The sequence below is a fragment of the Stenella coeruleoalba genome (assembly GCF_951394435.1).
Source record: "Stenella coeruleoalba genome assembly, chromosome: 1".
Taxonomy (NCBI): Eukaryota; Metazoa; Chordata; class Mammalia; order Artiodactyla; family Delphinidae; genus Stenella; species Stenella coeruleoalba.
The window spans coordinates 162,291,749-162,577,411 of record NC_137169.1 but is presented as its reverse complement, the minus strand read 5'-3'; the positions used below and the strand labels follow the sequence as shown (position 1 = coordinate 162,577,411).

General features: G+C 48.6%; 6 protein-coding genes and 1 long non-coding RNA gene across 12 annotated transcripts; 3 read left to right on the top strand and 4 right to left on the bottom strand.

Moving 5' to 3' along the window:
* Positions 1–10,208: 10,208 nt before the first annotated feature.
* On the top strand, positions 10,209–13,990 carry IL10 (interleukin 10; the record flags this gene model as incomplete). Its single annotated transcript, XM_079931777.1, has 5 exons — positions 10,209–10,373; positions 11,210–11,269; positions 11,546–11,698; positions 12,748–12,813; positions 13,898–13,990. 5 exons carry the CDS (start codon positions 10,209–10,211, stop codon positions 13,988–13,990), a joined length of 537 nt encoding a protein of 178 aa, XP_079787903.1.
* Positions 13,991–46,655: 32,665 nt separating this feature from the next.
* MAPKAPK2 (MAPK activated protein kinase 2) lies at positions 46,656–92,798 on the bottom strand. The gene is made up of 10 exons (XM_079939591.1): positions 92,177–92,798; positions 52,622–52,761; positions 52,371–52,435; positions 51,998–52,077; positions 51,392–51,518; positions 50,703–50,778; positions 50,213–50,337; positions 49,792–49,877; positions 49,612–49,692; positions 46,656–49,031 (listed from the first exon to the last, which is right to left on the bottom strand). Exons 1-10 carry the CDS (start codon positions 92,492–92,494, stop codon positions 48,888–48,890), a joined length of 1,242 nt encoding a protein of 413 aa, XP_079795717.1. The 5' UTR covers positions 92,495–92,798; the 3' UTR covers positions 46,656–48,887.
* On the top strand, positions 88,118–110,966 carry LOC307195473. 2 transcript variants are annotated; one of them, XR_013830845.1, is made up of 4 exons: positions 88,118–91,437; positions 93,130–93,241; positions 99,402–99,500; positions 110,791–110,966. It is a non-coding gene; the product is annotated as an uncharacterized lncRNA (long non-coding RNA). The 2 variants fall into 2 exon arrangements; XR_013830846.1 differs by lacking the exon at positions 110,791–110,966 and having other exon boundaries at positions 99,402–99,743.
* A 10,787-nt stretch (positions 110,967–121,753) lies between these two features.
* On the bottom strand, positions 121,754–138,831 carry DYRK3 (dual specificity tyrosine phosphorylation regulated kinase 3). The gene is made up of 3 exons (XM_079900133.1): positions 138,283–138,831; positions 136,297–136,408; positions 121,754–130,690 (listed from the first exon to the last, which is right to left on the bottom strand). Exons 1-3 carry the CDS (start codon positions 138,357–138,359, stop codon positions 129,116–129,118), a joined length of 1,764 nt encoding a protein of 587 aa, XP_079756259.1. The 5' UTR covers positions 138,360–138,831; the 3' UTR covers positions 121,754–129,115.
* A 21,039-nt stretch (positions 138,832–159,870) lies between these two features.
* On the top strand, positions 159,871–178,832 carry EIF2D (eukaryotic translation initiation factor 2D). Its single transcript, XM_079912388.1, has 15 exons — positions 159,871–160,206; positions 161,121–161,311; positions 162,803–162,886; positions 163,369–163,459; positions 166,017–166,124; positions 167,971–168,224; positions 168,726–168,843; positions 170,672–170,717; positions 171,109–171,212; positions 171,334–171,483; positions 171,853–171,942; positions 172,669–172,764; positions 173,827–173,947; positions 176,993–177,167; positions 178,677–178,832. The coding sequence occupies exons 1-15, from the start codon at positions 160,151–160,153 to the stop codon at positions 178,745–178,747; spliced, it is 1,755 nt and encodes a 584-aa protein (XP_079768514.1). The 5' UTR covers positions 159,871–160,150; the 3' UTR covers positions 178,748–178,832.
* Positions 178,833–181,324: 2,492 nt separating this feature from the next.
* RASSF5 (Ras association domain family member 5) lies at positions 181,325–252,428 on the bottom strand. Of its 3 annotated transcripts, XM_079932835.1 has the most exons (6): positions 251,872–252,428; positions 224,818–224,939; positions 187,170–187,280; positions 185,848–186,145; positions 185,245–185,360; positions 181,325–183,695 (listed from the first exon to the last, which is right to left on the bottom strand). In XM_079932835.1, the coding sequence occupies exons 1-6, from the start codon at positions 252,338–252,340 to the stop codon at positions 183,543–183,545; spliced, it is 1,269 nt and encodes a 422-aa protein (XP_079788961.1). In that variant the 5' UTR covers positions 252,341–252,428; the 3' UTR covers positions 181,325–183,542. The 3 variants fall into 3 exon arrangements, with proteins under 3 accessions (XP_079788961.1, XP_079788962.1, XP_079788963.1); XM_079932836.1 differs by lacking the exons at positions 224,818–224,939; positions 251,872–252,428 and adding an exon at positions 210,012–210,393; XM_079932837.1 differs by lacking the exon at positions 181,325–183,695 and having other exon boundaries at positions 185,141–185,360; positions 185,945–186,145.
* A 9,966-nt stretch (positions 252,429–262,394) lies between these two features.
* On the bottom strand, positions 262,395–284,705 carry IKBKE (inhibitor of nuclear factor kappa B kinase subunit epsilon). Of its 3 annotated transcripts, XM_079935749.1 has the most exons (22): positions 284,508–284,613; positions 283,821–283,910; positions 282,040–282,154; positions 281,223–281,363; positions 280,726–280,855; positions 279,531–279,712; positions 278,899–279,059; positions 277,987–278,097; positions 277,510–277,689; positions 276,714–276,910; positions 275,887–275,951; positions 275,705–275,796; positions 275,458–275,544; positions 273,063–273,138; positions 272,835–272,947; positions 270,911–270,987; positions 268,271–268,310; positions 267,427–267,528; positions 266,015–266,111; positions 265,157–265,269; positions 264,875–264,946; positions 262,395–263,180 (listed from the first exon to the last, which is right to left on the bottom strand). In XM_079935749.1, the coding sequence occupies exons 3-22, from the start codon at positions 282,124–282,126 to the stop codon at positions 263,147–263,149; spliced, it is 2,157 nt and encodes a 718-aa protein (XP_079791875.1). In that variant the 5' UTR covers positions 282,127–282,154; positions 283,821–283,910; positions 284,508–284,613; the 3' UTR covers positions 262,395–263,146. The 3 variants fall into 3 exon arrangements, with proteins under 3 accessions (XP_079791875.1, XP_079791873.1, XP_079791874.1); XM_079935747.1 differs by lacking the exon at positions 283,821–283,910 and having other exon boundaries at positions 284,508–284,705; XM_079935748.1 differs by lacking the exon at positions 283,821–283,910 and having other exon boundaries at positions 273,063–273,132; positions 284,508–284,705.
* Positions 284,706–285,663: the final 958 nt, after the last annotated feature.

Genomic DNA, 285,663 nt, shown 5'->3' with positions numbered 1-285,663 from the left:
GATGTTAGATTTGGAAAGTACCCTAGCAAAACTACTCTGTCAAGCCTCCCACTTATGGATGCAGAAAGCAAGGCCGAGGGATGGAGAAAGGATGCGTCCAGGATTTCCCAGGGGAGGCCAGGGCTGGAAGCCGTCCTCCTGGACGGCCGAGCCAGAACTCTTTCTATTATGGGGTTGACTTCTCTGCCCCCCGGGACGTCCTCAGAATATTGGGGTGGAGAACTCCTGTTCCCAGACTTTAGGTCCACAAAGAGATACCTCCAGCTCTAGCAGCTGCACCTTCTCACGGAAAGGCGTGGACCACTGCATCTCAGGTATACTGACTGCTTGTTAAGTGCTGGGAAATCACCTAGGCCCCTGTGTACGTGCACTATTTCACTCGGTCCCTACAACAGCCCCACAGTGCCAGTCATCATCTCTAGCTGGAGATACTGCAGTTCAGGGAAGCTCGGTAACTTGCCCGGGGTCACACCAATGGTAAGGGGCAGAGCTGGGTTGCAAATTTAGTCTGACTTCAGGGCCTACAGATTTAACCACCACACTCTCCTGCAAAGACCAGCCCAAAGGCAGGGCACATCACGTGGTTTCCAGTAACTGAACACTTGGACCCAGGGGGCTGTGGTGTGGCAAGTGAGGAAGATGAGTGCTTTGCTATCAGAGATCCAGCCTTTGCTGTCAGAGGTCCTATGAGTTGTGTCACACAAGGGAATCTTGAGTGCACAATTCTTAGCCACTGTTTCGTGAAACCGATCAGTCAACTACTTTATAACCAACCTTGTGCTTGAGGCATCTGACTAGGAACAGTCCCGAACCACCCAAAAGCCAGGCACAAAGAGATCTTGCTCAGTTTTTTGAAAGAATCATGTTTTATGGGGTTTTCTGGGTTTTTTAACATCTTTATAGGAGTATAATTGCTTTACAATGGTGTGTTAGTTTCTGCTGTATAACAAAGTGAATCAGCTATACATATACCTATATCCCCATATCCCCTCCTTCTTGTGTCTCCCTCCCACCCTCCCTATCCCACCCCTCTAGCTGGTCACAAAGCACCAAGCTGATCTCCCTGTGCTATGCGGCTGCTTCCCACTAGCTATCCATTTTACATTTGGTAGTGTATATAAGTCCATGTCACTCTCTCACTTCGTCCCAGCTTACCCTTCCCCCTCCCTGTGTCCTCAAGTCCATTCTCTACATCTGCGTCTTTATTCCTGTCCTGCCCCTAGGTTCTTCAGAACCATTTTTTTTCTTTTTTTTTTTAGATTCCATATATGTATGTATATATATGTGTTAGCATACGGTATTTGTTTTTCTCTTTCTGACTTCACTCTGTATGACAGACTCAAGCATTGATGTATGTAATCATCAAAAGTATCAGAATCTTGCTGGGCTTCCTTAAATTTCTTTTATAGTTTAGTGATATGTTGTTCTGAACTACATTTGAAGGTTGAAGCATCTTAGGGCTTCTCAGTCCAGCTCTGTTAAAAAGAAAAGAACGTGTTTCCACTCAGTGCATAGACTCTCCCATAATCAGATGGGCCACCAGGGATCAAGCTTTAATTTGAACATACCATGTCTGACCCAGTTCCTAAAAGAGTGCGCACCTTTCAAAGTGATTTCTGAATTAGCCAGATCCGTCAAAGCCCACTGACTGTATCTGCCACTCAACTCTGCAGGCGGACAGAGGAGAATGGAAAGCAAAGTGTATTGATTTGATTGGATTAATCCTGGCCTGTTAGACTGGGAAATGTCTGCTTTTCTTTTCTTTTCTTTTTAAATTTTATTTATTTTTTTTATACAGCAGATTCTATTACTTATCTATTTTATACATATTAGTGTATATATGTCAATCCCAATCTCCTAATATTTTATTTTCAAGGTTTTTCTGAAAACTGAGAAAGAACAAAGGTAGCCAAAGAGAAAGCAGGTTTATTAACTGCCCCTCAGAATTGAAGGAGAGAGCAAGAGAGCGAGAGCGAGAATGAGAGAAGAATTAAAAGTGGAAATGGAAAGTAGAACCAAAAATAAGTCTGCAGTAGAGTCCCTCCCACAGCCCGGTGCCCCCTGACCACCCCAGTCCTGCAACTTGATCCTGGGCCCCGGGCGCCTTGGAGAAGGGGATTACCAGTAACAGGTAGGGCACTGCAAATCAGCCCCCAAACTCCCTTGGGTTCTGACTTGAAAGTACAAATTTGGCGTGTGAAGCACTGCAGCTTCCATGACACACGTGATGCTCACAGAAGCAGCTGCACTGTGAACCGCTATAGGACCACACAGGCTATTGGGAAACTCTGAATAAAGGAGACGGCAGTGAAGCAATGGGCTTCTCCCTTCTCCCTGCAGGACAGGTGCCTGAGCGTACATCCTCCGCCCCTTCCTTGGAAGCCAAACTTTGATCACCTTCCTCCCATTCATCCTCACCCAGACATTTTTGTTAAATGCTTAAGCCAACGGTTCTCAAGGTGTGGTCCAAGGACTCCTAGGAGGACCTCCCTCTTCTAACCGTATACCTCTATGAGGCTGGATTTTCTCACATGCTTCAAACCCAAAAACCTATCACAACAGACTGGCTGTAGGAGCAGATGTAAGAATGTAAGTTCCTCTATTAAACCAGATATTTAAAGAACTTTGCGACAGATGTCTAACTGTGCACTCTTCTCACTAAATGTGTTCCGACTTGGAAAATACAGTTATTTCTCATTAAAAATTTGTTATTTATGTTAAGATGTAGTGGGTTTTTAAATTATTATTTCTTTAGAATGTCATAAATGTTTTTTAAAAAAATTTCTCAGTTTTCCTTTCTAATATGATGAATATTGATAGATAGAACCCAACAAAGTAGAAGCTCTTTGGGGTCTTCAACAATTTTCAAGACTGTAAAAGGGTCCTGAATCCAAATAGTTTGAGAAGAGCTGACTAAGGGAATCTAGGACCACACTGAACACAGTGGCACACTGCCCCCGAGAGCATATGACCTCGGGCTGGTATGTAAATGGCACACTCACAGTAGAAGTGATGTGAGTCCAGGATGCAGGAAGCAGCTGGCTCTTCCTATGTCATGCACTTATGCACCTAAGCACACGTGGAGTGGGGCTGAGGATTTACAGTCAAGGGTACATCTTAGGGATAGAGATCAGAATAGGCAAGATAAAGGGAAATCCTCAGCTCTCTGTTCTCTTGCATAAGGTTTCATGGAGGAGATGGTGCTTTAGGGGTACCGTGGTGGGAGAGCATACCAAACTATGTCTTTAATATCATTGCAGTTGTGTCTTAGAGACAGACAAGATACAGGAGGAACTCCTTTCTGTCTGCAAATATTCGAAGGATTGAAATATTTCCCTAAGACAAAAATACCTAAGCAACACTCACCCCCATCTCCAGCTTCTAATCATAGGGCTATGCATCCTGCAAGTGCATAATAGATTCATAATTGTTTTATGGAGGAAAAACTTATTTTCACAGGCTTTCAGCTTCTCCTCACCACTGCTGCCCCACGTGCTGCTCACGTCTTAGGCAACTCCCCCCAGTTGTTGGTGCTGCATGAGAATTCAGTGACTGAACACTCATCTGAGTCAAGGAATTAGGTACTGATTTGAGAAGAATAATACCAAAGGACTTGAGTTCTGATTTCACCTTTGTCATTAACTGTCTCTAGTGCCTGGGAAAGTCACTTTCTTTTCTGGGCCTCAGTTTGCCCATCTGTAAAATAAGAGGTATGGATTAGATAATGTCTAAGGTCCTTCCTCTTCTGACATCTCCTGACACAGGACCTTTTTAATGTTCCAACAACTGTGGGGGATTTGGTTAACATCTGCCAGGAAGAGTATAGATTAGTAATAGTATTGATAGTTTAAACATGGAAAAGCTAAATGGGAATAGACATAGAGTTTGTGAGGGTAGGTGTTCCCCCAAGTGAATTCACCCTCTGCTCCATATGAGATAGAAGGCAAACGTAGCCGTTTTACAGCTACAAAAAGTTTAGGAAGCACACGCTCAGTCATGCAATGCATCAACAAATATTTAGTGCGAACCTTGGATGAGCCCAGAATTGCGCTAAGTACTAGGCAAACACCGATGATCAAAAATAGACGTGAGCCCTGCCCTCGAGGAAGGCAGTCTAATGGGAGAGATGGAGATCAGTCAAGAGACCACATAGCCACGTGTGTAATTACAAACTGACACCAGTACTATAAAGAAAAGGAGCAAGGTGTCCTGAGGAGATATACCCAAATGACCTGACCTTGACTGCAGAGTCAGGAAAAACTCATATGAGAGAGTAAGATCTAAGCTGAGAACCGAAGGATGAAGAGAGGGGGAGGCACAATCCAGAAAGGAGAAACTACATGTGCAAAGGCCCCGTGGTAGGAGAGAGAGCATGGATGATTTGGGCAAAAACAAAAGAGGAAAGCCAATAAGGCTGGAACGCAGAGGGAAGTGGAGGGTGCTAGAAGATGAGGCAGAAGAAGTAGTCAAGGTCAGATAATAAAGGGAGCTGTAAACAGTATTAAGAATGTGGGTCCTCATTTTACCCAGGAAGGGAAAGTGACACGTCACTGAAGGGTTTAAGCAAGGGGAGAGTCATGATCAGATTGGTATTTGAAAATAATCACTTGGGATACAAAGTGGAGGACAGTATGGAGAATGGATATTAGAATATCAACAAGGCGCTTGTTCGGAGCCCAGGAGAGACAAGACGGAAGCTTGAACCAGACAGTTGCTGCTGCTGCTGATACAAATGGAGAGAAGTTAGCAGATTACAAAGATGTTTATGAAGAAAAATCTGGAAGACCTGCTAATAGATTGGACATAGGTTGGTAAGGGAGAGGGAGGAACCAACAAGTTACTTCTAGGTGTCTGGCTTGTATGTTAGGTTAGATGGTGGTCCCCTTGCTGAGTTAGGGTGCCATGTCACTGGATGAAGCTGAGATGAGAGAAAGAAGATGATGAGTTTAGTCTCTGATAAAAAATCAATTACATAAATTGGGGGCCCAGTGCAAAATGAAAATGTGGGGCATCTTGTTCAACAACTGTTAAGAATTTCAAGACAGTGACAACAGAGCAAAGGCAGGGCCCTTCCAAGCATGGGGCCCTCTGAGTGACTACACAGATCGCATGTCCTGCTCGGACACACTAGGTTTAATGTGTCAGCCATCCAGGGAAATTTGAGTAAACTAAATCCCATCAGAGGGACAGCCCTGGAGCTGAAGGAATCTATCTGTGCTCCAGGCTCAGGAACCCACTAGTTATTCTAGGTAGTCATGCAGACAGAGCAGAGACAGCTGTATCCTCTGGGTGGCAAGGACTCCAACACCTGGTGTCCTGGCCCCTGTAGCCAAATCTCTCGTATGAGAAGTTACAGAGCACAGTGTCCGTCCCCTAAGGAAAATCCAAATTGCTTGATACGGCGCCACCGTTGTACAAAGGGGAATTCCACATTGGCTGTCCAAAGATCAGCCCTTCCGCTGTGGTTTGCAGCGTCTGCCGGCCACAGTCCTCGGAAGGGCACCCACTCCAGTTTGCATAACCCTTGCTTGATTCGGCCTAGGGGCCAGCCCCAACTCGGGCTCCTTTTAAAGCTCTGACCCACCAGGACTTTATTCTGAAGCACCTCAACCACAAGGTCAAATTCAAAGACAGAACCCTGTCCCTTGGGGGCCCACCCGGCCCCACTTGTGGGGGGGGGGGTGATGCCACACTCTGTGCTCTTGACCAGGCCTGTTGCGGCAAAGCCCCTGAGGAAGCCTCGGTCCAGGGAGCTGAGCAAGGTTATTCAAGGGAATACTAGAAATTTCAAGCTGGGGAAACTATTGTACGTTCTAGATGTCCTGAAGAAGAAGAAATGAAACTCCCATTATCAGCCTTAAAATAATCATTACAAATGAGCACACAGGAGCCAAGCCCCCAAGGGATTCTTCATTGAGACAGTCAGCTCCCTTCTCCTGGGTGGGCACCTTCCCACCTTCTCTGCCTGCATCACTGACCTGCCTGCTACGCTTGTGGTGGCCCTGTTGACAGGCAAGCTGGCTGAACCCTGAGTCCAGCAAGCTCAGATTCCATAGCCTTCTCTTTGTGACTCCAGTGCAGCCCCACAGGGCTCCCAGTCTGTTCCCCACTCTTGGGTCTGAGCGGCAGAATTGTTGCAAGATACAGGACAGTTACACCAAGAAGGCTGCCCTTTGGCTGAGCATGAGGTTAGCTGCGAGGTGATTCCTTATAAGCTCTTGTGCATTGTAGACCGCACCCTCCAAAATCTGTTCACAATTCTTGTCTGCCTGGAGTCGTCTGCAGCTAAAGTGGTGAAACTCATAGATGGAGCTTTCCAGAAAAATTATTAGGATCTCCTGGGCTGACATGCCTTTGGACCTTTAGACTCTACCCACGTCCCTCCTCCCTGACATCCTACAACAATTCATAGAAAAGCAAGAAGGCAGAAAATGTGGGTCCTGGATGACACTGGAGTGCTGTACTAGCCTTGGACTGCCTGCCTCTGAACTTCTTGTCACGGAAGACCAAAAAATAATATCCCTTTCCTTTTTAAGCCATGGTGAGTCAGACTTTCTTTCTTTTGCAGCTGAATATGAACATTAGGGAATATTCTGGAGAAGGGATGGAAGAGAAGAGATATTTCCCCTCCCACACTTTCCTCTGATTTCCCAGTGAGTCCCCAAGGAAAAAAATTCATTTAAATTCAATTTAATAGGCATGTATTGGACACTTGCTATGAATCTAGATCTGAGGGAGAATTGGGCTCTGACCATCTGCTCTCAAGGAACTCACAGTCTAACGAGTGGCATTTGTGTTGTCTTGAAATCCACAGGGCCAAATGGTGCCCAGACTGACACACCATCCGTCCACAGGTGCCTGCTCGCTCACTTTCTTCCCTACTTGGGCTCTTCCCTTGGACTGAAACCCCAACTCAAATCTAACATGCAGACTGTTGACATTTATGTCACATCTACATGACCTGTGAGTTTGGGATTTTTCCCGGTGAATCCTAATGACTTTTCAGATGAATGGTACCTTCACAGTCTTGAGAAACAGGAGTCATCTTTGTTGTTCTTGTTGTTTGGTCAATATATAAGCAAAGGGTCTTAACTTTTCCCAAGATGTTCACACCTATTCTCTTGTGTCAGCTTGACATCAGTCCTGTGAGATATGTGGGTAGGGAAGATATTGTTATCTCCATTTGTTAATTAAGTAATTGCATCAAGGAAGTTGCCTAAGTGGTCTCTGACCATTTAGATTCTGAAAATTTTGAGGTGAGAGAGGACAACAATTTCACATCAACAGAGAAAGGATGAAAAATTCAACAAATGGCTTGAGGTAATTGGCAACATTTACCAAACATTCCAAAACAAAGAAAGAAGTCAGAGCCTAACCCTTACCCTACCTAATGGCTTATGGAATGAAGAAAGATAGAAATGGCTCTTGCCCAACTCCCTTCTCCTGCCATTATGTTCATGTATGCGTGCATGCGTGTCTCTGTGTGTGTGTGTGTGTGTGTGTGTATTTAATATTTCAAATTGTAAGAAGAAAGTGGAAGAGATACTGCCTGCCTTCCTGAGTTGCTCTGAGTGCTTGCCATTGCCCAGACCAGCCCTGGTCCAGGCCCACAGGGTACTCTGCTATGCCCATCCCAACAGAGAAAAAAGGAAGCTGTGTCCCTGGCACCTTCCATGGGCCAGATCCTGTACTCGGCACCAGATACACAAAAGGTAATGGAACAGTGCCCTGTTTCAGGGAGCTCACAGCTGATTGGCTGAGGCAGTTTGCACATGGATGACAGCGACATTTGTTGTAGACTTAGTAGTGGAGAAAAGCACATGGCACAGTGGCAAACAAAGGTAAGAGGGGAATCTGTGCTGCCTGGGTCCAGAACCGGGGCCTCGTAGTCTGCCCTGGGTTTGGGTCCTCTGGCCTGACTGTTCAGCCAGGCTGAGTCGGTACCCAGAACACCCAGCTCAGAGAGGGGTCAGCCCTACGGCCTGAAGCACACACAGCCCAGAAAACCCAGGAGCCAAGAGGGAAGGAGTAGGTGGAAGGGGTGCAAAACCCAGCCCCTGACCCCTTTCCTCTTCTTCCTCGTGGCAAAACTCAGAACTCCTAAGGCCAGTGTAAATCTGGCAGGAGCAGAAATTCCTGAGTCAGCTCCACACCTATTTCTTTTTTTTTTTTTTTTAATTTGATTGAAGTACAGTTGATTTATAATGTGTTAATTTCTGCTGTACAGCAAAGTGATTCAGTTATACATATATGTATACTTTTTCATATTCTTTTCCATTATGGTTTATCGCAGGATATTGAATATAGTTCCCTTCCGCGCCTATTTCTAAAGGTTCTTTCTCCCTTTGTGATTCTTAGGCTTCTGCATCAACACTCCCCAAAGAGTTGGGAAGAGAGACTACAGTCCCCTGATCCTGACCCACAAGGTACATCCGCAGCCTGGGCTCTATGCCTCCTTCCTCCCACTCCCTCCAGCCCAGCCCCAGCATGTCTGCCCCCCTTGTCTGGTGCAGTGAGCTTCTTTAATGCGGCACACTCAGAGCCCAGGGCCACCTGAGGTATCCCAGTGCTGATGCAAGAAGGCAAGAAAATAACAGAAACACTGGAGATGTCCTACATCTGAATCCACTTGTTACCTCCCCAGGCCCAATCCCATGTGAAGCCCAAAGGCCCCCTGCAGACAGAAGGCAGGTACTGCTGTCCCCTTGGGATAGATGGGAAACAGACACAGGGAGGTCAGGTGACTTGCCCTAGGTTTGAGTGGCAGAGCCCCGGCCTCCTGTCCCCCCAGATCAGAGCTCTTCAGTGGGGCAGTGGGAGAAGCCCCTGCAGAAGGGGGAGGTCAAGGCCCAATCAAAGACTTTCTTCATATCTGTAGAAGTAATGTCACCACACCATCCTTTCCTTCTAGCAGTAGTGCAACATTCCTCACCATACCTGGCTACTCTGCCCCTACACACACACACACACACACACACACACACACATACACACACACACACACACGTGCAAATCCAAAGCAAGACAACTAAGGCTTCTTTGGAAGGAAGACAAGGGATAGGTAAGAGGGGAGAAAAGGGCCTCCTGTCCAGCCTTCATGGAATCCCAACTTATTTTCTTTGTTATTTTTACTTCTTCCTCCCCATCTTTCAAATGTTAAGTCTCCAGCCACTGAAGCTCACAAACCAGAAGAAACCTAGTGACTCTTTAAGCCAAATTTTCCATTCTGCACACTGGGGCCAGTGTAGAATGGGGAAAGGTGCACAGCCTGAGTATCAGGCAGGCCTGGGTGCAAATTCTGGCTCCCTCATTCAGCACCCATGTGCAGGGTACTTAATATCTGTGTGCCTCGGTTTGCTCACTGCAAAATGGAGATGAGGGTCATGGTGACTGGCAGGTACAGCTTCCAGTAAGCGTGGACTACTCTTACTAATTCCCCCTGAGGATGTGTCTAGCCAAGGAGGTTGGAGACATGGATCTGAGAGTCTACATGCATCCAGGGCCAGAGAAGGAACCTGGAGCACGTCCGACACCCTTGCCTGTCCTGTGGGAAGCTGACCTCTTTAAGGAGTCTTGGAACATAAAATGAAAGAACCAGAAGACAGCTTTGAGGATATTTAGCTCACACTCCTGTTTTCATCTGGGGAAGATGAGGTCTGGAGTGGTGAGGTGACTTCCCAATCCAGTAAGGAGAAGCCTTGAGTATCAACCCAGGTTGGGGAGGGGGACCCAGTTATTTCTCAATCCCAGTGTATTCTGGAATGGCCAATTTGTCCACGTCACTGTGACCTAGGAACACGTGAATGGAACCCACAACTGTGGGTCCCTGCGCACAGAACAGCTGTTCAACTTTTTTTTTTTTATTAAGAGAAGCTGAAAAATTATTTTAAAAGGGAGAGAGAGGTAGCGCCTCCTAAAAATAACCATATGCAGAAGTTCATTTTTCAACCATCTCTTTTGCTTACGATGCAAAATTAAAAACTTTGAGTAAGAGTTTCAACGAATACAAAGTTGGAGAGGTCTAGGGAAGGGAGGAGCTTTAATCAGAAGAAACTTTTGCCAGGAAATCTGTGACACTGTGGCTTTTTATGAATGGCAAGGCCACAATATAAAAGGGGGACACAGTAGGTGAAGGTCTACACAACAGGGGCTTGCTCTTGCAAAACCAAACCACAAGTCTGACTGAACGAAGAAGGCAGAACACCACCATGCCCAGCTCAGCACTGCTCTGTTGCCTGATCTTCCTGGCCAGGGTGGCAGCTGGCCAACACCAGGGCACCCAGGCTAAGGACAGCTGCATCCACTTCCCAGACAGCCTGCCCCACATGCTGCGGGAGCTCCGAGCTGCCTTCAGCAGCGTGAAGACTTTCTTTGTGAGTATGATGCTCTCCTGTCCTTCCTTCCTCCCTGGGACTGCCTGACGAGGCATCCTGTTGGAGCTTATAAAACCTCTTTTTCATTCATCTCCACCCCCAACACCCATTCCCCGCCAAACTGAAATTCGTAAGAGTCCCTGGTCAAGCTGTGGGTTCAGTGAGTCAATCTAATCCCTGGTGCTGCAGCAAATTGTGCAGGAAAAGCTCCCTTCAGAAAGGTATCTCTCCTATCTCTCCTACGCTCGGAAATTCATATAAGAATTCTCTGGAGCTCAATACTTCATAGGCTGGGAGAGATCACAAAGGGTCTGACTGGAGGTGAAGATGTTCCCCATACCCTGTGGCAGGGAAACATAAGTTGCCTCAGCTTAGAGGGCTTCCAGAACCTGAAAGACGGATGGTTTGGGGTAGCACCATACAGGGGGAAACCTGCATTAGGAGATGCTTCCCACTCGTGGAGAACTTTCGGTGCTGCAGCTGGATGTCGGCAGCGGGTAGACAGAAAAGCAGAGGGAGGCAAGGGGTTGGTATGGGGACCCTTGCACATGTGACACAGTTTTGCAGAAAGTCCAGGACCCAGGCAAGCTTCTGCCTTGCCTTCAAAATCAGCCAGATTTTTTTAAAGAATTTGCTCCCAAGGGGAAGGACTTGATTTAACTAAGAGTTCCAGCACCGTTGAATGTCCTGTTTTGAAAGCTCTCTTTTCCATTTTGGGGCCAGGTCTGCATTGATTAAAAATCAAAAACTCTATAAATAAAAGGGCATGAGAAAAGCAGTCAATTTCAGTTATTTCCCCAAACCTTGGTTTCATTCTCCTTGTGTTCTTCTTGCAGCAAATGAATGACCAGCTGGACAACTCGTTGTTGAGCCAGTCTCTGCTGGAGGACTTTAAGGTGAGGGCTGGGTGGGGACGGGGCTGCGGTGTGCAGCGTGACTAAGGGCGTCTCTGCTTCTCGCCTGCAAGGAGCTGGGTCCACTTCCCTCACTTTGAAAAGGAGAAGTGGGAAGATCTTAACTCAGCACATAGTCAGTAGCTGGAGGGGGTCTGTCACTAAGGGCTCGGTCCTGGGGGGAGGTGGCCACTTAAGAAGGTCCCCGGGGACAAAGCCGTCCTCTCAAGCAGTAGCTCTTCCTCCCGGGTCACCACCCATCCTGGCTTCTGCCCTTAGGGTTACCTGGGTTGCCAAGCCTTGTCGGAGATGATCCAGTTTTACCTGGAGGAGGTGATGCCGAAGGCTGAGGACCATGGCCCCAACATCAAAGAGCACGTGAACTCCCTGGGGGAGAAGCTGAAGACCCTCAGGCTGCGGCTGAGGCGCTGTGTGAGTAGCAGGCCAGCTCTTTCCCTTGCAGGCGGCTCTCTCTCCTCTGGGCTCTTCCAGAAACATCCTGCCCAAACCCGGTTCCCACCCGGAGACACAAAGACACAGGCCGGCAGGCGCCTTCTCCCTCCGGCCAGGCACTGAAGTCGCATCACTTGCTCATTTCTCTCTGAGCAGAGGGTGGGGTGGCCGCTAGGCATTTACATGTGAAGGTTTGCAATAGCTTTCCTGTTATTTGTGAGTCATTTGTGGGTTATTAGTTAGCTATTCCCCTCTCTCTACATGAAAGGGGCCCAGAGCTTCAGTCAGGGCTCCCTCGTCCCTGGGGACCAAGGACCTGGGCCCCGCAGGAGGGGCCAGAGGTAAGGGTCCCGGGGGAGGAAACTCCACTCCCCACGTCTTCTTAACCTTTTGAGAGCAGAGCTTCAAGTGGAGCCCAACTAACTGACAGGATTCTCCCTGGCATTTTAGAGGGACCAGGGGGCTACTCGGCCCCAAGCTAGTGTCTGTGAATAATCCCCCAGGATCATTTATTTCTCCAACTGAAATGATACCCTCACCACTGGCTTCCTTTGTTCCCTCACTGATGTTGAGAAATCATTTGGGCTGTATTTGTAGAAGAGGACCATGCAACGGGTTTGGCCTGCAGAGCTGAGACTGTGTCTCTGCTCCTCGGAGACTTAGAAATGGTCCTCGTGGCTGGGGCTGATGGAGAGGGACAGGACAAAAGCAGGAAAGGACAGAAGGACTGGCTCAGGCTCTGGTCGGCACTGGGACGTGCCAGGGGAGGAAACTGCAAGACCTGGGTGTTTGACGCAGCCTTGTAAGCAGCTGGGAGCAGCTCCTAGGGAAACACAAGTAATCTCCCTGGGCTGTGTTTCTTCTCTGTCTGGTGGGGAAGGACGAGGTAGGCTCGTCCTCACAGGAGCTGTGGAGAGTAGGCGTCCAAGATGAGTCTGGCCCGTCGCTGCTCCCGGGTTGTCCCCCAAGCACAATGGACCCAGGACCCGGGTGCCAGTGTTGTTCACACTTTCTCTTTCCTTCCACAGCATCGATTTCTGCCCTGTGAAAACAAGAGCAAAGCGGTGGAGCAGGTGAAGAGTGTCTTCAATAAGGTGAGCCTGGGATGCTGGCAGGGAGGGTCTGGGGGCCATGACCTCTGCCCACTCCCGAGGGGCGGAGGTTGGCCGGTGCTCAGCAGGCCCTGAACTTCCCTCGGAGGGAGTGTGGGAACCCAACAAATGGTGTGACCTCCTCAGCCAGTGAGGAGCTGCCATCTCAGTTCTGTTTGTTTTCTGTGAAGTGTTTTGGGGGGTTTCTAAATGACTGCTCCCCGCCTTTGCAGGCCTGCGGGTTGGGCTGGCCAGCCAGCTGTGAACACAGTGAGCTGGGTGTTGGGGAGAGTGACAGAGGAAACAGAAAGTAGCTTGTTGGGAATCAAGTCTGAAGCCACACGTGCAGGAAGCTGACACGTGAACGTGCACTTACAAACACACCCAGGGGTGCAGCCTGAACTCCCCCAAACTCAGAGCAGGAAGCAGAGCTCTCCCTTATGTGGACTTGGTTCCCTTCTCTTTCCATCTTCCAGTCACACCTCCCAAGGTGCCTGAGAAAGTCAGCTCTCAAACCAAGTGCGGTTTCACTCTTTCAACTGTCCATGAATTCTTCTACCACATTTCCCAGAAGCCATGGGGCCTATGTCCTCTTCATGGGCTGGAGACAGACACTGGGCAGGGTTCCAACATCAGGGGGCATGAATCCCCTGACAGTAGGCCAGAGCAACAGGGCTGAACCTCCTCAATCCATGGGTGGGGGAACATAAACACAAAAAAGGCTCCCTTCTCTCCTTCTCTCAATGTCTTGCTCTCAAAGTGGTTCCCCTAATGTCTTTTCATCAAATTTTGAATAAGCATCATGTGAGTACATGACCTTTAAAATTGTTGAAAAGGCACCATTTGAAAGACTGTGCTTTGCAAAAGTGAATGTTCCTCTTGCTGCCTATTGGCCGTGGTCCAGGCCAATGCACAGCCTTTCCTGACAGCAGGGCATATCCTCAGGTCCCCAGGGTCTGTCCTTCATCCCCCAACACAAGGGAGCTAGTACAGCTTCTGGGTCCCAGGGTCATGACCATCCAAGCAGAGAACCCACTTACTTGCTCAGATGGGGTTTTCACTAAACATTTCTTATCTCCCTACACAGCTCCAAGAGAAGGGTGTCTACAAAGCCATGAGTGAGTTTGACATCTTCATCAACTACATAGAAGTCTACATGACAACAAAGATGAAAAACTGAAGCATTCTAGTGAAGAAACCATCCAGGATGGCGACTCTACTAGACCCTAGGACATAAACTGAAGATCTTTGAAATCTGATCCAGGGTTCTGGGAGAGCAGAACCAGCTCCCTGGAAAACCCTATTGTACCTCTCTCCTAGAATATTTATTACCTCTGATACCTCAACTCCCATTTCTATTTATTTACTGAGCTTCTCTGTGAAATATTTAGAAAGAAGCCCAATATTATACATTTTTTCAATATTTATTATTCTCACCTGTGTTTAAGCTGTTTCCATAGGGTGATACCCTATGGTATTCGAGTGTTTTAAGAGAAATTGTAAGTTATATAAGGAAAAAAAATTGTTCCTTGAGGAGTCAACTGCAGCTTCATTTCCAAGCCTAACCACACTTGACAGCTGTTGGGCTATTTTCCCTGACCTCCCTCTAATTTCTCTTGTCCCTGGGCCTGGGGCTCCCGGAGTGTTACAAAGACTCTTACGCTCGTAAGAAGAGAAACTAGGGAGCGCCTTTGACAATTAATATTCCAGTGGCTCTGAGGGATTCCCCTGACCTCATTTCCCAGCCACTTCACTCTTGAAAGCTGTGGCCAGCTTGTTATTTATAACAACCTAAAATTGGTTCTAATAGAACTCAGTCTGAACTAGAAGCAATTCAATTCCTCTGGGAATGTTACATTGTTTGTCTGTCTTCATAGCAGATTTTAATTTTGAATAAATAAATGGGTCTTATTAATATCATGTTATGGTGTCAGTTGACTTCTGTCTGGCTAAAAATATTCTCTCAAAGTTTCCAAGATAGAAGAGAGTAGATGAATGAATTCTACATTCCAGAGAAAGTAAGCCAGCTACCCTCTCCCAGAAAACCGGAAACCTCCAAATCTGATCAGGGAAAAGCTGTTACCCCTTCAAAAGCCAATAGCAAAGACCACCATATTCTTCCCCTAAACTCAGTCCTTTAAAGAATCATCCGTCATGATCATGCTGATTTTCAAGGCTAAGGATGAGATTCTGTGCATACCAAAATTAAAAAGCAAGGCAGAGGAAGTTTTTCAGTGTATTTTAGGTTTTGGTGGCTTTTTCTTTGTCTTCTTTTTTGTTATTTTTGTTTGCTCCTTCAAGTTCCAAAGTTCCAGGGGTGAATATTAATTTGCCTGTGTTATTGTGAGGATTACGATAAAGTGCTACATGTCTCTGGACACTAGGAGATGGTCCTAGTGCACACAGTTGGCTGTTATTAGAATTCACACCTAAAATCTTCTACCAAATCCTCCTGGGGCTGAGCAGAGGCAACAGGTTGGACCTAATAGAGTAGAATATAAGCAAATGAGCCCACTTGATAGGCTACCCAAGGATTAACGCTGCTGCATTTCTGTTCTCTCCTTGAGCCACCAGGCAAATGTGAGATAGGCTGCTGACTGCGGTCTGTTAGGCGGGGCATGGTGGCTGGGGAAGCCCTACTCAAAGCCCTGTGACTTGAGGTGGAGAGGGGAAAGAATGGGCTGAGTAAACACTGATCCCCCTCACACTCTGCCCAGGCAGCCCTGGTCTGGGGGAGGGTGGGAGTCGAGTGGCTGTGGTCAGTTTTTCAGTAAGACCTGACTCACTTCGGTTAAAGCAACCATAGGAAGGAAGTGGGAAGGATCAAAGCTGAAATTCTGAGATGAAAAATTAGGGTTAAGAATGGAGGCTAGGAGAAGACAGTGAGAGAGGGAGGAAAGCTCTCTGTACTGAAATGGAGAAGAAGCCATGAGTCCCTCACCCGGGAAGGATTAGGCGATTAGGGGTCTCTGGCAGGCAATGCACATTGACTTTGGTGTGAGGTTAGCACCTCACGTGAGGGAAGTGGGCATCTGAAACCAATAGACAGAAACTCACATGGAGAAGCTGCATAGCTGACAAGATGCTGACAAAAACTACAATTTCTTGAGCACTTATTTTGAGTGAGTCAGTACTAGGCATGTATGTATCAGTTATACTACATGGTATTTTATTGGTATTTTCTGTAAGAGGGAACTGATGCTCAGAAATGTTGACAGGGCTCGGCCATGTGGGTGATGTGGAGAATGGACAAGTGAGAATAGCAGCATAAAACACTTTTCCCTTGTATCAATTATCTATTGTTGCCCTGCAAATTTAGCAGCTTAAAACCATAAACATTTATTATCCCACAGTTTCTTTAGGTCAGGAATCTTGGAGCAACAAGGGTCTCTAATGAGGCTGTAGTCAAAATGACAGCCAGGGCGGCAATCACTTGAAGTCTTGACTGGGACTGGACGATTTACCTCCACGATGGCACATTCACAGGGCTGTTGGCAGGAGACCTCAGTCCCTCACTGGCCATTGGCAGGTAGCCTTGGCTCCTTACCACATGAGCTTCTCTGCACGGCTTCTTGAGTATCTTCACGACACAGCAGCTGTCTTCCTGAGCCAATGATCCAAGAGACAGGGCAAGGGGGAAGTCATGGTATCTTTTAGACTTAATCTCAGAAATCTCATACCATCACTTCTGCCACATTCCATTTGTTAGAAGCACATTGGTAAGGATAGCCCATATTCCAGGAAAGAGGAATTAGATTCCACCTTTTGAAGAGAAGAGTATCAAAGAATCTGTGGACATGTTTGAAAACTACTACACCCTTCTAAGAATTTAGAAGAAATAGCTTTGAGCTGGTTGGCACATCAGACTCCTTGATTGGTGAGGGGAAGGGGAAGATTTGGGTAGGCATCAGAGTGCATGGATGGGTCAGCATCATGGACACTGCCCTCCTTCAGTTCTCTCTTATAGGCTCAGTCTAATATAGTTACTTCTCTGAGCCTCAGTGTCTCATCTGGAAAACAGGTAAAACTTCTTTCCCTTTTTCCAGTGTTATGGACTGAATGTGTCTCCTCAAAATCCATATGTTAAAGCCCTAACCCCCAGTGTGATGGTATTTGGAGATGGGTCCTTTGGGAGGAACTTAGGATTAGATGAGGTCATAAGGGTGGGGTACTCATGATGGGATTAGTGCCCTTATAAGGAGAGACATAGAGAGCTCACACATGTGTGCTCTCGCTCTCTTTCCCCCCACCTGCCCCTCCCCCCATCCTCCCAAGCACAAAAAGGCATGTATGTATCAGTTATACTATCTGGTATTTTATTGGTATTTTACTGTGAGAACACAGTAAGATGTCTGTACCCACTTGCCAAAAGAACAGGCTTCACAATGAAACTTACCTTGCCAGCACCTTAACCTTGGACTTCCAGCCTCCAGAACTGTGAGAAAATTAATTTCTCTTGTTTAAGACTCTCAGCCTCTGGTATTTTTTTATGGCAGCCTGAGCTGACTGATACACCAGGTATCATATAAGAGTCAAATGGAGTGTCAGGTATGAAGGTGTACATGTGTTTTGGATAGGAAGTGTACAGATGAGGTTTGTATGGAGATTTTTTTTCAAATCTTTATTCTCTAAGAAGAGCAACCACCTCCTCCCTTGTCCATTGGTCCCCTCAAGCAGAGTTTGATTGTCAGTGGAGAAAGAGAATCTCTGTCTGTGGTCCCAGCTGCTGAAGTGAGGACGGTGGGACCAGTAAGAGGAGCTCCCCTAATCTATGATGACAGCATGGTTACCCTATCTGGCCACTGGCAGAATAAAACAGAGAGAAAGCAAATGAGTTCTTCCATCCTGGGAGTGAGGCACAATCTGGAAGGAAGGGAATGAGATCAGAGACAAAAAGAAAGAAGAAAGAGGAGGACTGGCCAGGTGGCAGAAGCTGCCCATTCAATAGCATGTTTCCCCTCAGAACACTTCTGTGAGTGGATTTAATTGTGGAATATGGGAACCAGCTCTAGGCCTAGGGTGAATTAGGGAAAATCAGACATAGCACTACAAGGAAATAGGAACTGGAGCATAAGAACATATACCCAGAATTTAAAATGTCAGGAAGATCTTTGAACTTGCATAAGCTACAGAACCACCTACAGAATGAACCTGTCAACTCTGTGTCTCTGAGTGTTTGGTGGGTCCCAGGTGATATGTGTCCCATTATTCATATCTTTTTTTTTTTTAAAGAAGCTAGTTTTTTAAAAATTTTATTTATTTATTTAAAGAAGTTAGGTTTTTTTAAATTTATTTATTTATTTATTTTTGTCTGCCTTGGGTCTTCATTGCTGCACGCAGGCTTTCTCTAGTTGCGGAGAGCAGGGGCTACTCTTCTTTGCGGCTCACGGGCTTCTCATTGTGGTGGCTTCTCTTGCAGAGCACGGGCTCTAGGCACACGGGCTTCAGTAGTTATGGCACGCGGGTTCTAGAGCACAGGCTCTGTAGTTGTGGCGCACAAGCTTTGTTGCTCTGCGACATGTGGGATCTTCCCAGACCAGAGATCAAACCCATGTCCCCTACATTGGCAGGCGGATTCTTAACCACTGTGCCACCAGGGAAGTCCCATTCAATACTCCTTTTAAGCACTAACTCACTTGATGACTTTGGAAATTTTACGTGCCCTCAGTTTCCTCAAAAATAAAGTAAGGATCTAGGTCTAGATCAATGGTTTCCAACTGGGGCCATTCACGTGGGTTCTTGAAGGCACTCATGGTGAGGGCGAGGATTGTTTTTGAATAAGTTCCAAAATATGAAAAAGCCTAGTAAGAACTGTACATTTGTCACCCTACCTCCCATAAGTCTGTACAGGCTCAAAAAAAAGCACTGCTACATGCTTGGCTGAAGTAATAGCCACTGTGTATGGAAAAACAGGTTACCTCTTGCTGATTGGAAGCTCTACTTGGTAGTCATATATCACATCTTTGATTAACAAAATCAGAAAATGGAATTTTTTCCTTAAAAAAAATTTAACCAGCCAAAATAGCTTAAAATAGACTCAGGAAAATTGCAGTCTCTTGTGATCAAAAGCTTTAAAACCACTAAGTTCCCTTCAAGCCCACAGTTCCTAATTCCAGCATCAGATTCCTTCAGTCAGCCAGACCCATTCTCACCTGGACCCTCCTCCAGGACATATTCCGGTGTCTCCAAGGTCTGCACTGGGCATTTTCCAAACAGCTTCCCAGTCATCTGCATGTCATCAGCAGCTCCCCTCTCCAAGCAGGGTTGAGCAGCCATAGAGCACTGAGCTTCCAGAAGCTTGACACGCTGGCTGGAGAGGATCTGGGGGAGATAAAAGATCTGAGGGAAAGTAACACAGATCACCTCTTATTCCACAGCACAGGGATGAGGTGTACAGGCTCTGGAATCTGCCAAATCTTGGCTCCAAGCTACATGACCTTGAGATATCACCTGCTTCTGCTATTCTCTATAACATAGAGAGTAATCATTCTTTCAAGGTGTTGTTGCCATAAGAAATAAAGGCATAAATACACCTAAAGCACAGAGTAAATAATTAAAGCAGCTATTCCTTAGACATTTGGAAAAATGCTCAAGTGGGACCAGATGGTAAGATCAGTGCTAACACCATAAAAAAATAGCTGGACACAACTTGTGTGCCAGTCACTAGACTTGGACTTTCACGATAACACCTTCTGCCTCCTTACTCACCATTTCTAAGTGGAAAGCAAAAATGGACCATCTCCGCACTTGAGAGGGAAAAAGGGAAATGATATTTTTTTGAGTGCCTGAAGTTGGTCTCAGAAAAACTTTGCTTGATGAATTTTTAAAAATATACATATCAATTACAACCCACTGCTTAACATAAATGCCTAATTTCATTCAGAGCAATAATAGTTGAACATAACCTTAAATATAGATTAGATTAACTATGTAGAAGGCTTTATTTGATTACAACACTGAACGTTGTTCATACATGTTCATTATCCATCATTGTTGCTTATGTGCTAACAACCTGAAAAATGAGACAGCCTACTACCCTTCTTTTTCCCTTACCATTATTCAAGAAAAATATCTTTTTTTCCACGATCAAGAAGCCATTGTATAATAGAGCCTAGAATTTGTCCCATATACAACCCAGAATGTCATGTCTATTTGAAGACATCTTTCTGGATTACGTAGAGAAGGGGATTATCATTTCCCAAACCGGTTCCTACCATATCTCTTCACCAGGGCTGAGCTAGTAAATAAGGTTAGTATGCAACACAAATAACTAATCAGTCTCCTTACAGAATAATCTCTACTTGCATATGTGATGAGGATGAGATTCAAATAAAAACAGAGGCAACCTAGAGCCCGTGCTCTGCAACAAGAGAAGCCACCGCATTGAGAAGCCCGTGCACCACAATGAAGAGTAGCCCCTGCTCGCTGCAACTAGAGAAAGCCGGCGCACAGCAACGAAGACCCAATGCAGCCAAAAATAAATAAATAAAATAATTAATTTTAAAAAAACAGAGGCAAACTGGCTTCTCCCTGGACTTTGCCTCAAATCAGTGTCATTATGAGATGTACATTTATTCACTCAGAACCTATTATGCTCTAAGTACTATGTTGAGTGCTGAAGAAAAAGCAGTAAATAAGCAGTAAATATGTTGTAAATAAGCAGTAAATATGTCGGGTGCTGAAGAAAAAGCAGTAAATAAGCAGACATGGAATCTACCTTCACAGATTCCATAGCTAGGAGTGGAAATAGACATTACAAAGTTAACGACACAGTTTTATTATAATTGTGATATCTACTAAATGAGAAGTAGGAGCTTTTAAGAGAGCAACTCACCTAGACAGAGGGTTAGGGGGAGGCTTGCATGAGAAGGTGACACTCAGCTGGACATGGAGGATGAGTGGGAGTTGGACAACAAAGAGGGAGGTGATGAGAACCTTAGCAGAGAGAGCCACATATTTAAAGACCCCTTAGAACTACAAAGAACAGGGGAGGGGGTGTCTCTGAAGCAAGGGTAGTATCATGTGTACTGATACTAATCTGTATTGATAGCCAGGCCCTAGGCCGTCTTCAGACCCTCTGACCTCTCCATCCCCTCTCATGTTCTGAGGCCTGGAAGTAGGACAGAACTTAAACTGTTTAAGGAAATAAAAAGTGAAGCACAGCAAGAGAGAGACAACATGCATGAGATTTAAGATGAGCTTGAAGCAATGGGCAGCATTAAAATTTTTAGACTTTAACCTAAGAGCAAAGGGAAACCATTGAAGGCTATTAAGTAGAGAGGAAAATATGTATTTTCTGAATGAAACCATTTAGGGACCATTTGCTAGCAGTCTAGACAAGAAGAAATTGAAGTCAGGACTAAGGTGGTAAGAAATAGGAATTGAGGGCTTCCCTGGTGGCGCAGTGGTTGAGAGTTCCCCTGCCGATGCAGGGGACATGGGTTCGTGCCCCGCTCCAGGAAGATCCCACATGCCGCGGAGAGGCTGGGCCCGTGAGCCATGGCCGCTGAGCCTGCGCGTCCGGAGCCTGTGCTCCGCAACTGGAGAGGCCACAACAGTGAGAGGTCCGTGTACCGCAAAAAAAAAAAAAAAAAAAGAAATAGGAATTGAGAGAAATGCAAGTGATCAGATATTCAGCAACTACTTAGATGAGAGTGGTGATGGCAGGTGATGACCAAAATGAACCTCAGGTTTCTGGCCTGAACAACGGGGTAGAGAAGAAGCCAGTTTGGAGGGGAAGGTGATACACTCTACACTGGCCCCACTGAATTAGAGGTGCCTCTGAGACTTTGAGTGAATATGTCCAGAGTGGTCAGCTGGACAGAGAGATGTAGTCTGGAGATAAAGCACAGTAGGTTGGGTGTCATTGCTATAGAGATGGAAAATGAAATCCTGGGGCTGGAGAAAATCACCAAGGGGATGAGTGTAGAGTGACAAGAGAAGAGAGCTTGGAACCAAGCCCCAGAAAAGCCAGATATTTATAATTCAGAGCAGAAGATGCTGTAAAAACAATCTGAAAGAGTGACCTGAGTGGTAAAGAGAAATAACAGGAGAGAGTGGTATCCCTGAGGACAAGGAAAGAAACTATTTCAAAGAAAAAGGATTGGTTGGCTGGATAAAATGCTATTGGGAGGTGAAATAAGATCAAGACAAAATAGCCCCTACTGAATATAGCAAGTAGGGTCACTGGTGACTTTATCAAGAATAGTGCAGGGGAATAGCGGGAGATGGGACATAGATGGTTGTATAAATGGGAGGTGGAAAAGTGGGATGACGTGTGTGGACAGCTCTTTCAAGATGTTGGGCCAATAGAGGAAGAAAAGAAGTTGAAGACAGAGGAGAGAGATGAGAGAGAACTGATAAAGACAGATTCTTCAGAAAGCAGGAAAGGTAGGATGCAGGTAAAAGGAAGGGGGGCTCTTGAAAGGAGGAGGAACTCCTTCATTGAATAACAGGAAGGAAGTAGGGACAGTGGGTACAAAAGCAGTTTGGTTTGAAGATTTGTTGGCAGGAAGTTGAGGTTGTTTCCATCAGATGGTTTCTATTTTCTCTGACAAGAGTCAGTAAGGACGAGAGAATGCAAGGAAGTTTGAGGAGAGAAACAAAGATTTGAAATGATGTTGGCAAAAATGTGGAAAGCAAACAACTCTCAAGAAACGTGGCAGATTTCCAGGCAGTGCCGAGCTAAGTTGAAGTAGGTGAGCCTGAATTGAAGGGGTCTGCCAGGTTATGTAATCTTTCTCAGGATTCTCTTGGCAGCCTGGGGTGAACGTAGAGAAGGTAGAATTGTTTTGCCCCACGAATACCACAAAAGGACGAGGGGAAGAGGGCGTTGAGAATACAGGTAAGAGCCTGATTGGAAAGATGGATCCAGGATTCAAAGTTGAATAATGAGGGAAACAAAGACAGGAGAGAACTGATAAAAAGAGATAATGTAGATAAGTCAGGCAATGGACTGGAGGTTCTGCTGAGAATGAAAGGGAGAGGTGGAAGATGTTTGAGCGTCCTGGAGCACCTGGTGGATTCTTATTTCCACATACGTACAGTTCTCAGAGTTTCATACAATGGACACATGATCATTTTAGATTTTCCAAATCTTAGAGGACAAGAGATCTACATTTCTTAGAAGATTCCCTAATATAGATTTCTTGGACTTTCCTAATAAATAAAAGGACCCATATATTTGTAAATATATCTCACCAGATAGAAGTCATTTTTACGTCAGAAAAATAACGATGTTCAAGTATTAAACACACACAACCTTAGAGTCACTCAAATCAAGAAGCGTATAATTTTTGCCAAGATGAATCATCATCCAATAACACAACCAACTGGGAACCTCCAAACACAGATCTTTCCTCTGCTGTGCAGAAAGCTGTCTAAATCAGTGCTGCTCTGGGTGACCTGAAGACCGTTGTTGGACTACCAACAGTGACAAGACCGTGGCAAGGGAAGAAAAGAAATGAAGAGTAAGTGCTTAAAAAACTTCATAGCAACTTGATGGTAGTTTTTTGTTTGCTAGATTGAATCATTGAAAATTGGGTTTGTATTTTGTATGTTTTTTATAATTTTTTAATTTCATTTTCCTAGTAATTCCTGTTGTTGTATTTTATTAAAATGTTGATCCATAATGGATTGGAATTTTTTCTTCAATCTGGTTCTTAGGCTAAGACAGTTTGAGAAGCAAGGTTCTAAATCACACACAGCCAAGCTTATTCCCAGACTCATGGAAACTCTAAATTAGAAGAAAGAGGTAGTGAGATACAAATGGTAGAAATATAAGACACATGCACCCCAATGTTCACAGCAGCATTATTTAAAATTGCCAAGACAAAAAAATAAAATAAAATAAAATAAAATTGCCAAGACATGGAAACAACCTAGATGTCCATCAACAGATGAATGGATAAAGAAGATGTGGTCTGTGTGTATATATATATATACATATACACACACACACACACACACACACACACACACACACAATGGAATACTATTTAGCCATAAAAAAGAATAAAATAATATGATTCGTAGCAACACAGATGGACATAGAGATTAGCATACTAAGTGAATAAGTCAGACAGAGAAAGACAAATATTATATGAAAATATTATATGATATCACTTCTATGTGGAATCTAAAATGTAAATACAAATGAATTTATTTACAAAACAGACTCACAAACATAGAAATCAAACTTATAGTAACCAAAGAGGAAAGCGGAGGGGGAGGGATAAATTAGGAATTTGGGATTAACAGATACATGCTACTGTATATAATATAGATAAATAACAAGAGCCTACTGGGAATTCCCTGGTGGTCAAGTGGTTAGGACTCAGCGCTTTCACTGCTGGGGGCCAGATTCAATCCCTGGTCAGGGAACTAAGATCCTGCAAGCTGCGTGGCATGACCAAAAATATATATATAACGAGGGCCTACTGTATAGCACAGGGAATTATATTCAATATCTTGTAATAAACTATAATGGAAAAGAATCTGAAAAAAATATATATATATATAAAACTAAATCTCTTTGCTATATACCTGAAACTAATACAATACTGTAAATCAACTATACTTCTATTTAAAAATATATATATATATATATACATATATTATACTTAGACTAACCCAATTTCAAATCCCCACTCTACCACTTACTGTTGACCTTGGGTAAATTGGCTAATCTCAATTCCTTATCTGAAGGTAGGGAAAATAGTCCTTGATTTGCACATTAAGATGAGGATTATGTGAAATACTGTGCTAGTGGCCTAGCACAATACCAGGCCCACAGTAAGGACTGTGAGTTGCCTTAAAGACCATGGGGTTGAACCCACAACCCATTGCTCCAATCAGAATCTCAGGCCCCAACAATGCACCAACCAGAGGTACCTAGCATAGGCAGCATATCCTGACAAGGAACCCAGCTCAGGCAAGCCAAGTTGTACTGGCCAGGTCATCTCTCCCTTTTCTCCATTAAACCAAGAGAACTTAACATCCTAACCAGGAAGGAAATATGGCAGCTGCCACTGGCTGTCATTCTTCCCTTCTCTCTTGATAAAGAACCTTTATTTTGTTCAGATGTCAGGCATCCATGTGCTTCAAGGGAGCTGGGCCTCTCCCATGGTAATTTTATTTTCCCTGTCCAGTAACTGATTTAGAAAAGGGTCTGTGATATAACTTGGTCAAAGAAATATGAGGTTGGCTGAGGGACTACAGGGAAATGTGTTTCTCACACTCTTTTTTATTTTTTATTAATCCCTAGAATAAGTTACCAAAGGGACTGTGTTCCCTCAGCCTCTACAATAACCCAGGCTTTATTTGTAGAAATGGGATAATAAATTCTGTGTCTATTCTTTTTTTTTTCCTCTTTACTTTTATTTATTTATTTTTACTTATTTATTTATTTATTTTGCGGTACGTGGGCCTCTCACTGTTGTGGCCTCTCCCGTTGTGGAGCACAGGCTCCGGACGTGCAGGCTCAGCGGCCATGGCTCATGGGCCCAGCCGCTCCACGGCACGTGGGATTTTCCTGGACCGGGGCATGAACCCGCGTCCTCTACATCAGCAGGTGGACTCTCAACCACTGTGCCACCAGGGAAGCCCTACTTTTATTTTATTTTTTTTTTATTTTTAACATCTTTATTGGAGTAAAATTCCTTTACAATGTTGTGTTAGTTTCTGCTGTATAACAAAGTGAATCAGCTATATGCATACGTATATCCCCATATCTCCTCCCTCTTGCATCTCCCTACCATGCCCCCATCCCAGCCCTCTAGGTGGTCACAAAGCACAGAGCTGATCTCCCTGTGCTATGCGGCTGCTTCCCACTAGCTATCTGTTTTACATTTGGTAGTGTATATATGTCCATGCCACTCTCTCACTTCGTCCCAGCTTCCCCCTCCCCGGGCCCTCAAGTCCATTCTCTACGTCTGTGTCTTTATTCCTGTCCTGCCCCTAGGTTCATGAGAACCTTTTTTTTTTCCTTTTAAGATTTCATGTATATGTGTTAGCATACGGTATTTGTTTTTCTCTTTCTGACTTACTTCACTCTGTATGTCAGACTCTAGGTCCATGCACCTCACTACAAATAGTTCAATTTCTTTTCCTTTTATGGCTGAGTAATATTCCATTGTATATATGTGCCACAGCTTCTTTACCCTTTCATCTGTCGATGGACATTTAGGTTGCTTCCATGTCCTAGCTATTGTAAATAGTGCTGCAGTGAACATTGTGGTACATGACGCTTTTTGAATTATGGTTTTCTCAGGGTATATGCCCAGTAGTGGGATTGCTGGGTCGTATGGTAGTTCTATTTTTAGTTGTTTAAGGAACCACCATATTGTTCTCCAGAGTGGCTGTATCAATTTACATTCCCACCAACAGTGCAAGAGGGTTCCCTTTTCTCCACACCCTCTCCAGCATTTATTGTTTGTAGATTTTTTGATGATGGCCATTCTGACCCGTGTGAGGTGATACCTCATTGTAGTTTTGATTTGCATTTCTCTAATGATTAGTGATGTTGAGCATCCTTTCATGTGTTTGCTGGCAATCTGTATGTCTTCTTTTTTTTTTTTTTTTTTGCGGTACACAGGCCTCTCACTGTTGTGGCCTCTCCCGTTGTGGAGCACAGGCTCCGGACGCGCAGGCTCAGCGGCCATGGCTCACGGGCCCAGCCGCTTTGCGGCATGTGGGATCTTCCTGGACCGGGGCACGAACCTGTGTCCCCTGCATCGGCAGGTGGACTCTCAACCACTGCGCCACCAGGGAAGCCCCTGTATGTTTTCTTTAGAGAAATGTCTATTTAGGTCTTCTGCCCATTTTTGGATTGGGTTGTTTTTTTGCTATTGAGCTGCATGAGCTGCTTGTATATTTTGGAGATTAATCCTTTGTCAGTTGCTTCATTTGCAAATATTTTCTCCCATTCTGAGGGTTGTCTTTTCGTCTTGTTTATGGTTTCCTTTGCTGTGCAAAAGTTTTTAAGTTTCATTAGGTCCCATTTTTTAATTTTTGTTTTTAGTTCCATTTCTCTAGGAGGTGGGTCAAAAAGGATCTTGCTGTGATTTATATCTTCTGCCTATGTTTTCCTCTAAGAGTTTTATAGTGTCTGGCCTTACATTTAGGTCTTTAATCCATTTTGAGTTCATTTTTGTGTATGGTGTTAGGGGTGTTCTAATCTCATTCTTTTACATCTAGCTGTCCAGTTTTCCCAGCACCACTTATTGAAGAGGCTGTCTTTTCTCCATTGTATATCCTTGCCTCCTTTATCAAGGATAAGGTGACCATATGTGCATGGGTTTATCTCTGGGGTTTCTATCCTGTTCCAATAATCTATATTTCTATTTTTGTGCCAGTACCATACTGTCTTGATTACTGTATCTTACTCTTAAAGGCATGAAAACTAGGTTTTTTCTGCCTCTGGTTGTTGTCCACATTTGAAGCCTGGAATATCTGAGCCCTTCTTTTTTTTTTTTTTTTTTTTTTTTGCGGTACGCTGGCCTCTCACTGTTGCGGCCTCTCCCTGTTGCGGCCTCTCCTGTTGCGGAGCACAGGGTCCAGACGCGCAGGCTCAGCGGCCATGGCTCACGGGCCCAGCCGCTCCGCGGCACATGGGATCTTCCCGGACCGGGGCACGAACCCGTGTCCCCTGCATCGGCAGGTGGACTCTCAACCACTGCGCCAACAGGGAAGCCCTGAGCCCTTCTTGAGATCAAGAGGGGACTCAGCCTAAGAGGATAAATCAACAAGCAGAAAATAGCAAACAGAATAATGGAAAGAACTAGGTCCTTGATGACTTTGTTAAGTCCATGAATTAACCAATCGATCAATTAACCAATCAGATTCTGAGAACTACTTCAGAATTTTCAATATGTGAGATAATAATTTTCCTTTTGACTAAGTCACTGTTATTTGGGTTTTAGGTTACTTGCCGCCAAAATCTGTATGAAAAATATTCATGAACTCTTGGGCTATAAACAGTCCAGCACTTCAATCTTGAGGCTCCCCTTATCCCTTCCTCTTTCCGGGTGGCTGAGTCACCTCTGACTCATCCACTGAACCCCCAATATTTGAGGGAGCTCAGGATAGGCAAGGAGTTCATTCCCTTTCACCAGAGGACATGGATCCTGAGTTTTAGCAAATTTTTACGCCAGCCCTCATCCCACCTTCTGACTGCTTTCATCTAAGGAAACCAGAGCTCTGCAGAGCTAAGTCCACACTCTGATGCCAGGAATGAAATGTGTGTGCAGCACCAGCTTATGTATCTTGCCCACATCTGCCTTTCTCACAGGGCTCTACCAACTCACCTCCTTTCTCCTGAGGTGGAACCTCCTTTCCAGCTCTTTCCCATCCTCTAAGGGCGTTTTCAGATGGTTCTTCTTCTATGAAGCCTTCTACCACAATGGAAGACCACACTCTTACTCCACTCATTGACCAAACCTCTGTATAACGTGTTTAGACAACTGATGAGTCTGAAAGATTTTGTCTTCTAGTTATTTCCTATAAACTTGACATTGTTCCTCCAACCTGACTGTGAACTTTTGAGTGCGGGGTCCTGACAGTCCTATATCCCCAACAGCATCAACACAGAGAAAACATTAAATAAATGCTTGTGTTCAATGAAAAACAAAACTTTCTCTTTAGTCATAAAATCGCAAACATTTTGAGTTACACCTTCAAAGGCTCTCTTGTCCAACTGCCCAACTGCCAGCCACAATGATCCTAACAGATAGACCTCAAGCTTATTCTCCAACATTTGCAATAAAGCAGAACCCATCACTTTGTGTCCCATCTGTTTCATTTCTGGACAGCTCGCATTATTGAAAAGTTATTTGAATTTTATTATCAGGCCCAAATTTGTTTCCCTATAATTTGCCTTCAGTTGTTTCACTTTTATTTTCTGGGATACAATAGAATAAACATATTTCATCTTCACATGGATAGCCCTTCAAATATTGAAGGCAGCTATTCTACCTGTTCTAGTCTTAATTTCTTCAAGCTAACTATCTTCAGTTACTCAAATTATTCTGTAAAAGTTGTGGTTTTCAGGATCTTTTCCATTCCCACTTTTTTTTCTTGTATTCACTCACTAAGAGAGTCATTTCTCTCTTACACCTCATTTATTAATTCAACAAGTATTGATTGAGTTCTTCCTGTGTGCCAGGCATATAGCAGAGAATCAGACGTGGAGCTTGCAGCCTCAGGAGGGAAGACAAGTAAAAAACGACACTGAGGAACCAAGTGTGACTGCCTGGTCACTGCATTGCACAATGTTGGGGGCACCATTCACACATAATACAACACACATTTCACCCCTTGGAGTTGTGCAATGGGGTAGACCAGTCACTGATGGGAGCAAGAGTGCATCAGGAAAGGCCTCCCTACAAGAAAGTATATTTAAACTGAGACCTGAAATATAAGTTAATTAGGCAAAGAGAGAAAGGAACAGTGTGCTGTGCTGAGGGAGCAGCAGGTACAAAGACATGGAGGAGAAGGAGGAAGGTGTGAGAGTCAAAGGCAATAGAGAAAAATGAATCTTGAGAAGTAAGCAGGAGTCAGGCCATACATTTTCTATGAGACCATGTTGGGGAGGTTGACTCATATCCTAAAGAGCGTGGGAATCCATTGAAGGGTTTTAAGCAGGGAAATAACATGATTATATTTGCATTCTGGCTGCTGTGTGGAAAGAAAAAGAAAAAGGACTTCCCTGGTGGTGCAGTGGTTGAGAGTCTGCCTGCCGATGCAGGGGACACGGGTTCGTGACCCGGTCCGGGAAGATCCCACGTGCCGCGGAGCGGCTGGGCCCGTGAGCCATGGCCGCTGAGCCTGCGCGTCCGGAGCCTGTGCTCCGCAACAGGAGAAGACACAACAGTGAGAGGCCCGCGTACCGCAAAAAAAAAAAAAAAAAAAAAAAAAAAAAAAAAAAAAAATCAGACAGTGGCCTGAACCAAGGTAGTAGCAGTGAAATAAAAAGGAAATTATATAGACATACTTGTGCAACAGTTCAGGTGTAGCATCAATTAGATTTGATGTCTCACTGGATGTGGGGAATGAAGGAAAGGGAGAAATCAAGGATCTCTGAGACAAATGGTGATGCCATAGACGGAGACTGGAAATCCTGGAGGAGGCCCAGGTTTTAAAAGAGCAGGAAGATGCAAATCCCAATTTGGGATATATTCAGTTGAGATACCTTAAGATATCTAAATGGATATCTAGTTTGATTTCAGGAGATATTGGCACAGATTTTGGAGTCATCGGTATGTAAACACTTAGTGAAGTTGCGGGAGAGGATGTCAACTCACTCAGAAAAACTACAGAGCATGAGAATAGAAGATTTAAAGCACCGAGGGATACAGTCATTTAATGGGTGGGCTGAGGAAGAGGTATCAGAAATGGAGACCAAGGAGGAACAGCCAGAAGGATAAAAAGAGAAATGGATTGTGATGCATGGAAGCCAAGGGGACCAGGAGGAGTGAAGTGCTGCTGAGAATCCTCAGGATGTGCCCACTGGCAGATTAGGACCACCACTCTCTTTCCCCAGGATTATCTACCGTGATGCCGCCTCATCACTGTCTTGCAGATCCTTCTGTTGCAGCCACACTACATTGTTGGCTGTACTTGGTGTTGTGGGTTGAAGCGTGTCTCCCAAAAATATCTGTTCAAGTCCTTTCAATTAAAATAAAAAAAAGATCTGGACCTCCTTGGTGGTGCAGTGGTTAAGAATCTGCCTGCTGGGCTTCCCTGGTGGCGCGGTGGTTGGGGGTCCGCCTGCTGATGCAGGGGACATGGGTTCGTGCCCCAGTCTGGGAGGGTCCCACATGCCGCGAAGCGGCTGGGCCCGTGAGCCAGGGCCGCTGAGCCTGCACGTCCAGAGCCTGCTCTGCAATGGGAGAGGCCACAACAGTGAGAGGCCCGTGTACCACCAAAAAAAAAAAAAAAAAGAATCTGCATGCCAATGATGCAGGGGAAACAGGTTCGATCCCTGGTCCGGGAAGATCCCACATGTCGCGGAGCAGCTAAGCCCGTGCACCACAACTACTGAGCCTGAGCTCTAGAGCTCGTGAGCCACAACTACTGAGCCCACGAGGCACAACTACTGAGCCCACATGCCATCACTCGCTGCAACTAAAGAAAGCCCATGTGCAACAACGAAGACCCAACGCAGCCAAAAACAAATAAATAAATAAATAAAGATCTGTTCAAGTCCTAAACCCCCAGTACCTGGAATGTGATCTTATTTGAAAATAGGGTATTTGCAGATGTAATTAAGATGAAGTTATACTGAAGTCTTGTGTGCCCTAATCTAATGACTGTTGTCCTTATAACAAAGGGGAAATTTGGACACAGAGACACAGACACACAGAAAAGATGGCCATGTGGAGACAGAGGCAGAATTGGAGTTATGTTGCCACAAACCAAGGAACACTAAGGATTGCTGGCAACCACCAGAAACCAGAAGAGGCAAGGAGGAGTCTTTCCCAGAGCCTTCAAAATGAGCATGGTCCCAGTGACTCCTTAATTTTGGACTTCTAGCCTCCAGAACTGTGAGCGAATACATTTCTGTTGTTTTAAGACACACAATTTGTGGTGGTTTTTTACAGAAGCCCTAGGAAACTAATACCCTGGGGTCAGCTAAAATCCCAATCTTTTAAATTTGAACTAAGACCAAGTTACCTCAACCTCATTCTGTGTTGTACACTGAAGATTTTTACAGTAAATTTATGGCGTGTGCTCATCCAGGTCTGCTTTACTCTTAGATATTTGGACAACTGATCTAGCTTTTGATAAATGTGGCTTCTAGACTTTTGCCCAAGTTGATAGAACATTAAACATGGTGTGTCAAGGCCACAGCACATCAGCTAACAATCAAGGTCTTTCTGTCAGCTAGAGATAATAGACAACTATGGCTTAACCAGACATTGACTTTCTCAGATGCCTTGATGAAATCAAGATACTCAAGTCTGCATAATGGAAGTTCAAATCTACCAGTCCAATGACCATAGGAAACAAATAGCTTATTTAGAGCAGAAAGACCTCAGATCTGTCCTGTCCACACAAGACAGGCACTGTGTAAAAGCATCTGTCATTTTGTGAACGAGCCTCAATTTCTCTGACCCACTGACAATCTTGCCCCAGCCTTCAGATTTGAGGTACTTTGTCTCCCAGGCATGAGTTTAAGGCCGCTCTAACATATGAGTCTGCACCCACATCTGCAGACTCTTCCTGACTCAGGTGTCTCCCTAATGACAAGTGGCATGGCAGCCTTAAAGGTGAAACCTTCAACAGTGAAAATTTACTGAATCCTAGTGGCAGCTGCCTTCTCCTCCACTTGCTCACACACCATTGGTTTAATAATCTGGCATTCCTCTCCCCTCCAAAGGTAGAGAGAGGCAGTGGGGGCAGTGTTTCCACATAGAAACTGGGAGTGAGTGGGAGACTGAGAAAGGAAAGATGCTCACATATTAGGAAAAAGATGTCACAGAAGCTGAAATGTGTTCAGTAGGAGATGGGACAAATACAACTCCATGTTTACTGCCAGAAACCAAAGCTCTGGGTGAGATCTTGAATTCATAGAGAGGAGGGAGGTTAGGGAAGTTCCTGACCTGCAGCTCCCTTGGGCTTTGGTGCATGACTGGGGTGTTTACTGGGTGGTTGATTTTGCTGTACTGGTTTCTTTTATTCCCTCCCTTCTCCTACTGTTTTTTTGTTGTTGTTGTTGTTTTGCGGTATGTGGGTCTCTCACTGTTGTGGCCTCTCCCGTTGCGGAGCACAGGCTCCGGACGCGCAGGCTCAGCGGCCCTGGCTCACAGGCCCAGCCGCTCCGTGGCATGTGGGATCTTCCCAGACCGGGGCACGAACCCGCGTCCCCTGCATCGGCAGGCGGACTCTCAACCACTGCGCCACCAGGGAAGCCCTCCTACTGTTTTATAACACATGATAACTTTCTCATCCTTCTCACTTCCATGGGAAAATACTATGAATGAATAAAGTCATATTAATACAAATAAATAATCCACCATTCCAGAATCACCACATATTTATTCCTATATCCTGAATCAAATGGCTTTCCTATCCACAATCTCTGATAGATAAGCAGTCAGCACCTTCTCTCAAGCCAGAAAGGAAGAGATCCAATGTTTTGGGTTTTTGTTCCAGATCTCCCAGAAGCTTCTTAGGATATTAGGATTAGTTAGACAGACATGATTAGAACTAGAGAGTCAGCTTTATCATCAGCTATGTTAGTTAAGGTAATACCATAATAGCTTGCTGTGACAGATAAACCCTGAAATCTCACTAACTTAACACATTGGAAATTGATTTCTCACTCCTGGAAAGAATGTGTGTAGAAGGCGAGCAGCAAGGGAGGGTGTGTGGAGAGATACAGACAAGAACTCTGTTCTACATGGTCATCCATGCTGATGGAGGTTCTGTGTCAGAGTCACCCTCATAGATAGGAGGGACCCCAAACACACCAAAATGTGGTTCGGATGACAAGACTGATCATCACACGCGCGCACACACACACCTCAAGAGGATATGGAAATGTTTATTGTTTACATAATGAGGCTTTCTGTGGGGAACAAGGTGGCTTCTCAAACAGGTCCAGGAATGGCTTGGGAGAGAGCAGGGGATTGGGGTTTCGTGATAGTTAGCTGAGGGGGCTTGCTAAGGATTCCCAGGCACAGGCTGAGACCTGCATGGTTTGAACCTCCCACCAGTGCCAAGGGAGGGTGTGCTTAAGCTTTCTTAAGTCTCCTGGGGGCAGAAGAGACAAGGGGAGTCGCAGTCTCTACGGATGTCAGCAGTCAAACATCAAAAACGGAGTCAAACTTAACCCACTTTGCTATCGTCGACCCATAGCTTTCGTGGTTGTCTTGAATTGTCGACATGGCAGCCCGAAGAGAAGGTATTGAATGGAAAGGAAAATGGAAGATTTATGGAGGTTTTTATAGGTAAGGCCTGGGAATGTGGGCATTTCCTTTCTGCCCACGTTCCACTGATTAGAACTCAGTCACTGAGGAAAATGTAGTCCCTGGCCGGGCATCCACTTCCCAGAGACAACAACAGAAGGGACAGAAATCTGCAGTGCAGAGCTAGCCTTTCCTGCCACAATGAATTGCAAGCAGTGAGGGATCTAGGCTTTGTGGGTCCCAAAGCTTGAATAATTTGGAGGCTGTCTCTAAGAAAAAATAAATTAAAAGTTACAGGTATGGACTTCCCTCGTGGTGCAGTGGTTAAGAATCCACCTGCCAATGCAGGGGACATGGGTTTGAGCCCTGGGCTGGGAAGATCCCACATGCCACGGCGCAACTAAGCCCGTGCACCACAACTACTGAGCCTGTGCCCTAGAGCCTGCGAGCCACAACTACTGAGCCCGCGTGCCACAAGTACTGAAGCCGGCACGCCTAGAGCCTGTGCTCCACAACAAGAGAAGCCACCACAATGAGAAGCCCGTGCACCACAACAAAGAGTAGCCCCCGCTCGCCGCAACTAGAGAAAGCCCGCGTGCAGCAATGAAGGCCCAAGGCAGTCAAAATAAATAAATAAATAAATAAAGTTATAAAAAAAAAAAAAAGTTACAGGTACAAAATTAGAAAAGGCCTGCGCAACTCAGGGCTCTGAATTGAAGCTCCGTTAGCTTCACTGTGAAGGCCTCGCAGGACGAGTCTAAAGTGGCCCCCACTTGCCACTCTTCAGGGTCACCGAGGACAAACCAAGAGGAAAGCGTTGTGGGTTCTGACAGGGCTACAGAACTCTTTCCTGGAGGGGGGTGAGGGGTTGGGTGGAGTAAACTGTGACATTGGTGACAAGCTATAGAGTTCATGGAACTCCAGTCCAGATCCTATGAAAACAATGTCAAATGTGTTATAAGAATTGGGAAAAAATATTGTTACATATTTTCTTGTTATTATTGTCATATTATTGTTAGTGAAAACAGATAAAATGTTACCACTTTTGAGACAACAATCCCTAAAGAAATTACTTCCCTTTGGTTTTTGCTCTATATGTAGCTACTCAGTGTCTTGGAGCAGGGATACTTTTTAAGTAACAGGTTTATAAGGGTGAAGCATGAGCAAGATTATTTGGTAGTCTATGATTTCAGAAAGTCTGGGAAACAGCAGTATCCCTTTGTAGGCTTCCAGCCCTGAGATTCTCTGATTCAGGGATGTTCTCAGAATGTCCATCACTCAACCTATTCTCTGATGTACCTGGATAGGAGCATGTGATACAAACCAGAGAGGTTTTATGGGGTCTTAGGATCCCATAAGAATTGTGACCATCCACTCTCCTTATAGACAACAGTAGGACTTTAAAGATTTTTTTTTTTTAATTTATTCGGCCATGTCAGGTCTTAGTTGAGGCATGTGGGATCTTTCATTGCAGAGCATGGGCTCTCTAGTTGTGGAATGCGGGCTCAGTAGTTGTGGCACATGAGCTCCAGAGCACTTGGGCTCAGTAGTTGTGGTGCACAGGCTTAGCTGTCCCGCAGCACGTGGGATCTTTGTTCCTGGACCAGGGATCGAACCTGCGTCCCCTGCATTGGAAGGTGGTTTCTTAACCACTGGACCACCAGGGAAGTCCCAACAGCAGGGCTTTAAATATCTGGGTTTCAGCTCTACTGAGTAAGGGCTTCTACGGGATGTACTCCTCCTTACTACCCCACTTTTCTTTTTTCCTTGATTTTCTTATTTATTTTTATTCAGCTTTATTATACCACATCGAATACAGTTTGGGAAGCTTCTATGGGGAAAAGTGATATAAAAATAAAATACTAAACACAATAAATAATAAAGTGAAATAACCAAAAATTTGTTTAAATGATGTAGCTGCTGAAATCTAGACAGATGCTAGGTTATTAAAAGGAATTCTCAGGGCATCTTTTAACCCTCAGCCACATCCATCCACTCACCCAATATTTACTGAGCATCCTCTGTGGGTCCGCTTCCGACAGGTGCCGGGGATTGTGCCTCCAGGGGTTCACCCTACTCCAGGGGCAAAGCGTTTTCGGCTTGCCCTCCCGAGCTGCACAAGTTTGTAGCTACTTTGTGGCAGCCCCTGCTGGGCCTGCTGGGACATCAGGTTGAGGAATGAGGTGGGTTGGAATGGTTGGTGCGGTTACTGCCACAAGACCCACTGAGAGCAGAACGAGAGGAAATGGGTTGAAGCAGCAGCAGGAGGGATGGGGGTTTGGCAGAGGGAAGGCTTCCCCTCTGTCCGGGAAAGAGGAGCTGACTCAGGTGACAGGACAGCTGGAAGGATCAAGGTGCCAGCTGCCCTCTGGCACCTAGATCCAGGGTGGCTTTCCCTGTGTCTCACCAACCTCTGGGGACTGCTCCTAGCCCCATCATGTGCTGCTGTCTCCGCCACACCCTTTGGCGCTTAGTCATACAGTGCCTGGTGTTGCCTCCTCCAAACTGTCAGGGAGGTGGGGCCTCCGTCTTGTGCTTGTTACTAGGACGTTACTAGGTTCCTGCCAACGTTCAACAAATAGGGACTACTGTGTGCCAGGCGCCGGGATGTATCAGTGAATAAAGCAGACACTAATTCCTGCCCTTGTGGAGCTTGCATTCCAGTCATTATAAATAAGTTAAATGGCTTTTTAGAAGGTGATCAGATCTATGGGGGAGGGGGGGATTAAGTAGGGTAATTGTTTTGTATGTACATCATACATCAATAAAAAACGGTTTTTAAAAATAAAGCCATGGAGGCGAATCCAGTGCCCAGAGTAAGGAGTTGGGGGTGGGAAGGAAGCCGGCAGTCTGAACTAGAGCTGTAAGTGCAGACGTTATTGAAAAAGTGACACATGAACAGAATGTAAAGGAAATAAGTTGTGCAGATATCTGAAGGAGGAGCGTTCCATCCGGGGGGCCTGGGGGCTGGCGGGAGGCAGGAGGTGCTGCACGGTGCCCTTCCAGCCCTCAGGTCCATGAGAGCTGTGGCTCGTTCACTGACAAGCGGCCGTGAGCCTCTCTGAGCCTCAGATGACTTCACTGCCTCCTCTTTGCCTTTGGGAGGTGTTCCAAGCAAGCTGTAAACTCCTGCTGACCATGTCAGGGCCCTGAACTCCAGAAGATTTTTTTCTAGGCACTCAATCAAGTTGAGCCTCCACTTACAAGTCTATAAAATGGGGATGATAATACCACTATCTCATAGGGTTGTTGGAGGTCAAAATCCACGAGAAGAGAGGTCGCAAAGGGGGAGGGGGCCTCTGAACTGAGCTGCGCGGTTCCTTCATTCACTGTGTGCCAGGAACTGGGCTAAGGGTTTACACTGATTAGCTATTTAATTCTCACAACACAGTATGACAAAGCTGCCCTTTCTGTCACTGTTTCACTGATGGGAAATTGAGGCTTACAGAGGGTGAAAGCTTTGAGCTGGCAAGTGGAAGAGCCAGAACGTGACCAGGATCTGTGGGAGTCCAGGGCGCTGGCCCACACCGCCTCTCCTGCTCAGTCACTCAAGCCACACTGTATTTGCTGGTGTGAGCACAAAGAACCAGGTTCTGAAACCCAACCTAGACACAGCTTCTCTCACATTTCCTTTCAATCAGCCCCAATCTCTGTGGCCTCCTTTGCTGGGATATAACCCAGTGGTTTTCACCTCCAAAGTCAGGCACCTGATTAATTTTGTCAACTGTGCGAGGGAGGGAAGGGGATGCATTCTTAGAACTGGGGCCGAGGCTGGGGCTGGCGGGCTCCACTTTCAGCTCATGCTAGATACCACCAGCACAGGGGTTTTGAGAGAAACCCTATGACTCAACCTCACCTCTCACAGCCCCTGTTTCACTCGAAGGCACACTGTCTTCGCATCAGCCTCCCTTGGCCCGCAACTCTGCCCAGCTGCTAACGCCCCCCAGTGACACTACCGCCACCCCCACCCCCCAGCTACTCGCGCTGCCTCCCAGCAAGTCACGTCCCAGCATGGGCGGGGGTCCTCTTTGCGGGCTGAAGAGCAACAGATCCAGTGGGTCCGAACAGCCCTGCCCCAGACCCTATAGCAGACTTGCTCAACCAAAGCCACCCAGTGTTAATCACCTTTACCCAGGCAGAAAGCAACGGGTGCCAGTCCAAGACACTGCTGGGACAGCTGCCACTGTTATGAAAGGGCATGGGTCACAAGAAGAGAGAGCTCAGAAGGAATAGATAAGGGAAGGGGCAGGAAGACACATTTCCAGATTCCCAAACCCAAACTCTCCTTTTTAGTTAAGTCAACCTGCTTGCACTGATACAATAATAAGACTACTTCCTATGATACATAATAACGAGTGCTGTGTGCCAGGCGTTATGCTCAAGCTTTTACATGTCTCTTACACAGTTTTTCATTTGTTCCTCACAACTGAATGAGGTCAGTGATATTATTTTGTTAGTCTGGGTCCTCCGAGAAGCAGATGACAGAATGGGATTAAATATGCAAATGTTTTACGAGGGGAAATGCCTTTACGAGAGAAAATAGGGTGGGAGACAGGCCAGGCAGGGAGAGCCATCATACCACGTCTGACCCCTTCGAGGAGCGAGGGAGAGGAGTCTGGGCACAGGAGTCCTAGAGGTTCCACAGAGTTGCCAGGGAGTCCTCCAGTCAAAGTCACTAGAGTTCTGGTTCCCCCAGGAACCCATGTGCCTTAGCATCCCTGCTGTGCCCAGTCATTGGCTGGGCACAGATGCAGGGGAGGATGGCCTCAGTGCAGATGCAACAATGGGTTTCAGAGCAAGCAGCTGGGGCCCTTGGATGATTATGCTGTAATTGGATATCTGTGAGGCACCTGCTCATAATTAATAACTAAGTATTATAAATATTAATATTTAATTAATAGTTGTGGGGTGCCACAATTATTATCCCCATTGTACTGGTTGGTAAACTGAGGCTCAGAGAGGTCAAGTCACCTGTCCATAGTTTGAACCCAGTTGAGTATAACTCCAAAGCTTTCTCCTGTGCACTGTGCATCTGAGTTATTGACCATCGTGTCACAAGCCTGATCTGACTCGGTAATCAGCAGATGGCTGAGCACACAATCACTGTCACAGAAAGGGTTTTGGGGGGGAAATGTGGTTGAGCTCCTGAATAGTAAGAAAAAATCCTTGCATGTCTCCTGTGTCCCCCATAACACCTAGGACCCTGAGTCAGAGCTATCTCCTCTGCCATGTGCCTTTCTTTCCCCACTCTCCCTAGTCAGAGGGGCCATGCCTCCCAGGTAACCTCCCATGGCACTCTGGGCCTCTTACAGCACCCGCCAGTCTATCTTACGTCAAAGTCATTTGCACACTGCAAACTCCTAGGTGCTCCACCTGGGACACTCGCTTCCCAGTCTGAGGAGTGGGTCAGGTAACCTGCTCAAAGTCAAATACCAGTAGGAGGCTGAACAAGGCTGAACCTCAGAATTGTCTTTGAGCCATTCTGCCTACACACCCAAAATTTATGCAAATAACCATAACTGAGTGAGCAGAGCTGCTGATGTGTGAGGAGAGGTTTTAGGAATCCCCTTGCCCCCTCCAGATCTGATTTTTCCAGTCGCCCACAATGTGGCCAATGGTATGCATCTTTTGGTTTTGAGAAGTGCTTTGAATGTCCTCTTATTTTCAGCTGACTTATTCTGTCCCCAGATTACCCCACCGCTGGCAGCAAATCCTTTCATGGACCTCTCATTCAGAAAACAATATGCAAAGTGCATTCATTCATAATCGATACTGTCTTTTTGGCAGTGCTTACCAAAACCTAAAATGTGTATACCCTTTGACGTAACTATTCCACTTCTAGAAATCTATCCTACAGAAATCCTCACACATGTGCACAAAGATATTGCACAAGATGTTTGCAACATTAATACTAACAGTTTAAAAAAAATGAGACATCCATCAGTAGCAGATAAATTATTGTATAGCCACACTATGGGCTGTTAAAAATGAATATAATGGTTCTGAGTTCAGTCACGGGCACCCACTAAGAAATGCTAAGTTAAAAAAGCAAGTTGCGTGTTGATTGACGGTATGAAAAAGTTCTGGGGATTGGCTGCACAACAATGTGAACATACTTAACACTACTGAGCTCTACACTTAAAGATGGTGGTAGTAAACTTTATGTTATGTGTATTTCACCACAATTTTTTTTTTTTTTTTTTTTTTGGCCGCGCCATGTGGCTTGTGGTCTTTGTTCCCCAACCAGGGATTGAACACATGCCCTGGTAGTGAAAGCACCAAGTGCTAACCACTGGACTACCAGGGAATTCTCTCACCACAACTTTTTTAAAAAGCAAGTTGCCGAACAATATGCCTAATGATTTCATTGCTACTTGTTACAGCCTTCAAAGGAATTTCTCACCTGTTTCTAAGCATATATGTATGTGGACAAATAATTAGAGTTTTTGGTAAGACTGGATAAAATCAAAATAAAATCAAGCCGCTAAAAGTAGTTATTTCTGAAGAGGAAGTTGGCATAGTTAGGTGAGGAGAGGTTATAAGGAGAAAGCTTTCACATTTCACTCTGTATGTATATGTAATTATGTGTGTATATAATTTCTTTGAATGATTGGACTTGCTTGTGTTAATTGTTCTTTAGACGCATTCATCCAGCCAGCAGATACTGCGCACGCACCTTCGCTGGGTGAGCTGTCATCCTCAGAACCAGGGCTTCCCTGGTGGCGCAGTGGTTGAGAATCTGCCTGCCAATGCAGGGGACACAGGTTCGAGCCCTGGTCTGGGAAGATCCTACATGCCGCGGAGCAACTAGGCCCATGAGCCACAACTACTGAGCCTGCATGTCTGAAGCCTGTGCTCCGCAACAAGAGAGGCTGCGATAGTGAGAGGCCCGCGCACCACGATGAAGAGTGGCCCCCGCTTGCCGCCAACTAGAGAAAGCCCTCGCACAGAAACGAAGACCCAACACAGCCAAAAATAAATAAATTAATTAATTAATTTTTTAAAAAGAGCCTGGAATAGGCGGATGAAACTGGATTCCTCATCTACCTCTTCCTCTTCCTTGCAGACTGGCTCAGAGAATGACCTGCCCTCGTCCCACTGTGGGTGGGTGGGGTGAGAGGTAGGATTAGAGTCTCACTATGAGGACCATTTCCATAAAGCAGGTTTCTGATCAGAAAAGGAGACAGCTGAGTGCCAGAGAGCCACTGGCCCCTCTAGGTCTTACTACAAACACCAGATCTCCCCATACCACAGGCTCCAGTCACAACTAACCAAGGTCTCGTTCTCAGAGTCAGATGAGATTGTGATTTCTTTGAAAAGTAAACCTCTGCCTGGTGAATTCAGAACCACTGGCCTCCAAATCAGAGGCTAAGGGCTGGGAGAACTCAGCTCTTTCTGAACCTTAAGGCCTCACAGCCTCAGGAGGCTCTAGCTATTTGAGGAACAAGAGACAACCAGCTGCAGGAACTGAGGAAGGAACAAGATCACGTTTCACATGGTCCCAGGCAGCAGTGACCTGAGCCAGCAACTTGGCAGGAGCTTGGGCCAGAGCCACCCAGACTGGAGACTCATTTGCATGATTTTTGCAGTACTTTGCATCATGGGGCCCGGGAACACTGTTACCCTAGGATCAGAGAGGTCAAGACCAGTATTTGGTCACACAGGGCCTGGGGAACAGAAACAAAACTCAGGGGACGAGAGGACTCATGAAGGGAGGGGGATGGCAAAGGGAGAAAGCCAGTTCCAGTACTTCACTTGCAAATACTGGCGGGGGGTGTCGGATGGGGTAGGAAACTTCACTGCCCCTTAGAGCAAGAAAGTTATGCAAACGAATATATTTGCATGGCAGCCTGGCCCCTAAAATGACTTACCACATGCAGGTTCCTGGCCTCAGGAGCAGCCACTCCCCCCAGAGCCCCACCTGAGATCCTACAGGCTTGAAGGCCAAGATTTCCTGACCAGAGGCTCTGGGTACTGACTTCCCTTCAGAGCAATCATTATTCCTTGCAGAGTGTGGATGGACATTCCAAGGTAACTCCAGGCCTGAGATGCTGGTGTGTGACAAAAAGTGTGATAGCTTAGGTACACTAAAATGTGTATTCGTTACAGGGAAGCTCCTAAGGGCTTCAGGTTTAATACACCTGGAGCCCATGGTGTAGGGACCACGGTGAATGGGGATGAGAAAAAGACCTGCAAAGAACTCTGGCTTTTCAGTGACACTCAGAGGGGAGAGGGGCAAGGAAGCCCTTGACAACCATTCACCCCAATTTTCCAGGACCCCCTAATCTCATGTAACGTTATCCTTTTCTATAATCTGTAAAATGCATAACTAAAAATGATCTAAGTTTAACGTATAACCTTGTAAGGATTCTTTAAAAATTAATGAACTTAGGGCTTCCCTGGTGGCGCAGTGGTTGAGAGTCCGCCTGCCGATGCAGGGGACACGGGTTCGTGCTCCGGTCCGGGAAGATCCCACATGCCGCAAAGCGGCTGGGCCCGTGAGCCATGGCCGCTGAGCCTGTGTGTCCGGAGCCTGTGCTCCGCAGCGGGAGAGGCCACAACAGAGAGAGGCCCGCGTACCGCAAAAAAAAAAAAAAAAAAAAAATAGTAATGAACTTAAGAATAGGTGGTGGTGGCGGGGTTTGGGGGGGGACTTCCTAGGTGGTTCCAGTGGTTAAGACTCTGCGCTTCCACTGCAGGGGCTGTGGGTTCAATCCCTGGTCGGGAAACTAAGATCCCACGTGCTGCTTGGTGCGGCCAAAATAAATAAATAAACAAATAAAGTAATTAACTAATTAGTTTAAAAGTCTGGGGGGGGGTTGGGGGGGGGACAGACGGCACTTCCCTGAAGGTCCAGTTAAGACTCCAAGCTTCCACTGCAGGGGGCACGGGTTTGATCCCTGGTTGAGGAACTAAGATCCCGCATGCCTCATGGCACAGCCAAAAAAAAAAAAAAAAAAAAAAGAATAGGCGGGGGTGAAGAGAAGGAAGGAGCAAAGGGCAAGATGGAGGGATTAGGAGGTGCAAGCTATCATGTATAAAATAAATAATCTATAGAGCAGCTATTGGGAATAATCTATAGAGCAGCACAGGGAATATAGCTGACATTATATAACTATAAATGGAGTGTAAGCTTTAAAAATTGTGAATCACTATGTTGTACACCTGAAACTTATGTGATACTGTAAATCAACTATACCTCAATTTTTTAAAAAAAAGAATATGTGGGGAAATCCCTGATAGGCTAAGTTTTGGTTTTGGGGGAACAAACATGGCAAAAGAGGGGAATCCAGGTTGAAGGGGCTGAAAAGAGAAAATGAACAGAAAATACCGAGGACCCCCCACTGAGGAGAAGTCAGGTTTCCCATGGACAGAACTGATGGCCAAAGGTCCAGCTGAAGTGATGAGCAGACAGCAGTTCAGACCAGAAGACAGAGGGGTGAAACTAGAAAGAGCTGACTCTTACTCCGCAGAAACCGGAGCAGAAATCTGACGGCAACACCTCCACCATGCTGCTCCCTCATTTTCTACCATCAAATTTGTCCAATTTGCCAGCTTGAAGGCCTCCTGAGTCTCCGCCAGAAAAGCTCTACCCTCCCCACTGAGGTCCCCTGCTCTGTCCCTATCCCATGAAAGCGTTGATCCTCCCTGCCTTCCATCATACTAACCCCCACCTATGCCTCTGAGTCCCAGGAGAGCTGGACCCACTTCTAACTCAGCTGTGTCTCCCCGAAGTCCCAAGCGCTGGGTGTGGCACATGGCAGGTGCTCGAGATGAGCTGAATCGGAACGTGCCATTTCTGTTCCTGGAGGGAGTCTCAAAGAACAGCTCGGGCCCAGGAGGCCAAGGCACTGACACTGCAAAGGGCGGCCTGTTTGGGGGAGGGGCCGTAGCCCTGCACACCCGGACAGTGCTTCCCTCCTCTTGAAGTCCTGGCATGGCCACGTGTCATCCTCCTGTGCCTGGGTCAGGGAGGACCGACCCTTGTTGTCCTGAGCAAGGCATGCATGGAGGGCTTCGTCCAACAGGAGATGAGGATCCAGGATCCAGGATCTTCTGACTTCACTCATCCCTCCAGTCTCAAACCCTCTAGGGCCCTAAGAGGCCACTTGGGCTGGGGCAGTTTTGAATGGATCGACTCAGACCACAAAGTATGTGTCCAGGCCTCCGGATACAGAGAAAGAAAAGATAAGGCCTCTCATGGTTGCACGCAGATTTTGTATCTCGCTGGGCAGCAACTGGGTCTTACACTTGGTTTTTCCCGAAGCATAGCACATATAGTAAGTGCCTGGGTATTTATTTGGTGATTTAGTATGTTGGGTCCGACTGAGTGCAGGGAAAGGAAAATGAGTCCACCAAAAGGCCCCACCAGAGGCTGGTGTCCCTTCCAAAGAATGGCTACTCCCCAACTCAGCCAGCCTCCCCCTGGGGTGGCCCCTAAACATGGGCTTCAAGAGACAGAGCCAGGGAGAGGCTGTATCCCTGGGGCTGATCAGAGGCTGGCTCCCAAAGCCTCCTCCAGCCCCCTCTGGCCCCCTGGAGAGCACCCAGCAGGTTTACATTCACCGGGGGTGGGTGAGACAGCCACTTTGCCCAGCCTCTCCAACTCCACCCTCCTCCCTTGAATAACTGAATTTCCTTCGCACCCTGAGCAGGCCAACCTACCCACTCTACCCACTGTCATTCCCAGCCCTCCGTGTTTCCTGTCTCCAACCCAGTCAAAGGAAAACCCCAGGGCTTCCCTGGTGGCGCAGTGGTTAAGAGTCCGCCTGCCGATGCAGGGGACGCGGGTTCGTGCCCCGGTCTGGGAGGATCCCACATGCCGCGGAGCGGCTGGGCCCGTGAGCCATGGCCACTGGACCTGCGCATCCGGAGCCTGTGCTCCGCAGAGGGAGAGGCCATAACAGTGAGAGGCTGGCATACCGCAAAAAAAAAAAAAAAAAAAAAAAAAAGGAAAACCCCAAATTTTCTGTTATTGTTTACCAACCCAACTGCCTCCTCACCCCAAGGCACAGGTGATGCCCTCAAGCTGACAGGAACATGGACTCAGCCTAGACCACCAACCCTGCTCCAAACCTGGGCTTCCCTGTGCCCTCTGGGCAGGGCAGCCCACCAGAGGGTAGGACACCAATAGTGATAAAGGCCACCTGGCCCCTGACCAAACATTTAAATCCATCATCTTGCTGCATTCCTCAACAGTCACAGGGCCTAGGAGTGCCACCCCCATTCCCTAGAAAAGGAAATTCACCTCTACTCAGTGGAGAAGAATCCAGCTGTCTCCCTGCTTGGCCTCCCTTCCCCACTCCCTTATCAAGAGGACTTAGGTGGTGGTGGTGTTTTTTAAGAAACTCTAAACTTGGAAGCAGGAGACCCAAGTCAGATTGACCTCTGCTTAGTCATGAGGCCTTGGGAGAGTCACGTCACTTCTCTGATGCTGAGTTTTCTTACAGGTAAACTGGAGGCTAGACTGACTCTGTCAGAGGGCTTTTATGATGGTGATGAGATCAAGGGAAAGAGCCCAGCACAGCACCAGTGCTTCCTAGGTACCTGCAAGTGTCCATAAGCCCTCCTTACATCTCACACCGCTGAAGGGTGTTCAAGAACCATCTCCTGTTGCCCCCTGGAACCATGCAAGCCAGCATCTGCCTTTAGGCATGAAAGTTCCACTGCCATCCCACCTGGGAGTTTAGCAGAAGGAGCTTAAGTTCTTCCTAGAGACAAAGAATCACAGGGCCACACCAGTGTGGAAGGTCAGGGGCGTGGAGAGAGTAGAAAGTCATGGCAAGACCCCACTCACCAAGCCAGGCCCCTCCTGCCCTTCATCCCAGCCACCTTCCCTGAATGTCAGATCCAGTTTTGTGAACTGGGCTGACCTAGATGGAGGAGGAAGGAAAACACAAGTGTTAACGTGTGGGGCAAGAGGATGAGAGGGCTGTGAGATGGGCCTCTGTGGCAGAGCAGCAGCCCTACAGATGCTCACATCCCAATCCCTGGACCGGGGAACATGTGGCCTTACATGGCAAAGGGACTCTACAGGTGGGACTGAGGTGAAGGACCTCCTGCATTATCTGGGTAGGCCCAGTCTAATCACACAGGTTCTTAAAAGTGGAGGCTCCTTTCTGGCTAGGTTAGAGAGATGTGACAACAGAAGGTCAGAGAGATGCGATGTTGCTGCCCTTGAAGATGGATGAAGGGGGCCGTGAGCCAAGGAATGGGGAAAACTCTGGAAGCTGGAAACGCAAGGCAAGAGAATCTGCTAGAGCCTCCAGAACACAGCTCTGCTGAGACCTTAGATTTTAGACCAGGGAGACTATATCAGACTTCTGACCTCATAAATCTAACATATTACATTTGTGTCTTAAGCCACGAAATGTATTACAACAGCAACAGAAAACTAACATGGCCTCCAAAGACAGCAGAGCACTGATAACGCCCTTCCCCTGTACCCCAATTCCCGCCCTACCACCCCTTATCCCCTCTTCCCCCGAGTTCTTATCAATCACCTCTGATACCCACATAAGCACAGACAACATGACTGGATTTCTCTGAAAGCAAAACCTCATGCTGGTTCGTTCGAATGGTGGTTTCTAGAGTGATGGGTAGAGTTTCAAGGTAGGAGCCAGCCACATTCAGGAGTTGTGAAGGGGAGGCCATGGGGCCCCAGGCATGCCCTGCCTCTGCCACAAACCCGAGCAGGGGGGCTGCGATCCCACTGATGACTGGGGGGATGAGCAGGCTCTCCTCCAGGCAGGAGACCAGGTCTGAGGTTGAGACCACCCCAGGCCTTGGGATCCTGAGTTCTAGTCCAAACCCATGAGCGCTGGGATCCCCAGCACATCCCTTCACTCCCTTGGTCGGTTTCCTCGCTCAGAAAACAGGGATAACCATCCTGCCTTGCCTTTCTCCCTGACAGCTCTGAGGATCCAGTGAGAAAATGCAGTTGAACTTATCGACGACCATTTTTCCATCTGACTGGGAGGGAGAGCAGTGGGGTCAATAGACCGATTTCTACCTTGGGCCCCACCGCGAACCAATTCACTGTGCGTCTCAGATACCCCACCTCTGAGCCTCAGCCTGCTCATCTGTGAATCGAGGGGAGTGGGTCATAGGAGCCCTGAGGCCTCTTCCAGGTCTGAGGTATTCTGGCTTCTGCCTGACCCCTATCACCTCCTCCTGGAACTTTCAGGAACTACACTGACCTGCTCCTCTGGACTCTTTCCCAGGATCTGAACCAGTTCACCACCAGCAACTTCTTCACAATCCTCACACCAGCCAGCCGCCCAGGCTGAGGGTGTCAGCGCCTGATTGTGGCTAAACAAGTCGAGGAACTGGGCTGAGAAGCAGCTTGGCTCCTGATTCAATGCTTGGCAGAAGAGCATGGGCTCCCCACACCGTGGTGGGCACCAGCCCTGCTCTCCGTGTCCCCATGCCAGGTCCTGGCCAGGCCCTCAGCCTCTCGCCCGGGAGCCCTCCCCTCCTCTCCCAGGACACACGGACTCTGCCCTCCCAACTCACAGAACCGCTCTCCATGTGCGGAAAGAGGGCAGGCGGGGGGTCAAGGGGCTGAGCCCCACGAAGGAAGAGAAAGAAAACCTTTCAACTATTAAATCTGTTTAGTAAAGACAATTTTGCTCATACAAAACAACAAGAGTTTACAACAATCTGAGTGCTGGACACGCCATCAGAGACGGGAGGTGCCGCGGGCACTCGGAGCCCTTCCCTCACACCCAGAGAAGACCCTGGGTGCGCCCCCCAACCCTGCCCCTGAGGGAGATGAAAGCTGAAGCATTACTGTCACCCCTGCCCCAAGGGACCATGGCACAGAGGACCTCTCCCCACACTGTTGCAAATTAATACTGGGGAGGGAGGGCCCTACCCCCCTCCCCCCTCCCCCCCACTGGCCTGGACATATGACGCTGAGTTGTTTGGGGTCGGGGGGAAGGGGCTGATGGGGAGGGGGCAGGATCGGGACATCTTTGGTGTGAAGCCTCCCCCGCCCACCCGCTAGGCCGCATGATGGCGATCTGCAGGAGGGCCGCAAGAGTGGTGCTGTCTTTGCCCACCAGGGGGTGCTGCCGATGCCCCAGAGCCCGGGAGGCACAGGAAACGCAGCAGCTCTGTGTCACTCATTGACTGCCCAGGCTCACCCACGCGGGCTGAGAGTGGGCCTGTTGAGAAACAGCAAAAATGTAAGAAAATAAACACGAACGGGTTAATAGTGGCAGGAAGGGGAAGCAGAGAGATGACGTGGCAGATGAGCGCCTCGGAGGACCAGGACCAGCACTCAGCGGGGAGTGGGGTCCTGGGCGGGGCTCCAGCCTTCCTGGTCGCTGTGCCAGTGCTAAGTCACTCCTCTCCACCTCCCAGGACCCGCTCACAGAGGCAGGCACGGACGGCCTGGCTCAGAATCTGGACACGCTTCCCAGGCACTTTGGCAGAGCCAGCGCGGGCAGGGCAGGCCTGAGGAGGGAGACAGTTCCTGAGCCCCAACGGAGGCCCTCCCTCTGCAGCCCTGCCTGCCCCTGGCCCCTCAAATGCACAGGCCCAGGCACTGATCCAGGCACACGGGCACGGGCACACACGCGCACACACAACCACACTCACTCCTATCCGTCTGGCACACCGGTGACGTCTGAGGGCTCAGCAGAGGAGGTGGGTGGCCTCCTGGCTCCAGCCCTCCACAGCCTGCAGCTCCCAGAAGGCCTCAGCCAGCGGGAACCTGGGGCTGTAGTGGGGAAATTAGAGGGCTGGTGGCACGACACAGGGACGCCCCCTATAAGAGTTTCCACAAATACCCTTTAACAAACCCCAAACCCTTGTAGTATCCAGACAGGAAAGGGTCTGGGGGGAAGGAGCAGGAATGAGGGCAAGAACAATAAAAGAAGTTTCATAAAAATTCTAAGTCAAATTATTGATAAAACTGCAAAATGAGCACAGGTTCAAGAGCACCTTGCTCCTTCTCTCCACACCCTCCCAGCCTTCCAGGCTCTCCCTCTCAGGGGTGGCCAGAACCAAAGGCAGAATTCAGCCTATGACGAGGTCCGGGCTCCATGAGGCTGAGGAGGAGGGGAGGTGGGAGTGAACAGTTCTGTGTCTCTTCATTTAAAAAATAGATTCAGGTCACGAGTTATTGCTTGTCCTCCAGTGGAGCAGGACGGGCCCAGCGGCTCAGTGAGCGAGGGCCGCGGCCTCCAGGGCCCGAGCTTTCTTCCGCCTCTTCAGAAGCAGAGGGTTGGATGCATCTTCAATCTTTTTTATCTTGATCTGCTCATAGTCGACCCGCATCGTGGCCAAGGCACTGGTCATCTCCTCCTGGAGGGGCAGTGACCGAGAGAGCCGTGAGAGGCGACAGGCAAAGCAAGGGCAGGATGCGGGTGATGGGCGGGAGCAGAGGAGACAGAGGGCAGGCTGGGTGATGGGCCCAGGGCTGGGTCAACAGAGCCTGGCCACCGTGCTGCCAGCGCTCTCCTAGAGCCCTCCAGCGGCCCCACGGGAAGGCAGAAAGAGCGCCGACCAGGAGTCAGGAGACCTGGGTTCATGTCTGCCCCAGCCAATCACTAGCTGCGTGACCTTGACCAGGTCACCCCGCCTCTGGGCGTCAATTTCCTCATCTGCAAAGTGAGGAGATGGTACCAGATGACCTTTCAGGTCCCTTTAGAGACCCAGACAGTAGAGGGCTTGTAGAAAACAGCCACGGCCAACTTTAGACCAAACACACAACCTCTGCCCACAACCCAGCAGGGAAGTGGCTCAGAGCCGCTGTTCCTGTTGTAACAGAGCCCCCCTGGGGTGAGCGAGTACAGAAGCAACCCCTCTGGGCCAGCACCGCCTCTCACACCCAAGCACCTCGGCACGCACCCTCTGAGCCCCTCTTGGCCCGTGGTGCCCTCACCTTGACGTCCTCCCACCTCTCCTTGTCCTCCTTCAGGACCCGGCTGGTGTGCAGTGGGGTCTGAGGGACCTTTGTTGATTGCTGGGGACAAAGAAAAGGGTCAGGGTGAAAGCCTGGGTGGGGTGGAGCCCCAAGGGACAGTCCGCGTGAACCCAGGCCCCTCCAGCCTGCCAGGCTTACCATGATCCAGGGGTGGTTCATGAACTCGGTGATGGTCATCCTCTGGGTGGGCTCTGTCTTCAGCAGGTTCCGGATGAGCATCTTCACTGTGGGGTAAAGCGAGGTGCAGGGAGGGGACAGAGATGGCTAAGGGGCCACCCCCCTTCTGCTTCTCCTTCCCACAGTTTTCAGAGAAAAAACAGATTCAAAGGGGCATGGACACAGACCACCCAAGGAGCTAGCCTTGAAGACCATTACGGCACCAGCCCTGACAGCCCCACGCGCCCCATACCCCAGCTCTGCCACAGGCCCTTCACACAGACAGGACGTACACAGCAGCTGTGGGCCAGGTGCAGATCCACAGCCACGCCACCCACGTGAGACTGCCCCTGCACACGCACGCACACCTGCACACACGCACATGTACACGTGGGTTCTCTACCTTCCTCTGATACTTCTGACCATTCTGGATTGGGGAATTCATACTGGCCCATTCGGATGCGACTCTTCATGCCCGGAGAGATGGCAAGGCCATGGTTGGAATAGAAGGGGGGATACCCACACAGCCTGAGCCGAGAGGAAGTGGGAAGAGAGGGACAGAGCTGATGTTATTTAGGGTCCTGCACCAGGACTAGAGTGCGACACAGGCTTCTTCTTGCAAAGGTCACAGAGAAATTGGGACTCACTGACTCAGGTACAATATACAAAGTCAAGGACAGGGCCCGGGAATGCAACAGTATCTAAACCACACATTTTCCTGCCCATAGGCTAATTTATAGCATTTAGCTGTCAGAAGCCACTAAACGCAGAGAGACGGGGAATGCAGGGGATTCTCAGGCCACCTCCCATCCAGAAGGGGAACGCTAATCTTTGCCTCTTCTTCTCATCCCAGCCCTGCCCCACTTCCCCCAGGCCCCTCCCCACGCACTCACAGGATGTACATGATGACACCCAAGGACCACATGTCACAGGACTTGTCATACTTCTCTGGGCCCAGCACTTCTGGAGCTGCAAACCAAAGGTCAGCGTGGGTGGGCCTGGCCCTCAGAACACTGGGATCCACCGCAGTTCCTCGGTGGCTGGTGCTCCCCATCCAACCCTTCAGCCCATCTTGATGGGACCTTAGCTGGGCTGGGAAGGGGAACAGTCATAGCCCAGACCCAGGGCTGGACAAAGGAGACCAGAAGACCCTTCTCCACGAGAGCCCTAGGGCTAGAATCTCAAGATAAAACAAGTCTTAGACTGCAAGAGCATTTCAGACTGCCACTTAATTTGACAAACACGTTTTGAGAGTTTATTCTGTGCCAGTCAGCTGGGGCTCCTGAACCAAATCTGCATCCCAGACTCCACTGGGAATCTGATGGGAATGACAGCTCTACTCAGGAAAAGCGTGCGTGTGTGCAAAATCCCACCCATAATCTCAGGCAGATAATTTCCTGTAATGCTTCAGTCCCAGCTGAGTTCTGACGAGCCCTAGTTTGGGTCAGGTCACATCAGAACCAGTGCTAGAAAGGGCCTGAGGATTCAACTCTCCTAGGACCTGTGGCCCTGAGACCGGCAAGAGGAGGGCTTGAGAAAAGCTCTGGGGAAGACAAGCTCCCCAGGCCTCCTCTGGACTTACCCACATAGTATGGCGTGTAACAAGGAGTGGTCAGAGAGTTGTGGCTGGTGGTTTCCTTGGCAAAGCCAAAATCAGTGAGTTTGAGAATGGCGTTGGGCCTTTTGGAGGTGTATAAGAGATTCTCAGGCTACAGAGAGAGAGAAATAAATAGAACCTCTGCTGAACCTGTGAGGGGCTATCACTCCCTCCCTCCCTCCCTTCCTCCCTTCCTTCCTTTCTGCCTCCATTCAACAACATTTGTCCAGCCCCTGTGATCTGCACAGCTGACGGTGAGGACCCTCAGCTCCCTGCCTCCCAAGAGCTTACAGCGTGCATGGGAGTCGGACACTGATGCAGAGAACCGCAGTGAACACTGCAGTGACACAGAGACCGAAGGTGCGGTGGTGAGGTGTGGCTGAGGAGCACCGCAGGGTGAGGGTGGCCTCACAAGGCTTCATGACTGGGGTGGGGGTTTGCGGGCCTCCACTCTCGCTCAGGAACCAGGCAGCGGGGATGCAGGATGACTCTGGGGACCCTCCCTAGGGTCACCACGACCCTGACCCCTATGGCCTCCATGGCACCTGAGTTGGGGGGACTGGGGGGGGGGGCAAAAAGAACAGCTGGTACCTTGACATCCCGATGCGCAATGTTGATTGAGTGTAAGTACTGGATCGCCTCGCCGATGCTCTTCATGATCTCTGATGCCTCTGCAGAGAAGAGGGAATGGGGGAGCGGGAAGTCACAAGCGGGAGTCACAAGATGTGTCATTAGGTTTGAACACCCAATACACCAATCCCCCACACACAGCCTAAGGCTCCCTACGTCCACCCCCGCCCCCCAGAAACCAGGGAATGAGGAGCAGCCCTGGCTCGGCTGAGGAAGAAGGCCCCAGCGGCGAGCCGGAGAAGGCAGCAGGCCTCCGCACCTCTCACGAGAGCCCCTTCAGACACCCCGTGTCCCTGCCTGCCCGAGCCCAGGCCCCACAACAGACCCTTTCTACCTCTTTCTGTGAATGCCTGGTCTCCTCGGTCCTGGATTCGGCTGAAGAGTTCTCCACCATCCAAACTGAAACAAAGCCACAGTCAGATCTGAGAACATAGCATCCCACTAGCACTCTCCCCGCCGCCCCTCCAAAAAGCAGGCGTCTACATTTTAAGCTTCAGAGTCCCCACCCGGCAGTCCTCAGAAGGTGGGGCCTGGGTGGGGAGTGGGATGAGGCTGGGCCAGGAGCAAAGCGGGAGGGCTGCTCACCACTCCATGACAATCAGCAGGCACTTCCTCCCCGCGTACAGGTTCTCATAGACGTCCACGATCCGCACAATGTGTGGGCACTGGGAAGCCCGCCAGTGCAGCTCCACCTCCCGGCGGGCCTTGGGGCAGTCCTGCAGCATCTGCAAGCCAAGTGCCTCCTGAGTAACCTCAGCGGGGCAGCCGGCTGCTGCACCACCTGCACCTACCACAAGGCCTGGCCCACGCACTCGCCCGCATCCCCACGGACACACCACCGACTCTCCCTACCCAGGTCCAACACCAGCCCTTAGCACTTTCCCTGCACTTCCTTCTCCTAAGCCCCGACTCAGAGCTCCGCAGCTCCCTCATCTGCTCTAAAAGGAACCTCAAGATGACCCCTCGTGGGGTCTCGACAGCTACTCTGAGACCACCCTTGACCATTCAGGGGAATGGCCCAGCTGTGGGCATGAAGTCTATTCCAGAAGGCGAGCAGAGTTGAGCATTGGGAGACAGAGAGTAAAGGACACCTGGGCAGAAAGACAGACCGAGAAAAACCCAAACAACAATGGAAAGGGGCCTAGAGACAGGGGAGACTCCAGATCAGTTAGAAAAGGTACCTCCAAGATCCCTAAACCCAGCGTATCAAATCCCGAGCAATGTCCTTTCAACCAACAGATAGCCTCAGGAGTCAGCCCGGTGTGGTTTGAATCCTGGTTCTTACTAGATCTGCAACCTTGAGCAAGTTACTTAACTCACGGGCCTCGTCCTTGTCCCCTCTTCTTCCATGGACCAGGTGGCCAGGGGTATTAAAGCAGCCTGGCGCCCTCACCTGCCTCAAGGGCTGAATCTTTTTTTTTTTTAACATCTTTATTGGTGTACAACTGCTTTACAATGGTGTGTTAGTTTCTGCTTTACAACAAAGGGAATCAGCCATACGTATACATATATCCCCATATCCCCTCCTTCTTGAGCCTCCCTCCCACCCTCCCTATCCCACCCCTCTAGGTGGACACAATGCACCTAGCTGATCTCCCTGTGCTATGCGGCTGCTTCCCACTAGCTATCTATTTTACATTTGGGAGTGTATATATATGTCCATGTCACTCTCTCACTTCATCCCAGCCCACCCTTCCCCCTCCCCGTGTCCTCAAGTCCATTCTCTACGTCTGCGTCTTTATTCCTGTCCTGAAGGGCTGAATCTTGACTAGTCTAAGCCAGGCCCTTTACTAAGACCTGACACTGGTCAAGAAGAACTTTATAGGAAGTCTGCTGAGAGGCCTCTTAAAAGGAGCACAAGGAATGCACACCATCTCTCCTGCATATGACACCAGGTGCCACGGCAGTCATCTTGGTACCGAGAGGTACCCTGGGGTGGTGGGTGATGCATCAGGAGCACTAAGAGACCTTCTGGAAAGTGCATGAAGCTTGGTGAGTAAGATCAGATGGCCAGGACGGAGCCAGATTACAGAGGGCAGGGAAAAGCAAACACAGGAATTTCCAAAAATAAAACTAACATTCAGTTATGCTATGGTCTATGATACGCTGGTCCTTTTCTAATTGTACAACGGCTGCCCATTTTACAGGATGTGGAAACTGAGGCTCAGAGAAGTAGTGTGTCCCAGGCTCAGTTCCTGGGGAAAGGCAGAGCCCGGGGTTGGAAACCAGGCCTGGTGGATTCCAAAGCCCTTTTCCACGATAACACGCAACTTTCAGAGGAGGGGCAGAGACCGAGACTTGTCAGTCTCAGATCACCAAATGCAAACTGGCTTTGCAGAGGCAATCCCCCAACAGGGGCCAAGATAATTCAGTCTCCTAGGGAGCAGGCAGAAGACAAGGTCGCCATGGGGTCACACTGCCACCTGGTGGCCATCTAAGGACACTGCACAGGTCCTGAGTTTTGCCACCTTCAACTTCATTTATTTGGATGGACCAAGGAAAAAGGTTATTTTCCTTTCCCATGCACTATGAGAAGGAGGAGGAGACGCTGGCCAATTTCATTTGCATGTGTTTCAATTCAACAAGCATTTATTGAGCTCCTACTAGGCCACACACTGTGCTAGATGTCAAGATCAAATAGAAGAGTCCCAATCTGAAAGAACTCAAACTGGGGGGTGAGGACATGAGGGGAGGTAGACACACAGAAAATGCTTCTAATCCTGAGATAATGTGCTGTAAGACTGATAAGTTCAAAGGGTTCAAGAGAAAAAGTTCTCAGAGCACCCAAAATAGAAAGACCTCTATCGCCCCCTACAGGCACATAGGAACTGAAGCCCAGAGAGGAAGAATTGAAGTTGTCAAATTTACTCAGAGGCAACATGAGGTCATTGGATTTACAATCATGAGAGACTTGGGCTTGGTCTGGAATTTGTCAATTTCTGGTTGCATAGCCTTGGAGAGGCTATTACCTTTCTGAGCCTGTTCCACATTTGTAAGTTGGGGGTTCAAATACCTGCCTGGCCCCCTCCCTCACAAAGCCATTGCAAGCATCTAATGAAAGAATACCTCTAAGTGTGCTTTGTTATCAGGAAGGCACTCACCACTGTAAACCATTAGCATAACTGCAACTGCACAGGGGCCCTCTCCATCACCTCTGAGTTGAGGCTGGAACATCCTGATACAACCAAGAAACCCTAATATATACAAGTCACCAGCAAGACTATAGGCTGGGTTTCAGTCTGCAGCCCTGTGACCACCGCCTGGAAACCAGCTCTGTGCTGTAACCAACCACAGCTGTACTAAATGAGGACACACCAAGGCCCAAACCCAAGTGCATGCCCCTCGGCCCCTCCTAAACTCAGAGCACGCACGGCAGGTTCTGCTTGCTCTCTTTGCTATAGACACGTTAGCGTGTGTGGCATTAGGTAAAAGAGAATCTACAGCCAGAACGCCTGGGTTCACATTCCACCTCCAGGTTTACACACAATTCCCTACCTGGCAGAGGAGCTGGATTGGCCTAGCACAACAAACCTGGTCTTGGGAATCGCACACAATTTGCATCCCAGTTCTGCACTTCCCAGCTTGTGTCAGGCAAGCCAATCTACCTTTCTGAAATGGGTTTCCTCATCTGTAAAACTGGATTCAATGTGGCAAAATAAGAAAATTGGAAAGAGCAAGTATTTTTAAATTCTAAGAGAAACATAGTAAGAATTTCCCATGAAGACTGGTAATTGACAGCCAGGTATGTATTTATCAGAAATCCTTGAATGGATATAAAAACCAGCCCACGCAATGAAGGCTAGACCTTCAATCCAGTCAGGAGGACAGGCTGGCTGACGTCACAGGGGCAAAGCCATTAAGAGCCAAAGAGACTTTGTAGACAGCTGTGGGGTACAGAAGCCTGGAGAGAGGAAAGGAAGAATGTGCTAATCTGGAGTACCGGGCTAAGTAAAGATCAGCAAGGGGGCTGCTGAGCTCTGAGCCAGAGAAGAGTCAGGGAAAGAAAACAGGATTCCCCGGGTGCTGCCAGGGGCCACCAGCAGAGGAACACAGCAGGTTCAACCAGAAGCCAAGAGTCACGTGGGAAAGGCTCCTACCTCTTTGGCCTGGACAAGGACAGTGGAGGCGAAAGGGCCCAGAACCACAGCCTTGAGGGCTCACGTCTGAAGGAAAGAAGGGTCTTCCCACCAAAAAGCCACAGGCCCTGAGACAAGGAATGCCTGAAAGGGATTATAAAATATTTTAAGCCCATGCTAAGCCTGGAATGGATACTGCAACTTGCCTCGGCCCCCTTTTAGTTTGCATCTGAAATTCCCTCGCTCTGTAGAGAAGGTCAACTGTTGCATGTGCTAGATTGCAATGCAATAGGCAAGGTCACCTACCTACCAAGTGTGGCGGGGGGCCAGGGACCAGGCCACAGAGCCCATTGCCTGGGGAGGAACCTCTAGGGTAATGGTGGCAATGAGGGAGCTGTGGGAGCTCTCCCAAAATACTGTTCCATTACCATGCAATCCAGCAATCCCAATCCTGGGCATATATCCAGAAAAGAGGAAAATTCTAATTCAAAAGATACATGCACCCCAATGTTCACAGCAGCGCTATTTACAATAGCCAAGATATGTAAGCAACCTAAATGCCTGCCAACAGATGAATGGATAAAGAAGACGTGGTATATATATGCAATGGAATACTACTCATCCATTAAAAAGAATGAAATAATGCCACTTGCAGCAACATGGATGGACCCAGAGATTGTCATATTAAGTGAAGTAAGTCAGAAAGAGAAAGACAAATATCATGATATCATCTATACATGGAATCTTAAAAAAAAAAATGATACAGATGAACTTATCTATGAAACAGAAACAGACTCACAGAGAAGAGACTTGTGGTTGTCAAGAGGGAACGGGGTGGGGGAGGGATGGAGTGGGAATTTGGGATGCAAACTAGTATACACAGAATGCATAAACAACAAGGACAGCACAGGGAACTCTATTCAATATTCTGTGATTACCTAAATGAGAAAAGAATCTAAAAAAGAATGAATACATGTGGATGTATAATTGAATCCCTTTGCTGTACACCTGAAACTAACACAACATTGTAAATCAACAATACACCAATAAAATTAAAAAAAAAAAAAAACTGTTCCATGCCTGTCTTTGCCGGGACGTGGAGGGAAGAGGATGGTGCCCCTTATATCCCCCACCAAATCTTCCATCATGGGGCCACATGAAAAGACTCAGGAGTAATCAGCATCCTAAGCCTAGGTGAGCCGGAGAAAAGGAGAGAAACAGAGGCTGGGGCCTGAAGCGCAGCTCACCAGCAAGGAGATCTGAGGACAAGACAGGAAGGAACAAACCCCAGGTCCCAAGGCATCATGCCCTTCACAAGCTCCACCGCTTACCAAGTGTGTGAACTTGGGGAAGTTTTTAATCCCTTTGTGCCGCCATAGTTTCCCTATCTCTTAAATAGGATAATAATAGTACCTACCTATATTAAATGAATTAATACATATGCATTATGTAAATTACTAAGAACGGTGCTTGGCACATAGTAAGCACTGCATCAGTGTTTGCTAATATATTGTTCTGCCCCCCAAACCACCCCCCACAGTGTGCCAGAGTCCCACTGGGGTGGGCAGCTGGGATCTCACTCACACCCATCTCATTTAAGGTGCTATTAATAGCTCCAGGCGCTGGGTGGAGGGGGACCCAGAACACTGGGAGAGAAGCGGGCTTAGGCATCCTAGCCCTGAGGCTCCCTCTCCCTCCCACACCACCTAGCTAGATAGCCGGGGGTGGGGCGCACATGTCCTGAGAGAATGAAGCCATCCATCCCTTCCCAAGACTGATTTGGTGCCAAGAGTGATGCAAAAGTCTGAATCAGGCAGAGCGTGGTGCCGGGCGTGTGGTGCACCTTGGTAAATAAGACCTCCTCTGCACTCCCAGCAGGAGGGCACCAACCCTGCTGTGGGCCAGGCTCACCCACTCCCCTCCCTACCACAAGGAGGGGGCTGACCTGGGCACTCTGCAGGCCAGAAGAAACGAGGAGGACTTGGGAAGGAGAGGTGCTGCTGTGGGCTGAGTCCTAGCAAGCTCCTTAGCACAGAGCTGGCAGCAAGCAAGGAGCAGCCGAAAAGGAGCAGGGAGAAGGGAGCCCCTGCTTCCAGGGAGGGCTCTGAGTTAAAACGTGTGCTAAGCACTTCCAACGGGGAGCCCTCAGACCCGCCCCAGGAGGACGCATCCTATTTTATAAATGAGAAAACATAGGCTCAGAGGAGCTACGCGATCACTTCAAGGTCTGAGCTGGCTGTCCCCAGCAGGGCTGGAATCTGAACCCCATTCTCACCGCTCCCAAAGCCTCTTTCCCACCACCCCGTGGTAAGGCAAAGGGTACAACATCTGCCCAAGACTGTCCATGACACCAACAGCCAAAATGGGGGCTGAAAATGTACATAGGCCTTAAAGTACAAACCAACCTTTAACTTTGAAATTCCAGAATTCAAGAACTGTAGAATTTTAGAATTTACCCTATGGCACTAATCATAGGTGGAGCTTTAAGGCTATGTATATTCTAAGAGTTGTTTACCTTAACTAGAAATGGCTAGCAAACCGAATGCCCAGCAACAAGCAATAGAGGTTGCTTTTTCAAAAGGAGTTTATCTATACACTCTTCAATCATTAAAATGATGTTTCGGAAGAATATTTAATGCGAAACGGATTCCTAAGTGTCTCAGTCACCTTGTCGCTATCAGCAGTAGCACTTTATTTTTTTTCTTTTGCAGCACAATTCCCAGTCTGAAATTTCCTTAAATTTATCTGACAGTATGTGAAAAAGCAACCTACAAAGCTTAACGTACAGTACAGTTCTATATGTATATCTGTCTATATTCGTGTGTGTACGTGTATGTACACAGATGTATATAGTATGTGTATGTGTGTATATATATACATATATATGGAAGCGCATTCACAGTACAATGTTAATATTGGTAATTATATATCTGAAAGATAGGATTACAGGTGCCTTAATTTTCTTTATTATAACTTAATTTTCTAAGTGACTTACAATTAGCACATATGCTTTTAAAGAGGCAAAGCAGCTTCTCTCCCAATTTTACTTGGAGGCTGTCACCCATACCCCCAGGCCCTGTGGCCAGGGAACAGCAGCTATGGGCTTCCAGGCAGTTCTGCCAGGTGGCTTAGCCACAGACCAGGGGCTGCTCAGTCGAGTCTTGAGCAAGAAAGCAGCTCAATGCCCAGTGGGCGCTGGATGCTGCACAGCCCTCCTCTAAGGAGAGCAGAAGAGCAGAACTGTAGTGCAACCTACACAGTCACTCTCTGTCCAGCTCAGCTCCACCTGGCCCTTGACCTAGCCTCCCCAGCTCTCCAGCTAGGAGTGGGGCATCCATGTCTGGCTCAAAAATCCCTCGACCTCTCCTTTCAACCTGAAACCTACAACACTGGGCCCCCAGAGCCCTGAACAGTGAACAAGGAGGTTATGAGGAGTCACAAGGCTGCAGGACCAGGACATGCTGTCCTGGCATCATGTGTTATCTCTCTAAAGAGCCAGGTCCCTCCAAAGCCCCCATCCCTGGCTCTGCAGCCATCAAGGGGATGGGGAGACATGTGGCACTCACAGCACTTGACCTCACCTACCCAGATTGCCATCACTTGGCAAACCCGGAGTGCCTGGCACGTGCCACACGCTGGTTTGGAAGGTGCTGGGAAACAACAGAGAACACAACAAATAAGGCCTACACCCCCATGGAGCTTACATTTTAGTGCAGGAAGTACACAACAAACAAGATTTTTTAAAAAATTTTTTAATTACATATCATGATGTGTGCTTATAAAGGACATAAATTGTGTGCTGCCACAATAGCTCCCAAATTTCAGAGAGACGAAGGCTGGAGAGAGGTGTCACACAGCTCTTTTCATCTAGCCCAACTCGGGAGCATAAGACATGACAAACAGATAAGTCTTGGTTGAAATGATGGTTTTCCTCTAATCTATAGGGGCAGAAAGAGTATGTCCCTCTTCTAGAACCTCTGCACAGCTCAGAGAGGAGCAACTGATGGGCCTCCCCTAGGAAGTGATCTAAACAAACAAATCTAACAGCAGATTTTTTTTTGATCTTAGAAGGTCACTGAAAAAAAAGACACACAGAAGTACATCACTGGGTCCTTCATGTTAGCACACACATTCCCAAACATTTGGTTGGGACGTAAAAGCGGTTTTCTATTTTGCTAACTGATTTTCATTAATGTGATGGGGGGAAATCCCGACCTAAAACAAAGCTAAAACTTAAAATGGGGAAGGAACCCAGTACAAAAAGCCTTTAAAAGCACTGAGCCACACTGCCCAGAAGATGAGCGTGACCTTCCCTGTGGTCCCCACCCTCGCCCTCGCTCTTACTCTCCAGGACCTTCCCTGGGGAGCCACAAAGGACCAACCTTCAACCAAAAGACAAGAGGCTGGGAAGTTACACTGTAAATGACAAAGTTTTTTAAATACTTGCAACACATGACAGATAAAAGGTTAACTTAACTCTGGCAAATCAATGGTAAAAGATTAACAATCCAATATAAAAATGGCCAAAGAATAAGAACAGGCAGTTCAAAGCAAAAGAAACACAAACCAAAGATGCTCGATGCAACTCATTAAAAGAGAAATGTTTATAAAAAACAGTAACAATAACTTCACCAGAATGGCGAATTTTTTTTTAATGTTTGACCAAAAACGAAACAAAAGAGGAACTTCCCTGGCTGTCCAGTGGTTAGGACTCCGAGCTTCCACTGCAGGGGACACGGGTTCGATCCCTGGTCGGGGAACTAAGATCCTGCAAGCCGTGAGGCCAAAAAACAAACAAACAAACAAACTCCTGAGTTTATGCAAAGATTGCTGAGGAAAAGGCACTCTCTCATACACTCAACAGGGATATAAACTAGTATATTTTTGGCTATATCTATCAAAATTGTAAATGTTCAAACCTTAGGCCCAATAATTACTTAGCTAGGAAATCATCCTACAAATACGTTCCTAAAGTATCTTAATGGCAAAAAAATTGGTCAGAACCTGAATGTCTACCACTGAGGAGATGGTCAGATAAATGGCAGCATCTCCACATAACAGAGTGTGGCACAGCCTGCTGAAAGAGCGCGGCAGGGCTGCATCCGCCACTGTGAGGGGAACTGGGTGTTAATAAATGGAAAAGCAGACAAAGAACATGATGATACATTGGCTTTTTTGTTTCTGTTCTAATTTTTTTTTTAATGGAGCTGCATTCACATTACTTAAGTAACTTTTTTTTTTTTTTTACTTAAGTAACTTTTAAAGTATGTTCACATAGACAAGAAGCAAACACACCAAAAGGTTCATTAGTGGTTATTCATAAATGGTGGTAATATAGGTAGTATTTTCTTTTTTGTGTTTCTTAAATTTCCAAAAATAAAAATGTACTAAACAGAATGTAAAATATACCACTTGGGTGGTTTTGTTGTTTTGTTTTGTTTTTTTTAAGGCAGAGGGAGAAGATATACAGACACGTCGATGCTTAACATTTTTCTGGAGGTATTTACCCCCTAAAACATCGACAGAGTTGACCCCAGGGGAGTAGGCACTAGAGAGAAGCTAGTACCATTTTCCATTTTTTCCCCTTTTCATTTTATATCTTTCTGTATTGTATGGATTTCTACCATCTGCGTGTATTTCTTCTTAAAAATTAAGTCTAGGGATTCTCAGGGGTAGTATGCTTTGGTCCTATATTTGACCCCCAGCCTGAGTGCCCCAGAAGCAAGCTGACCTGCTTGTTAGAGCAGGAGGTGGGTGGAGATGGGGATACCATGCTGACCTCGGAGGGGGAAAGAGGACCTGCTGGAACTCAGAGTATGAGGGGAACCCAGGTGACAGAAAGACCTGGCATCTTCCTGGAGAGTATAGCCCAAATATGAGAAAGAGCAGGCTGAGGCCCCAAACCGCTACTGCTGACCACTTCTGACTTATTTGGAAATGAGTCCTGCGCACAGCAGGGATGTCAACCACGGTGGAGTCTTGGAAAGGAAAGTGAAAGGCTACAGGACACAGATATTTCTGTTTCTTCCAGCCGACTTCGAAAGAGAAAGAAGAATATTCGTGTATACCGCACCAACCATGCGTCAGGTGCACTTTATATATAGAAAATATGCTATATTTAAGCCTCCTAACAGGCCTCTGGAATAGAGCCAATGCCTGACTCCATTTACAGGTGTGGCAACCAGGGCTGGCGAGGTAACTTGCCCAAGGTCACACAGCTAGTGACTGACAGAGCCAGGATTCAACCCAATTCAGACTCTAACCTCCAGGTCCCTTTTTTCACTACAAACGAGGCTTTGACAAACAAACCCTGAGCTGCTGATATTAGTGTACTGTTACCCTGTCTCCTTCCTCCTAAAGGCCTCCTTTCCCTGCTCTGTTTGCTGGTCAGCCCCATTTATCTCTGCATCCGTCAGGCCCAGCACAGAGCTTAGTGCAGAGGAGCTGCAACACACACTTACTGATTAAATGGGCAGACTGTGTATCAGAACAATTCTATAGGCCATGGCTTACAGCAGGATACAAGGCATCTTTCCCCAGGACACAGGGTAGATGACAGGAGGAAGGAAACACACTAGGCTCTCCAAGTTGGCTGTAAGCTAAAATCTGAGCAGGGAGAAAAAATGCTCTGCTCTTTGTAGTATGTAGGTATGACTTTACGAAACCCACAGAGATGGACTATTAAGAGAAAATAAGACAGAAGGAGGTCACGAACACAGCTTCTGGTCCACACGTAGCTCCCATCCATTTGACCCTATACAACTGACAAAGCAAATATAAATGTTCAATTGGAAGTGATAAATGCCACTCATCTTCATCACCCCAGTTTAGCGGAATGAGACTCAAGGCATGTATATACCTTAATCAACAGATCTAACGGGAGGTGGAGGGAGTTGAGAGAGAAAGTAGAGGAGAAGGGTCTTACAAATCACACACACACACACACACACACACACACACACACACACACACACACACACACACACACACCGCCCCTGACAACAATTACACACACCTAAGACTGGAGGACAGCTGCGTGAAGAGAGAAGGAAAAAGAACAATAAGTAGCTATTGTGGTAACGTGGTAGAAGATATGAACCACTCTTTCCTACACAGTTTACAAAATGGCCCAGATGCAAGACAGAACTCAAATCACCCACCATGAGCACGAGGACATCTGCGAGAGAGACTAAGTCTTTTTCTGCCAAGAGCAGGGCGCCTGATACATTCCTGTCTTGCCTTACTAAAGAGTTTGCCTCTCACACAGCTGAAGATGGAAGAAGGGAATTGCTACCCAGAACTTGATTCTGACCAGAAAGCAAAATCTAGTAAATTATGTTTTAAAAAAAAAACAAAACAAAACCTTAATTAGCAAAACAATAACAACAAGAATCCCACATTGGGAGGAAGTAAACTTGTCAATTCAGAGTTCAAAGGAGGGAAGAAAAAGCCTTAGGACAAAAACAATTGTTTAGCCTAGACTTCCAGAAAAACAGTATTTAGAAGTTGAGACAAAGGAATAGCATGATCAGAGATCCCAAAAGGGAGGCATTTTGAAGGACAAGGCCTGGCCTCCAACAAGTGTATTCTGATCATCTAAAGCATGATAATCCCGGAAAAAGGAACCGAGAGGAAGCAGCTGCCAATGGCAAGGCCATGCACAGGGGGCTCTAAGGATGTGTCCAAAGACACGAGCACCTGCCCATAATCCAGGACAGACCCAAAGACAGTGGTGTGGGCTCATAAAACAGCATAAGCAGAGCTTGTGAAAATGCAAGAACTATGAGAAATGTGGCTAAAGGCTACATGCAAAGCTGTAAGAAGCAGCAGGGAGGAAGTGGGCCCCTCATGGGGACAGAGGCTCTAATCTACCAAAATGACAGAGAAGGGGGGAATGTTCATCTCCAAAGTGTTCCTTTTTTTCTAGCAAGGAGAAAGCACTTCAAATTGGGACATACTTAAGGGAAACCTCAAATCCAAGATGGCCCAAGAACCAACCAACTTATAATCACCCAAAGATGACTGAGTTAAAAGACGCCGGTCTTAGAAGAATCACATCCCGGGATACAGTAGGAACCTGCAGGTATGATTCCCGAACCACCGCTGGTAATCACTGAGGGGCCATGGGGAAAACAGGCAACGTCCTGCTTTTGGGCAGCTAGCATTCCCTCAGTACCCACTCTGCTCCAGGCACCAGGGGGTTCAAGGAGTTCAGTCTAGTGAAGGAAACAGAGTCAAGGCAAAAGAAACAATATGCACAGAACTGTTAAGAAGAAGAACTGCTTAACTTCACATCTGTCTCTGGCAGAGCTCTGGAGCAGATCATGAATTGGACCTTCACAACGCAGCCTGCTTCCCTAAGAAGCCATGGCACACTTCTCTTGCTACCTTTTCTAGCAGGGTTACTAAATTATAGACCAAACAAATAACAGATACCAGGGTCCTTGACTTCTACAAAGTACATGGACAAAGTCTCCTGCCAGACCTTTGGGATGACAAAGAAAGAGGGGGTGAGATGACAAAGCATTTTGATATTTGTAATTGTTATAAATGACCAATAATAAAAGTGTTATTTAATGGACCTAGGACAGGCTGAACATGCACCAAACTGAACTCACTGCTCCCTCTGACTTGTTGCCCAGTCTCAGTAAATGACAATGACATCACCATGTAGCCAGGTTCCCACATATAAATCCTGAAGTAGTCATCTGCAGCTTCTCTCCCTCCCTCACCCACAGAACCAATCCAATTTTGTCTATGGAAATATCTCCCAAATCTAATCTTCCCTTTTCCAGTCTTGCTGCCGCTTGCTTGGTTCCCTTTTATTTTATGCGCTTTCTAACTGGTTTCTAGACAGTAGACTTAATCTGCTCTCCAATACATCCCACATCAATCCCTGAAAGGCAAATCTGAGCAGGACATTTTCTTCCTTAAAGATGTCCATTGGCTAAGAGGATAAAACCCAAATTCCTTAGCCTGGTCTTTCCTAACTCCTAGCCATAATATCTCTGCCCCCACCTCCTAACACATTCTATTTAAGCTACACTGAACTTCACTGTCCTCAAACATGCCATGCCTTGTCACGACTCCACGTCTTTGCATCCTTTGAGCGCCAGCGCAATGTCACCTCTTCTGTGAATCCTCCCTGGTGACTTCCAGGCACAGTCAGCCCTCTTTCCTCTCTGCTCCCACAAGGCTCTTGTTAAACTCTTACTGCAGCACTCACTAGTGTTATTTACAAGACTGGTCCTCCTCCTGCTGAATAGACCGTGTGCCTTTTGGAGACTAGGACCATGTCTTGTTCACCTTTTGATTCCTAATCCTGGGTCTAATACATGGCATTATGGACGTACTCAATATTTGCTTGTTGACTAAACCCAGAGAACACCTCCAGCGACAAACCAAGGCATGCAATCTTTGGCTTTGCCTAGAATTTTACCAATAAGCTGGCTGAAGACATAGTAGACAGCAAGCTCATCAGACTTGCAAGTGACCCCAAAATTGGAGTGTGCCGGGTAACAGATTTTTTACAGATCACAGTAGGTGAAAATACGGGCCAAAGTGACCCCCTAAAAAAGCCACATGTTGGGGCTCAAAAAATCATCTATAACAGCCTGTGATGAGAGAGACCTTTCTCAAGTCAGATCCATACCACACGATGAGCGAGAGCAAAGGCTCTGAAGCCAGGCTGCCTGGGTGAGTCTCAGTTCTTCCATTAACTAACCATGAGATCCTGGAAGTTTCCTAACTTATACCTCCAGTTGCCTTCATTGTAATACAGGGATAATAATAGTACCTGCTGTATAGGGTTGTTGTTTAGTAAAAATAACAATAATGTACTTGCACTTAGAATTGTACTTAATTCAACAAACTCTACTACTGTTTGTTGGTGATATTGTTGTTTCTGTTGTTAAAAGCTACTTCTAAGAGAAGAGAAGCTATAGAGCACTGTTAAAAGCAAGGGCCCTGCGATTAGACTATCCTAAATTCAAGCCAGCTCTAAGCTTAGTAGCTGCCTGACCTTAGGCAGTTATTTCGCTTTCTTTCTTCCTTTTTTTTTTTTTTTAATAATTTCCCTGACCAGGGATGGAACTCGGGCCCCCTGCAGTGGAAGCACAGAGTCCTAACCACTGGACCACCGGGAACTCCCTTCACTTTCTAATCTCCATTGTTTCATCCATTAAATGGGGCTAATGATAGTATCTGTCAGAGATACTCGCTTTAGCATTACGGTTGATCCTTGATCAACATGGGTTTAAACTACACAGGTCTACTTACATGCGGATTTTTTCCAATAAATACGTACTACAGTACTACAGCATCCCCAGTTGGTTGATTCCACGGATGCAGAACTGCAGATGTAGAGGGCCGACTGCAAAGTTATACGTGGATTTTTGACTGCATGGGGGTCAGCACCCCTAACCCTCACATTGTTCAAGGGTCAAGTGCATTTCAAATGGGGGAAAAAAAATGAGATAAACTAAATGCCCATTAATAGATACTGGTCAAATAAATATGGTATACCCATAATGGTGCATTAAACAATGGGCTATTATAGAACAGAAGGAAGTAGATCCAGACAAATGAGATCAAAACTTCTCCAAAAAAGATATCCTTCCATGAAAAAGGCACGCTGCAGATTGATACATGTAGTCTGGTCCCATTTTTGTAAAATGTTTTGAAAGAGAAAAAGCAGACGTACGTGTGTGTGCACGCACGCATGCGCGCACGTGTATTTACCCAAACTTTTGTAACTATAGACAGCCTTTGCTTTACTTAGTGACATGAAACCATACAAATGACCACACAAAGCAATCTTAATCATCAATGGGGAAAATTAAGATTGTTCCATGACCTTTAGAAATTTTTGTCAAAACATTAAAAACTCTTTTACTGTCAGCTATAAATGAATAGAGAAATGAAAAAAAAAATTTAGTATAAAACTAATATTTATTTAGCACACTGTAACTAAAAAATATCAGACATTGAGAATGAGTGTTTTGTTGCTTTGTAAAGACTCATCCAGAGCCCTCTGAACAGGGCTTGCCTTTTTGTTATTTAACACACAATACCGAGCAAGCATCGCCTTTGCAAACTGCCACGCTCCTTTCTAAATTTGGATCAGTTTCCAACATTTTATCCTTTGTGCTTTCAATGTTGCAAAATATCTCCAAGAGTGCCTTCAACGTGAAGTTTTTTTCCCCAGTGTCACTCCCTCTAGAACTTCTTCATCCTTTGCATCACAACCACTGTGTCAACGAGTTTGCCTTCACCAAGTTCCTCTGGCTGCATACGCAGAGTCTCAAACAGCGGCAATGTCAACATTCCTACAATCAGCTATTTATTCTATAATTTCACTTATGTTCAGTTATGGAATTTCACTTTTCATTTCTTTGCTGAAATTTCATCAACGGTGGGCAATTTCCTCTTTTGATTATCCATTTTTGTAAAATGTCACACGAGTTTATCGCTAGGGGACAAGGAGGCAACACAACTGCACACTGTCCTGTGTATGTGTGAACTCAACAACAGATGGGCGGTGACCACGACCAACAGACTCTGAAAGAAGGGCTGTGACTGGTCACTGATCATAACAAACATCTGTTAGGTACTTAGTGATTTGTGGACTGAAGAGCTAGTAGCAAAGTTTGTACTCTATGCAATCACTCAGAGTTCATATACCATGGCAACTGGAATTGGAACCATGCTGTTGGGAGACCGGTGTTATTTAACTAAACTGTGATAAATGAAATTCATGTATATTGTAACTGTGAAAAGCAAGGACTGCCCTTACAAAGAACATAATAGGGAAGTATATATGCTAAGGTGTAGCAGTGGTTACCCTTCAGGAAGAGCTACATTATTTAAATTATTTCAATGACTAAGTTCTACACCGTGGCAATGGTTCTCAACCTGAGATGATTTTCCCCCACAGGAGACATCCAAAAATGTCTGGAGACATTTTTGATTGTCGCAACTTGGCAGGGCACAGAGAGGGCTGCATCTGGGATCTGGTGGGTAGAGGCCAAGGATGCTAATTCCTAAGAAGCATAGGACAATCCCCACAACAAAGAATTATCTGATCCAAAAGGTCAATAGTGCCAAAGCTGACAAGCCCTGTGTTAAACCAAATAGTTTTTATTAAGTTCTTTTTAATAGCACCTTTCTCATAAAGTGGTGGCAAAGATTAAACAGGATGATGGCAAGCAGAAGGTACACAGTAGATGCTATTAATATCAGAGGCTCTGTCTAAACGACTTTGAGCTGCATGAGTACCTTAATATCACCTTAGATTTGCGGTATTTTTTTACGAACATTAACTCATCTGATCCAACACCATGATGTGGCTGCCAAAGAGTCAGCATCACCTTCAGTTCACTAGCAGATCAAGTACCTAGATCAAGACAGGAGTCCAGATCCAACCACACTCTGTACCTCTCAGACCACATCTAGAATCCAGTGTCACCTGCTAAGCAAAAAAAAAGTATTAAACTTCCAAAGAATGATGAGCAGTGCATAAAAGGTCTGAGAAGCAAGTCACAGGAGAAACGGGTCAATAAACTGGGACAATTATCCTGAAGAAGAGAAACCCCGAAGGAGCAGCTGAGGAACTGAATGTGATTAACAGTCCCAAAATTCTATAGGGCTGTCACAAAGAAGGCTAAATTATTAGACTTGCCCTATGTGGCTCCCCAAGGCAGAAATTAAAAGGAGCTATCCCCCAATAGCGGGGGCCTGTAAGGTAGTAAGCTCCCTATCCCTGGAAACACTCAAGCAGAGGCTCTCAGGTGGGCTCTCAGGGGATTCCTACATTGAGTGAAAGAATAATCTAGATGAGCAATAAGGCACTTTCTAATACTCACGATCTTGGGTGCAGAATACAGAGTGTAATTTCAGGAACAAGAAATTAACAGCCTCCTTTGACCCAGCAATCCCACTCCTAGGTATTGACCCAAGAGAAATGAAAACATTATGTCTACAAAACGACCTGTGCAAGAACATTCATAGGAGCTTTATTCATCACAGCCAAAAATTGGAAATGCTCCGAAGAAGAATGGATAAGCAAACTGTATCATAACCATACGACGGAAAACTACTCCATATAGAAAGGAACGGGCTACCAATGCAGGTAACCAGGTGGATGAACTTTACATAAAAGAGTTCATTGTGATTATTCTATTTATAGGACATTCCAGAACAGGCAAAACTAATCTCTAGTGAAACAAGCACCAGAATTGTGATTGCCTGGGAAGGAGCATGAGGGAACTTACCAGGGTAATAAAATTTTTTGTTCTCTACCTTGACACAGGTTCAGGTTGCACAGATGGAAGCATTTATCAGAACTCGTCAAATGATACACTTAAAATCTGAGCATTTCACTGCTATATAAATTTTACCACCAAAAAAAAATTACTTAAACGCATGAACAAACATTGAACTCTAATTAATGCCTACGTATGCTATGTTTAAGGGCAAACGGTACTGATGTCTGCCACTTACTATAAAATGCATTCCCAAAATAAGATAGGCTGATAAATGGATAGGGAGATGGAAACATGGAGAAAGACATGAGAAAGCGAGTAAAATGTTAATGGTAGAATCTAGGTCGTTGTGTATATGGGTGTTCACTGCACAGTTCTTTCAAATTCACTGTCTTTTAAAGTATTTCATAATAAAGGTGGGGGGGGGGGCGGTAGAGGAAGTAACAGCCAATAGGGAGCACTAGGGAAAGAAGAGGTGGCGGGAGGTCATGGGAGGACAGCAGCAAGGGGGAGAAGAGGGCCTTCAGACAGCACAGGGGCCTCTCAAGGGCAGAACTGCAAAAGGCGCAGCTGACCTGGGGACAGGCAATCTTAGCCAAGATGGAGGATATGTGAGGTTAGTGCTCAGACCTTTGCTGTCGTAAGTTCTTGTTCCCATGGGACAAGCTCCATCACTATCGGACTCTAGCCCTGCCCCTCTCTGGCCTTGGTATTCACCCCTGGACAGTGAAGGGACCAGCTCTGACAGTCAACTATTCACCACATCTTTGCAAACCATGTTTCTAGACAGGAACCAAAGGATGCAGAGATGCAATTAGAGCTGCAGCAAGCTCCAGCCACTTTCCTACAGGCAAGTTTCCCACAACAAGAAGATTGCTATCGTATCAGTATGTACTCAAAAGAAGGGACTGGGTACAAATAGCTCTGTCTGAACGAGAATACTCCACTTTGTGGATTATCCACCGCAAACACTGAACCAATGAGCAGAAGCACCCTGCCCCCCAAGACCCAGCAGGTTTCTGGGACACAGAACATTACGGAAACCCAAGAGAATTAAGGAGATGTATTTGCTGGAGAAAAACAAAAGAAGTCACTGATATTTTGAAAAGTCCAATTTCAATAATTTGAAGATTATCTACTTGACTATCCCTGCTCCCCTGCCCACAATAGCATAGACCATGTAAACCTGACTGCATACAAGACTGTCAGATTTTCTGTGGTATGATTTGCCTACTCTGGCTCTCCACCCGGAGGACGCATGTCCTGGAGTTGGCCAAGTGAAAGAAGGAGATGCCGGAAAGCTGAGTGGCCTAGTTCTAGTCCCAGCTCTACAGTTAGTTACCTTGCTGAGAACCTGCACTCTGTCCCCTCCTCTGTGGAATCTTAGATAAGCCTAGCCTACCTGAGGGCAAAGGTTTCTTCTGACGCTAAATTCTTTGATATGATTCTCTCTTTCTAGGTAGGTAATATAACCTGAAAATGTGTTCAATTTTCACATATTCCATAGCCCTTTAAAGTCACAATCCGGTTGCGGCCGACAAGATCCTCACTCAGGCACGTGGAAACTAGGGTGCAGAGAGTTTAGGACGTTTGCCAAGGTTCCACACTGGCTGCTGATGGAGTGAGGGGTACAACCCAGGGCCCTGAGAAGGCCACATACATTCCCTGGAAAAGTATAGGAGACCCCAGGAACCCCTCTTAGATTTCAGTACCTACAACCAGTCCCTTCTTTCTCTGCCTTATCCATTCTGGTTTCCCTGGAAACCAGAGAATCTAGTACTTTTGGCCTCAGACCTTAAAGGGAAGAAGGATATGTTATGTGCTTCTCAAACCAAAGACAGTTACCTCACAAACCAAAAAACAACTTCCAGCACGACTTCCTTCCTACCATTCTCCTTGTGGGGAGGGGGTGGGGGGCAGGCTGCTTGGAGGTCAAGACTCTTATAGGAGCCTGGAGTGCCTGAGGGTGGGGGAAATCCCACTCCTCCCCTGGAATAACTGTGGCCAATCACCTAGGGGAAATCTGGAATCCTCATCATGCAGGACAACAGGACACCCTGTCTAGGTCCAAATGCGTCCCAGATGCAAGGAGGGCCATGACAGGAAATGGAGACCCAACAAGACTAGGACCTGTGATAAAGAGGAACACCAGGCGTGCTGTGCCACCCCTCCCCCAATCCATGCCTACTACGCACCAGGCTAGAATCAGGTGAAGACAGAAGGACAGGTGAAGGGAGAACAAGAAGGAGAGATGACAGGAATGGGGCTCAGACACTGCCCTGCCTTCTAGCCTTGAGGGGGCAGCAGGTCAACAGCTTAGTGCCTCACTGCCAGGACCTGGAAAGAACACATCTGAAGGTTCTTCTAAACAAGGAAAGCTCCACCCTGGAGTAAGAAAGAATTTCCACAGTGACCAATTTGCCTAGAAGTGGCGGGAATGCATTCCCAGCAGTGGTGCTGCATCCCAGCTGATGTGAGAGGGAGGAGCCACCCCTTCTCCTCTCCTACTGCCCAGCCCCCCTCCACCCTTACCCAAGACCCACCAGAGGTTCCTGGCAAGGGCTCCCTCCCTGGGGGCCGCCAGTCCTCAGGGCTCAGAGCTACTGGTCCCTCTGGGGATGCCAGAGCCTGGGAGTCTGCAAACACAACCCCAGTTGGCGGCAGCAGCTAATACTCCTGCTTCCCAAACCAAAGCCCGGCCCACCCAGACTTCCTGTTCAGGGGGCACTGAGGGCAGCATCTGCCCTTTCTCTACTCCCACAGGCAACAACCAGAGGGCCTGGGTTTGCTCCTCCCCCCATCTGAGCAACGCCAGGCCGCTGCTGTGGCTATGGCTGAGGTAAGACAGGGAGATGGCCAGAGAAGCTGGGAGATGAGGGACAGCTCACCGTAGTTCCTGAGGACAGACTACCTCCCTTCCCTTTGGGGAGGTCAAAAGAGGAAACAGAACATAAAAAGATAAATACATACACACTTACAAACAGGAAATCCTGGGCCTGCTTTCATGACACTGAGCTCTACCTACATTGGAAGTGCATAATCTCCAGGAAGAGGTACTGATTCCCACTAACATTCCCTTTTTCCCTCAGTGGTTAATTTCCTTGTAAGCAACCATGACCTCCGTGCAAAGCTGCACCAGGAGGCCGCAGAGGCCCACAGTGGGCTTGGGAACTCCCCGGGCCTGGCTTTGTTCCAAGTGAAGAAGCCAGTGAGGCCTTCCTCGGGAGCCGGCCATCAGGGGGACCACCGACAAGTCACCAACGGTCTGAAAAGAATTCTAGCCGAGACTCTTGAATTTTAAAACTCCACAAACTTTATTTAGTAAATCCACTTCCCAATTCTGAATTCTTCCTTAAATTTAAACTAAAATGCCTTCACCTCAGTTCCCCCGGGTGATGAAAAGCCAAGTGCCTTTCCACCCTGGTCTGCCCTCCAGATGCCCTTGGATGGTGGGGAGGGAAGGAAATATCCAGCCCACCTGTTTCTCCCACACTGCCACCTCAAGGTTCAAAGTCCTGCCCCATCAGACAAGGAGGACGCACAGAGCTAAGGGAGCTAACTCCTGCGCCCTTACACTTCCAATCCTAGCAAGCAGCTGCCTCCGGATCAGCAGGCCCTCCCTTCTCCGATGGTGAGGAGCTCTCAGCAGCCTGGGCCTCAAGCAGGGGTGTCTGCTCACTGCTTGTCGTCGCCCCCCTCCCCGCCTCCCCCCCCCCAAACTGCACACTGCCACTTCCCAGGCATGACAGATGTAACTGCTATTCAGTATGTTCAAGCCAGGACAAAAGCCTTCTCCAGAAGCACAAAGCCAGCAGGAATGCAGACAGGCCAACTTCAATGGAAGCCACCTGCCAGGGGCCCTTCTCTGCCACACCCCCAGCATGCACACACACAGTTTTTTAAGCCTCTCAAACCTGTGTTAACATATAGTCAGGTGAATTTTTCTCTGAATCACTGGACAGTTTTCCCAGAGCAGGGAGACCGTACTGCCATTTCTCAAATAGTATTCTGTAGGATGTTAATAAGTGATAGGTAAAAAGGGGGCCCTAAATGTGTCAGAAGCACCAGGTTATACGCAGTCAAATAGATTCTTTTACTAGAGAACTTCTCAGAGCCTTTAGTGTGCACTGCAGAATGTTTCCCAGATTCATCTGATCACAGAGTGTCTCAGGGCTGGTGATGCACCAACACATTCCAAGCCTGTCTGGTGTTTGGAGAAATGGGTGGCTCTTTCTTCCATGCTCACCCAGTCCCCAGTATGCAGCTCTTCTACCGTTTGGAATATATAAGAAATATTTTGCTTACATGTTCCCCCCTCAATAAGCTTCCAGTGAACAGATGAATGAACAGATTCACGAGCGCGCATGCGCTGTGGTATCTTCACAATTCAGTTCAACCGGTGACAAAGCTTCCGCAAGGACCATTAGAACTTCATCCAAAAGATTGAACCTCTGCACACACTCAAGCCAACATTGGCTGTGAATCATATGTGCTTATGTCACCAAGGACAAGGGTTCAACGCCAGATAAGCCAGCTGGTTTTATTCCCTTACCAAGTCTCCCCCTACACTCCTCCAACTGTTTTGCATTTGTCCATAATGGTAACTGGGTGACTGCATTCAACGTACACACCTGTGGTCAGGGAGAGGCCACCACCGTAAGTCTCACACATGGTCTGGGTGAGCTCAGCCACTAACACCACCAATTCCCAAAGAGAAACCTTAAAAGAATAGCAGGCTAACCAAGCTCGACTAGCAAGGGTTCTCATCCAAACTTCCCCTCATCATGAGAGTGACAAGACACTCAGACATGACATTAACTGTCAACATCTCCCAGAAAGTACAGTATTTTTATATTCAAACTATATATCTCAGACCATCTCTTGGACCTGGAAGTAGTGCCCCCCGAAAAAAAATGGTTTGTCCGACAGATCCTTCCTTTGCGTTGGAAAAATAGAGGCTGTGTACGCTGGGGTGAACTTATCGAAAAGCCCCTTCAGGAGCCTCTCTGGTTTCTTGGTGTGGGCTTTCTGTTTCATTCACAATAAAGCAGACTCTGAAAGGGCATCACCCACTGACCTCTGCAGCTGAGCATAGAGGCAGGTGCCCCCTGATGACAAGTTGAAGGCACTCTCCAGCCCGCCACCCCTCACACAGGAAGCCTCTTAAAACCTCTGCCCTTGTTCTGAAGCCACGGACTGCTCCTGGCATGCATATTTCTTAGAACACCTTCAGTGGAGATGCAGATCGTGGTTAGTATCTGGGCAGCACCAAGAGGTTGGGGAACTCCTCAGGCTCTGGTTCTGACCCAAGAAGGGAGGAAGCCCTACGTCAGCTCTTCCCTCCCAACCCTAGTAGCATCAGAAGGAAACAAGGTGAGATCCCACGAGGTAATACTGAACAGTCTCCGTCTATCACCGAATACAAAAGTGCATGTTTCATCACCTTAGGAAAAAGTCCAGAGTTTATTCCTACCCTACCTTTCCAAATTTCTCTTTTTGCCCACCTAGCAAAATTAGTTCAATCTATAGAAACTGGGAGTGAAAGGGAACACTGAGAGCTCTTTCTAGTGAAGCATCCCCCCATCTCCCCAAGCAATCCCAGACCCCACCTCCAAGAGCAGAAACAGAAAAGCCCCTTTCCCGCTCCTGCCACCACCACCCCCATGCCCCCCCCGATCCCCCCACCCACGCCCCGGCCTCTTCCCCCTGGACTCCTCAGGCTACAAAGAATTCTTTGGCTCCATTATTCCACTTACCTTCTCTAACTGGGAGGGCTTGTGTTTGGATGTAGTGGCTTCTGAAGCTGACACTTTAATTCTTGATTTTAAAAACTTTATTGTTTAAATACCAGTTTTGCCTCTGAGGCAGCCAAGGCTCTGCTCTGCTCGTTAATTATCAGCTGCTAAACAGTACTTTTTTCATCCAAGCTGATAAGGCCCAAGGCCACTGGGGGTAAAAATGCTGGTGCTGGAAAAGAGGCTTCAGCTCCTCTGTGGCAGTCTCGTCAGAATCCAGAAGAAGACAAACAGGCAAGAAGCTAACCCACTTCTGTGGGTATGGTGCAGCTAAGCTAAGAGCCTGGCACTGTGCTTGCACTCGCGGACACCAAACGAACGAGACACACTCTTGTCCTCAAGGGGCTCAGAATCCAGCAGGCCGAGATATGGGAGTGACCATAATTTAAATTCAGAGCAGTCACAGAGCTCGCGTGAGCTACCACCAGTATAGGGCAGAAAGGTATTCTGCCTGGAATTGGGGGTGGGGGGACAGGTAAAATCTAAGCCTCAAAGGAGAAACACAATTCCACCAGGAATAAAAGGATGAAGAAGTGAATGGTGCAAAAGAAGATCTGGAAGCAGAAGAACGCACTGCAGAGTGGGATGGAGCCCTCTCCTCTCCTGGAAGGAGAGAGAGAAAAAGAGAGAGAAAGAGAGACGTGCGCATACATGCGTGTGTGTGCGTGTGCGTGTGTGTGTGCGTGTTGGGGTGGGGGAAGAAAGAAAGGTCAAAGCCAGCTTGCCTGAACACCATGTTTAGGAGTTCGAGGGACACACTGGAGGCAAGGGGAGGCCACTGAAGGTCTCTAAATAGAAGTAATGTTTGTGGTCACATCTGCCTGGGTACAGATGGCTGAGTCTCTCAATGCCTCTGAAGAAAACCAGATCAGTGGCCTCAAAAAGCAAGCATTAACCATGCAGAGAAACAGCGACTCCTTCCTATGAAGCAGGATGTAAAGAGGGGGAAGGTACGCACGGCCTGTACCAGCTGGATGACCCTTAGGACTCTCCACTGTCAGGGTCCACTGAGATGTGGACCTTTCCTCAATCTCTCAGCAAGGCCTGATGATCAGAAGAATCCTGGGAATGATGTCACATCTCTGCATCTCTCTAGGGCCCCTGGCAGGTCAAGTAGTCTGAAACCCTGCCATGATGCTGGGGCAGCAGAGGAGCACACACAGCCCTGCGCAATTATCTGCAGAAGGCCGAGTGAGGAAGATGTGACTGATGCGTTCTGTGAGGCTCCAGAAAACACCACTAGCACCAAGGATGATACAACTTCAGGGAACTAAATTTTGACTTGATGATCATAAAACTTTTTTTTTTGCATTTTATATATTTTTAATACACCAGGTTCTTATTAGTTATCTATTTTATACACATCAGTGTATACATGTCAATCCCAATCTCCCAATTCATCCCACCACCACCACCCCCCACGCTTTCCCCCCTTGGTGTCTATACGTTTGTTCTCTACATCTGTGTCTCTATTTCTGCCCTGCAAACCGGTTCATCTGTACCATTTTTCTAGATTACACATATATGCGTTAATATACGGTATTTGTTTTTCTCTTTCTGACTTACTTCACTCTGTATGACAGTCTCTAGGTCCAACCATGTCTCTACAAATGACCCAATTTCGTTCCTTTTCATGGCTAATATTCCACTGTATATATGTATCACATCTTCTTTATCCATTCATCTGTCAGTGGGCATTTAGGTTGCTTCCATGACCTGGTATTGTAAATAGTGCTGCAATGAACATTGATTGGGGTGCATGTATCTTTTTGAATGATGGATTTCTCAGGGTATATGCCCAGTAGTGGGATTGCTGGGTCATATGATAATTCTACTTTTAGTTTTTTAAGGAACCTCCAAACATAAAACTTTAAAACCAGAAAAAAAAATATTTTAAGAGTAAGGTTTTCTTGAAAAGGGATAAGCTCCCCTAACACTGGAGGAATTTAAGAATAGATTCAAAAGGTTGCCAAACACAGATAATTATCACAGACAAAAACACACATTCCTGAACACCACCTCTGTAGTCTTGTACAATAAGATACAAAGAGTGGAGTTCAGGAATCTGTATTTTCAAATGTTACCCACAGGTGATTCTGACAGTCGACTTGGCTGGGAGCAACTGGGCTAGATGACCATCTGCTGGAATGCAGCCCTAAACAAGACAAACAAAATACTATTTAAAGTCCCTTTCTAAATGATCACCTTCTTTTTACCCTCTCGACTGGGCCCCAAAACCTCTCCTCATGCTCTTACACAAATCCCCTTCCAGCTCCGCTAAATCTTTACCAGGGTGTAGAATGATGACCTCAGAGCCTGGTACTGTCTGAGAGAACATTCTGCAATGATAGAATGTTCTCTTATCTGCGCTGCCCAACACGATAGTCACTAGCTCTATGTGACCCTTGAGCACTTGCAATGTAGCTAGTGCTACGGAGGAACTAATTTTTAACTTTATTTAATTATTTAAATTTAAATACTCACATGTGGCTAGTGGCTACTGGACCAGCCAGTGCGGCTAGCTACGAAAGAGGGTTTATGTATTCACTCTGAGATTTACACAAGCAAGAAACTTGTGACTCTGCTCCTTCCACTACCACCTCTTGGAGCTCATCCCCAGCCTGAAGAGACCGGCCTGATGACAGGGAGATTAAATTCAAAGAAAACAGCAGGAAAGGAGGAGCTCTGTGACAGCTGTACCAGAGACAACAGGTACAGAGAACAAAGAGCCTGAACAAAAATCTTCACCCCTCAGGGCTTTGCCCTTCTCTGCCCAAGAAAGCAATTAACACCAACAGTGCCAGCAGCCGTCACCCCATCCCGGACAGTGGGGCCTGTTGCCTGGTGCAACCACCCAGTTTCCCCAGAGCAAGCAGACCTCATTCTCAAGGATGACCTAAAACATCCCTTAGCTGACTAAAGGTGGAGTCTCAAAGCTGGTTTGTAATGGAACATTTTGGCTGTTCTGGGGTACAGAAATCCAAGGGAGAAGAAATAAATCTCGCCAAAAAAAAAAAAAAAAAGTTCCACTACTTTTCCAGACCTCGAAAGTTTTCATCAGGAAAATATATCATCTGCACACTAAAAAACACAACTGGATTCCTGCCCAGGTACAGCACAAAGGCCAAATTCAAACCTGACCAAGGACTCCAGCTTCACATGTGTGGTCCTTCAGCCTTGATTCCTGCTCCCATGTTTCGGGACCCTTTTGCCAGCATCTGCCTGGACACACACTCACAGTGGACAAGATGCTTTCTCAAGGCTCCCTCAGACCAAGTTACTGACTGCCTCCGCTCGGGAGAGGTGCTCAGCCTGCTGCAGAGACACAGGCCCTCAGAGAAGAGGGACGGTGGCAGGGATGGCGGGTGAGGAAGGATGGGAGAAAGACTACAAACTAAAAAATCCCTGCGGGGGAGGGGGAGAACAGCCATCCTTCAAAGACCAGATCTTTTTTCTGAAGTTTACTGGAAGACTTATTTTCCCCCCTTCTTGCTCTATAAAAAGAAAGAGAGAGAAAAAAATGTTGCAACTTCCTTTGTCACAGCACATGCTCAGGAAAAAACAGACCTGACCCATTGCTTCACTTTCCCATCTTCACTAACGGTCAGCTCCATCCCGAACCCTGACTTCCGCTCACCCAGCTCCTGAGAGACTGGAGGCAAAGATGGCCAGAGCTGGGGCTCAGAGAGCACCCTGAGTGTACCTGCCCACTGGTCTACCTGGGAGGCTCAACACAGGAAGGATGCAACTCCTCAGAGCAAAAGAGAAACCCTGGGAGGGCCCAGAGAGGACAAGAGCCTCAGCCACAGCTGCAGCCTGGCCAGCCCTTTCTCATCACCCCCTTCCTCGCCGGCTCCAGGCGATAGCCAGTCAACGTAATCCCAAGCATTTCCCATTACCAGAAACATCCCTAGGGAGACCTTGGGTCTTCCCCCCTCAGCAAACAGAAGATGGGAGCCCCAGTGGAGTCCCTCAAACTACTCCTCCCACTGGCCAAACTTCTGTCTGCACTGGCCCCGGGCCCTGTCACAGGTGTGAGTCCATACCAGGCAAAAGTGACCGCACCCCTGACCCCTCCGGCCTCAAGGAGCTCACCCTGAGTCTCTGTATCCTTTGTGGCCCTGATTCCACCACTTTCCCACCACCTGCTCCCTGAACCTCTTTATGTATAAAACTTGGAATCAGACCACCTGGACTACCTCTGTCAGAGGTACTGCCTCTGTCAGAGAGGGTCAAGAGGGAAGACATGTGAAGGCACACAGTCCAGATTTGGGGGGTCAGTCTAGATTTACTCCTTTTATATATATCCTGGGGGAGCAAGGGAGAAGACCTTGCTCCCCCAGGCAGCAGCCTGACTGCAGCAAGCTCCAGGGCACACCGGGCCCTCCACCAGGCCACCTGCATTCCTACTGAGCAAAGGTGCTCACTCCTCCTCTAAATTTTAAGTTCCCAAAGGCAGCACTTCCATCTTATCATTGCAGCAATTTGCACAAAATAAGCATTCCATACATATTTGATGATAAAATAAAGAGGTGAATCAACTAAGTACTGAATTATAGCAGAGTCAGGGAAGAACTATTAAGAGAGGCAGTTCTGCAAGCTCTAGGGAGCCAGGTTTTAGGGCTAGGCACGCCCATCATTAATAGCCTCAGGGCTCTGCACTTTTATTCCTTCTGCTTGCCCCCACCCCAATCACTTCCAGGGCTCACTCAAATGTCGCCTTCACAATGAAGCCTTCCCTGAGCCCCTATTTGAAATTTCAACACCACACACGAGTTCCTTGCCTTCCAGGGTCTCCTCCCCTCCTTTACTTTCTCCTTTGTACCTGTCACCATCGGACATTTATCTGATTATATTCTGTCTGTCTCCCCCTGCTAGAATGCAAGCTCCATCCATGCAGGCAGGATCTTTTTTTTTTTTTTGGTCTTCTTGGTACACTGATGTATCCCCAGAGCCTGAAATAACACTTAGTAAGTGCTCAATAAATAATTGCTAACGAGTGAATGATTTTTTTTGGTCTGCTTGGTACACTGATGTATCCCCAGAGCCTGAAATAACACTTAGTAAGTGCTCAATAAATAATTGCTAACGAGTGAATGATTCTAAACATGTTTCCTCTTCTGTAAAACGGGGACTTTTACTTTGCAGTATTATTTTAAGGATTAACAAGGGTGTACGTGAAACACCTAGTACAATGCCTGATACATATAATATCTGCTCAATAAAGACTTGTTACCAATCTGGGAAACTTTCACAGTGTTGCTAAGCTTTCAACAGTGATCTGAAGGAGACAGAAGACAGAAGATTGTTGTAGGTATCAAAGTCATTCTGCTGTTCTGATCTATCCTTAGGGAGGCGGCAAAAGTCATTCTTGGCATTTCTAATTAATTTTCTTGGGTAGTGGGTTGTTTTGGATCTCAGAGGGCTAGAAGGCACCCTAAGGCAAATCCCACTTAGAAAGGCAGGGGTCTAGTCTAAACTGCAAGAAAGAATCAACCCTCATTGTTCTAAATCCCTCTCATCTCATATAGCAGAGGTATTAAAGGGGTCTAAACCCAAGGGGATGACCCTGACTAGTCGACCTTCTAGGTTAATCTTGACATCTGGGCCTCCTGATGGCCAGTCAGCAGGGAAGACAGGAGGTAGGCACAGAGAAGAATCCATGTCTATAAACATCGGTTGAATGCCTGAATGAATAAAAATACTACAGCCCGGAGAAGGGTGAAAGAACACTGGCCTGCAGAAAGTGAGGACAGAGAGGATGGCACCCAATCCCGGGATCCCTGGAACCTGGGCTGACCACCTCTCTCCCAGCATCGGGTTCTTTCCCAGCATCGGGTTGTTTTCCCAGCAGTGGGGTTGCAGCAGCAGTAATGAAAAAAGCCCTTCAATACAGGAGAGCCCTTAGATTTACGAATGTAGAAAATAAGTGAGGCCCAGAAAGGTTCAAGGACTGCTGAGGACCACACAGCCAGGTAGGTCTCTCACATGCCAGTCCAGTTCTGTTTCCCCTGCATGGAATTAACTGGTCCCACGAGGTTCAAACCTTTGACCTCAGTCCCAGCAACATGAGGCTCAATACTGGTCCTCTTGCAACACACAGGAACAAGGCCAGCAGACAGATAGATCACCTTGGACTGCATCTGTGTGTCTCTGCTGTGTCTGGAGCTGACGTGAAGATGCCAAGAACTGTAGGAGAGCTGGCAAGCTCCACATCTGTCCCTCCCTCAGTTAAAGTTCTCCAAGGGGCAGAAGGGTCATCTCCACAGCACAACAGGAAAAGGAGGGGCTCTGGAACTGGGAGGAGGAGGAGAGGCATCAATGGGAAACTGTGGTCAGGGCCCTTACAAGAACGAGAACTCCGTTAGCAGAAACATAAGGTGACAGCTTGAGTCAGCAGATCCGAGTGGGTAAAGGGAAGAACGCCCAGAAGGCTGTCCTGAGAATGGCTTTTTAGCAGACAGGAGGAAGAGCAGGGAGAGACACTTAGGGGGACCCTCACTATAGCCCTGGCTCATTCTCAGAGAGCCCAGGCAAATACTGCCCCTCACCCAGGGCCACCCCCCTCCACCCTGAGGATCACTGCTAGTACCTTATACTTATGTAGGCAGCATGCACTATTACTCAGTTTTCACACCTTTGTGAGGCAGCTAGGTATAATGCACAATGCCAAAATACTCTCTGAATTTTTTTTTTAATGGCGGCATATAGTCACTACATAGAACTAAGAGGATACAAAAATAATGGAGATGTGGGTCTTCAAGGAACTTACAATCCAATATCTCCACTTCACACATGGAGAAATACATTTAAAATGTGAAAGAAAATGTAAGAGTGTCTTGGCAAGTGTGACAGGGAGGGATGGCGGAGACCTGCTTCTGGCATGAAAGGCTTCACGAAGGAAGGAGCAGCATGTGTACCGGGTAGAAGAGGCAGATACAGACGGGCTGGGGACGGGGAGCATGGGGTGGGGGTGGTAAGGGCGACATAGGACGAATGGGGTACAGGCCACGGGTGAGGGTGTGGGGCTGGAAAGCAGAGCCCCATAAGGAAACAGCATATATAAGCCACTTAAGCTGAGGCACAGCACACACTCAGAAAAAAACAGACTGGGGTCAGATCTGAGAAAGATTTGGAAATCTCCTGAACTCTGCGTCCAAAGGGAACCCATGGAAGGGTTTATGCTGGGAAGCTACATGATCAGAGCTGGGCTTTAGGTAAACTAATCCCCATGCTCTCCAAGGAACTGAGGGGGCAAGACCTCATTCCAGGCCGGGGTCCTCAGGGTCGGCCACATGTTCGAAGGCCCAGCCCACCCCCACCTCTACTCTCTAGCCCTTCCTTCTCTAATTACACCTCCAACTCAATTTTATTTTCTTTTAAAAAATCTAAAGCAAGGTAACCAAAAGAGACCATGATAGCAGGGGAGATGAGGTACAGAGGAAGGGGAACTCACAGCCCCTTCCTCCTCCCTAAGAGCACAGGTGACTGGAGTGCGGCCAGGGGGAGGGGACACAGAAGCGAGGAAGTCCCTGGGAATCCCACAAGGGCTCCAGTGGAAGGGATATGGTGCTGGGGAGCCTGGCAGTCAAAGGGAATAGCAAAACGACATTTCCGTAAGCGTGAGAGTTTGCAAAGCAGGTTACTCTACGCACTCATTTTGCCCCGTGGCCTCCAGCCTTCCTCAGATCCGGGGGCCAGTGAGGAGAGAAGCACAACGAAAGGTACAAGAAGACCTTGCTCCCCCAGGCAGCAGCCTGACTGCAGCAAGCTCCAGGGCACACTGGGCCCTCCACCAGGCCACCTGCATTCCTAGGATGCTCTAAGTTCCACACACGTGGCTCCAAGCGCCCAGGGCTCCCCCTCTTTCTCCTGCCCCACCCCCCAACTCTTTGAACTCTGCAGAAATCAGGCATGACGAACAATCTGCAGATTCTTCACTTAGAAACGCTTCCCTCACCTAAGGCTCCTGTGAAGACTGCCTTTAAAATCCTTCCTTTAAAAATCCCTTCCTCTAAGAATTACAGAAGCCAGGCAAGGAGGCCCAGGAGAGGGAGAGAAGAGGGAGGGCATGGCTACTCCAAGGACAGGGACTCCTTCTGTCAGAGTTAAAAATAAACTCTTAGCAATTTACACCCAACTCCTCCCCTCCAGAGGCCAATGGGCCTTGGCAGATAAATCTCTCCCTGCAGAGGAAATGAGGCCCCAGGGGGAAAGACAGGAGTAGGCAGTCATGGAGACGTGGTCTGGGTATGTAACTCTAGCTGAAAGCAGAGGGTCCCCCAAGTCCTACCTCTCCCATGCACTCCTTCTCCCAGATAAACCCTAATACCAGAAAACACAGAATCCTCCTATCCAACAGGATTAGTACCAACACCTGCCCAAGGATTAGAAAAATCAGAAAGAAGAGAATGTCAAAGTCAACTAAAGGAAATACTCTGCCCAGTATCTATCAGTTAAATAGGTATCTCAGCTACCCGAGCCCGTTTCCTCTCCTCGTTCTATAGTGCCCCAGGATCCCCGGGCAGTAGGGGAAGAGGCCACCTCGATGGACCTCAAAGACACAGATCACCAACAGCCCTGCCCCCCACAGTCAGGAGGTAGAAGACACCCATGCTCTCTGTGACATCCTGCAGGTGGCTGAGCTGGGAGGGCCAGAGGGGCCATGGCCTGACTCATGAAACAGGCCCTGAGAGCCAGGGCCCAGTTATTCTTGGAAGCCAAAGAGATGAGGTCACACTTTTGAATCTGGTAACCTGAAGCCCCATGCTTCGGAGGTGGAGAGTATAGCTTAGCAGCAGGGCAGGAGTCCTGGGGCAGGTAGCACCTCAGCCACAGGGCGTGTGGCTGGGTGAGAGCCTGGAACAGCCGTGCTGGACTCCTCTGCTCATCCCCACACTCCTTCTGCCAGGGAGGCTAGCTTGCGGGTGGAGTCTGGAGGAAGCCAGATCTGGATGCAAGCACACACACAGTCTAACGGTGCCAAGCCCGCTCACCTCCTCCCTGGCTAATTCAGCCTTCCCCGAGCTCCACAGAGCCTCCACATATAAATCTCGACACCTGGAGAAGCAGCAGCCACGGCTCACTCTCAGCACTCAGAAAAGCCAGTTGGCCCCAAACCACCCACCAAGCTCAGGCTGGAAGAGAAGGGGGCCGGTGGGGAGGGTGTGCAAGTGAGTGTGAGACACAGCTCAGCAGTGTGGCAGGAAGACCTGGGACAGGCGTCAGGGCCTGGCTGTGGGGGGAGACTGCAGCAGTGGCAGGTTTATTTTTAGCCGTTGAGACAGAGGGGCTGAGTGACAGTTCTGGGCCCTGGGCGGGAGGCCCGGTTACACATGTCCAGTGTGGGCTGGGAGCCTCATAACAATATGAATAATCAAAATGGCAGCAAAGTGATCAACTCAATCACCTCCTGGGAGGGCCCGGGAGGGTAAGGAGCCCCACAGGAGCATGAAGGTGGAGAAGCTGGCGGGGCCGTCAAGGGCTCTCCTCCCACGCCCCTCTACCTGTGACTAGAGAGATTTCGCCTTTGCTTCAGGTTCAAAAGAACCATCCCGGACATAAGCCAAACAGAGATGTTCGCCACATCTTCCCGGAGACAGAAAAGGCTTCACCTTCACTCCTCACCTCCCTGGAAGAGCCCTGGATGGACACTGGCCATGGAGATGCCTGGAAACGTCCCTCAAGAGTAAGATGCCCTTTCATACGATCCTTCTGGACAGCTCAGGTTCCTGGCGGAATGAACACACAGCTTGGCTGGTCTTAGAAGGGAACATCAATTACAGATAAAGTTGACCTTGGAGCCACGTCCCAACCTATACAACCTGGCAGACGGCACATTAAGGTGTTTACCGGATCAGAGAATAAAGACCCCCAAGAACTCTGCACTGCCAGAGGGGAGCACAACCCTATCCCCGCTTCCACTCAGTCTCCTCTTCCTCCAACAAAGTCTTGTGGCCTGGCACTCAGGACCTCAGTCCAAAGCTCCAGGGCTAAAAGCACTGCTTTAGCCCTGAATGGCAGGAAGAAGAGAAACGAAAACAGACCTCGCTAGGCATCTCCCACTCCTCTTGCTTCCTCATTCTCCTTACATCCCTTAGTACCCAGTCCTACGGGTAAGAAGTGGTACCTGGATGTACATCCTAACTTCCCCATAAACTCTGGGAATCAGTCCCCAGCTCTCACCTCAGAACAGCCCCAAACCCATACTATAACTCCAAGTGAATTAGAAGAAGGCACCCATCTGTATGGACCCAGTCACACACCGGGGCAAAGCCTGACAAATGGACAGTGAGTTGGATTAGAGCCCTCCTCCTCCCTCAGCCAGGTGCCCTGTGCCGGGCACAGCCTGCACAGCCAACTGCAGCAGCCATGTTTGGCTCTGTAACTTCAAACAGGAAGGAGTTTCAGATGGCGAAAAAAAATGAAGAGTTTCCATCTCTACCCTGAGCCACCAGAACACTAAGATTCTTCTGATTTCAAGGAAGGAGCGGATTCACACCCCACTGAGTTACACAGTCCATCCTCTCTGCTGAGGCACTTGCTGGAACACTCACCAAGTCTTCACACAAGGGAAGGCGCAGCTGGTCAGGGATGGCTATTAATTAAGTGGACGGGAGCTGCCCTGCAACGCAGCAGCGAGCCTATCAAAAGGGCATCCAGGCTGGCCCAGACGCTGCCGGCGGTCAGACGTGCAGCAAGTCAGCAAACTCTCCTGCCTCCTGCCTCCAGCACAGCCCTCCACTATCCACACTGCCGTGTCCCAGGAGCCACTGGCAGCCTGACCTTCTGATGTGTACACTGAGGCCTAGAAAGTTTAACTGACCTGTTCAAAGTCACACAGCTAGTTAGCAGGGCACCAAGACTAGCTCTATCTTTCTTCCTTTCTCTCTCTCTCTCTCTCTCTCTCTTTCGAATCTAGCACATAACCCATGGTATCGGGTTCATCCCTAGATATTTATATCCATACATATCTTAAAACACAAAATATCACTATTCCCCTAAGGACTAGAAAAGGTATAAAATCTGATTTTGGTTACATATCTGGTGTACATCGAGCTGCTCAGTGGCATGGTCCCATCTCAATACCAATGTCCCCGTTTCTAAGATGACTAATGTAGAAAGATCCTAGTGACCAGTTAGTGGAGATGAGTTTTGCACTGCCAGCTCCACAATCCCCATACTCTTACCTCTAGCAACCAAAACACCAAAGGAACCCAGACCAAGAGGAGGTCCCAGTGAACCAGGTCCCAAGACACGGCTCTGATGCTGATACCACGTAAGACCTTGGATATACCACTGAATCTTTCTGGACTGGCCCAGCCTCTTCCTCGGTGAGGTGGAAAGGGTCAAGAAAGATAAGCAGGGAGTGTTGTGAGCTCTAAGGAACTATGAGTTGTGGGTCTCTTTGCCACTGAGCCTTATTTCATTACCAAGAGCAGCTGCAGCCCCTTCATACACGAAGAACAGCTCTGCCCTGCCCACCCACTTCTGTCCAGGACACTGCAGCAACTGGAAAGGTGCAGCACAGGGAGGAGGGGAAAAAAGAGACCCCACAGGATCCTTGGGAAGGCCTCATGCAGAGGAGAGGGAGTAGGAAAGTATGAATCCTGTGCCACAGATGTCAAACTACCAGGGAGAGTCCTGCATCAGAGCACAGGAGGGCCACTTGGGAATCGTGAGAGGACTCAGATGCAGATACTGATGCCCTGTCTTCCCCGCCATGGCTGGCATTCTCCTTGGCACAGACTCCACACATCCCTGGGCTCTGCAGGTAGGGAGGGGGCCTCCGTCATCCCCAGGATGTGGCCAAGGGTTAAGTTTGCCTCCAGCAGTCGTGAAGCTTGGCTCCTCCAGGCTTCTCCCAGAATCCCCTGCACCTGCTTCTTAAATAAAATCGTCAACTGATGATGGCCCAACTCCTCAGATTCCAAGCAGTCAAAACATCTTAATTATGAATACCAATACCTTCATCCTCTAAAAAGGACCCCTTCATTTCCCAGGCACCCATCAATATTTGGTCCTGAGGCCTGGGGCTGCTTTTCTCCCCCTTTTGTCAGCCACTGATCCCACATCTTAGCTGGAGATTATTTTCAAGCTCTATCAAAGCCCAGAATTCATAAGTGAAAAAGAACCATGAGCCGCCCCGGCTTTGATCCTGCCTCAGTGGATGTCAAGAGCCCTGCTGCAGTAGACAGCAACCAGGGTAGGGCCCAAAGCAAAGAACAGGGTCTCTGAACCCAGAAGCTACACCTTCCCTCAAAAAACCACAAGCCCCAACCTTAGAGATTTGTAACCTTTCTTTATAACATCCTGTTAGTTTACTTCATGCTCCTCAAACACTTTAAAACCTGCTTTTAACACAAAGATCGGTTAGGCTCAATTCTGAGTCACCAGCCCCACTTGCTCCTTACCAACTGATCCACTCTCCCCTCAGCTGCCCCGAGGGCAACGCCACCATCACCTCCTGCAGATGTGCTCATTCCTCAGAGACTGTCCTCAGCTCCTTCGGTCCTCACAGATTGCCTCTTCAAAGTTCTTCTATTCCCAACCACACAATTTAACCCCTAGACCAGCAAAGTACAATAGAACTTTCTACAAGGTCAAAAATGTTCTTCTCCACTGTCCAATTCAGTAACCATTAGCCACATGTAGCTACTGAACACCTGACATGTGGCTAGCAACTGATTTTTAAATTTAGCTTAGCTTAATTTAATTAATCAATTTTAGCTAATTTTAAATAGCTATACATGGGCATTGGCTACCATACTGGACAGTACAGCCCTAGACTACATTTGTTAATTTCACCTTCTCCAAATAAGCTTCCTGACCTCCAAAATTTTAAGGCCACTTTCAATGTCTGTATCCTCCATACAACAAAGCATATGGTAGGATGCTCAGAGAATTGTTAACTACTGTAACAACAGTGGAGATAAAAGAGATTGGTTGATTAATGAAACTTTCCTCACCTTGTGATTCCATCCAGCAAACTGCCCCTCACCCAGCCACAAACTCTCTTGCTCCCCGACCGGTACACAGCACGAGGCGTGCTGGAGAGGGTGCAGCCTGCACTGTGGGGATGTGGGAGCCCCGGCTCTCCCTCTCAACCATGAGAGGTTCTGATCAGCTCCCCTTCAGAACACCAAGGAAGCCACATGGCGGTGACACAAAGTCACCTGGAGGGAGGACTGCTGGAGAAAGGCAAGGAGAAGGAACAGTACTTTGTTTCCTCTAATCCACACAACGGAAAGACAAACAGAGATAAGTTATGACAACATTCTATATTTTGTAAAGCAATAATATGCTTCACCGAATCAGAGTCACATGGCAGAGAGGGACAACAGTGCTGGCTTTAATTAAATTTGTTCAGCTAATACCTAGGAGTCACCATGACACAATGAAGCAGTAAGCAACTGAGGAACCCCACAGGGAATAGGACCAATTACTGCACAAGTGAGCTGAGACCAGGCGTCCCTACCAAAGAAATAGTGAATAGAATTCTCATGTTCTTGCACAAAAAATAATACTAGTAAATAAGGTTTCTAGCAAACACTTCCTAAAAAGGGGAGGGTGTGGTAAAAAAAAAAAATGTTTGTTACTGAAGATTCAAAACTCATGGAGCTGCTGAGTTGGTTTATAAGCTGCCTCTCCAACTCTGGCAACCTCTGCTGGGAAGCCGCTAAGTCCCTACCCAGCATCCCCTGGCCGACAGTCAAGGAGGGCCTGTGGTGACAGTAGCTCCTCGGGCTTGAGAGGCTCTGGAGCAGCAGCCCGTCCCAGGGCCAAGCCTGCTGATGTCAGTGCAGTACCCAAGTGGGAAGCGGTCAGGCGTCCTGGGTGCTAATCCTGGTTCTGCCCAGTGCATGGCTGTATTACCTCAAGCAAGCCTTGCTCTGGGCCTTGGTTTTCTCATCTGCAAAATGAGGGGGTTGGATGAGATGACCTCTAAAGTCCCTTCCAACTCTGAGAGAAGTATAAGTATGACTCAGATCTTCGCAAAAGCAGCCAGGAGAGATGGTGAGGCAAGGTCACAGCACCCACCAAAAAGCATGTAAATGTTACCTCTCTCAGGTGGAGGTAGAGAAATAGCAGGGCGGAACGGGACTATTTTTTAAAGCACTGATTACATTTAATAGGACTAAGAAGTCACCAGACCACAGACAGGGAGCAGGGCATCAAGGCAGCCGCCACCTCTCACCAACTCTCAGGGCTGTGAGATAGCAGATATCAGAACCCCCATGACAGGCCCTGCTGCTGCTCTACAGCTCTTTGACCTAACTCCCCAGGAATGGCCTAACACCCCGGGTAGAGCAGAGGTCTCCTCCCTTTTTCTTCAGGCACCTTTCCGATGAGGCAATCCCTCCTGCCCCACCACATCTTCCTCCCTTGCTTAATAATCAAAACACTCCTGGTTTTGAAAATCATTTCAGTACTCAGCACCTATGGTTAAGTTAATCAAGATTCAAGATCTAGAAATCTCTTTGGTGTGTGTCTCTGGAACAGAATTCTTTGAACCAGATTCCCCCCACAGCTATAATTATGTCTCAGCCAGTATTTGGATATTGGAAGCGCTGTTGACACTGCTATCAGTCTCTGAATGCCTCATCCCTTCTTTCTTCCTCTATTATTAAGTTTTTACACAAAGATATGTGGGAAATCTACAGTTTAACAGTTGAGTCAACTTGTAAGATCTGGGAGCAGGCTGCCTGTCAAAACACACTCTGACTTCAATCTTCATCCACTTCTAACCTGCGAAGGACAAACTATGAGTGTTATTTAAAATACTCCTGGATCTTTAGCACAGGGAGATCAGCTCGGTGCTTTGTGACTACCTAGAGGGGTGGGATAGGGAGGGTGGGAGGGAGGGAGATGCAAGAGGGAGGAGACATGGGAACATATGTATAGGTATAGCTGATTCACTTTGTTATAAAGCAGAAACTAACACACCATTGTAAAGCAATTATACTCCAATAAAGACGTTAAAAAATAAAACAAAATAAAATACTGCTGGATCTTTCCTTTCAAAACCATTCAAAGGGAGAAAAAAATCCAAATCTCTCTCCGATTAATTACAATAGAAATCTGAATTGCCACCCAAAAGCATTTTAGAGGGTGGTTTTTTGTGTCTATTAAAAAGAATAAGGAGCAGAAGTTGAGAGCTTTTGTTCTGAAGTCTTTATACCATATTCCAGCTATCCAAGAAGATGAGCAGCCAGTGTCCCCAAACTGCTGATGGGTGAAGGCAGATGGCGTCTCAGAGGGGATAGAAAACTCTCCTGGAAAGAATGTCCGTCACTTCCTCAACAGTACAGGTTAACTGTGGTCAAACAGTATTCACTCAACTCCACTCCCCGAGGTCAGAGCCATGGGATCAAACAACCACTCTCCTTCCCTGCCCCCAGTTATGAGCAAGGAAAGAACGGTCTAAGGCACAAGTATTAAAGGGTTCAGGATACTGATATATTCCTTCTCCAAAAGTCGACATCAAACAACCAAAAGCCCTCAGCAACAGCTTACAGTAAAAACCAAACAAATCTGACAGTGTTGAGGCTAGCTGAAGTTCTCCCCCAAAAGGGAGGATGAAAGCAGCAAGAAAATAATTTCAGAGGCCTTAAAATCTGTTAAGTTGAACATGTTTGTCTTCTACAACCCCCAAGTACCAGGGTCTTATTCTATCTAATTATATATTCCAACATTTCCACCCATAACACATATCTGAGTTTTGTATGAATAGCTGAAACACAGCTAGCCACAGGGATTGAGGGGGAAAAGAAAATATAACACAGGAAGTATTTTACTCCTCCTCCAATCATTAAGACACCCCAGGGGAAAAAGGCGTTTTGGGTCACCTTTAGAGATGTGGTTTGATCTGAAACCCCTCTTTGGGGAAAACCTTCTTCATGACCCTGAACATTGGCTCACACTGCACTGGCGACTCATCAGACCTCCAAGTCCATTCTGTTTAACTTCCGAAGTAGATACTCTCACTGAAATCCCCATTCTCCCCCCTACCAGATCCCCTTAAAAAAGAAAAGAAAAAGAAAGAAAGAAAGAGGTTGGTTTTCCCCAGCTCTAGGAAAACGCTCCCTCCTCTGTCCACCAATCGCCCTTGTCCAGGACTCAAGTGGCCATCTCCGATTTGCGGAATCAGCACTGGGCCAAGCCGTGGTTTACGGACCCGGTTTACAATGATCAATGGAGCTATGGGAACAGCAGACACCGCGAAGGAGCCTGCTGGCCTCCCATCTGGAGCCTCACAGGCACTGAAGGTAGGAGGGGGCACGCTCTCGGATCAAAACAAACCCTCCCCCGCGCCCGGGGCGGTCGCGGTGGGGATGGGGGGGGGGTGTCGGTGTCCCAGCGGAATCTCCAGCCTTGCACCTCCCCGGCCGGCGCGCCCCAAGGCAGCACAGCCGCACTCGCAAGGCCCAGGGAAGTGAAATCACACATTCCGGCTCCCAAATAAGGAGCGAGGCTAAATAAACCTCTGAGATACGACTTCTCCAAACCAACCGACCAACCAGCTCAATGAGTAATGGGCCTTTTGTGCCCACAGAAAGAAAGAAGGGAGGAGAGGATAGGGAACCACAACCCCCGAAAATCACTTCCATGAGACTAGGGGGAAAATTAGCAGAAGTGGTCCCGAAGCCAACCGTTGCGACTCGGCTGGATGCCGCTCAAACCCAAAATGGCAGGGTCCTCACGAGTCCTCTCGAGTCCCCGCCACTCACACCCGGAGGTGACCGGAAACTCGGTCTCGGCTGTGTGGTCCGCCGGGACCTGACCTTCCCGCTGCCCCCCGCCCCCTGCCGCGCACTTGGCACCCCTCACGCGCGCGGGACGGGCAGCCCCGCCGCGGCCACTCCTCCGCGGCTCCGACGCCAGACCGAGGAAAGCGTCGGCGCGACCACGCTGAGCCACCGAGAGCTTAGGCCGCTGCGGAGTGTCAGGGGTGTCCCCGGGAGACCCCATCCGCCCGTCCTCCCCTCCCTCGGGCCCCAAACCTACTTTTAGGGCGAATTTCTCCTGGGTCCTCTTGTTGAAGATCTGCAAAACTTTCCCGTTGATGCCCAGTCCCAGGACCTGGGTGGTGACCTTGTAGTCGTCGATGATGGCGTTCTTCTTGATCTGCAGGCTCGACTTGACGTGGAACTGGGGGAACTGCTGCGGGGGCTGCGGCGGCGGCTGGGCCGGGGGGTGAGGTTGGGCCGGGGCGGGGGGCTGCGGCGGCGGCGGCGGGTTGGGGAACATCGCCGGCGTTGGACAGCATGGTGCGGTGGCGGCGGCGGCGGCGGGCTGGGGAACAGCACCGGAGTTGGACAGCATGGTGCCCGTAGGCGCGAGAGCAGCGGCGGGAGGGCCCGCGGCGGGCCCCTCCTCCGGCTCCGGACGGGTTCCCCGCCACCCCGAGCCCGGCTGCGAAGTTTGGTCCGGGCTGGAGCCGGCTTCCCCGCCCCGGCCCGGCTCCAGGCTCGGCGGGTCGCGGGGCTCCGTGGGTCCCGCTGTGCGCCGCTGGCGCCCACCGGCCCTGCTCCCTCCCTCCCACCCTCCCCCCGGGGGCCAGGCGCTCGGTGGAACGCGGGACGGAGGGGCCCCGGCCGGGGGGGAAGCGGCCGCGCGACAAAGTACCCAGCCCGAGGGCCGGCGGCCGCGTCACAGCCTCGTCTGCGTCCGGGGCCGGTCCTTAAAGGGGAGGGTCGGAGGGGGCAGGGCTTGGGGAGGCGGGACGGAGCTGGGGAGGCGTGGGCGTGGGGGAGGGGCTGGCCTTAAAGGGGAGGACGCAAGGCTTCCGGAGCGTGAAGGGCCAAAGCTGGGGACTGGGGCTGGGGACAAGGAGCGGGGACCGAGAAATCTTAGTTCTTAAATAATCAGGGCCACGCAAAGGGAAAGGGGAGGCGTATGAAAGTAGCTGCATAATCAGATAGATAATCCACTTTTCTCCAATTGTCTGGCTCTTTTAGAGAGCAGCAGCTGAGGGTGTATTTCGAAGGCGGGGGATGACTAGCAAGTATGCGCCAGATGAGACCTCCGGGGTGACCTGGAATTACAGAGGCCACTCATTCTCGGAATAGGGTGAGGCAAATATGGAATATTTTAACTTGAACACTTTCCTCTGAGTTTTGCATTTCTTTTCTCACAAATTCGGTGCACCTCTCCCAGTGGGAAGAATAGGGTGTGGAGAGAATTCCCTGAGATAATGTACCAAAAAGGGAACGTCTGGGGAATAGGTCCTGATTTCCAATGTGGAAAAGTTAGGCCCTAAACCTACAGCCATAAGAAATGGGTATTTTTGAAGAAGCCAAGTTCTAGTCCAATTTAGCCCCCTGTCTCTGAGGAAGATACTAAGGATCTAGCTGGACCTAAGCATAGCCCAGATCAGGGGAGGAGATTGGGGAGGCCCTAAATTTAAGCTGCCAGAGGGTGTTGATACATATTCTGATGGGCTTTGGGGGATGATCATGAAATAAATTCCTGCTGACCTCCTCCCCACTCTGACTAGTAAAACAGCTCAGAAATAAGACAAGGAGCCTGAGGTGAAGACAAAACCTCAGCTTAATTACTGATAAGGCCGAATTAGAGAATGTGACTTTACCTGTGGCCACACGTGGCCCCTAACACGTTCCCCCAACACTCTAGAGCCCCCTTGTACAGGGAGACCTAGCTCAGGGAGAAGCAGAGGAGGGAACATCCTAAGGAGAGGTGCCCTGGGGACCGAGCCCAGGCAAGCATGGAGTGAAGGGTAGCCTGAAAGGTAGAAGTTACCCTCTTAGCAGAGTCCCTTCCTGGGACTCACTCCAGGGCCCACTCCATGGACCAAGGAGAAATATGAGTCCCCTAACACAAATACTCGCTCTTTCTGAGCACAGTTAATTTAGTGTACACCTTGACTTTGTGCAAGGTGCCGTGCTCAGGCCTGCAGTGGTGGATGGTGTTGATCTGTGGAGGAGAAGAGAGGTACAAGCAGACAGCATCAAGAGAGTGGCACTGACACAAGTCTGGGAGGTGAGGGCAGAGGGATTCTCCTCTGCAATAGCAGGTGGTGGAAGCTCTCCTCTCATGCTAGAGGGTGCATAAGTTAGACAGTTCCCCATTCCTCTGACTCCTCAAAGATAAAAAGACAGCCTACGGCCACAGAGATTGGAAAACACCTCACCCGTTCTGCAGCACTACTATCACTTCCCTTAGGCGCACAAGGGAGAAGCCCAAGGACTGAGAGAAGGACGCAGGGATGGGGAGGTGGAAGCACCTGCTCCTTGCTTCTCATCTCAGCTGGGCTGGGGCTGTGCAGGGCTGAGAGTTGGTCTCTTTTCCTCTGCAGAAGGTCACCAGTGGCTTCCTACTGCCTGGTACTGAGTTTTCACCTGCTTCCCTCCACACGGCTAGAAAGAGGATAAGCTCTTTTTGCCCTTTCAGAGACAGAAGGCACAGTGGAAAGAGAATAGAATTTAGAGACAAATGACCTGAGTTCAAGTCTCTCCTCTTTGTATCTGAAACAAGGAGAAAAATAATAAAATTGAATATCGGGGCTGAGTGAGAATTAAATGAGGTAGTGTTCATGAGAACTCCCCAAAAGCTAGAAATGATCATGAAATAGTAAATCTTATAATGACTGAGGCATTGCTGGCTTGCTCCTCTGCTCTGTGCCCACTGCATGGGGATCTGCCCCTGATATCAAAGCTGCCTTCCTATCTAGCTGGGACTCTGGGGAGATGCTGCAGCCCAGTGACCTAGGAATAACTAGACAACTGAAACCACAGCTGGGGCTTCCTTCTGGAATTACAAGGACCAGTTAGGCCCAGGGGGCACACAAGGACTCAGTACATAGAGATTACAGAAGCTGCACACACAGCACCCAGAAAACATATACATATATCAACACAAAGACATAAGTGCAATGTGCCTGGCATGTAACAGACATGGAATAAATGTCTAATGGATGGATAATAACTGGGGAGTGAGATGGGCTAAAGGAAGAACCTAAGATGGGCAAGAGATCCAGAGTCTTAAGTTCCATTCCAGTCCTAACTAACTATGTAACCTCATGCAAGTCCCGCGCCCTCTCAGTTCCCTCTTTCTCATCTGTCCAACAGTGATGTTAACATCTGTCCTGCCTCCCTTGTAGAGCTATTGTAAGAATAAAATAAAATATTTTTCCTTAGGACATGGAAGTCCAAAGTCCTATTTGTATAATACCAAGCTCTCAACCATCTGTAATGAACTACTTAAACAATTTTTATGGATATGTAGAAGCACTTCAAAAGTTAAAAGTCTATGCAAATAGAAAGTACTATTTTTGTCTACTATTGACATGCAAACACATATGCCATGAATACTGTACACACAAAGACAATTGAAAGACCTCAGGTACATAGAATTTGGTTAATTATAATCCTCCTCATCATTGAGTCATTGGTCCATCTCTGCTTTTATTTAATTAGCTATTAGTTTGGTTGTTTTGTTTTGTTTTGTTTGGGGGCAGGTTTTTTGGCTGCGCCTTGCAGGGATGTTAGTTCCCTGACCAGGGATAGAACCCAGGCCATGGCAATGAAAGTGCCAAGTCCTAACCACTGGACCACCAGGAAAGTCCTTCGTTATTTTTAATAATGCAGTAGGCACCTGTGAATCCACTACCCAAAATGAAAACTAGCACTTTGACAGTAGCATACATCTAACTAGGTGGTTCCTTCATTCATCCCCAACCCACCTCTGTTTTCTCTGGCCAAGATAAACATTATCTTGAATCCTAGGTTCATTATTCCTTTCCTTTCCTTTTATGTAGTTTTATTTCATAAGGACACATAAAGGTGTCTGACCTTCATAAAAGGTGAAGCTCATAGTGTCTTAAAAGGGAGGTGGATAGGGTTCCCTGGTGGCGCAGTGGTTGAGAGTCCGCCTGCCGATGCAGGGGACACGGGTTCGTGCTCTGGTCCGGGAAGATCCCACATGCCGCAAAGCGGCTGGGCCCGTGAGCCATGGCCGCTGAGCCCGCGCGTCCGGAGCCTGTGCTCCGCAACGGCAGAGGCCACAACAGTGAGAGGCCCGCGTACCGCAAAAAAAAAAAAAAAAAAAGGGAGGTGGATATGGGTGACTTTATCAGAAAGATGAGGTTAAAATAAGGAAATGTCTTGTCATAGTTTCAGAGTATTCGCCACCTCCTCATGATGACGGTGACGATGATGATAATGATGGCGATTATTGAGTGCTTACTCTATACCCAACACTGTGCTCAGCCTGCCATTGTCTCATTTAAATCTCATGAGGGTCTGTGGTAGAGATTGCTGGCTGTTTCCGCCAGTATCCATTTCCCCCTCTTTGATAGTAAATAATCTTCAGTATTTAGCTAAGCACATGACTGCCCGGAATAAAAACTACATTTCCCAGCCTCCATTACAGCTGTCTGTGTTCATGACTTGTAAATGGAAGCTGTTGAGAAAAGAGGTAAGTCCTCCTCCTTCTCGTCCTCTTTTCTCCTTCCTGGTGCCCGGAATAAAAATGTAATGGCTGGAGGAACCTCCCTGGTGGTCCAGTGGTTAAGAATCCATCTTGCGATGTAGGGGACGCCAGTTCAGTCCCTGGTTGGGGAACTAAGATCCCACATGCCGCAGGGCATTACTAAGCCCACGCGCCACAACTACTGAGCCCGAGTTCTGGAGCCCTCGCGCACCACAACTAGAGAGAATCCCGAGCACTGCAGCGAAGAGCCCACGTGCAGCAACTAAGGCCCAATGCAGTCAATAAATAATTTTTTTTTTTTTTTTATGTAATGGCTGGAGCTTGAGCAGCCATCTTGAATCATGAATTTGGAGACCACAGGTTGAGGATGACACAGCAAAAGGATAGAAAGAGTCTATGTCCTTCTATCCATGGAGTATGCATAGAAGATGGAGCCTGGATCCAATGTATCAGCCCTAAACAACTTACCCAGCCTTTATATGAAATAGAAATAAATGTCCTTCTTATTACAGCAACTGATGTTCTAAGTTTTCTATCACTCACGTCCAAATCCCATTCTAACTGTTATACAACCCTATGAGATACGTACTGTTATCCTTATTTATCTATTTTAAAAATGAGGAAACTTAGTCCTAGAGAAATTGAATAACTTTCCTAGGGGTACATAGTTAGCAAAGCACAGAACCCAGGTCTTTCTGACCCAAAGTCCATTTTCATGGCCCCCACTCTAAATCCTAAGCAGACATACACCCACATATCCTTCTTGATGTCCAAAATATGGTATCTTGCCATTTCTGGGCAGGAATGACCTAAAAAGGTATGGCCTATACTTTCCATTTTAGATAAACTTTAAATCTCCCACACCTCAATTTCCTTCAATCTTGACCTAATCTGTTACAGAGTATAGGTCTGTGTTAATTTGCATGACTGTGTTATATGATAGGATTACTTGTGAATCCATGGCAATATCTCTTCTCAAGGCTTCCCCCGTCCTGCCTTCCACCATCAGGGAGTAAAAATTTCCTATTTTGCTGTGATATGGCATTATGAATGGATGACAAAGGGTGAAAATCTATGGAGGTGAATTTCCTGCAAATTTTCAGATAACACGCTCTTGATGAAATACGATCATCCGCAAGCTGTTGGATAGATATATGCACACAGATAAAGTGGGCTTTGTATCTATTGCTGGGGCACACAAACTACTGCCGAAGGCAGCACGATTCACAGGAAAAGCTCTCTTCACTGAAAGCTCACTCTTGGAAAGGAAAATGACTTGAGGCCAGGGAGAGATAGTCTTCATCTTATAGGCTAGTTTTTCTTTGAGAGATTGAGAAATTCTCCAAAGCAAAAATGACAGATATATAAGAATTATTCATCACAAAATTTCTGAAATCTCTGAAAGTGCTAGGGACTGATCCACAGAAAGAAATTTTACCCAAAGTAAATATTGTGGGCAATGCCCTATGTGAGGACATCTCAGAGGGGAAGAGATGCTCTGCTCCTCCACCCCAATGCCCTTATCTGCACCCCATCCTTTGACTGTTTAATGCCACAGCAGGGAGCAGCTGGAGCAGAGGGAAAGAGAAAGAAGGAAGTACCTAAGGGGGAACAGAAACTTAGCCTCAGCACATCGACAGACATGACCTGGTCCAAAGGGACGGAAAACGGGACTAATTAAGACTACAGGTTGCCTAACTGTAAATTCTGTGCCTTAGTCTGGGAAATGGAGAGGAAAGGGGTAAATATTCCATCATAGTCAAGATAGCCCAAGACTGTTGTCCCATATTAAAAGCTTTGCCCCTCCAGTCTAGCCTGTATCTGGCATGTCCATTGCAATTCAGATGAGCATTCAGCCTGGATAGTGAAATGGGGAAGGGAGAAAGGTAAAGGGGATTTGCCATCCAGGAACACAACCAGGGTGTGTCAACCCAAAGGGTCATTGGTCTTTGTCTGGTAACCTGCTGACCCCTGGAATTTTTTTCCATCCCTCACTTAAGATGAGTAAATGGGAGTGGGAAGGTAGGAAAGGTAGGAAGAGATGGGGAGGGGACTGGGTAGCGATTTCCTAAGTGTATAAGAATAAACAGCTTCCAGTGAGACCATAATTTTGAGGCAGCGGAACATGGCGGAATCAAGTCCTGGGTTCAAATCCCACCTCTACCACTTACTACTATAATAACTGCACCTCTGCATTCTTTTTGTATAATGAAGGGGGAGATAATATTCCCTAGATTAATATTCCCGTGCCAAGTTTTGAGCTGTTACTGACACATACTGATCGGCCTCTGTGGAGCAGTTATTATGCAGCAGGTACATTCATACCAGTCATCTCTTTCAATCCTTTCGACAGGCTGTGCTTAGTATTATTTCTGCTATTCCAATCATTGAAAGCACTGTGGCTCAGAAAGGTTAAATACCCGGCCAAAGTCATCACAATAGAGCAGAAGAGCTGGAATTCAAAACTCATGCTGTTTCCGCTCATGTCAAAGTCCATGTTCCTAAATGCTCCTGTAAGTTGCATTTGGCTCAGGAGAAGGAAACAGTCTGCAACCTGCATCTTACTCAAATTCCAAAGACTCTTCCTCCAAGACAGAGAGTTAAAGGCAATGAATAAAGCCATTTAAGCAGTAATGAATTTAGGATCCTAGGATGTATAAGCTTTTGAGAAATGACTTAAATATATGAGGTACATGTGGCATAACCCACATTTTGTTTTGGTTTTGCTCATTAAATGACAGAGGTAGGAGCTAACTTTTTCCCCCATGTTTCTCTTTAGGTTATGAAAACTGTAATATTGTAGAGATGAAAAGGACCTATGAAGACCACCTGATCTGTCAACTTTCTCAAAAGACCACACCTACATGTAGACAAGTAGGTGTGTGACCTTCAAAGCTTTAGGCTCTCAGAACTTCCGGTGTCTCACTATATCATGAAAGGAAGTTCTTCCTTTTGTGTGACCTATATAGTACATGTTGCGGGCAAGTCCCTCTCATTCCTGGAAGCTCGCTCATTGATGCTGGCCAGGGGTCTCCCCACAGCTTTGGATAGATGTCTAGAACCCTCCCTTCACTGGAGCAGTAGGTGCAGGGGAAAATTGGATGTGCTGGAAGAGAGAAGTTGGCATGTGGGCCAGCCTGGTACCTGCACCTGACCCCCACCATCAACTTTGCACCCCCTTTCATATCCACAAACATTTACTGAGCACCAGTTCAGGTCAAGTATTGTACTGGGCATAGGAATGCTCAGAGGACCCTGATGGACCTTGAGTGCCTTGAGAAGTTACATATATATATATTTACATATATATGTAAATGGTGACATTTATGTATACACATAACATAAAATGTATCATTTTAACTATTAACTAGTTCAGAGGCATTAAGTACACTCACGTTGTGCAGCCATCACCACCATCCGTATCCAGAACTTTTCATCTTCCTAAATTAGTTCTCTGAACTCATTAAATAATAACTCCCCACTCCCATCCTTCTCCCAGCCCCTGGCAACCACCATTCCACTTCCTGTCTCTATGGATTTGACTACTCTAGGAAACTCATATAAGTGAAATCATACAGTATTTGTCTTTTTATGACTGGCTTGTTATACTTAGCATAATGTATTTAAGGTTCATTCACGTTGTAGCATGCGTCAGAATTTCCTTCTTTTTTTTAAGGCTGTACCATTGTGTGTGTGTATATATATATATATATATATATATGTATATACCACCTTTTATTTATTCACTCATCCCTCTTGATGGACACTTGGTTTGCTTTCACCCTTTGGCTATTGTGAATAATGATGCTATGAACATGGATGTACAAATATCTGTTTGAGTCCCTGCTTACAATTCTTTTAGGTATATACCCAGAAGTTGAATTGCTGCATCTTATGCTAATTTTATGTGAAATTCTTTAAGAACTGCCATGTTAATTTCCATAGCAGCTGCATCATTTTACATTCCCATCAGCAATGCATAAGAGTTCCAATTTCTCCACTTAGCTAACACTTGTTATTTTCTAGGTTTTTTGGGGTTTGTTTTTGGTAATAGCCGTCCTAATGGGTGTGGCCTTGAGAGAGTTTAAGTTTGGGTCTTCAGGGCTCACAAACAGGAGAGAGTCATCTAGAAAGTTCTCACCAAAGAAATGACATTTGACCTAGGGATCTAAATATGGGCAAGAATTCTCCAGGTAGGGCTTCCCTGGTGGCGCAGTGGTTGAGAGTCCGCCTGCCGATGCAGGGGACATGGGTTCGTGCCCCGGTCCGGGAAGATCCCACATGCCGCGGAGCGGCTGGGCCCATGAGCCATGGCCGCTGAGCCCGCACATCCGGAGCCTGTGCTCCGCAACGGGAGAGGCCACAACAGTGAGAGGCCCGCGTACCGCAAAAAAAAAGAATTCTCCAGGCAGAGGAGGAGAAAGGGGTAACACTAAACAATGGAGCAAAGGGAGACGAGAAATTGCACAGCCTGTTTAGGAGCAGCAGGTGGTCAGCACAGGCTGGAATGCAGGGTGTGCAGGGGAGAGTGTCAAGATGTGGGGCGAAAAGCAGATTTAAGGGCTAGACATTCCACTAAGGCTTTGGACTTTGGGCAACAGGGAGCCATTGGTAATACTATGTGAAAGTGCTGTGCAAACTTCAACACATGATATAAATGCAAGAACTTAGAACAAAAAAGAAAGAAATGTTTTTAAAGAAAAAAATGGGGACTCCCCTGTGGTTAAGAATCCGCCTGCCAATATGCAGGGGACATGGGTTTGAGCCCTGGTCCGGGAAGATCTCACATGCTGCAGAGCAACTAAGCCCGTGCGCCACAACTACTGAGCCCGCGTGCTGCAACTACAGAAGCCCAAGCGCCTATAACCCGTGCTCCGCGACAAGAGAAGCCACTGCAATGAGAAGCCCGCGCACCGCAACGAAGAAGAGCCCCCGCTCACTAGAGAAACTAGAGAAACTAGAGAAAACCTGCAACTAGAGAAAACCTGTGAGCCACAATTAGAGAAAGCCTGCGCGCAGCAGCAAAGACCCAACACAGCCAAAAATAAATAAATAAATATTTTAAAAAATAAAATAAAGAAACAAATGTACTAAGACTAATACACATTACCTGGAAATTGGAGGCAGTTTCTGGCAGAAAGGACACTGGGCCCCCGGAGTGCTGGTTCAGGCCAGCCCCCTGGTGTTGGGTCCCAGTGCAAAGGTGGCCAAACGACCCACCCATGTCGACCTCTCTGATACAGAGGGGCTTAACTGTCCATGAGATGGGAGAGTGGCCTTCCAGGCCTAGAGGGTCACAGGTCCCCCCTCCTTCCTCCTGGACCACTGCACTCAGCAACGTGTCACCTTTTAGTGCAAGATTCCAATTCATTCAGACACTTGGAAAATCCCCCCAAGCAGCCACCTGCCTCTGACAGCCCCTTCTAAGCCTGAAGTTGGACCCAGATGAGGCCTCCCCAATGCAGCTGCCTCACTGTCCCTTCTGCCTTGGGGGAGCGAGACAAAGGACTCTTCCCTATATTCAACAGGTAGAAGATTTACAAAATTACAGAATATTCCATCCCTCTCTCTCTCTCTCTCTCTCTCTCTCTCTCTCTGTCTCTGAACCTTTAATACAGCAGTCCCCAAACTTTTTGGTACCAGGAACCGGTTTCGTGGAAGGCAATTTTTCCATAGACCGGTGGGAGGGGGGATGGTTTCGGGGTGATTCAAGCTCATTACATTTATTGTGCACTTTATTTCTATTGTTATTACATTGTAATATATAATGGAATAATTATACAACACACCATAATGCTGACAGGAGGTGGAGCTCAGGCAGTAACGCGAGCGATGGGGGCAGCTCTAAATACAGATGAAGCTTTGCTTGCTTGCCACCGCTCACTTCCTGCTGTGCAAGCCGGCTCCTAACAGGCCACGGAACAGTATCAGTCCGTGGCCTGGGGGTTGGGGACCCCTGCTTTAGTACGTGAACATGGTACACAATGCAAAAGCCCCAAAGGACATATAGTAAACAGCTCTCTCCCAGCCACCCAGTTCTCTGCCCGATTTTCTCGTGCATCCTTCCAGAGGTATTTGAGCCAGTCCAGCTTTTTGCTTAAGAACTAGCATGGACTGTGTTTGGCCTAAATCCCAGGACACCAGATCCTAAACTCCAAAGTCACACTGTCAAGAGGGAAGCCCTAGATCATCCATGTTACCCAAAGTCAAAAGGCTTGGATAGCTCATGGCCATGCCAGCCTGCAGTGTAGCCTTTACTCTGTGCTTCCTGGGATCAGGGCATCCTCCGGAGTCTGAGGCTTCTCCCAGCATCGGTGAGGGGAGGGATAGGAAGTGAGCGACGATGGCCTGGGGTGGTAGCTGGGTATAGATCAGGGAAGAGGGTGAGACCAGTCCTGGAAGAGGAGAGATGGGGCTATGCTCCCCAGTTCTGTGGGGGAGGCCTCTGAATCTGGGCCCACTGGCTGCCCCCCTTGTGTCTGCAGAGCCATCTGGTGCAAAAGCCCCTGTCAATAGAAGGGTAGCAAAGAGGGGTGTGTGGGCAGCCTTCCCCTGGGTCAGGGCCCAAGCAGAGGTGTTTCTTCAACTCTCGGTGTGATCGCAGCTGCCCCGGCCACTGAGCTCCTGCCTGCGTCACTCCCCAGGAATCTGGTTCTTGTTTACCACCAAGAAGTGTGGTGATTACAGAGCCAAGCGGCCCTCCTCCAGCTTCCTCAGGGAGTGTGTGGGGAACCCAGGGCCTGGAAAGGGAGACGTGCTGAGTGGGAAAATTAGCGGGCTTCCTCACCAGGATGAGTCAGGGAAGGGCCTGGCGGGACTCCAGCATGGCCTGGGCTGGGACACCTGGGACCATCTTCTACAGAGCTGGGAAAAGAAAGAGCAGGGCAGCAGAAGAAGCAAATGAAGGTGAACCGTCAAGGACCAGGGGCAAGGAACCAGGAAGACTGGAGTCAAGATGACACTACCTGTTGTGCGCTCCGCACTGTGTTAAGAAAGAACAGTGAACTGGCAGGCAGTGAAGCCTCCTGCAAACTTCTTATCCATCCCTAGTGACTGTCCAGCGCCTGCCACAGAATAGGACGCTTATTTTTGCTGGGCAGATGGAATGGAAGATGGTGGCTGGCACTCAGGGAAAGACAAAAGTCATAATAATCACACCAATGGATCAAGCACTTCCTATGTTCCTGACATGGGTCTAAATGCTCACCATGTGTTACTCAATCCCCAGAACAACCCTACAAGGCAGGTGTTACTAATATCCTTTCAGGGACCCAGATGAGGAAATTGAGGCCCAGTGTGTTTAAGTGACTTAAAGTAAGGACTGGAGTGGGGATTTGAAGGCAGGAAGCTGGGACCCAACCCTGTCTTCTTAGGCACCATGCTTTCCTGAGCAGGGAGCAGAGGCCACCAAAGATAGACAGCCTGGGGCATAAGGCTCTATCCTAGAGTTTCTTCTCCCATCAGTTACCCTGCTGTGACCTCACCCCCATGCCAACCCTGGATGGGCTCCACTGGACCCTGTTCTAGGCTTGGAAAAAATGGCAATGCAACTAAGATGGTTATTTTTTCCCAAACCAAAATTCCAATCATCTGTTCCTCTGGATCAAGATCTTGGTCCAAAAGCCACTAAAGGTGTTGGGAGGAGAACAAGAGCTGAGCATCCTACTCTCTCTTCCTCTACCTGCTCCTTGTCCTGAAGCCTTTTCTCTTCTGTTCCCTCTGCATTTTTCAGAACATTGTCCAAATGCGGGGGTATTTCCAAAACACCAGCTTGCTCCATTTACTTCCCACACAGCTGTCTGCTCTTTTCTCCCTGGGAAGTTGAGCTAACAAGGCAGTCTGAAAATCAGGTCATTTCTACTGTTTTTCAGCGTTTCCAGGGGCCCTGGTGCTGCAAATGGAAATGTCAACGTGGGGTAATTACATGGCCCCATGCCGTTTTCCGACTACCGTTTATCCATAATCGATTCCTGAGAAAGACAAAGGATGTGGATAATCAGCCGGGCAGATGGAGAGTGTCGGGCGGCCAGGACAGAAGAGAAAACATAGCTCCCCTGAAGGGAGGGAGAAGAAAGGCCTCTGGCTCAGGGAATGTCTGCGGTGGGGACAAAACAGGCTCAGACCTGGCCCCAGCAGATAAGGTGTGTGTAGAGGAGCCAATTAATCACTGGACGTGTCCTTTAACATCTGACAGCCTTTGGAACCTCTCTCTAGGAAATGGGGAAGGAAGTAGTAAGGAAGGACCCTGAGGGTATCACATGAAAGAGGAAGCATGGGCATTAGAATAAGGTAGAAAGATCACAGGTCCTGGAAACTAGTTATTTAAAGACACTCCTTGTAACACACACACACACACACACACACACACACACACACACACAGAGGAGGTTGATAGAGCCTGTGGTGGGACCCCAGTTTTCTTTGGCCGGCTTCTTTGCCTTTAGGTCTGGCTGAGAAGATGGGGCTAGACATTTATCATTGGGCATTTTAGTCAGTTTCACTTCCTGTTTCTCATGCTGAAAGCATAATCATCATCATAATGGTAATAATATTTCCTCAGGCTTGCCTCTGCCTCCTATTTATCTAAGGCCTCCCAGAAGCGTGTGTATAAGTGGGAGGGGGGAGAGTACAGCTTATCTACTCTATCAGTCAACAGCTGAGGGTGGAGGCAGGCATGGAGGTGAGGGTAAGGGATAGGAATTAGCAGTGGAAATTATTAAACTCATTTTTTTTTTCAAGAAGAGGAATCTAAGTGTGTTGGTAGTTCCCCAACTGGCTATTCTCACCACAGAGATGTTTGTAAATCCCTTTTCCCAGGGTCCTCCAAAAATAAATCCTTTCCTTTTCAGCCTTCAATCCATCCTAATCTAGGAAATCCCTGTAATCTGAGGCCCAGAGACTTTAAGCTGACTTCCTAGAGTCACACAGCAGGAGAGATAGGACCAGACCAGGCTTCTTGTGCATCCATTATAAGGAAGGGAATTTCCAGCTCTATGGGGAACTTGCAAAGCTGTTAGGAAAAACCACAACTATTTCTGCTAAGGAAAAAATATGCAGTCCTCCATAGACTTGAAACCCAGGATAGTTAAGAGAGAGCTCCGTCTTCCTGGGAATGGGTTGGGACCATCTAAGATTAGGAGAGGGCAGGGGGAAGAGCTTCCAGACTTTGATCAGGACAACTGTTCACAGAATAGAGGTGTCGGGCCAGTATTTTAATTTTTTACCGCCAGTAAAAGGAGCTGTACTTTAAGGACAAAGGTTGAGCACTTTACAGGCTCTGGGGACTCAGATGGGAGTGGAGGGAAGTGGGGGAGGGGGCCATTATCATGATGACAATAGTGACATAGTCCTTCCTTTAGATCCTGCCCTCCCCTTGGGGATTTGAGGACAAGTGGAGGGAGGGAGGAAGCAGGTGGTTCAAGGGTCTTTTCTATATGAACAAAAAACACAGGTAAAGAAAAAAATTAAACCACCAGAGAGAACCCCTAATTAATTGAGTTAAGATTTTTTAAAAAAAAAGCTTCCTCTCAGACACAAAGACACACACAGACACACATCTCACACGGACAGACGAAGCCTGAAGCACTATTTAGCTACACTAAGGATGAGAGGATGTGAGATCACATGTTTATTTATTGTGATATTTATTATTGTTGGATTTTTTTTCCCCAAAAGACAGTCATAAGCCTAGGGCTGGATGGTGAATGCCAGGCTCACAACGTAAAGATGAGAAGTTAACTGTGACCCTGTGAATAATCAACCTGGGGCTGTCAAGGGAGGAATCCATGCAGGGAGGGAATTATACTAACACTAGACATGCACATAGCAATCACTACGTGCAGACGCTGTTCCAAGCCCTCTACATACATCTGCTCATTTAACATTCACAGCAAGCCTGCGAGATAGGCTGCGACTCTTATGATCCGCACGCTTCTCATCCACGCTCATCTCAACCCTGGCTGCCCTCGCATTTCAGAGCCTGTAGACGGACTGGGTTATCGAACCCTCACCTCTGCCTCTCTTCCCAGCAGCAGCTGCCACAGGCCCAGGACCAGCCACATAGTCTGCAGGACCCAGTGCAAAATGAAAATGCAGGGCTCCTTGTTCAGAAATTAGGAAGAATTCCAAGGGAGCAACAGAAGAGCATTAAGCCAAACATGGGGCCCCCTAGGCACAGGTCCCTGTGGGACCACATGGGTCACACACCCATAAAGCTGGCCCTGCAGCAATACCCCTGAATCCCTGCACGGAACAGTTGTGGAGTCTTCTGTTATCCGACCCTGGTGTGTGCCGTACTCCTGAAAACGGAAAGGGAGAGAGAAAAACACATTGTATCCCACATACACTGGGCATGTGTGTACGGCTTTGTTGAAGAAGCTATTCCAAGTTTGGTTTTCAGACTTGATCTAGCTGATTTTTGAGGTCTCTCCCAATGCTGTATTAGGAGATCCGTCCTTTTATTCTTCCCTTTCCTCACATGCCACATTCAACTGGTTGGCAGTTCTTGCTGCTTCTGTCTCAGCAAGGCCTCCTGTATCCTCCTCTCCTTTCCATCTCCCCTGCCACTGCCCTAGTTTTCTTTCACCTAGAATATTCCAGTAACTGGCTAACTAGATTCCTTGCTTTCAGTCCCCATTGTTTCCAATCCATCTTTCTCTCTGCTTGTTATGCTTAGGCTTTTTTTAATTTTGTTTTTAATAGATATTTATTGGAGTATAATTGCTTCACAGTACTGTGTTAGTTGATGTTGCACAACAAAGTGAATCAGCCATATGCATACACATGTCCCCATATCCCCTCTCTCTTGAGCCTCCCTCCCACCCTCCCTATCCCACCCCTCTAGGTCATCGCAAAGCGCTGAGCTGATCTCCCTGTGCTATGCTGCTGCTTCCCACCACCCAACTATTTTACATTTGGTAGTGTATATATGTTGATGCTACTCTCACTTCGCCCTCTCACTCCATGTCCTCAAGTCCATTTTCAATGTCTATCTCTTTATTCCTGCCCTGCAGCTAGGTTCATCAGTACCATTTTTTTTTCTTCTTTTTTAGATTTCATATATATGTGTTAGCATATGGTATTTGCTTCTCTTTTTCTGACTTACTTCACTCTGTATGACAGACTCTAGGTCCATCCACCCCTCTACAAATAACTTTTTCTTTTTATGGCTGAGTAATATTCCATTGTATATATGTGCCACAGCTTCTTTATCCATTCATCTGTCAATGGACACTTAGGTTGCTTCCATGTCCTGGCTATTGTAAATAGTGCTGCATTGAACATTGTGGTACATGTCTCTTTTTGAATTATGGTTTTCTCAGGGTATATGCCCAGTAGTGGGATTGTGGGGCCGTATGGTAGTTCTATTTTTGGTTTTTTAAGGAACCTCCATACTGTTCTCCATAGTGGCTGTATCAATTTACATTCCCACCAACAGTGCAGGAGGGTTCCCTTTTCACCACACCCTCTCCAGCATTTATTGTTTGTAGATTTTTTGATAATGGCCATTCTGACCAGTGTGAGGTGATACCTCATAGTAGTTTTGATTTGCATTTCTCTAATAATTAGTGATGTTGAGCATCTTTTCATGTGCCTCTTGGCCACCTGTATGTCTTCCTTGGTGAAATGTCTATTTAGGTCCTCCGCCCATTTTTTAACTGCATTGTTTGTTTTTTTGATATTGAGCTCCATGAGCTCTCTGTATATTTTGGAGATTAATGCTTTGTCTGATGTTTCATTTGCAAATATTTTCTCCCATTCTGAGGGTTGTCTTTTTGTCTTATTTATGGTTTCCTTTGCTGTACAAAAGCTTTTAATTTTAATTAAGTCCCATTTGTTTTTGTTTTACTCTAGGAGGTGGGTGGAAAAAGATCTCTCTATGGTTTATGTCAAAGAGTGTTTTTCCTACGTTTTCCTCTAAGAGTTTTATAGTGTCTGGTCTTACATTTAAGTCTTTAATCCATTTGGAGTTTATTTTTGTGTACGGTGTTAGGGAGTGTTCTAATTTCATTCTTTTACATGTAGCTGTCCAGTTTTTCCAGCACCACTTATTGAAGAGGCTGTCTTTTCTCCATTGTATGTTCTTGCCTCCTTTGTCATAAATTAGGTGCCCATATGTACGTGGGTTTATCTCTGGGCATTCTATCTTGTACCATTGATCTATATTTCTGTTTTTGTACCAGTACTATACTGTCTTGACTACTGTAGCTTTGTGGTATAGTTTGAAGTTGAGGAGACTGATTCCTCCAACTCCGTTTTTCTTTCTCAAGATTGCTTTGGCTATTCAGGGTCTTTTGTGTTTCCATATGAATTGTAAAATTTTTTGTTCTAATTCTGTGAAGAATGCCACTGGTAGTTTGATAGGGATTGCATTGAATCTGTATATTGCTTTGGGTAGTATAGTCATTTTCACAATATTGATTCTTCCAATCTGAGAACGTGGTATATTTCTCCATCTGTTTAGGTCATCTTTAATTTCTTTCATCAGTGTTTTATAGTTTTCTGAGTACAAGTCTTTCACCTCCTTAGGCAGGTTCATTCCTAGGTATTTTATTCTTTTTGTTGCAATGGTAAATGGGAGTGTTTCCTTAATTTCTCTTTCTCATTTTTCTTTGTTGGTGTATAGGAATGCCAGAGTTTTTTGTGCATTAATTTTGTATCCTGCAACCTTACCAAATTCATTGATTAGTTCTAGTAGTTTTCTGGTGGCATCTTTAGGATTTTCTATGTATAATATCATGTCATCGGCAAACAGTGACAGTTTTACTTTTCTTTTCCAATTTGTATTTCTTTTTCTTCTCTGATTGCTGTGGCTCGGACTTCTAAAACTATGTTGAATAAAAGTGGTGAGAGTGGACATCCCTGTCTTCTTCCTGATCTTAGTGGAAATGATTTCAGTTTTTCACCACTGAGTATGATGCTTGCTGTGGTTTTGTCATATATGGCCTTTATTATGTTGAGGTAGCTTCTCTCTATGCCCATTTTCTGGAGAGTTTTTACCATGAATCGGTGTTGAATTTTGTCAAAAGCTTTTTCTGCATCTATTGAGATGATCATATGGTTTTTATTTCTTAATTTGCTAATGTGGTGTATCACATTGATTGATTTGCATATATTGAAGAATCCTTGCATCCCTGGGATAAATCCCACTTGATCATGGTGTATGATCCTTTTAATGTGCTTTTGGATTCTGTTTGTTAGTATTCTGTGCAGGATTTTTCCATCTATGTTCATCAGTGATATTGGTCTACAATCTTTTTGTGTGTGTTATCTTTTTCTGGTTTTGGTATCAGGGTGATGGTGGCTTCGTAGAATGAATTTGGGGGTGTTTCTCCCTCTGCAATTTTTTGGAAGAGTTTGAGAAGGATTGGAGTTAGCTCTTCTCTAAATGTTTGATAGAATTCTCCTGTGAAGCCATCTGGTCCTGGACTTTTGTTTGTTGGAAGATTTTAAATTATGGTTTCAATTCCATTACTTGTGATGGGTCTGTTTATATTTTCTAATTCTTCCTGGTTCAGTCTTGGAAAGTTGTACCTTTCCAAGAATTTGTCCATTTCTTCATGGTTGTCCAGTTTATTGGCATATAGTTGTTTGTAGTAGTCTCTTATGATCCTTTGTATTTCTGCAGTGTCAGTTGTGATTTCTCCTTTTTCATTTCTAATTTTATTGATTTGCGTCCTCTCCCTTTTTTTCTTGATGAGTCTGGCTAAGGGTTTATCAATTTTGTTTATCTTCTCAAAGAACCAGCTTTTAGTTTTATTAATCTTTGCTATGAAAACATGACGACCCAAAACCTATGGGACGCAGCAAAAGCAGTTGTAAGAGGGAAGTTTATAGCAATACAATCTCACCTCAAGAAACAAGAAAAATCTCAAATAAACAATCTAACCCTACACTTAAAATAACTAGAGAAAGAAGAACAAAGAAAACCCAATGTCAGTAGAAGAAAAGAAATCATAAAGATCAGAGCAGAAAGAAATGAAACAGAAACGCTTAAGCTTTTATTAGTTACTTTTGAGAACTTTCTCTCCCCTAGGTTGTACATTTCTCCAGGGTGGGTACTCTACTCCCAGTCACCTATACATTCCTCAGTAGCCCTGAGAAAAGCAGCCTGTACCTCCTGGCTACTTCTGCAATGCCTCCTTTGCACATCTCTCCTCTTCCTTCAGGCCCATTTTCTGGACTGGAACCCAGCCTACTGAACTCTCAATCAAGAGAGCACTGTTCTTCTGTCTCAACTCCAGAGGAAAGCATGGCGTCCAAAGTCCTGTCTCCTATTACGATCAAAGTGTGGCCAATTGGAAGGGTTAGGAAAATCTGCCTCCCAGTGGATCAAGAACGACCGATAAGGACTAGAAGGCATGGAGAGGGCTAACTGACATTTCTTGCTTAGAACTGTAGCTGTAGGGGCTTGTTTAGTCTGGCTTCAAGCAGAAAGGCAGAGAGATCTGACTTCCATAATCTTCACCACCCATCACAAAGTAATCGGCAACTCAGGATTGTTTTAAAGAGTGATGGTCTTGACTGATACTTTAGGGAGGAAGTCCCAATCAGAGATGCTTTACTTTGACATCTTTAAAAGTTTTACTGGTACCCTGATCCCATTTTAAGACCAACCTAAATTACCTTGGGTCCAGAATATAACAACCTCCCCATATCAGTAAGGATGAACTCAGCTGGAAAGGTAACCAGCAGTGGTTTAACCCATAAAGCAGGTAAGAGTTTCTTAATAAGACCTAACAGAGGTGATCTCAGGTTTCTCAGCAGCTCAACAAATTCATCAAGTACCATCAAGGATCCATGGCCTACCATCCTCCTGTATTGCCATCCTCAGCGGACTGGATGTCACCCTCCAGCTAGCTCATCCCTTCACTCTTCCAAGGAGGCTGCAGCAGCTCCAAGTTTCTCATCCTCAGAGGACATGGTTCAGCTGAGCAAGGAAAGAGGCAGGAGTGAAAAAGAGAATACAAATAAATTTTAAATGCTTTTTTTTTTCCTCCGGTGACTGTCTTATTTATCATGGGAAAACATATTTCCAGAGAACCTCTACAGATTCCCCCTTATATCTCATTGGCCAGAAGTGGGTCACATGCTCATCCTCAACCAATCACTGGACAGAGGATGTGGAATTTCTCCAACTCCTCCCCTGCCTGGAGGGAGGAGCACTCCCCAAGGGAAGAAAAAGGGGTATGGGTTTTGAGTAGGTAACTGACAGTATTTGCCCCACTCCCACTCAACTGACTCTTTCTCCTGATCCTGTAACACATTTAAGTATCCTTGGCCCTCAGGCCTGCCTCTCCCTGACACCTGCCCCTTTTCGCCTCTTCCCTTCCCCAGCAAACTCACTGCAGAAGCCATATAACTGCATTGCCTCCAATGAATGATTGATAGGATCTTGTTACTATTAAAACCTGGGGCCCATAATAAGCCCTATGTCCTCTGTCCCAGGGGAGTGGAACCAAGGTTTTGGATTTGGAAATAGTAAAAGATGTGAAAGTTTAGTTTAAAGGATGAGAGGAGTGGCCTGTGTGGGTAATTGTGTATGGGGAGTGGGTGGTAGGAGAGAAAAAACGCGTAACATGAACAAATAAATCACAACCACCATATCCAATAAAATAGAAATCGGGAGGCTCAATGTCAGATAAGGGGAAAGCAACATTCCCCTTTCATGGTTTCTCATTATTAAAATTCCAACTTTAAAAGGCTGAGGTCAGAGCTCAGACAATGGGGAAGATGGGGAAGATGCTCTTTCTTCTTTGTCAGAGGACCTGACAAAAAAGGAGCCAATAAGAAATGGAATCAAAAAGGAGAAAGTCGTTTCTGGAAATGCATCTGTGAGATCCGCTCGTAGGTGGAAGGGAAAGAGAATTAGCGTAATTGAACTTCTACCTACTCTAAGGTAAAATACGTCATATACATTGCCTCATTCAGGCCTCACACCATAAGGTAAGAATTGTTCCCATTTGTGACCTAACAAAGAAAAACCTAGCTGCATATTTTGTAAGGGACAGAGCCAGCACTTGAACCCAGATCTTTCTGACCCTAAAGCACATGCTTTGTCATCTCCCTATGACCATGAACAGCCATGAAGTCTCCTTTCCAGGGATAGTGATCTATCTGTACAGGCTCATTCATTCATTAAACAAATCTTTATTTGAGCCCATTATATGTCAGACACAGAGCTAGGCTGTAGGTTAGCTGTGGTTCTGCTTTGGGGAGGGGTGTTCAAAAGACCTCTAGGGGTCTCTTCTGGCTACAGAATTCTGCAACTGTAGGAAACCAAGGCAGCCATAGCTTCTTTCTCTGCTGTTGTCCGTATCTGACGAATTGCCACTGGGGAAGGGGCCAGAACATGGTGGACACTACTTTTCTGCCCAGGCTAGGAAGAACAGTAGAAGGGAGAGTCACCAAGAAGTTCAGTGGTCAAACTGGACTCTAGCAGTCTCTTCCAGGGTCCAGTGTTAAAAAGAGGCCCGGTATAGAGTTTCTTTTGGGGATCATGAAAAAGTTGTGGCGATGGATAGTGGCGGTAGTTGCACAACATTATAAATGTCCTTTAATGCCACAGAATTGTACACTTTAAAAATGGTTAGGGCTTCCCTGGTGGCGCAGTGGTTGAAAGTCCGCCTGCCGATGCAGGGGACACGGGTTCGTGCCCCGGTCCGGGAAGATCCCACATGCTGCGGAGTGGCTGGGCCCGTGAGCCATGGCCGCTGAGCCTGCGCATCCGGAGCCTGTGCTCCGCAACGGGAGAGGCCACAGCAGTGAGAGGCCCGCATACCGCAAAAAAAAAAAAAAAAAAAAAAAAGGTTAACATTGTAAATTTCATGATATATACATCTTATCACAATAAAAAAATTTAAAGTGCACTTAGCAAAATAAGGTCTTGAAAATAATCTTGAAACACACTGTGCAACATTGCTCCTAAATATACACCTATCCAAAGAATTAACCATTCAGAGCATTCATGCACTCAATTCATTTTAGTTTTGAGCTATCAGTACAAAAAGGAAGGAAGGGAGGGAGGGAGGGAGGAAGGAAGGGGAGAAACAGTAGCAAAACCTCAATTAATTTACACATGGAAAGAGTCACAACCATAGTTGAAGCATAGAATTTATTCTTCTGGCTTGTTTCCCACCAGTAGCATCCAGTGTCTGATAGATAGAGTCACAGTGCACATTTTTAAAATGTCCAGTAAGGTTCCTAAAAATAATTGTAAATCATACAGACTAAGTGACAACAGTAACAACAAAATAGACCCAGGACTTTGTCTTTCCAGCCTGAGCACCACAATCACCAGGTCACTCTGACCTTCCCTGGCAGGCAGCCCTGGGCAGCTGGAAAAAGTGACTTCCTGACCAGGATGCAAGGAGCCTGGCAGCCACGAGGGTCTGAGCCATGTGGGGTGTCTTGGTCCAGGCTGGAGTGACAGCCAGCTTCCAACAGGGAAGATCACCCTAGCAATGGGACTAACTGGGTCCCAGGATCAGGAAGTGCCCCCCTTCCCCATACATACAATGACTCCCCACTTTCTACCTGCAACACTAGGAGAGGCAGTGGCCCCTCTGGAGGGTGGGCAGGCAGTGTCTCCATCATCTCCACGTTACAAATATGGAAAGTGCTAGGCTTGACTAAAGTTACAAACAGGTAGTTCTTTTCCTCCGTGGAGCAAAAAGGAAAAGTGACTCTATGTTCTCATTGGAACCAGGCTGCTATTCACAGCATAGCTCCAGTGTTTTTTCCACTAAATATGTCAATCTGTAAAATTGAAAGAAGATCCTGGCTAGGGGCCATAACTGCAATCAGGAAATAGAGAGGGAGCTAGAGGGACTCTCCAGTTATCCTTTTTTTTTTTTTTTTTTTTTTGAGCTTAGAAGAACCTGCTGCGTACCAAGGTAGAGGGTGAAGTGGCTTTATCCCTTCACTCACCACCAGAGGGGGCAGTGTAACTTTATCCCCGTATTCACCACCAGAGGGGGCAGTTGCTCCACATCTGTGGTCTCTGCAGTGCTGAGAAGGTACATGCTAAGGGTGAGACCCCCTAAGGCTCTAAGGGTCATTTTAGCTCTCCCTTGCCCCAGAGCTGCCTGCATTTACTTATCAAACCTCACTCTTAGATAAGGAAGGCACTGCAGGGATCATCTGGTCCCAGACAGCTGGCTGTTTCCCCCGCTCTTAAAGAGCTCCAGAAATAAACTCCAGCACCGCGCCTGACTGTCACAAGGCTCTCAGTGTGGGCTGCCTACAGCCACCGAGACAGGAGCCAGGTGAGGGCAGATGAACCCCCTCGGGGCAGGCCAACTGTGCATTAGCCCCTGTGGAGGGAGGCGCCTTCCTTCTCCTGCCCAGGAGACCCAGGTACCTGATTCCATCCTCTGGCTGCCTCGCAGACCAGGCCTGAGAGCAACAGACCCCTGCCTGTGAGCCCGAGGGCTGGAGCCCCTTCATCTGCCTCTTGGGCTCCTTGCTTTAAGAGGCACCCTTTGTGGAGGTGAGTTTGGGCTCATGAGACAACCCCATTTAACATCGACTCCCACCCCTCCTTGCCCCCAATGCATCTGTCTCTGCTTCATTCCATCTGGTGTCCTCAGAGGAATGGCTAATTAAATTGAAAAGAGCTGGCCTATTTTTGGTGTTTTTCAGCTAAGACCTGGAGGAATAGCCACAAAGTTTGGAAGGAACCGAAGGGAGGCTGAAAAGCTCTGGGGTTGGCTGGTTATTCTAGGATTGTCAGGTCCTAAGTCCCATAGGCTGGCTGTTCCAGTTAAGGTTCCATCCCATTCCCTGGGTCATCAAATTAGGGGATGGGATAAAATCTGAAAGAAGGGGAAATATCTTCTTGGTTATTCTCATCCCACGTTGTCCCAGAAGAAACAAGCTGATTTATTTGGCTTATTTGTTGCAAAGTCAGAGCAGCAACAGCAGACCAAATATAGATTGGTCTCTGGAGAAAAACGGCAGGAGTCGGGGAGGGTGCCGGGGGTAGGATGTGGGGTGAGAGCAGGGGTACCTGACCCCTAGTTCACATTCCACTACCTGCATTTGAACAAATACTGTTTCCTTCCAGAAAATTACTTTCTTTCCAAAAAGAAAACTCATCATATTACTTCTCTACATTAAAACATCCTTTGGTTCCTTATTTGTCTGCCTAACTGACAAAATCCTTAACTGTACTCCTAATGACCCTTTAAACCAGCCCAAACCTTTATCACCAGATTCAATTCCTGCCATCTTATACACTAGCCATCCTGAGTTTTTCACCATCCCTTTTCACCTCCTGCTGTCTCAACACACTTCAAGTCCTCCGCCAGGAATTCCCTTCTCAGCCTAGCAAATTCTACCCATTAATGGACTCGCAGTGCAAATATTACCTCTCTGAAGTCTTTTTTTAACACCTCCAGGAATTAGTCACTTTCTCTGCTGTGCTTCCCTAGAACTTGGATCATACCTCCATGACACCTCCTGTCAAACACATTCTAATAATTTTTTTACATGTCTCTGTTCTGTGTAAAATGTGACCTCCTGAGGGCAAGCAGTGTTTTATTCACCCGTACTCCCAGCATGGAGTTCAGTGAATTTTTTTTTTTTAACAATATGTTTTTTTCCCTTTAGTTTTCCTGATCATCTAATATTATTTTATTTTATTTTTATTTATTTATTTTTGGCTGCATTGGGTCTTCATTGCTGGGCGCGGGCTTTCTCTAGTTGTGGCGAGCGGGGGCTACTCTTTGTTGCAGTGTGTGGGCTTCTCATCACAGTGGCTTCTCTTGCTGCGGAGCACAGGCTCTAGGTGCACGGGCTTCAGTATTTGCAGCACAGCGGGCTCAGTGGTTATGGCGCACGGGCTTAGTTGCTCTGCAGCATGTGGGATCTTCCTGGGCCAGGGATCGAACCCATGTCCCCTGCATTGGCAGGTGGATTCTTAACCACTGAGCCACCAGGGAAGTCCAAGTGAATTTTTACTGATGAATTAGGACATCACTCTTGGAGGTGGAGAAACCTGTCCTCAGAAACTCCAGGGGGAAAATAAACAGTTCGGCAAATGGATCCTTCCCAGGGGAGATGAGAAGTAACGTGTGGACTAAGACAGCCCCGGTGTCTTTGGCCATGGCTAGGATGTAAAATCTCAGGGATAGAAGATCTGAAACTTGACCTTGGGACGCATCCAGTTGCAAAGTGGCATTCTGCTACCAGAAGGAAATAACTCCCAGCCCTTGTCTCACCTCTCCTCCGAGCCCCATCTCACATTCCTACTTCCTCCAAGAAGGCTTCCCTGGACACTCCTGCTCCTGCCTCCCCAGGAGTCCCAGGTTCTTGAAGTTTTACCCCAGGTAGGTGGCACAGTGCTGGTGCATGTTCCATGCTCCAAAAATGTTCATTGATGCTGATGAAATTGCTTGCTTAGGATCATGGAGACTGTTGTACCTACTCTGCCCCTCTGGATCCACTCCCCAGCCTTCTCCACTGTGCTCTGTGCCCCAGGGAGTTGGCCTTTTGGGACTGTACCAGTCAGACTCTCCCATCCTTTGGCTTTGGTTAGGTTTGGTCAATGGAGGCACAGGAGTGAGAGGAGATGGCAGCATATTTGTCCCCTTGGTTCCTCCTTGCTGGCCAGAGGTTGGCAGGGCCACCTTCCTCTACAAAGGGCCTCCTGTAGAGGGGCCTCTCCTGCAGCCTCACCCACAGCCATGTTCTCTAAGGTTCTCTTGGCCATGAGGCTATGCCTGTGTGCTTGTCCACATTTTGTAAGTGGCCTCTTCATCAGACTCTCCCCAATTCCTCCGTGTTTGAGTGGGGACTGGACCCAGTATCCATAGGAAACTTTTTCATCCTCATGTGTAGCTTGGTGCCTTTCTGGCTTCTTCAGATCCTGCTCTACACTGGTGCCTGAAGTTGGCTCAGAAGCAAATGTATTAATTACAAGAACTTAGATGTTTCTGCCTATGTCCCAATCCCCCACTGATTTCATAAATTTTCCAGCCAGAGAATGTGGGCATCTGGCCCCAACCTTAGGAGGAAACTCTATGGAGTTTGGAGTTCCAGGATAGTTCTTGAAATCACAAATGATCCTGTTGCCTCCCTATATGGTCAGTGTTTTTCTGGACCAGTTAGATTTGCTAACTGGGAGTGTTTTTTTTTGGGGGGGGGGTGAGGTCCCGATTTCCCCCTTGAACAATCAACCACCTAGTCAGTAAGAATCTCCAGAGCTGTTGAGTGAGCCCACCCCCGGGCCATCACCTTATTCAGGTTCCTCGAGGTCAACCTGTTCCCTTGGCCTCCCCATTCCGCAGCACCGTGCAGTCCTGCAGAGAACAAGTTTTGCCTCCTTGTTATCCCCAGGCTGCTATCTAGCCACCCCACTGCAATGGGGTTACACGCTTCCAGCCATTCTACACAAGGTGTTTTCTCACCAGGAGGATCTGAGCAAATGAGTGTCTTGGCTCAAGGCTCCCCAACATCTCAGGGAACTCATATCTGAACAAGAAGGTCCTGAGCTTTGCTGAATCATTTCACCTAGTTCAGGGACTTCAGTAAAAGATCAGTTCCACAGTAAAAACTCTCCTCTCGGGAGCCTCTCTGTGTGCTGCCCTAGTTTGCCTGGAGAGCCCTGAGGACCAGGTCTGAAACATGCAGCCTGGAGGGAAACTGAGGCCTGGAGGGAAGCAGCCACCGGCCTGTGTCACAGGAGCCGGTGGGCGGGAGAAGGGAGCAGGGTCAGGTGCACTGCTGAAGCGAGAGGGATGCTGACATTCTGAGCTGGGGGAGGTGCGGGGGTTGGAGGTGGGGCAGGAATGCATGCAGGGGGACAAAGCTATGGGAGAGAAAAGTTATACAGTGGGTGGGGCGGTGTGCACACACATACCAGGGGGCAAGGGGTGTGCTGGCAACAAGGGCTTTGGCCATATTAAGACCTGATCAGGGAACTTTTGCCAAGCGTTTCTCCCTTCGACTTCTCCATCCACACAGCCCTCACCAGACTTATCACCCTGTCCCAGTGCCCGGACCTGCGGACTGGTTTTGCCTGGAGTCAAGGCCCACTGGCCGGCTCTCTCCCTGGCCCGAATTGCCCCTTCCCCCTGCTCGTCCCTGCCCACCCAGGCCCCATGAAGAAGAGCTGGCACCCTTGCCCGCGTAGCTCCCCATGCCAGAGGAGACACTTGAGCCGGGAGATTACCGGAGCTCTTTTTAAGCACCTTCGGCTCATGTGACCGGCTCTCATCCAGGCAGACACATGCAGGCCAGCCCTGCAGGCAGGGCACACAGCGCTATTTATCTCCTGCTGGGTTCCCTTCAGGCAGAGCTGGAAGGGTGGGGCTTTTTCATTGTATTTGAGCCTCAGCTGGCGCCACTGAACTGCCCCAGCCTCAGCCTTTGCCCCTTTCCCAACCCTGTGGGTAAAAATAACGCCCCCATTCTGGCACCTTTGGGGAGTAGGTTGGGGACTGGGGAAGGAGGGTTGCTGGGAGCGCGGTGTAAACACTGCCTGGAGGCCAGGTGTTGAACGGGGCATGGCTTTTTGATAGCAGCAGTGGAGAGTCTGGCTCCAAACCTTGGCTCTGCTACTGACCAAAGGGACTTGGGTATTTGCTCTCTCCAGTTTGGGCCTCAGTCTCGCACATTCTCAGTTTCGAAGAGCCTGGGCACCATTCACCCACGGTCACTGAGGCAGGAGGCATCGTAGATAGTGGGTGGTCAGTGGGGGAAATGGTCATGGCTAGTGATGGACAGGGCAGTCACCACAAAAACCCTTTGCTGACGTCCACCCCTACCCTTCTTCTTTTGGGGGGGTTGGACAGGAGGAGACTCCATAGGGCATCTAGTCTGCGTCTATCGTCATACGTATCCCATCGTATGTCAGTTCTTCACGAGAGTTTAACTTTCCACTGAATTTGAGAGCAAGGACAAACGTCTTAATCACGTGTGAATCGCCCAGCACACTGCCTGGCACATTCATTTACTGAAAGAATGAAGAGAAGGTGGTAGGGGGGGCCTGGTGCCCACTGGGGGAGCCCCTGCAGAACACACAGCTGGGGGCAGGGAGGGGACGCCCCCAGAGCCCGGGGCTCCAGCTTCTGACTTTACAAACTGTGACTCTGTGGTTGAAGAGCTCTCAGCCTCGGCAGCACCTCCTCCAGCCTCAGCCCCACCCAGGCTTTCCCCACTCAAGTTGCACCCCTCTCCTCTGGATGTGGTAGAATGGAAGGCTGGGACTAAATCAAGAACGGAGGGATTACTCTTTGCCATGCAGCTGCCAGGTTGAGGTAGTAGGGGTGTCGGGTGTGACACAGCAGTTGGGAAACAGTTGTCCCTGCAGGAAGATCCACCACGGAAACCCTGGACCCTTATTTTAGCAGGATCAAGGGGAAGCACCTGTGGTCTCCTAGCGAGGTTTGGAGCCTTCTCCCTGTCACTCATGCTGCTTTGCCTGGAAATCGCTCTGACATTTGAAAGCAGAGAGTGACTCTGGGTTTCAAAGAGAGGAAAGGGACTCCTGGATGACGAGGGTTTACTGAGAGGGCACTGGGGCCAGGACAGTGTGGGACGGCTGCTCGAAAACTGTAGGAAAGGATCTCAGGGATGAAGTTCCTGACTCCATCCCATGTATTCACCTCAGTCTTGGGCTCAGACAGGGTTTGATGATGGGACAGAAGTAAAGAATGTTGATTAAGCAACCAGAGAAAACAGCAACGCAAGCCAGCTTATTGTCGAGGGAAATAAAGGAGAGAGAGGCAAGAGAGGTGGGGAAGCCTGGTGCCAGCCGTTTCCTCCTCCCCCCGGGGTTGCTTTGGATGGCAACTTAGAAATAGAATTGATGTTTGAGGAGGGAACAGCAAGCGTCACACCCCTGACCTGAAATCATGTCGGAGGAACCCCGAGGGTGACCCCATCTCATCTTCAAGGTCAGAAACAGAGGGAAGTGAGAGCCACGTAGCAAGGGGATAGCGTGTCTCTACACCATCTTTCCTCCTCAGCCTTCAGCTCCGAACACAAGACTCCAACTCTCGGCAGACTAAGAACATTCTCTTCTGAAACTCTCTCCCCTTCCCACCCCATTCACTTGCAGATTTATTCAAATTTTAAAACCAGAACGGACTGTGGATAACTTGGCATTTTCTCTAACTCCACTGCCTGGCTTTTTAAAATTCTGAACAAACAGTCGACAGTGCTGCTGGCGCGCTCCATCCCTGGCAAATGCCACTCGAGTGCACTTTTTCACACACACAGCAGTTGCTCAGTAAGTCACTGTCAAGAGAATAAATGCACCAATGAAGGCCTGTATGGACGGGCTTCGGAAGGGCAGAGGTGAGTTTAGTTTGGGCCAGGGATCCCCCCCCAGGGATGATTAAGAATTTTCCGCGGTGGTTTGGATTGGGTGTCCCGAGTCTGCTTGCCATCAGAAGCTGTCAGCAGCCACTTGCAGAGGCAGGGCTGAGCAGCCTCTGTAAACAAGCAGGGCGCATTGCACCCAAACGCATGCTACGGAAAGGTCAAGATCAGCCCTCAGCATTGGCACCGTCCAGCCACAGTCAGTTCATGTGCCTCTGGACGGATGCCTTCCCGGACATTGCAAGGCAAAGGACAACACACCTTGAGCTCTCATTGCCATTTCACTGCCTTTTCTAAGCTCTGATAAGCTTTTGCCTTAAACGCAACAAAAAACCATAGGAGTGTCCTGGCTTGGGGTGTACTAGATCATGGGGAAATCTGAACAGCTATGTTCTTTTAACTTCCCCCTGGCCTGTAGTTTCTCCAGCCGAAGTTAGTTTTTCTAACATGCAGCAGCTTCATGTGAGTTATGGGAAGGTCCTTTTCTAGCTTTAGGCCCTGCTCTCCTAAAGCAGGAAGCCCATTCAAGAAGCCAAGGGACAACTCAAGGGTGGCAGAAGGCAGTTCTTCCGCGTCCACTTAGCTCCTGTTGCCGGGGCAGGAAGGGCTCAGGGCCAATCAGAAGCAGGCAGCAGCTAAGGTGCCTGAGGGCCCCAAAAACATTCTTTCCCTTTCCATTTGCTCAGTTCCCTTAAGCTTTACTTACACGCAGACAAAAACCCCGGAAACTTCCCAAATAAGCTGCATTCCTTAAACTGCTTGCCAGACCTCATCCTTAAGCTAAGCTTAGGCCCCAGGAGAGTAAACGTGATAACTCTCTCCTGATGGGAGAGCCGATTGTGAGGGCTCCGGGAAGCAGGCCATCCCTGAGTACTGCGCCTGTTTCCCAATCTGCCTTCTTTACAACAATGCCAGAGCTTATGGACAGGCGCTCTGGGGAACTAAAAGGATATTATAGGACGAATCTCTACAAGGCTGTTTCTCATTCCACTCCTTTTCTCATCCCAATATTTTCTTTTTCGAGCATTTCTTTCTCTGTCATTGCCATCAAGTTCAGAGAGGCTGTACCTGCAGCACAGCCCTAAAAATTCAGTGATTGATAACTTGCCTACCACACTGGGAACATTTCAGAGTATAGCACTCAGGGCCTGCTGGGAAAGTTGTCAGCCTTGGTTTTGAAAGTTATGAGATGCTGAAAAATTCTCAAAGCAATTTTTATTTTTTAAAAAACGAACAACCTAAAATTAAAAAAAAAAACAGAAAAACACTGACTCATCCATGCCAAACTGCGCTTTCCAGAGGAAGTGTGTCAGCAGATTCAAGTGAACAATGATAGAATCCCATGATCCCAAATGATTCAAACCTGATGCTTTAGAGGCTGACATCCTGAGCTGAAATAGCCACAGGTCACCATCTGGCCTGATTTAGGGGAGTCCTTTCTTTTTAGTTTATTTCTGTAGTAGCAATAAGAGGTGAGAATCTTTCGAGTCAACTGTCAGGCAGGCTTCTCCTGTCACAGAAAAAATTATGAGAGCTTGGGCTTCACTTAGTGGTTGCTGAGCTATATTAAGAATCATATCCTTTCTTTAAAGTCTAGACGATATATTTGTAGCTCTGGCTTATCTCAGGGGCTATGGCTCTCAGGGACCAGAGAGCTTAGTCCTTACATGGTTGGGTTCACTGAAAAACTTTTCTCGCTGAAATTAGCAGGCATAATTTGACAGACACTTGGAGAGGATTACCCCTAATCACATTCTGGTTGAAGGCCAGGTTTGGAAGTAAATTCTTTTAAAATCTTGGGCTTTAGGAAGCACAGCTTGAAGGTGAAAGTGGGACATGTTATGTTGAAAAGAGGATATTAAAAATGTTATTAAAAACTGAGAGGCTGATTCCTGGCAGAGGACAACTCTTCCTTGATTTGCTGATCCCTGGCCTTGTCTCTCTCTCCTTGTTTGGAAGACCCAGGTTGTTCACGTTGTGGATGCCTGCAGTTGCTCTGTGCATATTAAGTTATAGGGCTGTACAGACTGGTCACCTCTGGCGAGACTGAAGAGACAGAGGAGAGCGTGTTCCGGCAGTTCTACCTGGTTCAAAGGATAAGCTCTTATCCTTAATTCTCAAAGGAGAAAAAGCATACAGACGCAGTCTAGAACAATCATTGTCACTCTTCCAACTTCTGTGTTCATGACATTGAATAACAGATGAAAGAGAAATAATCAAAAGTAAATGAGAAAGAGTTTTCCATGATTCACTAAAGTAGTAAGAGTATTCTGTTAGGAAATCCCAGAACAATTTATCGGCTGCTACCTAAAATTTCGCATTTAACTTTAATTATGCCTAGTTAGGAATTCAGCAAAACAGAAAGTTTCAACATGACCAGCTGCTACAGATCCACACTGTTTCACAGTTGAAATTTTTGTTTAATCTTTTGTTCAGTTTTTTGATCACGCAAGAAACCCCGTTCTTAACAGATTCAGTGTCATGAAAACTAAAATACAATGACATTAGCCAGCTAACCTGTCTGTCCCAATCCGCACCGTAAAACACCTAGGAATAAAGTATACTACTACGGTCATAAATTAATTTCATCTGGGAAAGGAGATGCGGGTTAGACTCTTTCCCTCTTCACAGAGCCCCTGGGAGACAGAAGCAGAATCTTTATATCATAGTTAGGTTATGGTTGCATTTTCCTTTTCATTATTATCAGTGTCAAATACCGGACCAGAAGAAGGTGGCCTCACATAACCCTTCTCCAATTACCCTCTCTCAAAAAGAAGAGATGGGAGATTGACTACATAGGTCGACTTGAAAGAAGACAAGAGGTGAGCACACTCCTGGTACCCGGACGGAAACAAACCTGCATCATCTGCACATGCTCGGTAGCATCACAACCGATTAACGCAGAGCTTCATGATGAATGGGAATGCCCATTTGAAGCTCGCACTCTAACACAAGAGAAATCGTGATAGCACATGATGAACAGATCAATCACTGTGAGGGTAGAAAGTGGGATGGAGTCTAATAAAATGAGCAGGTATTAGCTGGACTAGCCAATTTTCCATGTTGAAAGAAAAACATGATTTTAGGAATGAAATAAAACAAACATTCCTACCCAGCTCTGTACTGTGTCAATAACAGTTTGGAAACTCAGTTGATTTTGTAAATTTAAAAATCAATAAAAGGGGTGAGAAGAGTCCCTGCCTGGATGGCAGTTGGGAATGGAAAGAGCTTGGGAAGGTGGCAAGGAAAGCCAAATGGATCTGACTTAAATGCTTCTTTTTTTCAAATAATTTTTTAAAAACGTTTAAAAGTTCCACCTAGAATTGTATTTAAATTTTCCTATAAATTAAAATAAAGTGAAAAACAGTGACCCCGCTCCACTCTTTGCGGCCTGGCTTTTGTTTCTCACTTTACCGTTAGAAAAGTCGGGTCAGAGTTGTGTGGGTGTTGGGCGTTTAAGCTCCATTCTCCTTAATCAGGAGAAACACCTCAATGTTGTGATGCTCCAGAGGAAGCAGCTTGCCCAAGTCAGAGATGAAATATATTCGGAGTCAGGCATCAAACCCAGGTCTCCTCACTATTTTATTCGTTCCTGGGGCAAGGGGAGAATGACGGTTGTTAGTGTGTATTTCAGAATCCAGTTCTCAAACTTTGATGTGCGTGTGAACCCCCTGGGAATCTTGTTAACGTGCAGATTCTGATTGATAAGGTCTAGGATGGGGCCGGCACTCTGCATTTCCAGGAGATGCTGATGATGCTGGTCTGGCCCACAGCCCACTCTGAGTAGCAAGAGAAGTCCACTGCCTGCTAGTGAAGACACTGAAGTGGACTGGCTAAAAGTCAGTCACAGCAAGTCTGGGTCAGGAAGAGCTGGGACCGTATCACCCACCCATCTCTGCATTCCCTGCTAAGCCCCTGTTGTGTGCTACACCTCACTGCTGACTCTTACTGAACTGGAGTGAACTTTGGGAAACACCCAAAGGACTGCTGACAAGCCATGTAGTAGCTGGCAAGGCTTTGGGAAGGCGGTGCTCACAGACCAGTCAAGGAATACATTAGAACACGGTTTCTCCCATTTCTCAACTTAGAAACTGTTATCTTTAAAAAACCTGAACATCATCTCCAGAAGTAAGATATGGAGAAGACACACGAAGAGAATCAGCAGACAGTTTCTGGCATTCTCTTGGAGCTGAGTGGTTAAAGATAAAACTAACTCATGCAGTAAGATTCAATGACCTTTGTATTCTAGTGACAATGATAATAACAGATGATATAAAGAAACCTGCCACCTCATTCCTAGAGCTCAATCAGAAACTTGGGACTTCACCCTCATTTCCTCTTCCAGATTTCGTCACCTTCAGAGATGTAAGGAAAACAAACACTTTTGGTTTCTACTGTCATCCTTCTCATTGGCTCCAAAAAATCTTGACCAAATAAAGTGATAATTTAATCAAGAGGGGTGGGGCGTCAAAAAGACACTGACATTATGAAATTAAAATAGCAGCAGCTATTCTTAGCTGACAAACAAGTAAGGCATAAATAATTCTATCTCCCCAAGATGCTCCTCAAATCTACCATCGAAAAAGAACTAACCGAGCCTCAGTTTTCTTATCTGGTTAATGGGGATAATAATAACTCCCGTCCTGCAGAGGTAGCAAATGAGATAATGCTGCAGGTTCATTGCCTGGTATTTTGTGGGGTACCCATTTTCACAACTGAACAATCTTTTCCCCCAAAAGTGGACAATGCAGGTGAGAATCCAGATGTATAATTGGTCCATGTTGAGGGATTATGAGGCTAGTTCAGTGAGAAGGGCAAGGAGGAAGGGGAATTGAGGATGCCAACGAGACACAATCATGGGATCCAGATTCAGAGGAACCAAGTGAGATGAGGAGGGAGTGATGATGGTGGTGGTGAAGGGTGGGGAAGGTGCTGGCTGCTGCTCCCAAGTGAGGGTGTTGCAAAGATGAATCAGCCTGGTCCCTGCCTTCTACCTACAAAAGCCATTCTACCCACACACTTCAGGGAACAACGCAACCCAGCCAAACTGCCCTCATCCCTTTGTCACGATAGTGGAAATGTTTCTGTCTGGAAGACTGGGCAGATCCTCCTGAATGCCCATATACCTTAGACCTTCTATTGAAGCCAAGATTTTCTGAATAGCTGACCCCTGGAGAAAGTTGCATTGATTTTGAGATTGGGAGCCTCATATCCAGTTTCCAAATAGCAATACAGAGTGTTCCTCATTCATGATGGTGCATACTACTTCATTTACTGTGATTCAACAAATGTAGTTCCAAGCCCCCCAAACCCACACCCAGGAACAAACCTTGGAGTACCTTTCTGCTCTCCAACTCCACACTGTAAAAAAAAAAACAAAACAAAAAATCAATAAAAGAAGGTGGGACTTTCCTGGTGGCACAGTGGTTAAGACCCCACGCTCCCAATGCAGGGGGCCCAGGTTCGAGCCCTGATCAGGGAACTAGATCCCACATGCATGCTGCAACTAAGAATTCGCATGCCACAACTAAGGAGCCCGCGTGCCACAACTAAGGAACGGGTGAGCCACAACTAAGAAGCCTGCAAGCCAAAACTAAGGAGCCTGCCTGCCACAACTAAGGAGCCCACACGCTGCTACTAAGGATCCGGCGAGCCGCAACTAAGGAGCCCGCGAGCTGCAACTAGGGAGCCCGCCTGCCACAACTAAGACCCTGTGCAACCAAATAAATAAATAAATATTAAAAAAAAAAAAAAGTCAACCAACTTGACCTGTTTAATTGAAATGATAAAATGGCTGAAGAACAATCTAGCAACCGTAAGACACAGCCTGAATCTCTGTACTAACTCTGATCCAATTTGGTCATTCAGTGCTATGGCTGGGCAGGGATCCAAGCAAAAATCTGACAGTGGCTAGAAAAAGGGTGACAGCTTCTAAAAACTACAATTGTCCCTAAACTTGAAACACTCATAAACCTCCTCAAATCCATCTGGTACAAACGCCATGTTTTAGAGCAGCCCACTCTCCCCGAACTTGAACCGGCCTGCAGAAGACAGCCATGCCAACTTGAATGACTCTGCTCTGCGTCACCCTCTAGGTTGCCAAATTTAGGCATAAACACACCCATTCACCCTCCCAGAGCTTTCTAGAATGGGTACAATGTCATGGGTTGTCTATATCCTGTCGCTTGGCCCAGGTTCTGTAACCTCATGGTCCATTCACTACACAAAAACAGACCACATGCCAACCTCGGCCACAGGCTCCCTTCTCTCCCAAGTCACACACAATGCCGGCTGACCAAGGAGACATCTCACTGACAACACAAACATCGAAATCCTGCACGTGGCAGATGCGTCTGGGGTTGCAGTCCTTTCAACACAGTTTGCTTAAGAGAGCAGGTCTCCCACACAGATAACGACTGGAAAGGCCACCTCACCATGTGCTCTGCCTAGATAAGGCAGGAGGCTTACACAACTTCTCTGTAAGTTCGAGCACTCAGCAGGAGTTAGGGGGCTGAAAGGAGCTGCATATGCCATTGCCTTCCCTAAACTAGGGGTAGGGGAAATAATTAAGGTTTTAAATAGTCCACTTGCTCAGTCCACAGAAGTACCAGGACATCCCCATTTTAAGAGGCTGAGGTCACAGTCTGAACCCTTCTCTGCCCTGTGGTCCTTGTGCCTGACAGGCTGGGGCCATGCTCTGGACATTTGTTCTCACAGCCTGTGCTGTGAGGAATACTTTTGGTTAAGGCACAGGTTCCTTAAGTAACATGCCCATGGCATTTTCCTTCTTTTTGTGACTGTGCTGCTCAACAAAAACAGCCTCGTTCCGACCTTATGGAATCTGTAGAGACTAAATTCTATCATAAAAATGGAACTGGATAGTCCTGAGAACAGTGTTGGAGAAAGCAACGGTCTACTCTGAAGGACACACTGTCGGGACAGGTTCAGGTGGACTCTTGTTTTGGAGGAGGGTGGAAGTAGAGACACGGCAGGGGAAAGAAAGCAAAACTGCAGCAGTGAGTTAGTTACTGTCCCTTTCACCGTCCTTCTGAATAAGGCATCTGGCTAGCAAGTAGTTTTATCACCAGCCCTCACTGTTTAAATCTTAGCAGAGAAAAAGAGAGGACGTTGAAGTGAAGAAAAAATGAAATGGATTACCACCAGTTTCTGGATTTTCTTCTTATATCTGAAGCTCACTCCCAGTCTAGGGAATAGTCTTCGGTTTAAACTGAAAGTGAGAAAATTGTGGCACATTAAGGTGGCAGATAGCTGGAAAGAGGAGCGAAAGCAATGAAGCTGTAGTTCGGGTTATGTGATAGCAATCACTTTTATAAGGAAAGAGTCCATGGAAATGCAGAACTGCAGTTTGCAGGCTGATTCTACCTTTAACGTTCTGGGTCATTTGGGGCCAAGAACTTCTTTATCTTCCTTAGAGATGGGAGGAGGGATGCATATGACTTGTTTTAAAGCCAGTACTTTGTGAAGTGGTAAGATGTCTGTAAAATGCTTTGAGTGCCCAGGAAACAAACCAGTGGCAAAATAATAATAAATAAAAATAGTAACGACAACATACAATAAAAACACCAGGCATCACAGGATTGAAGGGCAGAGAAATGAGCCACTTGGAAGCAGTGACGAGACGAGACCCACAGCTTTCCGGAGCTTCCCCCACCCCATACTCTGCTGTGAGCCCTTTCACCTAGCATGAGCCCACAGGACAGGCTGCTGGCGCCAGAGATCTAGCTTTGAGTCTCATCTATAACTACGGCCATGTCCCAAATTAACCCTCTGCAACAGATGCCAAGGGAGACTAGAAGTGAATGTTCAGGATATACTTTCTGGTACATCGTCTACCTTGAGAGAAAGGGATTTAAACCAACAGAATAATACACAGGTTGATGAACACCTGACGATAATAACAAAAGATGCACTGACCTATAAAGTGCCTTTTACTATGTATCCCAGGATGGACAATACAAGCTGGTTAGGTAATTAGCCCTTCAAGAGTTCTTTTACAGTCATATAAAAATGCTTTGCCTTGTTAAAAAAAGATATCTAGTCTACCAAAACCATATCCATGAATGGGCTTGGGTTTTTTTTCCATTTTCAGGTTTGCAAGATAATTAAAAATACCTACATATCATCTCTGAGCACACCAGCTGTCCATTAGCTAATCAGTTTTGGCAATACACTGCACAGAGGTATACCACTACTGGTTTCTGACATTAAGTTAGCTTTAAGCTTATTGGCTATTCCTACAACTGGAGGCAGCTTGGAACCCAGGCCCTGGAAAGCATTTGCAGGATTTACTAGCCTTTTGCCTGACACCTTTTCAATGGTGAGAGGTCTGGGCACAGACTTGCTAATCCAAGGGTGTCTTAGTGCTTGAGCTGGGGTCAGGCGGGCAGAGGGGTCCCAGTGAAGACACCTTTTCAAAAACTCTATGAATAAGTAATCATCACACCCCTTCAGTGCTGTCCCCCAGTCTTTGCTGCCTGGGGGACCCCGCTTCTTACCCCTCCGTGAACAACCTCCCACAAGCACAACCCTCCCATCTGCCTGAGTGGTCACGGAACAGTAACGAGGTAGGCCCTTGGAGTTAATGAAGTACTTGGCACGTTTGCATTGCTCCAGGAGTTTTGGTGGTGGCATCCCTAGAAGCTCCATCATACAGGCCAGCTGGTCTCCTTCATCCTCTCCAGGGAAGAGAGGCTGTCCTGTTAAAAGTTCTGCAAGGATGCAGCCAAAACTCCATATGTCAATGGGCGTGCTGTAGCGGCTTCCTAAGATGATCTCTGGAGCTCTGTAGAACCGAGACTGGATATATGTGTAGAGCTTCTGGTACTCAAAACAGCTGGACCCAAAGTCAATGACCTTAGTCGCACTGCGTCCATGGTGTTTCAGGAGAATGTTTTCTGGCTTCAGGTCACAGTGAATGATCTTGTTTTTGTGGAGGGCATCCAAGGATTGCAAGATGGATTGAGCAAACTTGCGAACCAACTGGATGCTAAAACCCTGGAACTTGTTTTTTTTAATGAGCTCATACAGGTCTATGCTCAGCAACTCAAAGGCCATGCAAACATGGTTCCGGAACGTGAAACTTTCCAGCATATGAATGACGTTCATGCTACCGGTTTTATCCTGCTTTTTAAGGTGCTCCAAAATCCGGATCTCCTCGGCTGCTTGGCGATGGAAGCGCTTTTCATTGCGTACCATCTTCAGGGCCACGTACTGTCGAAGTTTGTGATCATAGACCCGGGCTACCTGCCCAAAACTGCCCTTGCCAATAATTTTCAGCACCTCGTATCGATAAGCTAGATGGTCTCGAGGCACGTGAATATAGGCCCCATCTGCATCATCGTAACCCCCATTATTGGGACCACCGATAACTCCATGCCTTTTTTTGGCATTTGGACCCACAAAGTAAATTTCTGGATAATTGATGATTTCCAGCTTCTCATAAGCAGTGAGGTGGTGTTTATATTGCTTCAGCGCTTGTTCTGGAGTCAGAGGCAACACTTTGGGGGCTTTGGATGAACTGCTGGATTTTGCTGTATTCAAACTATCTGAACTTTTACCCTGAGAAACTGTAGGAGAGCATTTTTCAGAGTCGTTGACGCCATCTGACTGAAAAGTATCAGATCTTCTGTTGCCAAATTCTTGAAATAGTTGTTCTACCTTCATCTCACCTCCATTCAGAAAGCGCTGAGTAGGATCTCTTGTTAAATGCTCAGTGGTGATCTACGGCAAAGAGAAGTGAATCCATGTCAGAGTCACTAAAAACGGTGGAAGAATGAAAGAATCGTCCCCCTGACTGAACAAAACAACAAAACATGCCAGTTGTGTAGTTAAAAGACCCAAAAGTGAGATAAGAGAAGCAGGAGTCTCTAGAAACTCGTGTTATGTTAATCCTTAGGTTCCCTGACTGCTATGGCCACCCCAACCCCGCTACATAGGCCTTCCCTTTGTTCAAAACAAGACGGTCACCTTATCATACCCGAAACATGCTAGATTCCTTCTAACTGGTATGTCTTCCTACCGAGAATCTTTTCACCCCATCCACTCAAATCCTACGCTCTTTCAAAGCCCAGTGCTAGTCCTCCCTCTTCCACTTAGAACTACTCCAAGCCCGTACTAACTACGGCTCCACTCACATCTTAACTGCAGCTTTTCGAGTCTACCACATAATCTGGCACTTGTTATATATATACTGTCCTATATTGTTTACAAACTGTTTCAAGTATCTTCCCAAATCTTAAGGACATGTACCAGGAGCAAATTAATACATATTAAAGTGTTCTGTAAATGATAAAGGGACAGAGGCAGGAAGTGATCCCCAGGTCTTCGGAACCTTGGTCCAGAACATTAACATAACCTGGTACCAGGTTCTCCTAGTGCCTGTACTATTCTCCAGTAGGGCTGAACGTTGACCTTGGCCTGGAATCAACCAAGGCCTCATCATCTACTCCTGGGTCCCCAAATAAATGATCACATCTTTCTAACTCAGGTCATTGAATCACAAAATTTCTAATCCAGAGAGAACTCTTGAGATCACCAAGGCCAATTCTTTATGTATCTGATGAATAGCAGTGAGAATCTAAGGCCCCAGGGTGCTTCTTGTAAAACTCTCCTAAAGACAAAGAGTCTCCTTTCTCTCTCCCTCCCTTGCTCATAGACACATACACTAGTCTCCCTCAACAAAAGCCTACCTGACAGAGGCATACAACTCTTTTTACTTGATTCGGCATCACCTTTTCCTGCAAGGAACAATAACCCACAGAAGAAAACTCTACTTATTAAATACCTCTGAAATGAAATACGATTCTTTGAAACTCGATGGAGGGAAAGACAACGAAAAAGCCAAACACTAAAAAAAATACTAAGAAAAATATAAGAATGTGCTAGAAGGAAAGAAGAAAAAAAGTGCTAAATCTGTTGTTTAAAAAAAAAAGTCGGGCTGGCCTTCCCTGGTGGCGCAGTGGTTGAGAGTCCGCCTGCCGATGCAGGGGACACGGGTTCGTGCCCCGGTCTGGGAAGATCCCACATGCCGCGGAGCGGCTGGGCCCGTGAGCCATGGCCGCTGAGCCTGTGCGTCCGGAGCCTGTGCTCCACAACGGGAGAGGCCACAACAGTGAGAGGCCCGCGTACCGCAAAAAAAAAAAAAAAGTCTGGGATACTTCAAAGAACAACTATTTTTCTTAACAGACCCTGAATAACTGTACCCCTGATCTGTATGATTGAGAGCCTCTATGATCAGGGGTAGATAATTCCAGAGAAGCTCTGAGCTATATTTATGATCTCTTAAAATATAACTCAAATTATAAGGTAATGATCCAAAGTGGCCAACCATTTAAAAAGTAGAATTTTAATATAACCTAAGCAAACAACACCTGACCCATCACCTATATAAATAGAAATATAAAAGATGAAAATATAAAAAACAAAAAAGGGATGAAAAAAAAATTAAGTGTTGGCATACTTTAGACAGCCCCTAATTTAGTTATAAAAGCATGACATTAGTTTCTGCCTGCTTCTTTTAGGTCATTTAATCAATTTAAACATTTATATAGTACTACCGTTACAAAAATGAGGCACTGCACCATCTTACGTATAAGCAAAGCAGCCAGTACAACGGTAGCCATACTTTGGCATTGAGTTTCTAAATAAAGAGGCAAGATACGGACCAGGAGAGATCTCTGATACCAAAATAGAGAACTATCATTAGTCAAGAAAATAAAATAGGCTTGCAGACAGAACCTAAACACCTTGCTAAAATGTAAATATAATGCAACATTTTTTTTTTTTTTTATCAGCAATGAAGTCAAATAACCATTCCTGTTTTTAGGGATGAAAAAAAAAGGTCTCATCCATCCATCTAACATTCACATGAGCACTAATTGTTCACAATTATAAAAGTGCCAAAAAACAGGTTACCTCAAGGCACTACAATCTATTAGGAGAAAGGTTTGGCTGAACTAGGGAATTATAATTATTTGGTTTTAGGTAGATTTACATAACAAAACCAAATATTTGCATGCATCTAAACCAGTTTTCCTTAAATTTTTACTACCTAACCTAAATGCATCTAAATATTTACTGCTAAAGTCCTGGGGACACATTCTGAAGAAATGTGAAGTCAGAAGGCCTAGGTTGGGGTCCTGGCTACACTGCTCCAAAACTGTAGGTCCCAGGGTAGGCTTAACCTTTAGCCCAGTTTCTTAGCCTCAATTTCTTTATCTTTAAAATGTGGATAATAATACCTCCTTGCAGGATGTTGTGTGAATCAAATTATAATTAATAATATATGTGAAAGACCCTCAGAAACTATAAAACATGTTAAAAACACTGGTAACAATTCGGCAAAATTCTCAATATATTGTTTAAACTCCAATACACCCTCCCTTTCCCCTTTTAGCTTAGCTTTTCTCTCTGTGGTACCTTCCTCTGCAGCTCCTGACTCCCTCCACCAGACATCTGGCATTAACTATGCCTTCTGCTCCATGAAGGCCTGCACAAGCAGCCTTCCCTTAGGATGCATGGAAACACCTCACCCACTTTCTCCCCCACATAAAACCTCCTTTCAACTTGCCATGCAATTTAATGGGTTATCTCTCCAGAGATATTTGCCCCTTAACAAGATCAATGCCTTAACCCAAGGGAATGATTCTCTAGGACCCGCAGTCATCAATGACAAGCTGGTAGGAAAGGTATTTGTGGTCCAGGGTCCACCCCTGGGTATTTCACCTACTCTGCCTACATGTAAGGCTGTGCTGGCTCTGGAGGTATTCATTTCTGTTTGTGATAAAGAGAGGGTCTCAGGTACAGAATGTTAATAAGAACAGAAATTTAATTTCCACAGAACTATTACAATAAGATTAAGGATGCCATTTGGATTTCCTGACTCATGGTTTTTCCTTAAAGTGAGCCTAGATCTCTCTGCAAATTAAGTCTTATTTTGCCCTCCGGAACTACACAGGAGTGTCCAAATTTCCATGTTAAAGCCCTTCAGATGCCTAATAGGGGCTGTCCTGCCTTCACCACTTTTTCTCTAGGCTCATCATCCCCATCACATCCTCCACCTCACACAGCCTGGGTCAGGCTGCCTTACTATATCCTATTCACGTTCTCAACATGTTATGGGCTGCACTTTATGTCTCTCTGCAAGTGTGGCTCCCAGAACAGAACGAGACACTTCAGGTCTAGTCCTCTGTGGACTGTCAAGGTTTGAACCTCCAATGAATCTGAAGAATTCCAGAAAGGAATTTTTCCACACAGGGAGGGATTCTCGCCTTAGCTTTCTTTCCTTTCCTGTAATAACTCAAATACTGGTCTGAATCAATTATGTATCAAGTCTGCTGTGCTATAAATAAAATCTTCCTTCCATTGTTCTAGGAGAATCTACAATTTTCACACATGTTAAAGTAGTTACAAAACACTATATATTTCTAGTCTAGGGTTATAATCACAATAACTGACCAATGTCTGCAATCGACTTCAAATATTTAACTATGTAATTATATCCAGAGAGACAAATAATGCCAGATTAATCATGTTTTATTTAAGAATGCTTCATATACATTTTTAATTTGGAGCACTCTTTTTTTTTTTTAACATCCCTGTATTGGAGTATAATTGCTTTACAATAGTGTGTTAGTTTCTGCTTTATAACAAAGTGAATCAGCTATACATATACATATAGCCCCATATCTCCTCCCTCTTGCGTCTCCCATCCTCCCTATCCCACCCCTCTAGGTGGTCACAAAGCACCGAGCTGATCAATTTGGAGCACTCTCGACACTTCAAATAGAATCTTCAACTGTGTTAATCAAGTCTTAAAGATCTTGCTGAGGAATTCAGAAAAGGAATATCCTTCTCATCCAGATATAGAACACCACCCTCTCCCTCGCTCTCCACCCTAAATCTCTGCAACACAAAGCTAACCCAATAAAAGCCTATGAGCAGATGATTTATAGTTTACAACAAGAGTGTAAGGGCATCTTGGATAAACAATGAAGCCAAAGGACTCTGTGAAATGAGCAATAGCGTCTCACAATGGAGTCATGGCATAATGAACTATAAGTGTTACTAAGAGGTCAAAAGCACTTTTTTCAGCAAAATTTGCAAAGACACCATTGGTTTAGAATCTAAAATCTTGTGTTTTGCAAGCTGTGTTACTCTGAATACCATACAGTAAAAAAATTCATTTTGATCCTGAAACATACAATTTAATTGCCCTACTATATGGTGATTAGCACTGGCCAACTCTGAAGTAAAGTTAAAATGGACTTTAAGTCACATGATGACCGACTGTAAAAGTTTCCCAGACAGATGTGCTAATTGTCAGCAAGTAACCACGAAATCTGATAGTCAACACAAGGAGTATATAGGTGGTTCTGGAGCTCTTAGAGGTTTTTACATATTAAAAAAAATAAGCTTGTGGAGAATGGAAACTTACTGCACTTCAGAAAGGAGATTAAAAATAGGGTGACCAGCCTTCCAAATATATGTAGCCCGTATTTTGTAATATTATTAGCCTTGAAAGTAGTGAAGGGGTTGATTTTTAATGGCAAAAGCTGACAAACCGTTGGGAAGGACTATGAAAAATGCAAGCAGTTTTTTACATAGAAATAATTTTAGGTCTTAAACAGAAATATGAAGGAGAATTATTGATAAATTAGTCTACTCAATTATTCAGTTTGTTCATTGATGATACATGCAGCAAATTTTAAAGTCACAGGAGAGATTCTCCCTATCATGGAACTTGTCCAAACCCTGCTCTCCCTACCACTCCATGAGTGCCGAGGGAATGGGAATTAATTTATTCTCTTAAACATAAAACGGTGTCAAAAGCTAAATGTCTGCAAGCTCCAAAATGATTAAATGTATCGAAACCAAAATGTATTGTTCAAGTTCTATTTATGATCTATAAAATGGTTCTCTTAAGCATACTAATAAGCTAGGACTGCATTTCTACCGTGCAGGGAAAATCTGCAGATCTGTAAGTTCAGAGGTATTTTCTGTTTCTTGTTCTTGTTAAAATGAGCCATCATAATATACTGCACATATCATTCTATTAAAAAAATAACCACTATCTAGATAAAAGTAGCATGTCATTTTTTCCCCTATTTACCCCAGTGATTGAAAGGAATAGGTGGGTTCCAAATCAAAATCATTCTGAAAAGCTGAACTTGGACCACAGAAATTGTTATTGGAAGTCAAGAGAAACCAAAAGTGAATAAATAAGAGCCTGGGTTACCAGTGAGATGTAACTGTCCCTTGACCATTTAAAGTAGCACTTCCTCCTTTCCAGGCCCATTAGAGCTCAAAGAATTACTTCATTTACTTACATTTAGTCTTCTGGGTAGAGGTGGTTCAGAAGGATTGCAGAGTGCATTTGAACAGGGTGGGCATTTGGTTTCATCTATCATCACGAAGGTATCATAGACACCATCACCCAATCTAGTTGAAAGGATTACAGATAAAATCTGTCAGTAACCGAAGTATATAAATTTGTATTTCCAAAACACCCTGTGTCTTAACTGCTTCATATCTGCTACAAAGAATAATTAAGACAAACAAATGTCCACACTGCATTTTGGCACTGAATACACACCACAGGGGTATTTGGCAGAGGAAGAGAGGAAACCCAACTTTTCCTCCTTTTTTTATTTTTAAAGAAAGGACAGCATTTCTAGGTTTATATTTTGAAATCGTTAACATAAATCTTACTTTCTGAATGTTGTTAACAATAGGGGCTATCAAAAGAATCTCATTTAACTTACTACTTGAAAACGAAGGCTAGTTGAAATCTGAAGCCTAAAAGCTAACCAGAACAAACAAACAAGACAGAGAACTGTATTTTCAAGTCGGAGACTTGGATTCTAATCTCAGCTCTACCACTGGCTACTCTACCTTCCTCTCTGAGCCGTTGGCCACATGTTGTAAAGGGAAGAGTAGTTCCAGTCTACGCACTTCTGGGTCTCACAAGCAAGAAATAAAAGGCCTTCTTAGGGCTGTTTTCTCTTTATTTATTTATTTACTTTCCTACTTAACATCTATCTAACTTGTAGAAAAATACAGTGAATTCTACAGCAAATACTATAGGGATTCTCTAAATTACAAAATGTACTGGATTCCACATCTTTACCCACTTAATTTTCTGGTGGATGGTGGAAGCTAAATGCCAAATGATCATTTCTCTGCTCTTTAACACTGTGCCTCCACCGCTGTAAGGGAACACAAAAGACGGAGAGGATTTATTTAATCCACAAGATGGCTCTGAATAATGTATTTCATCCGCCACCAAGAACACGGATTTCCCAGTAACACACATCAGCATTTCATTGTATCATTTTTACATGATAGACTATGAATACAATGATAATGAACCAGCTGCAAGGGAAGAATTTTTTTTAATCTTTAAAACTATGCTGAAATATTTTAGTGGCTTATAAAAACTGTTTTGTCAAATTAGTTCTAGAGTTTTCTTAATCGATGTGTTATAGGAATACAAAGAGAAAAAAAAAACGAAAAACAAAAACCAAACAGAAAACCCAATACAAATATTTTTGGAATGTTCTCTTTTTAAAAAACATGCTTACATTCTGATAAAATTATGCCTTTAACGGGAACTGCTTCATTGACAAGAACCAAAAATTCTGGCTGTGACTGATTCTTTGCCAACAGCACGAATAAAACAAACAAAATGGGACAGACGTCCACATTTACAGAGAAAAAGACAGACTGAAGACCTACAAGATTTCCTATAAATAGCCAAAGAAAATTACCCAAAGGTAGTCTCCATGCAAATGAAGTGGGCAGGTGGTCCGTACTCTCCATTAAGGTGTAAAATACAATGCAAGGTGGAGAATCTCTCAAAACATGACCCACAGAAAGCCCTACTCAGCAGAGCCCCTCACCTACACCCCTCACGGCAAAGCCCTTGGTTATCTGCTCTGAGCAACAGGGCTTATTTGAAAAGGTATTGCTCCCTGTCTCCCCCAGTTTGCTAAAAAGCCCCACAAAAAATCCCAGCTTCTGAGTTCCTTACCATATACCCCCGATCTAGGACTTCAGAAATAATCCCCATGGTGGGAATTCTTCTTTCCCTAACTCCGCTCTGGCCCACTCCCGCGCTGGGCTGGGGGCAGGGGAGCTGATGGAGAGGAAGAGGGTGGGCCAGTCCCGGGGAGGGAGTCAGACCCCTTCCCTCGTCCTTCCTGCTTGGGGACTCGCTCAACCTCCAGCCCAGTCCATCCACGCCCCCCGACCTCGCCTGCCAGTTTCAGCGGCTCACTCGGGCGTCCCAGACCGTTATCCCCCGGCGCCGTTACCTCCGCTGCTGGGGCGGGAGGCCGGCTCCTGGCGGCCCCGCATCCTTCCGCCCGGGCCCGCGAGCTGTGCCTCCCATCCGTCAGCTCGGGACCCCCGGAGGGAGGGGCGGCGGTTGGACGGTCAGGCGAGCAGCGTCCACCTGCGCTGGGGCGGCTGCCTCCCGGGCCGCGACGTTTCCTCGGTTAACACTCTCCTGCACACCCTGCAGCTCCGCGCGCGTTCGCTGGGGACTGGCTGGGGTCGAGAACAGCCAGAGGAGCAGCAGGGGCGGGAAGGGGAGTGGTGTGGTCGCCTAGCAACCGCGGCACGCCCCGGGAAACGCCTCTGCGCAACTACGCGGACACGCACAGGGGCGGGGCGGAGGCCTCTCCCCACTGAGCGGCGCGTGTCTCGGAAGCTCTAGCTGGCCCCGGAAGGTGGGAGGCGGGAGGCTCGGAACCCGCCGCCTGAGGTTCTCTTGTCGCTGGCGGAGGCCTGAGGGCCGCGGCTGGGGACGGAGAAAGGCCCTGACGGAGAGTTTGTGAAATAGAAGCCCCCGATTTCTGCCTCAGAAGTGGCAGCCGGCACCTCACAGTCAGCTATCTCTTAGCAAGTTGCAGCCTAGAATTCTAAAACCTCCCTTGAATATGAATAAAATAAGAACGAAAGACATGGGTAATTTCTCAGACTTCACTGAGGGGCGTCCCTCCGGAGGGTAATGAGTTAACAAAGGAAACCAATAGTAATAATCCCATTTTGTGACACCACCGGCGCCACGAATATTTTCATTTAACCTTGGTAACCATACTAGATGACATCCCTTTTTTATATAGACTCCCCTGACTCCCCTGCAATGGGATGCCACGGATGGTAGGGCTCAGAGCCATTTTAAGGATGAGGAAACTGAGGCCAGAGGAGATCATGTGGTTGGCGAAGCCTGAACTAAATGTCTCCAAATTCCCAGCCTTCGTCCTGCTGCACCAGACCCCCTGGAAAGAAGGCTCTTCCTGTCTTCTTCCTTGGAATGGGTGGGGGTTTTCCCTTTACTTTTCTGAAAAGTTAAGATGCCTCGGCAACACCAAGGTTAAGCGGATTTGGATAGTTGGAACAAAAGTGAAAGGGAAGGAGGTTAAAACAGAAGAACACAAGTGTTGTTTTTTTGAGCATAACAGCCAGTCGGATTATCTAAACCTACAAAACACGAGGCAGGCTGTCTGACCCTTGAGGAGAGAACTAAACGTTATGGAAATGCCGAACACGGGCGCCACCTGGTGGGCCTTGGGGACTCATTGCATGGTCCATAAACCTGCAAATTTCCATCCAAGGCTCATTTCCGTGTGACTAAAAGTCATAGTCCCTGTTCTCATGGCTTTAGTAAAAAGGCCCTTAAAATCCAAAGGCACTTCACTTTATAAATTAATAATGTGTCAGTTTGGGGAACTTTACTCTTTGCAATCAATGTTTTCTTTAGCCTATGATAAAAATATAAATTCAAAGATTTTCTTCCATGATGATTTAAATTTTTTTTCTAATCTCATGAATAAGCTTTCTTTTCCTAACCTCGCCCAGCCCTTCCCCCACCCTTCCCCAACCAGAACAATCCTGCTTTCATGTGGGTTTGTACTTAGACTCCTATGGAATATTTTGTTTGAAGGAAGAGTTCCATGGCAGCGAAAGGTTTGGACTAGATTGTTGCTGAGGTCCTTTCCAGCTCTAAGGTTGCAAAATTGTATTAAATAATCATTGTTCTTAGTACTTATGTGGACCCCTCAGACCACTTTACTGCGCTAAACGTTTCAATAGGACTTGCCCCCCGCCCAAGTTTTCTTACCTCTTTCTGAATCCCTGCTCTCTCCAAGTCTGTTTTAAGACATAGCTTTGTAAGCCACCTTGAAGCATTCTGCTCCCCTTCCTGCCCCTGAGGTGGGAAGCACAGAGGCCTCCTTTGTCTTTAGGCTATTGATCCCAAGGCCACGGGAGGGAGGATTACACGAGAGTGCTGGCACTTCAGGAGTCTCCGACCTTAGTGACCCAAGTAATTTCTTCAAAGAGCCCCTGTTTCATAACAGTGTGGCTGGATTAAAGCCCAATGAGGGATCTAGCAGGAGCCTCCACACCCCAGCTGAACTGCTGCCCTGTGCTCTCCAGCTCCTGAGCAGCTTCTACATCATTTACGCCCTTTCTTCCCTTCCCGTTACCAAAAAAAAGGGTTTGCCTCTTGGTGGGTGTTGAGCCAAAAGACGCAACGAAGTCAAAGAGTGAGAGAAGGAAGGATTTATTACTTGCAGCAAGTAAGGAGAACCCTGGGGATCTTTCCCAAAGCAGTGTCTCCCAGAACTGTAAAACTGGAGAAGTTTTTCGTTTGTTTTTGCGGTACGCGGGCCTCTCACTGTTGCGGCCTCTCCCGCTGTGGAGCACAGGCTCCGAATGCGCAGGCTCAGCGGCCATGGCCCACGGGCCCAGCCGCTCCGCGGCATGTAGGATCTTCCCGGACCGGGACACGAACCCGCATCCCCTGCATCGGCAGGTGGACTCTCAACCACTGCACCACCAGGGAAGCCCAAACCTGGAGAAGTTTTAAGCATATTCACGAAAGGGCTTGGGTGGTTGGAAGAGTTCAAGCATCAGTTGATTGAAGTCATGAAGTTCATAAAACGTCAACATCATTATCCCTTAGGTTCCAGTTGAGCACTGGTAGCTGAGCACTCCAGGCTAATCTTTGCCATTGAAAGAGAACTGGGACTCTTTAGAACTTCTCTTGCCTAATAACAGGCAATGTTTCTGCATTCTTTTCTTCCCTTAAGATCATTAATTACTGAGATCTGTTCAAGGGCAAGCATTGTGGCCAGGCTTAGATAACAAAATGGCTCTGTCAAGAAAGCCATGCCTGGTTCTTTTTCTCCAAGGATCCCCTACCCTATCTGCTTATGCTCCGTAGCCCCACTCAAGAGTAGTTCAAAATTTCCATTGTCTCTCTCAGTGCAGCTAAAGCCAGATTTACCTATCGTGGATTAGCCAAATATCATATAAGATACCTGCTTGCTTGTTGAAGCCAGTTCTAATACAACTGCAAAATAAGGAACCCCTAAAAAATGAACAACTAAAATGGAACTATTCCAAGGTCTTCAAAAATCATCAGAACATTCAGAATGTGATTATAACAGTTTCAAATGTATAGATGAAGAAAATATTCCTATGGCCACATGCAACTGGAATTTTGTGATGAAACACCTGTTGGTCAGTTAAGTTTAAATTCTTTTCAATAACTGTAAATTATTCTTTGCAGCATGATGTGCCATGATGCATAGTATACCATATTAATCACAAAATTGGAATGCATTTTTAAAAATCATTTAGAGAGAACCTATGAAACTCACCATTTTCCCCAAGCTATGTCGACCTCAAATTCACCTGAGCTCCAGAAACATGTATAGCTATTTTCAGAAACAGAGATTTAACTCACTGAAACACTAAAACCATGTCATTTTTCTGAAGTTTCAGAAAGCTGTCACTCTTCTGAACCTCATGGACTTCTGTTACCAAACTCAGGTTCAGCTGTTCACCACTCGAAAGCCCATACTTGAGAGGCAAGAGTTGGTTGGAAAGGAAAGGTTGCTTTATTCAGGAGGCTGGCAACCTGGGGAGAAGGCAGACTTGTGTCCAAAAACCAACTCCAGAGATTCTGCTGGACCATGAAAGTTTTTAAAAGGAGAATCATTTGGGGAGGGGGTCAGAGTCTTCATTATCTTCTACCTTGTACAGACTAATGATTGGTTGGTGGTGAGGTAACAGGATGGTGTTCCCAGAATCTAGTGTTTAGCCTGAAGTTACCATCCTCCACCTGGGAAGGGGCCTTAGTTCCTGCAGAAGAGCTCAAACATATATTGTTATGTATATTCCTTGAACAGGAACCAGGAACCTGCCCCATGCTTGCACTACTGTTTCTTGATTGCTCCTTCTTTCTTTCTGCAATCCCTCCCTTCCCTGATAAACAACTGTTTGAATCTGCCCTTTGGAACTCAGGAAAGGTCAAGGAGGCTGAATGAAGACTATTTCCTACAGATAAGAAACAGGGGACATGGAAAGGATTTATACCTTGGAGGGCCCTACAGGGTCCTGCAAGGTTTCACTTCCTGTACTTCTTCCCTCTCTCTCTCTTCCCCAAGCTTTGAAAGTTGTCCCATTAATGCTTCTGAATCTTGAAAACAACAACAACAACAACAAATAAAATCCCTATGCTTCTTCCAATACTGTAGACACTTGGTTCTGTATCTCCTAAATCCTGAAGTTTGTCCTTATTAATCCCTAACCCCAGAAATATTTATCTTTTCCCAAAATATCTGTCACCTCTTCTCACTTACTCTTCCCAAGTCAACATGACCAGTTCCACCAATAGACCTGAGGGGCCATATGAAACTATGTTGCTGAAGTTTTAAAACCTAACCAGGACTCTTTCTAATATAATTACCATTTTTAAAAAATATATTTATTTATTTATTTTGGCTGCACTGTGTCTTAGCTGCGGCACGCAGGATCTTCGTTGAGGCATGTGGGATCTTTAGTTACGGCATGCAGACTTTTAGTTGCAGCATGCATGCAGGATCTAGTTCCCTGGCCAGGGATAGAAGCCGGCCCCCTGCATTGGGAGCGCAGAGTCTTACCCACTGGACCACTAGGGAAATTCCTAATTACCATTTATTAAGTCTATTATGTTCCAGGTACCATCAGAAGTGCTTTACATATATTTTCTCATTTAAAACTTATAACAGTCCTGTGAGATAGGTATTATCCGTATTTCACAATTCAGAAAACATTCTCAAAGATTAACAACTTGTCCAAGTTCACCCAGCCGGTGTGTGGTGACAACTAAAAATTGTCACCTGCCATCTGGTACCACAAAAATGAAGTCTCAAGCCACTGCAGTTGCTGACCTTCAACACACCCTGAAAGGAGTTTAGGGTAGAGATCAGGCATGAGGCATTCTGTGCTCTGGGAAAAATTGGCAGAACAGGCCTTCAGATAGTTGGATATGTTCAGAAGATTTTATGAGCCCAGTTTCTTGCACCTTCTCATATCTAGAGAATCACTAAAATCATAAATGGAGACATCTGCTCCTCATGACTAGCAACAACCTTCTGCCAAAATGTGTGCTTGACTGCATGTATCCCTCTTCACCAAAATCACATATATACTGACTTCCGCCCTTACCTCTTCAGAGCAGTTTGTCAGAGTTATCCGAGAGGCTGTCTTCTGGGCTATAGTCCTCATTCGCCCCAAATAAAACTTAACTCACAACTCTCATGTTGTGCATATTTTTCTAGTCGACAGTTTTGGCGACCACAAAGGGACGCAGAGCAGACTTCTCTCCTTTACCTGAACTCTAGGAGAAACTGGAACATTGATACCAGCAGACACCTCTTGTGCCCCTCCACCTCCTTGGAGAGTCCAGACAAATTTGGGTGAGTCTCTCCTGGTTCTTGGATCTCCTGTATTGGCTGATGATCCTGAGTTTTATTTGGCAGTGTATAACAGGTACCTGGCCCCCTCGTTGAAAGATTCTGGGGTGGGTGGGGGTGGGCTGGCTGAAAAACAATGGGGTTTGCTCAGTTTAAAGACACTGAGCAGTCTGGGCTGAGTAGTTTGGTAAGAAGCTGATCTGACTCTTTTCCTCAATTCGGCTGCCTTAATAGAATTTGTCAGGATAAAAGTGAAGATATTACATGAGAGCTTTGCTCCAAAGAAGAGGGACAAGACTCCTCCTGGTCAGTTAGAGCTTTCTCAGGCAACTGAGATATGTGCGGGAGTGGTGGAGGCAGAGTCCTCATACGGTGCAGTGGTCCCACAGGGAAATCCACACATTAATTAAAAGACTTGCTCATCCAGGAATCATGTATAAGAATTGGCCATTCAGTGACCCGAGCACTCACAGTGGTCTTAGATCACCGAAGGGTGAAACTGAGCCACATAAGAGGGCTGAAACGACTCTAGGGTGATGCCTAGAGGAGTTAAGCTCACAAGCAGCACACTGGCCCATCACACAATTTCATTAGTAAGTTTTACCCCTGACAAATTCAACTTTAAAATGGGAAATAGAGCCTCTCAAACAGAGAAATGAGGAGCATCAGAAAGCCAGCCTCTGACTAACACCCCCGCCAGGTTTATGTATGTACAAAACTTATATTTACAAGTACTTACTTATTTGGAATTAAAGGAAAACTTTGCCCTGAAAATAGCCAATATGGGCTCTTTTATTGCGTATGCAGTTGTTAGAGAAAGCTGGCTTAATAAAACATCTTTTCAGAATTCTGACCCTTGAGGGAACAGGTCCTTCTAGCAGAACATGCTTTTCTCTCCCTGTGCCTTGAGACCAGGGCTCTCAGGAACAGTTATCTAGACCATCTCTAATTCCAGAGACTGAGGAGAAAAAAAGGGAGGAAAGAGGCCTTTTGAAATTTGACTTATTCTAACTGTTATAAAGTAGTGAGTTTTATATTGTAACACCTGATTCATGACTAAGTTTTTTTTTTTTTTTTTTTGCGGTACGTGGGCCTCTCACTGTTGTGGCCTCTCCCGTTGCGGAGCAACGGGCTCCGGATGTGCAGGCTCAGCGGCCATGGCTCACGGGCCCAGCCGCTCCGCGGCACGTGGGATCTTCCCGGACCGGGGCACGAACCCGTGTCCCCTGCATCCGCAGGCGGACTCTCAACCACTGCGCCACCAGGGAAGCCCCATGACTAAGTTTTAAAATAAAACTATGAGATCTCTGATTGTGTCTGTCTATATGTCTATGTGTGCACATATGTCTTTACCTTTGGATGGTATTATCAAAATTAATTTGTAAATGAGATCTACTTAATTGGCTTAAAGTAAATTAAGCATTTATAAAAATTCTCAGAAATATAAAAGGAAACTATCTAGAATGAATTTCAAGTTCATGTGAACTGGAAAATATTCAGCATTAAATTAATACCTGGTATTAAGGTTTGTTTGTAGATTTAATTAATACAGACATGTCTTAGAGTCATCAACATCAAGTATACTTTTATTGTACCTAGGTTTAATAAAAGTCAAATAAGATCTTATTATATCTGTTGCAAATTTGTCCACAAGAAAAATAACTTGGTATAATGAAATTTTTTATTAGTAGATTAAATGTAAATGAGAAAAGAGGTTTTGGGTGAACTCTTTAGGAAAATTGTTTTAGGAATATCTATTTAAAAATATTCTCTCCAGATACTTGGCAACTTTAAATTTTAGAGTTGTACTAAATTAAGTTAAATGATGGAAGTTTATTGAATAACTAGGTCATTCCCAAATAAAATAAGATAATGAAACATTAGTTACTGAACACTGGCTTCCTTTTACAGGGAAACTAAAGGCATTAAGTACTATTAATAAACATGTCTGGTGCCACACTGAGATATTTTCTATAAAAAAACATGTTTTTTACAAATTATTACTGACATTTATGTTTGCCAATCTACAGAATGAAAATGTAAACAACAGTTCATAATTGCATACTTCTTAGTCTTCACTAGAAACTAAGGTTTTAAGAGTTGTGAATTCTAATTTAAACATGTAATTAAAGCTACTAGAAATAATAAAGGAAACATTTCATCATATAGTAGCAAAGTAGGATGTGTGTTTTCAGTAAAAGAAGGTATGAGGAATGGAATTGCATTTCATTAAGGGGAAAAAAAGTAATTTTATCCTAGAGCTGGTTGTTTATGGATGGGAAAAAAATAAGGGACAAACTAGTATGGATACAGAAAGTTACAGAAGGTTTATGGAAAAGGAATCCTGAGAAAAAAGTTCTGTGCATGGTCAGGATTGGCTAAGTTTAGAATAAATTTAATTGAGTAAATGAATTTTAGAAATAAGCTGGTGCAAAACCTGAATTTGTTTTTTCTCTCTGTTCAGATGACAAAGTTTTCTTAGAATATTGATCCACTTTTGATAGCAGATTGTAAAGTTTCTTTTACCTTTAACTGGTAATATGTTATAACTGTCTGTAATTGCCTTTGAAATCTTTTTGTCACTTTGGTTAAGTGGATAAACATTGTTTCACAGTGACCTATGATTCTATTTGACCAAGAGTTTTAAAACCTTTTTGATATTTTTTGACAAAGTTCCCAAATCAAATTCTAATGAAGTTCCTTTGACCTCTAGCTAACTTTGACCTCTAGCTAGCTTCAAAGGGCTCCCTGAAACATCCCAAAGAGAGGTGTTAAACTAATTAGGTTCATTTGGTGTGTTAAATTACATGGGAACTATTGTCAAATGAGTAATAAATCGTCTTAGGTTGTATTGTATGGGTAAATATTATTAATATACATAGTCTAGAAATTACCTAAAATTCCTAAAAATCTGGTATGTCCTGGTAAAATTTATCAGTCATAATTCTGGTTATTATCCTAAAATGTCACAGCAGTAACCAAGTTTCTTTGTCAATAGCATTGTAATCAGGTCTTTAACTGTGCCTTCTTAAGTCTTTTGTCATTCATAGACAGTTATTGTCTTACACTTATGCCTTTGCAAAAATGCTTCCTCTTCAAGAAGATTCATAGCAAGGACTTTTTGACAAGTACAGGTTTCTGATAACTTTCAGATCATACTGCTGAACTGGGTAAGAAATTTAAAGATTCTAGTGGAAAACCAGATGGCTTCATGAAACTATTAACAGAAACGATTAGTTACATAGGACTGAGTGAACTGATGAATGTGGTTATAATTTTTATGGTTTCTGTCTAAAACATTACTGGCTTTTAATCTGTTTTCCAGATATAAGCAGACCCTTCCCTCAACCTAGTTATGACTTACAGCAATTTGGTAAGTTATACCTCTGTAAACAGAATTGAAACATTTATCTTTTCTGTCTACCTGATTCCTCCAGAAATTGGAAACTCATAGATTCCCAGTAGCCTTATCAGGTAAATAAGGAAGGCAACCTCCTGGCTGGTGATATTGTGGTGATCTTGAAAAGGGAGGAATTCACCCAAATCTGTAAGGCAAAATCTGTGACAAGCCTTTGGCATTGCTTTCCTTGCCCTTGAGGCCTTTTTATTTTTTTTAATATTCATTAACTTTATTTTATTTATTTATTTTCTTTATTTGTTTGGCTGTGCTGGGTCTTCGTTGCAGCACAAGGGCTTCTCTCTAGTTGTAGCACGCAGGCTTCTCTTTAGTTGTGGTACGTGGGCTTTCTCTCTCTAGTTGTGGTGCGCAGCCTCAGTAGTTGTGGTGCACGGGCTTAGTTGCCCTGTGGCATGTGGGATCTTAGTTCCCCAACCAGGGATCAAACCTGTGTCCCCTGCATTGGAAGGTGGATTTCTTACCACTGGACCACCAGGGAAGTCCCTGAGAGGGCTTTCTTTAAAAAAATTCAGTCTGAGACTCCTTATGAAAAGTTCCCAACAGCCAATATAAAAGACCCTATATGATCAATTACACTTACCTAAGTAATCAGGCCAAGTTTATTAAAATTAGACTTAATATGCAAACAAATTAATCTTAATTTGGCTATATTTGGTAAAAATGAGTGTAACTTTAGAGAGAAAATGTTTATGTTTTAGTGGATATTAAATTCTAGTTTTGTTAATTGAGGTCTGTATTTACTGCCTAAGCTTCACTTCCGATTCAGCTCCTTGCTATTATGTTATATTATTGTAAAGTTTAATTGAATTACTAAAAGGACACTCTAAATTTGTTTCTGAAGTTCATCTCAGTAATCTGTCTTTGGTTGAAGATCAGATGCCTCATGACCTGTAGCCAGGGATTATGCATACTGGAAAAGACATCATTTAAAGGACTATCTCCAACCTAGATGGAAAGACCCTTATCAGGTACCCTTAACTAGCTCATGCACAGCAAAACTGAAGGGAATTGACTCTTGCATTAATGTTTCCACTTAGAAAGGGCCCCTGCACTGGACTGGCCCATAGAGAGGATTGCTGACCTTAACATCACCTTAAAACAAGACTCAAACAGAGGAAAAACTTCCAGCCTAGGATGAGAAGAAGATGACATCTGAAATAGACATCTGACCCAAGATGCTGGACCAGACCTGTATACCAATTACTTTGATAATTGCTCACAACTTTGCTTATGAACTGAATGTATTTCACAATCTTATACTGAGTTTAAAGTTAATCCAATTGTTGGCTTTATGGCTAATTACCTATATCCAGTTCTTCTGGATTACTTTGGTGGATTTCTCCACTCCAAGTTTCTAATTGGATAGCCCTTAGGAAATTTATTCTAGAAGAAAGAAATTATAGTTCTCTTTAGGCCACTATTGATATTACTAGGTGGGATCCCTCACCTGGCCAATTAATAATACCTGCTCCGACTCTGACCATAAATATGAATTTTCTTTTAGGGTCACTCAAGCTCAATCAGAACACCAAGCTGAATCTCAGTCAAAAACCATAACCTCCTGTTTATGACAAGGAAACCTCCCACAGTTCTGGTATGTATCTATGTGGCTAACACCAGGCTATGCTCCAGTTTAAAGGCTCCTTTAGTATATTAAATCATACTAAGGATAACCAGCTAGCAACAGTAGGAAATTGGGTCGGGTGCCTTATAAACAATACCAATATATAATTTCCTTTAAAGATAAGAATTGGTATAGAACAGGCTAAGTCAGATGACCTGGGGATATACTGGGCCGCACCTAATAGAAGTTCTAGGCTTAAATTCTTATTTATAACCTTACTAATACTACTAGCTATATCATTTGTATTTTGCCTGTTTTACAAAATCTTTTTTTTTTTAAATAAATTTATTTATTTATTTATTTTTGGCTGTGTTGGGTCTTCGTCGCTGCTCGCAGGCTTTCTCTAGTTGCGGCGAGCGGGGGCTACTCTTCGTTGCGGTGCACAGGCTTCTCATTGCGGTGGCTTCTCTTGTTGAGGTGCACAGGCTTCAGTAGTTGTGGCACGCGGGCTCAGTAGTTGTGGCTCGCGGGCTCTAGAGCACAGGCTCAGTAGTTGTGGTGCACAGGCTTAGTTGCTCCGTGGCATGTGGGATCTTCCCAGACCAGGACTCGAACCCATGTCCCCTGCATTGGCAGGCGGATTCTTAACCACTGTGCCACCAGGGAAGCCCTAAAATTGCTGTTTTTTGCATTATCAAATGTGTGACTGAGCCTCTGATAAAAGGTGAACTTGAAGCAGTTGACCAGATATATAGCTCTATATCAGATCAATGATCGTAATAGTGTAACTCTAGATATGGGAAAAGGCAACAAGAGGGAATCATTTCCTGTACCATAACAGACCAGTAAGACTGTCTTGTGGTCCAGAGACTTCGGCTACTGTTAATAGGGCCTAGTCCAGTAACAGCACATTGAGTTGCCTATTGACGAAATCCTCACCTGATGCAGGAATGTCCTAGCATTCTGGGACAAAATGGTCACGAAGTGCCTCCCAAACCATGGTCGAATTTATGACCATGATCGGGCACTGCCAGAATTGTCACTTGCCATCTGACACCACAAGAATGAAGTCACTAGCTACTGCAGTGGCTGACCTTCAACACACCCTGAAAGGAGTTCAGGGGAGAGATAAGGGATGAGGCACTCTGTGCTCTGGGAAAAACTGGCAGAACTGGGCTTCAGATAGATATTTTTAGGAGAAGATTTTACGAGCCCAATTTCTTGTATCTTCTCGTATCTAGAAAAGCACTAAAATCATTAATGGAGACATTTGTTCCTCGTGACCAGCAGCAGCCCTCTACCAAAATGTGTGCTCGACTGCACGTATCCTCCTTCACCAAAGTCACATATATTCTGACCTCCCCCCTTACTTCTTCAGAGCAGTTCCTCAGAGTTATCTCAGAGGCTGTCTCTTGGGATATAGTCTTCATTTTGCCCCAAATAAAGCTTAATCACAACTCTCACGTTGTGTACTTTTTTTCAGTGGACAGTGGTGAACCGGAATTCAAACCTTGGTCTGCTTGAATCTAAAGCCCAGTCCTGGGGCTTCCCTGGTGGTCCAGTGGTTAAGACTCCATGCTCCCAATGCAGGGGGCCTGGGTTCAATCCCTGGTCAGGGAACTAGATCCCACATGCTGCAACTAGAAGATCCTGCACACCACAATGAAGATCCTGCATGTGGCAACGAAGATCCTGTGTGCCACAACTAAGACCAAGTGCAGCCAAATAAACAAATAAATATATATAAAAAAAAAAATAGAGCCCAGTCCTTTGACTGCCTGTACGCTGCCTGAGCATGCAGAGCCTGTCAGGGTAACCCAGACTAGATCACTGGATCCTTTGAATTATGTGACAGTTTCCCTTGATCTAAGATTCCCAAATGTGGTAGACGGAATAATCATCCTCCAAAGATGTTCGTGTCCTAATCCCCAGAACCTGTCAGTATGTCACCTTATATGGCAAAAAGGGACTTTGCATTGTGATTAAGGATCTTAAATTCGAGAGATGATCTTAAATTATCAGGATGGGCCCAGTGTAACCATAAACATCTTTATAAAATGGAAGAGGGAGGCAGGAGGGTCAGAGAAGAAGATGTGACAATGGAAGCAGAAGTCGGGGAGGTGGGGAGTTCTGACGCTTGGTTTTGGTCTTAAAGCTTGAGGAGGGGGCTGCAAAACAAGGAATGAAGGTGGCTTCTAGAAGCTGAGAAAAGTAAGGAAACAGATTCTCCCCTAGCGCCTCCAGAAAGGACACAACTCTGCCAACAAATTGATTTTAGGACTCCTGACCTCCAGAATTGTAAGATATTAAATCTGTGTTGTTTTAATCCATTAAGTCTGTGCTACTTGTTACATTAAAGCTTAAGAAGCTTGGGTACTATGGTAGATTAGACACGGCCGCATATTCTTTGCAGCTACTCTTATTAGGTGGTGGAGATTCGTTTCCCAGTTCCTGACTTTGGCTAGCCATGTGACTTGCTTTGACCAATAGAATGTGATGGAATTGGTCTTGTGTGATTATGGGTTTAGGCCTCAGAGACCTTACAGTTTCTTTCTTTCTCTCTCTCTCTCTCTCTCTCTCCTCTCTTGGCTGCTGCCACCCTATGGACAAGTTTCAGCTAGATTGGTGGAGAATCCTCAGCCAACATCAACCGCCAGCACTTGAGACAGGAGATGAGTTGCCACATGACAGCAGCCACGTGAGGACCCCAAGCAAAGCTAACAGAAGAACCAGGTCAGCAGCCCCTCGAGAACTGCGAGCAAAGAGGTATTGTTATTTTAAGCCATTAAGTTTTGGGGTGCTGCAATAGATAAATGATATGGGTGCTTTTGAAAAACATCAATTTCTGCCTATCCTCCATTTCACCAGATATAGTGATCCTGAATTTCTTGGTAAGGAGCTCCACTGATATTTTTGTTGTGTCTGTTGGTCATCAACAAGGTTTGGAACTCACTAGTGTAGACCTTGGAGACCAAGTTCTACTGGGTCCCCTGTACTTTGGAAGCCTACTAAGTCTGCTCTACTCATGGCACCTGGGCCAAGGAAACCAATTCTCTATCACCTAGTATACAGGTCAGGACTTTTTCTATTGCAAGTATCAAAAAACCCAACTAAAACTGCTTAAAGAAGATGTATTATAAACTTTTTTTAAACAATTTTTAAAAGCAGTAGGGCTTAATTCAGGTATGGTGTATGTTCTGTTCTCTCCCCATTGCTTGTCTCACACTGGCTTCATTCTCAGGCTTCTTCTGTGCAAACAAGATGTGTACCAGCGGTTCCAGGATCAACTCCGTGGAAAAGCTCTCTCAGTGGTTTCCACAGTCTCACTATATATTGTGGGCTTTGATTGGGTCCATCCTTGAAACAAATCTCTGGCCAGGAAAATGCAGTACTCTGATTGGTCAGGCTAGAGCCACCTGGAGCAAAAAGCAGTGTCATCTGAAGTACATTAGACAAGGAGTTAGAGAGACAGCAATTCTCCAGAGAAAAATTGCTATAGTAGGTTCCAGAAAAGGGATGAATGGATGTTGGGCAGTAAAACTAGCTGACATTTACTAGCTGGACATTGGAGATTAGCTTTACTGGTGTCACTTAAATCCTGATAATCCACATTGAGTCACCTGGCTACTGGAAATCTTCACCTTCCCGATCTCAAATGCCTGGACACTAGGCTTTGAAATGCATCTCACCTGTCACCTGAATGAGGAAAGCAGGTTGCCCTCTCCATCAAAAATGCCCCCAATGCTCTGTAAAACAACTCATGAAGTACTTCTCAGGCGAGATAATGTAATCCCAACTCTAAGGGCCCTACCAATATGTCTCAATGTTCATAACCCTGTAATTTCATGTACCTCTTTGTATTACAATAAAAGCTGGATTAAGGGATGTTGTAGTCAAACATTTTCCCAGGGAGTTAGTCCATTAGGAGGGTTAAAATTAACCAGAAATGTACAAAGATGGAGAATATTGTTTTTATCTGGACTTCTCTTGTGGTGACAACCATATGTGCCTGGAAGAAATTCTTGGATAAGTGCCTTGTGGGGACAAGTGTAGGACTCCCAAGAGACCTTCAGAAAAACATGATGTCGAAACTGCCTTCTGTGGAGGGCGGGTCCAGTTGTCTGCAGGGATTTTAGGTCTGAAAGCTGTTCTTCTCTGCCCTTTTCCCTGACCAGCTCAGTCCCTCTCTCCTCTAAACAAATAAGCACATATCCGGGTTTGAGGGAAATCCGGGTATTTCTACCGGCCCTGATTATAATGATGTGTGCATGGATCTGTCTCACTCCCTGAGACGGGAACTTTGTTTTATTGATAATCTTCATATTCCCCACATCAAGTACAGTGCCTGGCATATAGCAGGCTCTCAGCAAAGATGTCAATGTCACCAGAATTTTAGAAACCACTCACTGATAAATGGAAATCTGTCTTAATATCCACTACTCCCTTCAAAATTGTACTTGCTGGTCACCCTGATGCTGGGGAGTCTTCACTTTTGTTTGTTTGCTTTGCTTTTTAAGACAAAAGCCTGGTCTTGCTCATGAAGAAACACAGTCCTTGTGGACTGAGCCCCCTCAAAGAGCCACAGAGAGCAGGAAGCATGCTGTCAATGGGCTCTGGAAAGTGGTAATCCTTTTCTTCAGGCTTCTTTGCTTCAGCCTTCCGGAGCTGCTGGTGGGTTTCTCCATTGTCCAAAGCCCCAGGGGTTGCTCCCTCCCCTGAGTCTTTTACATCTGCTGCCCTTCTCAATGCAGAAAGCACTAGTGAATTAGGAAATCACAGCTTTCAATAAGGAAAAAGATACCTTTAGAAAATGCCACCTATATTCTGATTTGTGGTCCTTCACCCTACTGAGCATGAAGTTCAAGAAGGCTCACTGGGGGAATTCCCTGGTGGTCCAGGGTTAGGGCTCAGCGCTTTCACTGCTAGCGCCGGGTTTGATCCCTGGTCCTGCAAGCCGCACTGTATGGCCCCCCAAAAAAAGAAAAACCTTACTGAAATAAGAGCAATATGTCCTTCTATCAAGTGCTCCCAGAAATACCATGGTCCTGAGAACTGAAGAGTAATGGAAAGGAAATTTGACTTTTTGAAACGGATCTCTAAAAGAGCAATGAGAATGCTTTCATTTTCCCTGGGATTTGATGATTAGAAAGCAAGGCATCCTCTTCCCTCATACAGTCTTTTTTTAAACAAATAGCTTTGTTTGTAGACGGCCTAAGCATTCCAGGAAATACCATAAACATGAATGTGATCTCAAACCCATAGTTTCTGCTTCCTGTCCTCCAGTGTGTGCACCAAAATCAGAGTTTATCAAGTGTCTTTTATAGGCAAGGCCCTTTGCTAGGTACACAGAGGATCTAGGTTTTCATCCACACACCAAAATCCCCATGCCCCAGCCCCTCTTTCCCCTGCCCCTTTTTTGTTTTTCAGACACTAAGAATCAGTTCTTAGCTCATATTCATTGAAGTTATACCTACCATAGGAATTGAACACTTTTCATTCACTTTTCCTAAATACTCCTTTTTTCTCTGGCTTTACCTGCCTTTCCTGGGCTGGACCTCACAGGTCATCAGCATATTCCCACCATATGACCCAATACATAGGTAGGGTATGAGTATGTCTTATGCAATATTGGGGACACACTGATACAAAAAATTTTTCATTTTTCATTTGAAATTCAAATTTAACTGGGCACCTTCTATTTTTGTTTGCTAAATCTGGTAACCCTACAGGTAGGGAATAAAATCTTTATCTGAACTACTTTGGATTAGACTTGAAATCTGGTCTTGGAAAAATCACCCTAAGTAACTCCCCTCTCCCACCTTTTCCCCTGAAACACACTCAAGTGTGTATAATCTTGTTTCCCACTTTCTTTTTTAATTTTTTATTTTTTTATTGCACTGTACACGAGCCTGTCACTGTTGTGGCCTCTCCCGTTGCGGAGCACAGGCTCCGGATGTGTAGGTTCAGCGGCCATGGCTCACAGGCCAAGCTGCTTCACAGCATGTGGGATCCTCCTGGACCGGGGTACGAACCCATGTCCCCTGCATCGGCAGGCAGACTCTCAACCACTGTGCCACCAGGGAAGCCCTGGATTTTTTTATTTACTAATTTTTTAAGGTAAATTTTACACCCAGTAAATGCACATATCTTAAATGTATATTTCGATGAATTTTGACAAATGTGCACCCCTGTGAAACACACACCCCAATCAAGATATGGACTATTTCTATAACCCCAGAAAGTTCCCTCGTGCCCCTTTCCAGTTAATTACCTCACCCCAGAGACAACCACTGTAGATTAGTGTTGCCTGTTCTTGAGCTTCATATAAATGGAATTATACAGTATGTTCTCTTTAGTGTCTGGCTTCTTTCTCTCAACAAGTTGCTTTTGAGATTCACCCGTATGGGTGCATATCTCAGTTGTTGATTCTTTTTTATCAAGGAGTGGGAGTCCACTGAGTTGCATGTAGCACAGCGTGTTCATCCAGTCACCTGTCAGTGAACATCTGGGCTGTTTCCAGTTTGGAGCTCTTTAGGAAGAAAGTTCCTATGAACATTGTGTACGGATCCTTTTGTGAGCATATGTTTTTACTTCTCTTGTATTAGTTTCACAGGGCTTGTATTCGTTTCTCTTGTATTTGTTTGCGGTTAACAAATTACCACAAATTGGGTGGCTGAAAACAACAGAAATTTATTCTCTCACAGTTCAGGAGGCCAGAAGTCTAAAATCAAAGTGTCAGCAGGGTTGGTACCTTCTGGAGGCTCTGAGGGAGGCTATGTTCCATGTCCATCTCCTAGCTTCTGGTGGCTGCTGGCAACCCTTGGCATTCCTTGGCTGGTGGCTGCATTCCTCCAGTCTCTGCCTCCATTGTCACACGGTGTTCTTCCCTGTCATTAATCCTGTGTAGCCTGAGGGGCAGTGGACTGGGTAGATAAGCAGGGCAATGGGGCCTTGTGACTAGATGTAATGGATACTTTGGGGTCAAATCCTGTCCCCGCCCTTAATTTACAGGCTCTCTGAAGGCTGGACCTGAATCCTAGGCTGGGCTGACATCACTGACCCGAGCAAAGATGTTCATCTGCTTCTTTCCAAAGCAAAGGAAGCAGACATCAACGCTGGCAGACATGAAGCCGTTGTTCCTGCCCTTCTTCCCCAGAGTTTCCCCTCTCTGTAGATCCACCTCTAAACATCCAGCCTTCCCATACTCCAGAAGTGTTGCCCAATCCCAGATTCTAGAAATTCTCTTACCTTCAAGTCCTCTAGAAATGAAATGATAAACAAAACCCAGACTGTCTGGGCTTGGCTTTGCTGTGGACAGCACAAAACCAGAGGAACTGTGACATTCAGCAATATACCCGCAGCACTTGTCCCCTGGGCCTCTTTCATCTACAGCCTCTGGTGTGTGATCGGGGCAGTTCTAGCTCTAGGTTTGATCACAGGATCCAGAAGTACATCAGGCATCAGTTAAAAAGGAACATTTCTCTAAGGGTCTGGTACTATGTGAAATCCTGACTTTGAGGTTAAGGAAGCATCTTGACTCAGCCCCAGGGCTTTGCATCTACACTTTGCCTGTCCCCTGCCTAGTCTTCCCTCTTACAGCCACAATAAGAAGCCCACAGCTGGCTGCAGGGCTTCCATTCCTCCTCAGTCACCCCATGCACTTGGCTTTTCCTTCCTCCTCACCACAGACATCCAGCTCCGAGCTCAAAGGTCCCTGGGAATGTAGGTCATCTGTGGGGTTTTCCCATTAGGTTCTGAGAGTTTCCAACGACAGATTTCTGCAACAGAAACCTTAGATCAGTCCCTTCCAGATCTATCCCAGGCAAGGAAATAACTGTAACTTTCTGAGATGTAAAAGATTTTACTTCTGAGCAGCTATACAACTCTTTTTTTGCCCAATTGCCAGTGTCTGAGGGTTCCTACAGGCCTCACCTGGGATCTCGCAGGTTCATTAGCTTTTGGGTGTGTGAGTTTGGGGGAGGCAATGAAGAGGAAAGGGGATTTTCAAAAGCCCAGCTGAATATTTAGTTTGAGCAGTCCCAAGAAAGGAGAAAGGACAGGTGGGCATCAAACTCACAAAGAAAGTCTTCACCCTGCTGAAGCAGGGGGCAGCTCAGGGCTCCCAGAGCATGTGGGGCAGGCTGGCTGGGAAGTGGATGCAGCTGTTCTCAGACTGGGTGCTCTGGTCTTGGCTGGCACCCACCTATCCCTGAATACCAGGCAACACATCAGTGCTGAGCTGGGCATAGTGGAACTCTGCCTTCTTCAGATTTGCCTCGTGGTTTTATTTTGCAAGTGCAAGCATCCGATGTGCGTATCTTTGCCTCCTGTGTCCCCCTTTTATATTGTGAGTTCAACATCTTAGGCTTTTAGGTTTTCAATTTCTACTTCGTAAGCAAAAGAGCCAGTGGAGGATGATTTCCTGGGAGAACAGCTGGACTGTACACAGTTGTGGCTTCAATCACAGTGACACGGACCAACTGGCTATCTCAGGATGCACTGGGAGTGAGAAATGCTTGGGTTCCTGTATTAGTTATGCAGCGCATCATAACAAACCATCCCCAAGCTTAATAACTTAAAACAATAATTATTTACCATCTCATGACTTCTGTGGACCAGGACTTCAGACGGGGCATAGTGGAATGGCTAGTCTCTGATCCCTGGTGGCTGGGGCCCCAGCTGGAAGGCTTGAAAGCATGTGGGCTGGGACGACTTGCCCAGGGCTGGAGGCTGTGCTTCCAAGGTGGCTCAATCACATGGCAAGTTGGTGCTAGGAGATGGGTTCCTCTCCACACGGACCTTTTTACAGGGCTTCCTGAGTGTCCTTTCAAGATGGTGGGGGGTTTCCCCCAGAGCAAGAAATCTAGGAGACTAAGGTAGAAATGGCAATGACTTAGCCATAAGGAGTCACACAATATCACTTTGGCCATATGCTAATGGACACAGAAGTCAGGCCTGGTCTCACGTGGGAGGAGACCACATAAGCACATGAAGACCACTGAGAGCCCTCTTGGAGTCTGGCTACCATAATCTACCCTCTGCCCTTCAATGATTCATGTGCCTCTTAAATGCAAAACATATTAACTCCTTCCCCAGGTCCCCTCAAATTTCACTCCTTTATCTGTTCAAAATTAAGGATCTCATCATCTAAATCAGGTCCAGGTGTGGATAATGAGCCTCAGGTGTATTTCCTTGACTATAGCTGCTTGAGTACAGTTCTTGATCTGAAGATCTGTGAACAAAAGATACAAGCTTTCTGCCCCAAACCAATTCGACATACAATGTTGGGACAGGCATATTATAACCACCTATAACCATTGTAGACACTCCCCAAAGGGGAGGAAAATGGGAGGCACGCAGGAGTCACTGATTATAGCTAATGCAAAATCCATCAAGGCATGTGTTGCCAGTTCCTTGATTATGGCTGAAGTCTTGTGAATGACGATTCTTGGCTCTACCCTCTGGACTCTAACTTCTACCTTTCCTTTTAAAAAATAAATAAATAAAAGAGAGCCTGTGTTTGCAGCTTACCCAAGAGTGGGCAGCAGGTTGGTAGCCCTGTGGGGCTGTACTGGAGCCACAAAGGGAAAGTTAAAGAATCTGGGCTTGCTGGACTCAGGGTTCAGCCAGCTTGCCTAGCAACAGGGCCACGGGCAGGGAGCAGACAGGTCCCTGATGCAGGCAGAGAAGTTGGGATGGCGCCCTCCTGGGGAAAGGGAGATCTTGCTCTGCCAATAGGGAGGCAGGATGCTGTGTACAGAATCCCCTTGGGTCTTGGCTCCTACTTGTCGACCATGAATTAATTTTTAGGCTGCTAATCTGTGCCTTCTTAGCCAGGACATCTGGTGTGTACAATAGTTTTCACAGCTTGAAATTTCTAGTATTCCCTTGAATAACCTTCCTCGGCTCCTTGGACAGAGACTGCTTCCGTGGCTGTATTGCAATAGGACTGGTCAACAGCACAGAGTCTGGCATCACACCCCCTGAGTGTGGCTGGGTGGGGGCCCAAGCGGACAAGGATCTGTGGCACTCTCCTCCTCTGGGCTTCTCTGACTTTGGCTTTATGGCTGGGGTGGTTCAGAATAAAGGCATGGTGGGTCAGAAGTGCAGGAGGGGATGGAGTTGTGGCTGGCCTCAGATTAAGGGCAGAGATGGTGGTGGACAGAGACTGTGGAAGGCCTAATCTCTGTTATAGCCCAGATGGACTTCTCCTCTGTGTGACTGTATCACCAAATTAAAGCAATTAGGATTTTTTTTTTTCTTGGTGGATGGACACTCTGCTCTGAAATTTTCATAAGCAAAATTAAGTTTAGTAGGGGCCAGGACCCCAGGTATTAAAATCCTTGTATCCAGGGTACACAGCAGTCCCTTTCAGGGAAACCCTATCCCTCACCCCTGCCTGAGACTGTTTTTTGTTTGTTTTGGACTAATATCTACTGTTTATTGGAAAATTTCAAAGCACCCTGCAACATATCACGTACGTTATCTCAGTGGTTTCTCACAGAAGCCCAGGGAAGTATGTATTATTACCTCCACATCTTACTGAGAATGTAAGAGTTTCAGAAAGGATAAGCCATTGGCCCAAGATCAAACTGCTAGGGAGAAGCCAAACCATAATTTGATCTTACTATGCCTCAAAATTATTTTTTTTATAAGCACTCTGAGTTTTAAAAATTGCTTTCAAAACAAAATTCCCCCAAATAATGCCAGAATGCAAAAGGTACATAAAAATGTCCAAAACTGTGGGGTTTTTTAACCAACAATGTTTTAAATAACAGATTTGAAGATCATTTGTATAGTTTTTTCCTCTTAACAGGAGGTCAAACCTGGGACTAAAGTGGATCCCTTGTTATTGTTATTATCACCTCATGTAAATTAAAAAACAGGAAGGAGAAAATCTCGGAAAGAATTCTAGCTGAGGCCCCAAGTGTGCAATAAAATGTAAAGATCTTAATAAACAAAAGCCCTGAAGAAAAGCATTCAAGAGGCCTGCAAGTTTAATAAAACACGAGTTCAATTAATTTTGTGCAGCTGAACTAAACTGAACGGAATGAGAGCTGGCAGAGCTCCTACTCAACACACTATAACGCTGATGGAGTAAAAATGAACGGAATCGCTGTTCGCCCCAGAGATACTACAGACGCGCCCGCTCGAGCCACTCGCGTAGGCGCAGAGCCGAGCAGAAGGGGTGAGGCGCCAGGGTGCAGCGCTCCGCGCAGGGATCCGCCCCGCCTTCTCCGGCCCCGCCCCCCACGCTTCAGTTCCCAGCCTTGCCACTAGGGGCGGCCGCGAAGCTGCGCGGCCCCGGTTTCCAGCCGGGCCCCTTTCCCAGCCGGGCCCAAGCATGGCTGCCCCCAGGACTGCGGGTCGGGAAGGCGCCGTGCTCGCGCTTTCCTGACAGCCCCTGGCTGCTGTGGTCTCCTTCTCTTCCCCAGGCCACTCCAGCAGACATGTTTGCCAAGGCCTTTCGGGTCAAGTCCAACACGGCCATCAAGGGGTCGGACAGGTGAGGGAGAGAAGAGCCTGCTCTGCCCACCAGGGCACCCAGACATCTCTCAAGCTCCGCTGGCTCACAGCCTTTTCTGGGCTGGGTCAGCCGACTTGGGGTGGAGGCCGAGGGGTACAGCCGGAGAAGGGACCCCGGGGGGCGGGCCAGGGTGAGTTAGACGTGTTTTGAGAGTGAAGATGGAGAGGAGGCCTGATTTATCTCCCAGGCTGTCTTTTGGATATTTTAGTGAGTTTACGAGAAAGCGTAATTCAATCAGCGCGTACTGACTGCAGTCTGTTTAAGGTGTCGTGGAGGATGCAGAAATGAAGGAAAACGGGGTCCCTGCCCTACCAAGAGCTTTGAGTCCCTTGGGAGAGATTAGATGGGGCACGGAGAACTACAAGTATACGAGAAGAAGTGTCTAGTGATTACCACTGGCAGGAGAGACAGATGGAGGGTGAGGTGAGAGAGGATAAGGCACATGTGGTAAGAGCTGTTTTGCAAATGAAGGTATCACCTTGGGAATTTTGGAGCCAGTGTTCTATAGTTGTCATTCTTGGTGCCCTAGCAGAGCTGTTTAATCATAGGTTGACAGATTTGTCAAGCATATATGAGAAAGGAGTGGGTCCAAGAGCTATGTGTGGAGTCAGGAAGGTAGGGCTTAGCTTCCAGTGGCAGGCTAACTTGGGTTGCTTACCGGATCTCAGTTTTTTCCTTTTTTTGTAAAATGGAAAGACATGCCCCAGGAACATGTGAAAATAGATGAGACATTGGATGAGAGAGAGAATGGGATGTTTTGGAAGAGTGAGAATAGGACATCATCAACCAGTCTTTTTCTTGGCCTTCGTGATTTTATAGTAAGTCTTGAGTCCTCAATATTTATTAAAATCCATCCAGGCAGCATACATACCAGGTATGTGTGCTCTCTGCAGGAGAAAGCTTCGGGCCGATGTGACAGCTGTTTTCCCCACTCTTGGAACGGATCAGGTCTCTGAGTTAGTACCTGGAAAGGAAGAACTCAACATTGTGAAGTTGTATGCTCACAGAGGGGATGCAGTGACTGTGTACGTGAGTGGTGGTAACCCCATCCTATTTGAACTGGAGAAAAATCTATATCCGACAGGTACGACAATGGGATGGAGATGGCCATTACTATGGTCCTTGCCTAATATCTGTTTCTTCCATTAATCTGTCTTCCTTAAAACAAATAAATGCAAAATCTCCCTAAGAATCTTTTTGGATTTCGTGTCCCTAGAATTGGGTCTTTCAAGATCAGAAACTGCTATAAAAGTGAGGGGAAAAAGGGTTAACACAAAAAAGGAGGTGGTTGCCAAGGGAAATTCTGAGGTGAAGAAACACTTGTTTCTAGTGGGTTAACTAGGGATTGGAGCAGAGGTCGTGAAAAGGGTGGAGTTTCAGGGCATGTAGAAAATGCTTCTTAGAACTTTCACTAGGGGAATTTTCTTAAGATACTGAAGAGATGCTGTGATGGGAAAGAAGCTGGGTTCGTTAAACTCCATACCCAGCTGTCTTCGTGGTGGACTTTGGTTGAGATCTCTCACAGGGATTCTTTCTTAGGCTCTCGTCTGGCTCTCAGGATTCTTTGCTTGCTTTCTTTGTCACAGATCTCAGAGAGGCAGTGTCCTTTTCTCTTTTCCTTGGCTGCTGACACCTACTTTGTCATTTGGGGGCTTTTCTTCCTCCCAGCTTGGCTGCAGCAATGCAGTGCAGTCTCCTACCCCAGGCCACCCCTACCCCCACCCTGCTTTGCTGCTGTACACATACAAGCCCTTTTTGATCTAAGGGTTTTACTGCTAAGCCCTGTGGAAACAGAGAGAATAAAAATAATAAACATGGGAAAGTTTCAGAATTTCTTACAGGCTTGTGCCCTGGTTTCGGATTACTTGCTTCTGAGGTCATAAAAGGAATCCTCGTGGGGGCTCTGTCCCTACTTTTATCCACTATGGCCATTAGGGGCTGCTGCAGTCCAGGTGGAACGATAGGTGCCTCCACGTCTCAAGTGACACCCAGTGTCTTAAGTCTCCGCCTTCTTCAAGACTGCAGCCTCCTTGAGAAGGGAGTCAGCCTGCTGTAAACTATATGGAATGTGTTTCCCACAGGAAAAGGGGCACTCAGTTCCCAGAGAGGGGGAAAGGGATACTGGACAGGCAAAAGCAGATGTTCACTTCATCACTAGTTTTAGCCTTACACATAAATATCCAACTTTGGCAATTAAACAGACAAAGCTGTAGCTCACTTCATGTGTCTTCCGACCAGTAAAAGTGATAACTTCTCAAGATCATAGATTGAGAGAAACTACTGCAAAGAGCTCAATATAAATATGTAAAGAATGCAGGTCTCTAAGGCTAAAGGGAGCAAGGATTCTAAAGTAAATAGCATATAACATATAAACCGCTTCACAAACTTGGGGTAACCTAATTTAAAAAAAAAAAGAATGCAACTTCTTTGGGCATCCCCTTACAACCTTCTCTCTAGCTTTGAGTTGAGTTTCTTTTCTACATCTTGATTAATGTGCCCTTAGTGTTTGGCTTTGCCATTCCCCAGGGGGTTGACTTTTGGGCAGTAAGTGTTTTCTGGCTCTCTTCTTGGACAGTGTACACCCTGTGGTCTTATCCCGATCTTCTACCAACATTTACAACATGGCCCCTGGTGCTTGAAAAACTGGTAGGGGGAGCAGGTAAGAGTATTTTCCTATATTCTGGATACTGGCTGAAACCTACTTAGTAAAGGCCAACTACTTTAATAAATGCATCCATTTTGTGCATTCATATGATTGAAAAATAGAATTTTTCCCCATGTCTGTTGCATCTCTTACGTGGCTGCTTCTATGAGCTCTCTGGGCCTCTCTGACCCTGCTGTAAGGCTTAAATAAGATAAGTAACATGAAAGTGCTTTGTGAACTGCCATATGCTATACTTTAGATTAATAAACTGAATTTAGGAAACCAGAATAAGATAGATCATGGAACTGGACCCTCAGCTTGGCGCTTCAGTTTGACCACTAGTCTCCCAGCAGGAAAAGGTCTGATCCTCAGTTTGCCGCTTTTAATTTTCATTATGAATAATGTAGTTGATGCTTAATAAATGTATGTTTGTTGAGCAAATGAATAAATGATGAAGTAAACTGTGGAGTTAGTTGCAATGCTTTTGTTTCCTGCAGATTTGATGCTGCCAGGACTAGTGGTGCCCCCTGCTGGTCTGCCTCAGGTACAGAAGGGTGACCTCTGTGCCATTGCCTTGGTGGGGAACAGGTACTGTGCCAGTCAGCTGTGCCTATGGGGAAAAAACTTAGGGAAAACTTGGGAGGGGTGGGAATGACAACTTCACAGCCTATGGATAAAGGATTAAAAGAAAAAACAGATTCTTCCTGAACAATTAGAGAGTGGGGAATGGCAGTGAGCCTGTGGGGTGTCCATACATCCGGGCCAAGTGTATTTGCTCCTGCTGCTGCTTTTTTAAAATTTATTTGTTTTTTTTCTCCTTTAAAAATTTTTTTCTTAGATTTACAGAAGAGTTGCAAGTATAGTACAGAGTCCTGAAATATTCCTTACCCAGCTTCCTGTAATGATAACATCCTGTATAAACACAGTACAGTTATCAACACTAAGGAATTAACATTGGTACAGTCCGTTTGACACTATTACAGACTTGATGCATATTTCCCCAGTTTTCCCACAATGTCTTTTTTCTTTTTTTGTGTTCAAGAATCCAGTCTAGGTACCACATTGCATTTAGTTGTCATGCCTTCTTAGTCTCCTGTCTGTGACATTTTCTTGGCCTTTCCTGCCTTTCATGGCTTCAACATTATTTTTGTCTAACATCCGCATCATCATCCTCATCTTTTAATTATTTTAATAGATTTATTGAGATATAGTTTTCATACTATAAAATTCACCTGTTTCAAATGTACAATTCAGTGATTTTTTTTTTAGTATATTTACAGGGTTGTTCAGCCATCACCACAGTGTCTCTTTTTTAAAATAAATTAGGAAGTAATCGTATGAACAGTTCTGAAAAATCAAAACCCTCTCACCCCATAATCCTTTTCTCCTAGAAGTAACCATTATCATTCTGATGCATGTCCTTGTCAGCCTTCTTCAATGCATATATACACGTGCATATAAAATGTATGGTCTGGGGTGTGTATGTTTAAAAATACAAATAAACAAACTTTATCCCTATTACTTTTTCACTTCAGGTAGTGGGGACATTTTCCGTGTCAGCAAGCACAGATAAGCTGAATCTTTTTACCCGCTGTGGGGTGATGGGAAAAGTCCTCTTCTAGTGGACATTGTGGTTGCCTCTACTTTGTCTCTATCACAAACAAGATCTTCCTGATGCCTCTAGGGACACTAGTGCCAATATTTTTCTAAAGTAGATACTAAGAAGCAGAACTGTTTGGCTGAAGATCGTGCATACTTTCTGTTGCCCTATAAAAATGCTGTGTCCCTCCTACCTACAGGGTATATGGAGTCTGTTTCCTTACATGCTCACCGACACTGGATGTGATGGGTCATTTTCATTTGTATCATCCTGAATGAAAAATGACATCTTATTATTTTACTCATTGCTTCTTTGAGAGAGAAGCATAGTAGGCATGGGAGGGGTCAGTGTTTAAAGATCTTACTTTTGCTGCTCATATTCTCCTATTTTCCTTGAACCTTTTGGAACCAAGCACCTAGAAATGTTTCCTTCCTTGTTTACCTGTAGCAAAACTTGAAGTTGAAAAGAATGGTGAAATTATTGATTTTTCCCCCCAGTATTCTATCCAAGATAGGAGAAAACTACATAAATGTGTATTTGGCCTCTCAGTTTGGCATTTAGAATGTATGTGGGAATGAAGCCTAGGTGGTTTATGGAAGGGGATGAGGGTACAAGGGAGTTTACTAAAACTGCAAGCCAGGTTCGAGACTGAAGTTCTTGAGCCATTGACCATTCCAAGGGTGGAAGACAAAGATCCGTCTTTTAGGAACTGGGAAAGAAGCCAAATTCAAAGATTCTGTGGCAGGAACTGACCCATGGGCACAGTAAGTGGAGCCACCGGATTAGCAAACATTTTGTTGAAGTTCAGGTGTTGGGAAATCTGCCCTTGAATCATCTACCTTAGGTCCAGGCAACGTTGCCAGGCTTGTATATTCCCCTCCTGTTAGCCAGCTGGACACCAGTCCTTACAGGCAATGTGTGAGCATTGCTGAGTAACAGTGGGCTGACAGAGATTTCCATTTGGGCTTTGGTAGTTTTTTTGTAGTTATTGTAAATGTGGCTGTTTTTTATACTTTGGACACATCCAGTTCTTAGATAGATAGTTATACAGAGCAAGCCCTGTTACAAAGAACCAACTCAGAAGGAACCTTTAGTTGGTACCACTGTATCTCTCTTCTCTCTTCCCTGTGGCATCCCTCAGCCTAATTTATGGCATATGAATGGCCTCCCTTCTGAATTTCCATATAGGATGGCTATGCCTTTTTTAAATGGGGAGATAATTTATATTTTTGAAATTAAAGAAAGGAAACTTTAAATATCCTTCTGAGTCCTGCCTGGGTTTGATTCATAATAATATAACAGTGATAACATCAGCAGAGGAGTTAATTACACAGAAGGGAATATTTGGTCAAGGAATTTTTGGAAGTCATATGTGTAGGTAATTTGAATAAGATTGAGACTGCACTGAGTTTTAGCTCTGTGATACAAGTGGATGCTTCAGATTTGCAACCGTGGTGCTTTGAACACATGTGTAGAAAGCTGGTCCTGACATGTGCCCTCCTGGAAGACTTTCCCTGACCCTTGTCTCTGGCCTCCTCCTCTCAGAGCCCCCGTTGCCATCGGAGTTGCTGCCATGTCCACAGCTGAGATGCTGACCTCAGGTCTGAAGGGAAGGGGCTTCTCTGTGCTCCACACCTACCAGGACCACTTGTGGTGGGTTCCATGCTTTTTCTGTTTTATAGGGAGCTGGGTGGGCGGAGAGAGCACAGGGCCTGGATTCAGAAGTGAGAGTTTTGATCCCTGCTGTGTCCTTAGTCAAATTGCTGACCCCAGACATTAATTTCCTTGCAAAATGTGAAGAAAAAAAAATATATATATATTTTTGCCTGTTTAGAAAAGAAATTACAGAGAACTTTATTTTCTAGGTGAATTGTAGAATCCTAGGGCTGGAAGAAGGCCTTAGGGACTGTCTTCTCTGCCTCTCAGTACAGTGATATTCTTTATTTTTATGGCACTGGTCGATCTGGCCTTTTCTGCCGTGTACATTAAGGCATTTTCTGACCCCATGACGAGTGCTCGGGAATTCTCACATCTGAATCCAAATCAAAGTAGAGTAGATCCTCAGGCACCAGGGTGATAACCTGATTACTTTCATGTTGTTCAAGTTCCACATTTCGGATCTCGTCCTCATTATGGAACTTGCACTTTCTCACTGTGACAGTTGCTCTCTGGAGCTGTATGTGAGTTTATTTTCTGGTTATTTTCTTGTCATTTAACCAAAATAGTAAGTAGTGCTTTTCTCGAAAGCAGTATACCTGGTCTTTTGGCCAAGTGTTGTGGCCTGTTGCTATAGATTTACCCTTACGTTTTTAGTCAGTCTTGGAGTTACTTATTTTACAAGTATTGGCCAAGCCCTGCTTTGCTGGAGGTACAGCCTCATCAGTCTGGGTTTCAGCAGGCATTTGAGGGCTGCTTACTCACGTACTCACAGCACCTTGTTTTCTGACTGTTAGTCTGGGCAATTAAGGTCCTGTTGTCTAAATTGTCTTATCAGTGGCTGCCTCAGTCCCCCCTCCTCCCACCCTTTCAAAATACTTACGGTATTTACCTGATCAGAATAGCCTAAACATACGCTGTGGCCTCACTAGTAGCCATACTAATAAGCCCTTCTGCAGCTGTTAGTAAAACTTTGTTTGACTTGCATAATCTTAGTAACATAAAGCTTTTTGCTTTTACCCCTCTGCTACGTGGCATCCCTTTTTTTCCTGTCTTCATAAGGCTTAATGGCATAAAACCATTGTAATCTCTACTCTGCAGGTTAGATTGCATTCTTTTTTTTCAATTGAGGTATAGTTGATGTACAATGTTATGTTAGTTTCAGATGTACAGCCAAGTGATTCTAGTGATCATTAGTATATCTAGTGATTCTAGATATAGATATATACATATATGTTCCTTTTCAGATTCTTTTCCATTCAAGGTTATTACAAGGTATTGAATATAGTTCCTGTGCTGTACAGCTGGTCCTTGTCATTTATCTATTTTCGGTTGCATTCTGATTTAACACAGAAGCAACTGTTTTTGCAGTCTTGAGCAGTCCAGGTGTTTGTAATTTGTTCCATACGCTCAACCTTGGGTTTGTATTTCACCAAACTGGTACTACAGATGCGTTTGCAATCTTAATTTGGTTATTTAATTCAAAATAGTTTTATTTTTAATTTATATGAAGGGAATACTTTGGAAGGGGAGCTCCACTTTAACTATGTTGTCTTTAATCTTTCTCTGTCCCTGTATTTCTGTTAATAATATTATTATTCCTTTGGGTTAAGGAGGAGGCAAGAATTACTCTCCCCATTTCAGAGATGAGGAAACTGAGGCATGGGACTTCTCTGGGCCCAGAATTGGAAACAGATTTTGAGAGGCACACCCAGGTTCTCTGGCCTCTCCTGGACACCCCTGCCTGTGGGTCTTACTCTCTCTGGACCCCCACTGACCCCCTGACCGGGGCTGGAGAGTGTTGCGGCTGCTGCTCAGTGTTTCTGACATGAGGTTTTTGCAGGCGATCTGGAGACAAGTCCTCTCCACCATCCATTGCTCCACTGGCCCTGGATCCCCCAGATCTCAGTGAAGAGAAGGGGTCTGTCCAGGCAGACACCACCTTGCAGGGAGACATGAGGCGCCTGACCCTGGAGGGAGAGGAGGAGGAGGGGGAGGTTCAGCAGAGGTGTGGGGAGAAGTCCCTGTCGGAAGCCACAGAAGACCCCAGTGTCGGGAGCCTGAACCCAGACCCCACGGACAGCAAGACCCTTCAAGGTACAGCTCTGGCAGAAGTAGGGCAGTCTCCTCTCAGTGTAGGAGACTTAAGTGCTCTGCTCTGCTTCTGACTAGAGCGGCACTACAGCTCCGGGAGGGGAAGGGAAAGTCCTTATTTTTGCTGAGGGTGGTGCCGCAGCCCTTTGCCATCTTACCTGGGAGTCTTCCGCATATGTCGCGTTTCCCTGGATACCCGTCGACTCTGCTATTTGGACTGTTCCCAGCTACACGGCCCTCTTAGTTTTCTTCTGCCTCTGACTTCTCTATCAGAGAAGCATCTGCGCCTGGCTGGGTGGGACTTTGTGGCCTGACCCCTTCTGTGGGGTGAGACCTCTGTAAAGGCTCAGTGTTCTAGAGAGTCTGCGAGCTTTGGTGCCTGGGAATGGGCTCCTTCAGAGCTGAGGGGTAAGGTACGGATGTCACTGTGCGGGGAGTTTACCTGTGCTGCGTGGGCCTTCTGCGGCCCTCAGGAAGGATGTGGTTCTTGTCTTTTCCTTGCAGAGCAAATGGACGAACTGTTGCAGAGATGCTTCTTGTGTGCTTTGAAGTACCGCGTCAAGAAGGCTGACCTCCCTTTACTCACCAGCACTCTCCTGGGCAGCCACATGTTCTCCTGCTGGTATGGAAGGATGGTGTGGGCTGGGGGCTGGGCGGTGGGTCTGTCTCTTGCTCTTTGGTGGTAGGATGGGACAAGGCTGATGGGGGAATTGTTTTAGGGACATGATGTGGAAAGAGTGAAGTGGAGGGTTGATCTAGCAAATACTGAGTTTTAAAGACTTAAGTTTTAGCCAGTAAAAGGATGTTGAGGAAATGAAGGTTAAAATTCGCAAGGCGCTTTGAGCACTGCCTCTGCTGTGGTGATTCTGGGCTCTTTTACTGATCGGGCAGCATGTCCTGCCCCGGAAGGGCCCTGGGGCAGCCTGTTTGTCTGGAGGCTTCAATCCCCTCACACCTTTCTGAAGAGTAGGTGGGCCAGATTAGGTTGTGTCAGCAGGAAGAATCGGTGTGAACCCCCCACCCGACCCGCACACACAGCCACCAGCAGAGGGAGTGTTACATGTGGGTTGAACCTGGACTTTGAAGACAGAGCCATCTGGGCTCAAAAACCAGCTCCCCAGGGTGTTGGAGCAAAGGTGTATTTGAGCCCATTACCAGGCTTCTCTGAGCCCTGATTTCTAACACTTGTAAGATTGCTGTCAAGATCAAATAACCTGACATTTAATAAGCACCCAGTAAATATTATCATGTCAGGAGATTTGCTTATTGGTTTTCACCTCAAGTCTGAATTTCTTTCTGAGAATTTTGCTCTGTTTTTTAAAAAAGTGGTTTTAAGGGGCTTCCCTGGTGGCTCAGTGGTTGAGAGTCTGCCTGCGGATGCAGGGGACACGGGTTTGTGCCCCGGTCCGGGAAGATCCCACATGCCGCGGAGCGGCTGGGCCCGTGAGCCATGGCCGCTGAGCCTGCGCGTCCGGAGCCTGTGCTCCGCGACGGGAGAGGCCACAGCAGTGAGAGGCCCGCGTACTGCAAAAAAAAAAGAAAAAAAAAAAGTGGTTTTAATGTAATTCTCTTCCTCTACATGTGAGTTTCTTTAAGGCATTCTATACACGTATGGGGTCTGGAGTGCGTGGCAGGATACTTGGTAATTTGTCCTGACCTTGCTGGGTTGCAAGTAACTGGGAAAGGGGTAGAGGTTCTTAACCTGGGGTGGGTTCTAGAAGGGATCCCTATGAATCCCACTGCTTTTGCTTGTCACATTTTGAGAGAAGATGTACGTTCTGGGGAGATAGAATGATTACAGCTTTCGTTAGGGATCTTTCCCCCAAAGCTAACAGTCTATAAAGAGTCAGATAGTAATTATTTTAGGCTTTGCAGGCCCTACAGTCTCTGTTGCAACTGTGCAAGTCTGCCATTGTGGCAGTAAAGCAACGATAGACAGTAGATGAACGGGCATTGCCAGATCTGGCCTGCAGGATGTGGTTTGCCTTGCTGCCACAGTGAGCTTGGTGTTGCAGACGCTCACCTGGAGGTGAAACTTCTGAGGCCACAGAAGCCTGTCTAGTTTGAAAGGAATCTAAAGCTGTATCTGGTACAGTAGCCACAAGCCATGTGTGGCTATTTAAGTTTAAATTAAATAAAATTTAAAATTCAGTTCCTTAGTCACATTCGTCACGTTTCCCGTGCTTAATAGCCACATCTGTCTAGTGGCCACCACGTTGATAGCAGAGAACATTCCATCCTTACAGAAAGGCCTATTGGACAGCAAGGACCTGGAGGAGCTAAAGTCTGCATCTCTCTCTGATGCTGCCGATGGGCAGAGAGCTCTGGAACAGCGGCCTCTTTCTGAACGTGCAGGAGGAAGGCTGAGGAAAACGTCCTCCTCTCAGTGTCAGGCAGGCCGTACCACTACTGCTTTGTTAGCTTAACTTGCCTTTTCCATCTGCCATCAGCCCCGAAGGACGACAACTGGACATAAAGAAGTCAAGCTACAAAAAGGTAAGCGGGTCCCTTCTCTGCATACCCACACAGGGAGCTGTGTAGGGGCACACGTGGCGTGAGCTGGTGGACATGGGGAAGCCCTGTCTGCAGGGCTGAGGCTAGAATTAAGCTTTTTGATTCCAGGTATAGGGGGCGGAAGAAAACTCTCCCTGGGCTGAGGCAGTTGGGTGGGCACCCACTCCCCTCTCTCCTTCCCACCCCTTTATATCTGATCCAAGTTCTGAAAGGCTTCACCGGCAGGGGCCCTTCCCTTCCTAACTGGATGAGGACAGGGACTGTCCCACGTCCCTCCCCGGGACCTGCCCAGCTCGGTGTCTGGCATGTCTCAGGTGCTCAGCGTGTGTGCAGAGTCGATGAGGTCCCCTACCACTGGCCCTCTCTCCCTTAGCTCTCTAAGTTCCTGCAGCACATGCAGCAGGAGCAGATTATACAGGTGCAGGAGCTGAGCAAAGGGGTGGAGAGCATTGTGGCTGTGGACTGGAAGCACCCGAGGTGAGTGCAGGGGGCCTGGTCACCGCAGCTCAGCTGGCCCCAGGGCGCCTGGGCCACGGACCGGGAATCGCCGAGACACTAGTATAAAATGTGTTTTTTCTTTCCTTCTGCTGGGTTTTAGGATCACATCTTTCGTCATACCCGAGCCCTCCCCGACCTCCCAGACAATCCAGGAGGGTAGCAGGGAACAGCCCTATCACCCTCCAGATATAAAATCCCTCTACTGTGTCCCAGCCAGCATGACCCTGCTCTTCCAGGAGTCTGGCCACAAGTGAGTTTTTGGAGAGCAGCCCTTCTCTGCCTGCTTGGTGTTCTGGCCTATAATCCTTTCAGCCTGAGTAGTGTTCTTCTGTGACTGGCAAAACCTGCTCTGCCCCCTCCTCCCTTTCTCCCAGATCCAGCTTCAAGCCTCCTTCCCCTGGGAAGGGTCTCTGGACTAAGTGAATGAGAGAGTAGGTCTCTCCCTTTTCTACCTGTAATTATTCTTCACACGGCCCTGCTGGCCCCTGGCAGGAAAAGGGAAGAACCCAGAGGTCGAGAAGCTGAGGACATCGCCCTGCTGAGCAGGAAGTGAATCTTGGTATTTACAGTTTGTCTCCCAGCATAGCGTGAATAACGCCCCCCGTCACTTCTCACCTAGGAAGGGGAGCATCCTCGAGGGCAGTGAGGTCCGAACAATCGTCATCAACTACGCCAAGAAAAATGACCTGGTTGATGCAGACAACAAAAAGTGAGTGGATGGGGAGGGGAGCTCGCCCCATGTCTTTCAGTGTTCATCTTCAGAACATGTGGGGGGTGGCTGGGAGGGAGGGGTGCAGGAGATCACAGACTGCTAGCAATAATCAAGGCCAGTGGTTTCTAAACCATGGGCTGTAGACACTTAGAGCTGTGGTCTAAGGTAGTCAGATCCAGATATGCTGTCAACATTGACTGTAGCCTGAGTAAGCATCATCTCATATGTATCTACTGTTGATTTTCCAATGCACTTGCTCTTGTGAGGAACAAAATGCAAACTTTAAAAAATTTTACCAAAGCCATCTTAGCTCTTTGGTATTCTCTGTTTTCTTAGTAAGTGGATATAGAAGGTAAACTACTAAATGAAGAGTGTTTCATTAATTTTTTTGTTTTTAATTTCAAAAGATACCCTCATGATCAAAAAGTTGGGAACTACTGGTTTAATCATGGTTAGTTAGTAGCAGAAGTGAGCCGGGATCCCGGTCTTCAGAATTTTTTCCCATCCCACTTTCCCCTCCACTGCCTGTTTCTCCTTTGTTCTAGGAAAGCAGATGTGTACCTCCCATCCAGAGGGTACGTTGCTTCATGGACTGTGAACCCCTAATTGGTTCTAATAATCCTGAATGACTTTAAACAACACATAACACATGAATCCTGAGTGGACCCTGGGATCAGAAGGGGCGGGGCTAGCAGTTCTTTATTGCCTTTTCTTTCCCTTTAGTCTTGTGAAATTGGATCCCATCCTATGTGACTGCATCTTAGAGAAAGGTGAACAGCACACAGTCATGAAGCTTCCATGGGACAGTCTCCTGAACAGGTAGTGGGGATTGGCAGCCCCTCCCCAGTGTTTCCATCCCCTCCCCTTAATGTCTATCACATTGGACTTCAGAATTGTCCCTCTCATCAGCTCTGACTTTCTTTCCATAATTCACACCATGTCAGTCTACATAAACACAGGCTTGGGTAATTCTGACGCGGAGGGTCTTTGGAGCGATATGAGCCAACACAGTATAGAAGAACTTGAGAAGGAGAGAGAAGAGGAACATTAATTAGAAATAAGAGCTTCAAAAAAAGAAGGTGTGGGTGGTGGGTGGGGATTGTCTTAAAGTCTTTTCAAAGGAAGGATTCTTATACTCTTTCTTTTCCGTAGACCCAAAACTGAAAATAACTTGTATAAGGAGTTAGCAAACTAGCCTGTGGGCCAAATCCGGCCTGCTACCTGTTTTTGTAAATAGGGTTTTTTGGCACGCAGCCACACCCATTTGTTTACATATTATCTGTGCTGCTTTCCTGCTAAATGACAGAGTTGAGTAATTTCAACAGAGACCATATGGCCCTTGAAGGCCTAAAATATTTACCACCTGGCCCTTTCTAGAAAAAGTTTGTCAATCTCAGTATATATGCTAGCAAAAGAAAATCTGGTTAGACAAAAGGTAGAAATTCCTTGTGGTAAAGGTGTCTATAAATGATGCATGATTGCAGCATGTCAGAAATGTGAAGCAGCACTTTATTCTGCTGGGTAAGGGAGACTCTTGAGATAGTAAACTCCACAAGCCCGCCTGGGCAGGTTTTCAGAAGGCCAGGCAAGTGGACAGTTTCTAGGGGCTCGAGTCTCGGATGTTCCCTTCCCTGAGTCAGTGGGTCTTGACTGTGGCCACACTTTGGGGAGCTTTAAAAAATGAATCTTCCTGATGAGAGTCTCTGACTTAATTGGTCTGGGGTTTAGCTCCCTAGCTGACTTGAATGACTCTACTGTGCAGGCAGAGGTGAACCGCCACCTGTAAGGTCAGCTTCCATCTAGCTGTCTGCTGGGAATGGGATATGAGGAAATGGTTTCTGCTGGCTTTATCAGTCACCAACTCATTAACTCCTGTTTCAGATGTTTGGAAAAATTGCAGCCTGCCTATCAAGTGACCTTTCCGGGACAAGAGCCCATTGTGAAGAAAGGCAAAATCTGCCCAATTGACATCACCCTAGCACAGAGAGCTTCTAACAAAAAGGTAATTTTTAAAAGACACAACGTTTGAAGATGGTGATTTAATGTCCCTGCTAAGTTCTAGTCTCTCTAATGTGATCGGAGGTTTTTAGATTGGCCTTAAACGCCTCAAAGATTGTTTAGGAAACACCCATGTTTGTGTGACTGGGCTAGGCCCTATGTAAAACAGGTAAAGCTGACCCCCTCCCTCACTGCTCTCTAGGATTTTGTGCTAGGAAACTTGCTAGAGCCTGGTTCTAAAAGTAAACAAGATCTTATATTTATTTTTTTCTTAGAACTATGGTAGGGGCTTTCAGCTCTTACTCATTCTGTTACCTCTTGGGCCTTGCTCAGTGAAAATAACTACTAAAGAATCGCTGAAGGAGGGACTTCCCTGGTGGTGCAGTGGTTAAGAATCTGCCTGCCAATGCAGGGGACATGGGTTCGATCCCTGGCCTGGGAAGATCCCACATGCTGTGGAGCAACTAAGCCCATGCGCCACAACTACTGAGCCGGCGCTCTAGAGCCCGCGTGCCTCAACTACCGAGCCCACATGCCGCAACTACTGAAGCCCACGTGCCGCAACTACTGAAGCCTGTGTGCCTACAGCCTGTGCTCCGCAACAAGAGAAGGCACCGCAATGAGGAGCCCGTGCACCACAACGAAGAGTAGACCCTGCTCGCCGCAACTAGAGAAAGCCCACACGCACCAAAGAAGACGCAACGCAGCCAAAAGAAAAAAAGAAAGGAAAGAAAAAAAGAATCGCTGAAGGAACTGAGTGTGTTTAGCTTGGCAACACAAAGTCGTAGGGAACAAATTACATCTGTCCTCAAATATGTGAAAAGCTGTACTTGGAAAAGGAGTGCACTTATTTTGTATGCCTTGAGAAGACAGAAATAAGATTATTGGGTAGAAATCCCAAGAAGCCAGACTTGGGTTCAAAATAAAGAACTTTCTAGTAGTGTGTGGTTATGAACGTGGGCTTTGAGATTAGAGACCTGGGTTCCAGTGTGGCCTTGCTGCTTGACTTTGAGCAAGTTACTTAATGTTATTTTGCCTGAGTTTCCTTATTTGAAGAATGGGGATAATACCTACCTCATAAGGCACTGTGAGGATCAAATGAAGGAATATATGTAGGCGAAGCACTTAGAATAGTACTTGGCATATAAACGTTCAATAAATGAGAACCAAACAATGATAACCTTAATAATTAGCAATAGCCGCCATTTCTTGAATGTGTAATTATGTGTGATGATGGTTTTGTCTTTATGTTAAAAAGAGCCCCTGGGCTTCCCTGGTGGCACAGTGGTTGAGAGTCCGCCTGCCGATGCAGGGGACACAGGTTCGTGCCCCGGTCCGGGAAGATCCCACATGCCGCGGGGCAGCTGGGCCCGTGAACCATGGCCGCTGAGCCTGCGCGTCCGGAGCCCGTGCTCCACAATGGGAGAGGCCACAACAGTGAGAGGCCCAAGTACCGAAAAAAAAAAAAAAGAGCCCTTGTCTTTTGGCGATACGTACGGAAATATTTGCAGACGAGATCTGATGTCTAGGGGGATTTGCTTTAAGGTAACACAGGAATGGGGGTGGGTGGGGATATAGATGAATCAAGGTTGGTCATGAGTTGATAATTGTTAAAATTCATGATGGGTACATGGGAGCTCATCGTACTATTCTACTTTTATTTATGTTTTAAATTCTCCATAAAAAAAACTTTTAAAAAGTATATGAATTTTTTCATTATTAAATTTGTTATGGTGATCGATGATCAGTGATCTTTGATGTTACTATTGTGAAAAAGGTTACAACTCGTTGAAGGCTCAGGTAATGGGTAGCACTTTTTAGCAATAAGGTATTTTTTAATTAAGGTATATACTTTGTTTTTTAAGATATAATATTATTGCAAACTTAACAGTATAGTGAGAACATAACTTTTAAAAATATTTCATTGACGTATAGTTGATTTACAATGTTGTGTTAATTTCTGCTGTACAGCAAAGTGATTCAGTTATACATATATATATTCTTTTTTGTATTATTTTCCATATGGTTTATCACAGGATATTGAATATAGTTCCCTGTGCTATACACTAGGACCTTGTTATTTTTCCATCCTGTATTTACTAGTTTGCATCTGCTAGTCCCAAACTCCTAATCCTTCCCTTACCCACCCGCCTCCCCCTTGGCAACCACAAGACTGTTCTCTATGTCTGTGAGTCTGTTCCTGTTTCATAGATAAGTTCATTTGTGTTGTATTTTAGATTCCATATATAAGTGATATCATATGGTATTTGTCTTTCTCTTTCTGACTGACTTTGCTTAATGTGATAATCTCTAGGTCCGTCCATGTTGCTGCAAATGGCACTATTTAATTCTTTTTTATGGCTGAGTAATATTCCATTGTATATATGTACCACATCTTCTTTATCCATTCATCTGTAAATAGAATGATAGATAGGTTGTTTCCATGTCTTGGCTATTGTAAATAGTGATGCTATGAGCATAGGGGTACATGTATCTTCTCGAGTTATAGTTTCGCCTGGGTATATGCCCAGGAGTGGGATTGCTAGATCATATGGTAGTTCTATTTTTAGTTTTTTGAGGAACCTCCATACTGTTCTCCATAGCAGCTGTACCAATTTACATTCCCACCCAGAGTGTAAGAGGGTTCCCTTTTCTCCACATCCTTTCCAGCATTTATTATTTGTAGACTTTAATGATGGCCATTCTGAACAGTGTGAGGTGGTACCTCATTGTGGTTTTGATTTTCATGAGAACGTAACTTTTATATGCACTGGGAAACCAAAAATTCATGTGACTCATTTTACTGTGATACTCGCTTTATCATGGTGGGTCTGGAACTGAACCCACAATACCTCTGAGGTGTGCTTGTATTGGATGGGGTAGAAAGAAAAAATCAATTTAGAAGCACAAAAATTAATTATTTGGATGAAGGTACCATGGTTATAGGGATGGTGAACATAGGGGGTGAGGAGGCTTCTGAGGCCCTGGAAGGTTTCTGGAGGGGAGGGCATGTGGTCTGTACCCACCATCAGTCTTCTGTCCCCCACAGGTGACTGTGGTCCGGAACTTGGAGGCCTATGGTCTGGACCCATGCTCAGTGGCTACCATCCTCCAGCAGCGATGCCAGGCTAGCACTACTGTCACTCCTGCCCCTGGGACCAAGGACATCCTGCAGGTTCAGATCCAGGGAAATCAGATCCACCACCTCGGCCGGCTGTTGCTCGGTGAGCATCCCCTCTTAAGAAGCAGACACATTGGTCTAACTTGGCAAAGATCTTCCTACCAACTAAACTCACCCTAGTGAGTCTACCATATATGTAGCTTTTAGCAGCCAGAGAGAGGTAGAACTAATGTTTGAACTAGATCCTTTAGCCCCCAAATTCATTGTTTTCTCCACCATGCTAGTAGTTTTCTTCCTGGTTTTCCTTTTTTTGTAAGACATTTGTTGAGCACCCAAACTTTGCTAGGCACTTTGCTGGGCTTTTTGCAGGCTTGGTCTCTCTGAATCATAACGATGCTGCAGAACTGTTTCTGTTTTGCAGATGAGGAAACTAAGTTTCAGTACATTGCGCTGAGACATTCAGCTGTTCAGTGCTGCAGCTGGGCTCTGAACTTTGATTTGCTTGACTCCCAAGCCTAGGTTCTTTCTACCAACCCTGAGTCACCCAGCCTCCAGTCTGTCCTCAATGCCAGCTGCCGGAGTCAGCTTCCTAAAACAATGTGATCACATCACTCCTCTCTGAAAAACTTTTTATATCTCCTTAATGCCTTCAGAATAAACTCTTAAGCTCAATAAACAAGACCCTCCCAGCCCAACCCCATCTTCCATCCGGGTTCTCTGGCAGGTCCCTGATCCCCACGCCAGGCTTCAGCCGTGCTGGTCTCCTTTGCTGTTCCCCATGTGCACCTGCATATTCACACCTGGGTGCTTTCCTCTGTGTTGTCGCCTCACCTTGCGTGGCCTCTCACAGCCTGACCTTAAAGGCTCATTGGCCCAGCTCAGGGGTCACAGGAAGCCTGTCTTAGAACATGTCCCTTTTTTTTTTTTCTGTTTCCTTAAATTGACATTTAAAAAACTGCTAACATAGTACTTTCCAATTGTGTTTATATTTCTGGTTAGTGTCTACAACTTGGCTAATTTATTCTGTTGTCTGAACTCCCTGTTAGACTGAACTTCTTGAATCAGAGACCTTACCTTTTTCATCCTTTTTTCATGCCCAGGGTCTGGCCCATAGTAAATGCTCAATAAGCAAATTTATTTTATGATCTAAGGCAGTACCCAGCAGTTAACTTTTACAGTTGAGCCCCTTTAAGTGAAAACCCCATACGAAATACAGAGGAAAAAAGATAAACACATGACTGAACTCAGACACACATTCTCTCTTGTGAGAAAATTATAAATGCCTGAAGTACACCTAGAAGGTAGCTATCAACGTGAAAATTGCTGAAATACACACGTCATCCTCGAGGTGTAAGGATAAATGGTCCATTCCCGTTGGAGTTGAGTTTGAGCTGGGTGGAGAAGAGCAGGTCATATGATGGAAATGGTTTGAACTGAGAGTTGACAGCAGGAATGAGCACACAGTGGGGCAAGAGGGCCAGGAGGTAGCTGTGCAGATTGGGGACCTTGGAGGTCGGGGCCAAGGAGGGTCATTGTAGACAAAGGGGAAGGAGTTGCGGGGAGGAGAGCATACACATGCCTCACTGAGGAGTTTCTGCCTTTTGGATTGTAGAAGAGTATCGGCTTCCTCGAAAACACATCCAGGGCCTGGAAAAGGCCCCCAAACCTGGCAAGAAGAAGTGACAGACTCTTGTTTCATGTGGTTGATCCAGAGGAAATCCAAGCTGTGGGCTGGTAATTTATATGAGTATTTTCTGCTTTTGCAAATTAAAAAAATATATAATTCTTTACCAAAATAAATTTTTATTCTAATCTAAATTTGATTTCCCTCCTGTTTCCTCCACTTAGCTAAAATGTACGAAGTTTTCAGATCAGAAGCCATTTTAAATGGACACTCAAGGCCGTTGTGGCGTGCCTTTTCCATTCATGTGGTTTCAGTCATTTTAGTTCGTCCTCTGCTTTCAAGGCTGAATAGCCCATGCAGAGTTCAGGCAGGTGGGCCCTTCCCATTTTTAAAGTCCCTCTACCAAATATTCAACAGCCTCTTGCTATTCTTACTACCTAATTAACCTCCTAGCCCAAAATCACTCCTTCACATCTTTAAAGGGCTATTTATATAGATATTTATATTTGTCATCAATCAAGGCAAAAGAAGGAAGGGTTGGCCTTAAGTTCTAGCAAAGTTTAGGCTATACAGAAATAAGAAACAGTGAAAGCATATTAGGACATGGAATTCTATACAACAATGAGTTTTCCCCAACATTGGCAACTGCCACTAACAGCCGTAAGTTGTGATGTGGCTGCAAGATGATGGCTTTGCTGTAGTGAAGTCTTAGCCAACAAATGCTTTCTTTAGCCTCAAACTTCTTCACCTGGGGCTCATGGAAGAGGTCTTCAGTTGATCTTCAGAGGGTCCACGAACTTTTCCGAAAGAGTGTGCAAGATTTTGTATGATCATTTTCCTAAAAGAGGTTACCATGCTTTTGTCAAATTCCCAGCAGGATCATGTGATGCCAAAAAGGTTCAGAACCCCTGCTGTGGTCCCTGCTCAGTTTGTGGCAGTCATTTCTGTACCAGGGCTCTCCTTGTATGATAGGAAGAAGGGCTGAGCTGAATAACTGCAGGGTAAAACTGCAGGTAAAACTGATGGTTTTACCATCAAAAAAACACACTTCAGTTTACTTCCTTTTTTCCCTTGGTCATACCACTTTTGTTTTTTTTAAACCAAGATAAAGGCTTGAAACTATCTACAGTATTCACAAATTCCCCATCTGGGGCTTGAAAAAGAAGAAGGGGATGAGTATGAAAATGTGTGTGTGAGGTTCCTTGCCTTTTGTTATTAGGCCCCGAATAATCGTCCTTTTCACTGCTGACTCACTGTAAGTAAACTCCTTTTTTACCGATCCACTCTGTTGACATAAGCAATATGAAACTGAGAAAGAGATTTCTAGAAATTGACCCCAAACAAGATTCTGTTACAGCAGAACCCTTGGACAGACAGAGTTTGATCTAAGGGAGCACAGTATGTACAGCAGTCATGAAATATGGTCCTCATATGAATACAAATAACATGTAGTACTTTATAAAGTTCTTTCACAGACGTGATTCGTTTTGCACAACCCTGGAGGGACTGGAGCCTCAGAGAGAGGTTGTGTCCTGCCTTGTTAATCCCTGCTAGAGACACAAGCCAGTAGATGGTGAGGCTGGATCTAAAATGAACATCCAACTCTTCACTGTGGTTTGACCCAGAATTCTGCTGTGAAACAGTGTTGTCAAGACTTGTGCTTTGAACGGTATTTCCAGTAATGGTGACACATTTGCAATGACTCATCTTCCCTTTCCTCCTTGTGAATAACATAGGTACATGTGAGGAGGCAGGGGAGGGTTAGGCTGTGCAAAGGATTCCTTTTTCTGTGTGCTGAACTGAATAATCTATACCAAGGTCAAATGTACAGCTTTACACTTAATCCCATATTGTAACCAAATGAGTTTCAGTGAAAAGCAGAAACTGCTTCATTTCTGGGTTTTGGCAAAATTATTGAAAGATATACTTCTTGGAGGTCTAGGTGAGCACACATTACAGATATGCCCCATTCCTGGACACTTTTAAGAATGTCTGTTGGACAGGGGGTGCTCTCCTAGAGGGAGGCTGGGAGTGGACTGGATGAGCTCCGGGGGCCCCCATTCATTGCACTGTGTGTGATCAATACCGGAAGGCAGGCGAGAATTTCTTTCTAATAACTTTTACGTGGTTATTACCACGGTTACCGAGATGTTCCTTTGACGGACGTCAGAGCTAAGGTCAAGGGACTGTTTTTGTCATCTAGCCCCCTTCCTCCAGGTGAGATAATCTCAAACTTTCAAAGACACATTCCTATCTAATTTTAAAATAATTCTGAAAATAGAAGAATCATTGCTTAACTCAGTAGCCTGTTCTGGTGTTCAATCATCCTTAGCTCCAGAAAGCCCCTCCTCTCTGTAGTAAGTCCCCTTTCCTCTTCTGCTCTGTGCGGATGCAGAATAGCCAGGCCCCTAGGCAGCACCCCCAGCCCATGCCTTTGGACAGTTTTCTCAAGCTGATTTGAACAGTAGCCTTCATTCCTCTGTTCGTTGGCAAAAGGAAATCTGACTTGGACACAAAGTGTGCGTGTTCCTCTATTCCCACCCCCTCTCCCAGCTCCCGATTTCCATGAGATGGGGAAGTTCAAGGAACACATCTCTGGTCTGAATGATTTTTGCAACCAGCTTTTATTACTTTCTTTAAAACCCACATAAGAAAGACATTTAAAAAGAAAATTTACGCACTGGGCAACACAACAGTAGAAGGCACTCCAGCAGTCATGCCCACCCTGGGAGGGAAGGGACACTCCCTACACACTACTGTTTCGGAGGTAGGGCCTCAGCCTGGGTCCTGGTCTAACTGTGCTTTAGAGAAAGTCTGAATTTTCCCATAGTTTCCTTATTTCATAAACACCACTATCTCTTTATATATAGCTATATGCCTTTATGTATATATGTACATGACTTCTTTTCCTTCTCAAAAATAAAATAGCCACCCCATCAGAGGGAGGTTCTCAGCAGCATTCACAGCGGTTGCACAGGATCCATGCCTTCTATTCATGTTAAAGACATGCAGCTTGAAGAAAAGAGGACTCTGCACCCACCCCTGTCGATACACAGCAGGGAGAGAGATTTTTTTAAGCGGGGGGACGTGATAAGGCTGAGCAGGAGATAGCAGATAACTAGGGTTTTTATGATGTAAAAAAATCTCTTTTGAGCTGCTTAACTCGTCCTGTTTTTGCAGCTCTGAAGACTAAGTAGTTTGCATGATGAGGGGTCTGCATTCCTTCTGTGATCGGGGGCATGTGGACTCAGCAAGGGTCAGGGAGGGAGGGAACTGCTGAGGCTACACAAAGAAGTGTGGGCTCAAACCAACCCAACAGGGACTTGGGAAGGCAGAGGACTGACGAAGAAATGGTCTCTCAGAGGCTGACGAAGAAATGGTCTCTCAGAGGCTGCACTGGAAAACTGGCCCCGCTTTGAAAGTCCAGAGTCCTTCTCCTCTGCGCAGGAGTGTCTCTGTAGTCCTGGCTACCGGCTTGAATTGTTTGGCTAGTTTTAAGTTTGGACCTAAGCAAGGAGCCAGTACACATGTAGAGTTGGGAATCTGATCCGCCCTGTCCAGGCAGTTTGACCTCACTTCTTGGAAGTCAGAGCCCAGGACCTTAGACGGGAAGGAGGTCTGCGACCCTCGTCCCATACCTGGAGGGAAGATTCTCCTGGCCTTGTCTCCCACACTGCCGCGGTCCACTTCCTGGCAGGAGCAAGCCAGCAGCAGAGCCTCAAGCAAATGCCCCTGCTCCTGTCCCTCTTTGAAAACAAAAAGGCACTGAGGTCAGCAGGAGGCCAGCCCCATGGCTGGCCATTCTTCGACCATAAAGGTCTCCAAGTTGGCTGAGTTGGAGGTTCCCCCCTCTGTACTCAAGGCAGCTCCTCTGGCGGTATCTGGAGATCCCAGAGTCCCAGTGGGAGGAGCGAGGCAGTGCTGGAGGCCAAAGGGAAACCAAGGCAGCCAGGCCTCCTCTGCTCTCTAGCCCGGGGAAGGCTGAAGACAGCTTGGACACCTTTATCTGCAACATGTTTTGGCTTTGACTGCCTGATTTCCGTACTCAGCAGGAGACTTTAAAAATGGTAAATGGCTGGTTTCCCTTTGGTGGAAACACAGGAGGATGATGGCAATATTAAATTCAAAACTGTAACTCAGAAACAAAGAGTTGTTGACAAGATATGGCTGAAGACCACGCATACACAGATATGTATGCCTTTGGGTTTACATGGGCTCAGACTTTTGGGCCATCAGGGCCAGGGCCGGCTGCAGCTTCTCTGGAAAGTTCTCAGGCAATCTCAGCTTCGGTGCTCCTGACCCCAGCCAGTGGCTTTATGACCTTCCCTTAAGCATGAACAACGGGCACCTGGGGAAAGTGGGGGACAGTCCTTTTATGAGCACTGTCGTGCTCTCAGGGGCTCAGCTCAGACCTGCTAAAGGAATATGCTACAATTCTTGGACTCATAAATAAGGGAACCGTGGATGGCAAATAAGAAAGCAATTGAAAAAGAATAAAAGGCAGAGAAAGAACATATATCTCTAAAATCTTTTTTCTTTCCTTTGCCGGCTGGTGTGGAGAGAGGCAACTATTTGGTTTGTGAAAGGCTTTGCCGATGGTGAGAGGACGTGGCGGAACTTTCACACGAGCGAGCGCTGCTCCTGGGCAGTGTGCAGAGGGCACAGCGTGATGGTGGGCAGGCCCCAACTCCACGCACACACGTGTCCATCAGAGATTTTGTGCCACGTCTGGAACTGCTGGGCGGGCACAGATGCACCCAACAGAGGTGTCCTGAGAAAAAGTGTCTGTGGCAGAATAATAATTAATAATAAAAATAAATCCACGGGCATCGGGAGAAGAGGAAGCAGGACCAGCTAGGCAGGTTTGCCCTGGGATTCTCTTAAGGCCTCCTCCAGTTTCTGCCTAAACTTGTCATACTTCTTCTGCACTTGTTGGATTTTGTCCTGCTCCTCCTTTTCCAGGATTGTTAGGAAGTTCTGGAGCTCGGGGATGGAGAAGGCATCCCACTGTGGGGCGAGAGGGAGATTGGGGGAGAAACAACAGGAGACAGGTTAGTGGGCGCCTGATCTGAGGACCCCTGCTGTCCCCACTCTTCACACAGTTTGCACATGGTTTGCTACTGAGTAGGCAGATGTGAAAAATAAAGCTTGGGGTTTCCATGCTGCACCAGCAACAGAATTTCAAATCCTGGCATCTCGTGGCCAAGAGTTACTAGTCCACAAGCCACATTGTTATTCAGAGAATCAACAATCTTAAATTTCTCTGTAGCCGCTGAGATCTTAACAGTGACGCGGGAGCTGCCTGGGACCCAGCTGTCTGCTTTGGGGTGATCAGCAACAGGCTCCCAACATGCGGACCCTCAAGTGGCACCTGGAGGAGAGCTGGACTTGGACTCAGGAGACTGGGTGTCAGCCTGGCTCCACTGTGTGGCCTTGAGCACATAAGTCCACCTTCTCAGCCTGTTTTCTCATCTGCCGTGGAATTAGGGTATGTGCCTCCCTTGGCTGGCAGAGCAGATGATGAGATGAGCCTGTTGCACAGCTCTGCAGAGCCTGGTGGGCCTGGGGGACCTGGCCGCTCGGGAAAGAAGGCAAGTCTGACTTCTCTTAGGCTGACCCAGGAACTGAGGCCCCCATGGGGCCAGGGGTTTCGACTCCTAAGCTCTTTGAGCACAAAGGAACATTAAGGTTTATCTGGTTTAATCCCCACATCGGATAAATGAAAAAACTGAAGTCCACAGAGGGAACCACAATCACAGACACAAGCACCACAGTCACAAAGCTTATAGCAGCAAAACTAGAACTAGAAGCCAGACCTCTAAACCCCCAGGCCCGTGAGCTTGCCACGGGCCAGCAGTGTTCAGCTTCAGCGGAATACTTTTTCCAAACGAAATCTTCCACTATATAAAGCAGATGGAAAGCAGAGCTGCCTGGTGGAGGCCGGGAAAGGACAGGGCCCCGCTCGCCTGGACCCCCCAGATTTCCACAGTGGCTCCCAAGACTGCTTCCCCGAACCCCAGGCCTCCAGTGAATGCAGTGTGACAAACTCTGTGAGAGGCACCCTGTTCTCGGTCACTCCACTGTGACCCCACCTGCCACGCAGCCCAGGCCGTGGGGGCCACCAGCTTGGTTTCGCCTCACTTCACACCACAGACTGGACTCCGGTGAGCTTCCCTTGGGGGATCGAGGTCCGCTTTGAAGAACCAGGGAGAGACAAACGACTCAAAAATACCCATGCCCAGTGGAGCCCAGGCCATCCTGGAGCAAAAGAATCTGGGTGGAACACAGGGAGTTTCTCAGCGCCCATCCACCCTGAGTTTTCAGAAATAAAGCACATGAAGTCCTGTCTTTCCACAGGCCTTGCCAGACACAGGCCCTGACTTGCTACCCCAGGGCACTTACAATCCTGGCTTAAATGCTGAACCTCAGCCGGCACTCACCCCAGCCCAGCTGCCTCGAGACATTTTCCTGCTGTGCTGGGTGGTGAGGCTAACCCATGCCCCCCAGCGTGCCCGCAGGCTGGCTTTGTGCACCAAACAAAGGGTCCCAGACCTACCTCCACCTCTCCAGTTTCGTTCTCCTTTAGCACGAAGCTGAGCACATCCGTGTCAGGCCCAGCGAGTAAGCGCAGGTAGAGGGGGCAGTCCGCAACGGAGAGTTTCTGGAAGAGCACTGCAAACCAAGAGAAGGGGCTGGGCGCTCATCTTGGAAAAGAAGGGCAGGGGCTCAGGAGGGGTGGGACCGATTGGAAATGCAGAGGCTGGTGTTTCTAAATGGAAGTGGCCATCCTTTCAACCTAACGAAATGAACCTGACAAGAATAAATAGGGTAACAACCTTTATCTTCGCGTCTGCTAGAGTGTGAAGCATGTTTCCATTCACGTCATTCCCTAAAAGATTAGTAGGAGTGGTGGGCGGTTCCGTCCCATTCCACAGATTAGGAAGTGAGAGCCCAGGGTGTGGTTTTCCTGAAGTCACACGTGGAGGGAGGGGCACCGTGAGCGGGCAGAACGTGCGTGTGGCCCTTCCACAGACCTAACGCCACACGGATGGCTGAGCGGAGGTGCCACGAGAAGCCCAATCCTCCCACTCCAGTGTGTTGGGGAGCACAGACGGACCTGGGAAAGGTAGTTTCTGGGTGGGAGCTAGCTCTCTCATACCTTGCCCGTCCTTGTGTATCCGCTTAAAAAGTGCAAACTTCTGGGGACTGTCCACGACCATGAACTTCTTGAGCAGCCCCTGGATGACCTCACTGACTGTGGTGGTGCTGCAGATGTGCAGCTGCTTGATGGCGTCCAGCGGCAGGTAGAAGGATGTCCGCCTGTCCGTGGTGGCTGCCAGGTCCACTTCCTTGATGGCGTCGTAGATGGACGGCGGCCGGATCCCAGCAGGCACCATCACCGGCCGCCGAAGTCTCAAATGCACTTTGATGAAACCCGTGTAGGTGCCGTCTTCGCTCTGCGGGGTGGGGGGCGGGGGGGAAGTCATGTGGGGTCCGGGAGGGTCTGTGTTGCTTGATCCTATCTGCCACTCTGGGCCGTGGCCCCAGATCCGGTGGGCTGCAGAGGCCTTTCCTAACAGCAGTGCCATCCCAGTCAAACACCCTCCCGACAGGCTCAGGCTGCCTGCCCCAAATCCCCTGTCACGGGGCAGATGCCGACTGCCTTTGGTGGGTCCCCAGGCCAAGAGGCAGGGTCTGGAGTGGCCTCTCTAGTTTGCCCCGCCAAACCAAGGAGGAGCAGGAAGGCTCTGTAATAAGGTCCTCGGAGAACAAGCGCACTGGATTTTCTCCTGCATCTCTTTCCAAAACCCGGCAGTCTGCAAGACTTAAACCCAGGCCTATCCGCGACTGGGTTTTCTAGCGCCCCACCCGGCTGAAGCCCCAAAGAGCCAGTTGCTGCCAGCCACCAGCAGGGGGCAGGTTTCTTCTACTGTCTCCTCCCCTCCCCACTGAAGATGGCCTTTCCAAACCTGGCACAAAGTTGGTGCCCTCCCCTCTCTGAGCTCTGCACAGCCTAAGGAAGCTTCCCCAGACACAGGCTGTAATGACCAAGAAGGGGAGGAGGAGTTGCTGCGAGCTCCCCTTGCCCAGGGCCTCCTGGGCCCTTAGTCACTTGTATATCATTTAATTCCCACAAGCGCTTTGACAAATGGGAACTAATATCTCTATTTTACAGTGAAGCTCAGAGAGGTTAAGGTTTCCCAAAGCCACAAGTTAAAAACAGGAAGAGCCAGAGACTAGATGTGGATCTTATTCTGAAGCCCATTTTATTTCCCTAAAACACACAGAGACCCCTGATAACCCAGGCTCTCAGCTTCACACAAGCCTGGAGGCCTCCAGGAGCCCAAAGAAAGGGGAGGACCCTGGTGGGGGTATCCCCCAGAATGCAGAGGGAGAGCAGGGGAGCCACACCGGCAGGGGCTATGGAGCTGGGAGGGGGAGAGAGGAAGGGGGCGGGCAGTGCGGGGCAGGCCCCCTCACCAGCTTCATGCCCAGGCAGTTCTTTTCCCGGGTGTTGTAGCTGTCGATCTTCTGCTTGATCTCCTGCAGCGTGGGCGGGCACCACGGCTCCTCTGCGGGTTTACAGTCATTCTGAAACAGACACAGATGTGAGGGTGGATGTACAGTGGCTCTCAGGATGAGGAAGGAAATGACCTCGTCCTCCCAAAGGCCTCTCCAACCGAGAATAAGTGAGCACCAGCCTCAGGCAGTGAATGGGATGGACTCAGCCTGAGAAAAATCAAAGGTCAAACCCCTGCGCAGCCAGCTACCCCGGGGAAGTGACTTCCATCTCTCTCGGCCCCAGTCTCCACACCTGTGAAATGGGGGCAATACCCACCGTTCAGGCTTGTTGCAAGACCAAGGTGAAAAGGCCCGGCACACAGGCACTGGGTGTGAATCTGGTGAATCAGCAGAGCTGTTTTGCTTATGGAGGGTGTCCATTTAGATGCTATGGGAGATGCAAAGAAATGCAAGCCATGGTCATCTCCTCAAGGAAGTAACAATAGAGCTGGAGAGACAGGAACATACACGTGATCCCAGTATATGCTGATGGGAATGACAGCAATTCTCCCAGATCGAGAGGACCAAGGGCACATGGACATTAGTCCAGGCCCCATGTCACTGGCCACAGCACTTTGCACATAGTAAGAATACACACACACACACACACGCACACGCACACACACACACACACACACACACATATTTATCAAATGAATGCATGAACTAGTGGGGGCAGGGGGCTGTAGCCTTCCCTGATAATTGAGGGGATAAATCTCCACTGGGGCACAGGGACAGCCAGCGTTTACTCAGCACCTCCTCTGCGCCGAGTGCTTGGCTTGCATTATCTCAGTTAATCCTCAGAATCCAAACTGCAAGATAAGAGTTTATTACCCACATTTCACGGGTGACACGACGGAGACTCAGAGGAGTTTAGGAACGTGCCTAGAGCCCTGCAGTCAGCCTCTGCAGAACTAAAAGGGATGCCAGTCCGTTCTGCTGTGTTCTTCCCATGACATCACAATTTATTCTTCTGACTGCCCCCCGACCCCCCGCACCCCCTCTAGGAAGAAGGAAGCCAAGGAGATGCAGGTCGATGTTGTTCACACGGTGGACAGAATTCAGGGGAGAATTCTGGGGTCTAAGCAAACCTGTCCGTCTGTCAGTTCCCTGGGCTTCTCTCAAGTCCATTGCCACCCACCTTCCCTGCTTTGTCTTCACGTTGTCCTGTGTGGCCGGGAGTGCAGGAGCCACAGTTTGGGGGAATAAATAGGTCAGTCAAAACCTGCCAAGAATGTGCCTGGTCTTAGAAATCTAGCGGACCCAGGGTGGGTCAGGATCCTCCTCCGGCAAATGAGGAAACAGGCCCAGAGTGGTGGGGCAACCGTGTTCTCCAGGCTGACATCACCCAGCACTGCCCTGTGGGTGTCTGGTTTGGTTGGGGAATTTCACAGCCATGCTGCCGTCACAGCACCACCCAGCTGAACCTGTCAGGCTCCCATGGCAGAGCTGTCCAGCCTCCTCCCTCTAGCCCGCCCACGGGAGACAAGTCACACTCAGCAGGATGCCTTCACTCCCCCCTCCCACTTTCCAGTCCCACAGAGCCGATAAGATGTCAAGCTCTGTGGCTGCCGAGGGGAGCGGGCGTGGCCTCCCACACCCACCCCTCAGCATGGAAACGAGCTGACGTCCTTTTTCCATCACGGCATCTTCCGCTGGCCTGTCTGCTCCCCTATGTACTCTTCCTCGAGGATCTCGATCAGAACAGCACTGTACACTCACAAACCTTACATACTACGTATGTTATTCCTGTTTTACAGATTACAGACAGAGGCTCAGAAGGGTTAAGAAACACGCTTGTGGTCCCACCGCTAGTAAGCATCTGCGTTGGGCCTGGAAACGAGTCCATCAAAGTCTGGAACCCATGCTCTTCTCAATTCCATGTGGTCACCCTAGGACAGCCGCTTCAGCCACTCCCATAGCGATCACTGAAATTCCATGCAACGGGGCTGGCACGAGCAGTCGCTACACCAAGACCTATAAATTACGTGACCTGTGAAACGTTCAGTGGGTCCCCAGAAGCCTCAGGACCTGGGGCCACCGTGTCACCTGTAAAGATGTCAAGGAGGGACTTCTAGCCTCTGGCAGGAGGAGGCAGGCGCCAGGATGCAGGGCCCACCCTTTTCCTATGGGGTCACTCAGGTCTCTGGAACAGGACCCTGATTCCATGGAGGACCACCCAAGGGCAAGTACTCCCCAGGGCATCTGCCATCTTCTTGAGCTGAGAAGCAAGCGGTGTGAGCCACACAGAGTGTCTTCTTTCGCTGTCGACTTATTCACCCAGGGACCATCACAGTGGAGCTTCTCACTCCTCATGCCTCCCCGCTTAGTTCCTGGAGGCCCCGCCCCCAGCACCCACCCCACTGGGCACATCTCTGTGGGACCAGACGTGCCTGCTGCCCTCTGGGAGCTTCCAGTCAGAAAGACCAGTATCCCGTTACCGTTACATACACTCCATTCTGTCCGGCTCTGAAACATGCAGGCTGTTGCTCCTTAGGAGTTAGCAGCTTGCTCGTACTTATCTACAAAAAAGAGTTAGAAGCTCTAGAAGCTCCTGGAAGATCTCTCATAGTTTCCAAATGAGCTAGAGCCATTTCCCAGTAAGAAAAGGCAGCTGCATCATGGCTTTCGAAGGCCAGTATTCCAGCCTGTTTTTGAATACAGTAAGAGTCAGAGCTGCCTTAACCTAAGGTTTTTTCTTCCTGTTCTCTTTTCCTGCAGCAGATAACCCATCTATTCCCCCCTTCCCACCACAAACCTGGGGAAGTGACGCAAGTGGCCGCGGGCACCCTTTGCAGGACTCACGCAGAAAACAACCATCCTGATCTCCATCCCGTCTGGGAGTGCCAGGAGCCCTGTCTGGCCAGCACACTGAATCTCCCGCCCTGGGATGACAGCACCCCTGGCTGCTGCCCGCACCAGATCTGGCAGACAAGATCTGACCATGGACTGAATGAATCACCTCCCAAAGCAGGCCAGCCAGCCAGCCAGCCATGGCTACGGGAGTGCACTCTTTCCCATCCTAGAGATGGTAGAAAACCTCGACCAGTGCTTCTTAAACCCGGCTGCACGTGGACTCCTCTGGGGGATCTTGAGAAACACAACACCTGGGCTCCATCCTGGAGATCCGATTTAATTGGTTTGGGGTGCAGCCTGGGCAGAGGGATTTAAAAAAATCTCCCAGGTGATTCTAATGTGCAGCAACGTTGGAGAAGAACTGGTATAGACCCCTCCCAAGCAATCTCAGACCTCAAGCGTCCCCATCCAGCTGCAGACTTAACACTTTTGCACTCACAGATATGCACTGCCCCCAAAGGTTTACGGAGAAGGCAGTATCCAGGGTGTGAACAGATCAATAATATTGCGATCTTCAGAGGATAAGTCAAAGACCCCACTTTCTATTCACCTGCCAGATTCTCAAGTTCTCAGAGTGAAAGATTTGTCTCCATCTACGGGTACAAAGCTAGAAACCAGACAGAGTTTTGTCTCCTGGGGTGGCCCAAGATGGGGACAGAATGGGGAGCTCACTCTGTTGTGATTTTAAAGATAACAGGCATTGCCCTGTGAGGTGTCTCTCCTAGGAGGCTTATACATCTCAGTGCATCTGGCATGGGATGCATCTGCTCTGATTAAGCTCCTGCCATTGGTGGCAGACGGTTGAGCTGTTCCCAATGCAGCCAGCACATCCAGGGCACTGGTGAGAAGCAAATTTGTGTTCATAGGTCCTAACCCACAGGGTCAGGAGTGGGCTGAGGAGAATGTGCTGGAACCATCAGATACATTCGGGCCCATTTTTTTCTGGACCTAAATCACGCAAACCTCACTTTTGCCAGAAATTTCACTTTCCCTTTGAGACTTCCCTGGTGGTCTAGTGGTTAAGACTCTGTGCTCCCAATGCAGGGGGGCCCAGGTTCGATCCCTGGTCGGGGAACTAGATCCCACATGCCGCAACTAAAAGATCCCACGTGACGAAACGAAGATCTCACACACAGAAATGAAGATCCCACGTGCCACAACTAAGACTCAATGCAGCCAAATAAATAAATACATATTAAAAAAAAAGAAATTTCACTTTTCCTCTTTTTAAACTTGTCAGCCTCTTCCTCCTGCACACAGCTTTCACCATCTTACTGCTGTCTGTCTATCTGAAATCTTTCACCTGTCAAGGCCTCTCTGACCACCTCAGCCCTGCACGATGATGACGATGATCCTTGACTGTTATTAACAGGCTAACTATGTGCCAGGCACTGTTCTACTCACTTAGCATGTATCAGCTCATTTCATCCTCACCACAAGTTTATGAGGAAGGTACTATTATTATGCCCATTTCACAGATGAGGAAATGGAGCCCCAGCAAGGTTAGAGCTAACCTACATCCAAAACTAACACTATACTATCCTGCACTTAAATATCCATCTAATATTATCCTCCAAGTAGACCATCCACCTTGGTTTTTCTTCCTAACTAGACGGAAGCTCCTTAGTGACTTACATCATACTTCTGTCTCTTCTCCACACCCAGTGGCCCTGAGCATGAAGCAGATAATATATACGCTTGCTCAAGAAACTTCAGTGCTTCCCCATTGCCTACAGGGGGAGAAAAATGATCTTGCTTTCTGCTAGGAATTATAGTGCAGTATGTCTTGGATTGCCATTTGGACTGAGTTCTGTGAGAGAAGCACCTGTCTGCTCCACCACGGGGTCCCAGAGCTCAGTTCCAGCTTGGCACATGGTAGAGGCTCAGGCAATACCTGTGGGGTGAACATAAGCGTGTGTTCAGGTTGTGACTCCCATCACTAACAAAGTGATCTTGAGAGAGTTGGATCATGTCTTTAAGCCTCAGTTTCCTCATCTATAAAAATCCTTTATTGCCTCATAGGATTGATGCAAAGGTAAAACCAAATGAAATAATGGGTATTTTGGAAATGATTGAACCCATCCAAAAGGCATGTACTGTAACTATCACTCCAGGCATACAAAGTCCTATCTCTGTTAGCCAATTTCATTTCTCACTTTCCTGGAGCACTTCCTCTGGATTGGCTCACATGTCATAGGGTTTGTTCATTCTTTTCTCTACACTAGTGCTTGGCAAATTTTTTTCTGTAAAGGGCCAGGGAGCAAATATTTTAGGCTTCGTAGGCTATCCAGTCTCTGTTGCTACTCACCTCTGCCACTGTAGCAGAGAGCGACCATAGGATGAGTGTGGTTGTGTTTCAGTAAAACTTTATTTGTGGACTCTGGCCCACGAACAGTAGTTTGCCCACGTCTGCTCTACACTGTCATTTGTGCAGTTTTTCTGCCTAGAATACATAGCCCCCATCTCCTCTAGTTCCATCTTCTCTGTGTAGTTTCCTGAGAAAATTTCTCTGGCCCACAGCAATCTCCTCATTTTCTGCTCTCCTAATCTTTTAGGTTCCTGACATTTTAATTCCCAAATGGAGAAAGGTATACAGTATACAGGTTTGTACTGGTCCCCGCCTTTCTCCTAATATCATACTTGTATCAAGAATCAGGTGTTTCCTGTGTATTTCCTCCCACCACCAGTGTATGGGCCTTTGGTAACTTCACTCTCACTTAATGGACACTTTTCGCAAGTAGACAAAAGCTTTATCACTTCATTGGAGTTCTGCTTTCTCTCCTCCCTTCTCTAATTGGGAGGCAGCAAGCTGCCTGAGGAAGGATGCAGGTGGGCAGCTAAGCTCACTCACCAGCTCGGGGACTCATTTCCAAACACCAGCCCCATGGCCTCAAACCCTCAGATTCCTGTCATAGCAGAGCTGCAAATTCCTACGTGCCATGGACCTCCGCAGCTGCCTGCTAATGTTACCTCCACCACTGCCAGGACCTATGGACGTGGCTTCACAGCCTGTATGGCTACCTTTAGCATCTGATTATATGCTGCCTTTTACTGTTTCATTATTGTTTCACCTGTGTCAATCCCATCTCCCCAGTTAGATGCTCCCTGGAGGGAGTCAGACAGGATATCTGATGATTATTCTTCTTTGGCACCCTCTGCAGGGCTCAGCGGAGAACTGGGCTGACCTCCAAGGACGTGTCAGAAAAATACCTGTTGCTTGCGTGGCAGGGAGAGAATGGACCAGCCTAGGTGATACTCAGCCCAGAGCCCAGCGTGGACAGTAGTCAGGTCCAGGAGCAACTCATACCAACCTGCACCCCAAGAAGCAGATGCTGAGAAGGTGTGGGCTGCGTGGGGCTGTGGGCTTTGGCTGGAAGCCTGTCCCATGGCTCAGCTCTTTGCAATTTCTTGGTGAGAATGAACGCAAGCCCATCCAATGACCTGTGACTTCTGGTGAGTCACTTTCACTCCTGGGGCCTCAGTTTCCTCATCTGTGAAATCACTAAGCGAGACCAGCAGAATTCTAAGGCCCCTCTGCAGCTCTAAGATTTTACACAGAAGATAGGATAGGGTGGTTTCTTTCATCACTGCTTCCTCTTCTGTTTCAGAGAACTGGGTGTGGGGATGGGGGCCTCTGGGAGGAGAGCTGGGAGCTCAGCAGGTCTGCACTGCAGCAGTGACAACTGGTCTACAGAACGTGCCTAACGTTTCTCTTCGACTTGACTTTGCTCCTTACTCACCACTGGCTTTCTCTACTCGTCCGCCAGACCCCACGTTGGCCAAGCTCAAGTAAGGTCCACACCTTCTCAACTCACACAGTTCAAGAAAACAAAACAAAAACTATCCCGGAAGCTGGTCACCACGAGCCTTTGCCACATTTCCTCTTTCTTAGCTCTTAGCAAATCTGTCAGCAGCGATTCTTTTGCCCCTTGGGTGGGAAGCATCTCCAGGCCTCTGTCTGGGATGAGAGCCTCAGGCATCGGCTGCAGGAGAATGACCACCTGCAGACGCCTTCTGCCCAGCAGCTGGCCTGACCCAAACACCTGCTGTCTCTGTTTGGCGCATCCTAAGTAGGACCCTCTGAAGGAAAGGGGCAGGCACCTGTCTGTCCAGGCTGGGCACACCCTGCTCGATGCTCAGATCACATTCAGGGTTCATTGGCCCCTTTGTGATGGCCTCAACCAGATGGGAAAGAGGAAGCCCCATGGGGCTTCACTACAGGGCCCCATCCGAGTCCCGATGGCCGTGTTCTGGAATGGCTTCCCCAGCCCCACCCAGGGCAGTGAAGGTGTTGATTCCCACAAGTCCCTCTATGGAGCTGTCCAATGTCCCGAAATAAAAGAATCAAATTCCTTAACTGTGTTCCCTGATAGGTTATTCCCAGCAGAGGAAGGAAGGAAGGATGGAGCCATCCATACAAGCAGAACCATGTGGAATTTGAGCTGCTCTGGGGGGATGTAGAGGAGGAGCCTTGAAAACTAGAGACTGAAGTCCCTAAAGACAAAACTATGGAGTGTGGTCAATGTAGACAGTCAACAGCAACTGACTGAATTGCCCATGGGTTGGGGACTGTGAAAGGCACCTTGGGACTTGAAACCCATGGGGTGTGGTCCCTGTCCTTGGAGCTCACAGGTTATCTGAGGAGGGAAGACAGAGACACACATACATGGACACTGGGACAAGCACAGCACAACAGGGACCAGCCTCGGCGGCCTCCCAGGCAGCCCAGCCCAGCTCCGTGTGTGCGGGCGTCATGTCTGTGGACTCTCTGGGCTGCCAGCATGTCCTGGAACCTGGGCATGGCGTCCCTCACCCTTTCACTTGGCCACCTCTGTCTACTGGCAGGAGCACGTCACCTGGGGTGGCAGGAGCCCCACGCAGGAAGCTGGGAGAGCCCTGTGGCCCTGGAGCTTCGCACTTAAGTTCAGGCCCTGTAGGGCCTCATTATCATGATAAAAATCTCAACAGCCAGGCGTGCGCAGGGTTTAGCAGTCACAGTCTCATTTAATCCTCGAAATAAGTCAATGATGGAGGTATGTTATTACCCACTAGGCCACGCTGCCTGCACATCCAGCCATAGGTTGGCCTTTGCCGGCCCTACCCTTGGTCGTCTGTGAACGGGGTCAAGTCAGTCTCACTGAGACTCGGGATGCTTTGCCTGCGAAACACAGATAAGAAGGCCTTCTTTATACATTTATTGCAGAGACGGAATGAGACTGCACATCTGGAAGTGCTTAGCACAATGTAAGTATACAGTAAGCAGTCAATAAACGCCATGGTAACTACCAGCAGCCTCAGTAGTCGTTCATCTGGCAAAGGGAGGTCTGACTGGTGGGTAGTGACCCCATGCGGGAGTCCTCTCGCCTTAACCTTGGCCCCTGACAGGGCTTTCAGCCTGGGCCACATTATGACTCTTGTTCATGCACTTTCATCCTCAGGGCTGTGGGCCCCTTTCTCCATAAAAAAGTCTTGGAAATTATATTTTATGATTGGTATAAAGACAAATATATAAATGTCATAGATTAAAGTACTTTCTTCAACCTAAAAGTTCATTTCTTTCTCCTGATTTTAAAAGAAATTAAAACATGTTTGTGGGCCCCTGAAGTGCTGTGGGCCCCTGGCACTACATGCCCACTGTGTGTCCCATGGATAAGTAGGCGGTGCCTTCAGCTCTGAGTCCCAGGTAGGGTGACTAGCTGTCCCAGTTTGCTCGGGACTGAGTTTTCTCAGGATGCAGGACTTTCAGTGCCCAAATCAGAAAGTCCTGGGCAGACCAGCACATGTGGTTACTCTAGTAGCCCCAGGTATCCCCTCTCAGTCCTAGACGGACACCCGCCCTCACTTTTTCTGTCTACTGCAGGCCCCAGGGCACAGCTTGTCCTTCTTTCCTCTGTAAAACTGCATCCTTGGACTCTACCCTGGAGGTTTTCTTGACAGTCCCTCCCCCGACCCCACCCCCAGCCTGGCTGTGGCCTGGACACAGGTGCTCTGGCTGCCTCTCAAGATCAGCACACATCCCTGCAGCTTGAGCATAGAATAGAAGCTTCCCAAGGGCAGAGAAAGACTTGTTCACTGACGCAGTTCCTGGGACAGGACCTGGCACACAGGAGGGGCCCTTAAACGTTTGCTTAATGAACTGAATAAAACATAAAGAAGCAATAAGACGCACACATGCCCACACACACAAAACCCAAAATCGAATCTATGGAAATGAAAGGTTCCAGAATTGTATAAGGGTCCTATAGGGCTCCTGCTCCGTGGCACCCATCTACTTCTGAGACAGTAACTGGAAATCAGAGGAGACTCCTGCACTCTGACTGTTTCGGAGGGTAGATGTTGCAAATCCCTTCCATTTCTGTTCTCCCCTCCCCTGGACCATTACGAAGCCCCCCTTTTCAGCTCAGAGGTCTAAAGTGTGAATCCAAGCACAATAGGGTGACACCTGTTCTACTGCAGTGGCAACAGGAGTTTTACTTTGGGGCATTCTCTTGTGCCCTCAAGAGTTTCTAGGGCATGAGAAGGTCTTTTTTTTTTTTTTTTTTTTTTTGCGGTACGCGGGCCTCTCACTGTTGTGGCCTCTCCCGCTGCGGAGCACAGGCTCCGGACGCGCAGGCCCAGCGGCCATGGCTCACGGGCCCAGCCGCTCCGCGGCATGTGGGATCTTCCCGGACCGGGGCACGAACCCGTATCCCCTGCATCGGCAGGCGGACTCTCAACCACTGCGCCACCAGAGAAGCCCGAGAAGGTCTTTTTTCAGGTTAGTTTTCCTCACTGGATTTCCTGCTAGGTCCCTGTCTCCTTTCAGTCTCCCTGACATCTTAGTTTGATCATTCAGTCTGAGACGTCCTCCTCCTCATCTGAGAGAATTTGCCCCCTGGAACTGATATATCTTTGGGGGATACTTTCCTTAATCCACCACTTCTATCTAGAATTAGCGGGCTCTTCGACAGCATAAGCTTACACCCCAATATTATTCCAGCACTGGTTTCATCCTCTATATAGTAGTGTGAGTTGTGTCTCAGCCTGTCTCCCTGACTAGACCATGAGCATCCCAACACCAGGAGTTGCACCTTTCCCATCTCTGTATTCCCAGAGAACCCAGGACCAGAGCACTGCGGAGTGAATTAGGGATGATGGTGGGCAGGGGGAGTGAGTGGGTTCCAATAACTCATCCTAGACTCCAGTCTCTTCAAATGCGAGACTTGGCTCTTTTAGAATCAATTTAAAGAGGATTCCATTGCAAATCATACGTCTAACAAGGGATCAAGATCCAGAATATATCAACACAAAGAGCCCCTGTAACTCAACAATAAAAAAACAAACAGCCCCATTGAAAATGGACAAAGGACCTGAATAGACATTTCTCCAAAGAAGATGTACAAATGGTCAATAAGCACATGACAAACTGTTTGAAATCACTAGTCATTAGGGAAATGCAAATCAAAACCATGGTGAGATGCCATCTCACACCTATCAGGGTGGCTATTTTCAAAAACACAGAAAATAACAACCTGTGTGCATTGCTGGTGGGAATGGAAAATGATGAAGCTGCTATAAAAAAATGGTATGGCGAAACCTCAAAAGATTAAACATGAAATTACAATATGATCCAGCAATTCCACTTCTGGATATATACCCAAAAGAAGGGAAAGTAGGACTTGAACAGAGATTTGTTCACTCATGTTCATAGCAACATTGTTCACAATAGCCAAGACATGGAAGCAACCTATTGATGGATGACTGGATAAACAAAATGTGGTACAAACACACAATGGAATATTATTCATAAAAAGGAAGGAAATTCGGACACATGCTACAGCATGGAGGAAGCTTGGAGACATTACGCTAAATGAAATAAGTCAGTCACAAAAAGACAAATATTTTATGATTCCACTCATATGTGGTTCCTAGAGTAATCAAATTCAAAGAGACAGAAAGTAGAATCGTGGTTGCCAGGGGCTGTGGGGAGGAGGGAATGGGGAGTTAATTGTCTAATGGGTGCTGAGTTCAGAAGATGCAAAAGTTCTGGAGAGGATGGTGGTGATGGTGGTACAAAAATGTGAAGGTGCTTAATGCCACGTAGAAATGGTTAAAATGGTACATTTTACATTATATATATTTTCTTACAATAAAAAAAGAAGATTCCAAGGGCAGGGGAACCTGGGGGCCATGTAACCAGGTTCATGGATTCACCTGGTTCCCGTAAAGTTGGGAGTGTCCCTTACTTTCTATATTCCGGGAAAGTGAGGAGTCGATCCTACTTCTAAGCAAGTGGGCCCTCATCCCAGGACCTCCAGGACCAGGCTCTGTTCCTAGGCCTGGCCACTCTCCTGCCAGGTGCACTACGAAATGGCTGAAGCCTAGGGATGACCTGGACAGCCCAGCCTGGCTCAGAGGAACAGCTGCAGTTAGGAGAGTTTCTCCCAGCTTCTTAGACGACCCTCCAGAGGGGAGCTCGGGTGCAATTCAGAAGCCTGGGCTCAGAGATCTCGAACGGGCCTTGGGACGAACAGTCCAATCACCCACATTCTGCAGAAACCTGAATCGTTAGGCAATTCAAGCAGCGGGCACTTCCCACCCTGCTTCAGATGCTCTCCTCGCACCCCGTCACAGCCGGCCATGAGCAAGGAGCTACCCCGGCTTTCCAACCTCACACATCCTAGAGAAATGGATGTGACAGCAAAAGGAAGATGTGGGGCAACACTGTCTCATCTTTCCTGTGCAGGCCATGGAGTCGTGGAATTCTGCTGAAGTCGCCGAGCTGGGAGCTCGCAATTGGCTTGCCTTCAGAGTTTTCCATCCCCGTCTCCGAATCCCTTCCTCACTCTCATCCTAGTGGACATCTCTGCACAAGAATGCTTTGACCACAGGGTCCCGCAGCTTCTAGGATCCCACGTGCTCTGAGAGCCATCAAGCCAAGCCCTGCAGAGTCACGGGGCCATGAGAGATGGGCGGTTCTAGGAGTCCAGCTCGTGTGTTCTAATCACAGGCCGTGGGTGCCGGGACAGCAGGCGCACCTTCTCCCACCACGTGCTGGCTCCGGCTGGGGCAGAGCCTCCGTAAATGATTCAGAGAATTCCGAGGTGGTGAGTGGGCGCGTGGGAGCCAGTGCCAGCTCCCCGTATCCCTGCATTGCCACGCTCGTTCAGAGGGGCGGGGCGGCTGGGACACCCGTGTCACTGCCCTGCTGCGGGGAGTGGCTCCTTCTCGGCTGCCCTCTAACTGGAAGCCCCGCCTGTGCCTTCATCTTTGCTGGCTGGGCTGGTGCTGGGTGCTGGAGCCTCGCCACTGGCCCACACACGCCCTCTTGTCCCTGCGCTGCCTGCCTGCCCTGCTAACCCAGCCCACGCTGGTGCTCCGGGATTACTCTGTGATACTGAAACGTGTCTTGGTTGGTCATTGAGTAGCTCAGAGTCTTTCCACGTGTGTGTCTTCTCATTGTATCCTAAAGGCTCAGGGGCAGGGACATCTGGTTTCCTGTCTCCTAAATGGCCTGGTAAAGTGCGCTGTCCTCAGTGACTCCAAGACGAATGCTGCTGACATGCAGCTGCATCTGTGAGCATCTCCTGGCCTCACTGCTGGGGCTTCGGTTACTTGGGTAATTCTGGAAAGAGCTACAGGAGAGGCGGCATAGCTTAGGGGCTGGGAGCTCTGGCATTAGACTACTTGGGTCCAAGTTCTGGATCTGCCCCTTACTACTGTGTGACCCTTGAACCCCTTCAGTGCCTCAGTTTCCTCACTGTTAAATGGAAACCATATACACAGTTGACCCTTTAAACAATGCTGGAGCTAATCTGCATATAACGTACAGTGGGCCTTCGGTATCCTGCATCCGCGAATTCAAATAACCACAGACCGTGTACTACAGTAATATTTACTGTTGAAACCATCCAAACATAAGTGGCCCATGCAGTTCAGACCCGCGTTGTTCACGCGGTAACTGTAGATGATGTGAGGATTAAATGAGTCTATACGCTTAGAACAGTGCCCGGCACACATCAAGGCCCAGGAACTGACTATTACTATTGTACATTCTAACCATTTCCCAGCAGAACCCTAGCTCCTGCCCTTTCTCTGTTCTGTGAACAGAACCTTACACCTCCACGCACCACAGTCAAGAACCCCACCTCACGTCACAATTCAACACCCATCTGCATTCCTCGAAACAGCCTTTATAATTCCAAGCCCAGGAGTTCTCCACCCATTCTCACAGCCAGATGCTGGGCCCTCTTTAGCAATTAGTCTCCACTGGAGGGGCAAGTCTCCCCATTTTACAGAAGGAGAAAGTGAGACCAAGAGCAGTGAGCATGCTTCCTGAGGTCACCCAGAGTGAAGGTTGAGGGCTTGGGTTGCCAGGCCCAGTGTTGGGCCCACTTGAGGGCCTGGGGCCCCCGCCCACTCTACCTGGGCTGTCTGAGAATGCTCAGACTACTGGGGTCACCAAACTGGGATCTTCACTTGCTTAGAGTTAAACTGGGAAAGTTAAACAAATGAGAAGTGTATTGATTCCTCCCCCCTCAACCTGCCATTCCCATGGCTGAAAGGCAGACAGGAGAAATCCATCAAAGCGGGCTCTCCCGCCTCCCCACACGGACCCCTCTGCCTCAGCCCCCCAGGGAGGCCCCACTTGAGGAAGGACCACACCAACACTTGCCAGCAGGTGCCAGGGCCTGGTTGCTTAGTAACCCAGCCCTGCCTGCCCTCATCCTCCAAGGCAAATAGCTGAGCAACCACAGATGGGGTGGATGGAAAGCTGTCCTTGCATTTTCTGCTCGCTCAGTGAGATTTTTCTTTTCAGAGTCACTGGAAAAATCCATTGATTCCTCACCCAGAATCTTAGCAAGCTTCCCTTTCTCACAGTCCTGAGATCGTTTTCACACACTTTGCCTAAAGTGCTGTGTGTGTCCTCCGGGAGCCCCCGCTGCCTCTTGGGGAAAGAAACTTTTTGAGGAAGAACCTCCAAGCTCCCTCCTCCTTTATCAAACACGCATTAAGTGCCTACCATGTGCTGGGGACACGATGATGAACAAGATCTTGTTCCTCTTCCAGAAAAGTACAGCCCATCAAAATGAGGGATAGGGGAGAAGGATACACCAGTGTTTTGGGAGCAGAAAGAAGGGAGCATCAAGTTGCAACCGGAAATGCTCTCTAAACACCCTGGACCCATCAGCTCCCGCTTCCTCCTCGCTAACCCACACTTTCCCAGCCATGTGTGACTCCGGAGTTTAGGCCTGCCTACTGCCTCTCCACGTGTTCTGGCCAACGGAGGGCCCTGCCTCTCATACTCTCCGCCGCAAGGCTGGTGCCCTGTGGTCCCAGCTCCCCTTGACGCCTGCATCACGGCACGGGGGACAGCCCAACACCACTCCTCACTCTGCGGAGAGCCAGGAGATGAGAAGGATACAGAGGGGCTCACGGACTGGAGGCTGATGAGGTGCTGGTGGCAGAGTATGGCGACCAGGTTTCCCAAGACCAGAACAGGGAAAAACAGCCTGGATTTTAGCATCTGGAAATTGGCTGAACGAGAAGAACAGCTTCCTGCGGCAGGTCACCAGATTAGAGCTGGGAGAGCTGAGCTTAGCTGGAGCCTTTCGGAACTTGACTCTCACCCGAGATGCCATGTGTGTGGTGGGAAGAGCATGTGTTTTGGGGTCGGGTGAGCGTGGGGTGGGGGCCTCGCCCTTGGCTAAGCCCCTCTCACATACAACCTCATTGAACACGCCAACCTTTCGGCTTGACAGCAATAGAAATTCTGCCAGTGTGGTCTGTTAGGCGGAAACGCTCTGCGGCCGCCCTCCCCGATTTTTTTTGCCTCGAACTGTAGCCTCATACACAGCAGGGATCCAACCAGCTGCAGTCACATTGTCTAGCACCGTGGACAAGGGAGGACTGATGAATGGGTTGGAGGAGGATGGTGGTAATGAGCACAGCTTCCCTCCCTGCCTGTGTCAGTTATATGCAGGCCTGCTCGGAAACAGGGGAATGGCTGTAAAGACCCTTGACAGTCTCCTCCAGCTCCAGGAGTCTCTGCTTTTCAGAGGTTAAGTCAATCTCCTCCAACCCTCTCAGTGGCTGCTGCAGCTCTGTCACTGCCAGCCTGTCCCCAGCACCCCCCTAAGCTATGCCCCAGGCTCTCTGATTCTGGGAGCTGCTGCCAGGTCCTGATGAGAGTCACGTGGCTGCAGGGCAGATGCAGCGTGTCTTCCCCCTGGATGACCCTTTGCTCAGGGGCCCCCATCCAGACACTTCATGGGTGGGGAAGGGGGGCAACTAGGGTCTGTTACACAACGTGGCTGGGGCCATAGGTCTTTAAGTGTGGAGACTGCATTTTATCCATCTCTGTATCTCCCAGCACCCCAGTGCTCGGTGCTATAAGAAACTTAAGAACACAACATTTTGATTGAGCCCAGGCATTGTGGGGCCCTGGATGCTACATAACGAGCAGGAACGAAGTGTGGGCTTTGCTCTGGAAGCAAACGGGGGGCTCCGAAGGCTTCAGGACACCAGACCGATATGCCATCGAATGCAGGATATACAGAAGGAGAAGAAACAGGATGGAAACTGGTTGGGTGACCTCCTGGAGCATCTAGGGGTGAGGTGACAAGCCCCCAACATAGGGCAGGGCGGGGGACAGAAAGGAGAGACCGACATCTGCGACACTGTGGAGGCAGAAGCCACAGTGACATACTGGATGGAAGGGATGAGCGGGGAGACCCCCGAGGTTTCAAAGGTAGGGAGGGGACTAGTAGGGTGGGGTAGAGACAGGGAGAGAAATCAGTCATGGGCAGAGCTACGAGTTGGTTCTGGACATACTAAATCTTAGGCATCTGAGGAGCATGGGAGACCTCCAATAGGCTATAGGGAATCTATACTAGGGACTTCCCTGGTGGTCCAGTGGTAAAGAATCCACCTTCCAAGGCAGGGGATGCGGGTTCGATCCTTCGTCGGGGAACTAAGATCCCACAGGCCAAGTGGCAACTAAGCCCGCACGCCACAACTACTGAGCTCGCACGTCTCAACGAGAGGGCCTGAGGGTTGCAAACTACAGAGCCCACGTGCTTTGGAACCCGCACGCCAAAACTAGAGAGAGAAAAAAAACCAAAAAACCCACACGCCACAACTAGAGAGAAGCTCGAGTGCCGCAACGAAGATCCTGTGTGCTGCAGCAAAAGACCCCACGTGCCTCAACGACCTGAAGCAGACCAAAAAAAAAAAAAAAAAGTATTCTAGAGCCAAGAAGAGAGGTGAGATGGGGGATGTAGGCTGGGGAGTGATAAGTAAAGCTGGGGTGGGGTGGGAGAAAAGAAGAGACAGGGACCAGGACAGCACCAAGGACAGAAGCCACAGGCTGAGAGAGGGAAACCTGAAGTTTTCTGCCACTACAGCTTCCTTCTTCCTCCCGGCCCTGAACTTAAATGCTCCTGATTTTTGGCAAATTTATCTGGGCCTCTTATCCGCAGAGAATATGCCATGTCAGGACCGGGATGCTACTTTATGGGTAGATTGAGCCATCCAGAAGAGGAGACCGAGGCCCTGAATGAAGACAGGTCTGGGTCCTCCACACAGGAGGATCCCCAAGCTGGAAAGCACACAGGTGTGTGTTACCTGGCAAGTCAAGAGCAGCAGAGGGATGGGAATACAGGCTGCTGGGCACCCAGGCTGGGCCCGACGATGCCTCCCTTTCAAGCTCATGGGGTGGAAGCTGGATCCAGAGTCCAACCTGATGGTGTAAACTAAGAGCTAGGATTCAAGGTTGATACCAGTGTAAAATCTTCCTTTCTCCCTAAACTGCGTGGGTGAATGGCTGTTGCATGCGCCCTGAGCTATAACTGGAATTGCTTTAGAGGGAAAAGCCAGCTGAGTCAGGATAAACAGTCTAAACTTGTGAAGAGAGAGGGGTGGGTGGGAGGGGAGGAATCTGGAACACAAAGGTGAGGATGTCTTGGGTAAGTCCCAGGTGGTCCTGGAGAGGGGGCTCATGTAACCATTCAGGCCCCCTTCCTGACCCCACCCTAGCGAAGTCCTTACAATTTAGAGAACTTGGTAGTCAGGATCTATCCCTGCCAGTCCCATGAGAAACTGGTAAGAAGGCTCTGCTCCCATGCAAAGTGGTGAGGGACTCTCAGATAAAGAAGAAGGACAGGCTCGTATCGCACTGGCTAAAAGGACCAGATGAAGCGCCTGGGTCTGGAGGGTTGAAGTGTCTTGGCCACAGCCCCTCAGTTAAGAGCTGGAGCTGAGATGAGAAGCCAGGACTTTGCTTACAGTTCTGCTTCCGTTACATCACGCATCGGTCATGATCACCAAGGGCCGTCCCCTCAACATCCCTGCTAGCACGTTGCGGTGAGAGTAATGGGGACCGCTCTGAGCAGGGACCCAGGGGCTCTGAGTCCTTGGTCTGTCTCTACTTAGCTGTGTGACCAGGGACAAAACCCTTTACCTTCTGGGCTTCCAGCCTAGGAGGCTCTCTGGAATCTGTGATAAATGCTCATCTTGAATTCCAACCGAAGTCATCAATTACCAAACATTTCCTAAACTGGTGGTTCCCAGACTTCAGTATATATGAGAATCACCAGGGGGAAGTATTAAAAAAGCAGATTTGAGGGTCCTACCTCCGAAGATTCAGGAGCCAAAAAGTCTAGAGTGGACCCTTGACACTCCATTTTCAAAGAGTGATCCAAAGAGAGATTCTGATGTCAGTAGCCAGGGCAAACCTTGTAAGCACCACTGAAGCCTTCAGATGCTACAGAGGAACCGGGGCAGTGCTGAGTAAGGAAAAGCATCTGTCCTCAAAAAGTTCCCAGTGTAGTTGGGGGAGACAGGACACACACACCCCCCATCCCAGGAAGAGCACATCCTTGGTGACAGATGGACAGGTACAAAGTCAAAGAGACAGAGGTTACGGCCCTTCACCAAAAAAGCAGAGCAGAGCTTCCAGCGGTGGTTGAGCAGAGAGGTAGGAAGAGGATGTGCAACAGAGACAGCTAAGTGTTTACCACATCCAGCTTCCTCGTCTGCCCGGGCTCACAGCTGTACTTCATTTCCCAACCTCCCTGTGGTTAGGTGTGGCCACGTGACTGAGTTCTGGCCAATAGTACGTGGATGTAAAACACACACACCATTTCCGGGCCTGGCCCACAAAACCTCCCATGTGTTACCCTGAGCCCCACTTGCCAATGTAACTTTACTTAAAGAGGGAAATAAACTTCTATTATCCAATGACTGAAAATAACGGGGGCTGTTTGTTACAACAGTTGGTCCACCCTGATTATACAGGATGCAAGAGAGACGATGCAGCAACTGAACTCAACCAGCGTTTAGTCAGCGCCCGCTTCAGTAACCAGTACTTGGTGCTGCCTTGCGCCCGAAGGGGATGCGAGTTCTGATCTTACAGGGTTTACCATCTTCACGGAGAAAAGGAACACTGGGAAGGGCCAGAGAAGCAACGAGAAGTAAATTCCACAGGAGGGGAATACAGGTTCCAGCCCCAAAGGGAGGCTATCGCGTGGCTGCGCTAGCGTGAAGCATCTTTCGAGGTGAGTCTCGAGCTGGGCAGGCTTCTGAGAAAGCACATAGAAAAGCAGTTATATGGTCCAATGGTTCTGAAGATTTAATTTTTATTGCTCAAATTTGGAACCTACTTATTTTTAGTATTCTTTTCTCTCATGCCAAGAAGGTCAGGGGCAGGTGCTGAGCCCGAGACCTGGGTGTTCCTGCTGCTGGCAGAGAGATGGGGATTTCCCTGACGGGTCCCAGGGCTGTCAGGCTTGGATGACGTCCCTGGAGCCACAGAGGCCCAAGAAGAGACGGGGCAAGTGCAGGGACGGAACCAGGAGTGGCTTCGGACAGTGACCTCTGAGACACCGCCCCCCACGCCTTCCTCTTTGCGTCTTCCTTGAATTTTTCAAGAATCAATGGTGTCAGTGTAGACCAGGGAGGGCCTGGGTATGGGGGGTGGGGTGGGGGGTGGCATAGGAAAGTATTCCAGCTGTGCTTAAGTATAATATTTAACCACAGATGGAGCCAAACTTGCACCTCCATATCCACAAAGAAAACACGCATGATGAAGATACAGCAAGCAGTGTTCTAGGATAGACACGAAGAAGAACTTGTAAAGTTGTAAGATTCAGGGACTGATGAGAGGGACCCCTGCTAGTGTCAAGTGTAGAGTGAATGTTTCTTGGGCCGCTGTGCCTGAGGAACGGAGGGACGGTGAGGGCCTTATGCAGTGGAGGGATGTAAGGACTCAGCAGCTCTTTCCTAGCCCGAGGTTGTTTGGGTCTTTCCATTTTGTAGAAGGCTCTGAGAGGACAAGGACTGCAGTTCACCCCTGTCACGCACGGAGTGAAGAAGACCAAGAAGAGCTCTTAACAAGGTTTCTAAGAGGGGGCTAGTCCTGGCGCCGCCCAGCCCGGTATTTGGCCTGGTGAAGTCCTCGCGCCTCTCTGGCCTCAGCCTCTCCATCTGTAAAGTGAGGTGCCAGATCCGGGTCCTTCCAGCTCTGACGTGCTGCAAGCAGCGGGCTTTCTGTGTCCCCAGAGCGTTCACCCCGATGCTCTGGATGGCTCCTGGGGTCCCGCAGCCCGTGGAACATGCAGAGAGAGCTCAGAGTGCCCGTGTCCCTGCTCAGGGGGACTAAACTGCCACCCTCTGCAGGCATTTGGGGAACCGATGGGAGTGGAAGTTGGCCTCACTTCCAGAGTCAGATCCCAGACAGGAACAAAGGAGCAGTTGGCAGGGATGCCCAGAGGTCCCAGTCACCAGACCCACACATCACCAAAACCTGCCCTTTGTGGGACTAAAACAGAAAAACCTCTGGGCTGGGAGATGAGAGATGTAGGTTCTAACCCTGGGTCCGTCATGAACTTTCTGTGTGACCTCGAATGACCCCCCTACCCCGACCCAACTCCAGTGTCTTGGACTGAGTGACCGTGTGTGCACTTTCCTGAGAGCAGCTTGGGCTGCATCTCTGAGCACACAGGTTGGGCTTCCCCCAAGCCACCAAGAGCCCCATTTGGACACGTGACCCCGGGTGAGCAATCTAATCGTGCCCAGCAGCCAAGGGGGAAGTCCCCGGAGGGCCCCACCTCAGCCCCCTGAAGCGAAGACTGAAAACTGGGTCTCTCTGCCCCTCTCAGAGAAGGCCCTGGGCCCCAGGAAGCAGCTGTTTTCTGAAAGGAGAGAACAAGCTGGGGCCCAGGGCCTAGGCCCACTTCCTCTGCTGCTGCCTCTCTTCAGGGCCTCCTCTCTGTGAATGAGGACCCTTCCCCACCCTCCCACATCCTGCCCAAGGGGCTGGTGAGAGGCCTCCTGGGCTCCTCGGAGGCCAGGCCAGGGAAGGCTCCTAGAACAGCAGGAGGCTCCCCGCAGCTCTGCGCCAGCCAGGGGCGCGCAGGCAGCAGATACAGGTTGTTCTGACAAGGCTAATTATAGAAGCCGGCTTGGCCTTTCCTGAATGCGGCCCTCAGTCTCTGGGCGACCGGGAAGCACATAAACGCCTTTCCTTGGAGACAGGAAGGAGAAATTCTCCTAGGAGCTCATATGCGATCTCTCTTTGGGTAGGAAAAAAGCAATGTTAGGGGTCAGAATGGGGTCAGGAGATGGCAGATCTCTCTGAAACCCTTTCCAGAAGTGGCTGCAAGGGAGAAGAGAGAGCTAAAATGTTATTAAAGGCTGGAAAACACCCAGACGGACCAGAGACTGAAATATGTGGATGAAGCTCGCCAGCTCCTGAGTCAGCCACACGCACCCCGTCACAGCCGGGGGCCGCCCCAGTGCGTGCTCCCCGATGAGAGGCAGCCCTGCACCCCCGGAGAAGGCTGTGCGCATGGCAAGTCTGGTGCTGAGAAAAACAGTCCCCGACAGCAGTTCTGAACCTCCGTCAAGACTCTTCTCACACTGCAGCCAGGCAGAGGCCGGGGATAAGAGGGGCCATGGCCACCTCTCTGTCCTTTGAAGCATTTATCCTTATCACCCTGTGTGGGGTTCAACAAAACCCGTTTCTTAGAAGGGATTCTCGCCCTCTGAGGGCTTATAGACTTGGGCAAAATGAGGTAGGGGGCTATGCAGAGGCCTCAAGACATGCAATGAATTCAAGAACCAGACAAAGTAGAGTTGATGTGTGTGCCAAACCGAAGGTGTATCTTCAGGAGTGATGCTTGCAGGGGGATCTGGGGGGACAGTGAAGAGAGGAGGCTCTCTGGACCAAGGAACAAGTCACCTCTCCCACTGCCACCCCACCCCAGCATATCTTATTGACAAATATCTCTGTTTCTCCCAAGAAATATCTGAAACAGATACCTTTTTCATTTGCCAACCGAAAGAAACCTCAGCTTTGCAGTGCCCCTTCCTCTACCCAATCATGCAAAAAACCCAGCTTCTGGGACCGAGGGCTTACAGCCTGGCGGGCAGTGAGGGCAGCAGCTAAACTTTGTTCTAAAAACAGGAACCATTTCCTTCCCAGGCAGCAGCAAAACTCTCTAGAGCAATGGTTCTCAACCTCAGTTGCATCTCAGAAGTACCTGGGGAGCTTTTCAAAATCTCCATGCCCAGGCTTCACTCCAGACCAAGGAAATCAGACTCCCCTGCTGTGGGACCCAAGTATCCACATTTTCTAAGGCTCTGCAGGTAATTCCAGTGTGCAGCTAAGGTGCAGAACCACTGGTCTAAATAAAGACCCCAGAGAGCTGGAGTGCCCTTATGTGTATGTGTATGCGTGGGGGTGGGGTGGGAGGGGGTCTTCACAATGAGGCAGGAACTCCAAGAGAGAGCTGGACACCTCACTCTGCAGCCATGCTTTCTGCATGAGGCCTCCTTACCCCAGCCCCCAGTCCTTGAGAACAAGTGCAGCTTCTCGAAGGGGTGCCCCAGAACACAGGTGCTGGTTCCAGAGCCTGTTTTAGTTGATCCTTCAAACACTAAAATCAAAACCTCTCTTCTGATTCTTGGGCGTCCTCTCGCAATTGAAAAGTCCAGGGCATTTATTTGAAGGTCAGACCCCAGCCAATGCGGGCCCTACGGGCAACATGAATTATTAACCACGGAGGCCCCAGAGTCAGGCCTGGGGAAGTTTTTGGTTAGTTCTACTCAGTGTGGGACTGCTAAATTAATGATGAGCCTGCACACACCTGTGAAAGTTAACCGCTCACTTCAGTCTACAAACAGGCCCTTTTAGGCAAGGACCTGGCCTGGAGCCCTCTCAGCTAAATAACAAAACAAATAAATAAACGGAGCTCTACCACCACTCCCACCAAGTATGTGGCAGATACGCAGCCGCACTGGGAGGGCGAGGCCAGGGGACTCAGGCAAGCTGGGTGTCTAGCACATACAGCCCCATTAGGGAACACACGCAAACTCCTTTAGGCTATCCCCAACTAACCCAGGAAGTCAAAACGGTAGTAGGACAGTGACCTAGGAGGGAAGTTTTAGTTTGCTTCTAAAAACACCCTAGACTTCTGCAAAGTTGCGGGACTGTGTTTTAAGATGGTTTCTGGCCATTTGCAATACGGAAGTCTCAACCTGTTAATGATTATCTTAATGAGGGACTGGGTGCCACCCATTTGCCATCGAGAGATTCAAAGCTCGCATTTGGGGGAAGGTCACCCTTCCAGGCACAGGTGAGCATGTCCCCGAACCACCAGCCAAGCGCTGTCCCCAAATCCTAGAGAGCCAGTTTGAAAAGGTCCAGGGACAAGAAATGCCGAAAGGAGCATTTGCCGGTGGCCCCCAAAGGGCTCCAGATCCAACCCGTGGTCTCCTCGGCCAACAAGTTCAAGAGGGTGCGCAGGGCAACTGCCCACCCACGCCCGTAAGACATGACTGCCTGTTTGCCAGGTGCAAGATTTCCCTTCTAGACCACAGAGGTTATTTCCCCACAATGAAAGTCTCTCGTATTATTAAGTTTACCTTCCAAGGATGTTTGCTCTGCACATTCCTGAAAAAGGTGGTCTTGGCAGTGAAGAAGCAATCCTCCAGTTCCTCCTCCAGGCTGCAGTACCCACTGCTCATGCTGCTGTCCACTGTCATCTAGCCCGGAGCTCCGGCCGGAGGCAGCGGGCGCATCTGATGGGGCCAGGCTCTCGGGATGCGGCGGAGGGAGGTGGGGATCTCTCCCCAGGCGGCCGCGGCGTGAGCTTCTAGCCCCGCCGGGGAGCGAGTCCGTTATCGGGCCGGGCAGACCCGGAGCCGGCTGCCTCGGTTTTTTACACTGGGGCCCGAGTGGCTCGGGCGGCGGGGTAACCTGTTCCCCAGCGGCTGCCAGCACGGGGGTCGGACCTGGACCCCGCTGCGCTCACCTCGCTCTCCAACTCACTAGTCATCTGCGGTTTCAGCCCCTCCTCGCCGGCTCCCCCCTCCGCCCCGTGCGCCGAGCGCCAACTCGACACCTCCCCCGCCTCCCGCGCCTTTCCTGCCCCTCTCTCTCACTGCACGCAGAGGAGTTCGGAAGCCACTTCCTCTCGCAAGGTTCCTCAAAGCCGCTGGCTGTCGCGGCGCCCCTCCCCCTCCTCCCGCCCCAGGCCTGCGCCTCCCCACCCTGCCCCTGGACCACTTTGGCAAGTGGACCTAGGGCATCACGAGTCAGATTAGGGATGCAGGGCAGGAACAGACTAGGATGGACCCGAGGGAGAAAATTCCCTCTCTCCTTTCTTCATCCTTCTGGAAGCAGCTCATTCTCATCGCCCAGGATGGCTCAGGTTCAGAAGTAGCACGTGCTCTAAGGTCGACAGTGTCCCTCCTCCCTTCCCCCCATCCATGCCGCACCTCAACCCTCTCATTCCCCATTCACTGGGTGAAGGAACCAGGTCAATCAGAGTGGTTAGAGAAGTGACTGCATTAGAAGAAAATCAATATTGGGCCTGTCTGGAGAAGCAGCAATATTTTAACTCGGAAATGCCAGAAGAAACGGCAGGGGCCCCCCAAAGCATATGCAAATCATATGCAAAGTTATGGCAAACTGCAGAGCAAGCAGGCCCTTCCACCCACACAGGGAACTTGGCCTTCAGGAAGCCTCAGGTTGATAAAGGAGCCTGCAGACACCGCCCAGGTTATTGGTCCATCTTCCTGGTGGTCTGGCCAAGAGGGGTCTTTGCTAGATCTTGTGATTCCCATCAAGGACAGCTCCATTACATTTCTCCATCAGACTGGATGAAGGAACACCTCCCTTGACGGGCTGAATCCTTCAGATCCTTCATCCACAGTAGTTACAGCCTATGCCTGGTGATTTACATGCAGTCTGTCACTTAACTTTCCCAACAGCCTTGAGATAGACACGCGTAGGACGCGTGTTCCTACGCGTGTTCTGGGACTCAGAACCAGGTGTGTGCAATTCTAGGGCCTGTGCTTCCAGCCACTGTGATGTACAGTCTCTCAGCAGGGATGGCACTGATTTGGTGTGCGTGCTGACATCTTTCAACAGAGTGGGGCTTGGAGTCTCAGGAAAAAAAACCAAGCCTTCAGAGCCTGGCAATGCCAGGGGCACCATGCTTGTGGAGTCTGATGGCCTGGGGACCCCAGAGGGACCCTGGGAGCACCCCAGAGAGTGGCTGACAGGGGTTATCAGGACTTTCTCCAAGTCTGTGTCTCCTGTAGTTCTGAAACAATCCAGTCCTGGGGCACAAGCTGGGTGGAGGGCTAGACTCACCCCCAGACTGCAAGCTGCCAACTCCATTTTAAGCTCTGGCTACTTTTGTGAGGAACCCTCTTCCTCCCCCATCTTAGTCAAATCTGTCAGCTCTCAGGATGGTTTCAAACTGCAGCCCAATTTGGCTCCATCCTCCCACACAGTCTTTTTTTCCAGAAGCCAGTGAGTGCCTGGCAGGCACGAACACGAGCTAGCTGAGAGCCAGCGCCCCAGCCCGCTGACCAGCCTCAGGTCCGGAGAACGGTCAATACTGGTAGCTAGGAGATACTTTGGCAGGGAGATAAGTGGAGGTAAACGGCTGGGGGTGGGGGCTGAGGTGAGCTACGGGGTGTTTCCAGGGAAGAACTCACATTACTGGGGTTGGAAGTAGGTTTTGGCTTTGTCTAGAGCAATCTTTTCTTCAAATGAATATTTTAAAGGCTGGTTTTTTTTGGGGGGGTTACCCCAGAAACTGTGGTCCAGGCAAAGGTTTTGGCCTCAGCAGCACCCCAAGGCCAATGCCAGAATGATGAATGCTGCGGGGGGGGGGGGGACCTGCGTGACCCTTGGGCCATCGGTAACAGCCTACCTGCTTTGTTCAGCCAGGGAAGGAACGCACGTTTCTTTATAAAAGGACCTCCTTGCTCACTGGGAATCCAATATTTAAAAAAAAAGCAGGCCCCAGATTCTCCGGCCACGCTGTGTCCTTGGAGCCACACAGGGACCTCTGCAGAGCAGCTCCAGTGCCACACATTTTAAATGTACAATCTTAAAATACAGCTAATAACAAGCATTGTGAGCCGCGAGCCAAAGCACCCCAGGAGTCAGCGTGAGTCTCTCCTTGTGAGCAGCACACTAGATGCCAGACCTACTTAAGGAAAGGTCTAAGTGACACTGCATTCTTTTAGGGTGCCGCTCCCTGCCAGTCCAAATATTATGAAAGTTGACATCTGAATAGAGCTTTTCAAAGCCCTTTTACCTCATCACTTAGGTTGCTCTACAACCTTGAGAGCAGATTCTACCCCCATTTTACAGATGAGGAAACTGAGGGAAGCAGCCTGTTCCATCACAGCTCATGACATACTCTCAAAGCCTAGTGGGTGTCTCTGTCTCTACCCCCACTCCACCTGTCGTGAGTCTAGGCTTGGAAGGAAGCCACGCGTAAGACACCAGCAAAAGGGAGACTGTGCTGGTGAGGACCCTGGGATGCTTCTGAACCCGGCAAAGATCACATACGATACAATAAGTTGGCCAGCCTCCAGGAGGAAAAATCCAGATAGAAGCTCCACAGTCCCAAAAGGAGGAAGACTGGATTCTTTTCAGTGTCCAGTGACTCTGTCTGTACCTCTTCCCCATGAATAATCAGCAGTAGTGGTAACCTGACCAGGGAAGGACGGAAGGTGGCAGAAGAGCCTGGGCAACAGCCTTTCAAGGCTCTGGAAGTGAACGCACAAGGACAGGAACTGGCTGTTCTTGTCCCTGGTCCCAGGAAGAGGAGTCTTGACCTGAAGATGCAGCATCCGGAGCCGCAAAGCCATGGCATCATGGTTGCGGGGTGGGTTTCAGAAAGCCCCACTGAAATGGTAGATGGGCGACTTCCCTGTCTCAGAGCGTCAGATGATGAAAGACATTATTTTAAGCTGTCTTCCTCTCTCAAATGCCATCCTGACACGTAGCCAGATCCCCTTGTTAAATCCACCCTGTGGGTCTGTGTTCCAGAAAAGCTGTGGTACAAAAATGGAAGCCGGGAGCTGGTATTCTAGGCCCAGCTCCAACTCCAGCTTGCTGTGGGATCGTGAGCAACTTTGGACCTCAGGTCTCCTCATCTGAGCAACCGAGGAGTCCAGATATCAGATTGGGGGCTTCATGACCGACCCACATATTCAGAGGCTGAAAATGGGGTGAGGGGCCCACCCTTCCCCGAAAGCTGTTTTGAAATCATCATTAGCCGCCTTGTGCAGGCGCTGTCCCAGTAACTTTATGTGCTTCATCTCATTTAATCCCTACAGCATACCAACGAGGAAGCTACAGTTATTATCTCTGGTTTACAGAATGGAAGAGGAGGTTCTGGCAGGTTAAGTAACTTGCACATAGTCAGACATGCTAGCTCATGGTGGAGCTGAATCAGCCCGGCTGGTCTGACTCCAGACCCCAAGCTGTTGAAGGCTCTGCAGAGTATGAAGCATCTATCCTGGGTGCTCTCAGACTAGCCATATTGCCTGAAATCGCAGTCCGACACAAACAAGTCAGGAGCTACTTTCTCAGTCTTCCTACGACCCTGTCTTCCCTTTGGCTCACTGGGGGTTTCCAGAGTTCAGCCATTGACTGTTTTCTCCACCCCCCTCCATGTGCCCGTGCTCTCCCTGGAAGCTTAGTCTCACCTAGGCCAATGGTATCAACTGTACTTTATACACACGTCTCATAATTCTCTCTCTTCCAGGTAGCTCCAGATGAATACCTGTAGCAGCTCGCTGGGTACCCAACTCTCCCCGCTAGAGCCTCACTCTCAACAGGTCCAAATTGAGCTGACATTCCCTGCTTCGCCCTCCACCTGCTCCCCCTCCTTTAGAATTTCCTATCTTTTTTTTTTTTTTGCAGTACGCGGGCCTCTCACTGTTGTGGCCTCTCCCGTTGCGGAGCACAGGCTCCGGACGCGCAGGCTCAGCGGCCACGGCTCACGGGCCCAGCCGCTCCGCGGCATGTGGGATCTTCCCGGACTGGGGCACGAACCCGTGTCCCCTGCATCAGCAGGCGGACTCTCAACCACTCAACCACTGCGCCACCAGGGAAGCCCTAGAATTTCCTATCTTGATGAGTGCCATCAACATAGATTATTGCAAAGCCTTCCCGTAGTTTCCCTTGTTCCCATCTCTGCCTCCTCCAAACTCCTCACTGCCTTGTTGCCAAAGTTACCCTTCTAGACCAAGATCTGATCAGTGTTGTTCTATCATAAAACCTTTCCATTCAGATGTCAACTAATAATTATTGAATAAGTACTGAGTTTCACGACCTAGTATCAAGCTTATTCATTTATTCAACAAATAATTACTAAGCACCTTCTACATGGCAGGCACTAGACTGGATGTTCTGAAGAAGACATAGTTCCTGCCTTCTCATAACGGCCAGTGCAGTGGAACGATGTGAAATTAGACATTATATTGGAGTTACCGAGCTCTCACACACTTCATTCTCTCTCTTAATCCTTACAGCCCTGCAAGAACATATTTTACAGATGAGTAAGCTGAGGCTCAGGGTGGCTCATTTTGCCCAAAGTCAAAGAACTAGTAAATGGTGGAATCAGATTTCAAACCCAGGGCCTTCTGTGTCTGACAATTTTTCATCACAGTCTCCTCTACAACGATATCCTGAACTCCAGAGTGGGTCCTTCAAGGTCTTTCACAGCATGTGCCCAGCCAACAGGTCATACCCATCTCCAGCCACAATCACGCATCCCTCCTTACAGCCGCGCACATTTGATTCACGTTCCCAGCAGCCGCCCTGCCCTCTTGCGGTCTCGCTGTTTCCTCTGCCTGTCAAAATCCTCCTGTGTCCTCCCACTTCCTGACACACGTTCACCAACCACGACCACACCTCCCCCACCTTGCCTCTCAGAAGCAGCCTTTTTCAGATGTCCTCTCTGGGGTGAATCTTAAGAATGCCACCCTCCATCCTGAGAGCAGCATTTGACAGCATTAAACCGCTGTGCACAGCACAGAGCTCAATTTCCCTCCAGGTGACTTCTTGTTGTAAGAGGTACATGGCTGCACACGACTTAGGCTGACTCACAGGAGAGTCACTTTCTCGGGGCTTCTAGCCCACTCCACACTTCTCTCGCTTGGCTGCAAGGCTGACAGCTCCGATAAAGCCCTGACACTTACAAACACCAAAGGCAGTTAAATCAGCCCCTACCAAGAAGCAGAAGCCCTGAAGAGCTCATGCTGGGCCTGAGTCAGGCACCCGGAGTCTGCCATCTAATTGCCCTCCTTTAGGGAAACTAGAGAATCATAAAAGATGTTTCTGATCAACAACCCCATCCCTCGCGTGGCCCTCTTCAGTCCTCCAGTAGCCAGGGCAATGTGGTCACAGGCGTGAGACATGTGAATAACTCTTGCACTACTACACATAGAAAGAGAGCCTTGTTGCCTCCTTAGAGCCTCAGGACAACCTGGCCAGCCAGAGGTCATCTCAGACACCTACTGATGCTAGGATAGAAGGAGTGGGTGGGGCTGTGAGGAGCATGGAGAAATGTCTCCAGTGCTTAAGGATTTCTCGAGAAATAAGTACTAGAGCTCTGTCCCTCCTTGGAGCCAGGATATCAAGTGCCTTCTGGTGGGAAGCCGTTCCCCTCTGTCTGATCAGAACTGCGCTCCCCTGGGTTGGCCTGGGCTGCTGAGAGAGGCCTTAGCTCCCGTTAGAGGCAGCTGTTCAGTGGAGTCGAATCACTGATAGCTATGGCCAGCACTCCTGGCTTCTAGAGCGTGGAGGGAAATCTGTGGATGGGGGAGCAACTGTCCCAGATATAGCCAGAGTGGAGCAGAGCAGCTGGGGACCACCTCCTTCCTTTGGCCCCTGAGGATGGGCTGGCAAAAAATGAGATAAAATGGAATCATAAAATGTATCTGATTAATCCAAAAGAAGGAAGAAAAGAAAAAGGAAGCAAAGAACAGATTCGACAAATAGAAAACAAACAGCGTGATGAGAGACTTAAAATCTCATTATATCAATAATCACATTAAATGCAAATGAGCTAAATAACCCAATTAAAGGGCAGAGATGATCCAATTGGATTAAGAAAAACAAGATTCAACTATGTGCTGTCTGTAAGAAATGCCCTTTAAATATAAAGACACAAATAGCCTAAAAGTAAAGAAATGGATAAAGAAATATCACGCTAATGGTAATCAAAAGAAAGCTGGAGTGGCTATACTAACATCAGACAAAGTAGATTTCAGAACAAAGAACATTACCGGGGATAAAGAAGGTTATTTCATAATGATAAAGTGTCAATTAATCAAGAGAATGTAATTATGTTAAATGTTTATGCACTGAATAATGGAGCTTCAAAATACAAGATAGAACTTTAAGGAGAAATTGGCAAATCCCCAATTATATTTGGGATTTCAACACCCCTCTCTCAATAATTGAAAAAACAAGCAGACAGAACACATGGTATGCCTCAACAAATGTTAGCTACTGTTGTTATCAGTCACAATTCAGTTTGATAAACCTTTATCAAGCATTTCAGAGGAGACCCGGGACCAGAATTCCCAGAGAGGTGTGCACGTATCAATCAAGAGTGTTACTTAGGCGTCATTATCAGAATCCGTGTGCAGAGGAGAAAAGGTTGTGAATTTATAGGCACAAAGAAATGATAAATCAGACTAGAAGTGTATCATGGTGAAAGGAAGAAATGGCAAACCAGGATAGAAGGCTTTGAGTGCTAAATAGAAGACCTCTTGTAATGCTTTATTGGTTTTTGTGACTTTAAAGCATTTAGCTTAACAGTAATGATATTATTATATTGTTTTAAGATGAAAAATCTTTGCTACAATTCATAATATTAGGAGTGAAGGTAAGTAAGCTTCTTCACGCAGGCCACATGATAAGCTCAATTCTTTCTGCAGACAGCATGACAGAGAAGGGACGCGAAAGGATTGAGTGACCCTCTCAAAGGCAAAAGAAAAAAAAAAAAAAAAGAGCATTCCTTAGGAAGCCCCAGCCTCTCTGCAGAGATAGACCTGGTTCCCCAGGTTCTCCCCTCCCGGCTCCCTGGCTCCCCCGTGTGGTAGTTCTGGGTTTAGCCCGTGACGTTGGGAGGAGGGCCGGGGCAGGACCGGTCACAGTCGCTTCCTCCTTTGGAGGGTTCTGGAAAAGCAGAGCTCCCAGTAGGGTGACACTGGTGTGGCTGCGGAGGGAGCACAGGGCTGGAAGCCAGGAAACTCGGCTCTGCACTCCAGCTGAGTCACTGCTCAGTGGCTGCAGGGGCTGAGGGAGGGGATTCCAGCGGGGGCCCTGCTAAGGAATGACAGCGGTGGGCTAGGGGTGGAGGTGGGGTGCGTAGGCAGAAAGGCAGCAGCGACCTGACCTGTGGGGCTGAAACACCAGCAGGCCGGGCTGACCCACCCTGGAAGCCGTCTGTCCCTGTGGTGAATGGGGACAGGGTCTTGAGTCTTTTCATCAACAGAGTAGAGCAATAACTCAGGCCGCAGAAGAGGGGATAATCGTTAAGTCTTGTAGCAACAAGTACCCGCCAAACCACAAAGCTGTAGTGTCCTGGCTTTATATCCAGGAGAGTAATCCATCTTTCTGGGATTGTGGAGAGTAGGCAGAGCCAGACCATGAAGGGTTTTGTGTGCTAATCCAGATTTAGACTGATTTTGAGGGTAATAGGAAGCTGCTGAGGGGTTCCATCACAGGGTGACACGATTAAAAATAATCCAGTAAGGCTGTTGGAAGCACCAGAGTCGGCCCTGGAATGTCACCCGGTGATACTGACATGCTTTCACATACATCTTCTCACCGGAGCCACACAACCAGCATTTCTCAGAGGAGAAACCTGAGGCTCAGAGAAACTAAGAGGCTTGTTCCCAGTCACATGCCAAGATCGTCATCTACACAAACTGAATTAGAGCCTAGCTCTCCTGTCACTCAGGCCAGGGTTCTTTCTTTTCTTTAAGAAAATATGTATTGCCTTTTAGAAATGTTACACTAGAAACACATGACAGCATCTGGTTATTCAAACAGCCCCGAAGCAAACAGCAAAAGTCGAGAGTTCTCTCATTCTACCCATCACCTCCCACCCCCTCCCAAAGTGAAATCCCTTCGAACAGTTGTCTGGGCGCCCTCCAGGCCCTCACTCTGCATTTAGACACACACGCATACACACATACACACATATGTACACAGTACAAATGGGCTTGTCCTGCATGTACCACTGGGTGACTTGTCTCTGTTGGCACTATTCCTTGTCAGTTCATACAGATCCATCCCTCCTTTGTAAAGCACCTTGGCCTTAGTGCTGGTGGCTGGAACTTCCGTCCCGGCACCCCCGCGGCTCTCACCACTGCTCACGGTGCCCCTTAGGAAGGGGCTGGACCCAGTGCCCTGGTAGTCAGGGCACCAGATGACCAGAGTGCAGCCTCTGTAGGCAGCATTTCCCACTGAGGGCACCTGAAAAGATTTTAGAACGATGCCTGGCTCCATAACTATGCGTGGAAGGAATCTGAGACAGTCCTTAGGCATACTGTTTTTAATTTTAGAGATTAAATATTAATTTAATGTGTGTCAGGAAAAAAATCTTAAGTACATCAATGGTGATTGAAGGATTTAAAATTTTTCCTTTAACACAGTTTAAGTTTACTCAAATAAATCTATGTAAAGAGAAATATTAAGTAAACAGTAGCATAGGTGGCATATTGATATGGCCAGAATCTCAAGTGTGGAAAGTGCCCAAGTGAGGTTTGGGAACTGCTGGGGGAGGGCCTGGACTTGGCAGGTGGGGACCTGGGAGCCTGGTTTCTAAATGCTGCTCCTGGGTTCTGGAGGGCCAGGAGGAGGGGATGGAATCGGGGCCTGATGGATATAAGATTCATTCCCCGGCTGCAAGTGAGCTGAGTGGAAGGAAGAGTGCTTACGTTTTGGTCTTGTCATCTGTGCATTCCATGTACCAAGAAAAGTGGCACCAAAGGCCTGGGGAACAGAGCTGCCAGGACCCCCCTGGTCTGCAGCGGGTTATGATGAACATCAACAGCTGTGGGCAAGGGCTTCCTCTCTTGGGATCTGCTTCCCCAAAGGCAAGGAAAGGACTGAACCAAACCAGCAGAGGTCTCACTTCATCCCCAGGGCCCTGGGGAGCTACTGGGAGTTTTTTTCATCACAGGGGTGACAGGATAAGAGCACCTTTAGGACCACCTGAAGTATAATGTCTTTGGAGCATGCCCCCAAATAAAAGAACTGCAGCTCTTTTGTGATCTTTAGCCAATGGTAACCATGTCCTCTAGGAAACAGGCTTAAACTGAAGGGATCTGGGGGAGACTTGAAGGGGATTTGCCTGGTCAGCATGGGTGCCCAAGAGAAAAACCAGACATCACAGACCTCTGAGATCTCCAAGCAGAGACTGACAAAAACATAGGCAACTTCCATCCACTCTTCCTCTGTTTCTCCACCTGAGAGAGACACGCACGAACCACACACCTTGTGAGTGCAGCTGGGGCTCTGAGCCCATCCCTGCCCCCTCACACCCCCTCCCCTTCCTCCCTCCCCACCTCTGTCTGGCATGGCAGAGAGAAGACAGACAGAACCTTGGGATTACTGCTTTTCAAAGGTTGAGGCCAAACACTTATCTACAGGATGATCTCAACTGTGTTCTGAAAAATGTATGAACGTACAGGAAGAAAATATAAAAATGTTAACTAACAGCGGTTCCTTCTGGATGGAGGAAGATCAATGATTTTCTTTTTCTTCAAGAACAAAGCGGAGAGACCTCCTAACAGCCATGCGCCTCCAAACTAGTGGAGCTCTGACCAGGGCCCGGGCCACAACAAATGCCCACCCCCACTCCGAAAACGGCACTCGCACATGTGGTTAGCTCAGACCGGGTGACGAGGTCAAGGTGAACGAAAGCTCTATCCGGGTACGCAACAGAAAATCGAGCCAAGGCAGAAATCAGCACAAACAAGCTTTTTAGAAAAAGGCGAGTTAGCCTGGAGCAGGGCCCAGGTTTTATTGACAGAAGGCTAGGTCCTGTCCCAGCTGTGCCTGAAGCATGCAGCCAGGCCTGTCCAAGGCAAACACTGCAGCCCAACCCAGCCGGCCCGGGAGCAAACCCCATTCCAGGCTGGCTGCCGGTGGGCGTGCTGCTCTGCGGCACCCACGAGGGACTCCTGGCTTCTTCTATATTTCAGTGGTGGTTCTGCTCTAGACACAGCCCTGAGTTAGCTTGCCAGAAAATTCCAAGGTTGACTCATCTCTCCAGCAGAGGGAAGGGAGTCACTCTGCTTCCAAATACTCAGATCTGGAAACACCTGTTCACTGTTGAAATTCTGGGAATGAGACAAGGCATGCAGCAAACCCCAGGCCCTGCTCTGGGGCCTTCCCTCCCACCCCCGTGAGAGCTGGCCGAGCCACTCTAGGGCAGGGTTGCTCAACCTCCGCACTGCTCACATTTAGGGCCGGATGAATCTTTGCTGCGGGGCTGTGGCTCTTCTGTGCAATGGAGGCCGTTTAGCAGCATCCCCGGCCTCTGCCCACTAGGTGCCAGTAGCCTCCTCCAAGCTGTGACAGCCAAAAATGTCCCCAGTAACTGCCAGAGGTCCCACCTGGTGGAGGGGGGCAAGATCACCCCCTCCCATTTGAGACCTGCTGCTCTAGAGGAAGAAACAGAGACCCAAAGGAGAAATGCAGGATGGAGTGGGGTGAGCGGGCTCTGGGATGGGGGATGGGTAGGCTCGAGGGGAACAGAAAGAAGAGAGACTTGGAAGTTCCCAATGGGAAAGAAAAGTGGGAAAATAAAGAGTCGTTTAAATAAGATTTTTGGTAAATGTTGTTATGTGGTGTGCTATGTAACTTCCCTCCTCCATCTTCTAAAGAAAACCTTCAGCAAAAATCTGCATCCTTCACCAGGGCTTTGGGGGTCAGATTTGTCTCCCTTCCTTTTCTCACCCGGGACAGGGCAAGGCCCTCCCAAGAGGTCTGGTTACATTCAGACTACGTTATAAACAGTTCCAGTTCCAAAGTGTGTGGAGGACGTACATAATTTTTTTCTCATACTAAATAAACGAGTTACTTTATTCTGTTTACGGGTGGAGCATTCCTCCACGATGAACGAAGTTGATCCAAATTTATTACTTGTCCTTTTTTTTTTTTAAATCTTTGGGCTGCACCGCTCGGCATGTGGGGTCTCACTTCCCTGACCAGGGATCGAACCCGCACCCCCTGCGTTGGCAGCGTGGAGTCTTAACCACTGGACCGCTAGGGAAGTCCTATCTTGTGGGCAAACCCCAATCGGCAGTACCCCAAATGACACAGCATCCTTAACCAGGGATAGGTCTATCTCAAGTGCATTTGCAAGACCCGCAATACTAGTATGCTCATCTATGGAAACAAATACAGAGTTTCAAAACAATCACCTTGCACTCGATTCATTACAAAACCTGCAAGAGGAGGAACTACTGTATAACTGTCATCAGATATTAGCACATCCAGATAAATAAATCCTGTGTTATATAAACTAGGTACTACATTGTAATCTGGTGATCCAGAGAGTTGAGGGCCTGCATCAATGATCTTATCAATAGCACATTTCTCAGGCAAACTGCATATCTTTATGCCATCTTCTGTGATATATGCAGCCTACACCACTCAGCATGCCTCTGGCAATTTCCATTGGCTTTACTGGTAAAAGATCATGGGCCGTTTTCCTTGTGAAAAAAATTTTTGATGATCTACACGGGTTCATCAGATCAATGTACTGGTTTCTTCCCATGCCAAGAAGCCTTAGGCAGGCAGCAGCAGTAAAACTGGGCAATGAATCCTAACTTTTCTCACTGTTCATAATGTCATCCATGATCCCAGGATAATATGGTGCTATCCTCAGGCCTTTACCATATCTGATAAATGGCAAGGGTACAGCATGAGATGTTCTCGACTGCACAGCTCCCCATAGTACTTGGGTTCATCTTCTTGACATGTTTAAGTATTTCTATATTGTAACTGACTGCGAACAGTGTACAGGACAACCTGCTTCTCATATTCTCTCTGTGAATTTCCAAGACTCTGCCTCACGTTGACGGGCAGCTTACTCCAGGGGTAGTTGTGCCGGATGTGGAACTCCACGGCTATGTGCGTGATGCTGGGAGCCGGGGCAGGAAGCAGCGACCGGGCCCGAGGCTGGAACGATGCCTCCTGCCTGCCCGCTCTCACGCTGCGGATGGCCCAGGCCGCCCCACGGCCGGGGTGTCTGAGGGCTCAGCGAGGCCTGGGCCACGGGGCGCGGGAGCAGTGGAGAGGGGCGGCTCCAAGTTTCTTTCAGATGTACAGAATTTAAAAAATATATTTTTTAGAATGAATTCAATATCATTCTTATAAAAATACACATCATATTTGCTTTCTAGTACTACTTTCCCAGTGGGAGAAAAAGGCCTGGGGAACAGCAGGGAGGCCGGCAGCACCCATGGGTGGACCAGGTGACTGAACATTGTTGAGCATGTACATCATGGTCAGAAAAAGCGTGTGGATGGCTAGTCTGGGGACTTGGGACTGGACCCCGATTCCCCAGGCCCACTTGTATTCTCTTGAGGAAATAACCAGTCATTCAGCATCTGTGTTGTCTCTCACAGCACTCAGGGCTTTTCTCTCAGAAACATGGGGTTTAATTAAAGTCTTGCTCCCCTACTTTACTGCATCACTAAGTCCCTGGCATTCCCGGGCCTGGCACATGCTCTACATTCAAAACATATTTGTTAAATAAATAAATGGATGATGTCCTTACAGTAAGGATGGACACTCCTTACTTCCTTAACCAGCAACATCTGACCAATACATTAAGGCTTACAGCAAATGTCACCTCCTCTGGGAAGTATTCCCTGATTTCTCCCAACAGAAACAATTGCACCGTATACTCAAAATGCTTCATTCGTACTTTTATTGAAACATGAATCACACTATATACTATTTGGTTGTATTCTGCCTTCCCCGCCAGAATGTAAGCTCTCTGAGGACCAGAACTATGATGTAGCATTTATTATCCCCACTCTTACCAGTGCTTGGCACATAGTAGATAATTAATGTTTCATCAATGCAAGAATTAAAAACAACGCTCTCCTGTCTCCCTCCCAAATCCTCGACATCAAAGGTCAGACACGCCCTAGTTCAAGTGGCTTGGCAAAGCCCAGAACCAAGAGCTGCTCTGGGCATTAACTTCCTGGCCCTTTGACACAGGGAAAGAACATTTGCACAGACCCTCTGACGTTGATCTGGTCTGGCTGGCTGACTGGCAGGCAGGATGATGTGCTGAGAAGCCTCAGTCCCAGCATCCCCACTGCCCCAGGGCTACGAGGCCTCAGAGGATCCTCAGGAGCTTTCTCTGGGACCCCCACCGCTACCCCTACCCATACCCACACCTATGGCTGGAGCCCTAGGCCAAAGCAGGCTCTGTGCTTGGGGTGGCACTTCTCAATAGTGTCACCGATTCTGTTCCATCCCCCCAGCCACCTGGAAGAGGGGGTGTGATATTGTGGTTTTTTAATAAGAAATATATATTTGGTCTCTGTCTCCTTTCCTGGCACAGAGCTCCTAAAACCCTTGGAACTTCCTAAGTGAGGAGAGCAACAGAGGTGTTTCTTGTTATGTTAATGAGGTGATTTTGGAGGCCACCTAAGGATGCAGGCTTGTTGCCAGGAGAGGACTGGAACTTTTAGTCCCACCCCCTGACCTCTGGGGAGGGGAGAGGGGCTGGAGGATGAATCAGTCACCGCTGGCCAATGATTTAATCAATCATGTCTGTGTCATGAAGCCTCTATAAAAACCCAAAAAATTGGGGCTTGGAGAGCTTCTGGGTTGGCGAACACGTGGAGGTGCAGGGAGCGTGGCGCCTGGAGAGGGCATGGAAGCTGTGTCCCTCCCACACACCTTGCCCTCTGCATCTCTTCCATCTGGCTGTTCCTAAGTTAGATCCTTTTATAATAAACTGATCATCTAGTAGGTAAAATGTTTGAGTTCTGTGAGCTGCTCTAGCAAATTAATTGAACCCAAGGAGGGAGCTGTAGAAGGTGACAACACAGCCTTGCCATTGGTGTCTGAAGTGGTGGTGGGGAGGCGCACAGATAGTGCCAGAATTGAGGTGAACTGAAGGACACTCAGCGGGTGTCAGATGATCACTTTGGTGGTGTGGGACCCTCGCCCGCCACATCAGAATTGGGGGCAGAATCAGAGTGTGTGCTGTGGACCCCATCCAGCCAGAAGGGGACCTCAACATCCAGTGTATGTGGAACACTCACGCCACCTCCCGCTCACCAGAGCTCCTGGGAGGGACAGGGGAGCCCGGGACACCTCAGAGGCTGTTCCCAGCCCGGTCCTTGAGCCCTTGCTGCCTACCTGGCTGAAGGCCGAAGTGAGGGTGCTTTCTGGAGAGGGTCTGTCCCGGGAGGGGCCTTCCTGCTGACTGCAGTCCAGCTGGATCAGGCTGCGGCATTCCGGGTGGCAGGTGAATTTACAGTCTGGAGGGAGAGAACCATAGGGGGATTAGGGGCCAGATAGGAGGCCCAGAGAAATACCCTGGAAGATGGCGTGTATCTCCTGGAGGGAAGAGCACGCAGGAGGGAAGCGGAGAGGGGAGAACACCGTGAGAATGTCACCCGCTCTCTGCACCACCATGAATGGTGAAGGTGAACAGGTGCTTTACAGTTTGCAAACTATTTGCGCCTCTGTTATTGTGCGTGACCCTGCAACCATTATTACTGCCACTTTACAGACAGGAAACTGGGGCCTTAGGGACATTGGTGATTTTCTAAGGGCAGATCATCTGGCTTCTGGCTGGCTCTCTTTCTACTAATTTACGTTAATCACCAGGGGTCACGGATCGTTGGGGAAGGACTTAACTTTTCTGGGCCTTGTTTTGCAGTCTGTAAAATATAGGTACTAAGTGCCCTGCCTAGTGCACAAGGACGTTTATAGTTAAAGGGAGAACAGGTCTTAATAAATTAAAGGTGCTTCCAGGGACAAAGGCATTATTATCAACAGGAAGGGCTGTCACCTGTCTCTGACCCTGCCCCATCTAGAAATGTGGGGTGGCTTCTCTAACCCAGCTGACGTAGCTTACAGACAACATCCAAAACTAGGTGCTTCGGGGAAAAGCACACGTTTATTTCCTAGACAATGTTCACCTCCACGGAAGTAAGACTTAACGACCAGAGTTGCAAAGAGTCTGGGGGACTACCTCGCAGATGGGGAAGCTGAGGCTCAGAGAGGTAAAGCTAGGTGCCCAACGACACACAGCTCAGTGGCAGAACCAAGGCTGCGAGCAGTCTCCAGCTTCCTCAGGGCTCTCTCTGGAGCCTCCCTGGCAGAAGGGAGGTGAAGTTGAAGGGGGCAGGAGGCAGAGAGGCTGGGGCAGGCCAGGGGAGGGGCGTGTGTATGGAGGATGGGAGTGAAGAAAAGGTGGGCAGCAAGAGAAATCAACTTAAGCCCATCAGCAGGCAACATGCTCAGATTTGAGGTTGGTTCTCACAGAAGCTGCTGGGCCCGCCAGGGTCACCTGTCCCGGAGGTGCCACAGCTCAGCCGGAAGGCCCAGCTGAGGGAGGCTGCCGGAGTCTCCATGAGAAGCTGCTCGATTGTGATGCCAGGTGCATGGGGATGCGGCAGGGGACACGACAGCCTGGACTTGTTTGTATAACCTGGGGACGAGGGGACAACTTTTGGCTGATAAGGGCTGAGCCTCCTGACACTCTTTTCCTTCCTTTTAACAAGTTCCAAAACCTCGGCACATTGGGACTATCTTCTTAAAGCTGTGAAGCGCACTCCGTCCTGGGGCGGCGGTAGGGGTGAGTCTCCTCTTCTCCCCACGCTCTCGGGGAGTTTTGGAAAGAGACCCCCACTCTCCCCAGCTGCCCCCTTCCCTTACATCCCCAAAGATGAGCACCTGGACCACACTCCTTGTACAGGTTTTGCCATTAATGCCTGCAGGGGAGCACCCAGCAAATGTGGGGACATGAAGAGATTCCAGAAGCCTGCAACCTTCTGACTCAGTGGTCTGAAGTCCTGACCACCTTTCTGGGATGGCATTTAGAAGCCCTACTGCTCACCTCCCTCGTGCCTGCAGGTGAGGCCCACGCGACATCCTCTCCTTCACACTCCACCCTCTTCTGGGCATTCCCAGCTCTCCTCCGGAGGAGCTATGCTCTCACCTAGAGAGGGGATGGGTACAGCTCACTCTGGGCCACGCACCATAACCCCGCCCACGCCCACATGCATTCCTGGGCTCCCCCAGTAGGAGACCTCTGCCCGGCACGAGGACGGCCTCACCCCTGGTGGGGGTGAAGGGCACAGGTGGCGTGCAGACCGCATCTCCCCTGCCCGCAGTGCCCAGAAATGCCAGGGCTTTGATAAGGGAGCACCGAGGCCAGAGCCCACACAAAGAGGCATTGTCTGGGCTCTGCTCCTGGGACACACCTATCCAGCTCCTGGCCAAGCTCTGAGTGATGAAGAATTCTCCGGGGCTGCCAAGGAGTGGAAACTCGCCAGCTCTACCTCAAGTGAGAGCTGCCACTGGCTCCCAAAGGGGAGAGCGTCTTGAGAAAGGAAGAAGTCTTCCAGTCTCCTATTTCAACTCTGTGTGCTGCAGACACGGGCACTCTGTGTCCACCTGTGCATCTGAATCTCTCCATTTCTGTCTGTCTCTCTGTGCTCTGCCTCTCGCTGACACACATGCGTGCGTGTGCACACACACACACACACACAGCACCAAAACCACAGGAACATTTTTTTTTTTTTACAGCCTCACGCTGAGCTGGACGGAGCGGGGGAACAGAAGACTCCAAGAGGAGTGGTTTGGGATTTTATAAAAAGCACATTTGAGCACCAATGAGCCTGTCCCATCAGACCGTGTAATCACAGACTGTAGCAAAACCACTGAAGCACGTCTTGATATTTCCTGGCCCCTGGAAATGCTAAGCCCAGGGCTTTTAGGCCAGCAGAGATGAGGTCACAGGCCCCATCCCTTCTCCACACACAGAAGCAAGGCCCCCCCAGCCACAACCAGTAGCCTGCAGGCCTCATGTGCTCTGAGTGGGGACATTCATGAGGTTGCCAAGGCAGGGTTGTCTCCACTGGAGCCCAGTGCTTAAACCCCCACAGGCCATCTTTGCCTCAAGATAGGAGGAATGATGGAGACACAAGCACAGAGGGGCCCTTCTCAAAGAGGGAACTGTATGCCAGGGTGCAGAGAGGGCTCCTGTGCGCTACCCTCAGAGAGTGCGCTACCCTCAGACCCAGGCTGTATTGGTTTCCTCGCTGCTATAACAAAGCACCACCAACTAGGCGGCTTAAAACTGAAATTATTGGGACTTCCCTGGTGGCACAGTGGTTGAGAGTCCGCCTGCCGATGCAGGGGACGCGGTTTCGTGCCCCGGTCCGGGAGGATCCCACATGCCGCGGAGCAGCTGGGCCCGTGAGCCATGGCCGCTGACCCTGCGCGTCCGGAGCCTGTGCCCCACAACGGGAGAGACCACAACAGTGAGAGGCCCGCGTACCGCAAAAAAAAAAAAAAAACACCACCTGGAATCATTGTCTCTCAGTTCTGGAGGCCAGAAGTCTGAAATCAAGCTGTCAGCAGGCTCACGCTCCTTCTGGAGCCTGTAGGAGGATCGTTTCTTGCCTCTTCCCAGCTTCTGTGGTTTGCTGGCAGTCTTCGGTTGTCCTCCGCTTGCAGCTGCATCACTCCCATCTCTGCTTCAGTCTCTACATGGCCTTCTCCCTGTATGCCTGTGTCTTCACATGGTCATCCTCACATGACACCAGTCATATTGAATTAGGGGACCATCCTACTCTAGTGCAACCTTTTCTTAACTAATTACATCTGCAACTGCCTTGTTTCCAAGCAAGGTCACATTCTGATGTACTGGGGGTTAGAACGTTGACATATTATTTTTTTGCCAGGTGGGGGGATACAATTCAACCCGTAACACAGACCCTGGGCCATATTGGGAACCCAGAGCCCTTAGTCTCGAACGGATGTGGGTTTCTCATGGACACCATCTCCAGAGGTCAGCAGCAGACTGGCAGAGGACGGAGGCCAGGAAGTGCTGAGCTGAGGCCAGGACCACCTCCCTACTTCTACTAGCCCTGCTCCTGGCCTTCTTGGTCCCTGAAGGTCACCACCAAAGGCACCATCTCGAACAAGGGGGTCAGGACCAGAGGCCATGGCAACCTATGTCCAAAGATACAGTCTTTCTTCTACTTCAGCCCAGAGGAGGTGAATTCAGCAGATGGAACTGTGCTAGGAGATTGCTTTCCAAAATGCAAAAGCTACAAACCTCCCCTTAGTCCCCAGGGCTGCCCTAGTTAGTTCCTGCCTGACCCCAGTTGCCAAATGCACACACACACACACACACACACACACACACACACACACACAGGCACACAAAGAGGCTAATTTTTCTGAACCAGAGGCATTCTGTTGATAAGGAACCCTTAAGGCCCTTTCACCCCAGGGTTGTATGCAAGATCCCAAGATAGTGTGGCCTCTCCACTTCACTCTCCCCCTCCTCCAGCTGGAGCCAGGATGTGGGGTGAGGATGGGGCAGGTTCCCAGGATTCAGAGCCTGGGTTACAATGAGCTCATAGGCCTCCCTTGCGGTCATTCCCAGGTCAGTGAAGAGCAGCTTCTCACCCTGCATGGCCAAAGCCACTACTGAGGCCCAAGGGGAAGCATGACAGCCTCTGAATCCAGGAGCCTGTGTCCATGCTCTGGGTACCCCAGGCCTTCTTGGACAAGGTCAACCTCAGAACAAACTTACCACTTCCCCCGTTCCCCCTCGGGACCTGGCCTGTGCTACAGGAAAATGGAAAGAGGATGGACTTGGGAGGAAGGCCTGGCCTCCACTCACTGCTCAACCAGCTTTGTGACCTTGGGTAAGTTATTGAACTCCTCGGATCATTAATTTACTCGACTATATAGTGGGAATAATAGCCTGTTCATAGGGCTGCCATGAGGATTAAATGGGGTCCATGATGTAAAGCACTGCACAGGAGGCCTGGGACACAGAGGCCCCCAGTTAATGTTCCATCCCACCTCTCCCAACACTACTCTGACGTGTGGATTCCTTCCCGCCCCACCGAGCTCCTGGTGGGTCACCTGTAGTCTCACCAGCTCCCCCTAGCCAGCCATTTCTAAACCAAGCACACAAATAGATTTTAGTTTTAAAATAATTTTGTTCTTAGGCACTACAGAAAAATCTGAAAAAACACATAATGGAAAAGAATATGAAAAAGAATGTGTGTGTATATATATATATATATATATATATATATATATATATATATATGTATAACTGAATCACTTTGCTGTACAGCAGAAATTAACACAATACTGTAAATCAACTATACTTCAATAAAATAAATTCTTTAAAAATTAAAAAACAGAGACTTCCCTGGTGGTCCAGTGGTTAAGACTCCACGTTCCCAATGCAGGGGACCCAGGTTCGATCCCTGGTAAGGGAACTAGATCCCACATGCCACAACTAAAGATCCCACATGCCACAACTAAAGATCCCACATGCCACAATGAAGATCCTGCATGCCACAACTAAAGATCCCGCATGCCACAATGAAGATCCTGCATGCCACAACTAAAGATCTCGCATGCCACAATGAAGATCCTGCATGCCACAACTAAAGATCCCGCATGCCACAATGAAGATCCTGCATGCCACAACTAAAGATCCCGCATGCCACAATGAAGATCCTGCATGCCACAACTAAAGACCCACATGCCACAATGAAGATCCTGCATGCCACAACTAAAGATCCCACATGCCACAATGAAGATCCTGCCGCAACTAAGACTCGGAGCAGCCAAATTAATTAATTAATTAATTAAAATAAATTAAAAAACAAACAAACAAAAACCACTATCACCACCCCCACACACACAAAAAAGTGCATTGGAAAATTACAATGTTACAAAAGTTTTTAAAAAGCAGGAGTTAAGGTCATTCCGAGCAAGTCAGTGGGGACAGTCCTCAGTCTTGGGGTCCCTGCCTTGGCTCCCTTCTCAGATATTTCTTCAAGAGTCCCCCATTCTTGTGCTGGGGGTCCCTCCACTCAAGAACAACCATGTCCACTCAGAGACCACCTAGAATGCTCTCTGTGCCTGTCTGTCCCAGGCCGGCCCGGCCCTGCTTCACCACCTGCAGCCCCACTGCACCCTGCAACCTCGACACGCCCTGCTCCCCCAGCCAGAAGCACCTCTCTCCACATGGCTCCAAGATTTCCCCTCGGACCTCAGGCCCTCTAGTGTCCTCTTCGACCACACGCCCCTCTAAGCCTCCAGGGCTGCAGCTCCTGAAGTCCACCCTTTCCCAGCCCTTTGCTCTGGGCCCTGCTCAGTGTTCAAGAGGACCAGCCACTATTAAGCATTTGGAAGGGGGTTAGTATGAATTGGTTGAGTGAATAGAGGCAGGAATGAATGGTCTTCTGCCTTTTGCTGAAGTGGAGAGACCAGAGTGTGAGTGCTGACCTACCCCTAGGCTAGTGTCCTAACTCCTGCGTGCCTCAGCTTCCTCTCTAAATGGAGCCGATGGCAGTACCTGCCTCACAGCGTTGCTAAGAGCATTAGACGAGGTAATTACGTAAATCATAACACAACACCTGATGCAAACTAAGAGATCAATAAATACTAGCTATTCATATTAACTGGCTAAAATCCTAGTCAATCTCACCAGTAGCCACAGCAACTGGCATCCTCATCCCGGAAGCCCGTCTGTGCACATCCCATCACTGCCCATTGACCTTCCTCCAGACCTCCACTGAGTCCTGATAAAAAAGGCTCTGATGAACCTGAGACCCCCATTGAGCCCCTCTCCCCAGCCTGAGCAAGGGAGGCCCCTGGTGTCGGCTCCCTGCAGAGGTGAGGTGCCAGGTGTGCATGGAGCCCGGTGAGGGGCAACTCTCCCCCACCTCGGAGAGGCACCTTTGCCCACCTGGGATGTCTCTCCTCCCTGCCTTCCTACCCACCCCCTCCAATATTTGAACTTCTAAAATCTTGCTCTAGTTTCAGAAAAGAAAATTGTTAACCAAAATTGATAACTTCCAGTATTAAAGAGGATGTGGGTAAATGAGAAGGTTCTTGCCTTATTGGTGATACCAATTTCCTGCAGGAATTTATCCTCAGTGTGTATTTATATCTAAATACGTCTCCACTAAAAGGTTCATCACACAGTTATTTATGGCAACAAAATACTAGAAATACTGCACATCCATCTACAGGGGGCCAGCTACAATTATGGTATATTTAGCCATTATATAAGATGATGTAGATTGGTCAACTTGGAAAGATGTCCACAAGCATATTACTGAAAGAGAAAAAGGCTGCGTTTCGTGATCCTAATTATATAAAAACATACACATACTTACATATATATTATGCATAGAGAGAAATTTGGAAGGTAGGTGATATGCTTGCTCTGAGTAATGGGATTTCAAGTGTTTTTCCTCTCTTTATAGTCTAAATTTTTATAATAAATATATATTGTTTTTTTAAAATTTATTTTTGGTTGCACTGGATCTTCATTGCTGCACGCGGACTTCCTCTAGTTGCGGCGAGCGGGGGCTACTCTTCACTGCAGTGCGCGGGCTTCTCATTGCAGTGGCTTCTCTTGTTGCGGAGCACGGGCTCTAGGCACGCGTGCTTCAGTAGTCGTGGCTCATGGGCTCTAGAGCGCAGGCTCAGTAGTTGTGGCGCACGGGCTTAGTTGCTGCGCGGCATGTGGGATCTTCCCGGACCAGGGCTCGAATCCGTGTCCCCTGCATTGGCAGGTGGATTCTTACCACTGTGCCACCAGGGGAGTCCTAATAAATATTTATTCTTTATAATTTTATAATGAATATATATTCTTTACTAATATATATTTTATAATGAATATATATTCTTTTATAATGAATATATATTCTTTACTAAAGGTACAAAGAAAAATCATGAACCCACATTGTGGTGACAGCGGCTCCATTATTCACTACCTACAATGTGTTAGACAGCTTATATACATGACTTCACGCTATCAGTACTATGCCTGTATGACATGTTTCTACCCCTATTTTTTAAAAAGCAGACTTTATTTTTTAGAGCAAAACTGAGCAGAAGTATAGAGAGAGTTCCTGTATACCCTCTGCCCCCCCCACCACGTGCACAGCCTCCCCCTGTACCAACATTTCCCATCAGAGTGGCACATTCTTCTGATGAGCCTACACTGACCTGTCGCTATCGCCTGAAGTCCATCATTTACATTAGGGTTCACTCCTGGTGTTGTACATTCTTTGGGTTTGGAAAAATAAATAATGACATGTATCCACCATTCAGTATCACACAGCATAGTTTCACTGCCCTAAGTATCTCTGTGCTCTGTCTATTCATCCCTCTCACCCCACTAAACCCTTGGTAACCAGTGATTTTTTTACTCTCTCCATAGTTTTGCCTTTTCCAGAATGTCACATAGTTGGAATCATACACTACGTAGCCTTTTCAGATTGGCTTCTTTCACTTAGGAATATGCATTTAAGGTAGCTCCATATCTCTTCATGACTTGAGAGCTCACTTCTTTTCAGTTCTGAATTTTACTCCAGTGTCTGGATGGACCACAGTTTATTCATGCATTCACCTATGAAGGACATCTTGGTTGCTTCCAAGAGTTGGCGATTATGGATAAAGCTGCCGTAAACATCTGCGTGCAGGTTTTCACGTGGATGTAAGTTTCCAGTTCCATTCTTCTACTCCTATTTTAGAGATGAGGAAACTAAGGCTTGGAAAGGTTAAGAGACTTGTTGAGAGCCACACGGCGGGTGAGTGGCAGAATTGCAAAGGGAAATGCATCACACCTGGCTGCTTCTCGATAGCCCTGTTTTCTGGGAAACCATCCCCTCCGTTTGGTCCTGGTCCTCCCTACCATGCACCATTTGAGGCCAGGGATGGGCTTTATTAGGGATGGGGGTTAGGGGGGCCCAAGGCCAGAAGAGAGCATGGGTCAGAGGGATTTGGGCAAGGAGTGCTTTCTCCTCTGCCCTAGCAGGTAACAGCAAGAACGTCCCTCCCCAAGGCCTCTGCCTCATTCTGAGAAGTGCCAGTTCACAGCTTGAGTCCCAGCTCCGCCAAGCCACTCAGCCTGGGAGAACCCACCCGGACTGTCTGCCTGCTCTGGACTGGTCCTCCATCCACGGCCCCTTCGTCTCTGGGAGACTATGAACTATTCAGGCAGCAGTCGGAGGTTCTTGCGCTGAGCTCCTCAGAGCACCAGAAAGGCCAGCTCTTCATTCAAGGTCAAGCGCCACAAGTAGTGGGCGCTCGGCTTTCCCCACGCAGAGGCCCAGCCTCTGCAACTCTGCACCCCGTGACACCCAAACAGAGCCAACTGCCCCATCGCGTGGAGAGATGAGGATGGTGGGAGAGCCCAGAATGCACAGAGGCTCCGAGCACCAAAACGCACCCACTTGGCGTCTGTAAGTCAGGCATCCTCAGACAGGCCGTGCGGCCCCTGAAGCACACTGTTTAATGCGCATGATAGAGGTCTTTTAGAAAGGGTGCAAGTGGCAAAACACTAAATCAGGAGCTTCGGAGGACACAGAATCTGGCCTCCAGAGCCACACAGATCAGGGTTTGAAGGCAAGCCCTGTTTCTAATTGGGTATGAGATGCCTGGACAATTTACTTAACCTTAGTAAAATATGGAATCTATTTTCAGCCTCGATTTCCTCATCTGCAAAATGGAAGTAATGATATCTTCCTTGCCAGCAGATGCGTTGCCAAAATTAGAGAGCGTGTATGTGAAGCACCCAACAGTGCCTGCACAGAGTAGATGTTCACCAGATGGTAGCTGTCACTTTCAACCCTGGGACCCCTGAGTCTGGGTAGCTGGATTCCTGTTGACTTAGCATGTGATGCTAGTCCTCAAATCTCTCAGTTTGGGGTCCTCTTCCAATGTATTAACTAAGAAGAATCATGAACTTTCTTGCTCACCTAAGTTCCTCCTACCTGCCCCTACCTGCCTCCAGCCCTGCCTTTGATGGCCCAGGGGAGTGAGGCAGAGACACAAGAGGATGAGTCATGCTGGAGAGAGGGAAGGTAGAGAGACGGATTTGTCAAGCTTGGAGGGCTGTGGCCATTGCCAAAATCAACACAATCTATACATTTTTCATACTCCTGGTTAAACGTCTAGTGAGGCAGCAAGAGAATGGAAACTCCCCACTCCTGGGATCAGACATCCAGCTCAGGACATCTGCATCTTTATGTTTCCAGGAAGGAGCCTGAACCCCAGCTCTAGGGAGACCATATAATGTAGTTCATTGTTTCAGAGGACAGGCCAACCCTGAGGGTACCCAGCACCCCGAACCCCAGCCTGGAGGGCCTGGAGACACACAACTGCCCCTGCGCACACTTCACACACACACACATACACACACACCCTACAGACTGTGACAGAATGCAGGCCAGGAAGCCAACAGGAAGGGTCAATGTTATGGTAGAGGAGTGGCCTGGAAGCCAGGCCCATGTCCCGGGTCAGAGAAGCCAGCCTTCCTGTGGACGGCTGGACTCACCGGGGTGCCGTCTTTGTCTAAAGAGCCGCAAGGGAATGCTGCTGAATGCGCTCAAGTCACAAAATGAGGCACACGGGCTGGCCTGCAGAGGCACGATCCTGCCTCACGGGGGTGGGTGGGTGGGTGTGGGTGGGTGTGCCTCTCGGGCTGGCGGGCCCATTACTCATCTGTCTCCAACACAACCACACAACCCTAGGCTGAAAGCACCAACAAAGGGAAGCCACTGCGGTCAGGCCGGCCCAAGAGTATTGGGCGGGGGAGAAAATAGGGATAGGCGAGTCTGCAGGCCCTCAGTGCAAGGGGCCGGGGGGGGGGGGGGGGGGCGGGGGTGGAGGGAGGGCAGGACAGTTCCTGGCAAGTTCAGATGGATGATGCAGGGAGCAAAGGAAGTGTCAGGCGTGCCCGCCTTGCGACCAGAGAGGCAGGGGACAGGGCCTGACCCCAGGGCACCTTCCCATGTGGTCTGTTTCATGCCACTTCACTCTTTGGGGGCGCTACACCCTGAACCATGCCCCCCACCCTGCCTTGTGTGGATGTGTATATATGTTTAAAACTATAAACAAAATTAATAGGGTTGGGCTTCCCTGGTGGCGCAGTGGTTGAGAGTCCGCCTGCCGATGCAGGGGACACAGGTTCGTGCCGCGGTCCGGGAAGATCCCACATGCCGCGGAGCGGCTGGGCCCGTGAGCCATGGCCGCTGAGCCTGCGCATACGGAGCCTGTGCTCCGCAACAGGAGAAGACACAACAGTGAGAGGCCCGCGTGCCGCAAAAAAAAAAAAAAAATTAATAGGGTTGAATCTACTTTTAACAATTCATGCTTCCACTTTAGATAGTATTAACTAACTCCCTGCCAGGACTATGCTAGAACTCTCCCTCCTGTCAACGCTGCCCACACGCCGATTTTCACTCTATTATATTATTTACATTTCCAATGTTTATGATATTTACATTCTGTTGTAACTATAAATTGCATGGTTGTCTAAAATTAACTCTACTTTTAAATTAATTCCATTTTTTTACAACAGCAAACCTATTTTTAATTTTAATTATTCTTTTAGTTGACTGAAATTTTTGGGATTATATTTTATATGCCTTATGTCTGCCAATGATGCTTCAAGCACCTTAAAGAGACGTGCCCCATTTTATTGTCATTTTAATACTGTGGTGCTGGGGCCTTATGCAGGAAAATGATCAGGAGATGTGGATGGAGAAAATAGAGATAGGCGAGTCTGCAGGCCCTCAGTGCAATATTACAGAGCATCTCTGAAAAGCTCCCCTTGGCCGATAGTGGTAGCAGGCAACAGATTTTGGAAAAATGTACAAGTAAATGACATGAGGTGGGGTCCAGGGTGGGAAAGCCCAATGAACCTCATTCCTCACATGCAAGTGTCTGTAGGAGACCTGTCATCTGGACCCTCTGACACCACATCCAAAAAGGTCCAAGTTGTATTTAGGGTGTGGCCATGAAGATAGAAGTGCAAAGACATGGCACAATATTTGAACAGGCACAATTAAAGTATGTGCACCCACCAGGACACACATACTCAGAGAGAGAGAGTTAAACCTTTTTATGCCAATTATGTCTCCTATCTTTCCATATCTACCTATTACTAGTCAGTTTTTCATGTGTGCAAGCATGCATCCACTCAACATGTATTTATTGGGGGCCTACCAGAGGTCAAGTACTGTTCCAAAGGACAGCCAGTTATATCCAAAGACTTGTGTAAATGGAACAAGTGGATGAAAGGAATATATATATATATATATATATATATATATACACACACACACATATATACATATATGTATATATATATTCAAAGTTATATATTTTAATACAGATATTAAAATCCTGTTTTGATTGTCACCACAGGAAAAGATAAATCCTATTGCCAGAGTACCTTAAGAAAAAATATTTTAAAACACTGTAGACAGCCATAAAAATGAACGAAATAATGCCATTTACAGCAACATGGATGGACCTAGAGATTGTCATACTGAGTGAAGTTAGACAGAGAAAGACAGATATCATATGATATCGCTTATAGGTGAAATCTAAAAAATATCATACAAATGAACTTATTTACAAAACAGAAATAGAGTCACAGATGCAGAAAACAAACTTATGGTTACCAGGGGGGAAAGCGGAGAGGGGGGGTGGCAGGGAAGAGGGATAAATTGGGAGAGTGGGACTGACATATACACACTACTATATATAAAATAGATAACTAATAAGGACCTACTGTATAGCACAGGGAACTCTTCTCAATACTCTGTAATGACCTATATGGGAAAAGAATCTAAAAAAGAGTGGATGTATGTATATCTATAACTGATTCACTTTACTGTACAGCAGAAACTAACACAACATTGTAAATCAACTATACTCCAATTAAAAATTAAAAAAATAAAATAAAACACTGTAGACAGTTGGGTTTAAGGGAATTTTACAAACAGCAACAAGCCCATGAAAACTAAGGCCAGTGCGGAGCTGCCAGATGCCCTCTTGGCTCAGGTCACCTCAGAAGGGGCATCCGCTTCCTCTAAGCATGTGTCACTCCGCTCTGGGTGTAGGAGAGACAAAGCAGGTGGGGTCCCCCTCTCCAGGGCTCAGAGCCCCCTGCACCCATCCCTGGGGCCCCTGAGGAGACACACGGAGGAATCTGGGCAGCTGGCAGAGAAAGGACGTGGGCCTAGTAGTGAGGGGCAGAGGTGGAATGAGGAACGTGAAGGCTTTTTTTGGTTTTTAGCTTTTGTTTTTAAAGCAAACACCATCTTAGAGAGGGGGCAAAGGGTTGCCTAGCCTCTTGCTAAGCTTGAGTATATTTTTGCTAGTGTTCCACAGACCCCAAAGATAAGGACAGCCAAATAGTTTTGCAAGAAGTCCTGCCTAGGCATCTGCAGACCACAGGGCAGGAGATGAAGCTTCGACAGGTGTGCAGATGTGAATGCACACACAGGTGCGTGCGCGCAGGTACGCCCGATCCGAGTGCCAGGAGGTCACAAGAGGCCAGGAGCAGAGAGGTTCAGTCCTTTATGGGACAGCCAGGCTGCTGCATCCAACTGGTTTTTCCACACCTGCTCTGATGTCATTTGATTTCAGAGTGCCAATCATCAATTGACCATCAACCAACCGGGTGAAAGGAGACTTTTGCAGGAGGAGAAAAGTAAATAGATTACGTCTGAGGCCTTCCCTGCAGAAGACATACAAAGGCTTCTTTACAGCTGTATCCCTGTAGCCAGGACCACCAGAGACTTCTGGAGAGAGCCAGGCCTGTGTCCCAATGACCCCCGAGCAGCCTTTTAAAATGACATACGACTTGCTTCTTGGCAGCAGGCTCGCTTAGCTCCTAATGACGCCCGGTGGACTAATCCAACCCCTGCCTGTTAATTAAGTGACATAGTAAACTCAATGATAGGAATTTTTCCAGAGAATGTGTTTAAGAGTTTTGTGCTCCTTCTCTATTTCTGCCTGGGCAAACCTTCAAACCCTATCTCTTTCATTGAGACGTGGGAGGTCCACCTTGGCCCAGGTAAGACGGAAGAGCAGACAGCGTGCTGGGGGCTTACACGGATGACCCAGTTTGAGCCATCGTTAAAAGTCTTTCTGGGGGGCTTCCCTGGTGGCGCAGTGGTTGAGAGTCCACCTGCCGATGCAGGGGACGCGGGTTCGTGCCCCGGTCTGGGAAGATCCCACATGCCGCGGAGCAGCTGGGCCCGTGAGCCATGGCCGCTGGCCTGCGCATCCGGAGCCTGTGCTCCGCAACGGGAGAGGCCACAACAGTGAAAGGCCCGTGTACCGCAAAAAAAAAAAAAAAAAAAAAAAGTCTTTCTGGGAGCAGTTGCCGACGAGGGGCCTGCTCTGTGACCAGCATCATGTCGAATGGTTTCCGTCAATGTCACGTTCAACACACATGACACCTGCTTGGGAGGGGGATTCTTTGCTCCATTTTACAATGGGAAGAACTAAGGCTCAGAGAGGTTAATCTGTACAAGGAAGGCCCTACTACCTGGCATCCACAGTCCAGGCTCAAGTTGCTCTGGCTCATTTGCAGCAACATGGATGGGCCTAGAGATTACCATACTAAGTGAAGTAAGTCAGAAAGATAAATACCATATGATATCACTTATATGTGGAATCTAAAATACGACACAAATGAATATATCTATGAAACAAAAATAGACTCACAAATATAGAGAACAGACTTGTGGTTGCCAAGGGGGAGGGAAGGTGAGGGAGGGAAGGATTGGGGGTTTGGGGTTAGCAGATGCAAACTAGTACATATGGAATAGATAAACAACAAGGTCCTACTGTATAGCACAGGGAACTATATTCAATATCCTGTGATAAACCATAATGGAGAAGAATATGAAAAAGAATATATATATATATATACACACACACACATAACTGAGTCGCTTTGCTGTACAGCAGAAATTAAACACAACATTGTAAATCAACTATACTTCAATAAAATGTTTTAAAAAATTTGACCAGGCTCCAAGCCCATTCTCTTAAATGCTACATTACAGGTCACTCACAGAGCTCCTGCAGAGTCCACAGTCCACAGTCTACCACTCCCATCATCTTTGAGCATCCTGTCTCACCCCTCCTCTTCCAATCAGTTCAACCCAAATGCTAACACAAGTTAAACGAGCAGTGGCTGCAGTACAGTATTTACCCAGACCTTAATGCTGCCACTCCAGGCCTGATTGATTTCATTAAATCTGTAACTCCTTGAGCTGAAGAGCAAAGGAGCAAGGAAATGCTCTGTTGAATAATTCTTAAGGAGGGAGGATGGACACGAAGACACGAGTGCACATTAAATCGAGGAACTCAGTCTCCAGCTGTCCTCTGCGTGAGGGTCACAGTATGTATCAGGCTATTGATGAGGATAAATTATTCAGGCTGGCTAAACAGTATTTGTCTCCAAATGGGGATTAGATCTAGTGGAAGAGAAATTCCCACCTTTCAAGACGTAAAACTGTAATCAAGAAAATTACATTTTCCACAGTTAAGATCACATTGCCTTTCAAATGCTGCTTTCACAAACTTAACCCAGAGATGACTTTTTAGTTTAGTTCCATACCTAAGACTCAGTGCTGGGACCCACCCAAATGCCCACCTGTCCCCGAATGTGTGTGAGAACAGTATGGAGACAAATGGGGCTGGGAACCCAAGGAAAGCTGATGTGCTCCAAAGATACAGCCATCGAAGAGAAGCAGCTAGAGGCCAGTAAGATGAGTAGAACCCGGCAGTGAGGGGTTCCAGTTCTGACTGTGCAGCTCTAAGCCTTAGCCAGGGGCCTGACTTCTTTGGGCCGCCATCTCGTTTGTGAAACAGAATCACCCCTTTCCCACCCCTAACATACAAAGATCTGGAGGGAATAAATGATATTTAAAACAAATAAAAAACCCAAACAAACACAAATCCCTTGTATCTTTAGCAGAAGAGCACTGCAGAAATATAAGATGCTGTAGCTAGTCTGATCCATCAGGAAGAATGCTAGGCTGGAAGGCAGGTGCCCGAGACCCTGGTCCCGTAGCTGCCACCAACTTTTGTTGGCCTCAGCCTCCTTCGTTTGAAAAAAGGAGTAAGTGACCTCAGATTCTATGAAAATTGAATTGCTGCAGTCTCTCCTCCCCATCTTTCACTCAGCCCACACTGTCCCGTTATCCTTCCCCAGCAAGGGCTGTTCTCACCCTAATTAGTGCTCCGGGAAGGAAGCTGCAGCCCCGTCACTGCCTGAGGCTGGAGCTCCTGTCCAGCTGTGTTCCGCCTGCAGCCTCTGTAGCCCCACACAGTCTGCTTGTGTGCCCCCCATAGGCACCTCCACTAACCATACAGGTGAGGTGCCTTTGCCTAGGAAACGTCACTGCTCCGGGGTCCTCGGAAGGCTGGCTCAGCAGCTTCGCAAGGTGTGATGTCCCTGGGAGCTACAGGATGGGCAGAATGGAAAAGAGTGGCCCCCCAAGATGCCCATCTATATCCTGCCTGCTCAGGGACCAGATTAGGAGGACTGATTGGCCCTAATTCTCAGTCAGCGAAAGGCTGTTAAAGCCCACGGCCAACACAGGCTTCTGAAGTTCCACCTAAACCTGGCAGGGTGGCAGCACCTGAGCTTTGGGCCTGGGGAGTCAGGAGGGCCAAGGAGCGGTGCTGAGCTCAGCATTAAATACCAGGCTGCCAGGGGGCTCCCGCACTGCCTTGTCCATGGGAGAGGCCACTAGGTATCCAACCCCCCTCTGAGCACCCCCATCTGGAATGACTCAGACCTACCTCGAGGAAGCCGGGCCTTGGGGTGGAACCTCTGGAGGGCCTGGAGCTTTACTGATCCCAAATGACTCTTAGGGAGCCTGCGGAAGAGGCGCTGGAGCCGTGAGGTGACAGTGCCGAAGCAGGTGGAGACCGCCTCCTCAGCCCGGCCCTCAGTCATCCCGCTGGGCTACGGGATATCAATAGCTTCTCTCCAGGTCTGGCATCAGGGACAGAGTGACGAAGGGGGGAATCACCGGCCCCGGGAGGACTCCAGGCCTCGTGTGAGCCAGGCTTTGCTCAAATCAGCCCAGCCTCCCTGTTCCTCCGAAGTAAGTCACGGGCACTGGGGACCCCGGGCCGGCACCAGCCAGCCTGCCCGATGCCTTCTCTTCCCAGCTGAGGTCCTATCCCCTCCACCTCCCCCCAGCGGAAAACTTTCTATTCCTGGGGCTTTTAGCTTGATAAGATAAACATGCCCCCACCAAACAGGCTGCAGAAAGAGCCTGCCCTGGGCCTCACTTCTCAGGAGCGCCTGTGAGTCTGAAAATCAATGTCTCCAAAGTTTCAACAGACGACAGAAGTGATCCGTTACCTCACGCTGGTGCCTGGCCCAGGAACTCGTTAATGGATTTCTTTGGGGATGTCGGATTAATAACGCTTTACCAGCTGTACAGGCTCCCAAGGGACAACCGCACTAATTCACATCCTCCTATGCTAAGCCCAGGACGGGGGAAGGGCTTTCAGCTGCCCGGGCCCATAGGAAGCGGTGCTGCCTTAAGAGGGTCAGACCACTTATCTGAGAGCAGATACCTGCGCAGAGAAGAGGCGACAGGAGTAGGAATAAGAAGGAGAAGAGAAGAAAAGAATAGAGTCTCTCATGAAGAGGGCAGAAAGGTTGTTCTCTTGCCCTAACATGGGGCTCACAGGGTGTCCCCTAAACAGTGACTCCCAGAAGCAATCAAGTCCTGGTGGGGAAGTTCCCAGAGGCCCTGTCACCCAGGCCAAGACGGGCGATTGGCACTGGACAGGCAGCAGAGCCTTCCAGGAAAACCGCTGAAGAGGGTAGCCTGCTCCCACGCTGCCCAGAGACTCCAAAAGTCACCCACCAACCGCCAGCGGGGGCCAGCTTCAGATGAAGCAGGGGCGCCGTCCCTTAGAGGAAAGGCACCACAGAGGGCCGATGAAGCTGCATTTACGCCTCTGGGGGCTGGTCACCTAGCGCTGGGGCCAGAAGGTGAACACTCATGAGTTCAGACGTGAGCCCTGTTGGCCCTCGTGCAGCTGCCAACCTGCTTCTACCATTTTGTGCTGTGGTTCTTCCCCAGGCCACAGAGAATGTTGAATGGCATCACATCCCAGAGGCCAGGCCCTCAGGCCACTGAGAGAAGAAAATGGTAGAACCGACCCAAGCTGCACCTGACCTTCCAAATAGGCTCCCCTATCACCTGCCCCCTCACAGGATCTCTGGCTGGGAGGCCCCAGCTAGATCACCCCTCCCTGCTGAGGCCCTCAGTCCTTGGTACAGTAATAAAGCACACTGTTTACAGGTCATCTATTTAATGGAGAGATGCCCCCAAAGGCCCCCTTCCTCGGGCTGGGACACTGGGTCTTTCTCCCTAATGCTTCCTTGGGGGGGACTGGGCTGCCAGTGGTCTGTTTTGTGATCGTCTAGCTTACCCAGGAGCTCTGCCTAGACAAGGCTCGTGAGTCCAGGTCCTGAGATGACACCGGGGCTGCCACGTGAAGCTGGGAGCCCAGATTCCTGGCCCCACTGGGACATGAGATCTTCACGAGGGCCCAGGTACTCCCACCTGCTTGAGCACAGGCAAGGGTGGCATTCCCACTCCCGTGCTCAGAGAGGAGGACACGCACATGCTGGGAAACTTTAAATCATGAGTCATGTGTCATGGGGGAAAATCCCTTCTGAATGCCCCAATTGGGCTGGAGGATATACTGATCTCACTTCTCCTTTTCCTCATCACAGAGATGATTTTGTGGACAGGTTAAGCCATTGGGGAAGCCAGCAGGAAAGAACTGGCTGAGAATCCAGATGGGGCTTTGGGAGGTTCTAGAATCTTCACTCCTGACCTTTAGAAAACCTGGATAGATTTTCTGCTGTACGGATATTTCAGGAGGAACACAGTGACCTCCTGCTGCCCCAACATCTAAGCACTGACCCTCTGACCTCCAGCCAGGGCGAACCTAACTTGAAGAAACAGGCTTCACCATCTTAAGTGCTGGGGTTACAACATATTCTCACCTTGAAACCCTATTCATATAAAGGTCCTTCCAGATTGCTTTTTAAAACACTCATCCCTAGAATAGACATTTGCAGAGAGTACGCTCAACCCCTTTTTCTAAAAACTCTCAAGTTACAGCTGGACTCTTTTGTTCCATTTGAATAGTAAGGCATCTCTGAGGTTTATTTTTGGATTTTTAATACTTTCCTCAGTTGCAGAAAGGACATAATTGTTCCAACAGAAACCACAAAACCTTCAGCTTCTATTCAACTTGAATGGAAAAAACAGCTTCCTCCAAGTCAGCAAGAAAAGTAAGTGACGATACCCAAATGTGAGCCTGACCTGGAGGCACACAGAGTTGGGGTGGGAGTGGGGGGCTTTCCCCAGATTTGCTGCCCCTCGCTCAGCCACAACACTGCCTGGGACAGGGCGGAGGGCCATCATGCAAACCTCAGTTTATTTTCCAGGCCCGATCCAACTCTTCTGCCCCGTCGCTGTCCCCTTTGAGACACAACCTGATTTTTCTTTGGTTCATGGTTAGTCCTGTGTCATGAACCCTGGGTCCTGACAAGGAGGATCTTTTCAGTTCCAGGAAAAGGGCTTCAACCTGCATTTCCACGCCCCTACACACACCTAATACCAATGGGTGGGGTGGGGAGGGGACAGACACACTCGATTGTTTTGTGATTTAAGAAAAACTCCACCTCTTGTTTCAAGACCTCATGATTTACACATGCTGAAAACCTATTTAAAAACCAAACATGGAAAACAGGCTGAAGTGCTGCCAGCTCTCAGTTGTCCAGGACCTGGCTGATCCTCTAGCTTCCACATGGCTTACCGCCCCTTGGTTCACCCTCCTCTTTTTCTGTACCTCTTTTTATGGACATTTCAGCGTTCGTTGGCAGAAGGGAAGCAGATGAATGAGGAAGCTCCACTAACTTGCATATTCAATGACATTAGCTCATGGGGCAAAATGCTATGCTGGGTTCTGGTGCTGATTTTGCTAATGATCCAGGTCATCGCAGAGAAGTCACTGACTCCCTGAATGCTAGGGAGTGACTTCTCCCCTCATTTGTGAGATGGCCATGATTCACCCAGCCCTGCCTGCCTCACAAGGGCACTGCAAGGCTCAGCAGAGCCAGTAGGCAAGAAAACACTTTAGATACAGCCAAGTCATCTCTGAGATAAAAGTAATCTCTGCTCCCACAACTTCTTGGCCATTCTCAGTATTTCTTGTTCCACATGAATATCTCCATCCTTGCAGGCTCACAGAACACCAATTTGTATCTTCAGCAAACACGACAATTCTTTCCCAGGTCCAGCATCCGGTAGAAACAAACCATAAAAGGATAAAAAACAAAATGGGCGAGGAACATCGCTCTTCTTTCAAGGCTGACTTTTGTGAACCTGTGGTCTGATTTAGGAAAGGTTCCTGTAAGCCACATTTTCATGTTCTAGCAGCCCTAGCCAACAGCCACTGCAGACATCTGGGTGAGATCTGCTCTGCCCTGGAAATGTTTGTTCAAGAAACAGGGATGGGGCTTCCCTGGTGGCGCAGTGGTTGAGAGTCCGCCTGCCGATGCAGGGGACACGGGTTCGTGCCCCGGTCCGGGAGGATCCCACATGCCGCGGAGCGGCTGGGTCCGTGAGCCATGGCCGCTGGGCCTGCGCGTCGGGAGCCTGTGCTCCGTAACGGGAGAGGCCACAACAGTGAGAGGCCTGCGTACCGCAAAAAAAAAAAAAAAAAAGAAACAGGGATGGGGAGCAGAAGGTGGCGTGCAGGCCCTCCACTGAAGGGTAAACATGACCCAGTCTCACTGTGGTCACAGGTGAGGGACATACCAGTCACCTGCCTGCCCACCCAGTGACACACAGGAACTGACTGAACTTTCCAACACCACCCTTCCTCCCAACCCTCAGCACAGTGTCCGCTCGTGCTTTCCCCCGATGCCCTCAATGAGGCTAGGGCAATAGGGGTGGGTAGGGATATCCTGAAGAAAATCTGGGATGCACTACAGCAACCAGGGGTCACAGACCCCTCAGCTAGCACAGAGAACTCTCCACCAGCAGGCTGGGCACAGGGCAACTGTGCCAGGACAGACCCCTGCTGCTTTTTCTCCTTCCTCTCCAAAAAGGCAAAAGAGAACCAAATGTCACAGCTTTTCTTATGGGTGCATCTCTCAAGAATGTTCTCCATGCTAGGAACCACGGGCGGGCTAGAACAGGCCCTGCATGAACTTGTTGGCCACTTTGGCCAACACCACCACTACACCATGGAGAATTCTCGGGGTCCATCAGGCTCTGCCCATGTCTCCTCGGCATGGTGTTGGGGTGCCTCAAAGAACACCCAAATATCACCCCCCTAGGTCTGGGTCAAGACAGTCTTGACCTTGGAGTGGCGCTCCCCCTGACTGCTCCCTGGCACCGATCTTATTCCACTTCAACCCGGGAACCGAGCCTGCTGCCCTGCCTGACGTCATCACCTCGGCCTCCTTGCTCATTCCCCAAAGCCTAAAAGCTGGCTCTGCTCTCCTCCTAGCCCCGAGATCCAGCCCTGAGGATGTAGAGAAACTTGCCAAGACTCTTGGAAAAAAACCTAAAGTGACTAAATGCAGAGCTATCTCCCCCTTCCCAGGGTCAGCGGCCTCCACCACTTCCCGACCCAGCCAGGGGAGAGCCGAACAGAGCCTGCAGGAGGAGTGGGTGGCAGGGTGGGACGAGGCCCTCTGGAGGGTCAGAAAGCATCCTGCCACGGGCACCGGCAGATCTGCAAGCCCATGGTGGGTGAGAGGACTACACGAGCTGGTGCTGCTGGAAGCCGGGATGGGGGGAGGGGGAACGTCCTGTCTGCGTGTTTTGCACGCCCACAAATACTCACCTGCCAAAGAATTCTCACCTTGTCATCAGAGGAATGCGAACAGGAAGGGCCTCTGGTCAGGCCAGAGACGTGCTTCCAGCTTCCTCATCAGCCTTAATAGCACCCCAGCAGGCAGGGCAGAAGCGGCACGCAGCTCCTTCCACGGGGAGACTGAGGGGTGAGGGGTGGGTGTTGGGAGCCAGCGAGGGCCCCATGGGAGAGCACCTGGGAAGCAAGACCCAGGACGCTCCCACGGCCGGCCCAGCGGGGGGCTGCCCCTGTCCCAGAGATGCTGGGCACGGACCAAAGGAGGGAAATGGCTTGACAGCCCGAGATAGTCAGAGGCCATCTTCCAGGCCAGTCGGGTTTGCCCAACATGAGGGTCTAACCTTCCCCTGCCCCTGGCCAGATGGACGGGCGACTCCTTCTCTCCACGTGAGACCTCGGCAGAAGCCTCCCTGCATTCTGACCTCATGAATCTGTTCTGAGGACGAGCGTGGCAGACCCTTTGTGCTCCTCAGAGAAAAGGCACCGTGGACCTGTGAAGAATTCTTGCCGTGCTCATTCTCTAGGCTGGGTCTGCCCTGACCCTCAGCCGCTCTCCTGAGCCTTTGGCCCCTGTCACCACGCAGAAGCCGGCTTCCTGAGGCAGGAGGCTCACCTCACCAGCTAGGAAGGGCTCTTCGGCTGGGCTGGGGGCTCTCTTTTCCCTGTCACTCAGGGCCTACCTGCCAGGCTTGGCACCGGCTGAATTCACTGGTAAACTTGGGGAAAAGAGAGAGGGTACCGGCTCAAACCCGCAGTGCTGAGGGGAGATGTCAATTTACTTCCACCTAATGACTCTGCAGGATCAGCAGGAGAACACACACGTTCATTACCAAGTCTAATTAGGCGGGCAGACAAGTGGCATTAATCATTTTTGACTGTACCTGGGATTCGAGCCCCTCTTACTCGAATAAGTAATTTTCTGAATAATCAGAAAATTTCATGCTCTGATGAATAGGGGGGAAAAAATTAAACCCACATTTAATCCTTTCACTTTCATCTTTTGAAAATACAGGAAGCAGGGAGGAGAGGAAACAATAACAGCTTGGGGAGCTCAAATGGCCTCGGCCAAAGCATTCCAGGTCCTTTCTCTGTCCTCCCTTGTCCCCCCGCAACCCACTCCACTAGGACGTTCCCTAAGAAGAAAACCCCAATCAGAGCCAGGGGCAGGGGAGGGATTGGGGATTCCACTATCTCTAACAAGAAAACAACCATTTCAGGGCTTAATTTTCCTAACCTCCAAAGCCAAACATGGTCCCGAATTAATGAAAATACTTCAGGTCATATACTTCAGTGCTACCTAGTATCCTAGACGAATAAAACACTTTCCAAGTGCCCAAGGTTCCTGGGTCTGCCGCAGGGACACTCAATGTCCATGTCCCCGTAACCTCTCCTACAAAGAACCCATGACAGGGGGTGGGTTTGTAGGAGCCTGTGGCTGTCACATGAGTGGGTCCAGTCTGTGCAGAGAGGTGGGTTGAGCTCAACCATTGATGCAGCGACGAGACAGAGCTAGAACGTCTGGACAAGGGGCTCTGTGAGATACCAGCCTCGCTCACCAAGGAGGCCCCTGTCCCCATCCCTGCAGGCTCCATGGCAAACACCTCATACTCACACCATAATTCAAGTCTATCACAGGAGGGGAAGGTCGGGATGATGAGCCCCAGGGTCCCCCTTCCACCCTATAATCCCAATCACGTAACACTTCACAGCTGTGAACGGCACCCTCTCGAAAGAGGACCGGCTCCACCGGCAACGTGCAAGGCATGTCTAAGCATCCCTCCCTGAATGTTGAGTTGGACTTAGCTTTCCCCATTTTCCAGAGCATTCCTTGATCCAGGATGGCTAACATACCCACCAAAATGTGATGACAGGGAAAAGGTCAACTCCATGTGCCTTCTACAGAAGAAAGGGTCCACAACCTGTAAGGGACATTCCCTGAGAACAAAGCCATAGGGCGGCCTGTGAGAGTTTTAAGGGTTGTTTGCTGTTGACCATCCCTCCTGGAAGGCTGGAAATGGGCTCTCACTGCTGCAACGGCCCCCACCCCAAGACACACACACACACCACACACACGAATTCATACAATCTACCTCTCTCTCCCCCTCCCAGTCCCCACTGGATTTCCCTCTCTATCTAACAAACATGACTTCTTTAATCCTGGAAACGAATATTAACTTTGAACTTTTCCTGTTGGCAAATCCAGCATTAACCAGAGCTCAGTTACAGACCTTGAAGTAGGGGTAAGCTTAAGTTAGAGGGATTTTCACTAAAAAGGCAGGCAGACAGTGGGAAGACAGTTTTCGAAAAGCTTCCCTTATTAAAAGCCCATTTTGCCAACACGGCTCCCACCCAGTGTCAGCCTCCTGCTCAGACAGATGTCACGTATATACCCACGGCTCTTCTGCTTGTTTCCAAGAGCAGGGAGATTTAATGGTAACAACAGGCAACCACCCTCACCAACCGCTACTTACTGAGACTGCGCTGTGCTGGGGGCAAGTGGTACAAGGACAAGGGGCCTGGGTCTTCGTGACCTCTAAGCCATGGGCACCCTGTGAGGACGCTTGTCAGCCACAGCAGGCAGGAGTGGCATTGCTAGAGGACGATTAGCGTCCACACTGCCTGGGATGCTCAAGGCACCTTCTTTCCCACTCAGCTCAGCAACCACGTAGCGGTGGAAAACTGTACTCACTGCGTGGAAAGGTGAACCTCAGAAGTGTCAGGAGCCCAAACTCTTACAGCTGCTTGATGAGAGGGGATACTAACACTCATATTGCATTAAACATTTATATTGCCTTCTGCCAGGCACTGTTCTAAGACCTTTCCATACATTAATTCATTTAATTCTCACATGAACACGATCGTGAAGGTAATGTTATCATCCCCATTATTATTTTTTTGTGGGGGGGGGAGCGAGGCTAGGCTTGTGGGATCTTAGTTCCCCAAACAGGGATCGAACCCGTTTCCCCTGCAGTGGAAGCACAGAGTCCTAACCACTGGCCCGCCAGGGAATTCCCAATCATCCTCATTTTTTAAAACAAGGAAGCAGAACACAGAAGTGCCCAGGGTCACACAGAGACCAAGAGGCAGAGTCAGGATTCAAACCTAGGTCTCTGGTTCCAGGCCGTTCGCTTAGGCACTGCAGAGTATTGCCTTTCAAAAGTCATGGTTTTGACCCTTGCTTTTTGAAACAAAGTTGAAACAAACCAACCCCACCATGGAATTAGAACTTCAACTGAAAGAAAGATGATTGGAGAGCTTGGCGGGCTGTGTCTCTACCTGCCAGCCATCAGAACATTTCCCAACTGTTCCCATCCAGCCACAGGTCCACAGTTAAATATTAATAACAACAAACAGAGGCTCCTCTCTATAGCCCCTTGATTCCAACTCTGCTCCCTCTCTGGTGTTCAGACATCCCTGGTTGGTATTAACCCACCTGGCCGGGGACCACCAAGTCACACACAAAGTCAGAGGACATGCCCGTGCACCTGGTGCTTCCTGCCCCCAGAAACTATCTAATGTGAAGTGGGCATAAATTCATTTAATTACGGAGAATCAGGCATATTCACATACAAACACACACATGGACACCATTATCAACAACACACCCCAAATCATAAAACTATAGGCCAAATAGTCCCCCAATATCTTTTTCGCTCTTGCTTGTAAAGTTTTTTTTTTTTTTCCCCTCGTGGCCCGTCATGCGGGATCTTAGTTCCCCAACCAGGAATCAAACCCGTTCCCCCTGCAGTGGAAGCTCGGAGTCCTGACCACTGGACGGCCAGGGAATTCCCCCAATGTCTTCATACAAACTAGAATCCCAATGAAGCGGCTCTCCCAGGATTCTGGCACATTAAAACCCATTACAACGAGGATACTGCCCCTCCCTGTGTTGACAGGGTTGGTGGATGCAGTAAAGCACCCCAGGACCCTTGAGAGGGCAAAAGCTGCCGACACATCTGTGGGAAAGTTGCATTTGATTCTCCTGAAGGTCAGGGACATTTGCCAAGTGACAGCAGCCCTTCCACCCGCGTCACACACCTCTATATCTTTTGCCCTTTCCTTTTTAATTAGCACCTGAACTGAGTTCTGGTGGTGGAGGGAGCAGTAACCACTTTCCCCTCCCATCGTCCTCTTCCACTCGACCCTGGCTTAGAGTCTGAGCTCGCCTTCCCTGAAGCCAGCTGCAGTGGGAGGCACACTGCACAGCCTTGGCCACAGAGAGAGGCAAGGTCGGGTTTTCCTGACGCGGATGTAGTTGCTGCTGTACAATGCTGGAGCTGGGTGGAAGCTGTGGGGCTGCTGTCATGCGGGAAGAGGCTTTGCTGAAAGATGCAAGCCACAAGCCATTTCCAGGGATGCTTTCTAGAGGTTGTACCATTGTCTGTGCTTTGTGCTTCAGATATTTAAACTATCTGTATAAACACATGGGTATGGATATCCTCTGCCAAACATGGTAACAGCAAATGTGAGGTGGGGTGGGTTGGGGGGGTAGGAAGAGGACATCTCTTAAAGAAATACACACACCTAACTGTCGGAAGAGAAGAATAATAAACCCTCAAGAATACTGCAAATTTGCTCAGAAAATCTATACACTGGATGCCCAGTGTTTTAGTAAGGCTTTGAGAAGAGTATGGCTCAGGAGGAGGCTGGAGGGGCCTGAGAACTCTGGGGAGGAAGGGACAGGGCAGGTAGTTGGGTCATTTTCCAGCAGTGACCTAGGAGGAGGAGGCAGGGCACAGCCAAACATCAGAGCAGAGTCCAAAGGTCTGAGGGGCCAGAGGTGGAAGGCAGGAGAGGGCACAGATCCAGGGTCACCTCAGGCTCTTTCAACCTCATAGCCTGTTTCCATCCACAGCCTAACCAGATCTCCTCCCTAACCCAACAGGTCGCCCTGGAGGAGGGATGTACCACAGGCAGGCGTGTACCATGGGCCTGTACCATAGGCAGACACACAAGTCATTCTGCCATTACCCTAATAAGCACGGGGCAAATGGTCATCTCAATACCAGCCTTACAACCCACTCACAAGAACTTACAACAAAAGCAAGAAGGTGCACGGCAGACTAGGCAATGACCTTGTAGCTTCAGGTATCGACCCCAACCTACGTGTGTGTGTGTGTGTGTGTGTGTGTGTGTGTGTGTGTGTGTGTGTGTGTACATATGTGTCTGGGGAGGAGCGAGGCGTGCACCTGTCTGGGGAAGAGGTATTTGTTAAAGACCTCATAAGCATACCTGCGCAGTAGGCAGTCACTAGAGGATACCGGGCAGGGGACTAAGGCGCAGAGCGTCTCCAAGACTTACCTACCTCAGTTAAAGTCGAGGTCTCCCCTGGAGCCAGACAGGGCAGTGCCCCCTCTCTGCCTGCCTCAGCCCCCTCGCAGTTGCTCGCCCATGGACTGCGGTCTTCCCCTGCGCCCCTCCCTACCCTGCCCTCACACTCACTAGCGCAGCGCAGCGCCCGACGCAGCACCTCTCGTCCGCACAGGTCACACCAGCCCCAGCCACTCCGCAGCTCCAGTTCGGCGAAGCAGTGCCCCTCGCCTCGCTCCGCCGGGACGCGGGGATCCTGCGGCTGCTCGAAGATGCTCCGCACGTCTCGGGGCCGGGGCGCTCCAGGCCGCCGCCGCAGTCTCTGCTGCAGACCAGGCCGGAGCGGGCGAGCGGGTCGGGAAGCCCGAGGCTGTGGCTCCAAGTCCCCCCGGGCAGCCCTTCTGGCACAGCGTCCCTCGTGCGCCCCGGGCGCAGTGGAGAGGGGCGCCGGGGCGCAGCGGCGCGAGGGCCGGCCCGGGGGCGGCGGCGGCGGCGGCGGCGGCGGCTTGGGGCCGCTCAGGCTCTGTAGATAGCGCGGCGGTTCTGGGTCCAAGAGTAGCCGGTACGGGCGCTGCCCGATGGCCGGGGACGCCATGGCCATGCCGGGCTAGCGGCGGCGGCGGCGGCGCCGGCAGCTCTCGGCGTCGGCGCTGCTCCCGAGTCCGCCTCGAGAGAAGGGAGGCCCTAGACCAGCGCGCCTTTAAAGGGACCGCAGCCTGCAGGGCGGGGCGGGGGCGGGGAGACTTCGGAGAGGCAGGAAGGAAGACCCGAAGGAACAACCGACCCGACCAAGTGGCCGGGGTGGCGGCGGGGGGCGCCTGAGCGAGTGTGGATTTAGGGGCGTCTTCAGGAAGCTGGGGCAGCTGAAGGATTGCGTATGGGAAAGGCTCTATACAGGACAACTCAGCAGAGGCATTCTGTTGGGGGTCGCCTGCCTTCAGCCCTGCCTCCTTCCCTCTCTCATCATTTCCCCCAACACCAGATCCCCCGCAACCCGCACCCCAACACGCCCAGGGGAGGGAGCGGGCCGAAGGGAAGGCTTTAGGGGCTAGCTGAGGATGGGGTCTAGAAAGATTTCCACCGACTCAGTGTCCGCCCGCCACCCTCCCGGTTTTCACGCCGGCCGGAGGGATTTGTTCCCCTGCTGTTCCCCTCTCCGCCGTTCACCGTCCCCTTGCGCGCAGAGCCAGGTGTGGGTAGGGGATGCCCGGCTCCGGCTCGCGGGCCCGCAGCAGCTCAGAGTCCCGTTGGCGCGGAGGGACGCGCGGCGGGGAACGCTTGCCACGCTGATGGCGAGAAGCCGCCTCCGCGACGCGCAAGGCTGTCCCCGCGCCACTTTCACTCTGGATTTCCCCTCTCTCAGCAGCCCTGTCGGGTAGGATAGTCCTTTCCCGGAAGACTGGAGTTATAGTTGTCCTGGGTCCTAGATTGTGAGAACGCTCCAGCGCGCCTGGGTTGGGAGAGCTTTTCTTCCTAAGTCAAACCCGCCTCTCCCCATAGCTGTTCTAGTCATTACTGTGGAAATACATCCACCATCACCACCACCGACCGCAAAAGCCTTATTTTGTATCCGGTATGGACAGCTCACCTGTGGGGCCCAAAGAGCGATCCCCATCTATCAGTTCCAGATCCAGGGTAACCTGGATATGGAAGCTTCATAACCTCCCCACTCCTCTCGAGTTTAATGCTCTACTGTTACCGCCTTGAAAGCCTTAATAATTTTTGAACAAAAGGCCAGCATTTTCTTTTAGCACTGGGTCCCACGCATTGCGTAACCCGTCCTGACCGTCTCTCATAGATGGGGAAACGGGATTGCTGGATCTTTGAACCTGTGTGTCCCGTCAGACCCACTGTATGACCCTGGACCCGCTCTAGCTTCTACAGTTTCCTTAGCTGTAAATTGGTCTGGGAGTGGGGAGACAGGTAGATGCTTTTCCCATCCTCTCCGGTTCCACCACTCTGACTCAGTGATCACTGACTGTCCTCTCAAAACTTGGGGTTCAGTTTGGTTGATTTAGCAAGAAGTCACCAGCAAATCCACTTTGGAAATACGCAGCCTAAATTCTAGACCTGAGTTGCTCCCTCCACTTCCCAGACCAGAGATGGGTCTCCCCCTAGTGTCTCCTAGGGGAATCTTCGCTTTTGCTTTTCGATTTCCCCTTGGAGGTAATTTTTAGGTAATTCCTAAAATGTCAAGAGTCCAGTGGTCAGGGAATTCCAAACTTGCTTTGGCCCATGGCTTCTCCCTCATGGTGGTGACAATCATGGAATCCTCTGGTCCCCTGGGTCTCACCAGAGGCTGGAGCTTCTCACCTCATGAGGTGGCTTCTGGGTACTTGAGAAGAATGACCCCCAGGAGCCAATAGCACAGTGCTAAGAAGCAGAAGGAGTTGAGATGGGGGAGTGTGAGCCAGAGCCACGCCCTCTGCTCTCCCCCTCCGCTTCTCCTCTCCCCTGTCTCCCTTGCTTTCTCTACATCGGTGGTTTTCGAAAGCTGCCATGCATCACAATTACCTGGAGGGCTTGTTAAATCACAGATTACTGGGCTCCACCCCCTGAGTTTCTGAGTCAGTTTGTCTGGAGCTGAGGTTTGAGATTTTGCATTTTTTTCTTTTCCATTATGGTTATTACAAGATGTTGAGTATAGTTCCCTGTGCTATACAATGGGACCTTGTTGTTTATCCATTCTCTATATAATAGTTTGAGATTTTCCATTTTTAACAAGTTCCCAGGCAGTGTTGATGCTGCTGGTCCAAGGACCCCACTACTTTAGATTTGGTGATAAGAGAATGGGCTTCTCTGCTCTTTGCTCCACAGAGCAGCTGAAGTTCAGTGGGACACAACCGAGAAAAAACCCAATGGGGTGTTATTCTACAATGCTTTCTGCTGAACGTTGAAAGAGGAAAGCACAGTTTGCCTTTGTGGTCTCTTTTTCCCATCTCTCCCACTTCTTCTGCGAGCACTTTTGTTGCAGAAACCTGTATCGCGTATAAATATTTGCTTGTATCCACCCTCTGTTATCCATCCATCTTCACAGGCTTGAGACTTGTTCAGAGATCACTCCCTCCAACTTTGGGAGAGCAGTGGGCTGGGTGAGGTCCAGGGTGTGGACCAAGCTTGTGCTCTGGTGACAGCTTGGTGTGGCAAGAAGAAGGGACCTGGCAAAGAGTGCATCACGGGAAGGCCAGTTTTGAAATGCCATTTGTGAAATTGCCAACAATCTCCATCTCTGTCCTGTATCCCCCTCCCCCAAGCATGAGTTTGGGCAGCTTAGCCCAGATTCCCAGGAGAGGGAGGCTCATGGGATGAGTGTCTCCTCTGGCCCTGGGAAACTGAGGACCATCTGGAATAATCAGGCATTAACCCCTTTTCCCAGTTGCCTGAGCTGTACAGAAAAATGCTCTGGTTTTGTTTTCCTGCTCCAGCCCTGATTTGGAGGAGTAATACGAGCTGCTGTCAGCACTGCAGAGGGGAGGAGATCGAGCAGGGCCAGAGCCCTACATTTGGCTTCTGGGATGGGAATGGAGATAACATAACTCCATGTAACCAATCCAAAAAGTTTATCAAGTTTATCTTAAGGTTCATCTCCCTGAGCCAAGCAATTGAGGTCGGAGAGGCAGCTGCCTTTTCTGAACCCCAGCAGGAGGCTCTCTGCTTGGAACTTGCCTCTTCTGATGTCATCTTTCCCAGCCCAGTCTACTTCTTCCCCAAAAAAGCATCCTCTCCCACAACACACACACACACACACACACACACACACACACACACACACACCCCATTCCTCCTTCATCAGGGAAGAAGTACTAAATAAACTCCGGTCTTATTGTAGGGTTAGGACCTGGGGTAATAATGTCTGATGGCTGAACTTCAAAATTGTTTGGATTGGTCTTTGGTCATGCAGGCCACGGGGGTGAGACCACAGCGTCTGCTAAGATACCTCCACTGGGAGTTTTTCCCCCTTGTTAGCAGATCCTCTTGGCTCAGAACCATTGATTTGTTTTCTGTTTGTGACTCACTCCCAGAAGAGTGGGTGTGTTGTTTTTATTTTTGACCAAAGGGAAGGATGGTGACAGTGAGTTTGAGTGTGTGGTCAGTGTGTGAGGTCACTTCAGAGGTGGTTCCAGAGGCTGTCGGGTCCCTCATTGGGCGAGTTGTTTCAAGGCTGTCCCTTCACCCCCAGGGAGCTTCCCAGTAGGAAGGAAAAGGGGAGGACAGAATGTGGCCTGATCTAAAGGGGAAGTTTCTGGGTTTGTTTGGCTTTGAGGCACTTGAAGTTGCTTGAAATCCCCAAGGAATTTAGGGACCTCCCAGTGATTCTGACAACACGACTATCTGCATGGGATCAATGGACCTGTCAGGACAGGTTAGGTTACGCTGCAGTAATAAACAACCTCAAGTCCCAGTGCCTGTAAACCAGAGACTTCTTTCTCACTCACGTTACATGTCCTTTGCCTGTTGGTAGGGAGATTCTGTTCATCAGACTCACGCAGGGACCCAGGCTGATCGAGCAGCTACCACGTTGAATGTTGCCCATCACCAAGCCAGAGGAAAACCGAGAGAGCCCAGAGGCTCCTACACCAACCAGCATGGAAAAGCTCCAGTCACTTTTGCTCGCAACTCATTGGCCAGAACTAGTTCTATAACCCACCCTCCACAATGGGGAGCAGGAAGTGCATTCTTTCCATGTGCTCAGAATGGGGAAAGAAATATTTGACGAACAGCACCATTCTCTGCAGTCTTTAAGGGCACAGAGCAATCATTCATTTAACAGGTAATTACCTAATATCCACTATATCTCAGGTGTGTTCTAGGCACTAAAGATGCAACAGTGAAGTAGCCATGCTCCTGAAGCTTACGTTTAGTGGGGGAGCCAGGTAATAAACATCCCAACCTAAGTGCAATAGAGCCTCAGGTCATGCACACTGTGATGACAAAGTACAGTGAGGGATAGAAAGCAACAGGGGCCACTGTATTGGATTGGGGGGGGTGTCAGGAGGGACCTCTCTGAGGAGCAGACATTTAAACACAGACCTGAGTGGAGTCAGCCCTTTGTCTATCTGAGCGAGGGTGGCCCAGGATGAAGGAACAGCAGGCACAGCACACCCCAGACTCTCCCAAACTTTGTGAATATGAGTTCGTTCCAAATATGTATTCCCAGACCCTCCCTCCAGAGACTGATTCTGTAAGCCTGGATATTGGCCTGTATTTTCTGTGAGTTTGATGAATGTGACTCACAGACCACGCTTTGGAAACGGGACCAAGGCAGTGGGTAGTGGGATTGTGTGAGCCCCTTCGTAGACATTCGAAGAAAAACGCTCTTACTCTTATTAGCTACAGGATGACAGCTCTTTGAGCAGCTTCCTTTCCCGCCTGGGCAGCTTTGGCATATAGAGCTCAGCCCCCCCAGAAAGTCAGTAATACCTTCCATTGCTAGACTGTGAGCCGGGACTGTGACAAAACATTGTCAGGGAATTAAAATGTTTGCCACCTGCCATGTGTTATACCTATTTACTCTAGGAGCACACATTGAGTACCTACTGTGTGGCAGGTACTCTCGGCTTGAATGACCTCATCTTCACGGCAACTCTGTGAAGTGGTCAGCATTCCCGTTTTACAGATGAGAAAACTGACGCTCAGAGAAGGCATGTGACTGGCCCCCAAAGGTGTCACAGTCTGGACTGCAATCTGTGATTTTGCCTTTGCACTGCCCAGCGGGTGTGGTAAAAACAGCAGTGTTTAAAATCTCTGATGTCACTTTGTAGGTGCTGTTTGAAGAACCAGCAACATCTTTCCCCGTTTTCCTCTCTCTATTGAAATCTTGTCCAACTTTCAAAGTCTGGTCCAAATACCAGGCCCTCCACAGAGCCTTCCCACAGTCACTCAGACCTAATTCACGGCTTTTTCTCCCAAGATCCCACAGCAAGTTGCTTGTGCCTTTAGCATCCACATCGTCCTAACAGGATCCACATTTTGTACAAATGTAGTTTGTACATTTTTCTTCCCTCACTTAGGTCTCGTCAGTCTTTCTGATCCCACTGTGCAGGGCAAATAAGAGGTGCTCATCAAATGTTTAGTGCAATGAAACCTGGAGGCTCCCAACCTGTACCTAATACAGAATTTATCTCTTAATATCCCTTCAAGCTATGGCTTCTGTACCCACGGAGGGGGAGATGAAGGAATTGTCTGCTTCAGGAAGAATAGAAGGCACTCAAAGCCCTGAGGGGGCTGGGTAGAAGTGGGGGTGGTGTTGGGAGCTCCATTTAAGACTCATGCACATCCTCCAAAGTTGCTGGTCACTGCAGGGGGATTTCCTGTCTTCACGTGCTAGTAACTGGCTAAGCGTGAGGGCTGGTAGGGTACCATCTCTCCTTTCAGAGGGTTGGGTTGTGTGTCACCCAACACCAGTGCTCTTGTGGGGATCATCTAGGTCCTTGACAGTGCCTGGGGACAAGAGGGCAAACCAGGGTGGGAATGTGATCAGGGACATGAGGGCTGCTGGAACGGTGTCACCATGAAGGGGGGTGGGGTGGGGCTTGTTGTCCAGCAGTTTAGTGGTGTCCTCCATCTGCATTTCAATTATGGAATTTTCCCATCCCCAGCTACTCTGCCAGGCATATGATAAGACTGGTTTGTGTGTGTATGTTTCTTCTTTCTGTGTTGGAAAAACTCAGATATTCCAGGCAGATTTGTCCGCAGCTTTTGCCCTCAGCCAGAGGGGAGGCTCCAAGCCACAGCCACGGACGTTCCAGCACTAAGCCAGTGCTGTGGCAGGCGGCCATGGACCAGAGCAGTGACAGACCAGTGCGAGCAGAGTGGCCTGGACGACCTCCCACTAGAAGCGCGTGTGAGTGCATGCACACAGTACGCCTGTCTCTCTTCTGGGCCTCTGTCTTGTTCCTCTTATCTCTGCTCCCCCTCCCCTCCCACTGTCTTTCCCTCTCCATCCCTCTATCTCTCCCTTCCTCTCCATCCTTCCCTCCTACCCTCTCTCCTTTCCTCACTCGCAGCTCTTCTCACTCCCTTCTTCTTTCTCTTTTTCTCTCTCGTGAAGCGTGCAGGGAAAGGATCGACTGCTTCAAGTGGCTCCTGGAATTCTGAGCTTCCAAGGAGAATAAACTGAAGCTATTTCAGGTCACACTAGCCCATTCCTTAGCACCTCCCATCGGGGTTGCCTGATTATGGAGTTTTTTGTGAGATGAAGGAAAAAGAAGCCAGGAATTCCACCCTTTACAAAATCACTGAAGCAGTTTGGAAGTGAATCCCTGATGACCAGCTGTGGCGATCCTCTGGGGCTGCCCCTGCTGCAGTGAGGAGGCCCCAGAAAGCAAATGGTGGGCCCAGGAGGAGGGAGGGCACGTCGCTATCCCTTAGACTGGCTTCCCTGTCCTCAGTTGTCAGGTTGGGGGGTGGCGCCTGGTCCAGTGTACCACCCACTGCCCACAGGTCTATACTGGGTATTCACATGTCCTCTGCTGGACACGGAAAACTCTGCCTCAGTATCCTTGAACTTTAGCTTGTGGAAGAATCACTGGGGAAACTCATCAATGATGCCGGTTCCTGGGCCACACCCGTACCAATTGAAATCAAGAGGTGGGTGGGGTCACAGAATCTGGGTTTTGAACCAGAATGCTTGTCTGTAAAGAGGAAACTGCGTAGGGACTTCCCTGGTGGCGCAGTGGTTAAGAATCCACCTGCCAATGCAGGGGACACGGGTTCGATCCCTGGGCCGGGAAGATCCCACATGCCACAGAGCAACTAAGCCCATGCACCACAACTACTGAGCCTGTGTGCCACAACTACTGAAGCCTGCGTGCTCTAGGGCCCACGTGCCACAACTACTGAACCCATGTGCTGCAACTACTGAAGCCCACGCACCTAGAGCCCGTGCTCCTCAACAAGAGAAGCCACCACAATGAGAAGCCTGTGCACAGCAATGAAGAGTAGCCCCCGCTCACCACAACTAGAGAAAGCCCGTGTGCAGCAACGAAGACCCAACGCAGCCCAAAACTAAATAAATAAATAATTTAATTTCAAAAAAAGGAGGGGGAAGGAACTGCGTAGATTCTGAGAGAGATGCAAAAACTATCGCCCTGAGGCTCCAGGGCACGGAAAGAGGCACCAGCCCCTCCAGAGCCCCCCGGGGAGCCCGACGTGCCCCTGCTTCCTTCCAGTTGGGCCCCTTTAAACGGAGCCGGCCCGTTTTTTAGAGCATGCGCACCGTGAATCTGAATGCTGCGTGGACTCTTCCCAGATGTTTGTGACTGATCTGAGCCACCGACTGAGCCTTTCTGAGACAAGGGCTCCTGTTTCTCCACCCACCCTGCATGGTGGCCTCAGCCCTGGGCGGTGGGGCTGGGAGGGTGTGCAGAGAACCCACGTGGTGTTTCAGGCCCCTTGTGGAAGTACAGAATCTATCCCTACCCATAACTTTGAAAGATATCATCTCCATTTTACAAATGAGGACCTGAGGCATGGGGTTTCAATCCACCCTCCACACGGGCACCCAAGAGTTCTATCTTTAAAATACCAGTTGGACTTCACCTAAAACCCGTTTCTGTGATTCCCTGAGGTAACGCCCAGGTTCCTGCGTGTGGCCCACAAGGAGCTCTTGGGTCTGGCCCCTCCCTTTTCCCAACGACCGCTTCCCACTTCAACCTGTTCTCCAGTGACACACACGCTTGTGGTTCTTTCCATGCCTGGGCTGGTGGTGTTCCCACTGCCAGGGGTGCCTTCCGTACCTTCTCTGCTAGGTAACCCTGCTTATCTGCCAAGACCCCACTCTGGAGTAGCCTGCTCCCCAAGTCCTCCCCTGACCCCCTCCCGGCGCCCTGAGCACCCTCCCCCGTGAGGGTGGTGACGCAGTCCCACACCTGAGCTGTGCATTCCTCTCTCTGAACGCTCCGATGATACTGAAGGGCCTTTCCCCATCGAGGTAAGCTCCTCCGCGGCAGGCATGGCACCCTAGTCACCCACGTAGTTCTAGCCCCTCGCCCGGGCCCTGGCACACTGCAGGTGCCCGGTTCACATCTGAGCAGCTGAACGGGCTCTTCATTTTAAGTGTCATGTTAGGAATCACTACGGAGAACAGAGGTCGTCAGACACGTGATGACCTTACAAGGTTCTGGAGGAACTGGACAAGGTCATGGGCCTTGGTCCAGTTCCTTGCTCCCTACTGAGATGGCATCAGAAGCTCTGCAGAACTATTGGGGGGGGGTCACCCATGTCAGTGGCTCTGCAGCATAGGAAAAAATTGAAGCTTTCAAGTATGTCCCCTGCTGGGCTTTGCTCGTGAGATCATAGAGCCAATCTGCACTTGGACTTCAGGGATCCCCTGGCTCCTTTGCTGAGCTCCACCAAGCATGTGGGGTCCAGAAGCAGCCTAGCTGCCAGGGGAAGTCCACTGTGGGACTTCCCTGCAGGGCCATCGAAGAGCCGTGAGTGTCAGCCTGAACTTAACGCAGGCGGAGCCGCCCAGAGGTGGCCCAGTGTCCAGGGCCATTGGAGCCACAGCTGGCTCCTGAGAACCCAGAACCGGAACCCACTGGGCTTAAGTGGCACACATGAAGCCACTTAGGCCTGATGCAAGCAAACCCAGCGACCCTCCCCCGGGTCTCTAGAGGGTGCTGATCTCTCCACAGAGAAGCAGCCCTGAGGATGTCAGACTCCAGGACCCAGCCTTCCTCACCTCCGCCCTGCTGGGCCATTGGAACAGCCTCTGAGGATGTGGAGGCTCCAAAAACATTGTCAGGGAGGATTTCTAGGGTTAGCTGGGGGTAAAGCATAGTGTCTTCCTGTTTCAAAGCACAGAGTAGGGCTTCTCTCTCTTTTCCCTCCCGTGGTGGGGCTACTTCACTGCATCACCCTTTCCCCATCCCTAGGCTAGGTGGGTAGTCCAGCCCTGGTTAAGGGAAAGCTGGGTATATTGCAGGGGAAAGACTAAATCTGCACAGATCTGCATGCCTCACCCCGGCATTATTCTAGCTTCTAGGAAAAATGAGGCCTGCTCAGAACAGCCCATAGTACTACTCTCACCTGATATTTAAGGACACAGCCTGTGTTTTGAACAGTGGAGGGGGGGGGGGTGGGGGGAAAGGAACAGGCATTAAGATGGTGGATTTGAGGTTAAAAAAAAAAAGACCCGGGGCTTCTCTGGTGGCGCAGTGGTTGAGAGTCCGCCTGCCGATGCAGGGAACACTGTCTGGGAAGATCCCACATACCGCGGAGCAGCTGGGCCCATGAGCCATGGCCGCTGAGCCTGCGCGTCCGGAGCCTGTCCGCAACGGGAGAGGCCACAGCAGTGAGAGGCCCGCATACCGCAAAAAAAAAAAAAAAAAAAAGACCCTTCTCTGTAAGTTCCAGGCCCTCACAGAGCTCCCCAGATGACAGGGAGCAGAAAAAGAGGAGTGGGAAGGCAAGCCCTCCCAGCAGGAGGGCATGGTCCCTGGGCTCCTCTCTGAAATCAGGGCCCATCTAGGGGGAGGCAGGAAGGCAGGAATCAGGAAGCGAGCAGTCCTGCCCCCATTTCCCAATCCTCCCCCTCACAGATCCCCACCCTGTGCAGTGCCTGATTGGTTGCCAAGCACACCCAGCTGAGCCTTCCCACCTCCCAGATGCAGCCCCGTGAGAGCCACTCAAACAGAAAGGAATGTCAAGTTTATTTCACTTCTTGAAGATGCGGGCCTTGATTTCCTCAGGGCTCTGGACTTACGGGCCTGTGCTAATTGGCACGGCTACTGTTGACACTGCTGGCTACAAACCCCAGAACCCGGTGGTGCCTCAGAGGGACAGGGGAAAGGGTCCCCGAGACACTGGCATCCGGCCTCGACCACGTGCTTTCTCAGCCTTAGGCTCAGCCAGACCAGAGGAGAAGGGAACTTGGGCTCTGTCATGCCTGGGGCCACGTGTGGTAACCCTCAGATATCGTGGGAGCAGGGAGAGGGCTGTGTGTTCAGTGTAGAACACCTTAAGAGGAAGGAAGACTGAGATGAGGTCGTTTGACCCCAGGAGGCCTCCTCTTCTGTTCCCTGAGGAGTAAAGCCCCGTAAACCAGAGGGGGTGGGAGGGAGCGGCTTTCGGAGCCTCTTGTCCCCACAGCCCGGCCAGGTTCAGCTATACAGGCCAGGGCAACAGAGGAGCTGTACCTGATTCCACGTAAGATTCAAAGGTCAGCCTGGGCAGTGGGGCCAGGATCCAGAGATGGCCTGGTGCCCCACGTCCTGCTGTGCTGCTTCCCGAAGAGAGGCAGTGGAAGGTAATGCTGGCAAAATCTCCTGGCCGTCAGGCAGGAGAGAGGTAGGCTGATGAGATGTGACCAGGTATCGTCCTGTGTTGGGTCCCCCAGTGCAGGCAGGAGAGCAGTGTCTGAACGATTCTAATGCTTCAGGATTCCTCGTGCACCCCCCAGAGTTCAGATGTCAGGAGCTGATGGGACCCTACTTAACCTGTAAAGAGAGGCTCAGGTTAACTTCCGCCCAGGTAGAGAAGCCTGCCGACCATACTCCAGGGCCCAACACAATCAACTTCCAGAACACCAAGCCATTTGAATCCTCAGCTCTCCTCTTGTAGCATCTGTGTCCACCGACAGGAACTCTCTGGTTCCCATCCCTGACTACACGTTAGAATCATCTGGAAAGCTTATAAAAATCCTCAAATCCAAGCCGCACCTAGAGTCTCTGGGGACAAGACCTAGGCATCTGTACTTTTAAAAGCTCCCTTGGTGACTCCAATGCAGCCAAGGGTTAAGAGGAGGGGAAAAGGAATTCAGATTGTTTCTTTAGGCTCTTTGGTTACAGCTCTGAACAAGGAAGCAAAAATTCACTAAAATAAAATTTTGAGCTATCTGTAAATAGACTACATATCACAGCGAGAGAAATTTATGTCAGCACTAAAATTATAACTTCCTGCCCCTGAGGGCTAATTTGGAAAGTTTTTCTAAGAAGCTGTCAAATTTCCTCTTTGCAGACATTTAAGAGGATGGGTTCTCCCCTTGCTGGAATGGAACGTGGGATGTCCTCAACCCAAGGACCCTCTGAAACTCCAGGAACAACCATGAGCTCTGCTCCTGGCTTCCCTACCTCCTGGCCCCAATTCTGGCACCCCAGACTGGCGTGACCTCTGGGGAACACCTACCATTTGGTGAGTCCCCCTTCTGGGCACCCTCCCCACCCCAGCACATTGCATATCTCATCCTGTTTAATCCCTGCATTAACACAATGAGGTAGGAATCACTATGCCTATTTTTCAGCTCAGAGCCAAACAAACCTCCCAGGGTCACACAGTTTGTAAGAAGCAGAGTCAGGGTCAAACCCCGTTGGAATCTCTGCAGACTCTTTCCACCGTGCCACTGGTTCCCAAACGGGGAAGTGACAGACATAGGATGATGGGGAGGACGTGGGAGGTGCGTGCACGCACGCGTGAGCGTATATATGTGTAAACAGGGCTGACTTTCAGGGCGAGGACCATCCTTGATTCTGAGATTGTATTCTTCCTTCTCTTTGGTGTTAAAATGCACCTTATAAAGGGGGACTTCTAGATGGCATGGATTTTTCCCTTTCAATTCTGCTTACTGGGTAATGTGAGAAGTTGGTCACTCTGTTATTTTCCAGTTTTCTTTTGTGAATTTTACTGGTGTACAAAAGCCAAAAGGCTGAGCCCTGCTGCATCCGCCAGCATCTTCCCCAGTACCTGCCCACTCCCCCCTGCCCCTCAAGGAAGGGACTCGATCAGGTGATGATGCAGAGTCTCTAACACTGGGCCTGCAGCCCCGCGCAGTTCTCCCCAGCTCTGTGCTGCGTTTCCTGGTTCATCACCATTCTGAGGATGGTCGTAAAGGTGACAGGAGCTGGTTTGCATGGGACGTGAGGCAGAGTCCATGTTCACAGAGAGCTGGACACAGCCGCAAATCCACGTGCCTCCCAGCCCCCATCTCTGACTGCACCGAGGCGCATATCCTCCAGACTACGGTGAAAGCCTACACCTGGTGAGGACACCGACTCACCTGTGCACAAGGCTCTGCTGTGACTGGAATATGGGCCCCCGTCATCAAGCCTGCTCGGGGATGCACGGGGCCTGTGCCCCAGGGGCGAGGGCAGTCTGAGGGCCCAGCCTCCCCACTGCCCGCACAGCGGGGTCTCACCCTTCGATGACGCGGTTGTTGTCCTGGAGGTCAGACGCCAGCACCTTCATCTCCTTGCAGAGCTCTTGCATGCTGTCCAAGGCAAAGGCAAGAGAGGCGGCGGTGGCTAAGGCCCAAGTCGCTCTGCCCAGACACCTTCCAGGGAGGCCCCCCTTCCTCCACAGCCCCACCGAGCCTCATTCCTGCCTCCCGGGCCTGGCAAGAGGCGAAGCCCCTAACACACACACACACACACACACACACACACACACACAAGCACACACCCCTCTCTCTGGCACTTACTGGAGAACCAGGTCCTTTAGTGCAGGGCTAGGATAAGGAGCTGTAGTGGGTGGTGAGGCCTGAGCCCCCTTTGTTCTGTCCTGCAGGAGCTGGTGAGATAGCCAGTCAAGGATCTGAAAGAACCACACGTTAGTCAGAAAGGATAAGCCAGCTCATGTGTGGAGGGCAGCGGACGTGTGGGGAGGGGTAAGAAATCCGTGATACAATGGCCCCCAGCCCGCATCCCTGGAGTGTCAGGAATTTCCCACAAGCCCCTCCTTCTCATCCTGGGAGCACAGCTGGCACAAGCACCATCACTGTGTGCGCTTGTGTTTAGGGGTGCAGACTGCCAAGCTCCTGTTTGTGTCTGACCTGCACCTGTCATGACACAGTTGGAGCCAGGAGCTGCAGAGAAGGGGTGGGGGCAGCCCAGCACCATCTCAGAAAGAATGTGCCCTGTGCTAGGGGCTGGGGAAGAGCATGTGGGCCTTGCTCCTTGAAGAACAGCCCTTCTCTGTCCCTGATGGCAAAGCAAGTGGCTTCTCAGAGCGGCCTGAGTTGGTCTCTTCTAGGAGAGCGGATCAGAAGACAAGGAGCGTTCATATCGCCCCCCTCAGTGAGCCTCCCAGGCTGCACAGGGCAGAGAGGGAGATGTCTCAGCATTTTGGAGCCTCTGCCCTTGCAGCGAGTGGCCTTCAGTCTGAGAACACTAGGAACTGCCGTCCACACTGGTGGATCAGAGACCTCCCATCCACACCAGAGTGTTTGGACTTGGTCAAGGGCAGCTCTGCCCCGAGGCAGGGGAATGGCCCGGATGCCCTCCAGGTGCCCGACTGGTCCAGTTCTCCTCAGCAGCCCCGGGGCCCCGAAGCTCCCCACCTTGCTGAGGCTCTCCTGGGCTCCCTGGGCTTCTGTGTTACAGGCGGCCACGGAGCAGCCCACCAGGCGCAGGTGGTTCCTGGTCTCATGCACCACCCTCAAGAGAGCAGAGAAATGTCAGAGCCTGGCCTACTCACTCTCACCGGGGCCCCCCCAGCAGTTCGGTCACCACACAGACACGCAGGAGAGGTTTTCCAGCCGGCAGAGGCTGGAGCTGGTGGGTGCCAGGCACTGGCCTCCCTCGCTGCCTCTGCCCTTCCAGCTGTGCCCTCAGCCCTCACCTGTCCCAGGTAAGGATGCTGATGAGCACTCTGACCGGGGCTAGTGAGGGTCCTGGCGGAACCACAGTGGGAGCTGCGAATACACCTGTGTCAGGCCGGGCCACACAAGCCGGCGAGGGTGAGCAAGGGCCCGGCTCAGGCTCTGGAGAGGCAGGGACCGCCTGCACTGGCACACTTAAAACGGGAACTGCCCACGTTCCCATTTCCAGAGCAGATCAAAGTGAAGACTCTGTTATGAATTCTCTTCTCTCTCTAAGTGGAGGGAGAGAGGAAGAACACTGCCCCACGGCACAAAACATACACCAAGTCCTGGAGGGGTTCGACCAGTGGTCGATCCTCAACTCTGGTTACACATTAGAATCACACAAGGAGCATTTAAATACTGCCATCCAAGCCCTACTCCAGACCAATTAAGTCAGAATTTGGGGTGGCTTGGCTGGGGGAGATGGAAACGGTATTTTAATGTAAGGGTAGGTGAGTGTCTGAGTCTCAGCCCCATAATAAGCCCACAGGTCACGTGGGCCACAGAACCAGCAGCACCTGGGAAACTGTCCTCTTGTCTCAGGAGGGGAAGGGGGAAGGCGCTTGTCTGAGAGGCAGAAGCCAAAACTCCTATAAGGGACAGTGTGCAAGGGGGGGTTCTACATAAGGGCCTCTGCCTGCCCCTGCTTCCCAGGCCACTTGTCCTCATCCCAGAGGGATCTTGTGTTTTCCCCAGAGAGGGGGCTTCTGAACACAACCACCTGGGACATGGAAAGAATCTAGATTTTAGAGGCAGTCATACCCATGTGCCAGTCCTGGGTCTGCTATTTACTAGCGGTGTCGTATTAAGGAAGCAACCTGTTCTCTGAGCCTCAGTTTCCTCATCTGTGAAATGGGGTGATAGTATCCACTGCATAGGGTAGACATTGCGGGATTAAATGAGTTAATGTATAGAAATCACCCAGCATCCTACCTGGTCCACCCGGGGCCAAAAAACCACCCCCCCTTTTTTTTTTTTTTGCTTTTGTTCTTTACTACCACCTCCCTCTCAGTCGGGGCTCTGCAAAGCCCAGGGCTGTCTGAAGCCAGGAAGGGCCAGGCCAGGAGGGCCCTGGGGACCATGAGTTCAAGAGTGAGGGCCAATGTTACCTCATTCTCTTGCCATGCGTGACCAGGGATGCCTGGTACTTCTGCACACGCTCCTCCTGGAACACCTGCAGGAGCCTTTTGGCTAAATGACTAAAATTCACCCTGAAAAGACAGAAACAGAGGCACAGAGATGAGAAGCCAGAGCCACCTGAGCACAAACCTAGCATCCCTGGGTCTTCATCACCCAAATGTCCAGCCCCTGGCTCCACAGCAGGGCCGCCTCTCCCAAGGCGCCCATCCCACTTAATGTGCATCATGGCGAGCAGAGTGGCTGGCACAAAGCAACTCCAACAGAGGGATGTGGGAGAAGGACAGTGGACCTCAGGGAACACACACGCTCTTGAGCTCAGCCCCCAGAGGAAAGGAGAGATGGTCGTGTGTGTGTGTGTGTGTGTGTGTGTGTGTGTGTGTGTGTGGAGTCAGGGGTGGGGGCAGAACTGGGGGAGTGAGTCCCCAAAAAAGCATAAAATCATGGAGGACTTCCTGGAAGAATAGAGTGTCCAGGAGACAGAGAAGCAGAGGGAAGCCCAAAGGAGAGTCCAGGCAGAGGCCAGAAGTAGAAAGTAGTAGGTGGTAAGGCAGCGAGGACACCTAAGGAAGGAAATCCTTCAAACAATCGTGTTCATAGCAGAAGTCAGTCCAGTTCCATCACGACTGCTGCTGAGAAAACACCCTCCCCTGGCCCCAGACAGCCTTCCCCAGAGGCAGTCAGCCCCTTTCCTCCTGCCCAGCTGTGGCCTGGGCTCAGGGCCCTTTACCACCTCTTGTCTGGCACAAAGACTCGCTCTGCCCTGGTGATGCCCACCCTCCTGCTCACCCGCCTGCCAGGGGGACAGGCACTCACTTATCCAGCTTGTGAATCTGCTCCTCGTTGTAGCCAAGCCCTGAAGGAAACAGACAGGGCCAAGGTCACCTATTCAAGCAGTCAACAGAACCGAACAGCGCAAGGGTTGGCAACAACTGCAAAGCGAAGGCAGCAGCCTGGGCCCTGCTCCACGGAGCTCACAGCCCAGCGGAACCAGGAAGGACAAACGGAGGGAAACAAGCACCCAAGACACTGCATTATGACCAGGTAGGGGTCCACCTGGGCCAGGCAAGCCCGCAGTGGAGGGAGTGGAGGTAGGGAGTGGAGGGATGGGTGCTCGGGGAACACTTCAGGTGGACAGTGGTGGATGAGACGGGGCTTGAAGGATGTGTGGTCAGCCCTGACCCCTCATCCAATCCCCTTCCCAGCGTGGCTGATGCCTACAGCCTATTGACCCCATCCCTGAATACTCAGGCTGCAGGCAGAGCCACCTGGGCTCTGCAGCAATGCGCTGGATAAGCCAGGCCACCACCCTCGACCTCCGCTTTTCAGCCCAGCCACTTCTGCCAGAAGGAGAACTTTTGCCAGTAGGGCTGAAGTTTTCACTACCTTGGCAGCTTCCTGATGCTCTCTGTGCTAGGGAGATGCTGCCTCCTCCTGGGCTTCAGGGGAATGGCCTCTGAAGGCCAAGATGAAGTGATGAGGAGATTCACCTTGCTGCCTGCCCCCACCACTCCCCTGATAGCAGAATCACCTCCCTGGCCTCTTGGTCCTGGGCCCTGCGCTCAGCCAGCTGACTTATGAAGTCCAAGCGACTGATCTGGGATGAGGCCCAGCTCTGCCTCCTCTTAGCGGGAGGCTATAGGCAAGTGATTTTTGCCTCATTCATCACATGTAACACACAGGATGGGTGTGAGGGTAAAGTGAGAAAGTGCCCTGAAAACGATGGAGCATTTTCCAGAATGGCACCTTTCCACACCCCAAGTGTTGGCGGTTAAGTGTTATCCTTCCCGGTTCATTTTTAACTTTAATAAAGGACTCTTGCAAACCAGTACAAATCAAACTCTTTTTGAGGCTGTAAAGTGGGGTGGTTTAAAGCACCTGGACCTAGGTTGCTTGGGTTACTTAACCTTCCTGTGTCTCAGTTTCCTCATCTATAAAACGGGGAGGGTAACAGTGTCTAGAGCATTAAATAAATTAAGAACATGCAAAGCCCATCGGACTGTGCCCAGCACATGGGAGGCGCTCAGAAGTGTCATGGTCACAGGATGACGGAATCCCAGTGACGGAGGCAGAAGAGCCTCTGAAGGTCTCCTAAAATCACAGCAAAGGTGGCCAACTGGGTGTTAGGCCAGCTTCTTGAGCCCAAGGTCCCCCTGGTTTCAGGGAACATGGGAGTCTCAGTTCTCCTGTCTCCTGTGATGCTCCCCCTCCAAGGTCAGATCCAGAGGCGGGACTGAGTTTCCCATCTTCTAGAATCTGCACGTCCAATGCGGTGGTCGTGTGGCGGCTGAGAACTTGCAATGTGGCCAGTACGGCTAATGTGACTGCTCACCTGAATTTTTAATTTTAATTGAATGAATTTGACTAAATTTAAAAACTGAAGCAGTGTACAATGTTTCTTCCCCATCAAACACAGCTTTATTATTTTGGTAAGAGTACATTTCATTTTGTTAAAAAATGAGCTTCCAAATAGAGATGGCCAATGAGTGTAAAACACACGTGGGATTGTGAAGACAGCACCAAAGAGAATGTAAAGTATCTCTTTAATAATTGTTTCTATTGATTACACGCTGAAATGACAACTTGAATATATTGCATTGTATCAAATATGTTATTCAAATAAATTTCACCTGTTTCTTTCTACTTTTTAAATTTTGGCTACTAGCAAACTTAAAATTACAAATGTGCCTGGCATTGTATTCCTATGGGACAGGGCTTTTTAGATAATCCTAGGGACAGAAGAGAATTTGCAGTCAGGCGCAAGCCCTCAAGTATGGATTTCCTGCACATTAGGAAATGCTGGGGGGCATGGGAGGGCGAGAGTGTCGGTGGTCGGTTCCTGGAGTGTTAGCTCCGCAACCCCGAGAGTCACCTGGAGCCTCCCCAGGCTCCCCCCACAACCCCCGCTGCCATCAGCCCCAGCCCTGGGTTCGACCCTCCCCTAGCCCATGATGGGCGAGAAGCTTCCCATCCCTGGGCCTGTAAATGAGCTGCCCCTGCCCAGAAGGTCTTAGTGAGGCTCCGTAGATAATGCAGGCCAAGTGCCTGGACTCATGACTCCATGGTATTTCTCCCGATCCTCCCTTTTCTGGAAAGCCTGACTAACACTTCAGTGAGCCGAAGTCACAACGGATAGGGAAACACTCCTTAAACTGTAAAGTGCCCTGCAAAGGTGAGGGGTCTCTTTCAAGGCCACCACGTCTATAGCATCCAGGCCTCAGCTGAGCCCCGATGTGGCAACAGGCAAAGGTGGAAAGGCTTCATGTCCCTCACTGGGGTGCAGGCAGCGGCCTTGCCCTAGACCAGCGGCACCCGGGCACCACGGAGTGCCACCCGCATAGTGGGCCTCCAGCAGCGCCACTGGATGGAGTGTTAGGGACAACCAGCTAACCCAAGGGAAGGAAGGGGGGAGGGAGGGGAGAGCATGAGGAGTGTTTTGCTCTCCCTGTGGCTCACCTGGCCTCATCCTGGATTTCTTGAACTGTTTGTAAATGAGATACATCTTGTCCAAACAGCACTGAATCTGCTGGATGCTGTGGGCACGAGACAGGGACCAGGTGATGGAAGAATCAAACAGCACAGGTAAAGGGTGAGGGAGGGGAAGGGATGGCGGTGGGAGGAGGGAAGCTGTCTCCCTGCAACAGGAGCCTCACTGCCATAGTTTTGGGGGCCAATCTGGGAGTGACTCTTCTGTTTCTAAACTTGTTTGAGGTACCCTCGGGTTAGCCATCCAGTCACCTCTCATTCCTGTGTTTATTCTTTCTCGCTTTCACACACACACACACACACACACACACACACAAGAAGCCAAGCAGGACAGGCGACAGGAAAGTGGCCTTTGCTACACAACAGGGCTTGAGAACAGGCTCCGGGAAGGAGCCTTGGACCCTGAAACAGGAGAGCCTGGCGGTGGCAGCTGCGTGTGGGAGCAGAATAGGAACTTCTCTTCTGTCACCTGGCAAGGGCAGAAGTCATGCTTTCTGAGAATACCCAATGCCTGGTACATAGAAGGGACTTCAATCATGAATCAACAACCCTTGTTTAAAACAAGAATGAATCAAGGTCTTTGGTCCTGCCTGCAGGCAGGGGAATTCGGGACATGACCTCTCCACCCTCTTGGCCTGGGGTTTAAGGTCATTATTGTTTCTTCCTTCCCCTTTTCAGGATACAAACACTTTGTCTGAGATGTTGGGGGTGTTTGTGGGTGGGGGGTTATCCCTCATCCTCGGGCCTATTTAGCTCCACTTCTTCCCTGCAGCTCCTCCCAGGACCCTGTCTCAGCTATTTCTGAAGCTGGACTTGGGGCACAGCGCAAGCGTGTTCCCAGGACCCTGCGGACCCCAGACTCCTGCCCTCCTGGAACCTGGGGTGGACAAGACCCCAGGTCCAGTCTTTATCCAAAGGGCTTGAGCCAGACGTATTCCAAATTCAGAACTATCTTCTGATTTGAGAAAGGTGGTCCATTATACATACACTATACTGTGGAATTCCCTCGGAGGGCATGGTCTGGGGCAGTACTCCCTCATCACATGCCCTCAGTCTTCAGAGAGCTGAAAGAATATTCATCCTAAGTGAGATAAATAAAGACTAGGAAGGGCTTCGTGTCAGTTGAGGTCAGGTTTTACAGCCAAAACAGCGAAGAAACACCCTGTGGTTTTCAGAGCTTTCTGAATTCAGAACTGAGGACCGGGCATGCGGATCTGCCAGGGCGCTGACTGCGGGGGGTGTGGGGCTGTTCCAGGAGCCGGACCACGTCCAGGTCAGAGCAGAGCGGGAGGCAGGGGCTCCACACACCGGGCTGTGAGGGCAGGGGTGCTGGGGATTTTTCTGTCTGTTTAAAGGGAGACTGGGGATTCAGATCTCGAAAATCCCTGGCGCAGGCCAAGCACGTAGGCTTTGGAGGTAGGCAGACCTGACCTGGAGCCTTACGTCTGGCATTTGTCATTTATTGCCTTGTGTCTCGGGGCAAACTAAGCTCCCTGAGTGAGCTTCCTCACCTATAAAAGGAGCATAAGAGTAGTAGTATCGTTATTGTTTTGAGGATTAAATGATAGAAGTAGGAGGACCTATTCGAGGGTCTGACGCAGAGCAAGGGTTCAGAAGAGGTAGGGAACTCAATTATTCTTTTATTTAGAACCATTGCACCTGCTAATATTTGTAATTCACTCTCTAACTCCCAGGTGGAGGCGGGACCCCAGATCTTTTTCTCCTTCTGGCCAGTCTCATGGGAGGCTCTTGTACATTCCTGGATCCCCTACCCCTAGCCCCAGGCCCCAGCATCCTTGCCAAGATAAGGGAGAAGGCAGGCTGATTCCTAAAGAGGCTACTGGGCCTTCTGTGCACCCCCCAAACCCCCCACCAAGAAGAAAATCTCACAGACCTTCTGTCCGCATGTACCTGATCCCGGTTCTTCATCAGCTCAGAGCTCAGGTTGCTCAGGGTCATCTTGGTCTCTGTGATGTTATGGGAACATCTGGAGAGGACCTCAGCCAACTGCGGGACACAAAGGTAGACCCCCGTGGGGGCCTCAGCTGGAGGCTCCGATGGGAAGCCTCCCCACACCCCACTCTACGCCTGACAGCCCCTCACCAACCCCAGCCTCACTCACGGTCCGCAGCTTGGACCTCAGCTCTGCGGCCCTCTTCAGTTCCTGGATCTCAGGCACCCCAGCCACGTTGCTGAACCTCGAGGGAAGGGTTAAAATCGACGTGAGGAACATGACAACCAGACACCAAGTGTGTCTTGGATTGGATCCTGGTTGGGATGAAAACAGCTAGAAAAGAACACTTGGGGGCTTACCAAATTTGAGTATGGATGGGTACTACAGAGGAGATGGAATGTTTTGACACAGAGGGGGCAGAGATCATAAGCTGAGAAAAGCAGGTTATAAAACAGCAAGTAGGGCTTCCCTGGTGGCGCAGTGGTTGAGAGTCCGCCTGCCGATGCAGGGGACACGGGTTTGTGCCCCGGTCCGGGAAGTTCCCACATGTCGCAGAGCGGCTGGGCCCGTGAGCCATGGCCGCTGAGCCTGCGCTCCGCAATGGGAGAGGCCACAACAGTGAGAGGACGGCGTACCACCAAAAAAAAAAAAAAAAAAAAAAAAAATTCAGGTTCCGCTGTGGGAGGAGCTAGTGGCTTCGGACCTTAGAAGAACCGACAGGTCTGAGCATGTTCAGAAAAGAATGAGATTGCGATGCATGGGAGCTGGGAGGCCTCCGAGGTCATCCAGTCCCCTCATTTTGAAAATGAGAAAATAGAGGCCCAGGTAGGAAAGGCGACAATGGTCTGAGGCTAACAGTGAGTTAATGAAGAGCTTGGGCCGGGCCTTCTGACCCTCGGCCCAGCGCTCTTCCTCGTGGGAGAATGAAACAGGCCTCAAAGCAGGCACTAGCCTGACCCTGAGCTCTCCACACCCACCACGCCTCGGAGGAGGCCTTGGAGCCAGAACTGGAGACACAGCGGCCAGCAGACCCCAGGACTCCAGCCCTGGGGCTAGCCTGTCGCTCTCCACACTCGTCAGCCCAGGGAGGGTGGGCAAACAACCAGATGCTCTCTCTATATATTTCTTTCTCACTCAAGAACCTAGAATAGATCCTTGTTGGTCATGTTAGCAAGGTCCAACCTCTCCTCTGGACCCTAGGACCTGCCTGCACTCTCCCCTTCCCTCTGTCCCTCTCCAGTTCCACTGTGGGACATTCTCCACTATGACTGTGGCTTCAGCAAACCTCAGCAGCACCTCCCCACCCCTCCAGTCACGTCTCTGCATAGGGCCTTCCCACCCCAGGTATTTGCTCACATTCTGGCCTTGACAGCCTCCCTTCTTCCGGGTCTTCCTGGCTGCGTCTGCCCATCTCTCGTCTCCCTTTACCCAACCGTCCTGCCATGCACACATGCTGGGGAAGGGCTGTCCTCCAGGGCCGTCTGCAGGCCTGGGGCCACATCCAGCCCTGGAAGCCCACTCTGTGCCTGGGCAGATGTCTTCTCAGAGGGACTCCACCACAGCGCTGCTGGCGGATCCTGCTCTCTGCAGCCCCTCTTCTCTGTCCCCACTTGAAGGTGGCTCAGCCATGCCGGGGGCTCATCTGGAGACTCTCCTCCCTGCCTGGCCACCACCCTGTCTACCCCACGGTCAGTGTCGCTGCTGCCGAGCGCCAGGTGGAGGGCAAGTCTGCAGTGAGTCACCCTGCTCCTGGGAAACTCCCAGGACCTTCCTGAGGACAAGGGCTGTGGGACGTGACAGCTAGGACACCGGGCCTGTTTGGCACAGTCTCTGCTCTTCTGCCACCACCTGTCACCGGGAGAGGCTCCAGCCACCATCAGCTTCCCTGGGCCACAGGGCTCCCACCTCTCACCTGTACCGTAGCCCCTGCTGCCTTCTCAGCAGCGCGCTGGCCGGTGGAGTCTTCCTGCTTATCTCCAGACCCTCCAGCTTGATGTCCTCCTCCCCAGTCTCTCCCTTTCTGTAACCCACCACGCCTAATTAGCCCAAGTCAGAGGAGTGGAGGGTGTGGATTTCCAAGGACTGGGGAAGGGGATCCCGGGAGGCGGGGACAGTTTCAGGCCCAGAGGAAGCAGGAGGAGGTGTGTGGAGGATGAGACCGCCTAGGTCTCCATCCTGGCAAGTCCAGGGGACCGTGTGTGAGTGTGAGTGCTTCTCCCAGAGCCCTCTCCAGGGCCTGGTGCAGGTGAGCAGTTTAAATCTTCAGAGGGGGGACTGGTAGGACAGAGGCCCCTTCCTGGGGCAGGGAGGCTGCCTCGGTACCTGGCGGGGCAGTGCCCTCACAGGTCCGGCCCCCTGAGGTGAGGGACTGGCTGGTGGGGGCAGGGATGGGGCGGGAGCGCCCTCTCCGTTCTAGCATGGCAGGGAAGTCGGGAGCTCTGGGTGGGAGGGGACAAGGGGCATTGTTGGAAAGATTGGGGTGAGGAACAGACAGAAGGAAGGGCTGATGGGTCTGAGCGGGGCTCATGCCGGCCGCGGCCCCCACCCTGGACGGAACACCCACCTCTCAGTGCCGAGGCTGCTGCTGAGGAAGAGGAGGGCCATCCTCGTGACCTCCAGCGTACGCCTGCACGTGGCCTGGAGTACCTCCCTGCCAAGGGGAGCCTGAGTCAGAGCTGCTTTCTCCCAGGGGACTGAGGGCACTGTGCCCATAGGCACAGCCCCAGGGTGGTGTTGGAAGGGGTCTGGGCTGCCTGTCCTACCCTGCCCACCCTCCTTGCCCTCCCCACCCAGCCCTTGGGGGTACTCACACGAACCAGTGCAGTCCCCGAAGCATCAGCTCCTGCCCTGTCAGCAAGGCCTGTGCCAGCCGCAGGGCCTGGTAGCCGGCACCCAACACACCCTGAAACACAGAGGTGGGCAGGGTCAGGTCCCGTACCCCGAACCCCTGCATGAACTACCCCCTCCCTGCCACCTGGGGGCAACCCCTCACCTTGGCCGTGTTGTAATCTGACTGCAGGTCCACTTTGGGGACAAACTTGGGGATGTCCAGAGCAGCTGCAGATAAAGACCTGGTCTGAGGGGGCTGCCTGTCCGGCCCCAGATGAGGTCTGAGCTCATCATTCCTTATTTCCAGCTCACACTCAGCCCTCGCCACCTATCTGCCACCTCAAGCTTCCCAACTCACCTAGAGCCCCGACCTTCTAAGCCTTAAAGGCACTCAATGTGCTTCTTTACAATTGCAGTCCCTCACTGCCCCCTTGTGTCCACTCTGGAGAACTACAGCCTCATGCCCAAGGCCCCATCTCAACAGCAGAAAATAGGCTAAAAGCACCCCTCACACTCCGGGGTTTCAAGGTCAATTCCCCTCCCAGCCTTGGAGACCCTGAAGAGGAGGCATCATTCAAATGAGAAGGAGTGATATTTTTGCTAGAACGTGGAGGACAAAGCTCGGACCCCTGACCACCTTCTCTTCTCTCCAGCAGCTTAGGCTCCTGCTTCCTCCAAACCAAACTATTGGAGGCTTCCCCACCAACCACAGACTGTGGAGACCACATTGAATCCACATCTCCCTGTTTCCATTGTAGTTTCTTTCCCAGATCTTTGGACGCTGCGAAGCAGGTTGGGCAGGCCACCAGCCCGAGTCACATGGCATTTCAGAGGCGTATGCAGAATTAGAACCCAGATCTGCCTTCTACACCCTGGGGACCCAAAGAAACACCCACAAGAAAATGAATCAGTATCCTGGATTATAAACCCCTGCCCCTTGGAAGAGAATGTGAGGAGGAGAAAAGATAAAGCCTGGGTGGCCCTACTCACGGTCCCTGAAGGCCAGCCCCTTGGGGGTCTCGCTGACCATGCTGAACAGGGTCAGGGGGCTGCTTGCTGTCGTGTGGGCGATGTGCTGTGCTGAGACGCTGGGCTCGAGGACACAGAGGTGACCCTCAAAGAGGTACTCCTGGTGCTGGGGGGCCACGTTGGTCTGCTTGTACACGGCCTCCAGAAAGATGGCTATCCTAGACACACCAGAGGCAGAGAGAGGGGAGGGGGAGGGGAGGGCATGTCAGCAGGCAGGATACAGGATCAGGGTGACCCGAAGCCCAGCTAAGACTTTGGGTTCTGCTTTTCAGAGGGAGGGACTGTGTGATTTTTTCTCTAGGGCGGGGAGATGAAGGACAGAGCTCATGTCTTATAGTGGATGGAGACAAAGTGGGGATAGAACTCAAGAAGCCTTCACATCTCTTCCTGCCACACTTCCATTAAAACTCACCTAGTCCCATAGCATGCTCCAGAAATACAGGATTCCATGAGTAATACACTGGGGAAATGCACGGCCCCACACACACACACACACACACACACACACACACACACACACTCACACACACACCCCTCAGGAGATCTATAATGCATCAGCTTTATAAAGTTTGCCGAATCTCTCAAGTCCAGCAGCAAGGAGGCCTGTTTAACGTTAACTTGGTGGAACTAGTATTTTTCCAAAGTAAGATTGGACCCAGAAGCTTCCAAATCTAAACTGCCCACAGAGCACTGCCCAGGACACGTCCCTGTGCTTGGGGAGACAAGGCTCGCGCCGCCCTCGCTCGCGCCCACTCACGTGTTGTGCGCGTGGATGTAGACATGGTGCACGACGGCCTGCGGCAAGGAGAAGACGTGGACGACAACTCGCTGCAGGATGTCACTGGTCTCCGCAAAGAACTGGTCGAAGCCCCAGCACTTGGCCTGCTCCACCTCCAGGATGTTGGCCAGGATGGGCACCAGCTGGCTCTGCAGCCCCCTGCCCCCCGGGACATGCAGACTGTCAGGGGCCGGGGCCCGGAGTTGGCCTCCTCAAGTAGGTAATAGGGGCCTTCCATGAGAATGTCCTGAAGGGCCAGGGCCAAGGGGTGGGATGCAGAGGAAGAGCTGGAAGGGTCTTCCAGCATCCAGATGGAGAAACTGGGGCTAGAAAGGGAAAGTGGTGTACCCAAGCTGCCAGCACACAGGGTGCTCCGCCGGGCCAGGCCTCAGCTGAGAGAAGGACATCGGCCCAGACTTGGGTCTGTGTCTGCCCCTCCCGCAGGGTCCCACTCACATGGACAGCTGACAGGTGATGGGGAGTGTGTAGCTCCACTCCAGGGGCCCGTTCTCCAGCCTCTGAGTGCCTGCGATGGCCCCGGCTGGCTTCTCCGTGGTGATCCGGTACCTGGGGGGAGACAGGACCAAGGCAGCAGGAGCCTCCAGCCCATCACACTTCAAGGGGTGATGGACTCAGCCCGGAGGGCTCAGGGCACTGGGGCAAGTCACCCAGCTGCCCCGAGGCACCCTGAGAATGCAACTGAGAGTCTGGCTAGCAGTCCTGATGCTCCCAGTCAAGTTCTCCACGCTCTCCTCTGTCCATTTCCTCTGCCCCCTCACCACACATCCGTGCCCACCTGCCTCCACACCTGCGCCTGCACTGCGCTCGGCCCCCGTAGCCTCCCCTCCACCTCACTATTCCAACCTCCCCTCCCTCCAAAGTCCAGCTACCCTGACAGCCCCCATCCAAGTCACAGCTTGACCCCTGAGCTGAAGGGGCATGGACCTTCCTGCAAATCCACTTTAAATCTCTTTTGCTCTGGGTCTCCAGCTACTTCTGTATCAGACAGCAGAAAACCATGAGGGCGCCGGGACTTGGGATCAGGAGGCTAGGTCCTTGCCCTTCCCCTTTGCCCCTGGCAGGCTCTGCAACCTTGGCCAAGTCGCTCTGGGAGCCTCAGTTGAGATGTGGTGAGCCACAAATGGAGGGGGGTGCTCAAGGGAAGCCCTGAACTAAGTTCTCCCGTCAGGAAGGGACAGGGCTCAGCCTCTTGTTTGATGGACTGATATCCAAGGATCCAAAAGGAGCCTGCGTCGGGGGCAGACCAGGAGGACCGTGGAGTCAGAGGCAGAATAGGGGACACAGCAGGGACTAGAAGGGAAGGCCCGGGGTCCGCCCCTTCGCCCGCTGCCCGGTGGCCCACCGTACATGATCTCCTTGTTGCGTCGGGGCCCTCCAAAGGGGACGAAGGGCAGGCTGCCAGTGGCCGCATGGTACAGGGTCACCCCAATGCTCCAGAGATCCACGGCGACCCCAAAAGCTTTCTGTTGGGGCTTGTGAAGCACCGCCCGCTCATACATGTCAGGGTGCTGCAGGAGGGGGAACCAGAGAGCTGTCGTGGAGGGGGAAGGGGGCAAGCGCCTGAGCACACCCCATTCAGACCCCCTTCTCCCACCTTCAGGAGGAAACAGAACCGTCAGAATGCATCTCCTTTGTCATCTCAGAAATGGGTGTGGCATGTGCTTATCCAAAGCACCCCTCCCCCCAACCCCAGCCTCTGCCCTGGGGGAAGAGGTGACCACCAGTGCTCCATCCTCCATGAGTATCCTATCAAGGACTCAACTGAACAGGGAGGCCTGGGCAGGCTGCAGCATTGCCTTTCGGCCTTAGAGAACAGAACAAATTGTTCTGGTTGGGGATAGGGGGTGAGAGGTAACCCTGCTGGACACAGGGAGATTGGACAGAGCCCCGTGGAGGGGCACTGAGAGTCACACGGTGAGGGGCAGCCAGCTGCAGGGGAAGCCCTCCGCTCGGGCAGCGGGTCCCCCACGCCCGCTCACCAGGTACTCCTCGGTGCCGTAGACCGAGACGAACTTCTCGTCGTCATCCAGCTCCCGGGCTGCCCCAAAGTCCGTCAGCTTGTAGATGCTCTGCCCCTCCTCCCCGACCAGGCGCATGATGTTCCCGGGCTTGATGTCTCGGTGGACGATGCCGTTCTCCCGCAGGTGGTTCATGCCGGCCACTGGGACAGAGGGAAGGCTGCTTAGTGGCTCTGGCCAGGGACAGCCCAGTGTCAAGGCTCATCTCGGGGGAAGGATCCACATAGACAGAGTGGCAACTCACGGGCCACCGGGGCCACAGGAGCAGCAGGAGAACAGAGACAGGCACAGAGCAAAGGATGGGGGTCCCAAGGAGGTGGGGTGTCGAGGTCCCATTGGGGTTCCCTAAGAAACGGAGAGGAATGGTGGCTGTGTCTCCCAGAGGAGGGCACTCTCCTCCCTACCATTTTTTAAACATTATTATTATTGTTGTTAATTGCGGTAAAATATACCTAACATAAACTTTACATTTTAACCATTTTTAAGTGTACACATCAGGGGCATTAAATGCACTGACATTGTTGTGCTACCATCACCACCATCCACCTCCAGAACTTTGTCAACTTCCCAGACAGAAATTCTACCTATTAAACACTCACTCCCCATCCCCCCACCCCAGCCTCTGGCAATCACATTCCACTTTCTATCTCTATGGACCTGACCTCTCTAGGTCCCTCACATAAAAGGACTCATATAGTAGTTGTCCTTGTGTGGCTGGCTTTTTTCACTCAGCACAATGTCTTCCAGGTTCATCCATGTGTCCTTTCTAAGGCTGACTAGTATCCCATCATACGTATATCCCATATTTTGTTTATCCATTCAGCTGTCTGTGACATTTGGGTTGTTTTTGCCTCATGGCTATTGTGAATAATGCTGTTATGAACATTGGTGGACAACCTCTTTTAAATTTTATTCTGAAATTGGAGTTTTAAACTGCTGATTAGCAGGAATCAGACACTTGGGTTCTGTCTGTTCATTAGCATCTGTGCCAGGTCTGTGAATGGGGAGCCTCTTAGCTTCCAACGTCCTACTGTGTTTGGATACTTGTTCCAGAAATGGCACACCCCTCTGGGCGTCACCTGCTGCTGAGGGCTGGGTCTGTGGCTGGCCTGTGGCGGGGAGGGGCGTCCCTGGTGGGAGTCAGGGAGGGGCTTACCCACACAGCGCAGCACCACCAGGAACTCGTCCTCGGGCAGCCCAAAGGCGTTCTCAGGGCTCTCCAGCACACTCAGCAGGCTGCCGCTGGAGCAGTACTCCATCACCAGCACCTTCTGCCGGCTGCCCCCCTGTAGGGGACAGAGGGAGGCTTGGGGAGGAGGGCGCTTCTTCTCCCCTTCCTCAGGACGGGGTGGCTCACCCTAGAGCCCAAAGCCCCCATTTCTCTAGGTCTCCGCTTCCAGCTGGCCTTCCTTCCTTCGGCCTCAAACTGAGCCCAAGGTCACCTTTTTCAGGAAGCCTTCTTTGATTAGGCCTCACTCCCCATCCTTACTTTGCCCCCAGGCCCCTGGCACCCTTTACCCCTCTCTGGCCAACATTCTGGCCGACCTGCAGATGAGCATGTGCCCAAGTCTCTATTATTATGTGACCTGACCCTTCCCAGCCTGTCAGAGTCGAGGACAAGACCGTCTTCCTCTGACCAAGCACTGGACCCACCGTCTCCTCCACCGCAAAGAGCTTGATGATGTTCTGATGGTTCAGCTTCCGCAGGACCTCAAACTCCCTCACCTGCACCTCGCGGGGTCGCAGGTAGCTGGCCGTGTTGAAGACCTTCACAGCAACCAGCTCCCCAGATTTCTGCCATGGGGGATAACATAAATGGCATCCCTGCCCTGGGAGCGCACCCCCTCCCAGGCCTCCATTCAGCCTCTCCCGCCAGCCTAACCCCAGGGGTGAGCGAAGGCAGCCTGGTTGGGGCTGGGGGCTCCCACCCTCAGCTCCTTCCCCTCCTCAGAGGGTGCACAGCCTGTCCCGCAGCACTGGGAGATGACAGGAGCTTGGCACCCCTGGGACCCTGCAGGGGATGGTTTGTTGTTACTGCTACTGTCGCTATTGGCAGTAACTACGGTGGTAGCTAATACTCCTTGGCCTTAGCAGCAACGTTCTGTCTGGCTTCAGCTCTCAAGTACAAGATAGTGCCGTGCGTCTCGTATTCAGTGCAGCTCTCCGTCAGAATAAAGGCAGGATAAATCCAAACGAGTCCCACTTCCCACCTCTGCTGTCCCTAGATTTGCTGCCACCTCCCCTGGATGTTGGCTTGTGTCTTCATCCCTTTCTCTCCAGCCCCCAACCGTGCCCGACAGAAGCTTCATCCCGAGGAGCCCTCTTCAGATCCCCACACCTCTGCTCCACTTCAGAGGGTGCAGAACAAAGTCAGAGAACCCTGCCCAGCCAGCTCACACCACCCTTCGTGCCCACTGGGGGCCGACTTCCTGGCTGCGAGGGGGCTGGGGTGGGCTGGGCTGCGTCCTACCTTGTTTCGGGCCTTGTACACACTGGCAGTGGCCCCCTGACCCAGCAGGTCATCCGTGTGCCACAGGTAATTGACGGTGCTCTGCATCTCTTGCTCCCAGCTGGCCGGCCACCTTCTGCTCAGAAAAAGAACATCCTGGGGTCTAGGATTCCACCCCTGACCTGGGGTGGACACTGGTGGCCTGACAAGTAGCCCTGCCAAAGACCACCCCATGAAGGGCTCCATGTGGCCATTCCAGAGGCAAGGGGGCAGGGGAAGTGTGAAGCACAGAAAGGTTAAGTAACTTCTCCAGAAAGAAGCACAGCCACTGGGCCCTCAGACCACAGCTGGGGCCTGTCCCACTGCAGGGCATTCTACCTGTCCCGACTCCCCAGGTCCCTGTCAACGCCCTCCCCAGACAGGTCGTTCTGCGGAGACAAAACCCTTTCTCTGTCACTTCTCCCAGGCACTGCGAGTTCTAGGGGTTTGGCATCCAGGCCTGAGATTGTCCCAGGAAGCAGAAATAGTGCTTGAAGCAAGAGCCCCAGGTCAGACAGTGTCAACCACGTCACCACAAATCTCCAGGATTGCAACAGGAGCCTGGAGCCCCTCCCCACTGCTCGCCTGGGCCCACCACTTCCTGCTGCCGTCAGCTAACATGGCCAGGTCAGAGCTGCTCAAGAGAAGAAAGCGCTGCCGTGGAGAGAGCGTGTGGGTGAGTGTGAGTGTGTGTGAGTGAGGATGTATGTGTGTACTTATGAGTGTGTGTGTGTGTGTGTGTGTGTGTGTGTGTGTGTGTGTGGAGGGGGTGGGAGAGGCAGGAGGCCATCAAATCGAAAAGCTCAGGAGCCTGTGGAAGGATCTGAAACCGCTCTACAGCTCTGTTTCCCATCTCTGCCCTCATCCTCTTCTCTCCAAAGGCCAGTTCCTCTAAAGCAGTTGGCTGCAGAGAGTATAGCCTCAGAAGTTACATTCGGTGCTTCTCTGAAGAATAGGGCCATGGCTGGTCTTTATGGGATGGCTGGGAGGAACATAAGAAGGGCCACCACCCCTTAAATACTCTCAAATAAGGCTGAACTAGACAGGGCTGCTTCCTCTTCTATCACCTTAAAGGTTGTCAATCCTAGGGTCACCATGCCTGGAATCTCGCTGTTCCTTAGCTTTGAGCCTTCTCTCTGTAATCTTTTTTTGTTTGTTTTTTTTAAATGGAAATCCTGAGGAGGTCAATTCTTTGAGCCGGAGGCCACTTGGAGAGATCGGAGGTCAATTCCAGTTTCAGAAGATGTATTAGTGTTTGCATTTTATAGAAGCAGCTGAGGGGCTGAGTCTTTATGAAGACAATGTAATAGCTGAGCAGGAACGAGTTGGTGAGCTTTTCCCCTCCGAGGCTGAGGAGGAATCAGCCCGCGGGCCTGGGACTGTGAAACCAGGTAGAGCATCCTGAAATCAAGGCCAAGGGCCCAGCCAGGGGAGATTTCACCACCTTCAAAATCCTCCCCAGGGCTGGTGCTGGGGTAGAGCACAGCCGAAGGTCTAAGGAATGGGCAGTGTGGCATAGAGGGCAGAGCCTAGACAGGCTGGCATGCCCTGGGCTCTGCGCCTGGCCCTGCCAGGGCTATGCTTAGGAGCTGATGGGCAGCACATCTGGCCGGGTCTGCGTGCTCTGTGCCTCCCAGCCCAGCAGCTGGTGCACAGAAGGGCTCACTATCCTACAGCAGCGGTTGGATGGATGGGAGCCAGGAACCCGTCGTCCCACCCACCTTCCTCCTCCTCCAGGCTCTGCAGTACCTAAAAGCACTTACCCTGTGCTCTGAGCAGCCCCCGATCAGGCAAAGACTCTCCCCAGCAAGTGTGTGTTATGCTTTCTGTCTGTGGCAAGTCCAGGAGCTGAGCTACACCGGAAAGAGGAAGGCGGATGAGAGGCACCCCTGGGCGCCGTTTGATTCTCAGCCTCCGTCAAAGGCCCCCGGCCCCAGCCCTTTAACTCTTTCCTGTTTGTCAACCTCTCCCACAGAGCTGGGGGTTTCCAGCCCAATTCCCCAGCTCCAGGAGACTCTCCTCGCCACTCCCACCCCCAGGACCTGGGCCAGTGGGAAGGACCCCAGGAGAGGTGAGGGCAGGCACGAGAAGAAGCCAGGCAGAAGAACAGTACAGAGGCAGAGCTGAAGGCTGGCTTCGGGTGTTGGGAAGCAGAGCTCCGGAAGGGAGCATCGTAGGTAGACTGCAGCTCTCCTCTACGCCACTCCTTCCTTGCCTCTCATGGGCCTCCAAACAGTCCTTGGCAAGGGTGCCCACCTGAGATGGAGCACAGGGCACCTCTGGGGGCGTAGGGAGGAGCCGCCGCCGCAGAGAGATACAGGGAGGGGACGTGGGCCGGCCCGGAGAGCAGCTGCTGACAGGCCAGCACCCCGGCACTCTGCTAAGTGCTGTCTTGCAGCTGCCTGGCGCCCCGGCTTCTCCATTCAACGCCCTCCCTCCCATGGACTCACCCCATCTCGGCTGTGGGGCATGCAGGCTTGTGGGACTGCGTGACGCCCCCCGAGCTTTCAGGGCTTGTTGTCATTCATGGGCAGCGCCCATAGCATCCTGGTGGCCACGGGCCCCGGGAACCTGAAGACGGGCCAGTTGAAGTGGCCGCGTGCCACCCTGGGAGCTGGGAGAACTGGGAGCAGAGGCCGACACTCAGCTCAGCTTGCTGCCGGCTCTCAGTTCTCTCACTTCCTGATTTCGTTCTTTCTCTCTCTTAAAGAGACAGAGGCAGCTGGGCTGCCGCCACTACTCCCCGGCAGGAAGGAGAAAGAGGATGCTCTGAGCTCCCAAGTGGAGGCAACAGGCCCAGAGTCTGAACCACAGAGAGGCCGGGCACCGAGGCTGAGTGGCTGTGGTGGGCCGCTGGATGCTATTTCTGTACCTGCCATGGTTCACTGGAGCAGGGAAGTTCAGACTCAGCCCCTACAGAGCAGGTTGCTCCAGTTAACCAAGTAGACAGCTGCCTGGGAAAGTGAACTTCCCACACCCAGGGGTCTCAGGGAGGTCCAGGACCTATGACCAGCCACTTCTAGAAGTTGGATCTGACTCATCTTCCCAGTGAGCCTGCAGAGGTCCAAGAGCAAGCACTGCCCTCCAGCATGACCTTGAGCACAGTATACGACCCCTGCCAGACAGTCTTCTCACCCAAGGCATGAGAATGGTAACATGACACCATTGGTTGTGTGAGTGACATGGGACAGTATATTTGGAAATGCACGGGCAACTGGAAAGTGCTTTACAGAAGGCACTGAGGCTCATACACCTTCGGTAATTTGTCTGTGATCTTCAGAGATTGCTGGGGCTGGAACGCAGGTGTGTCAACTGCCCATTCAGGACTCACTGCCTCAAACCAAGTTCCCCAGGAGGCTGAAGAGGTCTGCCTGGCTCTGGTCAGCTCCGAGATGGCAGTTGGATAAGAAATGGTTAAAGCCAGGAAATTCCATGTTTCAATAGAAAGCTGGAGGGACTTCCCCATGGCCACACCTGGTGGTTTCCTCTGGCAGCCCCACCCATAGTACAGTGACACCAGAACGGGGAGCCCAGTTGAGAACTGCCTTGTGCTCACATAGATACACTTACTGATGCCCACCCCCCTCCTCGCAAGCAGCCAGGGCT

Bases quoted from the DNA above. Each gene is read 5' to 3' on its own strand.
- MAPKAPK2 (XM_079939591.1), bottom strand. From the start codon at position 92,494: ATGCTGTCCAACTCCGGTGCTGTTCCCCAGCCCGCCGCCGCCGCCGCC. The intron at 52,762-92,176 runs GTAGGTTTGGGG...CTTGGCTTGCAG, and splicing joins AGGAGAAATTCGCCCTAAAA to ATGCTGCAGGACTGCCCCAA. The intron at 49,878-50,212 runs GTAGAGAACCCA...TTTACCCCACAG, and splicing joins GTCAGAAGTATCAGAGGAAG to TGAAGATGCTCATCCGGAAC.
- EIF2D (XM_079912388.1), top strand. From the start codon at position 160,151: ATGTTTGCCAAGGCCTTTCGGGTCAAGTCCAACACGGCCATCAAGGGG. The intron at 160,207-161,120 runs GTGAGGGAGAGA...TGCTCTCTGCAG, and splicing joins GCCATCAAGGGGTCGGACAG to GAGAAAGCTTCGGGCCGATG. The intron at 171,484-171,852 runs GTGAGTTTTTGG...CTTCTCACCTAG, and splicing joins TTCCAGGAGTCTGGCCACAA to GAAGGGGAGCATCCTCGAGG.
- IKBKE (XM_079935747.1), bottom strand. From the start codon at position 284,581: ATGACAACAAGCCCTGAAAGCTCGGGGGGCGTCACGCAGTCCCACAAG. The intron at 278,098-278,898 runs GTACGGTGGGCC...GTCTCCCCCCAG, and splicing joins CGACGCAACAAGGAGATCAT to GTACCGGATCACCACGGAGA. The intron at 263,181-264,874 runs GTGAGACCCCGC...CTCTCTTTACAG, and splicing joins AACAACCGCGTCATCGAAGG to GTTAAGTAGGGTCCCATCAG.
- RASSF5 (XM_079932835.1), bottom strand. From the start codon at position 252,340: ATGGCCATGGCGTCCCCGGCCATCGGGCAGCGCCCGTACCGGCTACTC. The intron at 187,281-224,817 runs GTAGGCAGCAAG...TGTCTGTTTCAG, and splicing joins TCACTTCGGCCTTCAGCCAG to AATGACTGTAAACCCGCAGA. The intron at 185,361-185,847 runs GTATGAGAGAGC...CTTGGTTTGCAG, and splicing joins GATACACAAGGACGGGCAAG to TGCTCTTCCAGAAACTCTCC.
- DYRK3 (XM_079900133.1), bottom strand. From the start codon at position 138,359: ATGGGAGGCACAGCTCGCGGGCCCGGGCGGAAGGATGCGGGGCCGCCA. The intron at 136,409-138,282 runs GTAACGGCGCCG...CCTTTCAACTAG, and splicing joins CTCCCGCCCCAGCAGCGGAG to ATTGGGTGATGGTGTCTATG. The intron at 130,691-136,296 runs GTAAGTAAATGA...TCTTTGCCGTAG, and splicing joins CTCTACCCAGAAGACTAAAT to ATCACCACTGAGCATTTAAC.